General features: G+C 37.1%; 1 protein-coding gene and 2 pseudogenes across 2 annotated transcripts; 2 read left to right on the top strand and 1 right to left on the bottom strand.

Annotated features, from left to right (window-relative positions):
• The first annotated feature begins 68,629 nt into the window (after positions 1–68,629).
• LOC101442398 (WD repeat-containing protein 55 pseudogene) lies at positions 68,630–69,641 on the top strand (annotated as a pseudogene).
• Positions 69,642–97,718: 28,077 nt separating this feature from the next.
• Positions 97,719–283,405, top strand: ROCK1 (Rho associated coiled-coil containing protein kinase 1). 2 transcript variants are annotated; one of them, XM_012521871.4, is made up of 33 exons: positions 97,719–98,842; positions 126,997–127,078; positions 162,227–162,327; positions 162,898–163,035; positions 164,829–165,004; positions 165,855–165,939; positions 167,601–167,745; positions 168,068–168,206; positions 171,139–171,230; positions 187,526–187,685; positions 192,151–192,211; positions 196,074–196,162; positions 199,475–199,523; positions 214,809–214,944; positions 216,438–216,529; positions 217,068–217,314; positions 230,354–230,460; positions 231,722–231,872; positions 240,206–240,366; positions 242,509–242,693; positions 243,653–243,722; positions 244,638–244,732; positions 247,870–248,035; positions 249,121–249,214; positions 249,475–249,563; positions 252,662–252,850; positions 255,122–255,281; positions 266,139–266,209; positions 266,411–266,499; positions 277,402–277,480; positions 277,649–277,910; positions 278,829–279,036; positions 281,864–283,405. In XM_012521871.4, the coding sequence occupies exons 1-33, from the start codon at positions 98,750–98,752 to the stop codon at positions 281,865–281,867; spliced, it is 4,065 nt and encodes a 1,354-aa protein (XP_012377325.2). In that variant the 5' UTR covers positions 97,719–98,749; the 3' UTR covers positions 281,868–283,405. The 2 variants fall into 2 exon arrangements, with proteins under 2 accessions (XP_012377325.2, XP_058133498.1); XM_058277515.2 differs by having other exon boundaries at positions 97,768–98,842; positions 196,077–196,162.
• Positions 267,368–267,921, bottom strand: LOC139436676 (F-box only protein 8 pseudogene; annotated as a pseudogene).
• Positions 283,406–288,358: the final 4,953 nt, after the last annotated feature.

The raw sequence follows: 288,358 nt of genomic DNA, 5'->3' as shown, positions 1-288,358 counted from the left end.
AACTTAACATCTTCAAAGAGATAAGAAAAAAAACAAGGGAAAAAGAGAAGGGGGGGGGGAAGTTCTCTCACAGAGGGAAAAAAAGAGCTATTAGAAATTTTAAAAATGATAGCAAAAATTAATACCCAAAGGGTTGAAAGAAAAAGTTAAGGAAATCTAAAGACAGCAAGTGGGAAAAAAAGTAGAGAGGAATGTTAGAGTTCCAGCTAGATGGTCTAAATTCTAACAATAGATGCCTCAGAAATAGAAAACAAAGAAAATTTATGAATATTCAAAGGAATATTTTAAAAATGTCTCAGAACTGAAGCTCATGACTCTACAGATTAAAAGAGTCCATTTAAAACACAGCACAAGGAAGAAAGTTAAGCCCATGCCAAGGGACATCACGGCATCCCAACAACTGATACCCCTGAACATCTTGGGAGAGTAGTTGGACATTTGGTGGAGAGTTTGGAATTGAATTAGTAAGAAGTACATAGAAAACTAAATAAACAAATTCAAATAGCTAGAAACTCTAGGGTAAACAGTACGGAAAGGGAAAAGTAATCACAGTTTCCTGTGGTTCAGGTGTGAATAGCATTCACATAGTTGTAATAGTATAAACACTATATAATGCTGTAACCAAAAATACAATATAACTATATTGGAAGGATGTTGAGAAGAGTCATTATTTGTGATGAAATTAAGGGAGGGGAAAAAGAGCTAAATTCTCATGTTACAGAGTAGAATGGAATTCAATCACGTTTAAAAATAAAGCAATATAAATATGTTTATTTGGAGACTTGCAAGTAAATTCCAAAATAATGATCTGAAAGGTGAAACTAATTGCCCAGGTTAAGGAAAAATGAGGAGAGAAGGGTGAAAACTATTGTGTTGTGGTTTTTTTATTTTATTTATTTTATTTTTTTTTATTTTTTTTTATTGACTTTGTAATAATATTACATCAAAAATATATATGTGAGGTCCCATTCAACCCCACTCCCCCACCCCCCCCTCTCCCCCCCAAAACACTCGTTCCCATCATCATGACACATCCATTGGATTTGGTAAGTACATCTCTGGGCACCTCTGCACCCCATAGTCAATGGTCCACATCATGGCCCATACTCTCCCCCATTCCATCCAGTGGGCCCTGTGAGGATTTACAATGTCCGGTGATTGCCCCTGAAGCACCATCCAGGGCAGCTCCACGTCCCAAAGACACCTCCACCTCTCATCTCTTCCTGCCTTTCCCCATACCCATCGTCCACCATGTCCACTTTTCTCAATCCAATACCACCTCTTCTATGTGGACATTGGATTGGTTGTGTCCACTGCAGCTCTATGTCAAGAGGAGGCTCAAATTCCACATGGATGCTGGATGCAATCCTCCCACTTTCAGTTGTAATCACTCTAGGCTCCATGGTGTGGTGATTGTCCTTCTTCAACTCCATCTTAGCTGAGTGTGGCAAGTCCAACAAATCAGATTGTAGGTGCTGGAGTCCGCCGAGGCTCAGGACCCGGCCATCACACTGTCAGTCCAGAGATTCAAATCCCCTAAATATACCCTAAATCCCAATGTTAACTGCACCTCCAGCTGTTGTGGTTTTTTTGGTAACACAGTTAATAGAATTATTTGACTCTTTAATTGTATGCAGAATTTTGATACAAATAAAAGCTTAATTAAATTTTTAAAAATCTCTAAGATACGGTAAAGGTGGCATCTCAAATCAAAGGGGAAAAACAGTATATCAAATATGGTGATGGGAGAAATGCTTGGCCATTTGGAAAAAAGAATAAATATTTTTCATAGCTCACATCTTACATCAACACAAGTACCAAAAGGATCAAATATTTAAACCATAAAAGCACTAAGGAGAAATATAGGACATTTAAAAAATAATGTCAGAGTAAAGAATGTCTTTCTAAGACAAAAACTCCATAAAAGAAAAAAAAGCTGGCAAATTAGGCTACATAAAAATAAAAATAATCATAACTGGAAGATATTATAAACAAAGTCAAAAGACTAATTAAAAACTGGAAAATTTTTATATATTTTCTTAATATATAAAGAATTACTAAAATCATAAAAAAATACCAACAACACAATCTAAAATTAGGCAAAAATATGTCCAGAGAGTTCACAGAAAAAGAAATACGAATGGTCTTAGTCATATGAAAAGATGCTCAATCTCACAATAATTTCAGTAAAATTAAAACTACAATGAGTTACAACATTTTACCTATTATATTTGCTAAGATTTAAAAGTGATAACACTTGGTGTTGATTGGAGGAAAATGAAGAAACAGGTATTTTAATCCATTTTGGGTAGGAACATAAATTGGTATCATCTCTAAGGAAGGCAATTTGACCCAATGATTGCACTTTTAGAATTTACCTTACAACTCTATTTACACATGTAAAATGTCATATGGACAAAGTTGTTCATTAAGAGCATTGTTTGAGATTACAGAATGGCAACAATCTGTGATTAATTGGTAAAAGTCCAACAATAGGGACTGGTTTAATAATAGGTAGTGCATCTGTACAATTCAGTATAAAATTCAATAATAATAAAAAATTAGGCTCTTTATGTAATGATAAAACAATTGCCAAGATATGTAGTAAAATGAGAAAAAAAGGCTGCAGAACAGTATATATAGTTGCTATTATTTGTGTAAAAAGAGAAAAATAAAAAAATATATAAACTAAGGCTTGTGTACCATATATATTACTGGAAAGATACCAAGAAACTGATGACAGGAGGCAAGCACCTAAAACCCAGAGGTGGGCAAAGGTAGAGAATCTCATGCTTTGTGGGAAGCTGATCCTGGAATTCCGGCAGGTAGTGTTTTAGTCTATTAGGCTGCCAAAAGCAGATGTGCCTGGATACATGTTTAACAGTCCTCAAAAATTCCACTTAAAGCAAACATTAATTCCTCAAGGAAGGAGTTCCCTAACCTTTCAGGCTAGCCTGACTCAATCTCAACTCCCGTCAGCCGAGATAACATTATTATACAATATAGTATTTTATCACATGGAGTCCTTATTTACCCTCTCGGTTTCCTAAACTTTGCAAACATTTTATTTTATCTTTACATAACATATAATATGTTCTGAGATAAATAGGGGTTTTTTGTTTTTTTTTCCCAATGAAGACTTTAGTGTTTGTATGTACGGGGGGGGGGAATGTATGTTCCTGGAAGGGTGTCATCAATTTAAAAGTCAAGCAATAAATTATCATATTTTCTAGTGAAAACAGCTGTTGATCATAGAGACCTTTGGTATTTATTGTTCCAAGGAGGAACTATCCACCATATGGTGCCTGAGCTAGTGACATCTATTTATATATCCCTGCTAATGTTCTTTGTACACGTGTTAAACAATCAAGTGAAATGCTATTACTATCAAAGATAATCAAATTAGGAGAATTCAGTTTAAACAGGAGTTATAAGAGCTGCTGGAACTGGAAAAAGAATTGCAGCATTCACTTTCATTTTGCGTTCAAACTTGTTTTATCAAATTACTTTTACTACCAATAGGTTGTGCAATCACTAGATGGCGGCGCAGATGCATTATGGTGATTTTTAGACTACAAGTGGAGTCCGAACCAGGAAACTAACTTGAAGACTCCCCATCAGCTTGGCAGAAACATTTTTTAAAAATGTTTTTTATTTATTTTTAAAAGATACTTAGATTACATAAAAGAATATAAGGGATTTCCATATGCCCCACTCCCCATACCTCCCATTTTTCCCACTTTTCCCCACATTAACAACTTCTTTCATTAGTGTAGTATATTCACTGCAATCAATGAACACATTTTGGAGCATTATAGTTTACACTGTAAACTATAGTTTACACTGTAGTTTACACTCCCACTTCATTCTGTAGGTTATGGCAGGATATATAATGGCCTATATCTGTCTTTGCAATGTCATTCAATTCCAAGCCCTGAAAATACCCTCATATTAGTCCCCTTTTTCCCCTCCCTGACTTCAGTATCTCCAGTGGCCACTGTCTCCACATCAATGATATAATTTCTTCCATTGCTAGAATCACAATAAGTCTATAGTAGAATACCGGTAAGTCCACTTAGTCCATTTTTTATTCCCCAATCCTGAGGATTCTGGGATGGTGATGCCTACTCAATCTCTAATTGAGATGGGACTCTTTTGCTTGCAGTTATAGACTCTCTTGGTTCCTTGGTGTGGCGGTTGTCCATCCTTACCTCCTTGTTACTTGTCCTGGATGAGTCCAATGAACTGGACAGTAGGTGTTCCAACCCTGCTGAGGCTCAGGGCCCAGCTGGCACATGGACAGCCCAGGGATTCAAGTCTCTTGGACATACACCTACCAACTCCAGTGCCAACTACAGGTTCAAATAAAAGAGACAGAAGAGGCCTGTGTAAAGAAGTCACATCTGAGTCCAACTGTCATACTGGGGACCACAAACTCTAAAGTAGGGCCCACTGTCAAGGCACCAAACTCTGGAGCTATTTGCCATGACTGTAGGAGCTGGGTGGTTCTGGAGCCCTCAGGAGCTCCACTATTTGGGTAGTATCTACTTTGTCTATGAGATCCTGCTGAGACATGCATAAGTGTTACCTCTCTGATGACCTCCAAACTCACTTTGAAGTCTCTTAGCCAAATAAATTCATTTGTCTTTACCTTTTCCCCCTTTTATTCAAGGTGTTTTTCCATTTGCATCAGCAGCCGGTGATTGGTAGTAATCCCTTTATGCCAGGGAGGCTTATCCCCAGGAGTCATGTCCCATGCTGGGGGAAAAGTAATGAATTTATATGCTGAGTTTGGCTTAGAGAGTGGCCACATTTGAGCAAGATGGAGGCTCTTAGGAGGTAACTCTTAGTCACCCTACAACACTAGGTTAAATTGCAATTTCAAGGGCAAAAGTATCCTAAGCATAGTCGTCAATATTTAGGGCCCATCAATGGACCATCCTTCTTCACTAGTCACTGCCCCTGCACTTGGGGGACTGTGGCTGTTCAATTAGAGAATGTGGCAGAGCTCCCCAGGATGGAAATTCAGTATTTTTTCAGTTATTGTGTGAATCTCAACCCACTGTGGCAATGCCCTATGAATATTTTAACATATTTATATACCTTATATGTTGGCTGAAACTTTTAAGAACTGAAACTCACATCACTTTCATCCACTCCATTTATCAAATATTAATTGCCTTTAAAAAGAATTTTTGATAATGAATCAGTTGAGTTTAAAACAGTACTATCAACATAATATTTAAAGATAATCCAAAGAGACAAGACAAAAGAACAGATTGAAGTACATTCTTCCTGCACAATGAACAATGAAAAAGTGTGAAGTGAAGAAGGTGAAGATTTCAAAATTAAGTGCTGTGATGTTTCACGCACAGATCAAATGATTTGATTTGGTCCCAAATCTGGGAGGTGGTAAGGGGCTAGCAAACGGCTTAATAACAGAGTTCTGAGAGCCATTTCTTGGCATCAGAACCCCAAATAATCCAAGGTCAAAGCTTTTTAACTGGAGGGAACTGATAGGCATCAGAGTCAGGACTAGCGTGGTATAGATGAATTTTGACTGCTGGCTTCCTTATGTGTCTATGTGATTTTATAGCACTTTCACACATATTGCAGAGGAAATTTGGTACTGAGCTCATTGATATTTTATGTATATATTTTTTATTAGAGAAGTTGTGAACTTACAAAACAATCATGCATAATGTGCAGAATTCCCATATAACACCCCTCCACCTAAGTTTTTATTGTGGAACATTTGTTAAAGATTATGAAAGAAAATCATCAGATTTTTCCACTAACTATGATCTGTAGTGTACATTTGGTATATTTTTTCCATATCCCCCCCTATTATTAACACCATGTATTAGTATTGTACATTTGTTATAGTTTATGAGAGAACACTCATATTTGTACTGTTAACCACAGTCCTTCTTCTACCATATGGTTCACTGTATTATACAGTCCTATGCCTTGTACTCTTCATCCAAAGTGTACACCAGTGTCTCTTACTTTCATCACAGAGTTGTGCAGTCATCACCTCAGGAAATTTTTGTTTCTTTTTTAAAAAAAAGATTTATTTTTATTTATTTCTCTCCCCTTCCCTCCTCACCACCCCATTGTCTGCTCTCTGTGTCCATTTGCTGGGTGTTCTTCTGTGTTCGCTTGTGTTATCAGGCAGCACTGGGATTCTACGTCCCTCTTTTTTGTTGTTGCATCATCTTGCTGTGTTAGCTCTCTGTCTGTGGTGCGACTCCTGGGCAGGCTGAGCTTTTTTCACAAGGGGTGGCTCTCCTTGTGGGGTGCACACCTTGCTCGTGGGGCACCCATACGCGGGGGCACCCCTGCATGGCACGGCTCTCCTTGCGCATGGCAGCACTGCACATGGACCAGCTTACCACGTGGGCCAGGAGGCCCTGGGGATGAAACCCTGGACCCTCCATATGGTAGACGGACACTCTATCAGTTGAGCTATGTCCACTTTCCACCTCAGGAAATTTTGAACGTTTTCCTCAGTCCAAAAGAAAAAATCCCATATCTCCATATTATTTCCCCTTAGCATTGACATAGTATCTTCTTTGACATTGAAGCAAGAATATTATAATATTGCCATTAACTATAGTCCAAAATTTAAATTGATTGTAATTTTCCCATGCATCACCATATTCTTACCACCTTGTAATAGAGATGTACATTTGTTCTAGTTCATAAAAGAACATTCTTTTATTTGTACTATTAGCCACAATCTTTATGCACCTCCAGGTTCACTGTTATTCAGTCCCTAGATTATTCTCTACATTTCTTTCAATTGACATTTATGTCCCTAGACTATCCCTTTCAGTCACAATCCCATTCAAAAACCAACTGTGTTAGTTATACTCACTATAATGTGCTACCATCAACTCTATCCACTTCTACACTTTTACAGCCAAGCTAATTAAAAATTCTACAAACATTAAGTATGAGTACCCCTTCACAGCCTTCATCCTATCTCCTAATAACCTACACTTTAGGCTTTAACTATATGTATTTATTCTTTGTATTTACTTCATATTAGTGAGACTTTACAATATTTGTCCTTTTGTGTCTGGCTTATTTCACTCAGCATAATGTTGTCAAATTTCATCCATGTTATCATATGGGTTCCAATTTCATTTATTCTTACAACAGCATAGAATTCCATTGTGTGTATATAGTACATTTTTTTTAATCCATTCATTGGTTGATGGACACTTAGATTGCTTCCATCTTTGGCAATGTGAATAACACCACTATGCACATTGGTGTGCAGAAGTCTGTTCACATAACTGTTCTCAGTTCTCTGGATATATTGCCTAGGAAGGAGAGGGATTGTCAGCTCATAAAGCAGTTCTATATATAGCTTCCCAAGGAACAGCCAAATTTTCTTCCACAGAGGCTGCACCATTCTATATTCCCACCAACAGTGATGGAGTGTTACTATTTCTCCACATCTCCAACACTTGTAGTTCTCTGGGGGGTTTAAAAAATATATTTTTATTAAAGTATATCATTCATACATGAACATACTTAAATAAGTACATCGTAAAAGTTTAAACTTTAAAAATAAATATGCATAACATCATACAGGTATCCCATAAATCACCCCTCCACCAACACCAGCAAGAGCAACATCAGAATATTACCACTAGCTATAGTCCCTATTTTAAATTTGGTGTATTTTCCCTCAATCCACCCTATTTTTTTTTTAAGATTTATTTATTTATCCCTTCCCCCACTTGCAGCTCTTTCCTCTCTTTGCTCTCTTCTCTGTGTCCATTTGCTGCACTTTTTTTTTTTTTTTGTATCTGCTTGTCTCCCTTTGTTGTGTCATCTTGCTGCACCAGCTCTCCGTGGCACTAGGGCCGTCAGTTCTCCGTGGCGCATAGACCAGCTTGCCTTCACAAGGAGGCCCTTGGACACAAACCCAGGGCCTCCCATATGGTAGATGGGAGCCCAGCTGATTGAGCCACAGCTGCTTCCCCATCCTATTTTTAGAAAATATTTTTTTAATTACAGAGGTTGTGAACTTAAACAATCACGCACATGTGTAGAATTCCCATACAACACCCCTTCACCAACATGCCACACAGTGGCGGAATACTTTTACAGATTATGAGATAATATCATCAGATTATTACCCCCTACCATGGTCTAAAGTGTACATTTGGCACACTTTTTTTTTTTTCCATATCTCTTACTATCAACATAGAATATCTTTGGCATTGATGCAAAAATATAGTTTTGCTGTTAACCATACTCCATAGGTCACACTAGCTGTATTTTTCCCATGCTTCTCCACATCCCCACCACCCTGCAATAGTGATGTATATCTGTTCTAGCTCACAGAAGAACACTCTTGCATCTGTATCATCAACCACAATTCTCATCCACCTCTGGGTTCATTGTATTATTCAGTCCCTAGATTATTCTCTAGCTTCTTTCAACTGACATTTACTTCCCCAGACTTCCCTTTTCAGCCACAATCCCTTTTATAAGTCAGCTGCTACTCACTATAATGTGTTACCATCAACTCTATTCATTTCCACACTTTTACAGTCAAGTTAATTAAAACTTCTACATGCATTAAGCATCAGTAGTTCTTTTCAACCCTCCTCCTATCTCCTAGTAACTTATACTCTAGGTTTTAACTCCATGTGTTTGTTCTTTATATTTAGTTCATAATAATGAGACCATGCTGTATTTGTCCTTTTGTGTCTGGCTTACTTCACTTAGTATAATGTCTTCAAGATTCACTCATGTTATAATACATGTCCCAATTTCATTTCTTCTTACTGCAGCATAGTATTTCATCATATGTATATGCCACATTTTGTTTATGCATTCATTGGATTGTGGACACTTGGGTTGTTTCCATCTTTTGGCAATTGTGAGTAATGCCACTATGAACATCATTGTGCAGATGTCAGATGTCTGTTTGTGTCATAGTTTTTAGTTCTTGTGGATATATTCCTAGTAGAGGAATTGCTGGATCATATGGCAATTCTATATTTACTTTCCTGAGGTACTGCCAAACTGTCATCCACAGAGGCTGTACCATTTTACAATCCTACCAGTGGTGAAGGAGTTTTCCTATTTTTCCACATCCTCTCCAGCACTTATTGTTGTCTGTTTCTTTTTTCATAATGGCCATTCTACATAGTATTAGATGATATTGCATTGTTGTTTAGATTTGCATTTCCCTAGTAGCTAGTGATATGGAACATTTTTTCATGTTCTTTTTGGTCATTTGTATTTCTTCTTTGGAGAAATGTCTATTTAAAACATTTGTGGCCCATTTTTTAATTGGTTTGCTTGCTCTTTTATTGTTGAATTATATCATCTCTTTATATAGAATGGAAATCAAACCCTTATTGTGGTTTCCAAATTTTTTTTCCCATTGAGTGAGCTGCCTTTTCACCTACTTGATGAAGTTCTTTGAATTGCAGAAGTGTTAAAGCTTGAGGAGGTCCCATTTATCCATGTTTTCTTTCATTGCTCGTACTTTCAGTGTAAAGCTTAAGAATCTACCACCTACCACCAGGTCTTGAATATTTTTCTCTATATTTTCTTCTAGGAGATTTATGGTTCTTGCTTTTATATTTAGGTCTTTGATCCATTTTGAGTTAATTTTTGTATAAGGTGTGAGATAGGGGTCTTCTTTTTTTCTTTTGGCTATGGATATCTAGTTCTCCCAGCACCATTTGTTGAATAGACTGCTCTGCCCCAGTTGGGTGGGTTTGACAGGTTGTCAAAAATAACTTGGCCATAGATTTGAGGGTAGAATTGACTTCTTAATGATATTTAGTCTTCTAATCCATGAGCATGAAATGTTCTACTGATTATTAAGTCTTTTTAAAATTTATTTTATCAATTCATTATAGTTCTCTGAATACAAGTGCTTTATATCCTTGATTAAGTTTATTCCTAAATATTTGATTCTTTTAGTTGCTATTGTAAATGGAATTTTTTTCCTGACTTCCTCTTCAGATTGCACATTACTAGTGTATAGAAAACCACTGATTTTTGCATATTGATCTTGTATTCTGACACTCTACTGAAATCATTTATTAGCTTTAGCAGATTTGTTGTAGGTTTTTCAGGACTTTCTAGATATAGGATCATATTATCTGTAAATAGTGAGTTTTACTTTTTCCTTTCCAATTTGGATGCCTTTTATTTCCTTTTCTTGCCCGATTGCTTTAACTAGAACTTCAAGCACTATATTAAACAACTTGGTGACAGTATCCCTGATCTCAACAGGAAAGCTTTCAGTCTTTCACCATTGAGTACAATGTTGGCTGTGGGTTTTTCACATATGGCCTTTATCATGTTGAGAAAGTTTCCTTCAATTCCTGTCTTTTGCTGTATTTTTATCAAGAAAGGATGCTGTATTTTGTCAAATGCCTTTTCTGCATCAGTTGACAAGCTCATGTGATCTTTCTTCTTTGATTTATTAATATGGTGCATTATGCTGATTTTCATGTGTAGAACCACCCTTCCATGCCTTGTATAAAACTCACTTGATAATGATGAATAATTCTCTTAATGTTTTGTTGCATTCAATTAGCAAGTATTTTATTGAGGATTTTTGCATCTGTATTCATTAGAGAAATGGGTCTGTAATTTTCTTTTTTTTGTAATATCTTTAGCTGGCTTTGGTATTAGGCTGATACTGGCTTCATAGAATGAGTTTGGTAGTATTCCTTCTTGTTCAATTTTTTTGGAAGAGTTTGAGTAAGATTGGTATTAAATCTTCTTTGAATGCTTGGTAGAACTCACTTGTGAAACCATTTGGTCCTGGGCTTTTCATTTTGGGAGCTATTTGATGACTGTTTCAATATCTTCACTTGTGATTGATTTGTTGAGGTCTTCTATTTCTTCTAGGGTCAGTGTTGGTTGTTTTTTTGTACCTTCCGAGGAATTTTTCCATTTTATCTATGTTGTCTAGTTTTTTGGCATAGAGTTGTTCATAGTATCCTCTTATGACTGCTCTTATTTCTTTGGGGTCAATAGTAATGTTCCATTTTCATTTTTTATTTCATTTATTTGCATCTATTCTCTTTTAGTCTTTGTCATTCTAGCTAAGGGTTTGTCAATTTTGTTAATCTTCTCAAAGAACAAACTTTTGGTTTTGTTCATTCTTTCTATTGTTTTTCTTTGTTCTCAATATTACTTATTTCTGCTCTGATCTCTGTCATTTCATTCCTTCTACTTGCTTTGGGATTAGTTTGCTGTTCTTTTTCTAGTTCCTCCAGCTGTGTAGTTAGGCCATTCATTTTAGCCCTTTCTTCTTAATGTAAGCATTGAGGGATATAAATTTCCCTCTCAGCACTGCCCATGCTGCATCCTGTAGGTTCTGATGTTGTGCACCCATTGTCTTTTGTCTCAAGATATTTAATGATTTCTCTTGAAATTTCTTCTTTGATACACTGATTATTTAAGAGTGTGTTGTTTAATCTCCATATATATATGAATTTTCCATTTTTCTGCCTCTTGTTGATTTCCAACTTTATTCCATTTTGATCAGAGAAAGTGCTTTGTATGATTTCAATATTGTTTAATTTATTGAGATATGCTTTGTGACCCAATATATGGTCTATACTGGAGAAAGATCCATGAGCACTTGAAAAGAATGCATATCCTACTGTTTGGAGGTGCGATGTTCTGTATATGTCAGTTAGGTTTAGTCCATTTATCATATTATTAAACTTCTCTGTTTATTTATTAATCCTCTGCACAGATGTTCTATCCAATGCTAAGAGTAGTGGATTGAAGTCTTCAACTATTATTGTAGAGATGTCTATTTCTCTCTTGAGTTTTGTCAGTGTTTGCCTCATATATCTTGGGGCATACAAATTGTTGATTTTTTTTTCCTGGTGAAATATCCCTTTTATTAATATGTAATGTCCTTCCTTGTCTCTAATAAGAGTTTTTCTTTTAAAGTCTATTTCATCCAATGTAAGTATAGCTACCCCAGCTTTTTTTTTTTTTTGGTTACTGCATGTGTGGAATAACTTTTTCCAATCTTTCACTTTCAATCTATTAGTATCCTTGAATCTAAGATGAGTCTCTTGTAGACAGCATATGATGGTTCATATTTTCTTATCCATTCCACCAGTCTGTGTCTTTTGATTAGGGAGTTTATTCCATTAACGTTCAATGTTATTACTGTAAAGGCAGGTTTTTTGTGTTTTTTTTAGGTACTGGGGATTGAGCCCAGGGCCTTGTATGTGGGAAGTCAGCCCTCAACTACTGAGCCACATCACCTCCCAAGCCAGTTCTTATTTCATCCATTTTGACCTTTTGGCTTTATCAGTTGTTTTATTTTCACCACTCTTTTGACACTTTCAGTTACTGTTATTGATACAATCATCATTTCTAGACTCTCTTCCAAGCCTCTCTCTCCTCTTTTCTTTCAGGCTGTAACACTCCCTTTAGTATTTCCTGCAAAGCCAGTCTTTTTGTTATAAACTCTCTCAGTTTCTGTTTATCAGTGAATATTCTAAACTCACCCTCATTTTTGAAAGATGATCTTGCCAGATAAAAAATTCTTGGCAGGCTGTTTTTCTCTTGCAGTATCTTAAGTATCATACCACTGCCTTCTTGCCTCCATGGTTTCTGGTGAGAAATCAGCACTTAATGTTATTGGGTATCCCTTATATGTTATGTATTGCCTTTCTCTTGCTGCTCTCAGAATTCTCTCTTTGTCTTTGTCCTTTGTCATTTTGATTAGTGTGCATCTCAAAGTTATTCTATTTTGGATTTATTAAAATGGGAGTATGATGTACTTCTACGACATGGATGTCTATGTCCTTCAATAGGGTTGGGAAATTTTCTACCATTATTCAAATATTCCTTCTACCCCTTTTCCTTTCTTTTCTCCTTCTGCGACACCCATGATACATATGTTTGCACATCTTTTGCTGTCATTTAGTTCCCTGAGACCCTGTTCAATTATTTCCATTCTTTACTTCATTTGTTCTTCTGTAGCTATTCTTTTCACTTTTGGAGGCTGTGTCTTCAAGCTCACTGATCCTTTCTTCTCCCTTCTCAAATCTGCTGTTATAGGCCTCCAGTTTTTTAATAATTTTATTTATTGCAACTTTCATTCCCATAAGATCTTCTGTTTTTCTATTTATCATGTTCTTCTTTGTGCTTACCCAATGTCTTTTTTTTTTTTTTTTTTTTAGGTACCAGGGCTGGGGATTGAACCCAGGACCTCATATGTGGGAAGCAGGTACTCAACCACTTGAGCTACATCTGCTCCCCAGTGTCTTTTTTTTTTTTTTAAGATTTATTTTATTTTTATTATTTATTTCTCCCCATCCCCTCATTTTTTGCACTTGCTGAGTCTGTTCATCATCTTTGTTTCTTTAGGAGGCACCAGGATCTGAACCCAGGACCTCCGATGTGGGAGGGAGGTGCCTAATCACTTGAGCCACCTCTGTTCTCTGCTTTGTTGTGTCTTTCATTGTGCTTTCCTTCTTGAGTTTCTTGTTGTGTCAGCTTGCCACACCTGCCCAACACATCAACCAGCTGTCTTGCTTGTCTTCTTTAGGAGGCACCAGGAACCTCTGCTCCTTGCTTTGTTGTGTCTCTCAATATTGTTGTGTCAGCTTGCCATGCCTGGCCTTTGTGCCAGTTTACTGTCTTCTTTAGGAGGGACCAGGAACTGGACCAGTGACCTCCCATGTGGTAGGCAGGAGCTCAATCACTTGAGTCTCATCTGCTTCCCTCCAGTGTCTTCTTGATATCCTTAATCTCTTTAGTCATCTTATTGAATTTATTAAGGAGATTTGTTTGAACATCTATGATTAGTTGTCTCAACTTCTTTATGTCTTCTTCAGGCTTATCTGGTTCCTTTAACTGGGCCATATCTTCCTGTTTCCTGGTACAGATTGTAATTTTTTTGTTGGTGTCTTCACATCTGGCTTACTAGATGATTTATTCTGTGTGCTATTTCTTTGTTTAGTTTAGGGTTTTCTTGTCTTTTCTCTCTTGCTTGTTATGTAGTAGGAACTAAGGATGTGGTTGGTGCTGTAAGTTATGGAGTCTGAAGCTGCCCACATTGCCCCAGGAAATGATGAAGCTTCTCCCACCTTTCTCCTCTGCCAGAGATAGGGAAAGAGCTGCAGCTGTATGTAATAATCCAAGTTATGCAGGACAAGACTGTCTGTAGTTGCCCAGAGAGACTGATGAAGCTTCACACCCCTTCCTCCACTACCTGGGGTGGGAATGGAGCTGCAGTTGTGGGCAGAAATTTATGTCATGTGAGTCCAAATGACCATGGTTGCCCAGGTATACTGAAGTAGCACTACCCCCCCTCCCTGCCAGTGGTGTGGATGGACCCTCTGGAATGCCCAACAATCTTAATTTGTGTGGGCTGAATATGCCTGCATTTGCCCTGAGAGACTGAGGGAGTACACTCCTTTCTGCTCTTTAGGAGATGGGAATGGAACCATTGACACCCAACTGTTTAGTCTTTGTAGGCTGAAAGTACCCGTCATTGTCCAGAGAAATTGAGGAAACACCAGCCCCTTCCTATCCTATTGAGTTTTAGGGGTGGGTCCACAGTCACCCAACAGTTCAGTCCCTTTTTTTTAAAATTTTTTTTTTAAGATTTATTTATTTATTTATTTCTCTCCCCTCCCCCCTCCACTCCCACCCCGGTTGTCTGTTCTCTGTGTCTATTTGCTGTGTCTTGTTTCTTTGTCCACTTCTGTTGTTGTCAGTGGCATGGGAATCTGTGTCTCTTTTTGTTGCTGTCATCTTGTTGTGTCAGCTCTCCGTGTGGGGAGTGCCATTCTTAGTCAGGCTGCACTTTCTTTCATGCTGGCGTCTCTCCTTACGGGGCGCACTCCTTGCGCGTGGGCTCCCCCATGCGGGGGACACCCCTGCATGGCACGGCACTCCCTGCCCGCATCAGTGCTGTGCATGGGCCAGCTCCACACAGGTTAAGGAGGCCCGGGGTTTGAACCGCGGACCTCCCATGTGGTAGACGGATGCCGTAACCACTGGGCCAAGTCCGTTTCCCTGCTCAGTCCCTTTAGACTGAGAGGACCTGGTGTTGCCCAGAAAGGCTGAGGAAACACCAGTTCCCTTCTATTCTATTAGGGTGTGGGGTTGGATCCACAGGTACCCAACAGTTCAACCCCTGTAGGCTGAAAGTACCCACCATTGCCCAGAGAGGCTGTGGGGAAACCAGACCCCTCTTTCCTATTGTGGATGGGGGTGGATCCAGAGGTATACAACAGTCCAGTTCATGTAGGCTGAAAGTGTCTGCTATTGCCTGGAGAGGCTGTGGAGACACAAAACCCCTCCTATCTTACTGGGTGGTAGGGGTGGATCCACAGCATCCAACAGTTCAGTCTGTACAAGCTGAAAATGCCTACTGTTGCCCAGAAAGGCTGTAGAAACACCAGCTCCCTCCTTCCTTTTTGGGGACTGGGGGTGGATCCATAAGTACCCACTAGTCCACGCTGTGTGGGCCAAAAGCACCTGTAGTTACCCAGAGAGGCTGGGAAAACACAATCCCTCTCTTGTCCTTTTGGGTGTGTGGGGGGGTGGAGTCACAGGTGCCCAGTGGTCAGTTTTGTGCAGGCCAAAAGCAACTGCAGTTGCCCTGAGAAGCTGAAGGAATACCAGTCCCCTCCTATCCAATGGGGGGCAGAGGTGGAGATGGACTCAAAGGTGCCCAGCAAGCCAGTTTGTGTGGGCTGAAAACACCTGAAGTTGCCAGGAGAGGCTGAGGAAATGCAGCTCCTCTCCTATTCCTACTGAGGTGTGGGAATGCAGCCCCAGATGTCCTACTATTCAGTCTGTACCAGTTGAAAGCATCTACAGTTGCCTGGAAAGCCTGGTGCAGGTCTCACCAGCCTCCTCACTGCTAGAGGTGGGGCTCGACCCTAGGCTAGGGCTGCAATCCAGTCTTGGTGGAAAGAAGCCAGTCCCTAACTTCACTGATTTTCAGTCAACCCCACTTCCCCTGCCAGGGGCAGAATCAAAATGGTGGCTACCAGCCTCTTTCCAACTTGGACACGTTCAAACACTAATTGATCCTAGGATTAAACTTCAGCCAGCCAAGTCCATCAGTCAGTAGCTGAAGTCAGTGGACAATGGTTTTTCCTCCCCCCCCCCCCCCATTTTTGGGAAATCAAGCTTCTAACTCCAGCCAAGGAATAGCTCTGATGTGACTTGCACTGCTCGAGTAGGATGAGCACTGGCTTCTGTGTCACGGTTTGCAGTTTCCCAGGAAGGTGGTACAGGTCCCTGCAGCTTCCTCTCTGCCAGAGGTGGGGCTGGAGTTTAGACTAGAGCTGCAATCCAATCTGGGTGGGAAGAAGCTGGTCCCTACCAGCACTGTGATTTTCAATTGCCCTGCTTCCCCTGCCAGGGGTGGAGTTAAGATGGCAGCTACCAGCCTCTTTCTGACTTGGACAAGTTCAAACTTTAGGTGTTCTTAGGATTATAGTTTAGCCCACTGAATTTACTAATCAGTAGCTGAAGTCGGTGTCACACTATGTCTTTCTCCCCCGTTTTTGGGAAATGGAGTTTCCAACTCCAGCCATGGAATAGCTCCTTAGGCGGCTTGTGCTGCGGGGCACCACCAGCCTCCATAGAGTGGAGGGCTACACTCACGAATCTTCTCTGCAGATAGGCAGTCTCCTCCTTCCGTACTTTCAAGGATGTTACAGGATGCACTCTTGGTCTCCTGGGGCCTACAAACAGATGCTTTAGATACCTCTGGGTGATTACTAACTACACTGTAGCAGGAGCTGACTCTTGGGGTTCCTTGCTCTGCTGTCATCTTGGCTTCCCCAGTCTCTGTTTTTTTAAAAATAATGGCCATTCCAGGCTCACCCACACACTGCAGAGAGCTGCCGGCCCAGGCACTGAGGAGTGCTGCCCAGCCCGCAAGTGCCACAGAGTGCTGCCCAGCCTGCAAGGGCCGTGGAGAGCTGAGTCAGCAAGGTGACACAACAAAGAGGGAGACAAGCAAAAAATGCAGAAGAGCACACAGCAAACGGACCCAGAGAGCAGACAGCAAGCAAGCCACAAGGGGGAGGAGGGGAAATAAAAATAAATACAGACACAGAAGAATGCACAGTGGATGGACACAGAGAGCAGACAACACATAAAAAGCTGCAAGTGTGGGGGGGATAAAAAAATAATGACCATTCTATGAGTTATGAGATGATATATTTGTAGTTTTGATTTGCATTTCCCAAATAGCTGGTGATATTGAACATTTTTCCATGTGCTTTTTTCCATTTGTAGTCCCTCTTTGGAAAATGTCTATTTAAATCTTTTGACCATTTTTGAATTGGATTGCTTGCCCTTTTATCATTGAGTTCTATGATCTCTTTATATAGCATAGAAATCAAATCCTTATTGGATATGTGGTTTCCAAATATTTTCTCACACTGAGCTAGCTGCATTTCACCTTCTTGACAAAGTACTTTGAAGCAAAAAAGTGGTTTGAGGAGATCCTGTTTATCCATTTTTTCTTTTGCTGCTTGTGCTTTGAGTGTAAGGCTGAAGAAACCACCACCTACCTCCAGCTCTTGAAGATGTTTCCCTACATTTTCTTCTAGGAGTTTTATGGTTCTAGCTTTTTTATTTAGGTCTGATACATTTTGAGTTAATTTTTGTGTAAGGTGTGAGATAGGAGCTCATAGTATCCTTTTACGATCTCTTTTATTTCTGTGGGGTCAGTAGTAATTTCCCCCCTTTCATTTCTGACTTCATATATTTGTATCTTTTTTTTTCTTTTTTGGTCAGCTAAGGATTTGTCAACTTTGTTGATTTTCTCAAAGATCCAACTTTTGGTTTTGTTAATTCTCTCTTTTTTGTTGTTGTTCTCAATTTCATTTATTTCTGCTCTGATCTTTCTTATTTCATTCCTTCTTCTTGCTTTGGGAATAGTTTGTTGTTCTTTCTCTAGTTTCTCTATTTGTGTGGCTAGGTATTGATTTTAGCTCTTCTTTTTTAATGTAAGCATTGAGGGCTATAAATTTCCCTCTCAGCCCTGCCTTGGCTGCCTCCCACATGTTCTGATATGTTGTATTCTCATTTTTATTCATCTCAAGATATTACTGATTTCTCTTGCAATTTTCTCTTTGGCACACTGATTGTTGAAGAGTGTGTTGTTTAATCCATATGTATGTGAATTTTCCCTTTTTCTGCCTGTTATTGATTTCCAGCTTTATTCCATTATGATCAAAGAAAGTACTGTATATAATTTCACTCTTGTTAAATTTATTGGTATCTGTTTTATGACCCAACATATAGTCTACCCTGGAGAAGGATCCATGAGCACTTGAAAAGAATGTATATCCTACTCTTTGGGGATGTGATGTTTTGTATACGTCCATTAGGTTTAGTCCACTTATCATATTATTCAAGCTCTCCCTTTATTTATTGATCCTCTGCCCAGATGTGCTATCCAATACTAGAGTAGTGTATTGAAGTCTTCAACTATTGTTGTAGAGACACCTATTTCTCTCTTCAGTTTTTCCAGTGTTCGCCTCATGTATCTTGGGGCATATACATTGATGATTGTTTTCTTCCTGGTGAATCATCTCTTTTATTAATATGTAATGTCAAGGCGGCGGACTTGGCCCAGTGGTTAGGGCATCTGTCTACCACATGGGAGGTCTGCGATTCAAACCCCGGGCTTCCTTGACCCATGTGGAGTTGGCCCATGTGCAGTGCTGATGCATGCAAGGAGTGCCCTGCCACGCAGGGGTGCCCCCCAAGTAGGGGAGCCCCACATGCAAGGAGTGTGCTCCATAAGGAGAGCCACCCAGAGAGAAAGAAAGTTCAGCCTGCCCAAGAATGGTGCCATACACACGGAGAGCTGACACAACAAGATGACGCAACAAAAAGAAACACAGATTCCCGTGCCGGTGACAACAACAAAAGCGGACAAGGAAAGAAGACACAGCAAATAGGCACAGAGAACAGACAACGGGGGTGGAGGCAGAGGGGAGAGAAATAAATAAATCTTTAAAAAAATATATGTAATGTCCTTCTTGTCTCTAATAACAGCTTTGCTTTTAAAATCTATTTCATCCAATGTAAATATAGCTACTCTAGTTTTTTTTTTTGGTTACTCCATGTATGGAATATCTTTTTCTAGCCTTTCACTTTCAATATATTTGAACCCTTGGTCTAAGGTGAGTCTCTTGTAGACAGCATATAAATGGCTCATATTTTCTTATCCATTCTATCTCAATTCATTAATTTTTAACTATTATCATTTTTCTTTTTCTTGTTTTTAAAGATTTATTTTTATTTATTTCTCCCCCCACCCCTCCCATTCCCCCCATTGTCTGCTCTCTGTGTCCATTCTCTGTGTGTTCTTCTGTGTCTACTTATATTCTCATTGGGTGGCTCTGGGAACCAATCCTGAGGGACTCTGTAGTGGGAGAGAGGTGATTACTCTCTTGTGTGACCTCAGCTCCCTGTTCTGCTATGTCTTCTTTTTTTCTCTCCTCTGTGTCTCTTGTGTCATTTTGCTGCACCAGCTCTCTATGTTGGCTGGCACTCCTGCATGGGGCAGCTTCCCTGTGCTGGGTGGCATTTCTACCCAGGGCAGCACTCCTGCATGGGGAGGCATTCCTGTGTGGCCTGGCACTCTGCATGGGCCATTTTACTACATGGGACAGCTTGCCCTCACCAGAAGGCCTTGGGTATCGAACCCTGGCCCTCCTTCTATGGTAGTCAGGAGTCCAATTGGTTGAGCCACATCTGTTTCCCTCATTTTTCTTTTACACTATCAAAGAGGAAGCATCTGTTTCTTTTGCTTATATATTTGCATCTTGTACACTCCCTTACTGCTCTGTTGTTTCTAGCTTAAATTTCACCTACATCAGTTAGGAATTTTATTTTCTCTAGTAAGAGACTAGGAGTACGGCTACCCCAAAGCTTATGAGAGAAGTGGGTTAGTCTCCTGACATGACTTCTTTCATTCAAACTGCCTTCTTCAAGCACATCAAAAAGGGCAAAATTTTGCTTCTCTAATAGTCAAAAGTATGCTTTTATTCTTTCTGTATATGGAGAGAATAGAATAAAACAGCTTTGCCCTCAAAAGCAGTAGCTTTTAAACCTTTTAGAATCTGATCTTCAACCAGAAATACTTTTACTTTACAACTGTGCCAATCTTTGGCCTGTTTGCTGTCAAATCCATTCCTTGTCTTTGCTCTGCTCTGCCATGTGTCACAGACTCAGTATCTGACTTCTGGTTAGAGTCATCTAATGTGAGACCCTGCCACAATGCTGGAAGGTAGGAGGAATGGAAAAACCAGCATAATTCTCTTCATCTTTGCCTGTGGTACATCTTTGATGGTGGCTGAGTCTCCTCCCTGACTCTAGCTCTAGCCAAAAAGAATCCCATGATTTCAGCATCTGCTGGGTAATACCAACTCTGGGATTCAGCAACCCTGCCACCTCTCTTTGTCCCTCTAGCCTATAGGTATTAGTGGTTTCTGCCATTGCTAATCCCTTATTCGGCTTTTCAGCTTTTTCATCATTTGTGTAACCAATTTCCTGTATTAAATTCCGTCGTCTGTTAAAAATACACTGACATTGGTTTCTGTTTTCCTGATCCATTAATATAGTACATATATACATATTATGAAACTAAAGTGAATGTTTCACTGGTAATATTCTCCTTACTGTGTTCAATGACTCCAATATTTTCCATCCTATTCTTTTTTTTTTTTTGCAAGTCACAACCCACTAAATTGAGTTTACTAATGAGTTATAGCTCATCAGTGGAGATCGAAAAACACTGCTTTAGAGATTAGAATAATATATTTATCTTTTAAGGTACTCTGTGATACAATTTACACACAATAAAATGCACCAATTTTGGGGTGCATATCATAAGAATTTTGACAAATGTATACAGGGTATTTTCATCACCCCAGAAAGTTCCCTCATACCCTTTTGTAGTCAACAGTTCCCTCTGCCCTTAACCCTGAGGAGCCACTGATGTTTTTGTCTTCCAGAGTGTCATATAAACAGAATCATATGGCATATAGCATTCTGAATCTGGTTTCTTTCACTTAGCATAGAGCATTTTAAATTCATCTATATTGTTGCACATGTAAGTAGCTCGTTTCTTTTTATTGCTCTGTGATATTCTATTATTTGGATGTACTATGATTTGTTTATCCATTCACCTGTTGAAAAGCACCTTGGTTGTTTCTAGTTTTTGGTGATTATGAATAAAGCTGCTCTAAAAATATGTAGTCAGATCTGTATGTGGACCAAGTCTTGATTTCTCTTCAGCACAGATGTAGGAATGGGATTAGTTGGTAATAGGTAAGATATATGTTTAACTTTAGAAGAAACCACAGAACTGTTTTCCAAAATGACTGTACATTTTGCTTTCCCACCAGCAATGCATAAGAATTCCAGTGGTTTTGCATCCCTGCTAGCATTTGATACTGTCAGGGTTTTCTATTGTTTTTGTTTGCTTGTTTTTGCCATTCTAACAGATATGTAGCAGTATCTTGTGATTTTAAGTATCTTATGGTTTTAATTGTCATTTCCCTAATGCTTAGTGATATTAAACAACATTTCATGTGCATATTTTCTCTTTCATAAGTCTTCTTTGGTGAAGTATCTTTTTAAATATTTTGCAAATTTTTATTTGGATTGCTTATTTTCTTATTATTGACATATGAGAGTTCTTTATATAGTCTGGAGACCAGGCCTTTATCAAATAAGTGACTTATAAGTATAATATTTCAGTAGGTGCTTGTCTTTTAATTTCCTAACAGTGTCTTTCAAAGGGCAAAATTTTAAAATTTTTATTAAATCCAGTTTACCAATTTTTTTCTTCTATGGTTCATGCTTTTTTAATGTCCTATTGAGCCAGGAGTTTTGAGCGGCAGTAAAACTCAAACAGCACTCAGTGAGGTAGAGGAACAGATTTATTATGGGCAGGCTCAGAGGAGAGTCAATCTCCAAATTCTGAGCCCTGTTTTTCAGTTTTCATAGGTTTATATAGAATTTTATGTGGGACTAGCAGGGTTCTTGCTCATTGACTAATGCATTGCTAGGTGAAATTTTGTAAGCAGGGTTACAGAAGCAGAAGGCAGGTGCAAGGTCGTGCTTTCGCTGGCTGATTTACAGAAGAGGGGGAGAGGAGTGGCTCATTAGATATTTTTCGACAAGGTTATGCTTTTTATTTCTCAACACTATCTAAAAAAATCTTTGCCTACCCCGAAGTCACATGGATTTTCCCCTATGTTTTCTTTTAGAAGTTTCATAGTTTAAAAATTTACATTTAGGTCTATGATCTATTTTATTTTAATTTTTTATATCATGTAAGATATGGATTAAGGTTCATATTTTATGCATTTGAATGGCCATTTTTTCTCACTAAATTTGTTGAAAAGATTATTCTTTTTCTACTGAATCGCCTTTTGCTCCTTTGTCAACAAGGAATTGTTGTCAACAAGGAATTATTTGTGGATCTGTTTCTAGAGTCTCCATTTTTTTCATTTATCTATGTTTATTTTTTTCCATCACTACCACACTATCTTTTTTTTAAAGATTTATTTATTTATTTATCCCCCCCCCCCCAATTGTCTGCTCTCTGTGTCCACTCACTGTGTGTTCTTCTGTGTCCAATTGTCTTCTCTTTAGGCAGCACCTGGAACCAATCCTGGGACCTTCCGGAGTGGGAGAGTGGTGCTCAATCTCTTGCACCACCTCAGTTCCCTGGTCTGCTGCATCTCTTTTTGTCACTCCTCTGTGTCTCTTTTTGTTGCATCATCTTGCTGTGCCTGCTTTCCACTCAGGCCAGCTTGCCACATCAGTCAGCTTGCCTTCACCAGAAGGCCCCATGAATCAAACCCTGAACCTCCCATATGGTAGATGGGAGCCCAATTGATTGAGCCACCCCACACTATCTTGATTACTACAACGTCAGTTTAAGTGTTGAAATCAGGTTGTCTGACTCCTCCCACTTTGTTCTTTTTGTTTATTTAATTTTTTAATTTAATTTTTAATTTTTTTAGGTACTGGGGATTGAACCTGGGACCTCATATTAGGAAGATGGCGCACAACCACTGAGCCACATTGGCTCCCTTAAGTTGGTTTTTCCATTTGTTTGCTTGTTGTTTGTTTTTGTTCTTAAGAGGCACTGGAGCTGAACCTAGGATCTCCCATGTGGGAAGCAGGCACTCAACTGCCTGAGCCATATCCTCTCCCCTCTTTTTATTGTATTTTTTTTTAAAGATTTTTATTTATTTATTTATTTATTTATTTATTTAATTCCCCTCCCCTCCCCCGGTTGTCTGTTCTCTGTGTCTTTTTGCTGCGTCTTGTTTCTTTGTCCGCTTCTGTTGTCGTCAGCGGCACGGGAAGTGTGGGCGGCGCCATTCCTCGGCAGGTTGCTCCTTCCCTCGCGCTGGGCGGCTCTCCTTATGGGTGCACTCCTTGCGCGTGGGGCTCTCCTACGCGGGGAACACCCCTGTGTGGCACGGCACTCCTTGTGCGCATCAGCACTGCGCATGGGCCAGCTCCACACGGGTCAAGGAGGCCTGGGGCTTGAACCGCGGGTCTCCCATGTGGTAGATGGACGCCCTAACCACTGGGCCAAAGTCCGTTTCCCTTTATTGTTTTGATTATTATAAATCATCGTTAAGTTTGGAATCAGCTTTTCAATATTTACCAAAAAATCTGCTAGAATTTTAATTTGGTTTGCAATGAATCTAGATCCATTTGTTAAGAATCGACAGTTTAATAATACTTAGACTTCTAATCCATGAACATGTTAAATCTAAGAGACTTTTTTTTAAAGCCCAAAATGAATATGTTATTTCAGCTGTTTTGAAACCTATTATTCTGAAGCCTTGCAGAACTTTTGTGAAGGTCTTAGATGCTGGGGCCCTGAAAACCTGCCTCCCCTAGGATGGAAGGCAGAGAGGTGGGAGTTCATTAAAAGCTAGTCTCAGGAAGTAGATGTGGCTCAAGCAATTGGGCTCCCATCTACCATATAGGAGGTCCAGAGTTTGATTCCTGGGGACTCCTGGTGAAGGTAAGCTGGCCCACACAGAGAGCTGGCCCACATGGAGTGCTGGCCCATGCAGAGGGCTGACTCATGAGGAAGTTGGCCTGTGCAAAAGGGCTGGCCCACGCAGGAGTGCTGGCCCATGCAGGAGCCCTGGCACACATGGAGTGCTGGCCTATGTGGAGCAACATAGCAAGATGATACAACAAAAAGAGACACAGAGGAGAGGTAGAAAGAGATGCAGCAGACCAGGGAACTGAGGTGGCACAAGAGATTGAGCAACTCTTTCCCACTTCACAGGGTCCCAGGATCAGTTCCCAGTGTTGCCTACAGAGAAGACAAGCAGACACAGAAGAATATAGAGTAAATGGACACAGAAAGCAGACAAAAACAATGGGGGGGGGGGGGGAGGGTAATAAATAAATGAATGCTTTTTTTTTTCCAAAAGGAAATCTCAACAATTTTTATGTACAAAGACAGGAGAGTAATGAGCATGGGCTCTGGAGACTTTCTCTCAGTTTACATTCTGTCTCCATTTCTTATTGCCTCATGATCTTGATCAAATGATTTAACTTTCTTTGAGTTGCAGTGTTCTCATCTGTAAAATGAGAAGAAAAGAATAGTACATATCTCACAGAATTATTGTGGGAATAAAACCAAACAAGATGAAATGTGTAAAAAACTTAGCATGACTTGTCACAGTAAGACTCAATACATATGTCCCATGAAAGCTGGTATGAATTTACCTGTTTGAAGAGTCAGGGAGAGACTTCTGGGAAGATGGCAGCCTAGAGAGACACAGGATTCTCTTCTTCAGAAAAATAGCTAGAGGACAGGTTGAAACAGCCTAGGAAAAGATCTTCTAGGGTTTTAGGACACCAGGCAAAGGCTGAATACTGCCCAGAGGAAAGAGGGACAAAGGAGGGAAATCATGACTACAGAATTGTGAGTTGAAACCAGAGACTGCTGCTGCCAGCACCATCCCCCACAATAGAGACACTTTAGGATCCTTCGGCCTCTTGGTCTGTGACTACAGACAAAGGGGTATCCAAGGGTCAAGGGAAAGGGCAGAGAGAGGTACACAGCCTAAGGCTGACTCAGCTTCTGACCCACAGATTTGGTCATCTCTGTCCCACCAGCCCTTCCAGGCCAGGTGGGACCACACCATGGTTTGCCATGGGAGCCAGCACAGGACTAGATAAATCTGACCCTTGCAATCTCCCTCTCTTCTAGCCACAAATTTGGTCTGCTGTGTCCAAGGAACCCTTCCAGGCTAGGTGGGACTGTGTCATTGTTTGTCTCGGGAGCCAGCAAGGGGCTGAAGATTTATAACTCCCTGAATCTCCTTTGCTCCTAACCAGGACTGATTGTTGAAGACTCAGAGGGGAGTGGAAATATTTCCTAGCTAGGAATAGGGAGAGGGCTGCCAGAGAAGCCTGGAGAACTGTCTCACAGAAAGTTTTAATTACAAGGTTCATAGCCTCCAGACGGGAAGCTCTATCATATTGATCCAGCCAGTGTTGCAAAAAATATACTTTGACTAGGCACTCAACTGAGAGCTGCCAAATAGGGCCTTCAGCTGGTAGACCAAGGGAGTGCATGTGAGAAAATTAAAATAAGTAGGAGAGGCTTTTTCCAGCCTCTATAACCTCCCTTCCCAAGGCCCTAGGAAGCAAGTCTACAACCAATTACTAGGTCCAGTGCCCAGTTTTGAGCAACTAGTAGAGACAATCCTAACAAGGCAGGTCAAGCTAAAAATCAAAGGCCAGTGATAACACACAAAGTCATGCCACTAAATGTCTACAAAGGAGAAAGAAATTGAGCATCTGAGTAAACTACATCTTAATCAGATGTCTAGAAATCAGCAAAAAATTACAAGCCATACTAAGAAAATAGAAGACATGGCCCAAGAAAAGGAAAATATCAAAGCCCCAGAAGGGACACAGGATTGCAGGATTTGAGAGAACTAATCAGTGAGATGTGCATAAATTTCTAAAATCAAATTAATGAGTTGAAAGACAATATGGTTAAAGAGATAAATGAAATCAAGAAAACACTGAGGGAGCACAAAGAGGAATCTGAAATCCTGAACAGAAAAGTAACAGAGCTTATGGGAATGAAAGACAGAATAGGTATGATCAAAAACACAATAGAGGGAAGCAGATTTGCCTCAATGGATAGAGTGTCTGCCTACCACATGGGAGGTCCAAGGTTCAAACCCAGGACCTCCTGACCTGTGTGGTGAGCCAGCCCACATGCAGTGCTAATGCATGCAAGGAGTGCCATGCCACGCAGGGGTATCCTCTGTGTAGGGGATCCCCATGCACAAGGAGTGCACCCCGTAAGGAGAACCGCCCAGTGTGAAAAAAGTGCAGCCCAGGAGTGACACCACACACACAGAGCTGATGCAGCAAGATGATGCAACAAAAAGAGACACAGATTCCTGGTGCTGCTGACAAGAATACAAGAAGAACACACAGTGAATGGACACAAAAAACAGACAACTGGTGGGGAGGGGGGAATGGGAGAGAAATAAATAAAAAATAAATCTTAAAAAAAAACATTAGAGGCATACAACAGCAGACTCGAAATGATAGAAGAAAGACTATGTGATACTGAAGACAGAACAGCTGAAATTGAAGAAAGAAATGAAAAAAAATTGAGCAGGGACTCAGAGAGTTGAATGAAAACACAAAACACAAGTTCCAGAAATAGAAGAAAAGGAAGAGGGGCAGAAAGAATATTTGAGGAAATAACTGAAAATTTACCAACTTTCATGAAAGAAATGAACTTACATGTCCAAAAATCTTAATGTACCCCAAACAGAATAAATCTGAATAGATCTATTCCAAGACACATACTATTCAGAATGTCAAATGTTGACGATTAACAGAAAATTCTCATAGCAGCAAGGGAGCAGCAAACCATCACATACAAGGGATGCCCAGTAAGACTTAACTTGGATTTCTCTTTAGAAACCATGGAGGCAAGAAGATGTGATACAATTAGGATACTGAAAAAGAAAAACTTCCAGCCAAGAATTCTTTATCCAGCAAAATTGTCCTTCAGATATGAAGGTGAATATAAAGTATTCACAAAGAAACAGAAACCACAAGAGTTTGCCAAAAAGAATCCACCTTTGCAGGAAATATTAAATGAAGCCTTAGAAGCTGGGAAGAAAAAGACAGAAGAGAGAGGCCTGGAGGAGAGTATAGCAGGCAAGAATAGCAGAAAGGATAACCAAAAGAGTAAAAGGACAGACAAAAATATGATATGACATATGAAAACCAAAGAATAAAATGACAGAATAGTGCATTTACAATAATGTCATTGAATGTAAATTGATTAAACTCCCCAATCAAAATATATAGGCTGATAGGATGGATTTAAAAACATGAGTCATCCATATGTTGCTTACAAGAGACTCACCTTAGACCCTGGGATACAAACTGGCTAAAAGTGAAAGGGTGGAATAAGATACTCCACATGAATAACAACCAAAAAAGAGCAGGGGTAGCTATACTAATATCGGACAAAACAGATCTTTAATGCAAAAAATGTATAAGAGATACAAAGATCATTGTATATTAATAAAAAGAACAATCTACCAGAAAGTTATAACAGTCATAAATATTTATGCACCTAACCAGGGTGCCCCAAAATAAATGAGACAAATTCTGAGTAAACTGAAGGGAGAAATAGACATCTCAACAATAATGGTTGGAGACTTCAACACCCCACTCACATAATTAGATAGAACTAGACAGAAGATCCGCAAGGAATCAGAGAACTTGAACAATATGATAAATGAATTAGACCTAACAGACATATGCAGAACACTGCATCCAAACTCAGCAGGTTATGCATTCTTCTTAAGTGCTCAGGATGTTTCTTCAGTATAGAGCACATGTTAAGGCCCAATGCAGCTCTCAATATGGCACATGTTAAGGCCCAATGCAGCGCTCAATAAATATAAAAAGATTGAAATTATACAAAACACGTTCTCAGATCATAATGAAATGAAACTGGAAATCAAAAATAGACAGGAAAAAGATAAATTTGCAAAAGTATGTATGGAGGCAGAATAACACATTCCTAAGTAATCAGTGGGTAAAAACAACAACAACAACAAAAAAAAACCCTGCAAGTGAAATCAGTAAATATATTGCGACAAATGGAAACAAGAACTCAATTTATCAAAACTTATGGGATATAGTGAAGGCAGTCTTGAGTGGAAAATTTATTGCCTTAAATGCCTATTTTAAAAAAGAAGAAAGAGTAAAACTCAAAGATTTAACTGAACAACTAGAGAATTTAGAAAAAGAACAGCAAACCAATCCCAAAGCAAGAAAAAGGAAAGAAATAATAATAAAGGTTAGAGCAGAAATAAATGAAATTGGGAACAACAACAACAAAAAATAGAGAAAACCAACAAAACCAAAAGCTGGTTCTTTGAGAAGATCAATAAATTGACAAACCCCTAGCTAGACTATCAAAGAAAAAAGAGAGAGGATGCAAATAAATACAATCAGAAATGAAAGGGAAGAAGTTACAAATGACCCCACAGACATAAAAAGAATCATAAGAGGATATTATGAGAAACTGTATGCCAACAAACTAGACAACGAAGATGAAATAAACAAATTCCTAAAAAGGCACAAACAATCTACCCTGATGTCAAAAGAAATACAAGAACTTAAACCAATCACATTTAAAGAGATTGAATCCATCATCAAAAATCTCCCAGCAAAAAAAAATTCCAGACCAGATGGTTTCACAGGTGAATTCTACAAAGCATTTAGAAAAGAATTAACACCAATCCTATTTAAACTCTTCCAAAAATTGAAGAGGAGGGAAAATTATCCAAAACATTTTATGAAGCCAACATCACCCTAATACCAAAACCAGGTAAAGATACTACAAGAAGAGAAAATTACAGACCAATCCCTCTAATCAACATTGATGGAAAAATTCTCAACAACATACTTGTAAATCAAATCCAACAGCATATCATAAGACTTATACATCACAACAAAGTGGGATTTATCCCTGCTATGCAAGGCTGGGTTCTACATAAAAAATCAATTAACATAAAACACCCATTAACAAAGGGGAAAAACTACATGACAATCTTAATGACACAGAAAAGGCACTCGTTAAAACCCAGCATACTTTTTTTGATAAAAAGCACTTCAAAAGATAGAAATAGAAGGAAAATTCCTCAATATGATAAAAGGCATATATGAAAAACCATAGCCAACATTGTACTCAATGGGGAAATGTTGAAAGCTTTCCCTCTAAGATCAGGAACAATTAAAGGATGTCCACTGTGACTATTGTTATTCAATATTGTACTAGAAGTTCTAGCTAGGGCAGTTAGATAAGGAAAAAAAAAAGACATCCAAATAGGAAAAGAGGAAGTAAAATTCTCACTGTTTGTAGATGACATGATCCTGTATTTAGATAAGCTACTTGAACTAATAAATGAGTTTAGCAAAGTGGCAGGATACAAGATCAACATGCAAAAATCAGTAACATTTTTGTGTGCTAGTAGTGGACAATCTGAGGAGGAAATCAATGAGGAGGAAATCAAGGGGGAAATTCCATTTATGATAGCAACAAAAAGACTCAAATACATAGGAATTAATTTAGCCAAAGAAGTATGACCTATATGCAGAAAACTACAAAACAATGCTAAAAGAAATTTTTAAAGACCTAAACAAATGGAAAGACATTCTGTGTTCATGGATTGGAAGAATAAATGTCATGAAGATGTCAATCTTACCCAAACTGATTTATAGATTCAGTGCAATATCTTTCAAAATCCCAACAGCTTACTTCACAGAAATAGAAAAGGCAATTACCAAATTCATTTGGAAGGCAAAATGCACCCAAATTGCCAAAAGCATTAAAAAAAGAAGAGCAATATAGGAAGAATTTCACTGCATGACTTTGAAACATATTACAAAGCTACAGTGGTCAAAATAGCATGGCACTGGCATAAAGATAGACACATCAATCAGTGCCATAGAATGAAAATCCAGAAATAAACCTTCACCTATACAGTCAACTGGTTTTTGACAAGCCTACCAAGTTAATGTTAAAGGGACAAAACAGTCTCTTCAACAAATGGTGATGGAAGAATTGGATATCTATAACCAAAAGAATGAAAGAGAACCCCTGTCTCACTCCCTATGCAAGAATCAACTCAAAATGGATCAAAGACCTAAGATAAGCAAGGACCATAAAAATACTAGAAGAAGATGCAGGGAAACAACTTCAAGACCTTATAGTAGGTGGTGGTTTCTTGGACCTTATACTCAAAATATGTGCAACAAAAGGAAAAATAGATAAATTGTATCTCCTCAAAATTGAACACTTTTACACCTCATAGGACTTTGTCAAAAGGGTGAAAAGGCAGCCAATTTAATGAGAGAAAATATTTGGAAATCACATATTTGATAAGGGTTTAATATCCAGAATATAAAAAGAGATGTTACAACTCAACAATAAAAAGACAAATGACCCAATTAAAAAATGGATAAAAGACTTGAATAGACATTTGTCCAAAGGAGAAACACAAATGGCAACAAAACTAAACTAAACAGAAAAACATGAGGAAATGCAAATCAAAACCACAATAAGATATCATTTCACACCTAACAAAATGGCCACTATTAAAATGACAGAGAACTACAAGTGTTGGAGAGGATGTGGAGAGAGAGGAACACTTATTCATGGTTGGTGGGAATGCAGAATGGTATAGCCACTGTGGAGCACTGTTTGTCAGTTACTAAAGAAGTTAAATATAGACCTGCCACATGACCCAGGAGAACTGAGATCAGTGACCTGAACAGGTGTCTGCACACCAGTGTTCATAGCTGCATTATTCATGATTGCCAGAAGTTGTAAACAACCCAGGTGTCCATCAACTGATGAATGGGCAAACAAACTTGTGATGTATTCACATGATGCACTATTATGCAGCTGTAAGAAGAAATGCAGTCATAAAGCATATGACAACATGGATGAACCTGGAGGACATTATGTTGACCAAAGGAAACCAGACACAAAAGGACAAATACTGTGTGATTGTGTTACTATTAACCAAATATATTGTGTAGCATATTGTATAATTCAAAAAATTTTTAATTTATCCACAACACTTTATTGAGTAATGGATGTTTTCATTTAACTGTGCTTTCTGTTCAGTTTTTGTTTATATTTTCAATTATTAAATGTACATAATAAACTTTAAAAAAGAGCCAGGGAGAGATGGAGAACTTCTGGGAAGATGGTAGGGAACTCCAGGATTCACTCCTCCTCCAAAATAGCTACTGATGAGGCAGGAACTGTTAGGAACAACTGTTTTGGAGCTCCAAAGGCCAGGGGAGCACTGTAGAGCTTCCAGGGAAGAGTGGGAAAAAGAGGCTGAGAAACTACAGTGAAGAACTCAGTGTGTAGTTCACTCTGTGTGGCTGCCAGTGCACATCCCCCACTCTCAAGGCAGACTGCCTTGGGTCCAGTCCCTGGCTGCCTTCTGTGAACAGAGAGGGATGTGTAAGTCCTCTTTTCCAAGTACAGGGGTGGGGGACAAGGCTGAGCACTGATCACAGCTTGTGATCAGAAAATTTGGATCACTGGGTCCCAGCTCTGAGCTGCTGTTTCAGCCTCCCCTGGACAGGGACAGTGTGGCCATTTTTAAACCCTACCCCCAACAGGGGAGGAGATGGTGGAGGTTTGAAGTCATACCTCCTTAGGGTTGGGGGGAGCAGTTTGATGAAGATCACTATCTGCTGAGCAGGACTGGAAAGTGCAGCTTTGGGAAGTCATCAAAAAAATTTCTGTTATCTTTCCTGATCCTCTATCTACAGCTCTTTGGATCTGGTCCTTGGCCCTGTTTTGGCTGGGAAATTCTGACTTGGGAAAGTCCTCTCCAAGCTGACCCTCTTCCCAGAATTTGCCCTCTAGGCAAAAGCAACTAGAGATCATGAAAGGAATGGAAAAAAAAAATACTAAAAAGGGAAAAAAACCTAACATTCCTGAAGAAGGAAGAAAGGAAAGGAAACATTCAACTGGGAGTGAGACAATTGCATGAATAGAACAATCTTAAAAATTGTACTGCACATCCAAGGCAAGAATAAAATGAAGAGGAGCTGGAAAATATGATCAGGGCCATTCTAAAGGTCTAGAATAAGTTGAACTAAGTGTTAAAGAGGTGCCTTAACACAAAGCCAAAGAACAATAAAACCCTAAGCATAAGAGAGAAACTGACATCAGAGTAAACTTATTAAGATAAGCAGATGCCTAGACATTAGCAAAACATTACAGGAAGGTATGGCTCAGTTAAAGAAACAAATTAAAACTTTGGAGGAGACAGAATTTGAAACAACTAATCAATATATTCAAACAAATTTCCTAAATCAATTCAAGGAAAGGAAGGAAAATTTTGCTAAAGAAATAAAGGATATTATGAAGACACTGGGTGAGTATAAAGGAGAATTTGAAAGTATAAATATTAAAAAAGAAACATAGAAATCATGGCAATGAAAGGCACAATAGAAGAGATTAAAAATACACTAGAGGCATACAACAGCAGATTTCAATAGACAGAAGAAAGAGTCAGCAAACTAGAAGACAAGACAATTCAAATCTGACAACAGAAGAACAGATTGAGAAAAGAATGGAAGAAATTGAGCAGGATCTCTGAGACTTGAATGACATCATGAAGCACACAAACATATGTATCATGGGTGTCCCAGAAGAAGAGAATGTAAAAGAGGCAAAAATATTATCTGAGGAAATAATGGCCCCAAATTTCCCAACTCTTATAAAAGACATAGATATCCATGTCCAAGAAGCAAAACATACTCCAAACAGAATAAATCCAAATATACCTACTCTGAGACACATACGAATCAAAATGTCAAACACCAAAGACAAAGAGAGATTCCTTAAAGGAGCAAGACAAAAGCAATTCATCTAGGGAACCAAAGGAAAACTAAGTGCTGATTACTCAACAGAAACCATGGAGACAAGAAAGCAATGGCATGATATATTTAAGGTACTGAAAGAGAAAAACTGCCAGCCAAGAATTCTTTATCCAGCAAAACTGTCCTTCAAAAATGGGGGAGAGTTTAAAATATTCCCAGAAAAATAGAAACTGAGAGAGTTTGTCAATAAGCAACTTTTCCTACGAGAAATAGTAAAGGGAGATCTGGGAATTCTACAGGCTGAAAGGAAAAGACAGGAGAAGTTTGTAGAATTGAAGATTATCAGCAAGGGTAACTAAAAAGGTAAAAAGAGAAAAAAATAAGATATGACATAGAAAAACCAAAGGATAAATTGAAGTAAATACTGCCTTTACAGTAATAACATTGAATATTAATGGATTAAGCTCCCCAATCAAAATATAAAGATTGGAGAATGAATTAAAAAGTATAGGAGAACCAGCCAAATGGCAGATGAGTAAGGAGCTCCTAGAGTCAACTTCTGCTACAGGGCATTTAGCAAATACCCAGAGCTCTCTGGAGCTAGCTGAAGCACCTGTTTAGGAGCTCCAGGAGGCCAGAAGAGCATGCTGCAATGTCCTGGGGGAGTAGAAGGAGACTTCCCATCTGCAGAGAAGACTCATAAGTAGAGCGCTCCATGCCCGGGAGGCCAATGCCCATCCTCCACTGGAGGCACAAGCCACCTTGGGAGCTGTTCCAAAGCTGGAATTGAAAGCTCCACTTCCCAAAACTGGGGAGGAAGAGACAGTTGGGCACCAATTTCAGCTATGATGAGGAAATTCAGTGTGCTACAGTATGATCCTGAGAACAGCTAAGGTTTGAGACTGTCCAAGTCAGAAAGAGTCCAGGAGCTGCCATCTTCACTCCGCGCCTGGCATGAGGGGAAGTGGGGTGGACTGAAAATCCCAGTGCTGGTGGGGACTGGCTTCTTCCCATCCAGATCATATTGCAGGTCTAGCCTAGGCCCAGTGTCACCTCCAGCAGGGAGGAAGCTGTGGGGACCTGCGCCAGCCTCTGTGGGAAATTACCAGCAAGGAGGCTGGTGATTATCCTTCTCTGGTGGCACGAGCTGCACCAGGAGCTGTTCTGTGATAGGAACTGGAAGCTCCATTTCCCAGAAACAGGGGAGGAGGAGACAGTTGGCTGCCAATTTCAGGTACTGATTGGGAGACTTGGCTGTCTATGAGATAACCCTGGGAACAGCTGGGGTGAGAACCAGCCCAAGTCAGAAAGAGGCCAGTAGCCACCATTCTGACTCCACCCCCAGCCTGAGGGGAAGCTGGGCTGACTGAAACTCTTTGTGTTGGGAGAAACCAGTTTCTTTTGCGCAAATCAGCTTGCAGCCTGCCTAGGCTTCAGACCCACCTCTGGCAGGGAGGAGGCTGAGGAACCCTGCACCAGCCTGTATAGGTAACTGCAGGTAACTTTGGCTGGCATAGACTGAAAATCAGAAGTCTACCAGGGCAACTGCAGTCATCTTGGACCCGCACTGCATAGATTGCTGCCCACACCTGCAGCTCCATCCCTGCCCTAGGTAGGGGAGAAAGGGATGTGACGCTTCATCATTCTCTCTGGGCAACTACAGTCTAGGCCTGCATGTGGATTATTCCACATAGCTGTGACTCTGTCCCTACCCCTGGCAAAGGAGAAAGTTGGGAGAAGGTTCACTGGTCCCTGTTGCAATGAGGGCAGCTTGACCCTCCACAGCTTATAGCACCAACTACAACCTTAGCTCCTACTGCACAACCAGCAAGGGAGAAATGATAAGAAGCCCTAAACTAAAGAGAAAAACTGCACCCAGAAAAAATACTCTAGTAAACCAGACGCAAAGATACCAACCAAAAATTACAATCCACACTAAGAAACAGGAAGCTATGGCCCAGTAAAGGAACAAGATAAGCCTCCAGATGACATAAAGAGTTGAGACAACTAATTATAGATGTTTAAACAAATCTCCTTAATAAATTCAATGAGATGGCTAAAGAGATTAAGGATATTAAGAAAACATTGGATGAGCACAAAGAAGAATTGAAAGCATACATAGAAAAACAGCAGATCTTATGGGAATGAAAGGTGCAATCAATGAAATTTAAAAAATGTTGGAATTATATAACAGCAGATTTGAGGAGGCAGAAGAAAGGATTGGTGAGCTTGAAGAAATGGCCTCTGAAAAAATTGAACAAGGTCTCAGGGAACTAAATGACAGCAAAAGGTTGCAAACATATGTTTCAAGGGTATCCCAGAAGGAGAAGAGAAGGGAAAAGGGTCAGAAGGAATATTTAAAGAAATAATGGTAGAAAATTCCCCAACCCTATTGTAGGACATAGATATCCCTTTCCAAGAAGCACAGCATACTCCCATCTGAAAGAATCCAAATACACCAACTACAAGACACCTACTCATCAGAATGTCAAAGGCCAAAGACAGAAGGAATTCTGAGAGCAGCAAGAGAAAAGCAATGCATAACATATAAGGGCTATCCAATAAGATTAAGCGATTTCTCACCAGAGACTATGGAGGAAAGAAGACAGTAGTCTGATATATTTAAGATACTACAAGAGAAAAACTTCCAGCCAAGAATCTTATATCCAGCAAGTCTGTCTTTCAAAAATGAGGATGAAATTAGAATATTTACAAATAAACAGAAACTGAGAGAATTTCTAAGCAAGAGACCAGAATTTCAGGAAATACTAAGGGGTGTGCTAGAGCCTGAAAAGAAAAGACAAGAGAGAGGGGCCTGGAAGAGAGTCTAGAAATGAAGATTATATCAATAAAAGTAATTAAAAGTGTCAAAAGAGTGGTGAAAATAAAATATGACAGATAAAACTCAAATAGTGAGAAATAAACTTAAACATTGGTGTAAATCACTTGTATTCAGAAAACTGCAACTCAATGTTAAAAGAAAATTTAAAAAGCCCTAAATAACTGGAAGAACATTCCATGCTCATGGATTGGAAGACTAAATATCATCAAGATGTCAATTCTACTCAAATTGATATACAGATTTAATGCAATCCTGATAAAAATTCCACCAGCATTAAAGAAAAAGTTGAAAACACGATAATTAAATTTATTTGGAAGGATAAGGAGTCCTGAATAGCCAGAAACATCATAAAAAGGAAAAGTGAACCCTCATCTCCAGACTTGAAATCAAAATACCTACCTATAGTGGTAAAAACAGCAGGTACTGGCATAAAGACAGACACAAGAGACCAATGGAACCAAATTTATGGTTCAGAAACAGACCCTCAAGGTATGGTCAAGTGAGTTTTGACTAACCTGTCAAACTCACACAGCTTGGGCAGAACAATCCATTCAACAAATGGTGCTGAAAGAATTGGACATCCATAGCTGAAAGAAGGAAAGAGGACCCCTGTCTCACACCTTATCCAAAAATTAAATCAAGATGGATCAAAAAACTAAAAAGCAAGAACCATAAAACTTCTAGAAAAAATTATTGGAAAATATCTTCAAGACCTGGTGGTAGGTGATGGATTCTTAAAGGAGATAAGAGAAGGACTAAGTGGACTACTGACATTTAATGTATGGAGAAGTTTTAATTAGCTTTGCTGTAAAATTGTGGAAATGTATAAAGTGGAAGGTAACACACAGTGGGTAGCAGCTAGTTTATAAATGGGGATGTGACTGAAAATGGTAGTCTAGTTATGTAAATTTCAATTGACAGAATGCTTGAGAATAATAATCTAGGAACTGGATAGCACAGTAAACCAAGAGTTGGGTGAGAATTGTGGTTGATGGTACAGATGCAAGAGTGTCCTTTGTTAGCTCGAACAAATGTATATCACTACTGCAGGGTGTTGGGAATGTGGAGAAGCATGGGAAAAATACAGCTGGAGTGACCTATGGACTGTGGTTAGTAGTAATAATATAATATTCTTGCATCTATGCAAAAGGTGTACTGTGTATATACTGAGGCAGTATGGAAAATGTAAGCCAAATGTACACTATGGACATGGCAATAATCAGATGATATTATTTCATCTGTAGCAAATGACACACCACATTGTGGTGTGTTGATGGAGGGGTGTTGTTTGGAAATTCTGCACATGTGCATGATTGTTTTATAAGTTTACAACTTCTGTTATAAAAAATATATTTAAAAAATAATAATAGGGTGAGTTGGGAGAAAAACACATCAAATGTAAGATAAAAACTATGATTAGTAGCAAGATTTTGACAGTGTTTTTTCATAGTTTGTAACAAATGTCTCATGACAATGCAAGGTGTTGGTGGAGGGTTGATGTATGGGACCCTTGTATGATGTTATGCATGTTTGCTTTATAAGTTCACAACTTTTACTATACACTTAATTGTTTATGTATGTTCATATGTAAATGATATAAAGATAATAATTGGATCGGTTAGGGGAAAAATACTTTGTTTAGTAGTCATATTTTGACAATGCTCTTTAATTATTAGTTAAAAATGTTTTAAAAAATGCAAGTTATTGGTGGTAGGGTGAGATGTTATATATGTTTGTTTGATGTTATATATGCTTGTTTTGTAAGTTCACAACTATTATACATTTGTTTATTTATGTTTATGTATGAGTGATATATTTCAATAAATTTTTTTAAAATGAAAAAAAAAGTATAGGGAGTGAATGTAGCTCAGTGATTGAGCACCTACTTCACATGTACGAGGTCTGGGTTCAATCCTAAAAAAAAAAATCTATATGCTTTCTACAAGAGACTCTCCTTAGACCCAATGACACAAATAGGTTAAAAGTAAAAGGCTAGAAAAAGATATTCCATGTCAACAGTAACCAGAAAAGAGCTGTGATAGCTATACTAATAATGGACAAAATATACTTTAAATGCAAACCTGTTATAAGAGACAAAGAAGAATACTCTATATTAATAAAAGGGGCAAGCCAACAAGAAGAAATAACCATCATAAATATTTATGCACTTAACCATTGTGCCCCAAAATGCAAGAGACAAATACTGGCAAAACTGAAGGAGAGGAGCAGATGTAGCCCAAGTGATTGAGTGCCTGCTTCCCATATACAAGGTCCCAGGTTTGATCCCAGGTACCTCCTAAAAACAAAAACAAAACAAACAAACAAATGGAAAAAAACACAACTGCCATTGGGGAGCAACTGTAGCTCAGTGAATGAGTGCCTGCTTCCCATGTACAAGGTTCTAGTTTGAATCCCTAGTAACTCTTAAAAAAATTAAAAATAAAAATAGAAACTGAAGGAAGATGTAGATGTCTCTACAATAATAGTTGGGAGACTTAAATACACCACTTACATCAATAGTTAAAACATCTAGACAGAAGATCAATAAGGAAACAGAGGACTTGAATAATATGATAAATGAACTGGACTTAACAGACATATACAGGACACTGCACCCTAACACAGCAGGATATACATTCTTCTCAAGTGCTCATGGATCTTTCTCCAGGATAGACCACATGTTGTGTCACAAAACAGGTCTCAATAAATTTTTTTTTAAATTGAAATTATACAAAGCATCTTCTCTGATCATAATGGAATCAAACTGCAAAGCAATAACAAACAGAAAAAGGAAAAATTCACAAATATATGGAGATTAAACAACACACTCTTAAATAATCAGATCAAAGAAGAAATTGTAAGAGAATTAAATAAATATCTTGATATGAATGAAAATGACAACATAACTTATGAAAACTTATGTATGAATTGGATGTGGCTCAAGCAATTGAGTTCCCGCCTACCACATGGGAGGTCCTGGATTCCGTTCCTAGTGCCTCCTGGAGAAGACAAACAAGATGGCCAGCTGGTGTGATGGACAGGCACAGTGAGCTGATACAACAGGATAGCACAACAAGGAGACACGAAAAGGAAAGATAATGAGAGACTCAACAAAAAAGGGAGCTGAGATGGTTCATGCAATTGAGCATCTCTCTCCCAGATGGGAGAACCCAGGTTCAGTTCCAGTGCCTACTACAGAGAAGATGAGCAGACACAGAGAGCACATAGTGAATGGACACAGAGAGCAGGCAGCAAATGCAAAACAACGAGGGTGGGGATAAACAAGTAAAATAAATCTTTTTTAAGAAAAGGATGGCATGCAGCAAAGGTAGTACTGACAGGGAAATTTATAGCCTTAAATGCCTATATTAAAACCAATGACCTAACTGCATACCTGAATGAACTAGAAAAAGAACAGCAAACTAATCCCAAAGCAAGCAGAAGGAAAGAAATAATAAAGATTTGAGCAGAAATAAATGAAAATGAGAATTAAAAAAACAATAGAGAGAATTAACAGAACCAAAAGTTGCTTCTTTGAGAAGATCAATAAATATTACAAACCCTTAGCTAGACTGACAAAGAAAAAGAGAGAGAAGATGCAAACAAATAAAAATCAGAAATGAGGGGGGGACATTACTACTGACTGCACAGGGAAAAAAGGATTATAAGAGGATACTAAAAACAACTGTATGCCAACAAATTATACAACTTAGATGGAATGAACAAATTCCTAGAAACACATCAACAGCCTACACTGACCCTAGGAAAAAAAAAAGACCTTAACATACCAATTCCAAGTAAAGAGATTGAATCAGTCATCAAAAACTTCTCAACAAAAAAATCCCAGGACCAGATGATTTCACAGGTGAATTCTACCAATCATTCAGAAAAGAAGTAACACCAATCTTGCTCAAACTATTCTAAAAAATTGAAGAGGAGTGAACAGTATCTAACTCATTCTATGATGCCAACATCACCCTAATACCAAAGCCCAATAAAGTTACTATAAGAAAATAAAACTATAGATCAATTTTTCTTATGAATATAGATACAAAGATCCTCAACAAAATACTTGCAAATTTAATCCATATTAAAAGAACTATACACCACGATCAAGTGGGTTTTATCCTAGGTATGCAAGGGTGGTTCAACATAAGAAAATCAATTAATGTAATAACCGCATTAACAAATCAAAGGGGAAAAACCACATGATTATCTCAACTGACACAGAAAAGGCATTTGAGGTGGCAGACTTGGCCCAGTCGTTAGGGCGTCCATCTACCATATGGGAGGTACACGGTTCAAACCCCAGGCCTCCTTGACCCACCTACAGCTGGCCCACACACAGTGCTGATGCGCAAAAGGAGTGCCCTGCCACGCAGGGGTGTCCCCCGCATAGGGGAGCCCCATGTGCAAGGAGCGCACCCTGTAAGGAGAGCTGCCCAGCATGAAAGAAAGTGCAGCCTGCCCAGGAATGGCGCCGCACACACGGAGAGCTGACACAAGATGATGTAACAAAACAAAAAGAAACACAGATTCCCATGCTGCTGACAACAACAGAAGTGGACAAAGAAAGAAGACTCAGCAAATAGACACAGAGAATAGACAACTGGGGTGGGAAGAGGGAGAAGGGGAGAGAAATAAATAAATAAATAAATCTTTTTTTAAAAAAGACATTTGACAAAATCCTTTCTTGATAAAAACACTTCAAAAGATAGGAATAGAAGGAAACTCCCTCAATATGATAAAGTGCGTAAGTGAACACCCACAGCTAACATTGTACTCAGTGGTTAAAGTCTGAAAGTTTTCTCTCTAAGATCAGGAACAAAATAAGGATGCCCACCATCACCAGTGTTATTCAACACTGTGCTGGAAGTTCTAGGCTTGGCAATTAGACAAGAAAAAGAAATAAAAGGCATCTAAACAGGAAAAAAAAGGAGTAAAACTTTCACTATTTGCAGATAACATGATCCTTTAGATAGAAAGTCCCAGAAAGTCTCCAATAAAGCTACTAGAGCTAATAAACAAATTCAGCAAAGTAGCAGGATACAAGATCAACATGCAAAAATTGATAGTATTTCTATACACTAGTAATGAACAATCTAAGGAGGAAATTTTAAAAAAACCTCCATTTGCAACAGCAACTAAAAGAATCAAATATATACAAATAAATTGAAATGATGTGAAAGACTTGTACACAGAAAACTATAAAATATTGCTAAAAGAAATCAAAGAAGGCCTAAGGAAGTGGAAGGACATTCCATGTTCATGGACTGGAAGACTAAGTATCATTAAGATGTTATTTCTACCGAAATTGATTTACAGATTCAATTAAGTCCCAGTCAAAATTCCAACAGCCTACTTTGCATAAATGGGAAAGTCAATTATGAAATTTATTTGAAAGGGTAAGGGGCCCTAAATAGCCAAAAAACATCTTGAAAAAGAAGAATGAAGTTGGAGGACTGACTTCCTGATTTTAAAGCATATTACAAACCTACAGTAGTAAAAACAGCATGGTACTGGCATAAAGATAGATATATTGACCAACAGACTCAAATAGAATTCAGAAATAGAACCTTACATCTATGGCCAATTGATATTTGACAAGGTTGCCCAGTCCACTCAATTGGGACAGAATAGTGTCTTCAACAAATGGTGCTGGGAGAACTGGATCTCCATATGTGCGGTCACCCCTCGGGCTGAAGTGTGGTTTGCTGGCCTGGCAGGGGAGCAGCCGCGGCAGGCCAAGCCGCTGCCCCCATAATAGGGTGGCTGGTCGGACTCACCGCCACCCCTGAAGGAAGCTCGGCATGGGCACAGAGTGCCCTCGGGTCTCCCCTTCTCGGCAGCCATGCTTCCGCGGCCGCCCCTCCTCCCAGATGCCTTGTGGGGCGGCACCCTTCTTCTTCTTTCTCCCTGCGCAGGCGCAGGGCGGAAAATTCTAGTCTGCCCTTTTCCCCTCCCCCGACAGCAGCAACAGCCAGGCATGGGCGGAAAAATCCAGTCTGCCCTTTTCCCTCCCCCCCGACAGCAGCAACAGCCAGGCGTGGGCGGAAAACTCAAGTCTGCCCTCCACCCCAGCAACAGCAGCCACCAATCCCTAAACCCTGCCCCTTCCCCCAGCAACAGCGACAGCCAATCCCTAACCACCACCCCTCCCCCGTCCAGCACCTCCCACTGACCTTTCGCCGGCAACCAATCAGAACAGGGCGTGGCTTCGACCAATCAGCCTTCCCCAACCCCTATAAAACTGTTGCCTCTCCCTCAATAAAGTGGACTTGCGTGTTTACCTTGTCTCCATGGTAGTTCTTTTGCCGTGCGCCCTCCAGTCCTGAGAGCCCCCGACAAGGGCCTGGCCTCCCTTGTCCCCAGTTCGTCGCCTGCTTCTCTGGGCGACCCCTTCGTCGCCGGCTTTGCCGGGCGACCCCGTCAGCTGAACCGCGCAACCCCTGTGAGACCGACCCCTCGTCTGCTGCTGGACCGACCCCTCGTCCCAAGTGGGACCGACCCCTCGTCCCAAGCGGGACCGACCCCTCGTCCAGAGCTGGACCGACCCCTCGTCCGCAGCCAGACCCCACCTCTACTGACTGAGCAAGCCGCCGCACATATGCAAAAGAATGAGAAAGGGCCCCTATCTCACATCTTATATAAAAATTAATTCAAGATGGATCGAAGACCTAAATATAAGAACCAGGACCATAAAACTACTAGAAGAAAATATAGGGAAGTGCCTTCAAGATCTTGTGGTAGGCAATGGTTTCTTAGACTTTATACCCAAAGCATAAGCAATGAAAAAAAAAAAAAGATAAATGAGACTTTCTCAAAATCAAAAACTTTTGTGCTTCACAGGACTTTGTCAAGAAAGTGAAAAGGCAGCCTACTCAATGGAAGAAAACATTTGGAAACCAAATATCTGATAAGGGTTTAATATCCAGAATATCTAAAGAAATAATACAACACAACAATAAAAAGAAAAACAAACTAATTTTAAAATGGGCAAAATCATTCTCTTATTTGCCTCATCTTGAGTCTTACCTTCTCTCTCTCTCTTTGGTCTGACAGATGTTGTCACATAATATCATCCACTGTTTTGGTTGGTGCATGACTTAAGCTTCTCCGTTGCTTGTCGGTATGCAGACCTTAGAGATGCCAGATCTTTACTAGAATTATGCATGAATAAGGATGGAGTGATAAAGCAACTTAAAAAAATAAGGAAATGACTGACTTTGAGGATGAGGAGTATGGCTGTATTTGCAGATCAAACATAGGACAGAATATTCAACTTCTTATCGGCAGTATTATTTTTTCAATCTTGTGTCCATTTGCTTACTAGGTTTTAATTTTAGTGGCCATGTATACAGTGAGAGATGGAAAAGACGAGGGGAGAAATTCAGCATTAGGTGCACACTGCTTTCTGAGCGTACTGCTTCCGATCCTTTTAAAAGTGGGTGGGGTGTAAATGATCCATACACTCCCCACTGTGAGCTCACCCTGCGTGGCTCAGCTCCCTCAGGCTGTGGGGACACCCCCTGTGACAGGAGACTTTTCAAGGACATTGGAAGGGGACTTAGGATCACCCTAAAAACTTGTGGTGCTCTTAAGTTCCTAGTTTATACCTACATGGAGCTACTGCCTCCCGCGCAGGGATGGTTGAATAAATATGAATTCATATGAGTTTGAATTTCCAGTGTATGTCTTGAAAAGATCCCAGGCAGCATGAGATAGTGGGGGGAAACCTAGATTAAAAGTCAGAACATTCTGGTACTAGCTCGGACTTTTCCACTTTTATCAATGTGATCTTGAGCGTTTCTGTGCCCTGGTTTTCTCATCTGTAAATGGGTCTTCCTGATCAACTGTCACTTGTGACACTTTCAAAGTTAACATTTTATTACCTTACATAGAAGATGCCTTGTGATTTTTCAAATACGGTCATTCACATTTGAATCATATGAAACCTCTGATATGATGAGCATGGAGATTATTTCTGTGAAAGTATTTGTTATTACTTCTATAATAAAGACTGAACGAGTTTATAAATCACTGTTCCACCCGACCCCTGAAGGTCAATGTTTAATACTCACCAGGCATGCACATTCTAACAGCCTTTGTGTTAGTATATAATGGACCAGTGAATTCTCTTTGCTGCTGGGGATTCAATCATATCCTACAAACAAAGACAGATTGTTTTCAATTAGTGTCTGTTGGGGAAAGATATTCAATTGTTAAATTACTTTAACTATGTGTGATTTTTAATCAACTTGAGCATATTCTTTTACAAGTTTTATTTCTCCATAGAATGAAATAATTTATGAATTAAACTTTTTACTATATATATTTAAATCACATTTGCAGTAAATTCTGCCATAAAAAAACATTTTGGGCTTTCAGAAAGCCTTTAAAATGTCTGTGTCCTGAAAAAGCAAAAAAGTACAATAGCCAAGGCTTAACTGTTTTCTGGATAGTCACATCTGATAAATATGTTAGGGTGCTTGAAAATGATCATGGATGACACCCATCCATTCATTCCATTATAGAATAGAGTATCTATTATCTACTTGGAATTGTGTTATGTGCCCAAGGATTACAAAGATGAATAAGAGTGAGGAGCTCACAATCTCGTATGGAGATAGAGATGGAAACCAATAATTTATAAGACAATACACGGGACACTCAGGGTTGTGGACACCAGCCAGATACTGTACAGAGAATGCAGGTAGTTTTGATAAATCTGAAAGGTAGAAGTGGTTTTAAGTCCAGTGTGCTGAAATGGAAGATTCTGAACCTTGTCAACTTATAGACGAGAAAATTCTTTTGTAGTCACATGCTTTTTACTGCTGATTAAAAAATTAGAATTCTTTAATAAAATTAGAGGCTTTTCCCCCTCATTATGAGTTATCTATAAAAAGTGAAAAAACTGGATTGTTTCTTTAGAGGTTGGTAAGCAATTTTCTACCATGGACGATTGGTACCAGCACCTAAGTTGTATTCCTAAGTCTGATCAGTGACTAGTACTAGCAGTATAATTTCTAAAACCATGTTTAAATACTAGTTTATCAGAAGTAATGAGCTACTTTCATTGTCACAAAGTTCATAGACAAAATCTCTCAATTTAAAATCTTGTGTGGTGAGGACCCCTAATTAGGATGATTCTTCATTTATTTACTTATTTTTTATTCCATCTAAATTGCCTTTTAATCTTCCCTAACATTCCATCTCCTCAGTCCTTTTATAGATTCTATTTATTTATTTCATCTTTACTTTTTTCTCTCCATGCTTGCAAGTTTATTCCTATTACTTTTAAATTGTAAAGGTCCAAACTGAAAAAATTAAAATAGAATCTTTGCAGTTATGAATGTATCACTATATTAAATGATACCTTAATATATTTACTATATACTCTATATATCAAATATTCTGTGAAAACTGTGTCTTCCCTTCTAATACATTCTTGCAGGCTTTGATTTCTAATGCTCGAGCCACATTTCCCCATTGATAACATGGTTCAGATCGTTTTTCTAGTATGTTGATGACGCTGTCGTGTGGAATGGAATCAAAGCTTCGAAGAGCATTTAATTTTATTTTTTGTTTACTTTTTTAGGAGGCACCAGGCATTGAACCCAGGATCTCATACATGGGAAGCAGGCACTCAACCAACTGAGTTGCACCCACTCCCCAAAGAGCATTTTATATTAGTTTGCCTTCCCATATGTGACAAGTTGAGTTTGAGTTACATACCTGACAAAAAAGAGCATGTTCTTAATCCTGTTCCTGTGACTGTGAATCCATTGTAAGTAAGGCCTTTTGAAGATGTTATTTTTAATGAAGGTATGGCCAAGTGAATCGGGATGGGTCTAATCCTATTACTGGAGGCTGTATAAAGAGAAAGCCACAGGGAGGAGCAAGAGCAGGAAGTCAGCAGGAACCCTGAGGAGAAAGGAGAGGACATCTCCATGTGATGGGAAAGTCAAGGAACCCCAAGGATTGATTGCTAGCCAGTCAGTATGCTACTGACCCAGGGGAAAATCAGGAGCCAATGCATCCTGTTGTTAAGTCAACAACCTTGTGTGGTGTTTGTCATAGCAGCTTGATAACTAAGATACCTTGCAAAACCAGAAGGAAACTAAACTGCTTTCATGTGACTTGCATTCAGATGCATTATCACATAACATGCTTTCTTGCCTAAATATGTCCCTCTTTTCCATTTGAACACATCTGAAAACATTATTGGGATAGATAGGAAAGCTTTTAAAATACAAACAAACTTCAAAAATTTTGAGTGCAATAAATTTGGCTTGCAGAATTTTTGTAAGACTTGAAATAAGTTGGCCAGATCTTATTTAGAATGTGTAGCCAAGCATCTTCAAAACTTAACACAAGGGAAGTGGTTGTGGATCAACTGACAGAGCATCCACCTACCATATGGAGGGTCCAGGGTTTGATACCCAGGGCCTCCTGACCGGTGTGGTGAGCTGGCCCACACGTAGTGCTACTGTGCGCAAGGAATGCTGTGCCACGCAGGGATGTCCCCTGTGTTGGAGTGTCCCACGCACAAGGAGTGCATCCCACAAGGAGAGCCACCCCGTGCAAAAAAGCACAGGCTGCCCAGGAGTGGTGCTGCACACACAGAGAGCTGATGCAGCAAGATGACGTAACAAAAAAAGCAACACAGTTTCCTGGTGCTGCGTGACAACAATGCAAGTGCACACAGAAGAACACACAGCGAATGGACACAGAGAAGACAATGGGGGTGGAGGGAAGGAGAGAGAAATAAATAAAAATAAATCTTAAAAATAATTTAACACAAGTGCTTTGCATCTTTGGAGTGATGACCTGAGAAAAGTCAAACAATGCCAAGGAAAATGTCTCATGGTTAAATTTTTAAAATGTCAGAGGAAAGTGGTATAAAATTTTGAAAAACAAGTCATGTGAACATCATAGGTATAATTAATCTCTACCAGGCAAGTATTTTTAAGAGCAGAAGCGACCATTAATGTGCTGGGGAGGAGGTGAAGAAGGAAGAGTGGTATAATGCAAAAGGGCAGGAGGGCTCCACGTCAGAAGACTGGATTATAGACCCGGCTCCATCACTTACTAGCTTATTACCTTAGGCAAATTTCTTCACTCTCTGAGACTTGTTTGAAACACGGGGAATAATATCTGCCTGTTGATGTATGTGAAAGTCCTTTCAGGATTGTAAAGCAAATTCTCCCCCACTCAGATAGATACTATTTTAAAAATAACAGAAATAACAAGTGTTGGTGAGGATAAGAAATTGGAACCCTTGTACATTATTGATGTAAATGTAAAATGGTGCAGCCACTGGGGAAAATATTTTGGTGATTCCTCAAAAAGTTAAACATAGAATTACCTTAAGATCTGGCAGTTCTACTCCTAGAATTGAAAGCAGGTATTTCAACAGATATTTGTATACCAGTGTTCATTGCAGCATTATTTACAACAGCCAAAATGTGGAAAATAACCTGTGTCCATCAATAGATGAAAAGACAATGAAATGTAGTATATCCGCACAATGGACTATTATACAGCCATAAAAAGGGATAAAGTTACATGAAGATACATGCTACAAAGTGGATGGGCCTTGAAAACATTACGCTAAATGAAATAAGGGCGACACAAAAGGACAAGAGTTATATGAAATACTTCTGTGAAATATCTAGAAGAGGCAAATCTACTGAAAGTAGGTTAAAGGTTTCCAGGAGCTGTGGGGAGGGGAAAAATGGGAAGTTATTGCTTAATGGGTACAGAGTTTCTATTTGGAGTAATGTTAAATTTTGGAAATAGTGATGGTTGCAGAACATTGTGAATATAATTAATGCCACTGAATGTACTTTTAAAAGTGTATGAAATGGCAAAAAAAATGTTAAGGATTGTTATTCGTGTAATATTTTGATATTATTAATGAAATATTAATTATATAAAATTAATAATATCATACTTTTATTAATAAAAATGTGAATTACCAAAAGAAGAAGGAGAAGCTGAAAGCCTGGCCAGCTCTGGAGAGGCAGTCCACGCAGATGGAGCTATGGGTGTGGCTTTTCACAGAAAGTGACTTTCACCTTTGGTCACCAAGAGAAATGCTGCTATTTTCAAGAATAACTCCAGGCAAAATTATGAAGGTAGACAGAATTTGTATTTGACATAATGAGACTTCCCTTCCCTAGTTCTTCATTTCCCTCTTTTTCAGTTTTTAATTCCCCTGGCAGTCTCTTCCTTCCTGTTTTCAGGAAAATGTCAGAAATATTCCCAATGCCATGCAAATGACTAATATGTCTTCGAGTGTTCCTTCCCAAAGGTAGTTGCAGGGCTCGAAGCCCAAGGCTAAAGCAATGGTACTCAAATCAAATGTCACAGGGCCTAGGCTAAGCAGGTGATGTAAATGAGTGAAACAGGTGGCATTTAATGAAAGCAGGTGGTGGTGGGGACCAGCACAAACAGGAAATGAGAAAGTTGATTAAATTCTTATAAGTAAAATAGGGAAAATATAATTCAACCTAAACTTTATTAAAACAGGCTATAGTAGTACCAGTTGCCCCATTCTTTCCTCATTTTAATCTGTATCCTGCAAAAAGTGTAACAACCTTACCATGGATTTCCCCTCCTAAAAAATATAAGGGAGAGAGAGACTAGAAACTGAATGAAATGTGGCGAAGGAGTCTGATATCAGACATTTTTATCCTGCTAGAGGATAAGGGGTTGGTAATAAATTTGTACTGAGCCTGAATACCAGAGGTTTGGGAATAAATGCAGAGGGGTTGGGAGTAAGATTCCTGGCAAGTGTGGGATTAATGCATTTGGGTTAATTCTCATAAATTGGTTCTTCCAAATTTCTTTCTTTTATCGGCCTTCCTTTTAATTCTTCTCTCCAGCTTTATTAGGTAACAAACATTCTTAAAATTCTGGGAACTTTTAATAATGTTGGTTTGTTTTTCTTTGGTGGAGGAAAAGAAAAGGGGATGACTGATAGAGGGGTGTATCAGAAGTTGTTCTAAGTTAAAACAAAAGAGGAAAAGGATTGTCAAAGGATTTGTGATTATGATATCAAGGTAGGTAATTGGCATTCTATGTAAAAATTCAGATAGTATTAATACACAGATTTATCTATTTACTACTTTAGGGCAAGATTTGTTTGTTTTTGGTGACAGAACTAATTTCATCTCAGATATATCTATTTACTACCTCAGGACAAGATTTGTTTGTTTTTGGTGACAGAACTAATTCTATCTCAGTTCCAAAGGACTTTTACCCCACAATTATGCCCTATTTTTTGAATTAGTTTATATAGAAAAGTCATATTTTCTTGGTTTTATTTTTTCTCGAGAAGTTTGGTTCAGAGCAATATAATATATGAAATGGTTTTTATGGGTTTCTCTGTTTGTTTTGGCAAGGTATGTCCTTTTGTGGGGTTTCTGGAAAGAATTTTATTTTATTTTTTCTTAACTATGCCATAAATCAGATGTTTAAATAGTTCCCCTTACATTTTTCTCCTTTTAGAGTGAAAATATCCAATGGAAAGGGAGAAGAAGAGTTTGAGTAAAGACAGCAATAAGATTTGATTATCACTATCCTCTCTCCTCCTCTCCCTTTTGGACAATATTCATTAGTTTTGATGCAATAGGAAATACACCTTGGTCCTTGTCTCTTTGCTCAATTTCTCTGCCTCTTCAGACCCTGCTGCCTAATAGCCTCTAACAGGCCTTTTACCCTAGAGCAGTGTAAAAACAATATATTCATGGGCAGTAATAATATGCTTTATTTTTCTAGGATTTGTGATGGTAGAATATGAGAAGCAATAAAGTTGCATTAGCAAGAAAGAGCCAAAGCTAGAAACCCAGAGGATAGCAAGGATACCATGTCATAGAGATTTCAACAGTTACTGAACATTTTTTATGTTAAGCGGATCCAGCTGAACACTGGAGACGTTACAAAGGTGCAAAATAGCAGCCCTTACCTTCGATTCACATAAGTCAAATGGTAGAGACACAGTCACGTACCTAAATCACAGCACAAAATATAGAAGGTATTTGAAGATTACTTCAGTAATATAGGGCCATCCACAGGGTCTTTAGTTCTTTACTTGTTTTTTTTTTTAACAGCTCTTTATATAGATATAATTTATATGCTATGATATATATCCACTGGGCATACACAGCTGAATGATTTTTAGTAAATTATTACAAATATGCACTCATCACCCAATCCAATTTTCATCACTCCGAAAAGTTTCATTGTGCAGAAAATTCCTACTTCTTCCCTCAGCTGCAGGCCACCACCCATCTACTTTGTCAAAACATCCTGGATGTACATCATGTTCACAGCAGCATCATTCACAACAGCCATAAGGTGGAAGTAAGGCAAATGTCCATCAGCAGATGAACGGATAAACAAAATGTGGTGTATACACACCATGGAATACTCATTAGCCATAAAAAGGAATGAAGTTCTGATACATGCTACAACACAGATGAACTCTAAAAATTATGCTAAGGTAAAATAAGCCAGACAGAAAAGTGATTGTGGCTCAACCACTTGGGTGCCTGCCTACCACACGGGAAGTCCCAGGTTCAGGTCCTGGTGGCTCCTAAAAGAAGATGAGCAGATGTTACCTCTACCACAACACAGCTAGACACCACTGTTGCTGCAGTGAACACATGTCACAAGGCAGCAGATGCGGTAGCCCATGGGGAGCAAATGTGGCTCAGTCCATTGGGCGCTCACCTCTCATGTGGGAGGTCCCAGGTTCGGTTCCCAGTGCCTCCCAGAGAAGGTGAATAAACAATCAGCAGATAGATGAAAGAATCATCTGGAGGAAGGGGGGATAAATAAAGAAAAATAAACTAAATAAATTTTTAAAAAGCCAGGCCAAAAAAAGGACAAATATCATATGATCCCACTTAGATGAAATATCTAAGAAAATTCCCAGAGACAGAAAGAAGATTAGAGTTTGCCAGGGGCTGGGGGAAGGGGGAATGGGGAGACCTTGCTTATAGGGTGAGCAGTTTCTGTCTCGGGTGATGAAAAATTTTAGCTGTGGAAGGTGGTGATGGTAGCACAACAGAGTAAAAATACTTAATGCCATGGATTGTATAATTAAAAATAATTACAATGGCAAATTTTATAATATCTGTAACAACAATTTTAAGCAACAACAACAAAACAAGCCTTGAGCCTAAGGCCAATTTGACCTCACCACTGAGACAGTACCCTTTGGAGGACTCTACCCAGTGCTGGTGGGAAAGCGAACTTTTCCCAGCCCTGTTTGGAAAACCCTCTGGGGATTTTTCTTCCTGCTCCTTTCCAGTGCTTCTTTCCTCGTTCTTGGTGGTTTCCTCACACTCAGCCCCAAACTCAAGAGGATCTCTCAGAAATTTGAGAAGCCCTCTCTGTGTGCAACTCTCTTCCCTGCTACTTTCTCATAAATTTTAGTTGCTTTAGCCTCCTTGGACTCCCAGCTCTGTCTCCTCAGTCCAGTGGGACTGCTGGGCTTTGTGCATTGTGGCCTGTGCGTTGGGACAGGACTCATATCATTTTTTCCCTTCTCTCGGGGATCACTGCCCTGTGCTGCCTGTTATCCAATGTCTTAAAACCATTGTCTCATACATTTTTTCCCAGTTTTCTAGTTATTTAAAGTGGGAGGCTGAATCCAGTTTCTGTTATCTCATTATGGCCAGAAGTAGCCAAAAGTAGAAATATTAATTTTGAGAGTATTTTCCTGTCAGCAAGGAGCTGAAATCAATCAAACCCAGGAGAGGAGGGAGAGGCCAGCAGATGCTTCCATGTGCCTTGCCAAGTGACAGAAGAACCGAGGATCACTGGCAACTGGTTTTTGGGAAGAAAGCATTGCCTTCATGATGCATTGATTTGGATATTTTCTCATCCTCAAAACTGTAAGCTAATAAGTTCCCATTGTTCAAGCAGAACCATTTCATGGTATTTTCTTTAAGCAGCCTAGGAAACTAAAACAGGGTGTTTCCTCCCTTTTCTAAACTGCTTTTACATGTGAGGGTCCTAGAATTTGTACTGGGAAAGCAGGAGTCCAGATACCTATAGGCAAGTCTTGCCCCTAATGGAAACAGAGTAAGAAGAGCTAAAAGAATATCCGGAATAAAACATTTGAAAGATGAACAGACTGGACAAAAAGAGAGAAGGCTTTTTGAACTCTATTTTCAGGCACTAAGGAGACCCGCTAGTTTTGTAGCTACTGTGAGTCATTATGTCTTTGAAGTCTATTCTGTTTTATTATATAATCCTGTCAGCTGGGTCAAACTCTTAGTCATGTAATAGATTTCATAATCAATAGTTTTTAATCTTTTAATGCCACATTAGTTAGAATAGTGTCATGTGGTCCTGCTTTCCAAAATGTGGAATTGTGTGTTGTTGAAGTGAATTTTACTTACCTTGGTATTCAAGGTGACTATGTGGGCATGTGTCAAGGAGCAAAGAGTCTAGGCCATAGATGTCTTTCTGTTTACATGTACAAAAGGATAATATAATTTTTCAATATTTTCCAGCTTGTAGTCAGGTTATAAAATACCATATTTATTATGAAAGTTAAGAACAAATAGTTTTACTTTATTTTTTTTAAATTTATTTATTTCTACACCCACCCCACCCCCACCCCCATTGTCTGCTCTGTGTCCATTTGCTGTGTGTTCTTCTGTGTCTGCTTGAATTCTCATTAGGTGGCTCCAGGTCTGAACCTGGGACCTCCCAGAGTAAGAGAGAGGTGCTTATTCTCTTGTGCAATCTCAGCTCCCGGTCTTCTGCATCTCTTATTGTTTCTCCTGTTGTCTCTCTTTGTTGCGTCATCTTGCTCACCAGCTCTCTGCATGGACCAGTACTCTGTGCAGGCCAGCACTCATGTGTGAGCCAGCACTCTCCATGGGCCAGCTCACCATGTAGGCCAGCTTGCCTTCACAAGGAGGCCCTGGACATGGAATCCTCGACCTCCTATAGGGGAGACCAGGGCCCAGTCACTTGAGCCACATCTGCTTCCCAGTTTTACTTTAATATTGTTAAATTTTTGATGCAATCAGCAAAAACCTGATTCTATGTCTTTTAATACATAAATTGCAAGAAAAAAGATAATGGGAATAACTATAGATTAAGAAATGAGGGAACTGGTGCAGCTCAAGTGGTTGCTGGCTGGCATACCACATAAAAGGTCCCGGGTTCAATCCCTGACCCTGGTACCTAAAAGGAAAAAAAAAAGAGAGATTACTCTATACATACACATTGATCACAACATATGGCCTTCATGTGGATCATCATTCAAATAAAGTGTAACATATATGCATAAATTTTGAGGAAACATCAAATAAACCTCTAAGATCTTTTTACGTGCAGAACCAGCGATCCTGTGTTGCAGGAGAGGGATGGTTCTGAGTATGGCTGTGTTACCAAGCACATTGTTCTCTAGCACAGCTCTCACAGACTTATGCTGAGTCTTAGGGTATTGAGGGCACAGTTAAGGAGGGAGTTAAAATTAAGTGAGTTGAGGGGTTAAGAAACCTGGGAATTAATAATTTCATCAATAACAGGAGACTTGCTCTTGGCAGAGGCCTTGGCACCCTTGACCTCAGCTAACTACCTTCAAGTAGATGTTAGCAGCAGGGCACTGGCATAGCTCTGAAAGTGAGGACCTCCTTAAATTTTGTTCCTAAGTGCCTTGCTCACCTAGTCCTGGCCCTGATTAGCAGTTATGGGCAGCAGTAGTGGCAATTTTGGTGACAAGATGCTAGCAGGAGGGAAAAAATGGTGAGTTTCTCAGGAAACCATCACATGTATGCAATCTTTGAAAAACTCATAAAAGACAGTCACCTGAGAGCACCATGTAAGACAAATCTTGGTGCAGCCTCAGAACAACCTATGTTGGTGACTCAAATCCTCTGTGGCACATGGTGGACTATAAATATAGCAATAAATCAGTCAATCATATAAAACCTTTTATTACATACGACGAAGACTGTGTTGTGTGGATATGTGAAACCCCCTTCCACAAACCAAAGTATTTGATGTGTTATATTGCTGCTGGAAAGCTAGACAAGTTGTAGCCAATCCATTATGTTATTTCTCACTGACTGTTTGCCTTATAAAGAAGGAGAACAAGCCCTTTTCTTAAGGAACAGGTTTATATGCTAGTAGTAAGGAAACAGCAAACAGCAGTGGCCTGCTACCCTGGAAACAACTTGTGTCCTAGCAACAGGCAAATTCATTTGCCTGGCTAGCCCTGTGGAGTTCGGTCAACACAGGTAAAGGGCTGATGACAGTGCATGAGTGACAACTTTTTTATTCCAGAGTAAAGCTTGTGCTAAGCCGGAAGTGGGGGAGAAACTGAATCATTCTGCCACAGCAGCTGGTGCTTTGGGAGCTAAAGGGCAGCAATATATGAGTTAAATTTCCTAATACTTATTATTTATCTAGATAGGCTGGAAATAGGTTTCTTTCTGTAATTGTTGGCTCTCCTAAAGGAAGCGTCAAAAATTCAGTGGTTCAAGTTAATGCCATGACCTTTGACTCTACTCCTCCTGCTTTCTTTGGGTTAAGTGCAATATTTTCCAAAAACCTCTAGCTTTAATTTTTTTGTTTGTTTGTTTGGTTTTTTTTTTTTTAGGTAGCAGTCTGGGGATTGATCCAGGACCTCATACATGGGAAGCAGGCGCTCAGCCACTTGAGCTACATCCACTACCCCTCTACCTTTATGTTTTAAGTCACAAAGAATGGGGGAAATAGTGTAGGACATATACTGGTATTGATCTGAAAGGTGTAGCTTCTATTCTTCCACATATTTTAACTGGAATCCCTAAATTTTCTGAGACTTACTGAGATGATGTTTGCTCTGGAAAATGTTAAAAATATTTCATGAGATGCAGAGGAATCTCAAATTATTGGAACCCAGGTTGGAATAGCAATCATTCTCTAATTATGCATAGAGGGAAAATTTTCTGAGGCCAAGGCAGAAACTTGGTAGGATTTGTATCCTTCCCCAACCTCTTTTAAAAAAATCCCTGCCTCTTTCCATGCTTTCCTTTCTCCATGTTTCTACCTTTGTTTTATATGGGCCAAGAATAGTGAATCACTATTGCTTTTGCTACAGTTCTAGAGATGTACAGAAATAGTAGATACCACACTAGCACATGCTGAATGTCAATTCAAGGGTGATAAGTTCAATATTAGATTAGATATGTCTCAGAGAGCTGGATGAAGAGGAAATTTCAGTGTTGCTACTGAGGGTACTATGACTTTTCAATAACTCTTAATAAAATTTCTCCTAAAAGAAATTTATCCTAAAAGAAAATCCATCTTGAAAATAGAAAAATAGAATATATAGTATATTGAGAATATCTCTTCTCCTGCTTTAATGATGGCAAAAAAAAAAAAAAATTTAAATGCTTAAACAAAACTTTTATTCCTTTAGAATGGTTTAATCCTTTTATTAGTTGATCTCCTAATCTAGTAAGTCATATATATACATACACAAAATATTTAAACATTTTTCATAAATAATCAAAAGACCAAAAAAATCATATTAATAATGAATCTCAACTTTTAGTTTCTAAAGGAAATTCAGTCTTTCATTTTGACTTAAAGTGATGACATCATAAAGTTCTAAAAAATCAGTACTTAAAAAACCAACAAGGAGAGTTATGAAACAAATTATAATATTAATTTAAAAGTTCAAATGGATGATTGAAAAATTGTCTTTGGCAACTCAGGAGATAATTGTTCATAACAAAGAGCATGTTGAGTAACTATATTATCATTGCAATAACTAGAGCTTTTAGAATGAAGTCTTACACAGAAGAAATAATTTCCTACCTCCAAAGTTGGTGACCAATCAACCTATTTATTTATTTATTATTATTTTTTAAGATTTATTTTATTTATTTCTCTCCCCTTCCCCCCTGTTGTCTGCTCTTGTGTCCATTCACTGTGAGTTCTTCTGTGTCCGCTTGCATTCTCGGCGGCATCGGGAATCTGTGTTTTTTGTGTGTGTGTGATCTCTCTGTGTGTGCAGCACCACTCCTGGGTAGGCTGCGCTTTTTTCAAGCGGGGCAGCTCTCTTTGCAGGGCACACTCCTAGTGCGTGGGGCTCCCCACCCCTGCATGGCATGGCACTCCTTGCATGCCGCAGCCCTGCACATGGGCCAGCTCACCACACGGGTCAGGAGGCCCTGGGTATCGAACCCTGGACCTCGTATATGGTAGGTGGATGCTCTATCAGTTGAGCCACATCCACTTCCCCAACCAACCAATTTAAAGGTTAAAACTATAAATGACTTGTATTCTAGTTCAGCTGATTATGTGCAGGAAAAGGGAAGCACAAACAGATGGGAGAACTTTTTTTTTTTGGAGTATGACTGACAAGGAAAAGACAAATGATGACAAATGGTGGTATGAAGCAAGTTTCAGCAAAGCATAAGAAGAATCTAGAGAATAATCACAGATAAAGTCACTATATGGCGGGACAGAGAGTCTTGAAGAAGGTAGCAGAGGAAAGGTTTTGTTAAAAGTGAATTTGGAGGTTTATACATGTGTATACTTTTAATAGCTTAACTAAACATCCCCATATATTTTATTTTAAGTAATGTTTTAAAATAAATGTAAACAGCAACCTCAGTAGTTATTTCAACTTCTATTTTAGTAACATGCATAAGCAGATTACAAATCTCCTAGTAATGATGTAGCCACAGTCCTTGGGTGAAAAAAAATTGTTTTCTCCTCAGCAGTTGGTTCTGAAAGACAATGTTTTCTAGAAATGAAATTTAATACCAAAGAGGTATTATTTTGTAGACAAAATGTGTGACTTTTGACGAGAAGTATATTCATGGAAAATGCACTTAATCTTCCAAAGGACAGTTCTATATAAGTTAAACAGAATGTTTAACAAACATTTTGAAGTCCTGTTAAAGATTTCCTAAGAGTTCTCATCTCACTTGCTTCCATTTTACTTCTGCTTCTCTGTGTCATCACTACTGTGCAGGAAGCAATTTTGCAAGCACTTACATGGCTGTGAGCCATGTATGAGTCAATTAGATTGCCTACTTAAAAAATCTCTCTAACAGTTTATAGAACAGACTAACCCTTTCTCTCACACTGCATCAGGCTAGATTCTGCCCTTTTGAGGAAGAATATATTAGACGGAAAAAAAAAAAGGCATCTCAGTGAGATCAGGGCAGAAAGTTAGTCTCAAACTCTTCTCCTCCTACCTCTAAAAATGATATACACGCTCCTCTTCAAATCTATTTGAAAACCACAGGCAATGCTAGATAATGGTAATTCTTTAGTACCAGGATCCAACAGAGTCCCCTGTCCCCATCACTATACCTCCAACCCCTTATTCTACTGGATTTGTTTGTTTTAGATAGGTTCAGCCATGGTGCTTATCAAAATTGCAAAGAACTTCCGATGAGAAAGCCACTTAATATAAATACATGAATCTATAGATAGAAGAAAAGGTCAGTTGATAATGTGAAACATAGTTTGCTCAGTGTCACTCGAGGCCAGGATTTAACTAAGCTAAATATAATGGACAAATACAAAGAGTAACATGGATAATACAAAAACAGGAGGTAGAAGAGAAATATTTTTAATTGCCTTTGGGGGCAGCAGATTTGCCTTCCTTCCTCATTTTCTTCCTTCCGTCTGCCTTCATTCCTATGTGTTGATCAAGCTAAAATTAGCATTAGTTTGCATTCCCTGAGCACAAAGCAGATGTCTAGGCCACCAGTGATGAGAAATGGACTAAAGTGCTGGAAAAAACCCCAATCTGGGAATTGTGCTTCATGTGTTTCCATTATAAGAATTTACTTGACCTGCTTTGATAAGATAATTGGACTCCATTTTACTCTATATGTGTGTTCTGTATTAGGCCTCCAGGACCTGATGTTGGCCATTGGCTATATAGGAGACCTCTTCTTGCTCACCATTATTCCCCAAGAACCTAACAGAAGATGACACAGAGTAGACACTAAATAAATAATGAGGGATAAAAGTGGTTTTGGTTTACTTTTTTCTGAACACTCAAAATGCAAATGAATAAAAAACATTAAAGTAGCCATGCTAAAACTATTTGCCCTTACCCAAATGCTCCATGTTCTCTACACCTCTCTGTATTTCCATCATTGTTTATTCAGTATAGAATTTTTTTAAACTAGGCTTTTACCTACAGGTTCCTATTTAGCCCTCAAATTTCAGATCGAACAATAACACTCCTAAGATGCTTTGGCAGAATCTTCTGGGCAGATTTGGTGATATTTCATCTTAAACACAGCATCTTGTGCATACTGCTCTTTTATGGTATTTTAATTGCTTATTCCTATGGTAGGAATTTCTTAAGTGTAGGGAATCTATCATTTCATTATATCCTAGCAAGGGTCTGATTTATTGACATTTACATTTATATATTCCAACAGGAAATTTGGATACCTAATCAAGTCATTGAGATAAAATCTGATGCATTGATGCAGCTTCTACTAGAAATATTATATAATAAGACCCATGGGAGCACAACTCCAGCTCTCTCTAGCCTTATCTATCTCACCTAAGGGGGAAAGATGCTGAGAAGCACTTATGAATATCACAGCCCAGGAACACAATCTCAGTGGAAGACTGAGACCTGATCATAGAGCTGTGTAACACTTTTCCTCCCCACACAGCTAGCCCCAACATCAACAGGGCTCCTGTATAATAACAAGAGATTACAGCTGAAAGAGCTGCATGACTCAGGCCTTATCTAAGAAGGAGTCTCTAGGGAAATTTAAAGATAACAAGAGAGACAAAAAAAAAAAAAAAAGAACATTAGAGGAGATCTTAGCTTCTGACACCCATAGCTACAGTAAACACTAAACACAGTCTAACCCCTAGCCAGATAAACATAAAACAGCACACTAAAAGTTTATTAATACCTGAGTTCCTTTTACCCAATAAATCATGTCATGCTTTCAGTAAAAAATTACAAGGCGTGCTAAAAGGGAAAAAAAAAAAAAGACAGCCCGAAGAGACTGAACAAATATCAGAACAAGATTCATATATGGCAGAGATATTGGTGTTATCAGACTGGGAATTTAAAATAACTATGATTAATATACTAAAAGAGCTCTAAGGGAAAATTGTGCAATATGCGAGAACAGATGGATAATATAAACAGAGTGATGGAAACATCAAACTGAAGTGCTAGAAATAAAAGAAACTGTAACAGAAATGAAGAATGCCTTTGGTGGGCTCATCAGTAGACTGTACATAGCTAAGGAAAGGATCAGTGAACTTGGAGATATGTAAATAGAAACTTCCAAAACTAAAATGAAAGGTGAAAAAAGAATAAAAAAAAAAAATGGAACAGAATTTCCAAGAACTGTGGGACAATTACAATAGGTGAAACATATTGGGAATACCAGAAGGAGAAGAAATAGAGAAAGAAACAGAAGAAATATTTAAAGTAATAGTGACTGAGAATTTTGAAAAAGTAATGATAGATACCAAACGACAGATCCAGGAAGCCCAGAGCCCACCAAGCAGGGTAAGTATCCAAAATTCTACATGTCACATCTATTCAAACTGCAGAAAATAAAGACAAAGAGAAATCTTGAAAGAAGCCAGAGTGGGTGGTGGGGAAACCTTATCTACAGAGGAACAAGGATAAGAATTATAGTGGATTTTGCTTCAGAAAACATGCAAGCAAGAAGAAAGTGGAATGAGATATTTAAAGTGTTGAAAGAAAAAAAAAAAAACACCAAAAAACACCAAAACCTAGAATCCTGTATCCAGCAAAATTATCCTTCAAAAGTGGAAGGGAATAAGATATTTATCAGAAAAACAAAAATTAAAGAAATCTATCACCAGTACACCTACTTTGCAAGATTTTTTAAAAAGGTCTTCAGAGAGAAGGGAAATTACATGGGTCAGAAACACATCTGAACTTTAAAAGGAAGAATATTAGAGAAGGAATAAGTGAGGGTCTAATAAAACATTTCAGTTTTATTATTCTTAATTGATCTAACAGATAACAGTTTATTCAAAATAATAACAATAATGTATAAATGATTATAACTTATGGATAAGAAACATGAATGCAGCAATGCTATAAGGAATGGGAGGGAAGACTTGGGAATACTCTGTTATAAAGTACATGCAGTACTCATGAAGTGTAGAGTGCTGTTTGAAAGTGAAGTTTTATTAGTTGTAAATGTATAGTACAAACTCTAGGGCAACCCCTAAAAACCTTTTAAAAGAAGCATAATTCATATGTGAAAAAAGAGAGAAAAAAGGAATCTAAAACTAGAGAAGGCAGAAGAAGAGAGGAAGACTAAAGAGTAACAAAGAACAAGTGCATCCAAAGGAAAACAGTTGCAAATATTGTAGATATTAGTCCATGTATATCAATAATCTCTTTAAATGCAAATGGCCTAAATATACCAATTAAAATAGAGACTCACAGAGTGGATAAAAAACAAGACCCAACTATATATAGTCCACAAGAAACCCACTTTAAATATAAAGACACAGATAATTAAAACTAAAGGATGGAGAAAGTTATGCCATGCTAACACTAATCAAAAGAAAGCTGGAGGAGGTTTTTAATGGTGGGTCAATACGAGAAAAGCAATTAAAGTAATAAACCACATTGATAAATTGAAGAAGAAAAATCATATGATCCTCTCTGTGGATGCAGAAAAGGGCTTTGACAAAATACAGCACCCTTTCTTGATAAAAGCACTCCAAAAGATAAGAATAGAAGGAAACTTTCTCAATATGGTAAAGTGCATAGATGAAAAACCCACAGCAAACATTGTACTCAATGGTGAAAGAATGAAAGCTTTCCTGCTGAGATCAGGAACATTATTATTTAATATTGTGCTAGAAGTTCTAGCTAGAACAATTAGGTTAAACAAAGAAATAAAAGGCACTCAAATAGGAAGGAAAGATGTAAAACTCACTATTCATTGATGACATTATCCTATATCTAGAAAATCCTTAAAAATCTACAAAAAAAGCTACTGGAATTAATAGACAAGTTCAGCAAGGTGGCAGGATATAAGATTAATACACAAAAATTTAATAGCATTTCTATACACTACTGATGTGCAATCTGAGGAAGAAATCAGAAAAAAAATTCCATTTTTAATAGCAACTACAACAATAAAATATTTAGGAATACACTTAACCAAAGACATAAAGATCTGTATTCAGAAAACTACAAAACATTGCTAAAAGAAACTGAAGAAGACTCCAATAAATGGAAAGATATTCTGGGTTCATGGACTGGAAGACTTAGTATCGTTAAGATGTCAATTCTAGGGAAACGGACTTTGGCCCAGTGGTTAGGGCGTCCGGCTACCACATGGGAGGCCCGCGGTTCAAGCCCCGGGCCTCCTTGACCTGTGTGGAGCTGGCCCATGCGCAGTGCTGATGCGCGCAAGGAGTGCCCTGCCACGCAGGGGTATCCCCCGCGTAGGGGAGCCCCACGCGCAAGGAGTGCACCCGTAAGGAGAGCCGCCCAGCGCGAAGGAGGGAGCAGCCTGCCGAGGAATGGCGCTGCCCACACTTCCCATGCCGCTGACGACAACAGAAGCGGACAAAGAAACAAGATGCAGCAAAAAGACACAGAAAACAGACAACCAGGAGAGGGGAGGGGAATTAAATAAATAAATAATAAATCTTAAAAAAAAAAAAAAAAAGATGTCAATTCTACCCAAACTGACTTACAGATTCAACACAATCCCTATAAAAAACCCAACAGCCTTTTTTGCAGAAATCGAGACGCCAATAACCAAATTTATTTGGAGGAGTAAGGAGCCCCAAATAGCCAAAAAATGTCTTTAAAAAGAAGAACAAAATTGGAGGACTCTCACTTCCTGACTTTAAAGCATATTACTTAGCTACAGTGGGCAAAACAGCATGACACTGGCAAAAGGAGAGACAGATTGACCAATGGAACCAAATCAAGAACTCAGAGTCTGACCCTTACATCTACAATCAAGTGATTTTTGACAAGGCTGTTAAGCCCACCCAGCTGGCACAGAACAGTCTATTCAAGAATTGGTGCTGGAAGAACTGGATATCCATATCCAAAAGAAAGAAAGAAAACCCCTATTTCATACCTAATACAAAAATTAACTCAAAATGGATCGAGGACCTAAATATAAAAACAACAACTAAAAAACTTCTGGAAGAAAATGTAGGAAAACATCTTCAAGATCTTGTGGTAGGTGGTAGTTTTTCAAACCTTACACCCAAAGCATGAGCAACAAAAGAAAAATAGATAAAATGGGACTTCCTCAGAATTAAACATTTTTGCACCTCAAAGAACTTTGTCAAAAGTCACATATCTGATAAGGGATTAATATCCATGATATAAAAGGAGATCATACAGTTCAAATATAAAAGACAAACTATCCAATTTAAAAATGGGCAAAAGATTGGACAAGACAACAGTCCAAAGAAGAAATACAAATGGCCAAGAAATACATGAAAAAATTTTCAACATCACTAGCGATTAAGAAATACAAATCAAAACTACAAGATATCATTTCACACCTATTAGATTGGCCGCTATTAAAAAGTCAGAAAACAGACAAATGAGTTTATATGGCTATGAGTCTCTAAAAAATAGTCTGGAGATTGTCAGAAGGATTGCCCTTATGCACACCTGAGCAGAGTCTCAGAGACAGATAAAGTAGATACAACCCCAGGTATTGGTTCTTTTGAGGGCTAAAGAGACCCACATGTTTTATGGTCATGGCAGATGGAGTTCACTGCCATGTCAGTTGGCCCTTCTTTGGAGTTGGTGTTTCTGCGTGATGGAGCTGGACTCAGATGTGATCTCTTTTCACAAGCCTTTCCAGTTACTTTACTGGAATTGTAGTTGGTGCTGGGGTTTAAGATATATCTAGGGGATCTGAATCTCTGGACTGACCATATGATAGCCAGGCCCTGAGCCTCAACAGACTTCAGCTCCCACACTCTGGTTTATTGGACTTACCCCACTCAGCTAACATGGAGTTGAAGAATGTCAACCACCACACCATGGAGCCTAGAGTGCCTACAACTGAAAGCAGGAGGATTGCATCCAGCATCCGTGTGGAATCTAAGCCCCCTCTTGACATAGATGTGGAATGGACACAACCAATTCAAGGTCCACAGGAAGGAGGAATACAGTAAGGATTAGAGTGGACTCACTGATATTCTATTCATGAACTATTGTGGTTAGTAATCGAAAAATGTGGCATTGGTGTGGAAAAGTGGCCATGGTGGCTGCTGGGTGTGGGGAATGGGAGGAGGAGATGAGATGTGGAGGCATTTTCGGGACTTGGTGTTGTCCTGGGTAGTGCTGCAGGGACAATTACCAGACATTGTAGATCCTCCCATGGCCCACTGGATGGAACGTGGGAGAGTATGGGCTATGGTGTGGACCATTGACCATGAGGTACAGCGATGCTCAGAGATGTACTCACCAAATGCAATGGATGTGTCATGATGATGGGGGAGAGTGTTGCTGTGGGGGGAGTGGTGGGGTGGGGGCGGTGGGAGTGAATGGGGACCTCATATTTTTTTAATGTAATATTTTTAAAAAATGAATTTTAAAAAGTCAGAAAACTATAAATGTTGGAAAGAATGTGGAGAGATAGAATTTGCTTATTCATTGTTGGTAGGAATATAGAATGGTACAGCCACTGTGGAGGACTTTTTGGCAGTTCCTAGGGAAGTTGAATATAGACTTACCATGGGACCTGACAATGACACTGCTAAGTATATAGCCAGAAGAACTAAGAGCAGTGACAGGAATAGATATCTGCACACCAATGTTCATAGCAGCTTTATTCAAGATAGCCAAAAAGTTGGAAACAACCCAGGTGTCCACCAACTGAAGAATGGATAAACAAATTGTGGAGTATACACATGATGGAATATTACATAGCGTAAGAAGAAATGAAGTCGTGAAGCATATGACAACATGGATGAACGTGGAGGATGTTATGTTAAATGAAGCAAGCCTGACACAAAAGGACAAATACTCTATGGTTGCTCTATTATGAACTAAAAATATTGCATAAATATTCTGTAAATGAATGGTATTAATTCATGGAGTTAATAATTAGAATATAGGTCACTATTGTGACAAGAAAAGGAAAGAAATAAAACTGTCTTAGCTCATAGATGACATGATCGTCTATGGAAAAAATCTCAACAAATCAACAGCAACAAAAATTCCTGGAACTAATAAACAATTACAGCATGGTTGCAGGATACAAGATTAATATGCAAAAGTTAATTGCATTGAAAATATATGTCTACATAAAATCTTGCACATTAATGTTTATAGCTGCTTTATTCATAACTGCCAAAAAAGCTAAGCATCCAAGATGTCGTTTAATAGGTGAATGGATACATGCATATAGTGGAATAGTATTCAGTAATAAAAAGAAATGAGACATCAAGTCACAAAATGACATGGGGGAACCTTAAATTTATATTGCTTAGTGAAAGATGACAGTGTGGAGGGCTACGTAATGTATACTTTCATCCATATGACATTCTGGAAAAGGCAAAACCATAGAATGAAAATATCAGTGTTTGCCAGCGGGAGTGGGAAGGAGACAGGGATGAACAGGTATAGCATATGAGACTTTTAGGGCAGAAAAACTATTCTGTGTGATGCTATAATGGTGGAATCTTTTATCAATAATTGTATTATGCTTTTATCAAAACCCATAGAACTGTAAAACACAAAACATGAACCCTAATATAAACTATGGACTTTAGTCAATGATGTATCAATCTTGGTTCATCAATTATAATAAATGTATCACAGTAATGCAAGATGTTAATAATAGGGAAAACTGTGAGTGGAGGGAGAAGGAATATATGGCAACTCTCTGCTATATGCTAAATTTTCTGTAAAAGTGCTCTAAAAAATTATGTCTTTTAGTAATAATAAAAACATGAGCAGCTACAGACTGGAAGAAAATATTTTCAAACCAAATATCCAACAAAGGACTAGTATCCACAATATGTAAAGAATTCTCAAAATTCAATGGTTAAAAAACTCAAACAATCAATTTATAAAATGGGAAAAACCATCAAGAGACATTTCACCAAAGAGGATATAGAGATGGCAAATAAACACATGAAAAGATGTTCAATGTTTTTAGCCATTAGGCAATGCAAATTAAAACTACCTTGAAATATTATTACACACCTATCAGATCAGCTAAACTAAAAAAATAGTGATAACACCAAATGCTGATAAGGATGTGGAAAAAGTGGATCATTCATACCTAGCTGAGATTGTAAAATGGCACAACCATTCTGCAAAACAGTTTATTAGTCTCTTAAAAAATGAAACATACAACTACTGTGCAACATAGCAATTGCTTCCTGGGCATTTATCCTAGAGATATAAAAACTTACGTTCACTCAAAAATGTATACGCAAATGTTTATAGCAGCTTTACTCATAATAGCCCAAAATGAAAGACTGGCTCAATGTCTTTATCTGTTAAATGATGATAAATCAGAAGGTTGTCATAATTACAGGTACATAGGAAAAGCTTAACAGCTATTGATAAATATAATTCAAAATAATAAATATTCATTAAATATTAATAAATAGTAGGTTTATAAATACACACATCTAACATCTAACTCTGAGGTCTTATTCCATTATATTATGAAATTTCAAATAAATAAGATATCTTAGGGAAATACCTCCAGTTGTCTCTTAACTATGAAAAAACTCAAAAGTTTATGTCTAATTAAAATTTTCATTTTTTCACTTTAGTTAAAAAATCTGGTCATTAGATTTTTTTTTTTTTTTGGTCCTTAGACTTTAATAGTGAGACTATGAATAATGAAGTGAATAATCCATTTACAAAGTTTTATTTATTTAATATTTTTTTATTCTTTGTACATGCCAATTTTAGTCATTAAGAATGTATTTCCCCTCCTTCAATTTCCTGTTTAGTGAAAAATATATAAAACTATTTATTTAGAGTGCAAGCATTTGGGAAACTCAATTAACTGAAAATATTCTACAGTTTATGTTAGCAAAGAAAACTCCGAATAAAAACAAATTCCAACCAGAGAAACTGATTTGAAGTGTGTGTGTGAGACTGTGTGTGTGTATGTGTGTATACTTTCTTTATACTTTTCTTCTAATTTTTCATTGTGTGCTTTCAACACTTTCCTTTCAGCAACCATGTACATTTAGATACTTGATGCTCAAAAAGTAGATGCTGAGGCACACTAAGATCTTTAAATGATACTGAAAAACATTTAAAAAAACATTCAGTTTAATTTGTGCAAAAGATAAATTAGTTAAAAATATAATTTATTGTATTAAGTTTTTTTTGTCAACATCATATACTTTAAAAAACTTATATACCATGTGTGCAGAGATTTTAAACTCTGCTTTACAGAGACTAAAGAGCTGTATTACATAGGGAGGCTATATTCCAATGGGCCTTAACTGAAACAGAAGTTATATTTATATCTTAAACTGTAGTGATGACTGGATATGAATTCTGAGAACTTGAAGGCTGGTATTTAGGAGCAATGGTTTAAAGAAATAGTGGAGGAATGATTTTTTTAGCTTTGCATATTTAGCCTTTAAAAAATAACATTTAGGGAAACAGATGTGGCTCAACCACTTGGGCTCCCATCTACCATACAGGAGGTCCAGGGTTCGATGCCCAGGGCCTCCTGGTGAGGGCAGTCTGGCCCACGCAGCAAGCTGGCTCACACAGAGTGCCGGCCCTCGCTGGAGTGCTGCCCCACGCAGGAGTGCCCCCTGGCGTGGGAGTGCCACCCAGTGTGGGAAAGCCACCCTGAGCAGGAGTGCTGGCCATCACTGAGAACTGGCGCAGCAAGATGATACAACAAGAGACACAGAGGAGAGAAAATAAGAAGACGTAGCAGATTAGGGAGTTGAGCTGGCTCAAAAGAGTAATCGCCTCTCTCCTACTCTGGAAGGTCCCAGGATTTGTTTCCCAGAAATGCCTAATGAGAATACAAGCAGATACAGAAGAACACACAGCAAATGACACAGAGAGCAGACAACAGAGGGAATGGGGTGGGAGGAGAGAGAAAAAATAAAAATAAATTAAAAAAAAAAAGAACGTTTACCGTGTGCATTCATGAGACTATTTTGTATACTTAAAATACCTTTAAATGAACATGGCTTCCATTTTTAAAAATGTTGACGGATTTAATAATTTTGTTGAAAACAGAAAACAGAGGTGTTAATATAAAGAACTTTTTAAATGTGTTGAAATGCCAACTGTTCTCTTCATAAAGCAAATGAGGAATTTGAAAGAAACATAAACTAAATAAAAGCATTGATTTTTCAAATTAAAAACCAAATTATTAAGACGATAAGCTCTATTGGTGAATATAAAAAAGCAATATTAATAATTAATATTTCTTAGAATTTTACAGTTTATTAATTTTTTCTTACCAAATATCTTATTTGTTTCTTACAAGAATTCTTTGGGGCAGGCATCCTATACTTCAAATTCCAGATGAGAAATCTGAAACTCAGAAAGGATAATCCCCACTTTGGTCATTTTAACTTTTCTGCCACGTCTCACCAAAGATAGTTTTTCCTTTGTTTAGCAGTAAGAATTCTGTTCTGGTTTGTAGTGTTGTTTTGAAAAGTCCCATGCCAGGGAAATAACAATCATGAGTAGGTGACTAGGGGATAATATTTCTTCCACCAATTACATAGCAAGTTATGCTGACTTATGCTGCCTTGTTAGGACTAAAAACAACCTAACAAAACTCTCCACTATTCTAAGATCCAGAAATAGATATCAAGCCAATCCTGGCTCCCTCAGGAATTTAGGTTGGCATTTAGGGAGTGGGCGTGCATGTAATCTGGCATTAGGGGTCACTCTGATACTCAGTCCTACTGATGTTTGCTGAGAGAACATTAGTTTTGGGGAAGCAAGGGCAAACAACAAGGGAGAGGTACTAAAATATAAGAAAAAAATACGAGTCCCATATAGGATTTCAAACTTCATTCACTGTTTCAACTAAGCACTATAGAATGCTCTATGACATTTTTCTATTTTGCTAATGTGAGATTGTCGTATGTTGGGAGGGCATGTATTTCCGTCACTAAACAGCTCTCAAATGGTTCTGTAAGCCTAGTAGTTCTGTTTTTAGAAACATGTAAACTCTTGTAGTTATCTGACTAAATTAGATTAAGATATGTGACTAGGAGCTGTGAGATGGAGTACTTCCAGTTCTTGTCTCTGTAGACCTTATATAGAAGGAGATTTGGGGGAAAAAAGTAGTATCATGGATAAAGAAGGAAATTTCTTATTGATAAATAGGTAATTCATTAAAAAGAGCAAGAATCCTAAATCTGTAAGCATCTAGCAACAGGGCTTCAAAATACACGAAGCAAAAACTAATAGAAGGAAAAGAGAGGACCATATTTATACATGGACATGTCAACACTTCTTTCTCAGAAACTGATAGAACCGTTTAATAAGAAATCAGTTAGATATAAGAACATGACACTATCAACCATATTTATATTTATAGACTATTCCAAAGAGAACAGCAGAATACATAATTTTTTCAAATGGACATGAAACGTTTACCATGAGAGACCATAGTCTGGGCTGTTAAAAACATTAAAAAATAAAAAACAAAACAAAAAACAAAAAAGTCCCACTTCCAGCCACTCCCCCACGAGCACTGCTCCTCTAGCTGGGTGGCTGCTCCTGGGTTAGTAGCATGGACCGCACGTGTGTGGAGAGGCCCACAGAAAATGAGGGCGATGGAGGACGTGGATGGAGACGTGTTGTTCTTTTCCTACTCCTGCCAAGAGGGAGAAACTAAGCAACTCTGGTCCTTGGGCCACCACCTCAAGTCTTGCTAGGTTGTGATCTTCTCTGAAGATGGGCAGAAACTTGTCATTGTTTCCAGGGACGAAGTCATCCATGTTCTAGATGTGAAGCAGGAAAGATGCATATCCAAGGCTCATGGTGCCCCCATCAACAGTCTGCTGGTGGTGGATGAGAATGTTCTGGCCACTGGGGATGACAGAGGTGGCATCCGCCTCTGGGACCAGTGGGCCCCTTACTAGATATGTGGCAGCATAAGGAGTTCATCATTGACATGGCTCTGGTCCCAGCCAAGAAGCCACTGCTGATGGGCAGTGGGCATGGCTGCCTTGGTGTCTTCAACATCAAGCGATTCAGGTTTGAGCTGCTGTCAGGGCCTAGTCTAGGAACCTGACCTCTGTCACCCTCATGAAGTAAGTGAAGAAGGTAGCCTGTGGCTCCAGTTAAGGGTCCATCTACCTCTTCAACTGGAATGGCTCTGAGGCCACAAGGGGCTGCTTGTTCCGAGAGCTGAGTCCATTGACTGCATGGTTCCAGTCACAGAGTCTGCTGCGCACTGGCTCCACTGGAGTCATCAGGGCTGTCAACATCCTGCCAACAGAGTGGTAGGTAGTGTGGGCCAGCATGTGGGGGTCCCTGTGGAGGAGATGGCCCTCCCCCAATGTGGCCACTTCCTGGCTAGCCATGGCCATGAACGGCGCCTCCAGTTCTGGGACATGGCCCAGCTATGGGCTGTGGTGGTAGATGATCACCATCAATGCAAGAAAGCAGGAGGATCCCTGCAGGCCTGGAGCAGCAAGGCCTGGAGCACTGATGCTTCTTTGCAGGGTGAGGGAAGAAGGACAGGACACCACGGCTGGGAGGAAAAGGAGAGCAAGGAGGCAGTGACTGAGGAATGAGCTGAGTCTCAGGACAGGTACTCACTCAATGGGCAAGAGATCTGCTTCCTGGGCTGGATTCCCAGAGAAACTATGAATTTGTGTAGCTCAGGAAGATACACAGACAGGATGCAGAGCAGTGGTGTGAGGAAGTGTCCTTGCCCTGCAGTAGTTGCTCACTCTACCAGTGTGAGGAAGACAAGCCCTCCGCTGGGGCAAGACAGCACAGACACACGTGTACACCAACCACAGGGTTAATATAAATACAACCAGCATAGGAAAACTCGAAACTCTACATTAACCACAACCAGAATGCCAAGTGGTGGGGGCAGAGGGCAGAATTTCTGACCCCCTGGCTCAGCCAGTACTCAAATAAAAACCAGCAAAGAAAAAGAAGGCAAAAACCTTAACACATTTGAAGATTAAAAATATACAAAAAATATTATCTGACCAAAACAGATGTAAACAAAGAAAACAATCGAAAGATGTCAGGAATATCTCTAAATGTTTGGGAAATAACACAAACCTAAATAAGACACATGACAAAAAGGAAACTACAAGTTAAATTAGAAAATATTTTGAATTGAGTAAAGTAAAAACACAATGTACCAAAATTTGTGGGATGCAGCAAAGCCAGTAATTCTAGTGATTCTAAAACAGAAATTTATAGAATTGAATGCTTATATTAGAAAAGAACAGAGGTCTAAAAATCAGTCATCTAAAGGTTCAGCTTAAGAATCTAGAAAACAGGAAGCGGATGTGGCTCAAACAGCTGAGCTCCCACCTACCACATGGGAGGTCCCAGGTTTGGTTCCCGGTGCCTCCTAAAGAAAAGACAATGAGCAGACAATGAGCCAAAACAACAAGGAAACAGACGAGGGAGCAATCTCAATGGGGGGGGGGGGGGCGGGGGGGAAGGAAGGGGGGAGAAGAAATGGATAGGTTTCCAGTTGACTGATATGGCAGCATAGATGCTCCTGAGTGACATTCCCCCACAGAATCTTTGAACAACTAGCAAAAACTTCCAGACTACCTTCCTCAAAACTCCAGAAAACAGTTAAAGGGTTGCAGTAAATGGGTGAGTGCCAGATAAGGAAAATGCCAACTTGAGAAACTTGTGGTGCCCTTGCTAGCTTCCCCCAGTTCCCCACCCCCACACACACACCTCTTGGATGCAGTATGGAGCTAGCCTGTGCATCCACCATGGGTCCAAGTCCTGTTTTGGGGGAAGAAGAGTAACCCCTCTGTGCTTACTGGGGTGCTTATAGATTGATGCCAGTGTATCAGTTGGAAGCCTGAAAGACTGAACCAAGAAACTTGTCTCAGGCTCACCATCCCAGAATTTGTCCTGCAGTGGCAGCAGCTTGCAGACAGCTTGCAGACAGCTAATGTAGTGTAAGAAATAATAATTAAGTCAAAGTGCCCTGGGGCAAAGGATTACCTGCATTAAGTAAGACAACAGAATACCCAGGAGTGGAAGTCTGTTTTATAGGAAGAAGAGGGGACGTTCAAATTCCTGTAAAAGGGGAGAATCCATAAGACCACAAACAAGTATAAGCCCAAGACAGGCAGCAGTTTCCATGTGGGCTCAGATAAGACAGAGGACCCTGAACTTCACATTCATTTTGAGGTGATCATCTTGATCAGTAAGAAAATAAAAATAGAAGCAAAAAACCCTTTTAAGATGTTAGCAAATTTAATCCAGCAATATATTTAAAAAATAATGCTTTATGATAAGCTGTGGTTTGTCCAAGGAATAGAATTTTGATTTAATATTCAAATATCAACATTTTTTTCACTGTGTCAACAGAATAGGAGAAAAGAAAAACCATACAATCATCTTAAAAGATGCAGAAAAACACATCCATACTTGAATTTTCAAAAAGCAAAGCAAACCAAGAAGAGAAGGATTTCATTGATAGCCAAAGAAGATACTACCCCAAATATTGGGGCTCCTGAGGGCTTTGGAAACATCCAGACACTATAGTCAGGGCAGGTAGGTCAGGAGTTTTGTGCCTTGCCAGTCGGCCATACTTCGGAATTTATGCTCCCCAGTGTGACAGAGTTGGACTCAGTTGTGGTTTCCCTACACATGGCTCTTCTGTCCTTCTATTTGAACTTTTAATTAATACTAAAGTTGGTAGGTACACATCCAAGACACTTAAATCTTTGGGCTGTCCATGTGTTAGCTGGGCCCTGAATCTCCATGGAGTTGCAACACCTACTCTCTAGTTCATTGGACTCATCCAGGACAACTAACAAGGAGATGATGGATAACCAACATACCAAGTAACTGAGAGTGTTGAAGTTCTCCCTCAACTAAAGGTGAAGTGGGCATCACCATCCCAGAATCCTCAGAACTGGGGAATAAACGATGGACTATAGTAGATTTACTATAATCTATTATAGAATTATTGTGATTCTAGCAATGGAAGAAATATCATTGATGTGGAGGCAGTGGCCACTGGAGATTCTGAGGGTAGAGAGAGGGAAAAATAAATATAATATCAGAGCATTTTTGGGATTTGGGAATCATCCTGAGTAATATTACAAAGGCAGATTCAGGCCATTATATATCTTGCTGTAATCTACAGAATTGAGAGGGAGAGAGTGTACACTACAATATAAACTATAATCCATGCTTAGTGACAATGCTCCAAAATGTGTTTATCAATTGCAATGAATGTGCCACACTAATGAAAGATGTTGCTTGCTAATGTGAGAAAATGTGAGAGGTTGGGGAGCAGGGCATATGGGAATTCCCTATATATTCTCTGTAACATTTATGTAATCTAAGTATCTTTAAAAAAATAAAAAAATGAATAGAAAAAAATAATAAAAGGAAACTTCCTCAATTTAATAGAGGCCACCTATAGTTTACATAATGGTGAAAGACTGAATACTTTACCCTATGATCAGGAACAAGGGAAGGATGCCCAGTCTCATAATTCCTTTTTTTTAAAAAAGATTTATTTTTTATTTATTTCTCTTCCCTTCCCCACCACACAGTTGTCTGCTCTCTGTGTCCATTTGCTGTGTGTTCTTCTGTGACTGCTTCTATTTCTATTTCTTTTTGTTGCGTCAGCTCCCCGTGTGTATGGCACCATTCTTGGGCAGGCTGCACTTTCTTTCACACTGGGCAGCTTTCCTTACAGGGTGCACTCCTTGCGCGTGGGGCTCCCCTACACAGGGGACACCCCTATATGGCACGGCACTCCTTGCACACATCAGCCCTGCACATGGGCCAGCTCCACATGGGTCAAGGAGGCCCGGGGTTTGAACTGTGGACCTCCCATGTGGTAGGCAGGCGCCCTATCCATTGGGCCAAGTCCGCTTCCCTCATAATTTCTATTCAACATTGTACTGAAAGTCTATGTACAATAAGACAAGAAAAATAAATAAAACAGGAATCTGTCTCTATTGGCACACAACATGATTATCCAAATAGGAAATCCCAAAGAATATATAAAATGGATAATGGAATTAACAGATGAGTTTAAGAAATTCAAGATTCAAAATCAATATACAGGGAAGCGGACTACAATTTATGTAAGAAATAAAAGACCTAAATAGAGAGTATATTGTGCTCATGCCTGATATTAAAATAGCCACTCTTTCTTATGACAATTGTTTGCATGGTGTTTTTTCCTAAACTTTTACTTTGAACCCATCTATGTCTTTATATTTAAACTGGGTTTCATGTAGCCAGCATAAAGATGGGCTATTTTGTTTTGTTTTAACGCAATAGGACAACCTCATTTTTAAACTGGTATATTTATACCATTTACATTTGATATAATTATTTAAGTGTTTAGATTTAGGTCTATCATTTAAATTTTTTACTTCTTAAATGGTACAAATGTATGTGTCTGTTCATCTATGTTTTTTTAATTAAAAAAATTTTTTTAAAGTTTTAGGATTGCTTGAAGATTGAGATGGACCAAGGCAGAGCTGAATGCTCTCACAAAAACAACAGAGAAAGAACCAAAAGCTGTCTGAGGAATCTGCTTTGGGGATTAGCAGATTAGGATAGTGCTACGCAACTCCCAGGGAGGTAAGGGGACAGAGAGAGGAAAAAGCCAAAATGACTGACATGAGTTACCAAGCCCCCATGGTGGCCTGGGAGGGCTCTCCTCCCTCACACCCAAGATATTAAACTAGGGTAAAACAATTGACTTCCTGAGAGGGGAGGAGACATCGTCCTCCTTGTCAGCTTTCAAGGAAAAAGGGTAGGAGATGTTGGGGTGCTTTTCTTCAGTGAATTTGGCCAGCAGAGCCCACTTTGAATCTTGGATCTGGAGATTCAACACAGGAACACAGGATTGTGGAAACCGAAATGCCTCTGTGGAAAGGTATGCTGACTAGCACCATCTGCTGCCTGGTCTGGAAATTGCATGGGCAAAAAAATGCGCATGCTCTCTGTATCCAACGCCTGGGAGAAAATTTGTGCCACACTAGTGAGTACTTGACCCAATTTTGAAAACTTAAACTGGGTAATTTTAAAGACTGAGAATAAGTTGAAGCAAATGTCAAAGAAGAACTGTGGGAAAAAAACAACAATGGGCAAGAGAGAGAAATTAGCCATTAGAGTAAATTCACTAACGTATCAGATGCCTAGACATCAGCAAAAAATTACAAGTCATACTAGGAAACAGGAAGAGATGGCCCAGCCAAAAGAACAAACCAAATATCCTGAAAATATAGAGGAATTAAGATGATTAATCAGTGATAATCACACAACACTCCTAAACCACCTCAAAGAATTTAAAGAAAATATGACTTAAGACATAAAGGAGGGAAATGGACTTTGGCCCAGTGGTTAGGGCGTCCGTCTACCATATAGGAGGTCCGCGGTTCAAATCCCGGGCCTCCTTGACCCGTGTGGAGCTGGCCATGCGCAGCGCTGATGCATGCAAGGAGTGCCGTGCCACGCAAGGGTGTCCCCCGTGTGGGGGAGCCCCACGTGCAAGGAGTGCGCCCATGAGGAAAGCCACCCAGCGTGAAAAGAAAGAGCAGCCTGCCCAGGAATGGCGCCGCCCACACTTCCCGTGCCGCTGACGACAACAGAAGCGGACAAAGAAACAAAGACGCAGCAAATAGACACCAAGAACAGACAACCAGGGGAGGGGGGGAAATTAAATAAATAAATAAATCTTTAAAAAAATAAAAAATAAAAAATAAATATTAAAAAAAAAAGACGTAAAGGAAATTAAGAAGACACTGGGAGAACATAAAGAACAATTTGAAAGCCTTCAAAGAAAAGTAACAGACCTTATGGGAATGAAAGACATGATGGATGAGATTAAAAATACATTGGAGACACATAAGAGCAGATATGAATTTCTTGAAGACAAAATTAGTGATTTCAAAGACAGAACATCTGAATTGGAAAAGACAGGAGAACAGAAAGAGAAGAGAATGGAAAAAATGGAACAGTGTCTCAGGGAATTGAATGGCAACATGAAACATACCAACATTCTCATTATTGGTGTCCCAGAAGAAGAAGAGAATGGAAAAGGGTCAGAAAGAATGTTTGAGGAAATAATGACCCAAAACTTCCCAATCCTTATGAAGGACATAAGTATCAATATTCAAAAGGACAATGTATCCCAAACAGAATAAACACGAGTAGACCTACCCTGAGACACCTACTATTCAGAATGACAAATATCAGAGCTAAAGAAAGGATTCTGAAAGCAGCAAGAGAAAAGCAAAGCATCACATACAAGGGATACTTGATAAGATTGAGTCCTGAGCTCTCATCAGAAACCATGGGGGAGAGAAGAAAGTGGAATGATGTATTTAAGGTATTGAAAGAGAAAAACTGCCAGCCAAGAATTCTGTATCTGGCAAAGCTGTCCTTCAAAAATGAGGGTAAGTTCAAAGTCTTAACAGACAGACGGCAACTGATAGACCAGACTTGCAAGAGATACTAAAAGTGTTGCTGTAGCCTGAAAGGAAGAAAAAAAATGGTGAGAGAATGGAGAGAAGAGTTTAGAAATGAAGCTTACTAGGAAGAGTAAACTAAAGGATAAGAAGACAGACAATAGATCGAGATGAGAACAGAGAGCTGAAGGACAAAATGAATGAAGTAAGTATCCTTTACAGTAATAATACTGAATGTTAATGGATTGAACTCCCCAATCAAAAGACATAGACTGATAGAATACAGAAAAAAATATGAGCCATCTATATTGGTCTACAAGAGACCCGCTGCTGTGAGAAACTGGCTTACCGGTTCCTTATTGTAAATGTTACACCTGTTCTCTCGTAGATGTTGCAGTTCTAATAGCAAACAGCTGCTTGGTAGTTTCCAATAAATACGAGGTGGAAACTAGGGTCAAGGCGCTCTCAGTTCCAGAAGCTGTGAGTCCCCTGGTCCCATCTTTAGCTCCTCTTTTGTGTCTCTCTATTCTTTTATTTTGTAAAGTTCTACGTTGCCTTCCCTTCGTGCCAACCTATTGTGAGCTGATTGCAGCAACCCACCATAAGGATACAAGCAGGTTGAAAGTGAAATGTTGGGGAAGCAGATGTGGCTCAAGTGATTGGGCTCCCACCTACCACATGGGAGGTCCATCGTTAAGTTCCCAGTGCCTCCTAAAGAAGACAGTGAGCTGGCATAATGGGCAAGTGCAGCAAGCTGACACATCGAGACACAAGAAGAAGAACATAATGAGAGACAAAAGAAAGCAGGGAGCAGAGGTTCCTGGTGCCTCCTAATGAGGATGAGCAGGACAGCGAGCTGGTGCAATGCGTTAGGCATGGCAAGCTGACTCAACAAGATGGCACAACAAGAGAGAGAAGAGTAAAATCATAATGAGATGGGAAGCAGACTTGGCCCAGTGAATAGGACATCCGTCTACCACATGAGAGGTCCGCGGATCAAACTCCGGGCCTCCTTGACCCATATGGAGCTGGCCCATGTGCAGTGCTGATGCGTGCAAGGAGTGCTGTGCCACGCAGGGGTGTCCCCCGCATAGGGGAGCCCCACACACAAGGAGCATGCCCCGTAAGGAGAGTCGCCCAGCGCGAAAGAAAGTGCAGCCTGCCCAGGAATGGCGCCGCACACACGGAGAGCTGACGCAGCAAGACGATGCAACAACAGAAAAAGAAACACAGATTCCCATGCCGCTAACAACAACAGAAGCGGACAAAAAAAGAAGAACACGCAGCAAATGGACACAGAGAATAGACAACTGGGGCAGTGGAGGGAAGGGGAGAGAAATAAATAAAAATAAATCTTAAAAAAAAAAGTAATGAGAGATGCAATAAAGCAGGGAACACAGGTAACTTAAGTGATTTGGCGCCTCCCTTCCACATCAGAGGTCCCTGGTTCGGTTTCTGGTGCCTCTTGAAGAAACAAAGAAGATGAACAGCCACAGCAAGTAAAAAAATAGTGAGGGAGTGGGGAGAAGTAAATAAATAAAATAAATCTTAAAAAAAGAGTGAAAGGTTGAAAGAGGTTTTCCATGCAATTAGTAAGCAAAAAGGAGCTGCAGTAGACCAGATAAATGTAAAATAACAACATTATGGTATATGAACAATAATTACTCAGTGCAACTGGCAAATTGTCCCTGTGATCAGTATTCTTTAATTTTTTTCGACAAAATAAACACTTGCTTACTAGAGTTGGCAGGTGTACATCCAAGAAACTTAAATCTTTGGGCTGTCCATGTGTCAGGTGGGCCCCGAATCTCAACAGAGTTGCAACACCTACTCTCCTGTTCATTGGTCTTATCCAGAGCAACTAACAAGGAGGTGATGATGGACAACTACCATACCAAGGAACCAAGAGAGTCTACAACTGCAAGCAAGAGAGTCCCATCCATCACCCCTATGGGATCACAGTCCCCTCTGAAGTAGAGGTGGAGTGGACAATACCATCTCAGAATCCTCAGGATTGGGGAATGAACTATGGACTAAAGTAGACTTACAGGTGTTCTACTAGAGAATTATTGTGATTCTAGCCATGGCAGAAATTATATCATTGATGTGGAGTCAGTGGACACTGGAGATTGTGAGGGAAGGGAGAAGGAGAAACATGTTATACAGACACATTTTGGGGACTTGGAAATTGTCCTGAATGACAATGATAGATGCAGGCCAATATATATCCTGCCTTAACCTACAGAATTGGGGGGGAGAGAGTGTAAAGTATAATGTAAACTTTAATCTACACTTAGTGGCAATGCTCCAAAATGTGTACAATAGCAATGAATGTACTTCACTAATGAAGTATGTTATTAATGTGGTAAAAAGTGGGAGGTATAGCGATCAGGCCATATGGGAATCCCCTATATCTTTTTATGTGATATTTGTATAATCTAATTATTTTTAAAAAAAGAGAAAAAAAATAAAGGCAATAGAGCCTGAAAAAAAAAAAGTCAGTTGATTCCCCCTTCCGTACAATGACTAATGAAATAAAAAACAAACAGACAAATGCAAAAAAAATTGTTTAAATTAACACTTGCTTTTAATTAAGGAGGGTTGGAGAAGAGATATTTTTCAGGTGTTTCATTTTTCTTTAACCCTTTCTTATTCATACTCTTTAATTAAAATAATCTATCTGGATAAATAATGATTTGGCATGATTACTGTTGAATAAGATTTTGAGTTTTTCTGCCTTGTAAAATTATGTGTTGACAAATTACCTGCTGTAGTTCATTCCAATAAGATATGAATAATTCCCAAATAGGAATGTTTTTAGAAATAATTGTGGCCTAAATTGAAATTAAATAGCTAGACCAATAATTTATTTCATTCTTAAAGATTATTATGTCCAATTGTTAGCCTGTAATAGAAAAATTAGAATTATGTTATAATTAATATCTGTTATATTTGAATTATTTATTTACATTTAAATATTTGTTGCTGTGTTAAAAAAAGTTTTATTGTGGTAATGCACACATTCCATAAAATTTGCCATTTTAATTATTTTAATTGTTTGATTGGGTGACATTGATTACATTTACAATGTTGTACTACATCAGCTCCAGACACTAAAAGTTTTTCATCACTCAAAACAAATTCTGTACCCATTAAGCAATAACTTTCCCTTACCTCTCTTCCTTGCCCCTAGTAACCTCTAATCTACTTTGTCTCCATGAATCTGACTATTTTAGACATTTCACTTAAGTGGAAGCATACATTATATGCCTTTTGTGAATGTCTTATTTCACTTGGCATAATGTTTTCAAGGCTTATCCATGGTGTAGTATATATCAGAAATTCATTCCTTTTTATGGCTGAATAATATTCCACTGTACCTATACCTATACCACATTTCTTTACCCATTCACCTGTTAAGGGACACTTGGGTTGTTTTCATCTTTTGACTATTATGAATAATGCTGCTATGAACATTGTAGTACAAGTGTTTGTTTGAGTCTCTTTCAGTTCTTTTGGGTATATACCTAGGAATGGAATCACCAGGTTATGTAGAAATCCCATGTTTAACTTTTTGAGGAGCCACCAAACTACTTTCTACAAAGGCTGCGTCATTTTACATTCCTGCCAGTAATGCATGGGAGTCCCAATTTCTCCACATTCTTGCTATTGAGCAAATGTTATCTTCCATTTAAAAAAAAAATAGCCATCCTAGTCAGTGTGAGGTGGTATCTTGTGCTTTTTTTTTGAAATTCCCTAATGACCAATGATGTTGAACATCTTTTCAGATACTTATTAGCCATTTGTATATCTTCTCTGAAGAAATGTCTCATTCAAGTTATTTGCCCATTTTTTAATTGGGTTGCCTTTTTGTAATTGAGTTATAAGTGTCCTTTACGTATTCTGGAAACTAGACCCTTATCAGTTATATGATTTGCAACTATTTCTCCCATTCTTTTCCTTTCTTCACAATGCTCTTTGATGCAAAGAAGTTTTTAATTTTAACGAAGTCCAACTTACCTGTTTCCTTTTTTTGCTCAGGTAGGTCTATCACTTTGATCTATGTTTTCTGTTTGTATTGTCTGCATTTTTGTTTCCTGTACCCCTTTTCCTGTCTTCTTTGGGTTTGTTTGAATTTTAATTCATGTATTGCTTTTAAAAAAACAGTTTTATTCACCCCATACACCCCATTTAATGTGTATAATAAGTGGTTCCCAGTATAATCACAGAGTTGTACATTCATCACCACAATCAATTTTAGAACATTTTCATTACTCCAAAAAGAAAAAACTCCTACCTCAATTGAGATGGTCATGTGTTTTTCCCCCCATATTCTATTAATGTGTTTTATTATGCTAATTTATTTTATTTTGTTGAACCACCCTTGCATACCTGAAATAAATCTTCTTGATTGTGGTATATAATTATTTTAATGTACTGTTGGATTTGGTTTGCTAGGATTGAGAGGATTTTTTTTTTGCATTTCTCTTCATAAGGGTTATTTGTCTGCAATGTTCTTTTCTTATGGTATTTTTATCTGGATTTGGTAATAAGGTGATGCTTGCTTCATAGAATGAATTCTGGAGTATTCCCGCCAATTTTCTGGAAGAGTTTGAGCAGGATTGTCATTTATTCTTCTTGGAATGCTTGTAAAATTCACCAGCAAAGCCATTTCCCTGAGGTTTTGATTACAATTCCATTTCTTTACTAGTTATTGGGTTGCTATACATCTTCTATTTCTTGTCTTTTTTTTTAACAAATCAATTTTATTGATACATATTAGTAAAGCATACGATCCATCCAAAGTGTACAATCAGTGGTATCTGCCATAATTACATAGTTGTGCATTCATCACTTCAATTATTATTTGAGCATTTTCATTACAAACAAAAAATTCATTACTTCTCAATCTCTCTATGCTTCCCCTGCTGTACATACCTTATATTTTTGTCTATTCTTGGACATTCATTTATTCATTTAAAAGCAGTTTTATTGAGATATATTCACATACTATGCAATCTATCCCAAGTGTATAATCAATGGCTTATAGTATAATCACCATGTTGTGCATGCATCATCGCAGAAAATGTCAGAACAATTTCATTACTCCAAAAAGAAAAACCCTACACCCCTTAGCAGTCACCTTTATATTTCCCCATCCCTACATAACCACTAATCTAATTTCACCTTTATAAATTGATTTATATTCACATATTATATAATATACATATATCATATACATTATCATACCTACAAATACACATATATTGTATAATCACATGTTTAAGCATACAATATACAGTTCTTTGTGTCAGGTTTCTTTCACTTAGCATAATTTTTTGTCTGATATTAGCATCTTGTAACATAAAAATACATTTGTTCAGTTTCAAAGAAAAACAGTTTCAAAACCATATTGTCAGTACGTACATACTGTATATATATATTGTATATATAATATTGTATATATATATTACTGATATTCATATTTCACATGAGGTTTTACTATGCTATAAAGTCCCAAGTTACTTTTTTTAGCCTTCCTTTTAGTAATTTACCTGACCTTAGACTTTCCTTTTCAAGCACTGTCGTACCCATGTAATAGCACTGCTAGTTATAAACATTATGTTGTGCTTTCAGCTTTTCTATTTATTTCCAAAGAGTAATACACATTCTTTTTACCAAATCTGCACTAGTTAATCTGTCTTTTTAATAGTGGCCATTCTAATAGGTGTGAAATGATCTTATTGTAGTTTTTTTTTTTTTAGGAGGTATTGGGGATCAAACCCAGGACCTTATATGTGGGAAGCAGGTGCTCAACCACTTGAGCTACATCTACTCCCCTCACTGTTCTTTTAATTTAATTTTTTATTTTTGAGTTTTAAATTTAATTTAATTTTAAATTTTATTCATTTCTCTCCCCTTACTCTTCCCCCCATTGTCTGCTCTCTTGTGTCCAGTCACCGTGTATTCTTCTGTGTCTGCTTGCATTCTCAGCGGCACCGGGAATCTGTGTCTCTTTTTTGTTGTGTCATCTTGCTGTGTCAGCTCTCTGTATGTGCAGAGCCACTCCTGGGCGGGCTGCACTTTTTCCGCTGGGTGGTTCTCCTTGTGGGGTACACTCCTTGTGCATGGGGCTCCCCTATGTGGGGACACCCCTGTGTGGCATGGAACTCCTTGAGCTCCACAGCACTGTACATGGGCCAGCTCACCACATGGATCAGGAGGCCCTGGGTTTGAACCCTGGACCTCCCATATGGAAGGCAGATGCTCTATTAGTTGAGCCACATCTGCTTCCCTGTAGTTTTGATTTGCATTTCCCTCATTACTAATGATGTTGAACTTTTCTTCATGTGGTTTTTCATCATTTGTATTTCTTCTTTGTACAAATGATTTTTCAAGTCTTTTATTCTATTTCTTCCTGAGTCACATAGGTAGTTTCTGTGTTTCTAGAAATCTGTCCATTTCATCTAGGGTTTCTAATTTGTTGGGGTTCTTAGTCTCCTCATATAGTCCTTTTTATTTCTGTGGGTTGGCTAGTAATGCCCCCTTTTCATTTCTGATCTTTGTTATTTGTATGTTCTTTTTTTTTCTTTGTCATTTTTGCTAAAGTTTTGTCAATTTTATTGATCTTTTTGAAGAAAAATCTTTCAGTTTGTTGATTCTTTTTTTTTTTTTTTAATTCTCTATTTCTTTAATGCCCACGCTAAACTTTAGTTCCTTACTTCTGCTTGTTTTGGGTTTAATTTGCTCTTCTTTCTCTAGATTCTCCAGTTTTGAGATTATGGCTCTGATTTTTAATTTTTCTTCTTTTTTTAATGTTAGCATTTAGAGGTGTGAATTTCCCTCTCAGCCCTGACTTTTCTGCATCCCCTAGGTTTTAGTATGTTGTGCTTTTTCATTTGTGTTAAAATATTTCCTAAATTTCCTTTGTGATATTTTCAACCCATTAGTTGTGTAGGAGTGTATTGTTTAAGTTCCACATATTTAAAAAATTTCCAGTTCTCTTTTTCTTATTAATTTCTAGCTTCATTCCATTATGATCAGAGAAGATGCATTGTATGATTTCAATATTTTGATTTATGAAAGCTTGTCTTATGATTAACATATAGTCTATCCTGGATAATTATCCATGTACACTAGAGAAGAATGTGTATTCTGCTGAGTGTGTATTTATGAAGTGTTCTATACATCCTGCTATGTCTAGTTGGTTTATAATATCAATCATTCAAGTCTTCTATTTTGTTATCGCTCTTCTTTCCCATTATTGAAAGTCTCCTACTATTAATGTGGAACCATCAAATTTGCCAATATTTGCTTCATATATTTTGTGTTCTACCATTAGGTGCACATTTATCATTGTTATGTCTTCTTGTTGAATTGACACCCTTATCAGTATATAGTGACCTTTGTTCCTTATAACTATTTTTTACTTAAAGTCTATTTTATCTGATATTAGTATAGCTCCTCCACCTCTCTTTTGGTTACTATTTGTATGGTATATATTTTTCCATCTTTTCACTTTCAACCTACTTGTGTCTTTGAATTTAAGGTAAGCCTGTTGTAAACAGGTCTTTTGATTGGATAGTTTAATCCTTTTATATTTAAAGTGTCTTCTAATAATGAACTATTTTTTTTTACATTTTGCTATTTGGTCTTTATAAGTCTTATACTTTTTTGTCCCTCAATTCTTCTACTAATGCCTACTTTCACATTTATTTGATTTTTTAATAGTGTACCTCCCAAAAAAATAGTGTACCATTGTTAGTCTCTTCTTATTTCTTTCTATATATATATTGTTTAGATATTTTCTTTGTGGTTACCATGGGACTAAAATTAATTATCCTAAATCTATAACATTACCATTTGATATGATACCACATTAACTTCAAGAGCATACACATACACAGTTTTTTACCCTTTTATCACCCCACTTTTTGGTTGTTACAAGTTATATATGTTTGTTGCAACTCTGCTAAGATTCAGGGCTCAACTGGTAAATGAACAGACTCAAGATTTAAGTCTCTGGGACATATATTTAATGGATATAGTAACAATTATAGGTTCAAAGAAAATGAGTAGAAGAATCATGCATAGGTAAATTATAAGAGTCTAACTCTTATATTGGGGAAATGACTATCATATATTCCAATGTAATACTCACTCCTGGAGTACTGATTTCATGGAGTTGTGCACCTTGCCTATAATGTCTGTGTGTCTACAGTCCTCAGGAGCACGCTTGTTTGGGTTTTGTTTATTGTGGCATGAGTGAGATCTACCTGAGATGCCCTCCCAATTTACTTTGAAATACCTTAGCCATAAAAACTCTTTTGTATTTAATATTTCCCCCTTTTGGTCAAGGTTTTTCCCAAATGTATTGTGGGTTGGCTCTTGGTATTAGTCTCTTAGTGCCAGGGAGGTTCATCCTTGGGAGTCTTGTCCCACATTGGTGGAAAGGCAGAGAGTTTATTTGCTGAGTTTGGCTTAGAGAGAGGCCACATTTAAGTAGCAAGGAGGTTGTCAGGAGGTAACTCTTAGGCAATAATTATTCCTAGGCTTAGTTTCAATTTTACATGAATAAGGTTTGTAGGTACAAGCATTAATACTGTAGGCTTAGCATATTGGTCTGTTTTGTTTTTTTTTTATTAGACACTGCCTATAATACTTCAGAGAGTCTTCCCACTCTATCTGAGAATGTAGCAGGACTTTCCAGGATGGGAGTTTAATATTTTTTGATTATTGTGTAGGTCTCCACCTACTGAGAAAACATCCTTTGACAACATGAACACATTTATATTCCACAGAGGCATATCCTAGGTGTACCCCTCTCCACACATCCCCCTACCACCAACACTCAGTACCAGTGACCCTCCCCTGCCATAGATACAGAAAGAATATTCCCACAGTTGTTTTCTTAACTAAGGTACTCATGGGCCTGCTTCTTATCCTGGGCTTTTCCTTGCATGTGGACTTTAGGAATTCCTCAATTTATAAGAATTCAAATGCCCCTTTCACTTCTTAAGAAATAAGACTTCCTTCTCCTGAGTGCTCTATTATATGACCTAAGGCATGAAATTCTTTGCCCCAGCCCACTTTGGCTTAATTGTTTTTTCCCCTGTTTTGGCTATCAGTAGGCTGCCATGCTTATAGGGCAAGTTCTGGGTAGGCAAGCCTGAGACAAGCTTCTTGGTTCCATTTTTCAGACTGCCACCCAATAGATTGGCACTGACATACAGGCACCCTAGTATATGCATAGGGGTCATTCTACTTCCTCAGGAACAGGGCGAGGAACCCACAACAGGGGCACAGGCTCTACACTGTATCAGGCAGGCATGGGGGAGAGTCTAACAAGGTTGCCAGGAGTTTCACCTGCTTTTCAAGATGTATTTATATTTGAGAGTAGGTTTTAAACATCATGGTCCTTGAACTGTAACACTTCCATGTATATTTCCTAAGAATACAGAATTCACTTATGTAGACTGAATTACCATGTTCAAGAAATTCAACATTAGGGAAGCAGATTTGGCCCAACAGATAGGGCATCCGCTTACCACATGGGAGGTCCAAGGTTCATACCCACGGCCTCCTGACCTGTGTGATGAGCTGGCCCACGTGCTGTGCTGATGCGCGCAAGGAGTATTGTGCCACGCAGGGGTGTTCCCCCGCGTAGGGGAGCCCCACGCATAAGGAGTGCACCCCATAAGGAGAGCCGCCCAGCATGAAAAAAGTGCAGCTTGCCCAGGAATGGTGCCGCTCACACGGAGAGCTGATGCAGTAAGATGACGCAACAAAATGAGACACAGATTCCCGGTGCCACTGACAAGAATACAAGCGGACACAGAAGAACACACAGTGAATGGACAACTGGGGGGAGGGAGGGTTGGGAAGGGGAGAGAAATAAAAAATAATAATAATTTTTAAAAAAGAAATTCAACATTCATATAAGTTTTTCATTATCTTTTGTCTTTCAGTTGCTCACTGTCAAAGTAAATCAGCTTTGCTTGATGACCTAAAGTTATCAAACCAAGATGATGCTGACTTGTTTTATCCCTTAGGAGAATATTTACTTTTTATAAGACTTATGAGAATGACAAGTACTTAACACAATTTTTAAAAAGACTTGCATTTAAGGTATCAGGCTAGTGGAGGAAGAGATCTTCCCTGAGTAACTTTTAACACACAGGTTATAATAATTAAGTTAAACAATCTTGGACCCAGACTTTAGGGTTAGGATGGTGGCTGTTGAATAATATAGCATCTAATACTTCTTCTCCAAACTGCCAATTAATTTTTCAGGTAGCAGAACAACACAAATATAAAGGAAAAGATGAAAATGTACAACTCCTGAAATAAAGAATAAAAGTTGAACATAAAAAAGATTCCTGGAAATAATTGTATTTACTAAAACTTCAGTAGTGATGAATTAAGAAGCAGAATTGGTATCTGATACAGTCTTTTGAATGAGGAAAACACAGCTAGAAAATAGGTAGGAGGAATTGTGTGTCTTACTTCTCCTCCATTCCCTTTACTGACTGCCCTTGATTGGGAATACAGAGACTCACTAATGAAAAAGCTCAGCAGCTATGACCTCTACTGTGTGAGAACAGATTTCTGAATGGTCAGTGTGTCCCTTCCTGTCATCAACAGACCTTTTTTAATCAAGTCAGTTTCTACAATTCCTAGTGCATAATAAGCTAGAATAACAAGAATGGAGATATTGAATATGTAATCCTCTCAAAGGTAAAGAATTTTAGGTGAGGCAGAAGAACCCAGAAAGTAGTTCATCTAGAGGAGTGGTATAATTCTTCATATAGTATTCAATGTCATTAAAGAAGGGGATATAGAGTCAAATTCTCTAGGCCAAACATCCTCTTCCTAATAGGGAACCAGGAAGTGATTCTATTTCATTTAAAAGGAAATACACAAAATAAATGCTGGTTAAGCAATAAAAACTGGAAATAGAACCTGTGCATATCAGTACTAGAGAAGGAGATTCCACCAGTGTCTAAGTAGATGGTGAAAAACTAAAGAGCAAAACTCTGTATCTGTTTTCAAACTCTGGACATAGATTTTTTTCCCTACCAATTCAAGGTTTAGAAAATAGGAGAAAAAGGGACTATGGCAAAAAATTCTGCAGTACAAGATGAGGAAAGTAAACTCCTCAGAACTTAAAGAAAAGTCTTCACCTAATACTGATTTACTATAGGAACAGGAAAAAAAAATTAGAAAGATTCTTTCAAAAATCTATAAAAGTCAAAGAAGTCAGTCACAAAATAGTACATAATGTATGATTTCATTTACATGAAGTTCAAAACCAGGAAGAATTAATCTATAATGGTAGAGGTAATATTTATTACTCTTGCTGAGGAATTGATGGGGAGGAGGAATGAGGAATACTTGGGAGTGCTGGAAATATTCTATATCTTGATTTGGGTAGTGGTCACACAGGTGCATATATTAAAAATCCATTGACTTGTACACTTAAGATTTATTTTACTAGACATAAGTTACATCTTTTTAAAAAATCTGTGCCTATGGAGAACAACCTATTAATAAAAGACAGCAGGCTAAAAAGAGATTAAAACAGATTAAAATGAAGAGAAGGCTAATAAGTCTTTTTTATTTTTTAAAGATATATTTTATTTATCCCCCCCTCCCCATTTTTGGTGCTTGCTGTCTGCTCTCTGTGTCCACTTGCTGTCTGCTCTCTGTGTCCACTTGCTGTCTGCTCTCTGTGTCTGCTTATCTTGTCTTTAGGAGGAACTGGGAACCGAGCCTGGGACCTCCCATTTGGGAGGCAGGAGATCAATTGCTTGGGCCACATCTGCTTTCCAAAAGTAAAGTCGTTAAGGAAACCAAAATTTAAAATTCAGTATCTCAGAATTCATTTTGGAGGCAGTATATAGCAGACTTCTTAGTGCCGAAAATCAAATCAGGGCTTCAGGAGACAAACTTGAGAAGTTTTTCCAGAATATAGGAGAAAGGAAATAGAGAGAAGAAAGCCAGAGAATGAGGTCCTACGTATTGATAATAGATGTTCAAAAGGAAATGAAATAAGTGGAGCATAAGTAATAAACTAATATATGAAAACAAAATTTAACTGAGGTGAAAAATGGTCTGTGTCTTAAAGAAAGAATGCTCCCAGAAAAAAATTTCTAAGCGATCCATCCCACGAATTATCCTAGTGAAGTTTTTGGATTTCAAAAATACACAAAGAATCCTACAAAAGGTAAGGAGGAAAATGTTACCAAAAAGTGGCAAAACGCAGGTCAATCTGTGACTTTTCATGAGTAACACCAAGTCTAAAAGAAAGATAATGGAGCAAATCTTATGAATTTCAGGGTAAAAAATTGTGATCCAAAAAAATCTTTATCTAGGTTGTCATTGATAATATGAAGACAACAGACATTCTTAGATATGCAAGATCTCACCTAAGTATCCTTTATTTAAAAATTATTTAATGCTTTACTTAAGACCACTCAAAGTTGAGTCAAAACAAATACTCGAGAAAACAGATTCTCTACAAGGATTGGAAGCAAATATAAAAATTTAAATATATAGAAATAAATCTAAACAGTCAAAATTTAGTGACAAATGAAGGAAATACTGTAAAAGCTGGAGGAAATGATTATACTGTTATTAAAAAGAAGCAGAAGATAAAGTTGGGGACAAGAAAAGTGCTAAGTTTTTCATGCAAATAGAAAGTTTTTAAAAGTTATATATTTATTTTAAAATATATAATCATAGAAATGTGTATTAAAAATTGTTTTATGCTTAGAGGCAACTATCAGTAGACTAAATACCAAGATTTCTTTATCTCCAAATCTAGATCACTGCAGAAGCAAAAGAAAAATAAGCTCAAGTCTATACCAAAATATAAAAAGTAGACAATGGCAAAGTAGAATTAAAAAAAAAAAAAAAAAGGAAACCACAGTAGCTGTGAGGTTTTCTTAAAAACAAAAACAAAAAACAACTATTGGATGAAGCAATCATTCAACAAAGAGAAGAATCAAAATAAGTAACTCAGGAGTTAGAAACATTGAAGTGTTTACAATAGCAAAAGATTGGAACCAACTGTCATGTCCATCAGTAGGGTACAGGTTAAATATATTGTTTTGAATGCATTCAATGAACTACTCTGCAGCTGTTGAAAAGAATGAGACAGGGTGGTGGGGGATATATGGGGACCTCCTATATTTTTTGAGTGTAACATTTTAAAAATAGAGAGAAAAAAGAATGAGACAGTTCCACATTATCTGGTACAGAACAATTTTCAAGACATTGTTAGGATAGAAGGGAAAACATGGTTGAGAAGAGTCTAAATAATAAATATGATTTTATGACTGATCGCAATGTTTCAGTGAATAGAAAGATACTGTCTTAACATGATAAAGAGTATTTATTTAAATCAAAAGTTAACATCATGCCTAAAGAGTGAATTATTTCTGTGGAAAGCAGGCTAAGGAAAAGTATGTTATCTACCTCTATTGACTTCCTAAGACACTGAGACCTGAAAAAGTCCAAATCATCATTACTTAGAAAGATATAATTTTATCAAATCTAAGATTTGCACTTTTTCACATTTTAACATTTCTGTAATTAAGTGATCTCAAAATCAAATGTTTGTCAGTTTGTGTTTGCCTGTTTTGGTGGTGTTTTAAAATTGCTGGTATCTTACACTCAATGTAATATGGTAATTATCAATATATATTTAAGAAATTAAAAATAATTAAGATAATTTTATAGACCCAATAGGAGTTCAGCAAAATGATGAGGGAATGGTGCTAAATATATCATAATCAGGACAGCAACAAAATTTTAGAATACCCAGAAATAAAATTTTAGAATAAACAGAATTGGCCTCAGTGAGAAATATAGTGTGGGCTAGGTAATAAAATTTATAAAACTTTGGGAAGTGAACAAGGCTCAACTGATAGAGTATCTGTTTACCATATGGAGGGTCCAGCGTTCGATCCCCAGGGCCTTCTGACCTGTGTGCTAAGCTGGCCCATGCGCAGTGCTGCCACGTGCAGGGAATGCCATGCCACACAGAGGCGCCCCTGTGTAGGGGTGCACCTTGTGCCAGGTGTGTGCCCTGCAAGGAGAGCTGCCCCTGTGTAAGAAACGCAGCCTGCCCAGGAGTTGCGCCGCACACATGGAGAGCTGACACAGCAAGATGATGCAACAAAAAAGATTCCCAGTATCACCTGATAATGCCAGCAGATGCAGAGGAACACACATCGAATGGACACAGAGAACAGACAATGGGGGGAAGAGGAGAGAAATAAATAAAATAAATCTTTTTTAAAAAATTATAAAACTTTAAGACATATTTTTGGAATTTTTAAAACAAAATGTACCATTTCCTGATTGGGAAGATGAAACACTATAAAGATTTTTGTTTTCAATTAATTTATAAATTTAAAATATTTTCAGACAAAATGGCAATGGAATTGGGGTACTATAGGGAGGTACTTGAAAATTTATTTTAAAGATTTATTTATTCCCCCTAGCCCCATTGATTGTGCTTACTGTCTGCTCTCTGTGTCCATTTCCTGTGTGATATCTGTGTCTGCTCTTTTTCTCTTTAGGAGGCACCAGGAACTGAATCCAGGATCTCCCATGTGGTAGGTGGGAGTTCAATTGCTTGAGTCACATCTGCTTCCCGAAAAATTATTTTAAAAATCATATGTAAGAAAACAGGTTAGGTAAAATTTTCTTTCTAAGAGTAACAAGAGAGGACTGGCTTTTCCTGGCTATCAAAATACACTACATAATTAGAGTTATATTATTATGCTAGTAAAATAAATATAACTTCAATGGAATAGGATAGTTCAGGATTAAATATAATAATGTATAAAACTTAATTATAATAATAATGAAGGCACAATAATCAATAGGGAAAGACAAGCTTACTTATTAATAAATGGCATTACTAGAATTGTTTAGCAATATGAAAATTGCAATTAGATTCTCACCTTATTCAATATATCAGTATACATTTCAGTTTGAACTATAAACAACATTTATAAAACTAAACTATGGTGGGGAGAATCAATGAAAATAGAAGTAAATATATATCAAACTTTTGAAAGGTATAAGGACTTTCTTGGCCCAATGGATAGGGTGTCTGCCTACCACATGGGAGGTCCACAGTTCAAACCCCAGGCCTCCTTGACCTGTGTGGAGCTGGCCCATGTGCAGAGCTGATGCGTGCAAGGAGTGCCCTGCCATGCAGGGGTGTCCCCCGCGTAGGGGTGCCCCACGTACAAGGAGTGCACCCTGAATGGAGAGCCACCCAGCGCGAAAGAAAGTGCATCCTGCCCAAGAATGGTGCTGCACACACAGAGAGCTGACACAACAAGATGACGCAACAAAAAGAAACACAGATTCCTGGTGCCGCTGATAAGGATAGAAGCAGTCACAGAAGAACACACAGCAAATGGACACAGAGAGCAGACAACCTGGGGGGGAGAAAGGGGAGAGAAATAAATTTAAAAAAAAGAAATTCTAGAGAAAAAGTACAGATTGGGCACAATTTAAGAAGTAAACATTTTGGTTATCAAAAATACCGCACAGCACAAAATATTCAAAAATCAAGTATGTATGATGAGAGTTGAATAAGCCAAGCCAATAAAGTACTACTGAGAGTCAAGAAAAAAAAAATACAGGGAAGTGGATGTGGCTCAACTGATAGAGTGTCTGCCTACCATATGGGAGGTTCAGAGTTCAAACTCAGGGCTTCCTGGCCTGTGTGGTGAGCTGGCCCACATGTAGTGCTACCGTGCACAAGGAGTACCGTGCCACACAGGGGTGTCCCCCCACATAGGGGAGGCCCATGCGCAAGGAGTGTTTTCCACATTGAAGTGCAGCCCACACAGGAGTGGCGCCACACACATGGAGAGCACACAGCAAGATGACACAACAAAAAATAGACACAGATTCCTGGTGCGGCCGAGAATGCAAGCGGACACAGAGCCCACAGTGAATGGACACAGAGAGCAGACAATGGGGGCAGGGGTGGTGGGGGGGGAGGGGAGAGAAATAAATAAAATAAATCTTTAAAAAATTACATCCATAACTAAAAAATAAACAAAAAATTGTTATCTTTATGTTTTTAGGCTCATACAAACAGATATGAAAAATTCTAGGACCTAAATGATGAATAGGCACAGAACATAAGCAAATTAATTCATAGAAAAAGAAAAGCAATGAATCAACAGATACATGGAAAAATATTCAAAATCAGAGTAATCAAAGATATACAAATAATACAACAATGAGCTAAGATTAAAATAATGATGAACATGGTGCTAGAGAAAGGATGAAAAAAAAAGACACATTACCATTTTGAAAAACAATTTGGCAAAATACATCAAAAGCATTAAGCTTTGGCCCTGAGAATATTCCTAAGTCAAGTCCAAATAAACAAAAACTTTATGCAAAAGATGTTTTTTGCAGCACTAGTGATAGGATGAACAGAGTAAGGTTAAATAAACTATGGTAAATTTCTGGAATGCACTAATATGCAGGTATTAAAGTTTAGGGGGAAGCAGACTTGGCCCAGTGGTTAGGGCGTTCGTCTACCACATGGGAGGTCCGCGGTTCAAACCCCGGGCCTCTTTGACTGGTGTGGAGCTGGTCCATGAGCAGTGCTGATGCACGCAAGGAGTGCCCTGCCATGCAGGGGTGTCCCCCGCGTAGGGGAGCCCCACGTACAAGGAGTGCACCCTGTAAGAAGAGCCGCCCAGCGCGAAAGAAAGCGCAACCTGCCCAGGAATGGTGCCGCACACACGTAGAGCTGACACAACAAGATGATGCAAAAAAAGAAACACAGATTCCTGGTGCCGCTGATAAGGATAGAAGCGGTCACAGAAGAACACAGCGAATGGACACAGAGAGCAGACAGCCAGAGGGGAGGAAGGGGAGATAAATAAATTAATAAATCTTAAAAAAAATGGTTAGGGTAAAATATACTTATAAGCTTATATAAACTGGAAAAAAAAACAGGATACAAGAAATGTACATATAGCATATAAAGCAAACAAACCTTTGCATAAAAAATGAAAGTTTAAAAAGAAAAGCACCAATTATATAATAGTAATTGTAATTAGGTTTGTGGGAATATGGGTGGTTTTTGTTCTCTGTATTACTTTTCCATACTTTCCAAAATTAAAAAAATAAGATTGCACTATATTTATAATTAAAAGAAAAACATGCTTCTTTTAAAGTCCTTGCCTATACCCTAGGGAATGGATGAAGGAACAATGGTGAGAATACACAAACCAAAAATAAATGTATGAATTCAAATGGCGCAGTATTTACACTATCTGCAAATAAAAATGGGATAAAGTGTATAAAGTATCACGGTAATTAATAAAGAGTATATAGAGTGTTTACAGGCAATATTTTTATATTGATGGGTGGGTATGAGGAATCAGTGTCTCTTTTCCAGTTACAGAGATTTGGGGGAAGATGTTAGATTTCAGAGATACTTGAATAATGGGACAGAGGGGAGGGAAAATGGTAATGTCAGAAATACATTCCAGGTGTTAGGTATGAGACATAAGATTGGAGCTGAGATGAGCAGTAAAAGTTGTGAGAATAAAACAAAGTAGATATTCAGTGAAAAGCCTGCCACTGATTGGGGGGGGGGGGGGGGGAGGCAATATACCAATTTAAAGGGCCCTAAAGAGGAAGATGTAAGAACCTAAAAAGCAGTGAGTCAGAAAGCACACGTAGCCTTGAAACTTGGTGGAGTGGTGCTAGGGAGGAGGGGAAAATTTAGAGAGGTGGATGTTGCAAAAGATGAGAAAGAGTATGAGCTGAGCTATGTGTACCTATCCTTACCTCCCTGATTTGTGCTACCCTCTCCTACTATGGTCACGCCCACCCACCAGGGATTGCACAAGCCTAAGGGCCACTTGCATACTTGGCCTTGTGAATGTGCAACAGTAGGGTCCCCAAAACAGCAAAGAGCAGTGGGAGTAATTGTTTTACAGGAATCTGTTTTCCGTCTGTTTCTTCATTCTGTTCCTAGGGTCAATGCAAGTATTTTTGCACTTGAATGGAATAGCAGCTTCTAAGAAATAAAAAACAGATGTTATAAGAAGGCTTTCCAGGGTGAGTCAGGAGAAACTTTAAGGGCACTCTGTGCTCATGGCTTGCCCTATACTTTTCCTTGCTGCAATCTTGCTAGATGCCCCTCTGCCCAATTCTGCCTAGGCAACATCAAGACTGTAGCAGATCTAAAAATGTCAAAATACATTTACTCCCAAGCCTGAATACCCTGCATCAGGAAAAGAAAAGCTTGGTGGATTTGTAAATGAGTAAAGCTAAAGGAATGTATTCTCCTGATTCAATCCTAAGATCTAGAGAAATATGTACATATAAACTACTTTTGGGTAAATATTAATCATATAAAACTAACATCTTAAAACGGAACCAAACCTAAATTTTCACAATTTTCTGTTTACTAAGGTTGTTCAAAATCAAGTGAAGTTGTTCTACATTTTAAAAAATTTAATGACCTTTTGGAAAGCTATATTAAACATAATAAGTATCATACTTTCTGGGAAATGTTAGCTGAAGTTTCTATAGGAACTTAGCCACATCACATTCTTAACACATTTGTGGTATGCATTTTTGAAATAACATGAAATTTATGACACTGAAATACAATTGATGTGCAACTTATGGTATGTACCTGCATTTTTGTTATGTTTTAGAGACAGAAAAGACATGATTATATGCATTAAATTGAGAAAATAGAAACATATAGGTAAAACTGTGTTTATATGGCAATATAACTTTGTAATTTAATAATTTAAAAAGTCTAGCAGCATTCTTTAGGAAGCTCTTACCTTTTTTTTTCCCCCCAAAGGCTTTGTTGAAGTAAAGACAGTAAACATGAGTCAATTTGTCATACCTTTACAATGCTCCATTGTGGACAGCTTCCTCATACACTGAGTAATATAAAAACCTATAAAGGTGATTCAGCATAGATCTATATACACATTTACTTATAATTTTTTTTCAAAATCTAACAGTGTTGGTTATTTAATAGTTGAGAAACTACTCCAAACGCAATGGCTCAGAACAATCACCATTTCATTATTTGCTTACAATTCTGTTGGGTGGGCTGTGCTTGGAGGGATCATCTTGTTCCTGTTCCATCTGGTATACTTGGGGCATTTCAAAGGGCTGGGGGCTGCTGGGACGGCTTGACTTGTGTCCTAAGTCTGAGGCCTCTATTCTCGAGGTCTGCTGGATTCCTCATTTGTTTTCTCGTGACCTCTTCACATGGTTAGTTAGCTTGTGTTTCCTTACACCATGGTGATCTCAGTTTAGTTGGACTTTCCAGAGCACACAAAGTTAATTGCTAGGCACTCTCAAATGTAGGCCTGATATTGGCACAGTGCCACTTTCACTGCATTCTTTTGGTTAAAGCAGGTCACAAGGCTCCAGCCCAGATCCAATGTGGGAGGGAACTCCACAAGGGTGTGAATACTGGAGACAAGGTTCATTGGGGGCCATCTTTGGAGGCTAGCTATCACGCCAATATTTATGAAAGAAATTCCATAAACATTAAACTGAGTCTATTCCCGACCAACTAATCAAAAGCAAAAGATGCTAAACTTACACTTTCACTATACAGATGTCTACAAACCTTTCTGATTTTTCCATCATTTCTCCCAAATATGCCTCATCCAAATTCTTTTAGCACTGCACCTTCTTCATTAGGCACCAGCATGAGTCACATCTACAGTTCCCAGATGTTTGAATTTCAAAAAGCAGACAAATTAAGACATAAATTACTTATGTACTTGCATAGTGATTTTGGTGGTAGATGACGACTGTGGTTAATAATACAAATATAATAACGTTTTCTATTACAAGGTGTTAAGAATATGGTGGTACGTGGGGAAATAAAACTTATGTAACTTATAGACTATAGTTAACAGTAATATTATAGTACTTTTGTAGCAAAGGCAAAGAAGGTACTATATTAATTTTTAAAAAATGTAGTAAAGAGAATTTCAGACTGAAGGACAGTCTGTTAAATTAGAACTGTTGACTTTATGATAACTTACTTTATGACTTTATTCTTCTCATTTTGCTACAAGTTGTAAAAACTCCACTGAGTACTTCCGCTGGTTGTTAGACCCAGAGTTTGGAAACTTCTAGTTGAGCCAGTGACAATGAATATTGTCAAAGTCCTTTTTACTCTAGACCTCATTAAAATCATAAATTCCATAAATCCCTCTTTAACACGGAATAATTTAAGTATGTAATGTAAATAATACAATTGTGAAATATTTGTTCCTATGTTAGGATTGAATAGAGTTAGCATAGTCAGTAGTTAAGACTAGGGGTTCTGAAGTCAGACTGCTTCTTTACCAATCTGGGTCTGCCACCTTGGTAACTGTGTCATGATTTTCAGCAAGTAACACAGTCTTTTTGAACCTCAGTTTCCCCATATGGTATAACGAGAGCAGAGATCTTTTTAAAGTTTTAATGAGCTACTATGTAAAATGCATGGAGTAGTGCGTAGCACATGCTAAACACTCAGGATGTGTAATTGATCTAATATTCTTATTATATTTATACATAGTATCAGTATTTTGTCATTGGCCTTAGGATCTCAAATATCCATAATGCTTTTGAAGAGGTTAGTCACAATTAGACAAAAGAATTTTAAAGTTGGATGGGAACTTTGATATCATATGATTCCACTCTATTCCATGGTTAAAAAGAAATCATTGATATATAGAGTCCATCTATTTTATGGTAAAAAAGACAATTAGCAGTGTTTTAAAATCATCAGACTAGCCTTGTAAATATATACAAGCCCCCCATATATTTCCAGTAGTTTGTCAGATTGGATATTCATCCCACTTACATATTTACCAGTGCCACTCATTTATTGTCATAACTACTTAACACTTTTTCATATATGTCCACATGAAATCAACATAATGCTCACAGTTCTCAAAGAAACAACAAAATTCTTAAGAATACCTAAAAATGGTAATAAAAGAGGACATTCAAGGTTTAGGAAATTTATTTTCAGGCAATTGCCAGATTTATTTTAAGCACTATGCTTAAAAATAATTCTAATTCACATGACTGACTTAAAATACTGGAGCCAAGAAAAGTCACTGTAAAAACATTTAATGAAATACCTGAATTTCGTTTAGTTTCCTTTGCTATGATTTTTGTGAAGATTTACTTCCTATCTTGGTTTATAGCGTATTTTATATCTAAATAATTCTTAGATACCTAATAAAATGGAAACAGAAATGGACATTTTTCAAACAAGATAACATTTTTGTTACTCCTGATCAGATGCTGCTCAGTGTTCTTTACAGAGAAAAACAATTGGTTCATCTGTAGCATTGTCCAGTGTGAGATAAAACGTCCATGTTTTCTATTTTTAGTCTTATTGGACTTAAGAGCAAAAAATAAAGGTTGATTAAAAATAAATTAGGGTAGATTTACTGCTTAAGCTGCAAAGCACATTATCAGCGGGTTGAGTAACAAGTCTTTCACCCTTACACACACCACAGTCAATGAAGCAACTGAGCTAGGAGGAAATGCCCATTAATTTTATGTTCTACATTAGTCTTGGTAAAATCTAAGTCTCACTGGATGTTTTGAAGTTGATATGGCAGCATTACAATCAAAGTGAGAACTACAGTGGAGCTGTAAACTGAGTGACTGCACTGGTATGAACACTTAAAAATAGCTTTTTTTTTCCTATGAAATTTTTTCTTTTAAAAATTAAATTGAGCTTGATTTCTACCGACTGCATCTTCCGGAGTCAGTATTTTAATGTGCAACTGACACACGCTCAGCTTGGGAGGGCCGTGCACTAAGTTGCTTCGTGATTTCCACACTGCGTTGTTGATGGCTAGTGGAGCTCACCGAGGGCAAATAAATGATGAAGTACTTTTGAGAAACAAACAAAAAAAAAGCATCTTGCCTCAAAAAGAACCTACCTCCATAATTACAGTAACAAAAATAACAAGCGCCCTTTCTTTTTCGTCAGAATTCTCCAGACGGGCTGCAGCCCAGAGGAAAGAGAGCTGGGGTAGCTGCCAGGACAGGGGTGGCGAGAGTTCCGCCTCCGCCCCGACTGCCGCGGCGGCTCCCAAGTCCTGCGCGGTTCCGCGGGTCCAGGGGGACCGAGGGCGGAGCCGAAGCCGCACCCTCTCGGCTCCTCCCCGCTGCCTCCCTCCAGGCCCGCGCGCCCGACCTCGGGCGCCCCGCCTCCCCCGCGCGCCCCGGCACCGCCCAGCGAGGGCGTCGTCGTGTGCGCGCGCGCGCGGGGCGAGGGACTAGTTCCCCTTCCCAACAGCCGCATCGTGCATGCGCAGTCCGCGCCGGCGGTCTCCGTTTGTTTGAACAGGAAGGCGGACATATTAGTCCCTCACGGCCCCCCTCGCCCCACCCCCCCAGGCATTCGCCGCCGCGACTCGCCCTTTCCCCGGCCGGGACCGCAGCCCCTCCCAGAAGCTCCCGCATCAGCAGCCGCCGGGACCCGACTTCGTCTTCCTCAGCGTCTGCTCTCCAGCCTTTCCTCTCTGCTAGATTCCCGTCAGGCACCGACCTCACCCTGTCTGCCCCGCCGGACACCGCGGCAGTATCCCCAGCAGCGACGGGACAAAATGCGAGAGTGAGCTGTCCCGTGGGGACCAGCTGTCGGCCGAGGCGGATCGGGGCGTCGGGCCGGGCCAGGTCGAGCCCGGGATGCGGGACTAGATCGCCTACGGCGCCTCAGAACGGAGCGGGCCCGGCGGTGGCCCAGGCGGCGGCGGCGGCGGCGGCAGCTGGCACAGCTCCTCACCCGCCCTTCGCTTTCCCTTTTCCTCTTCTGCCTCCCCTGCTGCCCAGAGGGAGTCTCCACCCTGCTTCTCTTTCTCTCGCCCCTCCTGGCATCTCGGGACGGGGAACCCTCCATGGCGAAGGCGGCCGGGGCCCGCTAGGCTGAAGCGCTTCGCCGGAGCGACGAGGCTGGTGGCGACGGCGCTGTCGACTGTCGTGAGGGGCTACCGGGTGGGATGCGACTTTGGGCGTCGGAGCGGCTGTGGGTCGCTGTTGCCCCCAGCCCGGGGTCCGGAGAGTGGAGATCCCCTCAGTGAGGGGAAGGAGGGGGAACCGGGCGCACCTGGTGACCCTGAGGTTCCGGCTCCTCCGCCCGGCGGCTGCGAACCCACCGCGGAGGAAGTTGGTTGAAATTGCTTTCCGCTGCTGGTGCTGGGTGCAAGGGTATTGTCGCAGTAGCGCACCATGTCGACTGGGGACAGTTTTGAGACTCGGTTTGAAAAAATCGACAACCTGCTGCGGGATCCCAAATCGGAAGTGAACTCGGATTGTTTGCTGGTGAGTAGCGCCGTTCGGTTCTGCCTGTCGGTGAGTTCTGTGGGTCTTGCCCTGCGCTCGCCTCCTGTCTGGTTATCTGCAGAAGAAAGCTTTAAGGTGTGCACTATCGCCTCGGGGAGAACAGATTTCTGTTAACTGAAGAATTTTAGAGAATCAGTCAAATCTTACGGCGTGGCCCTGTTTGTCATTTGGCTCTGCGCTCACTACTGTCTGAACTTTTAGCTCTGACTCAGTTCATCAGTACACAAAGATACTTATAAACTACTATTGCAGCCATCGTATAAAAAGTTTTCAGGTCAGAGTTATTATTAAGTATGTAAATAGTTTCTGGAATGGCAGTTTTAGTAATATTAATTTTCCTGATCGGTTTGACAGTCTAATGAAAAGATTACTTTCCATTTACAGAGATTCAGCTCCTAAAGAATTAATATTGAACTTATTTTTAAGCCAAAATTTCATAAGTGACTTGACTATGAAGGAACTAACTGTCTGCTGAACTATTAAGTGTACAGACAGGTCAGTTATCACAGTACTAACGTCTTTGATGTTATTGTTGATTATAGTTGTCTTTACCATTGTCACTTTTTAAACATTCTAAAAAAGTTTCTATGCCATGAAAAGCCAAAATCCCATTTAAAAATTCTTTCGGTGGTTGATTGCATATAAAAACATCAGTAAATAATTGGAGTTTTTAAATTTTCTCAATTTTCCCTGATACTAATAATTACAAATTTTGTTTTTGAATTTTCTTCTTATTTTCTTGAACAACCAAAAGTTATATAGTAATTCTATTTTAGCCCGAAACCACATAATCTCTAAAATTTCAGGGAGTATGTCTATGTATAGGATTTTACAACTGTCTTCAGCGAATTAATATTAGAAATAATACATAATATTTGGAATTAAAATTAAGTGAATAATACAAATCAGAGAAAGATACCATTTTAAAACCTGGAAGTTATGCAGGTTGCTTAAAATTAACATGCATTTCAGTTTCACTAAATACCTGTATATACTTTTTTTTAAAATATATATTTTTTATTAGAGTAGTTGTGAGGTTACAAAACAGTCATACATAACGTGTAGAATTCCCATAAAACACCCCTCCACCAACACCTTGCATTGTTGTGGAGCATTAGTTAGGGTTATGAAAGATCGTCAATTACCACTGTGGTCCACAGCTTACATTTGGCATGTTTTTTCCATACACCCTTTATTATTAACACCATATATTAGTATTGTACATTGGTTATAGTTCATGAGAGAACACTCTCATATTTGTACTGTTAACCATGGTCCATCTTCCACCACATGGTTCACTGTGTTACACAGTCCCAGTCCCATTCCTTGTAGAATCTTTACATTTAAATGTGAATGGTTTTACAAGATAGTTTCTCCCCTAAGCTTTCAACATTATTCTCAGCATTCTTAACTATGAAGTAAGAACTTGTAAGGTCTTACCCACATTGTGGATGCTCTTTATGTTGAATAACAGCAAGGAATATTGCTGATTAATACAATTTAAAACATTTTATTGAATGAGAGAAGTGGAAAAAATTAGAGCACATCTTCTAATAGGAATTTCTGTAGTTTTTAAAAAGTGTAATTCTCTTTTTAATTATTTTTTAAAAGGAGGCACTGGGGTTTGAACCTGGGACCTTGTATGAGAAATAGGAGCTCAAACTCTGAACTACTCATACTCCCTCTCCTTTTACTTTTTACGTAATTTCCATATATCTTCGATTTAATTTACTGTTTGATCTTCATGAAGCGGTGTTACAGGGAGAATTTAGTAACTTATTTTTCTTTAGCTGTCGTATAGCCTCTTCCCCTATCTTCATTTGGTAGGAACCTCAGCAAATAGAGATGTGGAGGATGTAAGGAAATTTCTGTCTTTGACTCCTTCCTCAAAAAAACGTATCTATTTAGGAAAACAAGACCAAATCTCACATATCTACACACAAAAAAAATGTCTCACAGATTGAGAAAATATGTGAAGTTTTAAATGATTGGTTTAGATAATAAGTTTTCTTGAAAATTGAAAAGAAGAAATCGCCAAGTTGAGAGAGTTGGAATATGCATGAACATACAGAATGAATAGGACTTAGGTAGAGGATATTGGGAAGGGGGAGAGGACGATAACATGGATACGGGGTAGAGACATGACTGGCCATGACATGTTTAGGGGAACAGAAAGATTACGGTTAGGTTGTGAAAGATTCAATTGCTAGGCTAAAGATTTTAGATTTTCTTCAGTATGTTGTAGCCATGAACGAAGAAGATGAATCTGCTAGTTATGTACTTGGGATGGATTAGTGTGTAAATAGACTGGATATAGAATGATATTGGGGATTTAAAAAAAAAATTATTGTAATAGTCCAGAAATGATAGAAACACAAAATTGGGACATGAAAATTGGGGAGGAAGATTTGATAGATCTTGATTGGCAGGATTGGGAAGGAGAAGGGGAACCAAAGAGAAAGGTACTAGTAGATGATTCTAAAATTTTAAGCCTGGATTGTTGGGAAAATGGTGAAAACAGCAAAGTCAGGATTGGAAGAATATGCCTTGCACTTATATTTGGTTTTAGATTTGTTGTACTTGATGGCATAGTGAGACAGCCATGAAGAAATGACCTGTAGACTACTGGGGATATGAAACTGAATTCATAATTGGAAATTATTTGCATAGAGGTACAAGTTGAAACTGATAGAGGGAGAAATTGTAGAGAGAGAACAGAAGGTAAAAGATGAATGTTGAGCAAAGAAGAGTCAAGGAAGTAGGCAGTCAAGGCCCTTCAGAGTTAGGAGAGCCAGTCTTCGTAGAGCCCAAGACTTTTAAAAGAGCATTTGAAAAGGAAAAAAACAGTCAATAGATTGGTTAACTTTTTCGCTATGTAGTCTTGGTCCTCTTTTCTTTTTAGTTTCACAACTATTTTTTTGACTGCTGTTTCTAATATTGTATTACCATACTAATCTAAACTTGATAAAAATTGAGTTTTTCTTTGAAGATCAGTAGTCCTCTTTCCAGTTTTGTAGTGTCTATCTCTGCATGATATTTTGTGTTTATCATTGAGTATTCCTTTATTTATGTCTGCCATTCAAAATGAATCAGGTAACTTGGCATTTTTCAGTGAGTCTTGTTCTTATTCCCTATCTGGACTATATCTCATATTTTATAGGCACAATGCCACTTTCACTTTGATTGCCTTTCCTTTCTTTATTTTGACCCCTGTTTATGTAATTGATACTTAGTGAGTACTTATATGCCAAATCTACTCTAGATTTTTTTGTAATCTTAAAAAATATATTTATTTTCTACCTCTATAACTAGATCCACTAGAGAAATGAAAGGTCTAAATCTATTGGTTCAGAACACTGTGAGCAAATGTTTGTTTTTTTTTAAACCACCTTACTTGTAAAACAGCTTTTTTGTTGAGATACTAGTAATGAACATTAGTAGTTCTAAAATCAGGTAGCTGGAAGAAACCCTATTAAATGGCTGATAAATGGCTATCCAACTTTTCCTTGAACACCTCTAATTTTTAAAGAACTAAATGAACCCAATTTTCGTATTATAAAAAGTGTTGAAAATATACATGCTAATCAGATATTAAGTTAATATGAAAACCGTTCACTTTTTCCCTAGATCATTCAAATCACTCATCCTCGTTTTTCTGTCAAGTCAGATTCTTTCCAGTATCCTTATGGTTATCTTTCTTACTGTCTACATTATACTTTATAATGAGCTCTTTTCCTTTTCTCAGTTTCCTTACTGTAGAATTAATTTATCTAGAGCTTGTATCTAGAGTTTGTAACATTTTCTCAATAGTTTTGTGTACCTCTGAAAACAGAATAAGGGAGAGTTTGTTTTACTTTTTCCAGAGGAAAAAATGCTTGTGATTCCTCAATTCCTAAATTAAAAATCAGAAAACATTGGAAAGGAAGGGTTAGGGATATAATTATCTTGAAGTTTGTTATGCATTTCATGAAAACACAGCTATCATGCCTGTAGCATATTTAGTACACTGCTTCAAGATGCCAGTTTACAAGAGGATGGCCTTTCCTGTTTTCTTTTAGCTAGTAGAGGTGTAGCAATGAGTGGGTGCAGGGGAGAGAAAGGAATCAATATTAGTTGAACAGTACATACCAGGTTCTAACATTGTGCTGTCCCCTTTATACATATTTGTTGCTACCGTTTCTTATTATTCAGTTTTTCAGAATGTGGAAGGCTTCACGTGTTAATCATTGAGTTACTCTTACTTTAAATTCTGATTTTCCTAGGCTTCCTTAGTCCAGTGGTTTTTTGTTTTGTTTTTTCCTTTTTCCCTTTTTTAAAAAAGATTTATTTATTTATTTATCCCCCCCCACGCCCCAGTTGTCTGCTCTTCTGTGTCCATTCACTGTGTATTCTTCTGTGACCACTTTTATCCTTATCAGCGGCACCGGGAATCTGTGTTTCTTTTTGTTGCGTCATCTTGCTGTGTCAGCTCTCCAATTGTGTTGCGCCATTCTTGGACAGGCTGCACTTTATCTCCCGCTGGGCGGCTCTCCTTACGGCTTGTGCGTGGGGCTCCCCTACGCAGGGGACACCCCTGTGTGGCTCAGCACTCCTTGCGTGCATCAGCACTGTGCATGGGCCAGCTCCACGCCGGTCAAGGAGGCCTGGGGTTTGAACCATGTACTTTCCATGTGGTAGGTGGATTCTCTATACATTGGGCCAAGTCCGCTTCCCCTTTTTGCTTTTTCTTTATTAACTTCTCTTCCTCTCTTTCTTAGTCTTTGTCCTATAGTATCTACCTTTCTCTTCACTCTCTTGGATAATTCATCCATTCTTACATCTTCAACTACTCTCATCTCTATGCCCATGATATTTAAATCTTTAATTTTAGTCTTTTGTCTGATTTCAACTCTTAAATATCTGAATACTTACTGGTTGTCTGTACTTGGATTTCATGTTATCACTCAGAATTCTTCATATTTCATAATAAGCTTTCTCTCATATACTTAACTGTTTTGCCATTACTACTTTGCAACACTACTATCCCTGTCACTCAAATGAAATTTTTGTTGTATACTTTAGAGCATCCTAGGCCACACATGTGCCATATTACTCTTGTATTATTACAAATTTTTGACTGGCATTCCTGATTCTGGATTATTGCTGTATAATCCCCATGCACACCTGCCAGTTAAATTGATCATATAAGGGGTTATGTTACTTTTGGTGGAATGAAAAGATCTGAGGTCATGAAATCTTTGATCATGAAAATTTGCTAGTGTTCACAGTTTGTGAGTAATGGGCATTACCAGTATCTATTCCATATCTGGTTAGTTTGGACCAAACCAGACCGTTTCGGTGTTCATATGTTACAAGAACTTTTTTTAAAAAGCTCATTACTGTCCTGACTCATTCATTCATTCAGCAAATCTTTGTGTAGGGTTCAAACCTAGGTTCTGCCACATACTTACTAAATGATTTTAGGTGGGTTATTTTAACCTCTTAAAGCTTGTTTCATCTTCAGGAAAAGGGGACATAGTATAGTATTAGATTGTTGTAAGAATTAAATTAAATAATATAAGTAAAGCAATTATCACAGGATTTTGTATTTAATAAGAGTTTGATAATTGATAGTAATTATTATTGTCATAGTTATAGTATTCCTGTTGTCTGTTAGTCACTGTGTGTGGGCTGGAAGTTGATATTTATTGCAGAGTAATTTTTTTGGTACCTTAAACCCTGCCCATTAATTCATTAATCCAGTTTTGCTTCATTGATGTTTCTAAACCATGCCTGTTAATTCATAATTCATTTTGCTTTATTGAAGTTTCTAAAGCACCAGAGTCAATTGTAAACAACATATAGATGGGATACAATAGAATAGGAAGAAGAGAGTTTTGGAAATCATTTATTCATTTAGTCTTGATTTATAACATACCTACTTTGTGCCAAGAGTTTTGAATGCTGTGAAAGGCAATTGGGAGCTACTCATAGTTTGTGGAGATCTAGTTATCTTGTTCTCTTTCAGTTATGTATCTTATAGTTTCAGCGTGCAAGGCCCTCTTGCACTAAGCACTCTGTGGGTGTATAGAGAGGAGCCCAGAGTAACAGCTGAGACATGAATTGGACCATTCATCAATCTCGAGTCAGAAATGTTTTTAATCCAGAAGAAGGAACCACATATAAAATTTTATAATGAACAAAGAGTAAATTCTCAGTTTTAGATTAGACTTTGTATAGCTTTACAGTTTAGTTTTATTTCATGATTATAAGTTTTGGTATTGTGTATATATGGTGAAAACTAGAGACTAGCATGTAATATTTGAAAAAAGCCCACATATCAAGAAATAATGCACATGGAATTTGCTCGCTGTATAGTCCAATAGCCCCATAAAAGGTACTTCCATTTAGTTTAAGTCCAGGGCATACCTGATGGATACCACACATATGTATGTACAAGAAGGTGAATAGCTAATACTGTATTTCAGAATGGTTAATATTGATTTGTTTTTGAGTATGTTACCAGCATGCTTCAGTGAAAAAAGTACTGGACTGGAAATTCTGAGCCTTATTTTACCATTAAACTCTGTGCAACCAAGTAAATCTTTTTTCTTATCTAGGCTTCATTTTCCCCATTTGTCTAATGAAGAGTTGGACCAGATAATTGCTAATGTCCTTTGGGTTCTAAAAATTCTCTGAGTCTTTGTTCACTATATTTTCAAGAAAAGGAAGTTTTAAAAAATTGTGTTGTTTTATTATTTGAGAAATAAAATTAATAAGTTAAATGATGTTGAGGTAGAAATAAAAGAATAGGAACCATCTTTAGTCAAGTGCTAGTTTTGGAACTAGTTCCAGTTAGCCTTGGAAGATCACCCTAAATTTTTTATTTTTGGTGCTTACTCTCTTTTGAATTTGTGACTTGTTTTTTCATGACTGTTGGGATTTGTACTTTTCAAATAGAAAAAGTAGATATTAAGTTACTCATTTATATATCCCCTAAAAGGTTCACATGTAGTTTACATTTCTAATATACCTGCCCTCCCTGTTTGCAATTGTGAAATATAGAATACATTTTTATTATAGTTTCTAAACAATTGGTAGAAAGTTAGATGCTCAGATTATATCCAAAGTCTGATTTCTCAAATAGGCGAAAGGTTGTCTTTTACTTGTGTCACATTTTAAAAGGTAGGACAACCTTTTAAAGCCATACTTCCTACACTTACTGACTTTTGGCAAGAACATGACATTTATCTCAGGTCATTTACTGGAACTAATTTTGAAACAGTGAATCACAGTTAACTCCTTTTTTTTCCTTGGCTGTTATGCATTCATTCAACAAATGTTTATTTGGTGTATATTGTTTGCTAGGCTCTCTGATAGGCACTGGGGACACCATGATAAGTAAAAATGAACATGGTGCTCACTTTCATGGAATTTATAGTCTTAGGAAAAGGACTAATTTTGAACACACAGATGTGAAGTAAGGCTTGAAGTCGAGGTAAGTGATATGCTCATGCCTTTCCATGAAGGTTTTGGATATATTTAAAGATTTGTGGTAAAGTAGTCTAAGTGTATAATTTACAGATATGAGTCTGTAGATTGTATCAGACTCACTTGAGGAACTTGTTAAAAATGGAATTTGGATTGATGCCCAGACAAACAAAACAAGAATTTTAGGGATGAGTCCTAGGATTCTGCATGAGAACTAGATTCTAAGACACTCTCAAGTTTGAGAACTCTTGTTATAGTGAAAAGAAAGAACATGGATTTTTTGGGCAACTTTATAATGAAAATTTTCAAATGGACACAGCAGTAAGGAAAATGGTATACTGAATCCTCATTATCCATATTGTGCAGTTTGCAAAATTTTGTCACATTTCCTTCATTAATCATCCTTTTTCTTGTCAAAATTTAAAAGTTCTGGACGTGGTCATTTCACTCTTACACACTTTGATAAACATCTCTAAAAACACAAAAGACATTTTCTTACACAGCTACGGTGGCCATTATCATACATAACAGAATTATAGCACCTTGTTTATATTAATTCCTAGTTTAAATTCACATTTCTCTGATTGTCTAAAATTATCTTTTTTTATACAAATCAATTTTATATATACATATTAATAATGGGTACAATTCATCCAAAGTGTTTTTGGTATAATCACATAGTTGTATATTTATCACTTCAGTCATTATTAGAGCATTTTCATTATTTCAATAATGATAATTAATAAACAAAAACAAGAAAATTCTTTACCTTTCAATCTCTCTATGCTTCCCCTGCTGTGCATAGCTGCTGTTTCTGGCTATTCTTGCATATTTATTTATGTATTTATTAAGCACTTTTATTGAGATACATTCACCCATGTGATCTATCCAAAGTGATCTGTCCAATCAGTGGTTTTTAGTGTAATCACAATGTTGTGCATCCATCACCACAAAGAATTTTAGAACAATTTCATTATTCCAAAAAGAAAAACTCCAGTTTGCACCACCATTAAGATCTGGTCAGACTTAACATTCTTCCAGTATGTGTATGAAGGTTACTCTTCTTCCTCCAGAACTGAGATAAGGGATCTGCTCTGGAAGCATAGACTGGTTCTGAACCAAGCCAGTGAAGGGATGGGGGTGGGCCAATCAAGGTGCCACGAACTCCTACCTCTTATTTTAATTTTAATTTTTAATTTTTTAGGTATCTTTTTTATTTTTTTAAGAGGTACTTAGATTATACAAAATGTTACAGATAAAAAATAAGGAATTCCCATATGCTCCACTCCCCACACCTCCCACTCTTCCTCACATTAACAACCTCTTTCATTAGTGTGGTACATTCAGGGGTGGGGCCCAGGGGAAAAAAAATACAGTGTGGTACATTCATTGCAATTGATGAAAACATTTGGAGCATTGCCTGTAAGCATGGATTATAGTTTACACTCTCTCCCACTAAATTCTGTGGGTTATGGAGGGATAAATAATGGCCTGGACTCCTACCTCTTTTAAATTGCCTTTTTCTTGATTGGGAACTTGCCTTGTTACTGCAATCCTTTAACTGTGTTCTGGAGCTTTGAGAAAGATGTTTCTGCCAGTTCTTGCTGGTTGTTCATAGCTTCTGTGTGGGGGATGGAGCCCTGAAGCTTCTCTGCCATTTTGATTGGAGTGTAGCCTCTTCAAGGTTGCAATAACTAGTAGAATCATCCCTTAAACCTCCCACTCCCCATTCCCCACCCCCACCCCCATCCCCACCCTATGTACTTACTCTGTCACATTGAAGACCATGGGTTTTTTAGTTAAGAATTAATGACTTTGCTATTTATTTGCCTTTATGATATCCAGTTATCACATCTCTCAAATGGGTATGATGATACCTATATTATTCCTTGTACTATCGTGTGGGATTTAATGACGTAAGCAGAATTGCCTTGACAAGTACCTCTCAACCTAGTAGATACTTATTGTTGGTTTCCAAGGATGCAGATATGGTATAGTGAAAAGAAAAACTGAACTGGGCCTCAGAAGCCCCCTTGACTCTTGTCAACTAGTTGTATGACTTTGGACAGATCATATCCAGTCTCTGAACCTTGTTTGTTTTTAGGAATATAATACACATTCATCAATTTAAATCATCTCCAAATTAATTTTTCTTTTCTTCTTTTTTCTTTTTTCTTCTGTCCCCCCATCCCGGCTTGTCTGCTCTCTCTGGCCATTTGCTGTGTGTTCTGTGTCTGTTATATTCTCATTAGGCTGCATCCTGGGAACTTCCGGAGTGGGAAAGAGGTGATCATTCTTTTGCTCCACCTCAGCTCCCCAGTTCATTGTGTCTCATATTGTCTCTTCTCTCTGTCTGCTCTCTGTTGTGTCATCTTGCTGTATCAGCTCTCTGAGTGGGCGACACCACTCCTGGGTGGGTTGCACTCCTTGCATGGGGCCACTCCTTGCGCGGGGTGACACTCCTTGCATGCGGCAGCATTCCACGTGGGCCAGCTCGCCACACGGGCCAGGAGGCCCTGGTTATCAAACCCCAGACCCCCTATGTGGTAGGTGGAAGCTTTATCAGTTAGGCCATATCCACTGCCTAAATTAATTTGTCTTTCATATGAGTTTATTTAACTTCCCAATCTTATTAGCAAATGCGTTTTAGATATATGCCTTCTGTTCTTTCTTTGAGGGCTAGAATTTTACTACTTCGATAACAGGAGAAAATCAAAATGTTCCTCTGATTTTTATCCTCCACCCTAAAGGTGTTTGCTCATCTCATGCTAATTATATTTCCTCTGCTCATTTCTAGTAGGCTCATAGTCATGGATACAAGGTAGCATGATGGTGTGAGGTGGGGTCCACCTTCATTCTTTTGCATATAAATTTATTTTTATTTTTTTATTCTCCTCTCTCTAGTTGTTTGTGCTTGCTGTCTACTCTCTCTGTCTGTTTGTTATGTGCTTTCTGTGTCTGCTCTTTTTTTTTTAGAAGACACTGGAAACTGAATCTGGGACCTCCCATGTGGGAAGGAGGTGCCCAATAACTTGAGCCACCTCTGCTCCTTGCTTATTGGATCTCTCATTGTGTCTCCTTGTTGAGTCAGCTTGCTGTCTTTTTGTCTTCTTTAGGAGGCACTGGACCTCCCATGTGGAAGGCAGGCATCCAACTGCTTAAGCCACGTCTGCTTCCCATTAGGCTATCTTTTCATTTAGTTGTGTTTTACTTGACGAGTCATTTAACTTCTTTGAATCTGAATATATTTAATCTGAAAAATGAGAATCATGATAATGCTTACTCATAGGTTTAATTATGAGGATTAAATTAATTCATTTGAAAGCTCCATAGTTCCATACAAGTGTTAATAGTCACTTCATTCCTTGCTTTTCCTTTGTTGTATAGATTTAATCACTGTTCCATTACAGTTAAAATTACTTCTTGGAAACTTGGGAAGAGAAAGTAGAATGGGATTCTTTATTGGATCCAATCTTTCCTTTCTATTATCGCTGCCCTACCCAAGTCCAAAATTTCAAACCAGTGTTCTTGAATTAGGGGGACAGTCTAACAGTTGCCAATATAATACATACTGTATCTTTCTTTTTCTTAACCTGTTATTCTTAATTCTCACCATTCCCCCAAATAGACTCTGCTCAGAGTGGATTTTCTCACTTTCTTTAGCTTGTCACATGCTCTTTCCCACCTCTTCTCTCAATCCTGGCCCTACCCTCCTCTCCCCTGGAGTTCTCTCCCATGTACTCTTTAGCAGTTTTCTCATCTGTATAGTCCAGTGTAAGCACAACAGTGTTACATTATTTTCCTTTTTGAAACACTACAGTATTTATAATCCACCTCATTTAGTTAAGAACTTGATCATATGCTATTTTGTATGGGTCTGCTTTTTGCATTAGTCAGGTGTCCACCTCTAACTAATCAATCTGGACAAGGAGGTTTGGTTCACAAGAGAACTATGAGAATGGGTAGGCAGTTTCAAGAGAATGAGGGCAGTGGGGCCGGGCAGACAATATCATAGAGAGTCATTCTACTACCACTCCCCTTTCATTTTTTTTTTCCACCTTGGGTAAACCAACTTAAACTCTCCTAAATAGCAGTTTTCCTCCGTGTACAAGATAGACATGATAATAACTTACTTCATAGGATAGCAATGAGAATTAAATGCAATCATCTATAAAGTAGGGTTCGAAACCTCAAACAGTGTAAGCTATTAACACTGTTAAATCTAAATTGTATCTATTCTAGTAGGATAGTGTATTTTAAAACCACAAGTGGTCTGTATAAAGATATAGGTGTCCCCCCACCATATGAATTTTGGGTGAGGGACCAAAAACCCGACACTGATTAATTTTTATAAGACTTTGCACATTATTTAATCTTTACAACAGCTCTGTGGGCTGGGTGAGGCAGATACTGTTTTTCTTACTTTATAAATGAGGAAATTAAACCTTAGAAAAGGTAAATTAATTGCCTAAAGGCATATAGCCAGTGAGTGGCAGATTTTCTTATCCTTAGTCTGGTGCTCTTTCCACTGTACTATAGAATTGTAGATAATATGCCACAAAGAGACATGTGTCCATAGTGATTTGGGGAGTGCTTTTGTACACAGAATGCAATTAATGAAAAATATTTAAATTGAATGAAGAGTATGAGGATTGATAGAGAATGAAGTGGGGAAGGTGTGACATGAAATAGTAGGGAAAAGATCTTAAGTGTTTATTGTCTGGGTTGGAGGGAGGAAGTCCTGCAATATTTTATCTTGTATAAATAATCATATAATCTGTAAATATGGACAGTTTTATTTCTTCTTTTCTGATCTGTATATCTTCGTTTTTTTTTTAAGATTTATTTTATTTATTTATTCCACCCCTCTTATGGCTTGTGCTCACTGTCTGCTCTCTGTGTCCATTTGCTGCACATTCTTCTGTGTCTGCTTGTCTCCTTGTTTTCTCTTTTGGAGGCACTGAGAACCGATCCCAGCACCTTGCAACATGGGAGAGAGGTACTCAGTCACTTGAGTCACCTCAGCTCCTTGGTTTGTTGTGTCTATCGTTGTCTTTTCCTCTGTGTCTTTTTTTGTTATGTCCTCTTGTTGTGTCAGCCTCTGCATATGCCAGCTCTCCATGAGGGCCAGCTCTCCACGCCGGCCAGCTTGCCTTCACCAGGAGACCCCAGAAACCCAACCCGGGACCCCCCCATATGGTAGACGGGAGCCTGATTGCTTGAACCACATTTCCTTCCCTGATCTATATATCTTTTATTTTATTTTCTTGCCTTATTGAGCTAGCTGTAAGTTCCCGTACTTTTTAGCCCTGTTCTTGTTTATTGTTCCACAGGTTCCTGGGTCAGTTTGTTTTTTTTCCCTCTCACTATTTTCTCCCTGTGGTTTAGATTGGGTAATTTCTGTTGTTCTATCTTAATGTTCTTTGATTCTTTCTCTTCTCCATTTTCCTGTTACGCTTATCTAGTATATATATATTTTAATTTTTGGTTACTGTATTTTTCAGTTGTAAACTTTCCATTTGATTTTTCTTTATATCTTCTATTTCTTTGCTGAGCCTTTTTTTCTTGAGAATCACTTTGTTCTCATTTGTTTCATTTCATTTCTACAAGCGTGTTAGTAATTGCTTGCTGAAGCATTTTTTTTAAAACTGAAGACTGCCTTATAATCCTTGCCAAATTATTCCAAAATATATATCATCTTTTAATTGTCTTTTTCTGTTTAAGCTGAGATTTTCCTGAATCTTGGTAGGATGAGTGATTTTTCTATCGAAACTTGGACATTTTGAATATTAGCTTATGTGCTTCTGGATCTTATTTAAATCTTCTGCTTTATCAGGCCTCCCCTGACAGCACTCCTGCCAAGGGATGGGGTGGGGGTGGGGTGCAGGTGCTGTTTATTACTGGCAGGTGGGTAGGAAACCCAGATTGCTGACTCAGCCTCCATTGACACCCAGGGGAATAAGAATGCCTCATTACTCCTGGGGGTGGAATGGGGAATTTCAGGCTCCCCATGAGGCATCTGCTGTCACTGTGGATGATACCTTCTTTATGGCTGAGTGGTGGCAAAAACCTTGACTTTCCACTAGTCCTCCTCAGACACCATTCCAGTGAGGAGGGAAGAGATGCTTTGTTGCCACCAGGTAGACATTGAAGTCCAGGTTCCCCACATAGTCTTCACTGACATTGCAGGGGTAGCCTTGTAACCACTCAATGGTGATGAAATTCCACTCTTTTCTCAACCTTTACTGACAACATTCCAGCGTGGGGGGGGGGGTGGTTGCCTCATACAGACAGGCAAGCGTGAAAGCCTAGGACCCTACTTATTTAGCCTTTGCTCTTGGGGGTAGGACTGGAAATACAGTTATTTCTGTGATATTTGTCCAGTGCCGTGCAGTTATTGTCTAAAAGTTTTTTGTTTTGTTAGGTTGCCTCTTTCCTGGTCCTTTGACTAGAGAGAACAGGAATTTCTTGGTGCTTTTGTCTGCGTTTTTTGGTGTTTTTGGGTTGCTGGCTTTTCTAGCATTGTTTAGGATATATGAGGCAAAAATAAAACCCAGCAAACTTTTGTTACAACAGTCCATTGTGGTAGTTATTGTTATTTTCCTTATTTCACTGATGAGAACATTGAGATGGTGAGGGATTAAATAACTTGCTCAAGGTCATTTGACTATGAAATATCCTATTTTGGAATAGGACTCCATATCCTAGTGTCAGGACACTGTATAGAAGTATACAACAATATTTCTAATTTCTTTTGGTCATTTTTTTGTTTCCTCATTTTCCATTAACCTTCGTACTCACTGTGAACTGTTTCTTGCCCCTATTACTCTGATGAAACATTCTACTTAAAGTTGATACTTTTTTTTTTTTTTATGGATGTTTGAGGGCTTGAACCTAGGACCTCATACATGGGAAGCAGGCACTTAAACTACTGAAATATACTCACTCCCGATACTGACTTTTTAATTACAAATTTATTTGCTTTCTTTTGCTCTCTTATTCTGTTTAACCTTCTCTGTGACATTTTACTGTGCTTTTAAATTCCTTCTAGGGGCTACCTCTCTTGCTCTTCATCAACCATTTTTGCTGGTTCTTATTCTTCTGCTTACCTATAAAATGTTATTGTTTCCCAGGGTACTATTTTTGCACTTTTTCTTTCAGTTGTCCCTCTGATTACTCTCATGGGGGTAATTTCATCTGTTCCCAGGTGCTCTCATGACTCCCAAATCTGTATTACAGGCCCAGTCTCTTTGTTGAATTGAAACTTATATTTTCAATTGCCATCTAGTTATCCATACAAAGATGATGTCCCACAGGGATCTCAAATTTTGTATGTATAAAGCAGCTATGTTCTCCCTCCAAATTTTATTCTTTGTCTTGGTTAATGAAGTTACTATCTACTCACCCCAACTAGAAAATATATATTCACTCTTAGCCCTGTCTGTCCCTCTTTCAGTTATTCAGCAAATCCTATTGCTTCTAATTTTCATTCCTGTTACCCAGTTTAGTTTAGGCCTTTATCATCTTGTGCTTCTGTTACCGCAGTATCCTCCTAATTGTTCCCTTTCCACCTGTCTTCCTGTTCCAATTCATCATCTTTATCATTGCCAGACTTTACTAAAATAAAAACCAGTTATGCCACTTCTCTTCTCACACAAACTTCCTATGGCTTCAAATGGATATCAGAATATAATTGCCGAAATTCTCAACCTGGCCTGTAAAAATGTTAAACCCTTATAACTCATCTTCACAGCTTTGTCTCCTGCCTTTCCTTCTTCCCACCCTTCCATAAACAGAGCATCCTGTTCTCATTCTCTAAGTATTCCTGGCCTTTTCCTCTCTCTAGATTGCCTTGCCCCACCTGTACTGTATTTGTAAATTCCTTTCATGAAGGTTCAGTTCAGATTTCATCTCATCTCTGAAGTCCCAAACAATTAAAAAGCCCTTTTTCTATTTATGTAGAACTCTGCTTATAATACCGAGTATCCTATATTGTTTATTTTTTCCACTAACTAATCTCTGAACTTCCCAGAGACGGGAAGTTTTAAAAATTATTACTATTTTCTGCTTTCCTACAGAGGAGAAGACTTAAAAATGATTAAAACAATCCCCATAATACCACAAATACCAATAATTCCTATAATAGGGAGCACAAAGAAGATCATTATTAACGTGGCCTCAGGGTATTGGGGAAGGTAGCACAAAAGTGACATTTGAGGCAGCCTGAATATAACTGGTGTTCACATTCCAGTTGGAGTAAAGAGGAGGTGCAAAGTCAGTTAGGGTAGGGTGAGCATGACCCATTTAGAAAATGCCTAGTAGTACACTGGTTCAAGCTTACTAATTACATTTGTAAAGAAAATGAGACAGGAAAGGTACAGTTGAAGAGTAATTGTGAAGAGCTATTGTATGTTGTGCTAAACAATTTGGAGCATTATTATTATTTTTTTGCTATAATTGTTCCATGGAACATTCACATATTATGTTACAGTAGCTAAATCGATTTTAGTTATATTTAATATCAGAGGTCATTAAAATTCCCTAAGAAAATTTAGTTTTCATTTTTGTATCAGTGCTTAATTTTTAGAAATTCATTATTTCTTATCTATAGTAAAGGTATTTCTTGAAAAACAATGTTCTACTACACATACCAAAAATATTTTCTTTCAGTGGTATATCTTCTGCCATCAATTTGATAAAGTATTAATGGTCCATCTCTTTTAGAAGTAATTTGGGGGAAGCGGACTTGGCCCAGTGGTTAGGGTATCCATCTACCACATGGGAGGTCTGCTGTTGAAACCCCGGGCTTCCTTGATCCGTGTGGAGCTGGCCCATGTGCAGTGCTGATGCCTGCAAAGAGTGCCGTACCACACAGGGGTGTCCCCCGCATAGGGGAGCCCCTCGCGCAAGGAGTGTGCCCCATAAGGAGAGCCGCCCAGTGGGAAAGAAAGTTCAGCCTTGCCCAGGAATGGTGCCGTACACACAGAGAGCCGACGCAACAAGATGATGCAACAAAAAAGAGACACAGATTCCCGTGCTGCTGACATCAGAAGCGGACAAAGAACGCGCAGCAGATGGACACATACTACAGACAACTGGGGGGGGGGGGAGGAAAAAAAAAAAATTTGGTTTCCGGAAGCCCTGGTTTTGTTGCCATAGTTTTAATGTATTTTTTAAAAAATTTTAATAGTTTCCCTAAATATGTGTATTATGTTTAGAATAGTAACCATTTAGATTTGGAAACTTTACCTGCAGTGAATGTTTCTTATAGTTAGTATACCTTCCTTTTCTAGTGCCATTACATTCTTTTACCTTACAGCAAATGTGTTATAATTAGTGGATTTAGTCCTAAACTGTCTAGTATTTTAGACAGGATTCTTATTTTTATAAGAGCTATCCAGAGAACTTAAGTCTACTTCAATATTCAGTTGAAAAATTTTCCTTTGCTTCTCCTTTTGCTTTAGGTCTGTTTTGAGATAACAAAACTGGGGCTTTCTCCCCCCACCCCCACCCCCCCAATAGTAGTGGTTCTTAGGAAATGTGAACTGTTAATACTTCTGAGATTATTGTAAAATGTTATACTCACATTAATTATACCTGCTTTTGTGTGTGTATGTTCTTAAATTACCTGTCCTATGTGACTAACTTCAAACTATATCACTATAACTAGTCTACTGTCATTGTTCAACTACCAGTAGCAAAGAATTTCATTATTGTAATTTTTTGACATTGATTGCCTTCTCTCTTATATACATTCTGCTCTACAGTTTTAAAATTGATTAAGCCATACGCTGGACATGCCGTCAAAGTAGACTGTAGCTTTGTTCCATGAGCCTAAATCATAGAATTAAATGAAGAGCCATATTTGTATTGGCTGTCATTCCTGGTGAATTATTTTTGCACATGGAGGACTGTTAATTTCCATTAAAGTTTTGAATCCTTTTAAGATCTAGGATATTCTATTAAGATCTAGAATATGGACTTTAGGAAGTCTTAGCCTTAATTATTTTACAAAACTTCAGAGTATTGAATAAAAGTCAGGATTCTTTGTCCCAACTTCTGTTTGGGATGTAAACATTCCTTGCATTTTGAACTTCTCTATTGCCTTAAATCTGAAATCTGTACCCTTTTCTCCACTCCAGTGTCTTGATTTCCCCTAGCCTCATTGCTATGTGCTTGAGATTAACCAAGTATATCTTCTTGCCCATTTTCTTTCTTTAATAAAGGGTATATAGTTTTTGCATATGAATGATAGAGAAAAGCAATAGACCATTCCTATTGCTATAAAATTAACTGTAAGAAAGTATATACGATAGGTCTATCCAAACACTTAGTGACCATATACAATTAGTGTAAGCAATTAAATTTTCTCTAAGTACATGGCAGAATACTATGGTCAAGCAAAACTCAGATGCTCCTATGTAAAAAATACTGTAGATGGGATTCCTGAATTAGGGAAGGGATTAACATCATGATCTAAGATTTATTATTATGATTTTACGACCACATGACTAAAATGTCCATTTTCGCGTTGTTATTTCTGTGAATAGACTAACTTGTAAAGCTTTCAAATGTCAGCTACAGAAATAGAGGGAAGGGGGACTATTATGGGCCAAACACTTCACATACTTCACTTAATTAGTCCTCATAAATCTGTTATGAGTTGTAGGTAGTCATTCTTCCCACTTTATAATAGAGAAATCTGAGGCTAAGATTGTAACTTATCCTTCCAACAATAACATGTAAATATACTGGTTTTCTTTAAAATTAAAATGCTTTTGCTTTATTTTTTCATGGCTAAATTCTTTTGACCCATCTGGAATTGATTATGTTATCACATGACTAAAAAGTAATTGTTTTCCAGAGTACTATCCAGTTATATAAATAACGTTTACCAAATAGTAATGCTTTTTCTCAGCCTCATTTTGTCCCGGGCTTCACTATTGAATGGACATTTCTACCCTTTTAGTGCAACAAATCCTGTAGCTCATGCATTGATTAATGCTATTTTCATTCAGTGGCATTTACTGAGCTCTTACTATGTATACCAGTTAGGATCCTTTTATTCACATGAAACAGAAAATCCAGTGCAAAATGGCTTAAGCCATAAGTCTTATTATCTCAAATAAGAAATCATGGGTAGAGTGGCTCCAGGGTAGGTTCAGTGATTCAACACACATCTTGAGAGACCCATGCTCCTTCCCTCTTTTAGCCCTTTCGTTTGCACTGTGTTTAATTTTGTCCTCTGCCAACATCTCATGATGTTGTTAAGATGACTGCTGTTGTTTGAAGTGTGAAGTACAGATATGACAATTTCTCATGAAAGGATTGACTGTGTCATATGTTTATATCTTTTCAACAGAGAATAATCTTTTCCTAGGAGCCTTTCAGTAGATTTACCCTTATATTTCACTTGTCAAATTATTACCATATACCTATATTTACTAATCACTGGTAAGAGGAATGTGCCCCCATGTTTTGCTTAGATTAGACAAATCGGGACCTACCTTCTGTGCCTGGGAAAGGTCCCAACTTTCTTGGAAGCTCATAGTCTCTTTGAGGAGTGTGTACAGCTTGAACAAAATCAGAATTAAATTAGGAAGGTGGAAGGGGAAAATGTCTGTTAGGTTAGAAAAGCTAACAGTATCAGTCATGCTAAGAGTAAAACAGGCTCAGCTCTAGGGCTTAGTTTACTCAAACAGCTTGAAATCTAGCTGTGAAGACAGAAGTAAAAAATTAGTTTTACTACAGGGGAAAGAGCTATAGTTTAGTATTTTTTTGTTTGTTTGTTTTTGTTTCTTAAGAAGTTGTAGTTTATAGAAAAATTGTGCCTAAAATACAGAGTTCCCATTCACCAACCTGTTATTAACCTGTCGCATTAGTGTGGCATCTTTTTTTTACAATTATTGAAAGAGCCTATTTTTATAATTGTGCTATTAACAACAGTCCATGGTTTAAATTAGGTACACTGATTATGTTTCAGAGTCCTTTTTTAAAAAAATTTATTCTAGTAAATTATGCAACCTAAAATTTCCCCTTTTAACCACATTCAAGTGTATAAATCAGTGCTGTCAATTATGTTCACATTGTTGTGCTACCATCACCATCATCCATTACCAAACTTTTCTCTCACTAAATAAAAATTCTGTACAATTTAAGCATTAACCCTCCATTCCCTACTCGACTCTGGCCCCTGATAATTTGTATTTTAGTTTCTGACTCTATGAATTTGTTTACTATAATTATTTCATATCAGTGAGATCAGACGGTAGTTGTCCTTTTGTGTCTGGCTTATTTTAATCAACATTATTGTCTTCAAGGTTCATTTATGTTTTCACATGTATCAGAGCATCATTCGTTTTTAAAGCTGAATAATATTCCATTGTATGTATATGCATTTTGTTTATCCATTCAGCGGTTGATGGACACTCGAGTTACTTCCATCTTTTATCAATTGTGAATAATACTGCCCTGAACAACAGTGTGAAAATATCTGTTTGAGCCCTGCCATCAGTTTTTTTGATATATACCTAGAAGAGGGATAGCCTGGGTCATTATGGTAATTCTATACCTAACTTTCTGAGAATAGCCAAACTGTCTTCCACAGCGACTGTACCATGTTACATTCCTTCCAACAACATCCTCTCCAATACTTGTAATTTTCTGTTTTTTGTTTTTGAATAGTAGCTATTCTAGTGGGTGTGAGATGTATCTCATTGTGGTTTTGATTTGCATTTCCCTAGTGGCTGGTAATGTTGAACATCTATTCATGTACTTTTTGGCCATTTGTACATCTTTGGAAAGAAATCTATTCAAGTTTTTTGTCCATTTTTAAATTGGGTTGGTCTGTCTGATGTTGGGTTTAGGATTTTGTTAGGTATTCTGGATCTTAAACTATTATTGGATATGTGGTTTCCAAATATTTTCTCTCATTGTGTAGGTTGTCCTTTTATTTTCATGATAAAGTTCTATGCACAAAAGTTTTTAATTTTGATGAAGTCTCATTTATCTTTTTCTTTTATTGCTTGTGCTTTGGGTAATAAGCACTGATTTTTGCATGTTGGTCTTTGTACCCTGCCACTTTTGCTGAATTAATTTATTAGCTCTTGTAGTTTTGTTGTGGTTTTTTCAGTATGTTCCTTATATAGGATTATGTCATCTGCAAATAGGGAAAGTTTATTTCTTCTTTCCAATTTGGATGGCTGTTATGTCTTTTTTCTTTCCTAAATGCTCTGGCTAGAACTTCCAGTACAGTGCTGAATAACAGTGGTGGTCTTGTTCTGATCTTAGAGGGAAAGCCGTCAGTCTTTTGTCATTGAGTATGATGCTAGCAGTGGGTTTTGTTTTTTTTTTAAAGATTTATTTATTTCCCCTACCCTCCTCCACCCCCCACCCCGGTTGTCTGTTCTCTGTTTCCATTTCCTGCGTCGTCTTTGTCCGCTTCTGTGGTCAGCGGCACGGGAATCTGTGTTTCTTTTTGTTGCATCATCTTATTGTGTCAGCTCTCCGTGTGTGCAGCACCATTCTTAGGCAGGGTGAACTTTCTTTTGCGCTGGGCAGCTCTCCTTATGGGGTGCACTCTTTGCACGTGGGGCTCCCCTTCGTGGGAGACACCCCTGCATGGCACGGCACTCCCTGTGTGCATCAGCACTGCGCATGGGCCAGCTTCACACGGATCAAGGAGGCCTGGGGTTTGAACTGTGGACCTCCCATGTGGTAGACAGATGCCCTAACCACTGGGCCAAATCCAATTCCCGGTTTTTGTTTTTGTTTTTTAGATTTTTAAAAAAAATTTATTCATTTCTCTCCCCTTCCCCCAACCCCGGTTGTCTGTTCTCTGTGTCTATTCGCTGCATCTTCTTTGTTGGCTTCTGTTGTCAGCAGCAGGAGAATCTGTGTTTCTTTTTGTTGCGTCATCTTGCTGTGTCAGCTGTCCATGTGGGCGGCATCATTCTTAGGCAGACTGCACTTTTCTTTCGCGCTGGGTGGCTCACCTTATGGGGTGTACTCTTTGTGCATGGGGATCCCCTACGCGGGAGATGCCCCCGCGTGGCAGGGCATTCCTTGCGCGCATCAGCACTGCACATGGGCCAGCTCCGCATGGGTCAGGGTGGTCTGGGGTTTGAACTGCGGACCTCCCATGTGGTAGACGGATGCCCTAACCGCTGGGCCAAGTCCGCCGCCTAGCGGTGGTTTTTTTTATAGATGCCCTTTATCATGTTGAGGAAGTTTCTTTCTATTCCTAGTGTTCTAAGATGGAGTGCTGGATTTTGTCAAATGTCTTTTTGGCACCAGTAGAGAGGATCATATGGTTTTTTTTTCATTCATTCTTTTAATGTGGTATATTATATTAATTGATTTCTTATGTTGAACCATCCTTGCATACCTGGGATAAATCCCACTTGATCATTGTGTTTTCATATTGGATTTGGTTTGCTAGTATTTTATTGAGGATTTTTACATCTATATTCATAAGAGATAATGGCCTGAAATTTTCTTTTCTTTTGGCATCTTTATCTGGCTTTCGTATGAGGGTGATATTGGCCTTGTGGAATGAATTAGGGTGTGTTCCCTTCTCTTCAATTTTTTAGAAGAGTTTGAGCAGAACTGGAGTTAAATCTTTTTGAAATATTTGGTGAAATTGCCCAGTGATGTCAACTGGTATTGGGCTTTTCTTTGTTGGGAGGTTTTAATTATGAATTCCATCTCTTTTCTAGTTATTGGGTTGTTGAGATCTTCTGTTTCTTCTCTTGAGTCATGTAGGGTTTCTATGTTTCTAGAAATATGTCCATTTCATCCTGATTTTCTAATTTGGTATATGTTGTTCATTGTATCATTTTATAGTCCTTTTTATTTTTTTGAGTTTAGTAGTAATTGGGTTCAGTAGTAATGACCTGCTTTTAATTTCTGATTTTCATTATTCGTGTCCTCTCTTTTTTCTTTGTTATTCTATCTAAAGTTTTGTCAATTTTTTTGATCTTTTCAGAAATCAAAAAATCAGTTTGGAAAGCAGATGTGGCTCAACTGATAGAGCGTCTGCCTACCATACAGTAGGTCCAAGGTTCGATACTCAGGGCCTCCTGGCCCATGCATGAGCTCGCCCGTGTGCAGTGCTACCGTGTGCAAGGAGTGCTGTGCTATGCAGGGGTGCCCGTCACGTGGAGGTGCCCCACGTACAAGGAGTACACCCTGCAAGGAGAGCCACCCTGCCAAGGAGTGGTGCTGTACACATGGATAGCTGATGCAGGAAGATGACGCAACAAAAAGAGACACAGATTCCTAGTGCCACCTGATAAGAATGTAAGCGGATGCAGAAGAACACACAGTGAATGGACACAGAGAACAGACAACAAGGGGTGGTGGGAAAGGAGAGAGAAATAAAAATAAATCTTTAAAAAAAAATCAATTTGTTGATTCTTTTTTTTTTAATTCTCTATTTCTTTTATGTCCACTCTAAGCTTTGTTATTTCCTTCCTTCTACTCACTTTGGGTTTAGTTTGCTATTCATTTTCTAGTTCTTACAGTTTTGAGGTTATGTCTCTGCTTTGTGATCTTTTTCTTTTTTCTTTTCAGTTTTTGTGTCTTTTTTAGTGTAAACATTTAAAGGTGTAAATTTCCCTCTCAGCACTGCCTTTGTTACATCCCATAAGTTTTGATTCATTGTGTTTTCATTTTATTCACCTCAAGACATTTCCAATTTTTGTAATTTCTTCTTTGAACCATTGGTTGTTTAAGAGTATATTGTTTAGGGAAGCAGATTTGGCCCAGTGGATAGAGTGTCCGTCTTTCACATGGGAGGTCTGCAGTTCAAACTCCAGGCCTCACTGGCCCATGTGGAGCTGGCCCATGTGTAGTGCTGATGCGTGCAAGCAGTGCCATGCCGGGCAGGGGTGTCCCCCGCGTATGGGGAGCCCCACGTGCAAGGAGTGTGCCCCATAAGGAGAGCTGCCCAGCACGAAAGAAAGTACAGCCTGCCCAGGAATGGTGCCGCCCACATGGAGAGCTGACACAATAAGATGACGCAACAGAAAGAAACACAGATTCCCATGCTGCTGACAACAACAGAAGCGGACAAAAAGAAGAACACGCAGCAAATGGACACAGAGAACAGACAACTGGGGCGGGGAGAGAAAGAAAATAAAATAAAATCTTAAAAAAAAAAGAGTATATTGTTTAATTTCCACATGTTAGGGAATTTTCCATTTCTCCCTCAGTTCTTGAATTCCAGCTTCATTTCATCGTGGTTTGAGAAGATACATTGTATAATTTTCAATATATTTTTTAAAGATTTATTTATTTTTCCCCTCCCACTTCCCCGGCCCCCACCCTGCCGTTTTTGCTGTCTGTGTCCATTCACTGTGTGATCTTCTATATCTATTTCTCTTTCATGTCCTCTCTTCTCATCTTTCTCCTCTAGGATTCAGAGGGATTCATTCGATCCTGGGGAATCTCTGATGTGGAGAGAGGTTCCCTGTCAATTGCGCCACCTCAATTCTTGGTCCTGCTGCACTTCACTTTGACTCATTCCTTCGTCTCTCTCTTGGTGTGTCATCATCTTGCTGTGTGACTCACTTGTGCAGGCACTGGCTTATGGCGCAGGCACTGGCTCACCACGTGGGCACTGACTCACTGCGTGGGTACTGGATTTACGAGACATGTTCAAGTTTGAGAACTTCTCACTGTTGTGAATAATGGTGCTGTGAACACTGATGTACAAGCATCTGTTTAAGTCCTTGTTTTCAATTTTTGTAATTCTTTGGAATTTCTGCATCATATGGTTAATTCCATGTTTAAGTATTCAAGGAACTGCCAAGCACCGTTTTATATCCCATCAGCAATGTTTGAGAGTTCCAATTTCTCTACAGCCTCTCCTATGCTTCTTTTCCTCCCTCCTTCCCTCTCTTTTTCTCTTTCTTTTGCTATTCCTAGTGTGTGTGAAGTGGTATATCATTATGGTTTTGAATTGCATTTCCCTAATGACCAATGATGCTGAGTATCTTTTCATGTGTCCATTAGTTTTTGTACAATACATGTTTTTCTCAAGTCCTAATTTCATTTTTAAGAGTTAACAGGTTTTTGGTGTTTTTTTTTTTTTTTTTTAATGACCATGTTGTATTTACAACTATTAAACTAAGAATTATTGCAGGTGATTCTTGTTATTCATAGATTCAGTATTTGCAAATTCTCTTATTTGGTAGAATTTATTTATAACCTTATAGTCAATACTTATGGTCCCTTTGCAGTCATTTGCAGACGTGTGCAGAGGGGTGAAAAATTTGAATTGCCCAATGTGTATGTTCCCAGTTGAAGGCAAACAATGCAATGCTCTGCCTTCTTGTTTTAGCTCTGATACTTTAAACAAGATCTTGTGGTATATTTAATGTTGCATTTTTGTTAGTGATTTTGATATTTAAAGTGGTTCCTGAGAATAGTACTGAATTGCTCATTTTCCAAATAAATGAAGGCCACGAATTGCCTTATGGAGAAAATTTATGTGTTAGATAAGTTTTTATTCAGGCATGGGTTATAGTGCTGTTGTCCATGAGTTTAGTTAATGAATCCACAATATATAAATAAATAAGCTGTTACTAAATAGAGACATTTAAAATAAGGCTGTATATTGATCAGCTGCTTAAAATGTTGTGACCAGAGACTTGCAAGAACCTAGTCCTGTGTTTTCTGTGGGAGGATTGATTTAGTATTTGCTAATTCAGTGTTAATGGCATCTATATAGAGCATAACAACTGCAAATAACAAGAAGCAACTGTATTTTGATTGTGACACAGCCATTTCTATCTGTGTAGTATTGGGAAAGTCAGTTAACCTTTCTGCATATTATTTGCCTGGGCTATAAAATAAGGTGGTTAAACAAGATAATTTTTGAGGTTCTTTTTTTACCTAATTAGTGACTTTTTTCCCCCAAAACCTTAATTTGGAGTAAGATTAGAGGTAGTTGTTTTTCAGTATTTTTAGCAAATAGAGCATGTGAATAAAATTTAAGATACATTTCTTCTGCTTTTTAATGTTTTTTTTTTTGGTGTGTGTTGTGTGTGTGATATTTGAAAAAATATTAAGGTACTGCAAATTTAGTTGTTTTGAACTTTTAAAACTGAAAAGTATTTTTTGGAAGTAGATAGTTACTCAGAGCTCTAAAAATATGTTATTCTAGATTAGAATAATGTATTGGACTTTTTGTGTTACTCCCAGACAACTTTGAGGTCCCAAAATTCTGTTTAAACTTTTTATTTATACTTTTTTCTAGTACTTGCACTACCCTATTTACAGTCTGTATAATGTTTTGGAATGACACACACTGAAACATAGTGTCTAAGAAAAAATATTATTTCTTGTATAATGTAATACCTTTGCTGTTAAAAATGAAAGTTGTGGTTTTATGTATATTTTATGCTTACTTGTTCAGGTCATTTTCCAAGGCACTGTGGGTGATAAAAAGATGTTAGCTGTAGTTTCTGCCTTAAAGAGCTTAAAATTTAGTAAAGTGTTTTATTTTTTTAAATTTATGTGTAATTCACCTTTTCCTGGAATATAGCAAATTCAGATGTTTATTAGTTTGGGTTTTAAAGGTAGACTAGAACAAGGTCCTGCTGCTCTTCTTGAAAATAAGGTTCTTGTGTGTGAAGTTTCTCCTCTCTTTTCTTTAAAAAATTAAGATATTATATATGCAATAATAAGAATAAGCAGATTCATAGAGTTGGAAACTAGAATATAGGTTACCAGGGTCTAGGGTGATAAGAGGGAAGGGAGAATTAATGTTTAAATTGTGGAGTTTCCATTTGAGATGATGGAAAAGTTGTGGTATTAGTTATTGGTGATGGTAGCACAATATTGTGAATGTTATTAACAGCACTGAATTATATATTTGAATGTGGTTAAAAGGAGAAATTTTAGGATATATATTTTTTCCTAGAATAAATATTAAAGAAAAAACCCCATAGGACTGTACAACACAAACATGTGAGCCCTAATGTAATCTATGAGCTGTATTAATAGTACAGTTACAAAAATGTACTTTCATCATTTGTCACAAATGTACCACACTAATGCAAGGTGTTGGTTATAGGGTGGTATGGGGACAAAAAGGAAAGAATTAACAGAAACATTAAAATGGCTTAGGAGACTCGAGTGCCTGTTTCCCACATAGGAGGTCCTGGGTTTAGTTCCTGGTGCTTCCTAAAACAAAACAATAAACGACAAGCAAACAAATGTGAAAACCAACTCAGGGGAGCCAATGTGACTCAGTGGTTGAGTGCTGACTACTCACATGTGAGGTCCTGGGTTCGTCTATGGCCCTGGTACCTCAAGAAAAAAAAAAAAAAAGGAAAGCCCATGGTTTTTCTTAACTACTGCTTGCCCTAGAAAGTGCTTAAAAGAGACAAAACAAACCCTTATGAAAACCCATTAAGTTTGTATAATTAAAAATGGATATAACTTCCATTTATGATTATCAAGAATTTATTCTATAGTAAACTTTACATTTTAGTAACTTCTATTCAGCTACTACCTTGTAAAATATTTTTAGTGACAAATGTAGGTTGGTTATTTGTTTATTTAAGGAGGAACCGGGAATTGAACTTGGGACCTTGTACATGGGAAGCAGGCTCTCAACCACTGACCTACACTCACTACTCCTAGGTCATTTATTTATTTATTTATTTTCTCTCCCCCTCTTCCCCCATCCCCACCCTGTTGTAATTTGCTGTCTGTGTCCATTCGCTTTGTGATCTTCTATATCTGTTTCTCTTTTTGTCTTCTCTTCTCGTCTTTCTCCTCTAGGATTCAATGGGATTTGATCCTGGGGACCTCTGATATGGAGAGAGATTCCCTGTCAATTGTGCCACCTCAGTTCCTGGTCTCTGCTGCGCTTCCTGACTCTCCCCTTCATCTCTTTTGTTGCGTCAACCTCTTTACTGCGTGACTCATTGTGCGGGCACTTCGTTTGCTGCGTGTTTACTGGCTCTCCATGTGGGCACTCGCTCACCATGCGGGCCTTCACGTGGGCACTCGGCTTGCAACACAGGCACTCGTGTGGGCATTCAGCTCACCTTGTGGGCACTTTGCTTCCTGCATGGGCCCCACATGGCCACTCAGCTCATCATGTAGGCACTTGGTTCACCGTGTGGAGACTTGACTCACCACTTGGGCACTTGGCTTGCCGTGTGGGCACTGGCTTAACACGCAGGCATACTTTCTCTTCTTTTCATCAGGAGACCCCAGGGATTGAACCCAGGATCCTCCCATATGGTAGGCAGAGGCCTTATTACTTGAGCCACATTCGCTTCTCTAGGTCATTTATTTTTGATGAGTGTCTGTGAAACAAAAATAAATGCAGTAGTAAGGGGAAATGAGAAATAAAATTTCATGCCCTTCTGAGGGGAAAAGAGCATGAGTGGAAATAATGTGTAACCAATATGTAATGATTCTGCTGCCTCCCTGCCTGGCAGAGTTAGATGGTGAAAAATCTATATATGAAATAAACATTTGTTCTCTTCTCTCAGATCATTTAGAATGTCAGAGAGTGTTAAATGACTGCAAGATGTATTAGAGAGACAAAATTACGTGCTAAAACTATATGTTTTAATCTTTAAAAAAAAGTACAGTGGCGTGATCCAAAAATCTAACTGTTCGTTTGTTTATTTGTTTAGGATGGATTGGATGCTTTGGTATATGATTTGGATTTCCCTGCCTTAAGAAAAAACAAAAATATTGACAACTTTTTAAGCAGATGTAAGTAATTGTTTTGTGGAAGTTAATGACAGACTGCATAAAACTAAATCTTGACATTTTAATTGCGTCTTTCTTTCTGTCAGCGTTTTGGTTATTTAATCAACAATTCCTATGTAAAATTAGTAAGAACTATGAAAGAGACCTTATAAGTCAATTTGGGTTCCTGTCAGAGTAATCTATAAAATACTTTATGTAGAAGAGGATAGAAATATGAATAGATTATCTGTGAAAAGTCCTCTTACACTTATATTTGAGATTTTGTATTTTCCATGAAAGCTGGTTTATATTTAATTTTTGTAGTTGTTCTTTTATGTAAACGCTTCTTTGGATTTTGATGTTAGATATTTAAAAATTTGATTAAAGAATATATTGAAAATATATATATTGAAATATTTTCAAATTTTTAATTTTAAAGAGTGGATAAGACTCTTTTCCTACCCCATATCTTTATTCCTTTTCCTATCCATACATACTGATATTTTGATTTGGTGCTATTACTATAATCTTCCATATTTGGCTACATACATTTTAATAGAGAAGTTTTATTTTTCTAAATAGTCAAATAATTTTATTTTGTTGTAATTTTATAATTTCCATACTTTGAAACCTTGCCTCAGAATTTTACTTACAAATTTTATATTCTTTAAGTTTTAATCTGTTTTTAAAAAATATTTGTCCAGTATTAGTTTTATTTTAGAATGTGGGGCCAGAATTGGAATTAGGAACAACTTTTAAAGAGTAAAAGTTTTCTTAATTTCTCACATATTACTGAAACAGCAGAAAAATTTTGTTAATATGTCTATTTTCTTACCTCTCTATTTGAAAGAACTAAACAGATAGAGAAACTTAGTCACTTTTCATTTGGTAACAAGCAAAGAGTAAATGCTCTTTGGTACAAAGGTGGGGGTAACTTTGTGAAAGAAGGTAGCAAAAATTGGAACACATGCTTTCTTAATCCATTTTTTCTTTTTGGTATGCCACAATGATGCCATTAAGCATCATTAAGTGCCTTTATATTGCATTTTACAAATAGAAATATCAGTAGCTGTAGTAGAGATATATAAAATGGTATGAAAGTATAAACCTAAATTAAAATGTTTTAATTGATACATCTATGTAGTTTTTAGTTATTAAATTAGAGAAAATTACTGATAATAATGTAACAGAATTTCAGCAAATCAAATCTAGCAATAGGTAAAAAATATGAAGAATTTATACCCGAATTGCAAAGTTACATTGAAAAAACAATTATTGTAATTTACCATATTAACATACTGAAAAATTCATTATTTCATCTTAGTAGATGCAAAAAAATGCAGTTGATAAAATTTTATATCCATTCATGATTAAAACATTTTTCCTCCACTAGAAATAGAAGGAAATTTTCTTAACCCTGATAAAGGGTATCTATAAAAAACCTATAGGTCAGATCATATTTAATTTATAAGACTAAGTGATTTCCCCTAAGATCAGGAAAAGGCAAGGCTGTCTGCACTTTCCACTTTTAGTCAACAATGTTGGATGTTCTAGCCAGTGCAAGTAGGCAAAACAAAGAAAAATAATTCAGATTAGAAAAGAGGAAGTAAAATTGTCTTTATTTATAGACAGCATGCTTATGTTGAAAATCCTCAGAATTCTACCAATAAGACCCACAAGAAATACTCATAAGTTCAACAAGTTTGCAGTTAGATTAATATACAAAAAGCAATTGTAGTTCTCTATATTAGAATTTGTATTTATATAAACAGTTGGAAATTGAAATGATAAAATATAGCACCATTTGTTAAAAAAGCAATTCTCTTATGTTCCTGGATTGGACAATTCAGTATTAAAACATTAGGATTCCCCAAATTGACCTATAGAGTTTATGTAATCTCAATGAGAACCTCAGTGTTTTCTTGTATTCAGCTACATTGACTTCCATTTATTTCCTGAAAAGTACCTTGATCTCTTCTCCACAAGACTCTTTAGATCATCTTAAGATATTGTCTTCCTGTTCCTAGAATTCCTTCCAACCCCACCCAACTTAATGAGTCATCCTTCAAATTTCAAATAAACCTTCTCTTTCCTTTTCTAACGTGTTGGGGTAGGTCACATCACCCTGGTATGTCTTTTATAACATCTTCTGTTTTTTTTAAAAAGCGTTATCAAGGTTTGAACCCAGGACCTCCTTGTACATGGGAAGCAGGTGCTCAACCACTGAGCTACATCCACTCCCCAATGAGAATTTGTTTTTCCGTTTGTTTGTTTGTTTTTAGAAGGTACCTGGGATCAAACCTGGGACTTCATAATGGGAAGCCAGCACTCAATCACTTGAACTGTATCCACTCCTCTGCTTTTTTTAATTAGCACTCACCACAGTTAGGAATTTATATTTATTTGTATGATTAATGATTATTTGATTGATAGCCATTCCTCTTTCCCTCTTATCCCCATCACTAGATTTGAAATGGAATGAGAGAAGGAACATATTAACTACTGGCAGCATATTAACTACTCATTAAATATTTGTTAAGGTATTAAAGGTTGAAAGTTTAGACTTATTAGAGATGATGTAGAAAGGATTCCTTTATTGGTAGAACTTGGTCTTGATCCTTGTTTCTTTTATTTTTTATCACATATTTCAAATGTTCTGAAAATAATGCAACAGATATCTAGTACTTATCATGAAGATTAAACTAATAGTTAATATTTTGCCCTATTTGCTTTTGATCTTTTTTTTTTTTTTAATAAAGACAATATTAGATTACCGTTAAAGCCTTGGCCCTGTCTCTTCTATCTCCTCCCCTCCCCAGAGGTAACTACTACCCTTGATATGTGTGGTCATTGTTTCCCAAAATTTATCAGACTGTAGAGCACAGACTAGTGATGAAAAAAAAAGTAGCCATTCATGTATAGTCATCAAATAAAAAAAGAAACATAAAAACAATAAATAAACCACACACACAAAGAAAGTAACTTCAACCTAAGATGCAGAAAACAGGTTCTTTCAAAAGTTTCTGTTATGTTACATTTATGAAAGTGTTATTTGGAAAGTTATTTTTCGAAGTACTTGTTTTTGGTAATTGATCAGAAAAAGGCAATATTCCTTAAAATGGGATTTAAAATGTTCTCAATTGGTTACATTCTTAAATTCTTACAACAGTGAGGGTTCACGAATTATACACATTTAATTAGAGATAAATACTTACATGTGAAGAGACGGTAATGAAGAAAGTTTGTTCCCTTTTCGCCGTCTTAAAGTGTTAACATGGCATTAATCTGGGATGTTTCAAAGCTTAAAATTTTACTTCTCTTTTCCATAGTTAAAAAATTTGTAAAATCAGGATATCTTCCTATTATTTAAATGATTATGATAGTCAGTTATTAGTATTATCTTAGCTATTTGTTGATTGATGAATAAAATCAATAAACAGTTATCTTTTGTTATTTAAAAAGAGTGATGGAAAAATAAATTATTCTCACTTCAGCCTTTCCTGCTGATATCATCAATGAATTTTGTTGTTCATACAAGGAAGTAAAAATAACTTGGCTATGTTTGCCTTAGGTCCTTGTAGAATTACACAGAAGTTACATATTGCTCAATAGAAAAGGGAAACCTTTTTCCTCATCTTAAATTAAAGTATAATAATAATGGGAACAAAGCATCAAGATTTTTATGACTTATAGAAGAGCTCAATTTTAATGTTTATAGCTAGTTACTCATAACAGTGTTTTCTTATAATATTGAAGATGAATACTGTTTTATTTGGAGTAAAATTAAAGATGGTTTTCATGGGCTTTGAATGGAAAATTAGACGTAGTTAGCAGTCTGTTTTGGGGAATTCTAAGGAGCAAAAATTTTAAAACAAAACAATTTATGCACTTTTATCTACTGTTTACTTCTACATTTATAAAACAGTAAGTATCTTAAGAGGAGAACATAGATTGTATATATCATATATTCTCTTTAGTTACAGTTAAGTTGTAATTAGTGTACAATTCCATTTTCAAATTCCTCAACTGATTTTAAAAAATGTAAAAGCTCTATCATTTTGTAGTGGCATTAAAATCTTTCTTCCCACCAACTAAGTATTAAGATACATATCAGAATCTGCATTAATGTGGGACAATATCAAACCAGAAAACATTGAAATGTATTAGGGTATGTTTGACTTTTTGCTTTAAGTATAAATGGCTTGTATAGTTATTAAGTATAAATGGCTTGCATAGAGTCTGCACTTCAGTGGTGAATATACATCCATTTGGTGTGCTTGGTAGGGTTGTATTCATACTATTTTGAGATTATTTTTCAGTCTGCATACTTGAGTATAAGAAAAATACCACTTTGCTGAAGAATTTAAGACCAGTAGATCATCATAGAGTTTGGAAACATACTTTTTAAAAATATGAACATTCATAGTAAACTTAATAGGGCATTAGGTCATTGGGGAAAGGGTAAATAATTCAATAAATTATACTGAGACAACTGATTATCCACATGAGGAACAATTGAGTATATGAGGAGAAAATGAAATTTGGTCTTTACCTTATAACATATACAAATGTAAAGCCATATAGTACTAGATGAAATTATAGGTGGCTATTTTTATTATCTTCAAGTAGGGAATGCCTTTTTTTTTTTTTTTAAACCAGTTTGCAAGATTGGAAACAGTAAAGGAAAAGACTGACAGGTTTGACCATATCAAAAATTTAATTTTATAACATATATATATATATATATATATGAAAAAGGCAAATATTAAAATTACAGACAAACTGGAAATATTACAACTTATTTAATAGAATTATGTGTCTGATATGAGAAGAGATCCTTCCAGTTAATAAGAAAAACAAAACCAATAAAGAAATAGACAAAGTAGCTGAATATACAGTACACAGAAGAAGAAATACAAATACCAGTAGGCAGTGGACAAAGTAACTGGATACACAGTGTACAGGAGAGGAAATACAAATGATAGTAAGCAGTTTGAAAGTTAAGCAAGTGCATTTGTATTTCAGGAAATATGGGTTATAATAAGGAAAAAATTATTTTTCCCTATCTGATTAGAAAGATAACAAAGAATAATGATATCTAGCATTGATGAATCTTAACTGAAAGTGAAAGTTGGTGCAGTCATTTTGGAAGGCAGTTGAGTAGTATATTTTAAAACTAATAATGTTTATACGCATAGCCTAATACTTTTAATTAAAGAAATGTATCCTACAGAAACAGATATGCAGGTGTTCAGGAATGTTCATTATAACATTGTTGGAGCAAAAAGTTAGAAATAACCCAAATATACATCAATGGGAGAATTAGCTGACCATGGTGTATTCAGTAAATAGCAAATTACAAAATTCCTTTCTATGTCAATAAAAATAGCACATTTTTAGAAAAGTACACATGTTCTAAAGAATGTACAAAATATTTTAAACTCTTTCTGTAATTGTGGACATTTACCACTTTTTCACAATTATAAATAAGACTAATGGATATTCTTGTTCATGTAATTTGGTATACATGCTTATTCTTTATTTCGGGTGAGTTATAGAAATCGCTGAATCAAAGGTTTGTCCATTTTGATGGACTGCTTGCAGTACCAAACTCTCAGAGAGAAAAATACCCATTACTACCTCCAGGGAAGGGGTCTTACTGAATATAGGGTATAAAGAGCATACCAGTGCCTACCACTAGGATCAGCAGTCCTAGAGACTAACCTACTCTGTGGTTTGCAGGTGTCAGGGACACAAGAAAAAGCAGGACTCATGCAGGCACTGGATAGGAAAAAAAACATTTACTCGCATAGGGAAGAGATAAGGCAAGGTCAGCTTCACTAATGGGCATCCGTCCCCCATGGCCAGTGGGTCTCAGTTCTTGGCTGCAGCAGGGGGATAGTCTATGTACATTTTTTGTGTCATAGTGGAAGGACCCTACTCCCTCACTGCCAGGAACAGCTATACCAGTGGAGGGTAAGCTGGGTATCATAAAACTTACAATACTTTACCCAGACTGTCAGTGTGCTACAGGCCACTGTCTGCTAAGGGATGTGTTTTAGCCCAAGGCACTCTGATAATGGACTCAGCCCCCATTTATTATCTGTCCTAGAAGCAAGGCTAACATGTCTAGTCCTGAATACAGGTTTATTTGTGGGTCACAGAAAAGAGGGGCTGGCTGCACTCGCACCATCCCATTTCACAGATAACATACTGCCAAAATGCTTTTCCACAGGTAAAAGTCAATTTTAAAACAGAACCGTAAAATTTAATGTGTTATGCATTATGACCTAGGATGTTGCAAAATCTTGTTTTTAAAGAATTTGGATATATATTAATATTATTACACATAAAATGTTCCTAAATCAGATTGACTTTTTTCCTTTCTTTTTTTTGAGGAACCAGGGTCAGGGATTGAAACCCAGACCTTGTATGTAGGAGGCCAGTGCTCAACCACTGAGCTACACTGGCATCCTCCACTTGATTTTTTGTTTTTGTTTTCAAGATGTCCCAGGGATCGAACCTAGGACCTCGTATGTGGGAAGCAGGCACTCAGCCACTTGAGCTACATCTACTCTCCAAATTGACTTTTAAGACAGATGTTAAATATCTTCCTTATTTAGATAATTAATATTTTTGAAATTTTTTTTATTCTTTAAAGAAGCTTTACATTACATAAATGTTACATAAAAAAATGGGGATTCCTATATGCCCCACCCTCTCCTCCCTAATTAACATCTTTGATTAGTGTGGTACATTTGTTAAAATTGATGAACATATATTGAAGCATTGCTACCAATCATTGTCAATAGTTTACATTATAGTTAACACTTTCAACTGCACATTTTTATAAGTTTTGGCAGAATGTATAATGGCCTGTATCTGTCTTTGCATTGTCATTCAGAACAATTCCAATGTCCCAGAAATGCCCTGGCTACACCTATTCTTCCCTCTCCCTCTCCTCAGAAACTCTGGTGATCACTGCTTTTATATCAATGTTGCAAGTTCTTCCATTGCTAGAAAAATAGGTCTACTTTAGTCCATAGTTGAATTCCCCTTTATGTTTGTTCATTTCTCAATATTGAGGATTTTAGGATGTTGATGCCTACTCTGTCTCTGATTGAGAGGGATCTTAGATCCAATGGGGCAGAAGGATGGAACTGTCTTGCCGGCAGTTGTAGATACTGTTTTTGGGGATGGGTGTTGTCTGTCATCAACATTTTGTTAGTTGTCCTGGGTGAGTCCAATGAACTGGAGAGTAGGTGTTACAACTCTGCTGAGAACACAGCTCAGCTGGCATATGAACAGACCAAAGATTTAAGTCTCTTGTACATATATTTAATGATTTTAATGTTAATTATAGGTTCAAATAAAATGGGCAGAATTGCTGTGTTTAGGGAAATTATAAATGAGTCTAATTCTGTTACATTGGGGAAAATATATTCCAAGGTAAGACCCAGTGACAGGGTGCCTAATTCCTGAGACTGTCTGCCCTGCCTGTAGTATAGATGTCTGTAGAACACACAGGAACATCCCTGCTTGAGGCATTTGTTTACTGTGGCATTCAGTGAGACCCTCTGAGACGTGCATAAGCATGATCTCTGGAATAATCTCCTGACTCAATTTGAAATATCTTAGCTGTAAAAACTCACTTGTATTTGATATTTCCCTTTTTGGGCAGTCTTTTTCCAACTGCGTCACTAGTTGGTGCTTGGTAATAATCCCATGGTGCCAGGGAGGCTCATCTCTGGGAGTCATATCCCACACCAGGGGAAGGTAGTAAGTTTGTATGCTGAGTTTGACTTAGAGAGAGGCTACATTTAAGTAACAAGAAGGATTTCAGGAGATAACTCTTAAACAATATATATAATACTAAGCTAAATTTCAGTTTCGCAAGAACATGGTTCATAAGTACAACCATCAGTGTTAAGGGCCTGGCATATTTGTCTGTCTTCCTTCTCTAGGCACTGCTCATGTACTCCAGGATTCTTACCGTTCTGTTAGAGAATATAGCAGGTCTTCTCAGGATGGGGATTGGATATTCTTTTGGTTATTGTGTAGGTCTCCACCCACTAAGACAATACCCATGACCTCTCTAACATATCATATTCTATAAAGGCATCCCAGGTGCACCTCTCCCCATATATCCCACCATCACTGACCCCCACACCAGTGATCCTCTCCTGCCATAGTTGCAACCCTTCTGCAAGCCAAAACCTCCCCCCCAAAAAAACCAAAAAAATAAAAATAAAAAAAATTAAAAATAATAAAAATTAAATAAAAAATTTTAAAATTAAAAAATTTTTGTCTTTTGTCACCATAAGATACATTATCTTTAATGTACAGTGGTGATTTCTTCTGTATGTTCCCCCAGTGTCTTATTTTTTTTTGCTTTATTTTCAAAGAAGCTTTAGGTTACAGAAAAGTCACATAGAAAATATAGGGGATTCCCCTATATGTCACCCCTTCCCTTCTCATTTTCCCCCCTTGATAATATCTTATATAAGTGTGGTACATTTGTTAAAATTGATGAAAAAATATTGAGGAATTGTTATTAACTGTGGACAGTGGTTTACATTATGATTATATTTTGCACTGTACACTTTTAATTAATTTTAACTAATTTTAAATGATAAAATATACATAAAAGTCATTTTGACCATTTTAAGTGGACAATTCTTTGAAATGAAGTACATTAACAATACTGTGTAACTTTCACCACTATTTTTAGATTATTTTCATCATCCCAAACAAAACACACTCATTTAACAATAACTACCCATTTCTCCCTATCCCCACCCCTGATAGCTACTATTGTACTTTGTCTGTATGAGTTTGCTTGTTCTAATTATTTCTATAGGAGAAATAATACAATATTTGTACTTTTATGTCTTGCTTACCAATCATTACATGATTACTTCAACTTTCATCCATTGTGTAGCATGTACCAGCAGTTCTTTTTATAGCAGAGTATTTCATTGTATTGATAAACCTAATTTTATCTGCTTTTTTTTTGATGGACACTTGGGTTGATTTTACCTTTCCACTATTGTGAATAATGTTGCAATGAACATTGGTGTACAAATATCTGTCTGAGTCCCTGCTGTTGATTATTTTGGGTATATACATCAGAGTAGAATTGCCAGGTCATATGTTAATTCTATGTTTAACTTTCTGAGGAGCTTCCATACTACTTTCCATCATGGCTGCACTATTTTATATATCCACCAACAATGTACAAGGGTTCCTCTTTTCTTCATCCTCGCTAACACTTGTTATTTTCAGTTTAAAATAAAATTAATAGCTATCCTAGCAGGCATGAAGTGGTTTCTTGCTGTAGTTTGAGTTGCATTTCCCTAATGGCTAATGATGTTGAACATCTTTTCATGTTGGCCATTTGTGTATCTTTGGAGACATGTCTATGCAAATCTTTTGCCTACTTTCAATTGGATTGTTTGTCTTTTTATTAAGTTGTAGCAGTTCTTTAATATATTCTGAATATTAAACCCTTATCATACATACAGTTTCCAAATATTTTCTCCCATTTTATAGGTTGCCTTTACTTTCTTAATGATGTCCTTTGCACAAAAGTTTTTAATTTTGGTCAAGTCCAGTTTATTAGTTCTTTCTTTGTTGCTCATACTTTTGGTAGAAAGTCTAAGATCAATTGCCTAATACAAGTTCCTGAAGATATTTCCCTATGTTTTCTTTTAGGAGTTTTGTGATTTGGTCGTTGATCCATTTTGAGTTGAATTTTGTATATTTTGTGAGGTATTCTTTTGCATATGGATATTCCGTTTTCCCAGCACCATTTGTTGAAGAGACTTCTTTCTCCATTGAGAAAACTTGGCACATTTGTCAAAATTCAGTGAGGGAAGCGGCTGTGGCTCAAGGAGTTGGGCACCTGGCTACCACATAGGAAGTTCTGGGTTCATTTCCTGGTGCCTCCTAAAGAAGATGAGCAAGTTAGCACGCTGATGCAGTGTGCTGGTGCAGTGAGTTGACTCAACAAGGAAACACAACAAGCGGGGAGAAGATGCGACTCAAGTGATTAGGTGGCGCCCTCTCACATGGGAGATTCTGGGTTCAGTTACTGGTGCTTCCTTAAAAAAAAAAAAAGAAGATGCGGATACACAGAGAGCACGCAATGAACAGATACAGAAAGCAGACAGCGAACGCCAACAATAAGGGGGGGGATAAATAAATCTTTAAAAATAAATTCAATTGATAGGGGAGCAGATGTGGCTCAAGCATTTGAGTGCCCATCTCCCCCATGGGAGGTCCCAGGTTCAGTTCCTGGTGCCTTCTAAAGAAGACAAACAGACAACCAGCAGACAACAAGTAGAGAAGCAAAAACAATGTGCAGACAACAAGCAAAAACAAATGAGCAGGAAGAGGATGTGGCTCAAGCAGCTGAGTGCCCACCTTCCACATGGGGGAGTCCTAGGTTCAGTTCCCAGTGCTTCCTAAAGAAAAAACAAGCAGACAACAAGCAAAAACAATGAGCAGTGAGCGCAAGCAATGAGCACAAGCAACGTGCAGACTTGTTATAGGTCTGTTGAGATTTTTGTCTTCTAGCATCAGATTAGGTAATTTGTATGTTTTAGGAATTTGTCTCGGTCATCTGCATTTTCTGTTTTGTTGACATATATTTATTCATGGTACCCTCTTAGGCTTCTTTTTATTTTTGAGTGGTGATGTCATCACTTTCAGTCCTCATTTTAGTTATTTATTTAGTATATATTTAGTATAGTGTCTTTTTGTTAGTTGGGCTAAATGTTTATTGGTTTTATTGATCTTTACAAAAACCAGCTTTAAAAAAAATATCTCTTGTTTTTCTGTTTTCTGTTTCATTCAGCTCTGCCGTAATATTTACTATTTTTTTCCTTCTAATAACTTCGGGTTTAGTTTGCTCTTCTTGTTCTAGTTTCCTTTGGTGTAAAGTGACGTTTTTATTTTGCAGTCTTCTTTTTTAACGTAAGCATTTACAGTATAAAGTTCCCTCTGAGTGCTGCTTTCATTGCATCCCATAAGTTTTGGTATGCTGTTTTTTTATTTTCCTTTGTCTCAGGATATTTCCTAATTTCCGTTGTGATTTTTTTTTGATTCACTGGCTGTTAAATAGTATGTTGTTTAATTTCCACGTATTTGTAAGTTTTCCAATTTTCCTTCAGTTGTTAATTTCTAGCTTTATTCCACTTTGGTCCAAGAAGGTAATTTGTATGATTTCAATAGTTTTATATTTATTAAGATTTGATTTGTGACCTAGTATGTGGTTTATACTGGAAAATATGCCGTATGCACTTGAGGAGAATGTGTATTCTGCTGTTACTGGGTGGATTGTTTTATGTATGTCTGTTAAGTCTAATTGGTTGTTTTAAGTCCTCTATTTTCTGATTGATCTTGGTTTAGATATTCTATCAATTACTGAAAGTGGTGGTGGTTTTTTTTTTTTTTTTTGTAAAGATTCGTTTTTTATTTTTTTCTGCCTACCCCCCCTCCCCCCGCCTTGTCTGCTCTCTGTGTCCATTCACTGTGTGCTCTTCTGTGACCGCTTCTATCCTTAATCAGCAGTACTGGAATCTGTGTTTCTTTTTGTTGCGTCATCTTGCTGTGTCAGCTCTCCTTGTGTGCGGCGCCATTCCTGGGCAGGCTGCACTTTCTTTTGCGCTGGGCGACTCTCCTTACGGAGCACACTCCTTGAGCGTGGGGTTCCCCTACACAGGGGACGACACCCCTACTTGGCACCGGCACTCCTTGTGTGCATCAGCACTGCACATGGGCCAGCTCCACATGGGTCAAGGAGGCCTGGGGTTTGAACTGCGGACTTCCCACGTGGTAGGCAGACGCCCTATCCATTGGGCCTTGTCCACTTCCCTGAAAGTGGTGTTTTGATGTCTCCAACTATTATCAGAGCTATCTATTTTTTCCTCCAGTTTTTTCAATTATATTTTGGGCTACTTTTGTAAGGTGCATACTTATATGTTTAAGGTTGTTGTATCTTCTTGCTGGTTTGAACATTTAATGAAAATATAGTACCCCCCCTTTTTTTTTCTCTACCATGCCTCCTCTCTTTTGATTACTGTTTCCATGCAATATCTTTTTCCACCCTTTTACTTTCAAGCTATTGTGTCTTGGTATCTAAAGTGAATCTCTTGTAGACAGCATATAGATAGATCATGCTTTTTCATCCAATCTGCCAGTCTCTGCCTTTTGATAGGAGAGTTTAACCCATTGACTTTTTTTATCCCCCCCTCCCCTCTTGCGGCTTGCTTGCTGTCTGCTCTCTGTGCCCATTCACTGTGTGTTCTTCTGTGTGTCTGTGTTTATTTTATTTATTCCCCCACCCCCGCCCCTTGCGGCTTGCTTATTGTCTGCTCTCTGTGTCTATTCATTGTGCACTTTTCTCTGTTTTTACTTGTCTCCCTTTTTTTGTTGTGTCACCTTGCTGAGTCGGCTCTCCGTAGCATGCAGGCGAGCTTGCCTTCACAAGGAGGCCCCAGGACGTGAACCCAGGGCCTCCCATGTGGTAGATGGGAGCCAACTGATTGAGCCACAGCTGCTTCCCTAACCCACTGACTTTTATGGTATAACCAAGAAGGAAGGATTTATTTCTACCATTTAAGTCTTTGTTTTCTTTATGTTTTGTATGTGTTTTGTTCCTCAGTTACCCCATTACTTCTTTTTTTGTATTTAGTTGCTTTTGTGTAGTGTATCATTTTGATTCCCTTATTTCCTTTTCTCTATTTTTTTTTGATTTCCTTAGTGTGTTTACCTTTGCAATTACAGTTAACTTCCCACTTCCCAAACTATAACAACCTCATTTGACTAGTACCAACCTTGTTTAGTAGTAGTTATATACTCTTTACTCCTATATATTTCTTTCCCTCCCCCTTTATATTTTTATTGTCTCAGATTACATCTTTATACAATACATTCCCATTAATATAGATAAATGCTTTTTTTTTTTTTTTAGGTACCAGGAATTGAACCTAGGACCTCTATATGGGAAGCAGGCACTCAACCACTGAGCTACATCTGCTCCCTAATAAGTTGGTTTTTTCATTTGTTTGTTTTTAGGAGATACTGGGGATTGAACTCAGGATCTTACACTTGGGAAGCAGGGACTCAGCCACTTGAACTACATCCACTCCCTGATAAGTGCTATTTTATACATTTCCCTGTTAAGTTATATAGGGAGGAAAAAGCAATTATAAACCAAAAGTACAGTAGTACAGGATTTATACTTAGCTGTGTAATCACTTTTACCTGTGTTCTTTGTTTCTCTTATGGCTTTGAGTTACTGTCTAGTTTCTTTTTATTTCAGTCTGGAGGATTCACATTATCATTTCTTATAGTACAGTTTTTCTGGTAATGAACTCTTTCAGCTCTTTATTTATACATGTCTTAATTTCTCCATTTTTGAAAGATAATTTTGCTGGATATAGAACTCTTGGTTGACAATTTTTTTTTCCTTTAAGAACTTTAAATATGCCATCCACTGTCTTTTGGTCTCCATAACATCTGATGAGAAATATGCTGTTAATCTTTTTATTTTTAATTTTTTAGTAGAGTTTTTTAAATTTAATTTTTTAAAAGACACTTAGATTACATAAATGTTACATTAAAAATGTAGGGGATTACCATATGCCCCACTTCCTACCCCTCCCACACTTTCCCACATTAACAACATCTTTCATTAGTGTGGCACATTTGTTACAATTGATGAATACATATTGAAGCATTGCCACTAAGTGTGGATTATAGTTTACATTATAGTTTAAACTGTCTCCTACACATTTTTGTAAGTGATGACAAGATATATAATGGTCTGTATACATCATTACAGTGTCATTCAGGACAATTCCCAAATCCCAAAAACGCCCCTGTATTACACCTGTTCCCCTCTTCCTGCCCTCAGAACCTCCAATGGCCACTGCCTCCACATTAATTATATAATTTCTTCCATTGCTAGAAAAACAATAAGTCTGTAGTAGAATACCAGTAAGTCTAATTTAGTCCATTGTTCATTCCCGAATCCTGAGGATTCTGGGACGGTGATGTCCACCCCATCTCTAATTGAGAGGGGGTTGCGATCCACTAGGGCTGATGGATGGGACTCCCTTGCTTGTAATTGTAGACTCCATCAATTCCTTGGTATGGTAGTCATCCATCATTACCTCCATGTTAATTGTCCTGGGTGAGACCAATGAACTGGAGAGTAGGTGTTGCAATTCCATTGAGATTCAAGGCACAGCTGGCACATGGACAGCCCAAAGATTTAAGTCTCTTGGATGTACACCTACCAACTCTAGTACTAATTATAGATTCAAGGAGAACAGAAGACCCATGTGTAGGGAAACGACGACTGAGTCCAACTCTGTCACCATGGGGAGCATAAATTCTAAAATAGGACCCACTGGCAAGGCACCAAATGCCTCTCTACCCTGACTGTAGTGTCTGAATATCTCCAGAGCCCTCAGGAGCCCTTGCTGTTTGGGGTAGTATCTACTTTGGTAGTCAATGAGATCCTGTTGACACATGCATAAGCATGTAACCTCTGGATTGACCTCCCAACTAACTTTGAAGTCTCTTAGCCATGTAAATTCATTAGTCTTTACATTTCCCCCCTTTTGGTTAAGGTCTTTTTCCAGTTGCATTGTTAGTTGGTGCTTGGTAGTAATCCCTTGGTGCCAGGGAGGCTTATCCCTGGGGGTCATGTCCTGTGCTGGGGGGAAGGTAATGAGAGGCCCAGTTGAGTAACAAGGAGGCTCCCAGGAGGCAACTTTTAGGCATCCTATAATACTAGGCTAAGTTTCCATTTCAAGAGTAAAGGCTCATAAGCACAGTCATCAATATCAAGGACCTGTCAATGGACCATCTTCCTTCACTAGTCATTGCCCCTATGCTTGGGGGATTTTTGGTGTTCCATTAGAGAATGTGGCAGAGCTCCCCAGGATGGGAATTTGATATTCCTACGATTATTGTGTGAATCTCCACCCACCATGACAATGCCCCATGAACACTTGAACACATTCCTTATATGTATGCCCAGGTGAGCTTCCTTCCATGCATCCCCCATCCCTGACACCCTGCATCAGTGTTTCTCTCTTTCCACAGTTGTAACCCTTCTGTGATCCAAAACTTCTTCAAAAATAAAACCCATGAAATAGCCAAATACAATTAATAAGAAAGTGAAAAAATGATAGTTTTAAAAATAAAAAATAAAATACAAAAAAATTTTTTTAAAAATTTGGGATAATAGAAACTAATGAAAAAACATTAAAAATTTTTTTTTGACATTCTGCCTTTCGTCATTGTAAGATCTGTTGTCCTATATGTACAGTGACATTTTCTTCCATTTATTCCCCCATTGTCTTTTTTCATTCTGTCTTCAAAGAAGTTTTAGGTTATGGAAAAATCACATACCAAATACAGTGGAGTTCCATATACCCAACATCCTCCCCCCTTTCCCCCTTCCCTTATTAACAGCATATTGTATGTGGATGGTATGTTTGTTACAACTGATGTACAGATATTGAAACACAGCTACCAAGCATGGTCAATGGTTTACATTATGGTTTACATTTTGGACCATACACTTTCATAAATTTTTATTTATTTTTTTAGTTTCTTAAATTTTTTTTATTTTTATTTTTAATTTTTAAAAGATACATAGATCAGACAAAATGCTACATTAAAAAATATAGGGGATTCCCATATGTCCCACTCCTCACATCCTCCACTTTTCCCACATCAACAGCTTCTTTCATTAGTGTTGTACATTCATTGCATTTGATGAACACATTTTGGAGCACTGCTACAGAGCATGGACTGTAGTTCACATTGTAGTTTCCACTCTATTCCAGTTCATTCAGTGGGTTATGGCAGGGTATATAATGTCCTGCATCTGTCCCTGCAATACCATTGAGGTCAACTCCAAGTCCCGAAAATGCCCCCATATTATATCTCTTTTTCTTCCTTCCTTCAGCAACTCCAGATGGCCATAGTCTCCACATCAGTGATATAATTTTTTCCATTGCTAGAGTCACAATAATTATATAGTAGAATACCAGTATGTCCACTCTAGTCCATATTTTATTTCCCAATCCTGCAGACTCTGGGATGGTGATGCCCACTCCACCTCTTAATTGAGAGGGGGCTTTGATCCCACATGGCTGATGGATGGGACTCTGCTGCTTGCAGTTTTGTAGACTCTCTCACTTCCTTGGTGTGGTGGTTGTCCATCCTCAACTTCTTATTAACTGACCTGGGTAAGTCCAATGAACTGGAGAGTAGGTGTTGCAACTCCGCTGTGGCTGAGGGCCAAGCTGGCACATGGACAGCCCAGGGATTCAAGTCTCCTGGGCATACACCAACCCCAGCACCAACCTCAGGTTCAATAAAAGGGATAGAAGAGGGATGTGTAGAGAAGTCACATCTGAGTCCAACTCCATTACAGTCAGGAGCACAAATTCCAAATTGGGCCCATTGTCAAGGCACCAAACTCTGGAGTCATCTGCCATGACCATAGGACCTGGGTGTCTCCATAGCCCTCAGGAGAACCACTACCTGGGGTAGTATCTCCTTTGGCTGACTATGAGATCCTGCTGAGACATGCATAAGTGCAACCCCTCTGATGATCTCCCAACTCATTTCAAAGTCTCTTAGCCATATAAACTCATTTGCTTTTACCATTTCCCCCTTTTATTCAAGGTCTTTTTCCTGTTGCATCGCCAACCGGTGCTTGGTAGTAATCCCTCGGTGCCAGGGAGGCTCATTCCTGGGAGTCATGTCCCATGCTGGGGGAAAGGTAATGCATTTACATGCTGACTTTGGCTTAGAGATTGGCCACATTTGAGCAACATGGAGGCTCTCAGGAGGTAACTCTTAGGCACCTGCAATACTAGGCTAAGTTGTAATTTCAAGCACAAAAGGCTTATAAGAATTGTCATCATTATCAAGGGCCCATCATTGGACCATCCTTCCTCACTGGTCATTGCCCCTGCACTTGGGGGATTGTTGCTCTTCCATTGTGGAACATGGCAGAGTTCCCCAGGATGGGAACCCAACATTCCCTCAGTTGTTGTGTGAATGCATCTCTACCCACTGTGGCAATACCCAATGAACTTCTCAACGTATCTATATACCCTATACGCATGCCCAGATGAACTCCCTCCCATGCATCCCCCATCAATGACGCTCCATACCAGTGCTCCTCCCCTGGCATAGTTGAATCCCTCTGTGATCCAAAACTTCTTAAAAAAGGAGCCTAATATATTGCCAAATTCAATTTATAGGAAAATGCAATAGTAATGATAGTTTTAAACATAAGAAATAAAATCCAAAATAACTTAGAAAAGCTAAAATAAAGTTTAAGAAAATTGGGATATTGAATAATATTATTTAAAAATTTTTTTTTGGCATTTGCCTTTCATCAGTATAATAGGTGGTGTCCTGTATGTACAGTGGCAATTTCTTCCATTTCTTCCTCAGTGTCTTACCTTTTTTTTTCTCATTATGTCTTCAAAGAAGTTTTAGGTCACAGTAAAGTCACATATAGAATATAGGGGACTCCCATATACCCAACATCCTCCTCCTTTCCCCTTTTTCCCTATTAATGATCTTTTTACATGTGACTGTTACATTTGTTACAACTCTTGTACAAATATTGAAACATAGCTACTAACCATGATCAGTAGTTTACATTATGGTTTATGTTTTAGACCATACATTTCTATAAATTTTTGGTGAAATTTAATACATCCTGTATCCATCATTGCACAGTCATCATGCAGAACACTTCCACTGCTCCCTAATTATCCACTCTTCCGTCTATTCTATTCCTCTCTCCCCTTCCCCTCGGGGCCCACAGTATCAACCAAAGCTTCACTAGAAGAACAAGATTCACAGATACTTGCAACAATGCTGAGGGTTTGATACACTAGTCTGTCCTGACCTAGCAAGATCATGTAGAACAAAATGACCCTGTTCCATCTATTCTGTTTCTCCCTTCCTCTCCCTTAGGAACCACAGCAACCACCAGGCTTCACTCCTTGAAAGGACAAGATTCACCATAGTTACTTGCAACAACACTGAGGTCTTGACACACTGGTCTGTCCTCCCCTTTAGACACTGCCCATGCTCGAGAGAGACTCTTACCCCCTGCTATTTGAGAACATAGTGCCTCCCCAGGATAAGAATTCACCACTTTGCCTCTCATGTGGGTCTCCACCCATTGATATAACACACTATGGCAAGGTGAGCACTCAAACACTCCCTAGAAATTTACCTCAGGTGCACCCTGTCCCGAATGCCTCCTGCATCTAGCACCCCAAAGCAGCAACCCTCATTTGCTATATTGCCTACAGAGCATTTCCAACATTGTAGTTTCAGCCATGTACCCACCAATCCGCAGTGTTCTCCTGCTCATTCCCCAACCCTACCCCCAGTTCCATGGACAGTCCAACCCACCCTCCACACCCCTGTTAATCTTATTGTATGGAACAAGTCACTATAATATGTCTTGTTGGAGATCTCTTGGAGTCTATCCTGCTTGAAATTTGTTGTTCTTCCTGGAAGCATATATTCATGTGTTTCATCAGATTTAGGGTGTTTTCAGCCAGCCATTATTTTTTCAACTACTTTTTATGCCCCTTTCTTTCTCGTTCATCTGGGACTCCAAGGCTAATGCATATGTTGGTTTGCTTGATGGTGTCCCACAGATCCTTCAGGCTTTGTTCATTTTTCATTACTTTTTCTTTTTACTTCTCTGGCGTGGTTTCTGGCAAATTCTATTTTTTCCTGTGACTGGGGCCATACTTCCCTGCTTGTGTGTTTTGTGGGTTTTTTGTTGTTGTTGTTGAGAATTGAACATTATGAATATTATCTTGTTATATCTCTGGAGATTTAGTTCTCCCACTCATATGAGTTTGCTAGGTGTCTTGTTTTTCTCACTGTTGTTGAGAGCTGGAGCTCTCAGACTATTACTTTTCTTACTGTTTTTGCTTGCAAATGGGGAATGGAAAGAGAGGAGAAAGAGAAAATGTAGGTACTGCCTTTTAAGACTCCTCTGATGCTTTTGTCAGGAAAGTTGGAACAAAAAAAAAAAAACTTTTTTTTTTTTTTTTTAATACTGAAGCCGGCTAGTAAGATAGGGAATCAATAGATGGATCTGGAATCTGGCAGAGAGTCCACGTGGACATCAATATCCTGAAGATGACTGCTGACCCCCTTCCCCACAAGATTCTGTCATTCAGAACAAGACTTCCTCTGGAAGCCAGGAGAAGCCCCAGATATTCGCCAAGGACTTTAACATTGGGCTCTCACAGGGGATTGATGGGTAGGTAATCAATCAAAACAGCAAACAGCTGGAACTCCTCCCTTGTATTAGCAAAGGGGGGGAATAATTAATGGTTTAAAAAGGAAGCACCAAATTCTCTTCTTCTCTCCTACCTTCACCCTGTCCCAGTGCCTGTCCTGCTGCCAGTCTGTGTGCCTGTTGGTACCCTCTGCGCACTGCTCTTGCTGTTTTTCCCCTGCCATTATGGCCACACAAATAAAACCTGGGCATTCATAATCTGTGAGTTTTGACAAATCCATGGTCTTTTGTACCACCCCAATAACATACAGAACAGTTCTATCACCCACAAAATTTTTGTCTGCCTCATTTGTAGTCAACTGCTCCTTCCACCTGGAAAACACTGATCTGTTTTCTTTTCCTAAAGTTTTGCCTTTTCCAGACTGTCATAAAATGAAATAATACAACATGTAGCTTTTTGTGTCTGTTTTTTTTTCACTTAGTAAAATCCATTTAAGAGTCATCCATGCTGTTGTGTGAATCAATAGCATTTTCCTTTTTTACTGCTTTATAGTATTCTATTGAATGGGTATGTCCCAGTTTGTTGAAGGATATCTTCATTTTTTCAGTTTTCTGGAGATAATGAATAAATTTGCTGTAAACATTTGTGTACAGATGTTTGCATGAACATAAGTTTCCAGTTCACTCAGGTAAATGCTTAGAAATGGGATTGATTACTGGGTTGTTTGCTAAGTATATATTTAACTTTTTAGAAACTGCGTAACTGTCTTCCAAAGTGACTGTACCATTTTGCATTCTTACCATCAATGAATGAGATTGTCTCTTCTAAATACCTATCAGCCTTTGGTATTGTCAGTGTTTTGGATGTTATCCATTCCATTAGGTGTGTAATGAAATCTCATTGTAGTTTTAATATGTGTTTCCCAATGAAAAGTGATGTTGAGCATCTTTTCATATGCTTATATGCCATCTGTTTATCTTCTTTATTCCAGTGTTTATTTTGATTCATTGCCCATTAAAATTTTTTTTCTTTTTGATTATTATTATTTTTTAAAGATTTTTTTATTTATTTTTCTCCCCTTCCTGCCCCCCCCACCCCAGTTGTCTAGTCTCTGTGTCTATTTGCTACGTATTCTTTGTCTGCTTCTGTTGTCAGCGGCACGGGAATCTGTGTCTCTTTTTGTTGCGTCATCTTGTGTCAGCTCTCTGTGCGTGCGGCGCCATTCCTGGGCAGGCTGCACTTTCTTTCGCGCTGGGCGGCTCTCCTTACGGGGCGCACTCCTTGCGAGTGGGGCTTCCCTACGTGGGGGACACCCCTGTGTGGCATGGCACTCCTGTGTGGCACAGCACTCCTTGCGTGCATCAGCATTGCTCATGGGCCAGCTGCAAACGGGTCAAAGAGGCCCGGGGTTTGAACCACGGACCTCCCATGTGGTAGGCGGATGCCCTATCCACTGGGCCAAGTCTGCTTCCCTATTATTATTAAGTTTTAAGAGTTCTTTTGTTTTGGCTACACATCCTTTTTAAAATATGTGATTTTCAAATATTTCTTACCATCTTTCGTTTTTCTTTGCACTGTTTTTCATAGAGCAAAAGTTTTCTTTTTGTAATTTTAAATTTCTTATTTTGAAATACTTTCAAACTTACGAGACAGTTGCAAAAATAATGCAATCCCCATTCAGAGAACTCAACTTCAATAATATACACTAATGAGGTTCATTTACCTCTCCATCCCCACCTTTATATATTTCTTTTAACATATTGCATGTTTATACATTATGAGTCCAAAATCACCAATTTTTCATTATATTTTACTTATTTGCCTGTTGATGTCCTGTAGGAAAAGGTAATATCTTTCCCAGTCTGCAGACTGTCATGTGGGAGTGCTGTCCTTCAGTGCTTATCCATGCAAAGAGTTTAGAGAATAGCTTGAAATAGCAAAAGTGTAGGGGCCTTGCTGATCATTTCTGTGCGTGGATCTAGTGTTGGACATGTACATATGGACCTGGGAATTCCTGTTTGTCTGTTCCCACTAAGAAGCAATTTCTTCATGATCCTAGGCACTGCAGTCCCTTTTCCCAGCAGTTACTTGACTGCTATCCCACAGCATTCTTTAAGAGAGCTTAGTGTGCTGTCTTCTACATGCAGGGCAAGTTCTGGGATGATGAGTCTCAGGTCATCAGTGGTTCAACTGGGCCAGACTTATAAGCTCCCACTGATCTGCTCTGAGAATGCAGGCAGGCTCACTCTTACATGTTATATTGTTCCACAGTTCTCAGCATGTTAATTGAGTCCTTGTTGAGCTTAACAAAAGTGCCATAGAAGATCTGGTGAAGGTGAAGAAGCTGCAAAACTTTTCGGACCTTTGGGCTCACACCATTGATACCTCTGATCCTGCTGATAAATGCCAATTTGGGTTCTGCATGTACATAGAAGTTGCCAGCTTTTCTTGCCGTTCTAGCCATTCCAATTCTCAGTCCTGTATATCTGCCTGTATTCTTTTTGCTAGTGCTTAGCTTTCTCATAGATAAGCTTCGTCCTTGCCTTTCGAAGCGTCTTTTGGGCAAACTTCTTTCTCAAGTGCTTGATCTTCAGTTTGGCAAAATTCCTTCACTTTTTCTTAAGGGTTTCTGGTATAGCAGGAATCTTCTTCTCTTTGACTCCCTCTGTGGTTCTAGCTGGAAAAGAGCCCTAGATTGACTGTAAAAAAAAAAAGTTTTATTGCGATGTTATTCACATACCCAAACACTTAACCTTTTTCAAGTGTACAATTCAATGCCTTTTATTAGTGTGTTCACAGAGTTATGCAACCAATACCACAATCAACTTTAGAATATTTTCATTACCCCTAATAGAAACCCTGTACCTCTAGCTATAATCCCATAATCCCCTCAACCACCAGCTCTTGGCAACCAGTAACAAGATTGACTTTTTTTTCTTTTTTTTGTTTTGTGACTTTTTAAATATATATATATATAATAAACAACCATGCATAATGTGCAGAATTCCCATCCATCACCCCTTCACCAGCACCTTACATTGCTGCATAGTCATCAGACTGTTAACACAAACTGGTCCATAGCTTACATTTGGTATGTATTTTTTTCCATATACCCCTATTTAACAACATGTGTTAGTATTACATTTATTATAAGTTAATGAGAAACACTTTCATGTTTGTTCTCTTAATCAAGGCCATCTTCCACTACATGGTTCACTGTGATATATAGTCCCTGCTGGAGGTGAGACTGGAGCCTAGGCTAGGGCAGCAATTTGACCTAGGTGGAAAGAAGCTGTTCCCTACTGTTACTGTGATTTTCAGTCAGCCAGCTTCCTTTCATGCAGGGGGTGGCATTAAAACGGAGGCTAATGGCCTCTTTTTTATTTGGTCAGGTTCAAATTTTAACTGTTCTTAGGATTGGGCTTCAGCCTGCCGAATTTACTAATCAGTAGTTGAAGTTGCTCTTGCTCCAGTGATTGAATTATTGTACAGTTCAATATATTATTGTATTTACAGAGTTAACTATCACCATAATCACTTTTAGAACATTTTCATCACCTCATAAGTCCCATATACTATGTACTCATTAGTAGTCACTCCCCATGTTTCCCCAAGCCACCCAGCTCTAGGTAACCACTAATCTGCTTTCTGTCTCTATAGATTTGTTTATTCTGGACATTTTATATAAATGGATCATACAATATGGTTTTTTATGACTCAGTTCTTTCACTTACCATATCTTGAGTTTATTTATGCTGTAACATGTATAAGTATTTCATTCTTTGTATTGCCAAGTAATAGTCCATTATATGGATATACCACATTTTGTTTATCCATCCACTATTTGATGAATACTTGGATTGTTTCTGCTTTTTGTCTATTATGAATATTGCTGCTGAACATTTATATACAAGTTTTTACATAGAGATATGTTTTCATTTCTCTTGGGTAGATACCTAGAGGTAGAATTGCTGGTCATATAGTCATATGTTTAACATTTTGAGGAATCAAATACTGATTTTTAAATATATGATTTTATTACTTTGGAGTTAGTATACGTGGATTTTCTGTTGTTCCTGATTATGTGATAGCTGCATATAATTGTCTCCATTTGTAAATGTTATCATTAAATGTTCTTAAGGCTGGGGAAGCAGACTTGTCTCAATGGATAGAGCATCTGCCTACCGCATGGAAAGTCTAGGGTTCAAACCCAGGGCCTCCTGACCCGTGTGGTGAGCTGACCCACGCACAGTGCTCATGCAAGGCAAGGAATGCCGTGCCATGCAGTGGTGTCCTCTGTGTAGGGGAGCCCCACTAGGTGTGGGCTAGGTGTGCGCCCCATAAGGAGAGCCGCCCCTGGCGAAAGAAAGTCCAGCCTGCCCAGGAGTGGTGCCGAACACATGGAGAGCTGAGGCAGCAAGAAGACGCAGCAAAAAGAGACACAGATTCCGAGTGCCGCTGACAAGAATACAAGCAGACACAGAAGAACACACAGCAAGTGGGTACAGAGAGCAGACAACTGGGGTGGGGGGAAGGGGAAAGAAATAAATAAAAATAAATCTTTAAGAAAACAATGCTCTTAAGGCTTCTGTAAGCATCATTGAGCACATACTATGTATGAGTAAAGGGAACATATAATCTAATAGAAAAAGTGGACTTATAAACAATTATAGTCTAGATTGATTAAATTATATAATGGGGATACAGTAGTGTTCCAGCAGAAATGTTTGAGGGGTTCAGTAATGGCTGAGGAGAAGAAACAGCTAGATATTTTTAAAAATTATTATTATTAATTTAATTTTTTTATTTGAGAAATTGTGGGTTTACAGAACAATTATACATACAGTTGATCTTATTTTATAACTGCCTAGTTGAATAAAGTGGTGGAGGAACTCATTTTAGGCTTCTGATCAACATCTGTAAGGGCATGGAGATGTGAAGCAGTATAGCTTATGTGGGCAATTGCGAATAATTGGGCATTGCTAGAGCATTTCTGGGAGATTATTTAGAAATATAAGACTGGAGAATCACACTGTAACAAGATCCTGAAAGTCTTTTTTTTTTGTCATGTTGAGGAATTTGGATTTCCATTTGCCTGCCTATGTTTCTCAAACTGGGTTATTTTATCTGTGTGTGTGTACACTTTCATGGGGCAAAATATGGTACATCCTTTTGGAGCTTGAATTTTATTTGCAAAGTTGCAGATAAAATAATTATTTTGCATTAAAGCATTCAGCTTGTTATGGAATTGAATGTAACATTCTTTTGTGTCTTATATACGATTTCAAATAATTTAGAGCTTGGTAGGAGAGCTTTGATTACTCTGAAAGTATGCAAGGTGTACTGGATTTCTTCAGGCAAAGAGTAATGGTATTTTGGTCAAACAGTGTATTGTGCATTACCTTCATTACTATATTTATTCTGAGATTTTCAAAAACTTTAAAAAATATTTCTGAAATTAGAATGTTTTACAATCTATGGCTGTATATGAACTAATGGAGCATTTTATGATCTAGAGTCTTAGGCGAAATATAACATTTTTCTATTATGAAAGCAATACAGGGTTATTATAGGAAACATACAGAAAAACATAAGAAAAAAAATAATGTGGGGAAACAGATGTGGCTCAAGTGATAGAGCTTCCACCTACCATATGGGAGACCTGGGTTTGATCCCTGTGGTATCCTGGTGAAAAAAAAGAGAAAGCGTGCCTGTGCGACGAGCCAGTGCCCGTGTGAGTGCTCATGTAGTGAGCCAGTGCCCGCATGGTGAGCCAGTGTCTGCACAAGTGAGTCATGCAGCAACATGATGACGCAACAATAGAGAGACAAGGGGGAGAGTCAAGGTGAAGCACAGCAGAAACCAGGAACTGAGGTGGCACAATTGACAGGGAACCTCTCTCCACTCAGGGTCTCCAGGATCAAATCCCGGTGAATCCTAGAAGAGAAAAAATGAGAAGAGAAGACAATACAAACAGCAAAAACAGCAAGGTGGGAGGAGGGGAAGGGGGTAAAAAATAAGTAAATCTTTAAAAAAATAATCTGAAATCTCCCCCCCCACCAACTCAGAGATGACTAGTTTTTCAGTAATTTCCTTCTGTTTTTTTTCTATCCATATGTGTGCATCAGTCTATATTCATTTGTTTTTAAAACCTGAGTTCATCACCAAATGCAAAGAATGTCTCATGATGATGGAGGAGATTGTTGCTATGGGGGGAGGAGTGGGGTGAGGGGGGTGGGAGGGATACGGGGACCTCATATTTTTTTAATGTAATATTAAAAAAGTAAAATATGTAATATTTAAAAAATAAAGACAAAAAAAACCGAGTTCATTTAAAATATGCAGTTTATTTTATTTCTTCAAAGCAACATTATATGCTGAACATTTTCCATTTAATTATTCTTCAACAAAATGATTTTAGTGTTGCCTAATATTCTATTGTATGTGTATGAAATTGTTTAATCTTTCCAGTTTTAAAAAACATAATATGGTATATATCTTTGTCCTTACATTGTATCTAATTTTCCTAGGGTAATTCCTGGGAGTAGAATTTACTGGATATAAGTATGGTTTCTTTTTAAAAGAGTCATGAAAAATCATCCAGTTGTTTTCTAGAAAGTTTGGTTGAAAAGTTGGTAAAGGAAGGAAATTTTACTGAATTTTTGGTAATCCGAAAATGATAAATTTCCAACCTTTTTGAACTACCCTCTTTACTAGTGATTATTCAGAGGCTGATTAGCTAGTTAGCTGTCAAGGTTTGTAGTTCCTATAATGATTCACTTTGCCCATGTCATTCCTTGCTTAGTGTTTTGTATAGTAATATCTCACTTTTCTGAAAAGTAGCTTTCTGCCAACTTGCTTGACATAGTTGACAATCAGAAATTAGTATAAAAGTCTGGATGGTCACACAGTCCTATTTAGAGGTATTAGAATTAAGACCTTATTTTATAAGTGCTTTTTTGCCTGAAACAAATTCTGTGGATTATAAATTTGATATTTGCTAGGGGAAGAAGTAGAATAATATGAGGAAGTTTGGGGTTTTGAGAGTTTTAGATAGGATAGAGTAGGCCTTATTTAAAAAGTGACATTTGAGAAAGGGTAGAAGTAGTTGAGGGAATTAGCCATATCAATATCTGAGGAAAGAAAGGGACAGTCAGAGGAACAGGAAGTGTAAAGGCCCTCAGGGCCCTAAGGGAAGAGTGTGCCTGGGATGTTTGAGGAGCTTCAGGAAAGCCAGTGTGATTGAGAGAATTAAACAAGGGAGAAAAAAGTAGGATGATATTAGAGAGGTAAGGGAATGAAAAATTAGGTCATGTAGAGTCTTGTAGGCCTTTTGTAAGATCTTTGACTTTTCCTTTCAGTGAGATGGCAAGATATTAGAAGGTTTTGAGCCAGAGATGTGACATGATCTGACTTGGGTTTTCAGAAGATCACCTGTGTTGAGAATAAACTGTGGGGAGGCAAGGGTAAGACAGGAACACCATGTAAGGGGCTGTTGCAATAATCTGAGCAAATGATGATGGTGACTTGGTCCATCATATTAGCAGTGAAGAAAGTAAAGAGTTATCAGATTCTGGATATGTTTCAAAGATAGAACTAACATGTTTTCCTGAAGACTGATTGTGGAGTGTAAGAAAAGATGAGTCAGGAATGCCCCCTAGGTTTTTGCCCTGAGTGAAATTGAGCCATCAACTGAAATGTGAGAGTCACAGGTGCAGGTTTTGGGTGAGAGCATCAGTTCAGTTTGGGGCATGTAAAATTGGAGGTCTGTTACACACTGAAGTAAACCTTTTGTATAGGCAATTGAGTGTGTAAGTCTGAAGTTTAAGAGAGAAGTCGGGATTAGCGATAAAAAATTCGGTAGTTCTGGCATGTAGATTTTTAAAAGCCCATCAAAGAAATGAGTATGATAGAGATGAAAAGACTATCAGTGAATGAGCCTTGGGATGCTCCAGTGTTAAAAAATCTGGGAGAAGGGGAAGAACAAGCAAAGGCAAACTGAGAAGTAACCATTCTCGTTGGAAAAAAAGTTCAGTGTTGCTGGAATGATGTGGTGTCCTAGAAGTCCAGTATATCAGGAAAGAGTGATCGGACTGTGTCAAAAGCTGCCGACAAGATGAAGACTGAGGTCCTTGGATTTAGCAACATGGTGGCTATTTGTGATTTTAATAAGATCACTTTTGATAGAGAGGTGAGGGTCAAAGCCCACCTGAAATGGGTTTAAGAGCAAATGGGGGTGAAGAATTAGAAACAGTACAGATAATTTTTGAAGAATTTTGCTGCAGTGGAGAGTAGAAAAATGGGGCAGTAACTGGTGAGAGAAATGGGATTGGAGATTTTTTTTTTTAAGGTGAGAAGGAAAACTGCATGATGGGATCCTGTTAGGGAGGGGGAACCTTAATGATACAGGGGAAAAGGGAGAATTGCTGGAGCAATGTCCTTGAACTAATGAAAAAAGATGGCGTATAGTGTACTGGTGGAGGGACTTACTTATAGGAGTATTCTCCTGTAATGAGAGATGAGAAAACCAAATATATGAGTGCATGGGCTGGTAGTTGAGTATATCTTTATAATTGTCAAACTCTGTGGTGGTTTTTTTCTGATTGTTATTTGTTTTAGTGTAATAGGCAACAAGGTCATTAGCTGCAAATGGGGATTGGTGGGAGAATCTGGGGGGTTTGAGAAAAAGAGAAGAAAATGTACAATATGGTTTCTAGGAAAGTGGGAGAGTGAATACAATAGGGAAATAAATGATTGCCAGGAAATATTAAAGGCCAGTTTGTTGTTTATGAATTTAAAGTGGGACCAGTCAGTATGGTTTGTTTTTTTTTTTTTTTAAGATTTATTTTATTTTATTTTTCTGGTTATTTCATATAAGTTTCATCTTCCCCTTTAAGTCTGGCTTGTTTAACTCAGCATATCTTCAAGGTTCATCTCTACTGTGCATGCTTAATTCCTCTTTTTTGGCTGAATAATATTCCATTATTTAAAGTCCTGTGAATTTCACTTAAGGTGTTTGTGGGTTATTTTCCCCTTATTTCTCCCCCCCCACCCCCACCCCCATTGTCTGCTCTCTGTTTCCATTCACTGTGTGTTCTTCTATGTCTGCAGTATTCTCATTAGGCAGCTCCGTGAACCCATCCTGGGACCTTCCAGAGTGGGAGAGAGGTGATCATTCTCTTGCTCCACCTCAGCTCCCTTGTTCGCTGTGTCTCATATTGTCTCTTCTCTGTGTCTCTTTTTTGTTGTGTCATCTTGCTGCGTCTGCCCTCTGTGTGGGCAGCACCACTACTAGATGGTCTGTATTCCTGTGTGGAGGCTGCACTCTTTGTGTGGATGCCACTCCTTGCACAGGGGACACCCCTGTACAGGGCAACACTCCTTGTGTGTGGCGGCACTCCACATGGGCCAGCTCGCTACACTGGCCAGGATGCCCTGGTTATCGAACCCTGGACCTTCTATATGGTAGGCGGAAGTCTAACTGTTGAGCCATATCCGCTTCCCTATCCATTCATCTTCGATGGGCGCTTGGATTCCTTCCACCCTTTGACTGTTGTGAATAATGCTGCTGTGAATATAGGTGTGTATATATCTGTTCAAGTTCCTGCTTTCAGGTATATACCTAAAAGTGGGATTACTGACTGATAAGATAATTATACATGTACTTAACATTCTGAGGGACTGCCAAACTGTTTTCCAGGTGTCTGTACCATTTTACATTTATACCAACAATGTAGGAGGGTTCCTATTTCCTCATATCTGGGTAACATTTGTTAATTTCACTTTTTCTAATAGCCACCCTAGTAGGCATGAAGTGGTATCTCCTTGTAGTTTTGGTTTACATTTTCCAAATGGCTAATATGTTCAGCATCTTTTCATGTACTTATTGGTCATTTGTGTATCTTTGGAGAAATGGCTACTCAGATCTTTTGCCCATTTTAAATTGGGTTGTTTGTCTTTTTATTGTTATTTGTAGCAGTTCTTTATATATTCTGGATATTAAATCCTTATTATATATATGGTTTACAGATATTTTCTCCCAGAAGTTTGGGTTGTCTTCACTTAAAAAAATAAGTAAACAAGAAATTTATTCTTTCACAGTTCTGGAGGCTAGAAGTTTGAAATCAAGGTGCCGTCAGGGCCATGTTCTCTCCAGTGGCTCCTAGCTTCTGGTGGTGGCCAGCAATTTTTCCCTTGATTTATAGCTGCATCTTTCTAATTTCTGTCTCCATCTTCACATAGCCACCTTCCCTCAGTATGTGATTGAGTCTGTCTGTATCTTCACATGACCTTCTTATAAGGGAGCCATTCATTGGATTTACAGTCTACCCTAATTGAGTATGACCCCATTTTAACGTAACTAATTGTATCTGCAAAGACCCTGTTTCCACATAAGCTCACATTCATAGGTGCTTTAACACCTATGTTAGGACTTTAACATATCTTTTAGGGACACAGTTCAACCTACCACAACCAGTAATCAATCATTATATCATCTATATCATCATAATATATGTAGCTATCTATATCATCATCATATAATTTTTAACCTCTTTCTTACCCATTGAAACATGAACCCATGTTAACTTAGATTGTGATAGTCATTTTGATGACACTTCATGTTTGAGTTACCAGTGATGTCAAGCTTCTTTGTGTACTTCCTATGCTGTCTAATGGAGAAGCAAGATCTCCATTCCAGTACAGATTTCAATGGGATATATTCTCTGAGCTCAAACTATAGTTCTAGCAACATTTTTCAGACCTTTATGCAAATGCAACAGAAGTTTCCATATTTCAAAATCCATTTCTCTATAATGAGATTTTATGTATTTCATCTTTGAAAACGTCTTTTCACACATACCAGTACTGCCAAATGCTGATATCAATCCACATGCATATGATTTATTATTTATTTATTTATTTTTTTAGGAGGTACCAGGGATTGAACCCAGGACCTCATATGTGTGAAGGACGCCCTCAACCACTGAGTTACACCCGGTCTACTGCGTATGATTTTATTTAACTGAGCATATTCATATTTGGAAGGCATTTATAGAATTCTGTTAGATTCTTCTTTTAATATTTTCCATTTACCATATCATTACATTGCAGATTAGTAATTCCAATTGCAGTTTAGGTGAAATCTCCACAATTGCACACAGAGAAATGGCATTAACTATAAACATTTAGAATTCTTTCTGATGTTAGCAAACATTAATGTGTATTTTAATTTGCTAAAAGCTGTTGGGAGCATGTAGCAGTTTGATATGGTTATGAATTCCGAAAGTAGATACTGGATTATGTTTGTAATCTGGTCTGTACCTAGGCATGATTAAGTTATGATTAGGGCTTTGAATGGGCCATGTCATTAGGGTGTTGAGTCCCAACCACTTGGTGGATGGGGACTCACAGAAAAAAGGTATGGCAAAGGACAGAATTGAAGGTTTCTGATGTTGGGAGTTTTGATGTTGAAGTTTGATGCTGAAATCTTAAACTGGAGCCCCAGGAAGTCAGCACACAGAGGAAAGACAAGCCAGACCCAGGAAGAGAGGATTTGAGCCAGGAGAAGAACACAAAGGAATAGAGATGACTTCTTAGACACTGCAGAAACCCCAGGGAGAGAGACAGAGCTGTTCACCTGATAGTCTACAGCTGACCTTGTGGAGAAAACAGAGGAGCTGAGCCCAGAGGAACACAGGAATTTTCCTGAACCCTCACCGATGTCAGCAACCATCTTGCCCCAACGTGTGGAAATAGACTTTGGTGAGGGAAGTAACTTATGCTTTATGACCTGGTAACTGTAAACTCCTATCCCCAATAAATACCCTTTATAAAAGCCAACAGGCTTCTGATATTTTGCATCAGCACCGCTTTGGCTGACTAATACAGAGCAATATACCAGAAATGGGTTGGCTTTTACAATGGGATTTTATTAGATTAAAAGCTATAGTTCTGAGGCCGTAAAAATGTTCAAATCAAGCCTTCATCAGTGCATGCTTTTCTCCCAGAGGATCACTGCTGGTCATCCTGAATTCCTTTCATGTGTCAGGGTACAATTGTGGCATCTGCTAGTCTCATTCTCTGCCTCCTCCTATGAGCCTCTTTGCTTTCAACTTTGGGCTACTTTGTGGTTTTTCACTCTCCCAGGTTTGTCAAACTCTGGAGGGTTCTCTCTGTCTGCAGCTTTTTTCTGTGTCTATACCTTTTTATTCCTCTGTTTATAAAGGATTCCAGTAAGAGGATTAAGACCCATCCTGGGTTATGCCCTACTGAAGTGGATCTAATCAAAAGAAATGTCCCTTAATTGAATCTAATCAAAGTTCCCATCTACAGTGGATTTTCATGCACAGGAATGGATTGGTTTTAAGAACAGGGATTCTGGGATCCAACCAGCTTCAAACTGTCACAATGTAGAAAATCTCCCTGCCACAAAAGAATTCCATTCTTCTCTGTACTAGATCTGTATTTCAAAATTGCACTTAATTATTATTACTTTATTTTAAATTTTACCAGTAAAATTTATTACATAAAGCACTTGCATGATATTCTTGATTTTGCTTTTTTTCAAAAGATTTATTTATTTCTCCCTCCCCACCCCCCATTGTCTGCTCTCTGTGTCCATTCACTGTGTGTTCTTCCGTATGTATTCTCATCAGGCGGCACTGGGGATCTGTGTCTCTTTGTTGCTTCATCTTGCTGCATCATCTCTCCGTATGTGAGGCGCTACTCCTGGGCAGGCAGTGGTTTCACATGGGGCAGCTCTCCTTGCTCAGGGGCTACTCTTTGCACATGGGGCATCCTTATGCGGGGCATCCCTGCATGGGCCAGCACTCCTTACGCACAGCAGCACTGCACATGGTCCATCTTACCACACGGGCCAGGAGGCCCTGAGTATCAAACCCTAGATCTACTATATGGTAGGCGGACGCTCTATCTGTTGAGCCACATCTGCTTCCCTGATTTTGCTTTTTGATCCACAAAGCTTAATATATTTACATTTCTGGGAAAGTGATGGGGCTCAAGTGATAAGGCTTCCACCTACCATATGGGAGGACCCAGGTTCAATCCCTGGGGCCTCCTGGTAAAAAAGAAGAAGAGAAAGTGTGCCTGTGTGGTGAGCCAGTGCCCATGTAGTGAGACAAGTGCTCACACGGGGAGCCAAGTACCCATGTGGATGCCCGTACAGCGAGCTGAGTGCCCATGTGGTGAGCTGAGTGCCCACGTGGTGAACCAAGTGCCTGCGTGGTGAGCCAAGTGCTCACGTGGTGAGCCGAGTACCTGTGTGAGTCAGTTCCTGCGCTGTGAGCCAGTGCCCTCGTTGCGAGCCAAGTGCCCACATAGCAAGCTGAGTACCCATGCAGTGAGCCAGTGCCCATGCAAGTGAGTCATGCAGCAAGATGATGACTCAACAAAAGAGAGACGAAGGGGAGAGTCAAGGTGAAGTGTAGTAGAGACCAGGAGCTGAGGTGGTGCAATTAACAGGGAACTTTCTCAACATACAGAGGTCCCTAGGATCGAATCTCGGTGAATCCTAGGAATGAAAGACGAGAAGAGAAGACAAAAAGAGAAATAGATACAGAAGATCACATAGAGAATGGACACAGACAGCAAAAACATCAGGGCAGGGCCGGGGGAGAGGAAGAAAAATATTTACATTTCTGGTCCTTTTCAGAAAAAATTTCCCAAACCTTGCATTACATTAATAATAAATTGAGGTTATATGTAAATTTTGCTGATGATGGGACTTCAGTTCCAACGAACACAAAAGAAGAATTTCTGGAGTTGTAGAGTATACTTGTTAGGGTAACATTAGTTTCTTTAATAAATATATCCAGTAAAAACAAGGCTAAAGTTTTGATGAACTCAAGCAGATAGGAGCAAGGCTCTGAGTTTTGGGGAAAGGGGAGGAGTATATATCTGTGGCTTCCTCTTGACCACTGATGATAGAAGTGATGAATTTTGGGGAAGTGTGGACTTGGCTCCATTTTCCATTCTTACAACATGTATAATCCCCCTCTTGGCCCCTGGTGATGGATAGTAGAAGGCCTAGGAGAGATGTTGTCTCAGTTCTATTGCATAGGGGCATGGCCTCATTCCAGGTGTCAGGATTTCCCCTTTCCTCTTGTTGATGAAATTAGAGAATTCTGGGGGAAGCTGGGTATTAATAGTCTCCTTCGTTACCTTTCTTGACCCAGTCATGGGAAAGCATGGTCTTATTTTCTTTATGTATCTATCACAATATGGAATTAATTTATTTCCTTGTTTATTATTTCTCTTCTTTCCAGAATATGACCACCTAAGACCAGAAATCCTGTCTGTCCCCAATGTTTAGAACAGTACCTAGCATGTAGTGAGTGCTGAATAAATATTTGTTGATGAACATGTCATCCTTGATTTTTTTTTTAAAGATTTATTTTACTTTATTTATCCCCCCACCCCTACCCGTTCCCTGCGCTTGCTGTCTGCCCTCTGTGTCTATTCGCTGCGCATTCTTCTGTGTCTGCGTGTCTTCTCTCTGGTCTTCTCTTTAGGAGGCACCGGGAATGTATCCTGGGACCTCTGGTGTGGAAGAGAGGCTTGAACAACATCCGCTTCCCTCATCCTTGATTCTTACCCCTTCTTCACTCAACAAGTTTGTCTTTTATTTTCTAAGTTTTTCTTTTCAAATCCATCCCCTCATCTCTGTTTTTTTAGTGCTACTAAGAAACAATCTTGGGGAATGACCATCCTCCTCTTAGGTAGGCTTGGTTAGGTGTCCTCCTCAGAACTCCACGAACTCTGTGCTTTATTCCCTTACTGTATTTTTTTGTATTACTTTTTCACTGTTTGCTTCATTTACTGAAGTATGAATTCCTTGAGTACAGGAACTGTATTTTAAAGCTATCTTCATTTACCTTAGATAATTACTATAGAGTCTAGCATGTTGTAGACACAAATATTTGTGCAGTGAATTAATTGACTAATGTCCGTATCTTTCTGGTGCATCTTGCACTGGATAAGTAACCTAATAGTAAATGTACTTACGTACATGTGGAAATTTGCCCTTTTGCATAAGTTTATTGATCATAAAATGTACTTTAAAAAAGAAAGACAAGAATATTATATACAGCTTTTATTGGGAACTAGAACTTAAGTTTCATAGCTCTTCTGTGTTTTGTACAGAAATACAGTACACATTTTGTACTTTGAAATGTGAAGCTTTTCCATGTAATCTCATGCCAGTGTTGACCCATGTGGATTAAAATAGCCCTATTTTAATCTGTGACCAAATTAGGAATTAGAATATCTATCCAGTGGGAATTTGTAAATTATTGTGTTTGTAGCATGACAGGTTTATATAAATAATTGAAGTGATTCCCACTGCATATTTGAGTTTTAAAATTTAAGTTCAAATGGGTAAATGTAATGATATAAGCTCTAAAGATTGCCAGTTGGAAAATTTATTGTGATTCTTCAGCATTTTATGTTTGCCTCTAATATATTAAATTGTTTATTTTTAAAAGGATCATCAAAACTGACTTTATTCAAAGAAAAATTTATTCCATTAATCTAAAGTGTCTACCCATATTCCTTCAATTCAAATTTGAACTATTTATCCTCAGTGTTTGTTTGTAGTAGTATATTTGTTTTAAGTATACTCTATTAAATCAGGTTTTAATAAAAACTTTTAATAGCTAGAGTGAAGTCATTGTAGAATTTTATTTTAAAAATTTCTTAGCATGTTGTTTATATATCATCTCATTCTTATTTAAATTTTGTTTCTCCTTGTGTTTCTCAAGGACTTGAATGCAAAATAAGCAATGTTTTAATGCTTTAGTGATTTAAAATTATACACTTTTTTCCCATGCAGATAAAGACACAATAAATAAAATTAGAGACCTACGTATGAAAGCTGAAGATTATGAAGTAGTGAAGGTGATTGGTAGAGGTGCATTTGGAGAAGTTCAATTGGTAGGTTGTTTAAATGAGATTAAAAAACATAACATTTTAAAATTTAAAGAATTATTCTTGTATTTAACATATATTATTTGAGAAAGTATTGTTTTAAACATGCCTTAAATAATTGCTTTAAATTGCTCTAGACTTTCTTGTTTGAGAGTGGGAACACCTAGGGTCAAATTTACCAAGCAGTGTGAAGTGTTTTCCCCAAGCACCCATGGGTAGGGAAGAGGTCTCAGAAGTATCAGAAGAGAAATCTTCACTCATAATAATAGACTATCTAAAATGCTGTGGGTAGGTAACTTTAATAAACAGGAAGTAATGTGTATAACAGGGTGAAAGGGGAGTATGCAACAGTATGGGGAATAATGATTTTTTTTCTAACATTTCTTATTTCTAGTAATTAAGGCATTGACATTATATAATTGGGGTAATTCAGGAGAAGAGAGAAAATAAAAGTTGAAACAGTGATGTTAAACTATTTAACAAGCTGTTAAAATCATTTAATCAATTGTTCTCTGAAACACTGAGCTTTAAATGTTAACAAAGATTTTTAATTATTTTCTATTTCCAATTTTAAAGGTAAGACATAAAGCCACCAGGAAGGTATATGCTATGAAATTACTCAGCAAATTTGAAATGATTAAGAGATCTGATTCTGCTTTTTTCTGGGAAGAACGGGACATCATGGCTTTTGCTAACAGCCCCTGGGTTGTTCAGGTATAATTTTGCTACTGTTTAATTTTTGCTCTATTATTTTATAAGTAAACATATCTAAGAAGCTTAATTTGTTTTATAGAAGAGTAATAGAGAGTTTATTGGTAATTACAAAAGTGTTGAATATTTTTTAAATTATAAAATTTAATTTTATTGACATCTCTAGGAGGAAAGTAAGAACAAAGCTAAATAATTATCTATAGAATTAAAAAGAAAATTTAAGTAATCTCCTTTGATTTGGGTAATTCATAAATTGTTATACCTTGACTTTTAATATATACTTTTATGTAATATTGAAATTTAACCTTAAATTTTTCTCAAGCATGAAATCCTCTTATTTTATATATGTAATCTGTGTAATCATCTATTTGTGTCTTATTTTGTGGAGATGAGGGAATGGGGAGTAATTAAGGGAAAGTGAAAGGGACTGAGTTTATAAGCTAGGTTTCCAAATATTATAACATTGACTGTAGATTTTTTAGTGGAATGAAAAATAGACTATAAGTCTGTAGTTTGAGGTTCTGGTGTTGACTACCACAGGCCTATCTCTGTAGCAGTGGCCAAGTTATTTAACATCTCTGGGCCTCAGTTTCCTCGATTTTAAATGTGAAAGTTGGTTTAGATGGGTTATTTTCAACTGTGTTGTTATCTTAGGTAAACTCATGAAGGCAGGCTTTCTAACTCTGCTTCAACTAGGGCAACTCTATGTTAAATCTTATGCAAGATTTCATATGGGGGAAGTAGTTTTTTGTGGCTTAAAATACACACACACACTGGGCTAGACCATTTCTGAGTTTCCAACATGTATTTTCTGTTTTACCTATTTATAGTATATAATGAAGACAACTCTAAATAGGCATGCTTGTAATAGGATTCCTAGGATACAGGGGTAGAAAGGAGGATATGGAAAATGGTTTTTTTTCTTTTAAAGTACAATATCATTGTAACTTTTAGGGGTAAATTTACAACTAAATTTATTTAAATTTAATTATTTAAGTAAATCTGTAACAAAAATCTTGAACACTACTAAAAAAAATGAAGCATAAAGAAGATTTTAAGATATAAATACCTAGGTAAATTAGTTCTTTTCTGTAGTGGTTATTTTTGTTCACTTCTAATCTAATCATATTTACTTAAAATGTTCTTTTGGAAATTTGCTCTTCTTTGAACTTCAACCCTGATTACATAATACTATTTTGGCCTGATATTTTTGCCAATTTCATATTAAGGGATTTTAATCTTCCTTCTTCACTCTAGCTGCTGCTCCTCCTCTTCCTGATCTGCTGTCATTTATAGCATCTTTTACACTGTTTTCTATTTTGTTAATCCTTTTAATAACCCTGAAATCTAGTTAATGCCTATTAAATACATACACAGTTTATAGATTGATCTATGCTTTTATTCATTTAATATTTATTAAGTACTTCCTAACAACCAGGCATCCAGACAGTGACAGAACAGCAGGTACAAAAGTCAAAATAGAGAATAGTCCTTTTTGCTCTTCTAGAGGGAATTATAATAATAGGAAGTCAGGAAGGTTAAGTAACTTGCCCATAATCACACAACTAATAAAGGACAGCTGAGACTGTAACCCAATTTATCAAAGAATTCTTAAGAAGTATGTTGTTGAAAGAAATTTAATAGTTACTTCTTTTTTTAAAAATAGGACTTGTAACTATTCTTCTGCAGCTTGATTATTTCATTTAAATCTTACATTAATGTTTTTAATTTAGAATAAAACAGTTTTGCTTACTCCTAATAAATTTGTTTTATCTGCTTTTTTTTTGCTTCTGTAGCTTTTTTATGCATTCCAAGATGATCGTTATCTCTACATGGTGATGGAATATATGCCTGGTGGAGATCTTGTAAACTTAATGAGCAACTATGATGTGCCTGAAAAATGGGCACGATTCTATACTGCAGAAGTAGTTCTTGCATTGGATGCAATCCATTCCATGGGTTTTATTCATAGGTAAAGATAAAAATGCTTTAATTTACTCATTTATTAAAGGGAGATGCTGAAAAGTATGTAAAAGTTTTCTGATTATCATGTTTTACTCTTAAGTCCACTCATCCTCCTCCCATATGCTGTAAACTATCTATCCTGTATGTTTCAATTACCTTTTTTTTTTTAAGATTTATTATTATTTATTTATTTCTCTCCCCTTCCCCACCCCAGTTGTCTGCTCTCTCTGTCCATTCGCTGTGTGTTCTTCTCTGACAGCTCCCATCCTTATCAGCGGCACTGGGAATCTCTGTTTCTTTTTGTTGTGTCATCTTGTTGTGTCAGCTCTGTGTGTGTGCGGTGCCATTCTTGGGCAGGCTGCACTTTCTTTCATGCTGGGCAGCTCTCCTTACGGGGCGCACTCCTTGCGCGTGGGGCTCCCCTACACAGGGCACTCCTTGGTGCGCATCAGCACTGCGCATGAGCCAGCTCCACACCGGTTAATCAAGGAGACCTGGGGTTTGAACCACGGACCTCCCATGTGGTAGGCAGATGCCCTATCCATCGTTTCAATTACTTTTTATGTCCAAGTGGTATTTTTTAATGGTTAATCTCTCACAAATGATTTAATTTCCTTCCTGGCAGAATCAAACTCTGTTTGAAAGAAATGAGATTGTATGTTTTCTTCTGAGGTATTAACATACAAAGGAATTTCCTTGATATTCACTTTATAGATATGGATAGAGAACAAATATAGAGCAAATGCGGCCATATCTAGGTTGAGGATGCTTGACCTAAAATAACGGCTTCATATAATTTTTAAGTGTCTGATCTGTTTCAGAAATACTCTACTGTTGTTGTTTTTTTTCCCCCTCAGAGATGTGAAGCCTGATAACATGTTGCTGGATAAATCTGGACATTTGAAGTTAGCAGATTTTGGTACTTGTATGAAGATGAATAAGGTTAATTAATTAAATGTTATTTGGGGTTTTGCTAATTCAAGATACATGCTTCCTTAGAAAGTGCTATAAGAATTTACTAACTATATTGGGACTTGTACAGAATTGGTGTGAGCTGTCTTAATTGTTAACTGGATACCATGGTTACGATGTTGTATTAGTAACTTGTTAGTGATTTAGTTTTTCTTCTCTAATTAGGGTAAATGTGCAATGCTAGATTTACTAATTCCTTCATTACAACTAGAAATGGAATTAACTAAATGTCACTAAATACTTGTGTGTCAGTGTTAAAATTACACTATCATAAAATCTGGTTTTCAGTAATGTGTATTTCTAGTGTTTTACATAGCGTTCTGTTAACATATAAAGGATATTACTGCTTGTTTTAGGAGTTTATCTTAAAAGATACCCATTCTCAGTTATTTTAAATATCCTATATACATATCTGAAAAAATAGGTATGCTGCTTTATTTTCAGTAGACACTTTTTTTTTTCTGAGATACAGTGGGGCCATTGAACCTGGGGCCTCGTATGTGGGAAGCCAGTGCTCAACCACTAAGCCACATCGGCTCCCGAGTTATTTGTTTTTCATTTGTTTTGCTTATTTTTTTTGTGGGAAGCACCTGAAACCAAACATGGGACCTCCCAAATAGTAAGCCCCAAATAGTAAGCAGGTGCTCAACTGCTTGAGCCATATCCCCTCCCTCAGTTGACACTTCTTATATTCTTTTTTTTTTTTTTGAGGTGCCAGGGCTGGGGACTGAACCCAGGGCCTTGTATGTGGGAAGCTGACACTCAACCACTGAAGCACATCAGTCCTCTGAGTTGGTTTTTTTGTTTGTTTTCTTGTTGTTGTTTTATTTTTAGGAGGCACTGGGAACTGAACCTGGAACCTCCCACGTGGGAGGTGGGCACTTAACCACTCGAACCACATCTGTTCCTATATATTCTTTTGAAACTTACAAGGGAACAATAGCTAAAAAGCTGTATTTATTATTTTTAAAAGCAATTTATTGATTAAAAGAAAACATGGAAACTTTCGTGAATATTTTATTATAATATTGCATTATTGCTGGGTAAAATATATATCAGGTATATACTTTTTATTTGTGGAGGGAGAGATTAAAATGCATATCAGATAAACATTCAGTGTGTACAACACAGCTATGTCCTTTTCCCATATACATGCATTACTCTTTTATATTCGTACAGTCAGCTCACATATATTTTCTTTGCAGTTTCATAGTTAAATCAAGAAGCTATTTTAGTAAAAAATATAAGTAAAAAATTGCCTCATCCTATCAGCCTCACAATCAATTTGCATTCATTTATATACTTGTTCTCTGCAATTAAGTTGAGATTATTATATTGATGTATCTGGGGAGATAATAATGGAGGCAGTGTATCTTTCTGTGGGTATTATTACAAATTCCATATATATTTATACCTATTTATATAGTATATATGTATACATTATGAATCTATTGTATATATAATATGTATATATGATTAAACTGTTAGTTTTTATCAAGTTTGCATTAGGTTTTGATATACTTTATACCCAGAGATTAAAATTCTACAGGCTAGATTAAGAAGAAAGTCATTTTAAATGATTGAGACTTTATATTCATATCTAATCCAAAATTTGACCTGCCACTCTTTAGGAAGGTATGGTACGATGTGATACAGCAGTTGGAACACCTGACTATATTTCCCCTGAAGTATTAAAATCCCAAGGTGGTGATGGTTATTATGGACGAGAATGTGACTGGTGGTCAGTTGGTGTATTTTTATATGAAATGCTTGTAGGTGAGTAAAGGAGAATTTTACGTACTTCTAATATAGTTGCTCATTCACCACTTGGCTTTTTCTAATATTGCAATGTTGATTACATTAAGCAATGTTGATTTTATTTGTAGGAAAGAAACATGATTCATCATCTTTTTGTGTGCTTTAAAAAAGTATTTAGATGCCTAGAATAATTTTGTCATGTATTATTTCTTTTTATATATTAAGTGTATGTTTTTAGCTAAACACATGGTAACTTTCACTTTTCTCCTTTGAAACACTTTTTTCTTTCAAATGTAGAAAATTATTTTATTTGCTTTTGTTTTCCCTGCCAATTTTTCAGGTGATACACCTTTTTATGCAGATTCTCTGGTTGGGACTTACAGTAAGATTATGAACCATAAAAATTCACTTACCTTCCCTGATGATAATGATATATCAAAAGAAGCAAAAAATCTTATTTGTGCCTTCCTTACCGACAGGTAAATGATCTAAAAATTAAATTTATTTCCATTATCTTAAGGAAATTTTCATATTTTTAAACTATTAAAATAAAATCACTACCATCCCCATAATCATTCATGATGACTGTGAAGCCTAATGTAATTTTTTTTTTTTAAGATTTATTTTATTTATTTAGACCCCCCCACCTTGCCGCTTGCTTGCTGTCTGCTCTTGGCGTCCATTTGCTGTGTGTTCTTCTGTGTCTGCTTCTCTCCCTTTGTTTCATCATCTTGCTGTGCCAGCTCTGCATGGGTGTGGGCTGTCAGCTCTCAGTGGGCGCGAGCCAGCTTGCCTTCACAAGGAGGCCCTGGGAAGCGAACCCAGGGCCTCCCATATGGTAGATGGGAACCCAATCGATTGAGCCACATCCTCTTCCCCCCTAATGTAATTTTATAGTTTTCTGGGTGACTTTTCTGGATCTCAACTCACTTGCCTTCACTGAGAAATTAGGATAATAATATATCCTTGGCATATGGCTGGATCAGATGATTTTTTTCTTTTGTTATTAAATTTTTAACTTGGTTAATTATGAAAAGGATAGTATGTTTTATCAAGTTTAGGACTCAAAAAAGTATATTAACACCTCAGAAATCAGCATCCATGGCATGTATTAGTTTAACTGGGTATATGTTTTTCTTTCTGAGTGTATAAAAAGAATGATGTACCTGCCAACTGATGCCATTTTAGATTTGATTATATATGGTATATGCTTGTTGAAATAAAGGAAATAATACAGAGCTATAAAATAGTATATATTTCCTACCTACTTCCCTACTAGAGACAGGCATTGGTATGACGTCTACCAGTTTCAACAAGCACTTTTATAAATGTGTTCTCATGTTTGTAAAACAAAAATGTCATAATATTATGAATAATCTTGTGGTTTACTTTTCTGATTTAAAAGTGAACCTGATGACTTAGGAAGAGTGTGTTTAATGTTTATAATTGTATAGTATTAATTTAAATAGTAGTGAGGCTTTGTACTTTTAAAATACACTCTAAATGGAGATTCACTTTAATTAAGATAATTTCTATTTCTTCGGTGTGTTCTGTAGAACCTGAAAAGTACAGTTTTTCAGTTTTTTGTATTTTCATGTAAAGAACTATTCTAGGCTAATTAATGGGTGCTAGGGATATAGAAGTGAGCAAGATCCGAAGTCACTGTTTTTGAATACCACATAGTCCTTTGGGGAAAATAGACAGGCAAATCAGATGTTTATATTACAGAGATGAGTATTATGTGATAAGTACTGGATGCAAGATGATCTTGAAGAGGTTACCTAATCTGGCTAGGGAGAGCCAGGGAAGGCTTTTCAGAGGAAGTATCACCTTAAGTTTATTTAAAAAATTTTTTTTAAGAATTTATTGATTTATTTATCCCCCCTCATCCTTGTTGTTTTGCCCCCACTGTCTGCTTTCTGTGTCCATTTACTGTGTATTCTTCTGTGTCTGCCTGTCTTCTCTTTAGGCAGCACTGGGAATCGATCCTGGGACCTTCTGGAGTGGGAGAGAGACGCTTAATCTCTTGTGCTACTGCAGCTCCCTTGTCTGCTGCATCTCTTATTGTCTCTCTTCTGTGTCTTTTTTTCTTCTGTTGTTGTATCATCTTGCTGCACCAGCTCTCCATGTTGGCCAGTACTCCATGCAGGCTAGCACTCCTGCATGGGCCAGCATGCCACATGGGTCAGCACTCTGCACAGGCTAGCTTGCCTTCACCAGGAGGCCCAGGAATCAAACTGTGGACCTCCTATATGGTAGACAGGAGTCCAGTCGCTTGAGCCACATCACTTCCCCATATTAAGTTTAAATCAATTGATCTTTTAACTTATGAAAAAATTTGGAATATAGGGTATTCCCATTGTTTATAAGAATTCCACTAGAGAACAAAAGGTGCCAAGGGAAGCAGATGTGGCTCAAGCAGATGGACACCCGCCTAACACATGGGAGGTCCTGGGTTTGGTTCCCAGTGCCATCTAAAGAAGGTGAGCAAGACAGCCATTGTGGTGAGCTAACACAAGATGATGAAACAATATGTCTCAATGAGGAGACACAATGAGAGACTCAACCAGCAGGGAGCAGATATGGCTTAGGCAATTGAGTGCCTCCCTCCCACATGGGAGTTTCTGAGTTCATTTCCTGGTGCCTCCTAAAAAGAAGATGAGCAGAAGCAGAGAGCACACAGCAAAGAGACACAGAGAGCAGACAGCAAGTGCAAATGAGGGGTGGGGAATAAATAAATAAATAACCTTTAAAATTTTTATGTTAAAAAAAAAAAAAGGTGCTGAGTTCCTCTTTCCAATTCAGCTAAAGACATATTATTTAGAATTTTATCTCTGTGTTCACCAAGAAGAGGTTATGAATCAGAAACTTGTCTAGTAAACTTCGGATCTTTTAGCAGTGTCAAGAATTCGTTGTCATTGGTTTTTAATTCATCAGAAATATTTAGAAGATTATAAAATGGAATTTTAAATTTAAAATGTGTTCCTGAAGTTTTTGGTAACTTCTTGTGTAAAGCAAAGTGGTTGGTTGTAAGACAAACCAAGAAAGAATAGTAGCCTTCCCACTATTAAAAAAAAAAAAACTATTAAGAAACTCCATTTTATTTTATTCTTTATGCTAATGAAGTGAGTGATTCATCCGGATTTTGTCAAAGAAGTGTCACAGAGTATCAATAAATTTATGTTTTTAAAATTTTTCCTGTAGTATTTTTTTTAATGTTTAATGTTCTCATTCCTTCAGCTTGTTTTATACTTAAGTTGAAAATTATGCTGACAAACAATATAATTTCAAGGTGACATAGAAATTTTTTTTATCATCCTGCAGTTTTAGCGTTCTCCCGTAAATACACCTGGACAAATTATAATTAGATCTTAACTGATTAATTCCTTTTCTCCTTCCCTCTCTACTCAGAGAAGTGAGATTAGGGCGAAATGGTGTAGAAGAAATCAAACGACATCTTTTCTTCAAAAATGATCAATGGGCTTGGGAAACACTCCGCGACAGTAAGTTGTTTTTTCTTGAATTTCAGTGAATTTGAAAGTAGGAATGGTGAATAGTCAGTTAAAACTGCTTTTCTAAACATATGTGTGTATCTGATGAAAATCAGTAGTACACAAAGCTATGCAGACATTGTCTTAACCTAAAGAGAGAATAGTTGATAATATTGGGGAATAGAACTATTAGACTTCCATGTCACGCCCAAAATACCAAGGTGAAATATTATGTAAGTACTGAATATGAGTCCAGCATTAATAATTTGATATTTGATCTTTGTAAAAGTGCTCTTTGTTTTAGGCTTTAATATGTCATTATGGAGGAAGTCAGTAGATAAGTGTTAATGACATTAAAATATGTTTTCTTATGAAAAGAAAAATTACTCATTGCTTTTTAAATTTTATCTTATTTTTTTGTTTTACTCATTGCTTTTTTATTTAAACCTAAAATAAAAGGACGTTCTATTATAACTAAATCTCAAATGTCAGTTTAATGTTGTATTTAGGAATATAAAGGAAATTAGGTATATTTGATTCTATTTGCCTTTTTCAGCTTGCAATTCAGGAATAAAAATATGTAGTGTTCAAGAAATTAATTTTTTGTGAGGCATTTCCCTATTTTGAAAAATTACAATTATAAGATGATTCACAGAAAACGTTGTGCAACATAGCTGAATCAATCTTAACAATGACACCAAAGATTCCTATCATGTTTGTGGATTTGAGAGCCCAATAATTTATCTTTTCTCTTTTGACTTATCAGAAAAAGGATAGTGCATACTAGTCCCTCACTTTCTGCTGTGACCAGTAATAGTGGAATGGAAGTTAGCTACGTACTTTTTAAGAACATTTATAAACTAGATATTTGTCTTAGGGACTGCCTATCTAGTTGATACAATGAGGAATAGTTCTTTCGGAGAGAAAAATTTTGTCAATTTTAATGAAATTTATCTGTAGGTTTGCCTATATTTGTGAAGTATCCTAGTTATCAGATTCTTTGAAAGAAGCAGTTGATTGCCTTCAAGTATAGTGCATACATTGTATTAAGCTATAAAATTGAGGAGGGAGGGGGAAATGGACTTGGCCCAGTGGTTAGGCCGTCCGTCTACCACATGGGAGGTCCGTGGTTCAAACCACAGGCCTCCTTGACCCATGTGGAGCTGACCCATGTGCAGTGCTGATGCGCGCAAGGAGTGCCCTGCCACGCAGGGGTGTCCCCCGCATAGGGGGGCCCCACGCGCAAGGAGTGCGCCCCGTAAGGAGAGCCGCCCAGCGCGAAAGAAAGTGCAGCCTGCCCAGGAATGGCGCCGCCCACACTTCCTGTGCCGCTGATGACAACAGAAGCGGACAAAGAAACAAGACGCAGCAAATAGACACAGAGAACAGACAACCGGGGGAGGGGGTGGAATTAAATAAATAAATAAATCTTAAAAAAAAAAATTGAGGAGGGAAAGGGTAAATAAGAAATTCTTCTGGAAATTAAGACATTTTACCCCTGCAAAGAACATTATAGAATGACCTGCTCTCTGGAGTAGCTACAATAGCAACTTGACCTTGAGAGAGTTATTACTAATAGAGTAACCACACAATCTCTCTAAAAAGTAGGGAGAATATATATTTCCCTTTATGTACTGAAAGACTGATATTATAAGAAGAGGAATTAGCTTACTTAACACATTTATTGAGCACCTGTTAGGTGCAAACTCTGTTCTGTTCCAGGTACTGGGAAAACAGTAGTGATCAAATCGTCAGAAATTCTTCCCCTTGTAGAGCTCATAATCTACTGGAATTGGGGGGTCCTAACTATTTATTATATTGCTGTACCTCCTTGTTTTTGCAGCTTATAGTTATAAAAAAAATAAAGTGAATTTCTTCATTGATTTAACTCAAATGAACTTTATTTAAAGAATTTCTATGATTATCATATATAATTATTTTTAGTATTATTTTCATTTCTATAATTTTCTGTATCTGCATTGCCTTCCATGATTTTATTACAGTATAGTTGGATTTAGCATGCATATAAACATTTGGATAACTTTCCCAAATCTTATTAACTCCTATTTTGTGGTTATTGAACGATAAATTCAAGTCTGTAGAACTTACTATTCTCTTCTTCCATTTCCCCCTTCCTACCCCTTCTTCCTTTCCTACCCCTAAAATGCCAAGAATACTTTTATTCTGAAGTGACCTCTCTGACCTGCTAAATTTTTAAAAATTTTATGATACTTAAAAATTTTTTTCAGTCTCTAGTTTTCCTTGACAAAATTACATCCTTTTTACAAATAATAAATGTCTCCAAATTACAATGACAAATTAATCTTCAAAATCTTTTCCTTGGTGGTGTGGGAGTAGGTTACAAAATACTTTGATTTTTGGCAGAATTTTCATGAGTTTCCTGATTTTGTTCACACATAATTTAGAAGCTCAAAGTATTAAGATTGTATAGTTACTTTTCTTCCTCATTTGAGAAAAAATTTAAGAAATCACAGGAATGAGATTAAAGGTAGAAAGTGGAAAAAATTAAGAGAGCCCAAATAACTTGTAACAGATCACATTATTGGCAAATGACAGTATCAAGATTCAGATTTGTCTGATTCCAAAGCCTTTGATCTTTCACAATATTTTGTACCATTTAAAGATTTCCACCAGTTCAGTGTTTATATACATTAGAGAATTGACACTTGTTGGCAGTTAAAAATTTAAGGGAAAAGAAAATGTTAATGTATTATATATAATAGCACATTATAATTATAATACTAAGTTAAATACAGTATGTGGTAACTTTCAAATTACTTTGGCTTTCAGCATCATTTGAGATAAGATAGAGCCATTATTCTATAACTGGTGGTAAATGATGTCAGATGCTAATAGTGATAAACACTTCTGTCAGCTCAGGAGATTTACCATTTAGTTAAAATCAAAACTCATTGTCTGTGTATGTGTATATACTAGTCTAGTCTAGATTCTGTATATTAAGACTAGTGTCTTTCCATTTAGAAATTTATATTCTCATGGAAGAGGTTATCAGTGTGGATTTTATAGGTAAAGTATTTAGGGCCTGGCAAATTGCATGATTCTTTTAAGTTACGAATTTAGATTTTAAGAGCATGAAAATGGACTTTTAAAAAAAACACCTTTTTAAAAATTGCAATAAAATTCACATAATGTGAAATTTGCCTTTATTACCCCTATCTAGTTCCAAACATACTTATCATTTCCCTTTATGTACTCCTCTCTGACCCTGGCAACTACTAATATTTGACGCATCTAGATGGAGTTGCCTATTCTGGATATTTCTTATAAAGATAGTCATACAATATGTATGTGCCTTTTGTTTTTGACTTATTTCATTTAGCATGATGTTTTCAAGTCTTATCCATGCTGTAGTATGTATCAGTACTTCATTCCTTTTAGTGACTGAATAATATTCCATTGTATGGATATACCACATTTTGTTTATTCATTAATCTGCTGATGGACAAGTTGCTTACATCTTTTAGCTTTTGTAAATAATGCTGCTATGAAAATTGATGTGCAAATATCTGTTCGTGTTTCTGCTTTCACTTCTTTTGAGTATATACCAAGAAGTGGAATTGCCAGGTCATATGGTAATTTTATGTTCAACTTCCTGAGGAAACTCTGCCCATTTTTTAAAACAGCCTTATTGAGATGTAATTCACATAACATACAATTCACCCAGTTAAAGTGACTGCCCATTTTTAAATGGGGTTGTCTTTTTGTTGAGTTGTAATAGTTCTATATATATTCTGGATACTAAACTCTGTAAGACATGATTTGGAAATATTTTTTCCTGCTTGTTGGGTGGTCTTTTCACTTTATTAATAGTGTCCTTTGCACAAAAGTTTTCTTTCTTTTGTTGCATATGCCTTTTTTTTTTTTTTTGGTATCATATATAAAAATTCATTGCCAAAACCACGGTCAAGAATATGTATCCCTAAGTTTTCTCCTCAGATTTTATGGCTTACTTCTTGTATTTATGTCTTTACTCCACTTTTATTTTATTTTTGTATATCGTGTGAGGTAAGATCCAGCTTCATGCTGTTGCATTAAAATATCCAGGTGTTCCAGCACCTTTTGTTGAAGAGACATTTCTTTTATCTTTGAATGGTTTTGTCATCCTTGTAAAAAAATCAGTTGACTACAGATGTACGAGTTTATTTCTAAATTCCTGGTTCTATTCCATTGATCTCTATATTCTTATGCCTTATGTTTTGATTACTGTAGATCTGTAAGTTTTTAAAAAATAATTGTACTGACATATATTTCACAAACCTTATAATTTGTACATTTTAAAGTGCACAATTCAATGTTTTTTAGTTTTTATGGGGTTTTTTTGCTTGTTTCTCTGCTCTTTTTTTTTTTTTTCCTTTCGGAGGCACCGGGAACCAAACCTGGGACCTCCCAGCAACAGCTTGAGCCACATCTATTTCCCTTCTGTAGTAAGTTTTATAATCAGGAAGTATGAGTTCTCCAACTTTGCCCCTTTTCAATATTGTTTTAGCTATTCAAAGCCCCTTGAAATTATATGAATTTGAGAATCAGTTTTTCCATTTCTGCACAAAAGGGTCTTGGGATTTTGATAGATTACATTGGATGTGTAGGTTGCTTTGGATAATATTAACCTTTTGAAAATGTTAAGTTTCTCAATCAATGAACAAAGAATGTCTTTCATTTATTTCGATCTTCTTTAATTTATATCAATATGATATATTACACTGATTTTCCTATGTTGAATTACTCCTGAATTCTTGTGATAAATCCTACTTGGTCAGGGTATATAATCATTTTAATATTTTGCTGGATTTGGTTTGTTAGTATTTTGTTGATAATTTTTGCCTCTATATTTATAAGGGATATTGTCTGTAATTTTCTTGTCTTGTGGTGTCTTTATCTGTGATTGGTTTCAGGTTAATACTGGTCTCGTAGAATGAGTTAGGAAATGTTTTCTCCTCTTCTATTTTGGAAGAGGTTGACAAAGATTAGTGTTAATTCTGCTTTCAGTATTTGGTACACCTCATCACTGAAGCCATCTGTCTGGTCCTGGACTTTCTTTTTGAGAGGTTTGTTTTTTATTTTTTGGGTTTTTTAAAAATAAATTTTTATTGCAGAAGTTGTGAGCTTACCAGACAATCATACACTTGTAGAATTCCCATACACACCCCTTAACCAACATGTTGTGAAACATATGTTACAGATTATGAGATACTATCATCAGACTATTACCACTATAACTATGGTCCATAGAGTACATTTGGCATATTTTTACCATAACCCCTATTCTTAACACAGTACATCTTAGGCATTGATGTAAAAATATAACAGTATTGCTGTTAACTATAGTCCTTTGGTTATATTAATTTTATTTTCTCCATGCTTCTCCACATTCCCACCACTTGCTATAGTGACATACATCCATTCTAATTCACAGAAGGACAGTGTTGCATTTGTACTGTTAAACACAATTCTCTTCCACCCCTGGGTTTGCTGTGTTATTCAGCCCCTAAATTATTCTCTAAGCTTTCTTTTAGTTGATATTTACATCCCTAGATTTTCAGCCACAATCCCATTTATAAACAAACTTCTACTCGGTATAATGTGTTACCATCAACTCTATCTATTTCCATACTTTTATAGTCAAGTTAATTAAAACTTCTACATACATCAAGCATCAGTACTCCTTCACGGCCTTTTTTTAGGAGGTTTTTGATTACCGATTCATTCTCTTTACTTCTTACAGATCTATTCGTATTTCTATTTCTTTTTGAATCAGTTTTGGTAGTTTGTGTGTTTCTAGGAAGTTGTCCATTTCAATATTTAGGTTATCTAATTTGTTGGTGTACAAATATTCATAGTATTCTCTTATAATCCTTTTATTTCTGTAAGGTCAGTAATCTCATTTTCATTTCCGATTTTAATTATTTGTGTCTTTTTTTTCTTGTTTAGTTAGAAGTTTGTCAATTTTGCTGATCTGAATGAATTTTTTATTTTATTGGTTTTCACCCTTGGTTTTCTGTTCTCTATTTTGTTGATATCTGCTCTTATTTCTGTTTTTGCTTTCCTTTTGATACCTCTGTGTTTAATTTGCTTTCTGTTTCTAGTTCCTTAAGGTGTACCAAGTTAGGTTACTGATTTGAGATCTTGTTGTTTTAATGTAGGCATTTACTGTTATAAATTTCCTCTGAGCTTTCCTGCATCCCATTAGTTTTGGAATGTTATATTTTTAAATTTAATTCATCTTTAAATATTTTCTAATCTCCTTTGTGATTTTTTTTTAATCCATTGTTGTCTTAGTTTGCCCAGCTGCTATGGCAAATATCACACATTGGGTTGGCTTAAACAATGGGAATTTATTGGCTCACAGTTTTGTGACAACAGGAAGTCCAAAATCAAGATAGTGGTGAGACTTGCTTTCCTGTCACATGGTGATGTCCTCTACCTCTGTTCTTTTTTTTTTTTTTAAAGATTTATTTATTTAATTCCCCCCCCCCTCCCCCGGTTGTCTCTTCTCTGTCTGTTTGCTGCGTCTGTTTCTTTGTCTGCTTCTGTTGTCGTCAGCAGCATGGGAAGTGTGGGCGGCGCCATTCCTGGGCAGGCTGCACTTTCTTTCACGCTGGGTGGCTCTCCTTACGGGTGCACTCCTTGCACAGGGGGCTCCCCTATGCGGGGGACACCCCTGCGTGGCAGGGCACTCCTTGCGCGCATCAGCACTGCACATGGGCCAGCTCCACACGGGTCAAGGAGGCCCGGGGTTTGAACCGCAGACCTCCCATGTGGTCGACGGATGCCCTAACCACTGGGCCAAGTCCGTTTCCCCTACCTCTGTTCTGACTTCCCTTTGACTTTCTGCTTATGCTTATGGCCTTCTCTGGCCCTGGCTTCTAGTTTCTCCTCATTTTAAGACCTCTAGTAATTGGGATTAACGTCCCTCTTGCTTCATTTGGCCACAACTTAACTAAAAATAAGCTCTTTCAAAGGTCCTATTTACAGTGGTTTCATGCCACAGGAATATGAATGTCCAATTGTAGTACATAATTCAATCTACCACAGTTCTTTAATTTCCATGTATTTGTGAATTTTCTAGTTTTCCTTCTCTTATTTATAGTTTCATTCCATTGTGATTGGAGAAGGCATTTTATATCATCTATCATGGAGAATTCTCCATATGTATTTGCAGAATGTATATACTGCTGTTGATGGATGGACTGTTCTCTACATGTCTAGTCTATATATAGTGTTGTTCAGGTCCTCTATATCCTTATTGGTATTCTGTGTAAATGTTCTATCCATTATTAAAAGTGGTATATTAAAGTTTCCAAATATTATTGTATAACTATTTCTCCCTTAGATTCTGTCAATTTTCATATACTTTGAATTTCTTTTTGGATGTGTTTATGTTTATAATTTTTATATCTTTTTGATGTATTAACCCTTTTACCAATATGTAATGCCCTACTTTGTCTCTTATAACAGTTTTTGACTATTTAGTTTGATATTAGGATAGCCACCCAGCTCTCTTTTTCATGGATTATCTTTCTGCATCCTTTTGGTTTCAACCTATTCATTTATTTATATCTAAAGTGAAGGAATATCTATCTAAGGAAAGATATTTACATTTTGCTCTTTGTTTTCTGTATGTCTTATATCTTTTCTGTCCCTCAATTCTTACATTATTGCCTTCCTTTGTGTATTATTTTTTTCTAGTACTGTTTTCATTCCTTCCTGGTCCTTTCTAAATATTTTTGTTATTTTCTTGGTGATGACCCAGGGGATTACAATTAACATCCTAAATTTGTAACAATCTAGGTTGAACTGATACCAGTTTAAGCTTCAATAGCATAAAAAAATTCTGCTTCTCTACAGCTCTGTCCCTCTCTTTATGTTGTCACAAATCACATCTTTATAAGTTATGTGCTCAATAATTAACATAGGTATATAATTATTGTTTAATCATTTGTCTTTTAAATCATAAGGGAAAAAAGAGAAGTTATAAGCCAAAAATACAGCAATTGGCTTTTATATTTATCTGTATAGTTAACTTTACACAGTTCTGTGTTTCTTCATATGATTGAGCTATTGTTTGGTGTCTTTCATTTCAACCTGAAGGACTCCCTTTAATCACTTTTTATAGGGCAAGAGCAACGAGCTCCTTCAGATTTTGTTTATCTGGGAGTCACTTAATTTCTCCTTTTCTGAAGCATAGTTTTATCACATACAGAATTCTTGGTTGACAGTTTTTTTTCTTTCAGAATTTTAAATATGTCATCCTACTACCTTCTGGCCTCTATGAATTCTGATGATAAATCAGCTGTTAATATTATTGATCTTTTGTCTATGGAAGAGATGCTTCAAAATCTTGCTGCTGTCAAGATTTTCTCTTTGTCTTTCAAAAGTTTGATTTGTGTCTTTTATCTTATCTTGTAGTTTCTTTAGCTTCTTGAATATGCACATTATGTCTTTTTTTTAAAAAAAGATTTATTTATTTATTTAATTTCTCCCCCCTCCCCCGGTTGTCTGTTCTCTGTGTCTATTTGTTGCATCTTGTTTCTTTGTCCGCTTCTGTTGTCTGTTTCTTTGTCCGCTTCTGTTGTCTCAGCGGCGTGGGAAGTGTGGGCGGCGCCATTCCTGGGTAGGCTGCACTTTTTCTTTCGCGCTGGGCGGCTCTCCTTATGGGTGCACTCCTTGTGCGTGGGGCTCCCCTACGCGGGGGACACTCCTGCATGGCGTGGCACTCTTTGCGCGCATCAGCGCTGCACGTGGGCCAGCTCCACACAGGTCAAGGAGGCCTGGGGTTTGAACCACGGACCTCCCATGTGGTAGACGGACACCCTAACCACTGGGCCAAGTCTGTTTCCCTGTACATTATGTCTTTTCATCAAATTTGGGATTTTTTTTTTTAAGATTTATGTATTTATTGTCCCCCTTCCTCTTCCTCCTGCCCTGCTTTCACCAGGACGTCCCAGGGATTGAACCTGGGTGATCCCATATAGTAGGCAGAAGCCCTTTCACTTGAGCCACATCCGCTTTCCAAATTTGGGAGTTTTTAAATTATTATTTCTTTAAATATTATTTCTGTCCCGTTTCTCTCTCCTGTCCTTATGGGACTCCGTAATGTGTAAATTGGTACACTTGAGGTGGCCCACAAATCCCCTGAGCTTTGTTAATTTTTCTTCATTCTTTTTTGTTTTTGCTCTTTAGAATGGATTATTTCTGTTGATTTATCTTTAAGTTGTCTGATTCTTTTTCTGTCCATAAATCTGTTGAACCCCTCTAATGATTTTTTCAGTTATTTTATATTTCAGCCTCAATTTTTATTTGGTTGCCATTTATAATTTGTCTCTTTATTGATATTTTCTATTTTTTGAGGCATTGTCCTCCTGTTTGTGTGTGTGTGTATGTTTTAAGTTCTCTGTCTATGATTTCCTTTTGTTCCAGTTGATATAAAGACTTTGTCTAGTAAGTCTACTCAATGTGTGGGCTTCCTCAGGGATTGCTTCTGTCCATTTCCTTTTTTCCTTTGAATTAATCATAATTTCCTCTTTTTTTGCTCTTATAATTTCTTTTCCTTCATAATTTTTATTGGAAATTGGTTATTTTTATTAGTATAATCTTGTAACTCTGGATAAAACTTCCACTCTTTCCAGAGTTTGTTTTTTGTTGCCTGTTGTGGACCATAGCCATATGTCTTTTTAGAGACATTTTCAAACAACTTTGTAAAGACTATTCCTTGTCATATGTGATCACTGAAGTCTCTATTCCATTATCTCAGCAATCAGCCAGTGACAGAAATTTCCTTAACACCAAAATTTTGCATTTGCTTTGTTCATTAAATATTCCCCTTGTTGTTGTAAAATTTAAAAAATTAGATTCCAGAGTCTTGAAAAAGTTGCTTGTGACAGTTTTTGCCAGCTTAATGGTTGTTTAAGACAAGGGACTGGTCCTTGAGCTCCCTACTCAGTTATTTTCAGTGGCATTACCTGGAATTTTTTTTTCTTTTTAATAGTACACAATCTCTAGATGGCCAGTTATTTGATACAAGCTAAATTTTTATAAATAAAATACCCTGAATATTTGATGGTAGTTCAGTAAAGCTATTCTTATTCTTATATTATTAAGATTCTTATTTATTAGTACTTAAATGACTATACAGTGTTATGTTATATTTAAACATCTTAATTTAGAATCAGAAATACTTATTTTTATAACTCTCCCAAGGATTTTCTCCTACTCATACCTCAGAATTTAGCAAGTAAAATTAATTTCAGTTGAACTACTCAGAAATAGTATGTAATCTATAAAGAGACTAATTTCATCTCAAACAGCAAGTGAAAATGCAGCATACTTGCTGTACTTTTTTTTCCTATTTTAAAAAAGTTATTGAAGTATATTACTTATACGTAAACCTACATAAACAATAAGTATATAGTAATAGTTGTGAATTTACAAAACAAACATACATAGCATCATACAGGACTCTCATAACTCACCCTACCACCAATACCTTGTACTATTGTTAAGCATTTTAAACTAATAATTAAAGAGCATTGTCAAAATATTACTACTAACCAGAGTATTTTCCCCCAATCCACCATATTATTATTATTATCTTTATATCATTTATATATGGAAATATATAAACAATAAGTGTACAGTAAAAATTGTGGACTTACAAAGCAAACATGCATAACATTATACAGGGATCCCATCCATCAACCCTCCACCAACACCTTGCATTGTCATGAGACATTTATTACAGATTATGAAAGAATATTGTCAAAATCTTACTGATTACAGTTCTTATCTTACATTTGGTGTATTTTTTCCCCAACCCACCCTATTATTATTTTTTAAACATTTTTTTATGACAAAAGTTGTAAACTTATAAAACAATCATGCACATATGCAGAATTCCCAAACAACATCCATCTATCAACACACCACACTGTGGTTGAACATTTGTTACAGATAAAATAATAGTATACGAATGTTACCACGTCCATAGTGTACATTTGGCACACATTCTCCATACTGTCCCATTATCAACACAGTATATCTTTCACATAGAAGCAAGCATATTATAGTATTACTGCTAACCACAGTCCATAGGTCGCTCCAGTTGTATTTTTCCAGTGCTTTTCCACATTCCCACCACCCTGCAGTAGTGATGTACATTTGCTCTAGCTCACAAAGGATACTTTTGTATCTGTACCATCAACCACAATTCTCATCCACCTCTTGGTTTACTGTGCTCTTCAGTTCCTAGATTATTCTCTCGCATCCTGTCAATTGGCATTAACTCCCCTAGACTACCATGTTCACCCACATCCCCATATATAAACTAGCTGTTACTCACTATTTGTTATCATCCACTCTATATAATTTCCACACCTTAACATTAAAGCTAATTAAAACTTCCACATACATTAAACATCAGTAGTCCATCTCAGTCCTCCTTTTATTTCCTTTAAGAATCCACCATGTGCCACCAGGGCTTGAAGATATTTTCCTACAATTTCTTCTAGAAACTTTATGGTTCTTGCTTTTATATTTAGATTTTTTATCCATTTTGGGTTAATTTTTGGATAAGATGTGAGATAGGGGTCCTCTTTCCTTCTTTTGGCTATGGATATCCACCTCTTTCAGCACCATTGGTTGAATGGACTGTTCTGCCCAAGCTGTGTGGGTTTGACAGGCTAGTCAAAAATCCCTTGCCCATACACGTGAGGATCTGTTTCCGAACCATAAATTTGGTTCCATTGATCTATATATCTGTCTTTATGCCAGTACTGTGCTGTTTTTACCACTATAGCTGGGTAATATAATTTAAAATCTGGAGATGATAGTTTACTTCTTTAAGATGTTTCTGGCTATTCAGGACCCCTTACCCTGTCAAATAAATTTGATAATCATGTCTTCAAAAAATTTTTTTAAATGCTGTTGAAATTTTTATTGGGATTGCATTGAATCTGTACATCAGTTTGAGTAGAATTGGCATCTTTATGGTATTTAGTCTTCTAATCCATGAACATGGAATGTTCTTCCAATTATTAAGGCCTTTTTTTATTTCTTTTAATATTGAGTTGCAATTTTCTGTATACAAGTGCTTTAATTCGTTGATTAAGTTTATTCCTATTTGAGTTTTATCTGTCTTATTTTATTTTTCCCACTCCTGACACTTTTCGATTACTTTTATTGTTATAATCTTCATTTCTAGACTGTCTTCCAGACCTTTCTCTCCTGTCTTTTCTTTTCAGGCTCTAGTACACCCTTTCACATTCCCTGAAAATCTGATCTCTTGGTTAGAAATTCTCTCAGTTTCTGTTTATCTGTGAATATTCTAATCTCACCTCATTTTTGAAAGACCTTCTTGCCAAATATGAGATTCTTGGCTAGATGTTTTTCTCTTGTAGTATCTTAAATGTATCATACCACTGTCATCTTACTCCATGGTTTCTGGTGAGAAATCAGCACTTAATCTTATTGGGTATCCCTTATATGTTATGCATTACTTTTCTCTTGCTGTTCTCAGAATTCTCTGTCTTTGGCAATTGACATTCTGATGAGTATGTGTCATAGAGTTGGTCAATTTGGATTTTTTTGGATGGAGTACGTTGTGCTTCTTGGACATGGATATCTATGTCCTTCATTAGAGTTGGGAAATTTTCTACCATTATCTCTTCAAATATTCCTTCTGCCCCATTTCCCTTCTCTTCTCCTTCTGGAACACCCACAACACATATGTTTGCACGTCTCTTGCTGTCTTTAAGTTCCCTAAGACCTTGTTCAATTTTTTCCATTCTTCATCCATTTTTTTGTATGTTCCCTTTCAGAGGCTATTTCTTCAAGCTCACCAATCCTGTGTTCTGCCTCCTCAAATCTGTTATTTTATGTTTCCAATGTTTTTAAAATTTCATTTATTGTACTTTTCATTCCCACAAGATCCACTGTTTTTCTGTGTATGTTTTCAAATTCTTTTTTGTGTTCATCCAATGTATTCTTAATATCTTTAGCCATCTCATTGAATTTATTAAGGACATTTGTTTCAACATCTATTATTAGTTGTCTCAACTCCTTTATGTTATCTGGTGGCTTATCTTGTTCCTTTAACTGGACCATATCTTCCTGTTTCTTGGTGTGGATTTTAATTTTTGGTTGGTGTCTTGGCATCTGGCTTCCTAGAGTATTTATTCTGGGTGCAGTTTTTCTCTTTAGTTTAGCGCTTCTTACCCTTTCTCCCTTGCTGGTTGTATAATAGGAGCCAAGGATGTAGTTGGTACTATAAGCTGTGGAGACTCAGGCAGCTTTCTTTGCCCCAGGGTCTGATGAACCTTTTCCCAACTTTCTCCTTTGTCAGGGGTAGGACAAAGTCACAGTTGTGTGGAATAATCCAAGTCTTGCAGGCCTAGACTGTAGTTGCCCAGAGAGACTGATGAGGCTTCACACCCCTCTCTCCCCTGATGGGATGGGGATGGAACTGCAGTGTGGGCAGTAGTCTATGCAGTGTGGGTCCAATATGATCACAGTTGCCCCAGGAGACACTTTTGATTATTCAGACTGTGCCAGCCAAAGGTACCTGTAGTTACCCGAATAGGCTGGGGCAGGGCCCAGCAGCCTCCTCCTTGCCAGAGGTGGGGCTGAAACATAGGCTAGGGCTGCAGGCCAATCTGGGTGAAAGAAACTGGTTCCTATTGTCATTGTGATTTTTGGTCCTGACTGCCCCTAAGGCTGGGGGCCAAGTCAAAATGGCAACTACTGACCTCTTTCCAACTTGGACAGATTCACACCCCAGCTGTTCCTAGCCAGCTGAGTCTCCTAATCAGTAGCCAAAATCAGTGGCCACCTGTCTCCTCCTCACCTGTTTTAGGGAAATGGAGCTTCCAATTCCAGCCACAGAATAGCTCCTGGGGCAGCTTGTGCTACCAAAGTGGGACAATCACCAACCTCTGCTGCTTGGCCAGTAATTTCCCAGAGAGGCTGGCTCAGGTCTCCCAGCTTCCTGCCTCCCAGAGGTGGGACTCCCAGAGGCTAGACCTGCAGCCTGATCCGGATGGAAAGAAGTTACTGCCCACCAGCACTGTGATTTTCAGTCCTCCCCATTTCCTCTTGTGCCAGACGTTGAGTTAAGATGGCAGTTAATGGCCTCTTTCTGACTTGAACAGGCTCAAACTTTAGCTGTTCTTAGGATTGTACTTTAGCCCTCTGAATTTACTCGAGCATATGAAGTTGGTGCCCAACTGTCTCTTTCTCCCCTGTTTTTGGGAAGTGGAGCTTTCAATTCCAGCTGCGGAATAGCTCCTAATGTGCCTTGTGGGACCAGTGGAGGATGGGCACTGGCCTCGTGGCATGGAGCACTCTACTTATGAATCTTCTCTGCAGATGGGCAGTCTCTTCCTTCCATTCCTTCAATGATGTGGCAGGATGCCCTTCTGGTGTCCTGAAGCCCCCAAACAGGTGCTTCAGCTAGCTCTAGATAGCTCTTGGTATTTACTAACTGCCCTGTAGCAGGAGGTGATTCTAGGAGCTCTTTACTCTGCCACCATCTTGCTCGTTGTCCCTCTGCTGGACTTTTTAATCTCATTCTAATGTGATAATTTTAAAGTAGGGTTTCTCAATCAAAGCACTTGACATTTTAGTCCAGACGATTCTTTGTTGTGGGGGTGTTCCCAAGCATTGTAGGATGTTTGACAGCATCCCAGGCCTCTCTCACTAGATGCCAGTAAAATACCTTTCCCTATTTGTGACAACAAAAAATGTACCCAGTTATTGCTGAGTATCTCTGGTTTGGGGATTGTGGTGGTGCTGTAAAATTGCCCTCAGTAAGAATTACTTTTTTAAAGTAAAATTTATGCTAAGACCGTGATTGGCTTATGTACTTCACAAGGGGGGATAAACTCCCCTTCCCCTTTCTTTTTCCTTTCCCTCCCCTTTCCCATTATTGTTATGAAGCCAGAATTGCATCATCAGGCAATTTTCTTAACTCTTAAGGAAAGTGAATGGGAAAAAACCTCTCTCCTCACTCTTGCCACTGTTAGTCAGTACTCCTGCCTCAGTGAACTCCATATGTCGTCTTGGTTCCAGATTCATCAAATAGTGCAGTGTACATGAATTTGCACAACACTAGTTGTTTCTTGCCTGGAATACTAAGATGATTCAAAAGAAAAATGATTCCTCTATGTTGTGTTGGTAAGGAGTATTATGTGGGATTCTACCCATGTTCACAATCTGCAATAAAAATATATTTTAAAAAATGAGTCCTTTAGATAAAGGTTAAGAACATGAAACCAAGATAGTTGTTTTTTTCTTGTTTGTTCATTTTCATCTTTTCTCCAAAGGAATATGAGATGATTGTATTTAAAATAATAGTTCAGTATTTTGATGTAATAATTCAGTGATGTTTTATTATACTGCTTTATCTTAAGCTAAAAAAAAATTGTCCTAAAATTTAATTTTACACTTACCCTTTCTAGCATATTCAAGCTCCAAAAAATGATGTTAATAGTATTGTTTCATTTGGTATTTTCTCCTATGTTATGAATATTAAACATTTTCATATATTGTTTTTTATTATTCAATATATGTAAGTCTTGCACCCCGTGTTGTTAGGTCCATGTTTTATATCCTTGCCCTCTTTTCCTACAGCCATTCCATAAATACTTTGTTGAATTGTTCCTTAATCATTTGATTCAAGAGGTAGCTATTCTGAAAATATAATTCACAATCTTTTCTTCATGTGACTTGATCTTATGAAGATACTGTGTGTGGTGGGGATACTGATCACCTAGATTCTAGATGAGTAGAAATGTTTCAGTACCAAATTATTAATTATATCCAACTCTACTGAGAAGTAACCTTGATTTCTGGTTTGCTATAGAGTAAGTTAGCAAGAAAATACTGTCTTTGAAACTAATCAACTATTTGAGTAAAATTTGTTAAGTGATAGTTTCTGAAGTCATTTTTGTAATTCTAAATGTTTTTGAGTATTTTATACTATGGTGTATTCTAGATCAAACCTTAATATAATACATTGGCTTGTTATATTGACATTAAACTTGATATATAGATTATAATTATAGCTGACTTTGATGACTACTTGTTTCATAGAATTAAATAATGAGTAATATTAGTAAAGTTGCTAGTATAGCTTAGTATAATAGGATTTGACCCATTGGAATTTGTGGGTCGCAAATTATTGTGAGAGAAAAACCGTTAGTAGTTGTATGGATTCTTTATTTTATTTCTAGTTAAATTTTAAATGAGCAATTCGTTTTTTCCCCTATTTTTAGCTGTAGCACCAGTAGTACCTGATTTGAGTAGTGACATTGATACAAGTAACTTTGATGACTTGGAAGAAGACAAGGGAGATGAAGAAACATTTCCAATTCCTAAAGCTTTTGTTGGCAATCAACTACCTTTTGTAGGATTTACATATTATAGCAATCGTAGGTAAGTATTCTAAACAGTAATTGTAAGTATAGGTATTGGTTTTTTTGTATTCGTATTATTTTCTTAGGGATATTTAAGTAACAAACTGAAGGCTCTTGTCATTTTAGTTAAAACTCTGTTATAAGAGCTGATTCAGGTCCCATTTAGAAAATAGGAAGTGATTTTGTCCTGCTTTGTGAAATTTCTCTGATTATCCACCTAAAACAATACTGAATACTTTCTGTTGCATCACTAAACAAGTAGGTAGCACTCAAATTTTGACCATTAGAAAGAACTAATATTTTAGCCCCCCTTTTTTTCCCCCTAATCTTCATGAGTATAATATCATAACTATTTCATATGAAAATACACCTAGACACATGCAGAAGCTTTAGGATATTTTCTACTGAAGCTTCCTTTCATTTTTATATTTTTATCAATTACTCTTCGTTTTGGTTTCTGATGCACTCAAGATGTGCACTGAAGATGCACTCAAGATGTGACAGATTGTTGCCCTCAACAACTCCCAGTGTTCTGGGTTTTCTGTAGTAGTATCCAGCAACTGCTTTATTTAGCTGTATCTATACAAAGAAAAAATCTTGAATTAAATAAATGTATATATATATATTATTTGTACTGCATTGCCATGCATTTGGTTATGTTTTATAGTTGTTCCTTGTATTCATATGTTGCTTGTCCCAAACGAGTTTCTAAATTCCTAGGAATTATATCACCACCTTATATTGAGTAATATACTGCTATTCAGAAACTACTTGCTGAGTGAATGTGTGAAAGTTTGGTTGCTCTTAATAAAGAATCAGCAAATCTGTTCATGATATTGGTACTCAAGTCATTTTTTAAGCAGTTTTATTGAGATATATTCACATACCATACAGTCCATCTGAGGTATATAATCAGTGACTTTTAGTCTAATCACAGAGTTGTGCATTCATCACAACACTCAATTTTAGAACATTTTCATTACTCCAAAAAGAAAAACCCCATTCCCCTTAGCAGTCACCTCTCAATTCCTTTATCCTTCCCTAGCCCTGAATAAACACTAAATCCGATTCTCTCTCTTTAGATTTGTTTATATATACATTTTTATACAAATGGAATCATACCGTAAGTAGTACTATGTGTCTGGTTTCTTTCACATTAGATAGTTATAGGTTTACACAAAAGTCATGCGAAAAATATAACATTCCCACACACACTCCTTGTGGACACTTTGCATTGGTGTGGTACTTTTATTTCAGTTGATGAAAGAATATTAAAATATTACTGTTAACTATAGTCTGTATTTTGCATTATGTGTGTTTTGCCCATATACCACCCTGTTATTAACACCTTGTAATAGTGATGTACTTTTGTTATAGTTCATGAAAGAGCATTCTTATATTTGCACTATTCACCACAGTCATAGAAAAGCTAAGTAAAAATTGGCATATTGGGAAACGGACTTGGCCCAGTGGTTAGGGCGTCCGTCTACCACATGGGAGGTCCACAGTTCAAACCCCGGGCCTCCCTAACCCGTGTGGAGCTGGCCCATGCGCAGTGCTGATGTGCACAAGGAGTGCCCTGCCACGCAGGGGTGTCCCCCGCGTAGGGGAGCCCCACGCGCAAGGATTGTGCCCCGTAAGGAGAGCCGCCCAGCGCGAAAGAAAGTGCAGCCTCTCCAGGAACGGCGCTGCCTACACTTCCCGTGCCGCTGGCGACAACAGAAGCGGACAAAGAAACAAGACGCAGCAAATAGACACAAAAAACAGACAACCGGGGGAAGGGGGGGGAATTAAATAAATAAATAAATAAATCTTAAAAAAAAAAAATTGGCATATTGATCAGCCTTATTATGTAAGTATAATTTGGTATAAACTTGTATGAAATAGAAAACTTCTAAAATTCTTATTTCTGAAATCCAAATATACTTTCATAAATGAAAGAGACAGATTTTTATTGCTAAAGTATAGACAAACATTTTTAAAAATATTTATTTTTATTACAGAAGTTTTGAACTTACAAAACAATCATGTACATTATGAGATAATATCATCAGATTGTTTCCACTAACTATAGTCCTTAGCTTACATTTGGCATGTTTTTTCCACACTCCTCTGTTATTAACACAGTACATCTTTGGCATTGCTGCAAGAATGTTACAGTATTGCTATTAACTATTGTCCATTGGTTACATTAATTGTATTTTTCCCATGCTTCTCCACATTCCCATCACCCTACAATAGTGACGAACATCCATTCTTATATGGATGGACATTTTGATTTATAGTATTAACCACAGAAGGACGTTTTGCATTTGTACTATTAACTGCAATTCTCATCCACCTCTGAGTTCATTGTGTTTTGCATTTGTACTATTAACATTTTGCATTTGTACTATTAACCAGAAGGACATTTTGCATTTGTATATTAACCACAATTCTCCTCCACCTGAGTTCAATGTGTTATTCAGTCCCTAGATTATTCTCTGGCTTTCTTTAAATTGACATTTACATCCCTAGACAACATGAGTTTTTTAATAGCCATATATGTTTACCTAATATATAACTTCCCTGTTGTAAAGAGTGATTGCTTTATAGCAGAAATAATATAATATGCAAAAGGATCTTGAAAGGAAAAGAAAAGAGACAAAAAGAGAAGGAATTTAATGTATGTGTGCAGGTGCCATCCTTACTGCATTCAGAGGATGTTTTATTATTTTATAGAAGGTTGAGCATCAACTCTAGTTACATAGCATATTAAACTTGGAAGGTATCGTAGAGATGAAATAGTCTGATCTGCTATCTAACTTAGATTCTACTGACATTGCTATATGCTTTTTTTTTTTTATGTAATGCAGAATCTCTCATGCTGAATTTCTGGGACACTTAATAGTCAGTGGAATTCAATTACACAACATCTTGAATTTGTCATTTGTTACTTGGGACCTTTCCTCTACACATCTGCTACATAGATCATGTTAATGTCTCCTAATTATTTAAATTTCCAGTTGATCTGAATAAATTTTCAAGGAAAACATAAGTCACATATGTCAAACTACTTTGGGTAGTGCACCATTAAATGTGTTTAACTGTATTTAAAGGACTCTTGATTATTGTGTTACTTAAGTTCTCTATAGAAACAGAATTAACAGGAGATAGATATGTCCCTATGTATGCAAATATTATGAGATTTATTATAGAAATTGGCTCATGTGACAGTGGGAATTGGCAAGTCCAGATTCTGGAGGGCAGGCTGACGTCCCCAGGTAAAAGCTGGCTGGCTGAAGAAGATAGAAATTCTCTCTTCTGAGTGCTGAAGTCATTAGTTCTCCTTTTAAGGCCTTTAGCTAATTGGATGAGATTTCTATTATTGTTGAAGGCAGTCTTCTTTGTTGATGGTAGATGTAATTAGCCATAGTTGCAGTGAACTGAATAATTATTTTAAATCCATGAAATACTCTCATGGTAACAGGCAGGTGCTTGCTTGATCAAACAACTGAACACCATAACCTAGCCAAATTGATATATGAACTTAACCATCACAATTATCTTCTATTATTTACTGTTAATTAAGATCAACATCTGTCCCATAACAGCTGTGAAGTATACTATACTAGTACCTTTTTGAAAGAGCTCTACTGGTTAACCAAGGTGGTGTGGCAGTAAAGGTGGTAATGGTAGAAGTAATGATAGTGATAGTTGTAGCAGTGGTGGTAGTAGAAGCAGCAGTAGTAGTATCCTACCTTTGCATAATTTTTTGATAGCCTAAAGAGTTCTTTTATATACTTGACCCATTTAGATCTGTTTGATAATCTCATAAAGCATCTGAAGACCTCTAAAGCTCCATAATTCTTTGAATATATACATAATTGTAACTTTGTACTGAATTTAAAGGTCTCTGCAAGGTTTGTAGTCCCGAAAGATTAATAGGACATTACCAGAACTTAGGTTCTGTTATTTCACTTAGGCAAAAACTCTTAACTTTTTCACCCTGAAAGTCAATATGCTTTACTGAAGGGCAGTTCTGAGGGGCTGGAGAGGTTGGGAACATTTCTGTAGAGATAAAATAATTCCATATCCCCAATTTTTAAACCCAAAAAGTTCTAAAACCTGAGAACATTTTAGTGATTTGTTTAGTGGAAAAATCTTCCATATCCTGCTTTCATGGCCAGAAACCTGACCTGAACAAAACCTGAGGCTATTCATAGTTTTTATTTATCCTGGTTGTTGTAAACCTTCATGTTTTGTGGAATAGTATTAATATGTGTGATTAAAGGGTACTGCTTTAGAATCAACTAGGGGTTTTATTTAATACCCGATATATGTATCATTTCTGTGTTATATTTTAAAGAATTATGGACCTGTACTTGATGTTTGAAAACAGTGCCAAAACAATACTGAATATAAAATAAACAGGTTGTATTTGTTATTGTTTATCATTGGATATTAAAGGTTTTTTGTTTCCTTTTAAAACTTTTTTCCCCCAGATACCTATCTTCAGCAAATCCTAATGATAACAGAACTAGTGCCAATGTGGATAAAAGCTTGGTAGGTATTTTTCTTATTGTTAGTTTTTTAAAAATTCTTCTATGAGTAATGTATTTGTTCCCGTAATATGGAATAAAATATATGTTGCTTGTGAATATATAGTTAATGAACTGAAATATTTATGGCACATTTAACCTACTATCTCTTATCTAATTTCTTACCTGAGTATCAAATAGTATAATACATGTGGGCACAGTAATCTTCATATACACAAATTGGCAGTAATGGTCAACCACTGAGCCACATTGTCTCTCCTGAGTTGGTTTTTTCATTTGCTTGTTGTTGTTGTTGTTGTTGTTGTTTTTAAGGAGGCACTGGAATTGAATCCCAGACCTCCCATGTAGGAAGCAGGTGCTCAAGCACTTGAGCCACATCTGCTCCCCTATCCATTAGTGAAAGTGGTGTATTGGAGTCACATCTTGTTGAATTAACCACTTTTGCAGTATGTAGTGACCTTTTTTGTCCCTTGTAACAGTTTTTGACTTAAAATTTATTTTATTTGATATTTGTATAGCTACCTAGCTCTCTTTTGGATACTATTTACATTCTATATGTTTTTCCCATATTTTCACTTTCATCATGATTGTGTTCTTGATTGTAAGGTGAGTCTCTTGTAAACAGCATATAGTTGAGCTATTTTTTTTTTCTCCATTCTGTCAAATCTGCCTTTTGATTGGAGTACTTACGACATTTACATTTAAGTACTGATGATGCAGTACTTTGTTCTACCATTGTGCTGTTTGATTTTTGTAAGTTTTACACCTTTTTGTTCCTCAATTCTTTTGTCAATATCTACTTTTATATTTATTTTATTTTTTTGTAGTGTGCCATTTTGAGTCCCTTCTCATTTCTTTAACAAATGTTTTTGGCAGGGCTTACCATGGGGCTTAAATTTAACATCCTAAATCTAAAACAGTCATGTTTGATTTCATAGAAGGTTAAATTCAGTAGCACACACAAACACTATTTATACTCCTCCATCACCCCACCTTTTTATTGTTCTTATTAAACAGAACTTTGGGTTGACAGTTGGTTTTTTTTTCAGCATTTTCTTTCATTTCATGCTATTGCTATCTTGCCTTCATGGTTTCTGAAGACAAATCAGCACTTAATCTTCTTGGGGCTCTTTTATATATAACACCTTGCTTTCCCCTTGTGGCTTTCAAAACTTTCTCTTTGTTCTTGGAGTTTGACAGTTTGACTAATGTGTGTGGGGGCATAGTTCTCCTAGAGTGTATCCTGTTTAGAGTTTGTTGGGCTTCTTGAATGTACATATTCATGTCTTTCATTAAATTTGAGACATTTTTTGAATCTTTGAAAATTATATATTTCAAATTGCATATTTGAATAGGCCCCTTTCCCTCTGTCTTCTCCTTCAGGGATTCCCATAATTCATATATTGGTACAGATGGTGCTCCACAGTTCTCTTAGGCTCTGTTCACTTTTTTTTATTCCTTTTTCTTTTTGCTCTTCAGGAAAATTTCAGTTGTGACTAATATTTTTTTCTTATGTCAGCTCCAATCTGCTGTTGAAACCCTGTAGGGAGTTTTTCATTTCAGCCATTTTGGTCTTTAACTCCAGTATTTGTTTGGTTTCATTTTAAAATTTCTGTCTCTTTATTAAGATTCTAATATTGTGCATTCATTGCTTTTCTGATATCCTTTAGTTCTTTTACCATGTTTTCCTTTATCTCTTTGAGCATATTGAAGATTAGTGTTTTAAAGTCTTTTGTTTAGTATGTCTAAAGTCTAGTCTTTTTTTGTTGATTGTTTTTGAATTTTTATCTTTTTTTCCTCCTAACCACTATACAACATTGGGTGTGGATTATCTTTTTCCTTGTGGGCCACATATCCTTTTTCTTTGTTTGTCTTGTGTACTTATTGTGCAGTGTGCATTTTAATATTTTAACATGTTGACTGTGGGATTTAGTCCCTGAGCTGTCTGTTCCTTAAGTTTATATCCAACTAAAGAAATGGCAGATGTTTCCTTTAGTGCCAGGAGCTAAAAAAAAACAATGCAAAAAACACACTTCACAGAGTTTGAAAATTGACTGTGTTGGCTGGTGCTCTCCTCCAGAGTTTAGCCCTCCCATCAAGAAGATCAGCAGGGGAAGCAGATGTGGCTCAACTAATAGAGTGTCTGCCTACTATATGGGAGGTCCAGGGTTCAAACCCAGGGCCTCTCGGCCTGTATGGTGAGCTGGCCCACGTGCAGCACTGCCATGTGCAAGGAGTGCCGTGCCATGCAGGGGTGTCCCCCGTGTAGGAGTAACCCCACATGCAATGAATGTGCCCTGCAAGGAGAGCCACCCCACGCGAAAAAGCACAGCCCACCCAGGAGTGGCACCACACACACGGAGAGCTGATGCAGCAAGATGACACAACAAAAAGGGACACAGATTCCTGGTGCCACCGAGAATGCAAGCAGACACAGAAGAATACACAGCAAATGTACGCAGAGAGCAGACAGTGGCACAGGGGGGATGGGGATAAATAAATAAAATAAATCTTTAAAAAAAAAAAAAAAGATCAGCAGGAGGTGAAAGTGATAGTACAGGACCCTCTCTATCACATCTTTCCTGAGCCTGTATCTTGTCCTGGTTTGGGGCTCCCTTATGACCTTAGGAATTCTTCCTCCATTTTCAGGATCCAAATGTCCCCTCTACTCCCTATGAAATAGACTTTCCCTCCTATTTGTGTCTTTTTTTGTATGTTTTCATGCTGTAATGTTTGCCTTAAATCATTTTGACTTAATTAATCCTTACACTGCTTTAGCTGTCTGCAAGCTGCTTCTGCCTGCAAGACAAATCCTGGGAGAATAAGCCAGAGAAGAGTATTCTGGTTCAGTCTTTTGGGCTCCCATTGATGGATTGAAACTGAGCATACAGGCACCATGTTTTGGATGTAGAGTCTACTCTGCCCTCTCCAGAACAGGGCCAGGAACCCACAATGGGAGCATAGGCCAGCTGCACACCATACGGGAGAATGGTTAAGATAGGGGTCAGCAAGGATCCCACAAGCTTCTAAGGTTTTTAAAACTCCATTTTCTTAATTTGGTACTTGCCTAGTTATTGCAGCCCTTTAGCTGTTTTCCGAAGTTTTGAAGAAGATGACTGCCAGTTTTTGCTAGTTGTTCAAAGATTCTGTTGGCTCTCAACTCCCTGGAATACCTTCTGCCACTATCTTTGTTGACCATAGCCAAATATTTTTTTTTTTATTTTATAATGTTTTTGATTAAAGAGATTGTAGGTTTACAGAGATATCATGTAAAACATACAGTATTCCCACATACCCCAACCCCCATTATTAACATTTTACATTAATATGATACCTTTGTTAAAATTGATAAAAGAATAGGGAGCTGATATGGCTCAGTGGTTGAGTGCCAGCATCCTACATATGAGGTCCCATGTTCAATCTCTGGCCCCTGTTCCTAAGAAAAAAAGAAAGAATATTATAATTGTACTATTAACTATAGTTCGTAGTTTACATTAAGGTGTGTTTTTTCCCCCAATATACCACTCTATTATTAACATCTTGTTTTAGTGTGGTACATTTGTTATGATTCATGAAAGAACATTTTTATATAATTGTACTATTAACTATTGTCAACAATAGCGTTCACTGTAGAGTTCCAGTCTTTTTAATTTATGTATTACTAATGCCTAGCACAGGGTCTGAGATATAGTAGATGTTAAAAAATGGTTTTCAAATTAAAGCAAAGTTTTACAGATAGACAAAAAAGGATTAGGATTAAGCCAATAATTCTGCCCAAGCAAGTTTCAAAATGGTAACATAAACTTGCTCTTTTAAAATTGTCTATGAATATTTTTAGTAGAATTGGTTTTTATTTTTATTTAAAGCAGGAAAGTTTGCAAAAAACCATCTACAAGCTGGAAGAACAACTACATAATGAAATGCAATTAAAAGATGAAATGGAGCAGAAATGCAGGTGAGACTTAATGTGTATTTTTTAGTTTAATAGTTGTCTAGCAAATGCTTGTTTTAAAGCTTGTCCTCTGTAATCATTCAAAAGTAGACTGTTGTAAGAAAGTGATACGGAGGTTGCTAGTGATAGACATTCATGAAAAGTGTCTTGACCAGAATTGAAAAGTAGTATTTATGTTGACATTAGTTATAGACATATTTTTTTCATAATATTTAAAGTACATTTGCTTCCAAAAATGTTTACTCTTAAAGGAATTAAATTTCTGAATTATGTTTTGCTGATTCACTGCTTTTCTCTCCCATTTTTACAAGCTTACTAACAGGACAATTTACATCAAATAAGAAGCTTTCCAAAGTGTAAATTGTTGAAGATTCACTAAAATTTTTTGCAGCCATTCTTATTTCCACTGTGCTTTTCTAGAACAGTAACTCACAATTTTTCCCTTTTGTTGCAATTCTAATAAAAGTATATATATTTGTTTAAAATATAGAATGATTAAGATTATTTTAAATAACCTAGCATAAGGCTGAGTTTACTTAACAATTACAAATAAGAACTTGTAATATTTTATGATTTTAGTGGATATCATTGAATAAATGAAATACAAAGGTAACATTGCGATTAAGTAGTCAAAAATGGAATTGGAAAAAGTGGCAAATCTGTGACCGGGTAGGTGAGGGGAGAAGGGAGATTCTCACTTCTTGTTAGATTAAAGAATTAAGAGTATTATGCTAACTTAAAAAAAAAACAACTACAAAGCATTTGAAAAAAATAAAGACAAATAATTAAATGACCCCAGATTCTTAAAGGAAATTCTAAATTAAAATGTAGAAATTAGAGGAGAAAATGGATTGATGTTACTGTATGTTGAGAAATTTCTACATCTAAAAAATATAAACAAAATTAAAAGGACATGACATACTGGTAGTAGTGGTTGTTGATAGTCATTTTGAAGAAGAAAAACAATGACCAGAGTGGCAGGTAATATATGAAAATGTGTACTTCAAGGAAATGGGATTAAAATGAGATGAGACTTCTTAAAATTGCATATTCAATTTGTGAGTAGTTTTTAAAATAAAAACATAGTGTTGGGGATTGTAGACTGATATTTGCATTTATTTTCTTTTTGCGCGAGAGTTCACCCGTTTAATACACGTCTCATGTAACTACTAGAGCTTTGTTTGTACCCTTTATCTCACTGAAAATTTAGCTCTGTTTTAAAAATATTGATATACCTTTTCCTACATCTAGCCTCTTCCCCAAACAAGGCTTGGAAGAAATTGGTTGGAATAAGGGGCAGACCATAGACAACCTCTGTCTAGAAGTACTCCCCATCCCCACCACCACCACCATTTCTATCAGTAGATTGTGTTAGAACTGCTTCTACACAAATTCTCAACCTTCACTTCATTTTAGTTACTTTGATTTATTCAACAATAATTTGTTTGTACATCAGATTATGTGCTTGCCAGGCAGTATTGCAATATTGTAATGGATATAAAAAGGCATAGCCCATGTCCACATGCAGCTTGTAATCTATCAGCGAAGAAAATTAAGTAATTATAAATAACTGTGATGTTAAGGTGAAGAGAGAATAAGACAATAGAGGATTTTATCAAGTCATGCCCATACTATTGTCAGAAGTCAGAAAAAGCTAAATTCTGAAGGGTCACTTGTCATTTGGAAATACTAAGATTAGGAGGAAGTATTAGGGTCCATGGAATGGGTATTGGTTCATAAGGTGAAAGAATTTGTTTGGTCAGTAGGGTGTAAGATGCCTGAAATGAGGCTGGGAAGGAAGTCAGTCTAGATCTTGCAAGACTTTGTTTTTTTGTTGTTGTTGTTGTTGTTTTTTATATGTATTTATTTTTAATATTTTTATTGAACTCTATCATTCATACATAAACATGCATAAACAATAAAACAATAAGAAAGATTGTGAAATTACAAAATAAACATACATAACACCATACGGGGTCTCATATATCACCCCTCCATCAACACTTTACGTTGTTGCAAAACTTTTGAAGACTTTGTTTTTGACAATCCAAGAAATTTGAACTTTATCTTAAGGATGATGGAAAACATTGAAAGTTATTAAATCAAGAATTAATATTTTTTTTTAAATCAAATTTACTTTTCAAAAAGAACTCTGATAAATTGAAAGCACTTTGCTGTCATTTACTTTGAGACATTAGAGAAAATGCAGATTTATATTTTGGGGTGGACTTGGAGCGGAGGGAATAAAATTAGTTTTAGAAATGCTAAATTGAGGTATTTGATGAGATATCCATGTGAAAATGTTGTATATACAGGTAAAGCTCCAAATTAGGTTTTGATCCAAAGATGATAAATTATGATGGAGATAATACATTTTCATTCTACCTCGCATTTTTATCCAAGTTGCCAAATGGTGCATAAACTGATTTGATCTAACTTTTAACTGATAATAGCTTTTCCTTAAATTATGAACGTAGACAACAGTCCACCACTTTTAGCAGTACATATGTTGTTGTTGTTTTTTAAGGACTGAGAGCCAGGTATTGAACCCCCGGAACTGTGTATGTAGGAAGCCGGCACTCAATCACTGAGCCACATTGGCTCCCCAGAATTGGTTTTTTCATTTGCTTTGCATGCTGTTTGTTTTTTTGTTTGCTTTTTTGTTTTTAGGAGGCACCAGGGACCAAATCTGAGACGTCCCATGTGGGAAACAGGCGCTCAACTGCTTAAGCCACATCTGCTCCCAGATGTTTTTTTTAGTTACCAAGAAAAATCATAGATATTTTCTTGTATTTGCCATTGTTACATTTATCTCCAGATATCACTTAAGCTCATCACTACTTCAAATTACTGCCACTGGATCTTGTGACTTAATGTGTTAATTAAAAAATATATATATTATTGAGTCATGCATTTTTAAAAGTTTGTGACCGTATTTCAATATAATTTTCTTCTTTTAATCCTCTGTGTTTTGTTCTATGTTTTAAAATATTATTCTGATTTTGGAGCAATGAGAATGTTCTCAAACTGTGGTGATGAATATACAACTCTGTATTTATACCAAGACCTATTGATCGTACATTTTTAATGGATTGGGTGGTGTGTGAATAAACTGTTTAAAACATATGTGTGTGTGTGTATATATATATATATATTAGTCTAAAAAAAGGTCATAGGCTTCACCAGATTTCCAGAGGGATTAATTGCACAAAAACGGTTTTTTCCTGGTTAAATGGAAAAGTGAGTAGGTGTGAGGATTACCCGAGTAATAAGAAATAAACATATTCCTAATTTTTATTGCTTTTGTTTTTACAGAACTTCCAATATAAAGCTAGACAAGATAATGAAAGAATTGGATGAAGAGGTACTTTTTCATTTCTAATCAGAAGTTTTCTTTTTGAGATTTCCCACTCTGCCTTTGAATTTGTTTTCCTTCTCTGAGAAAATTGCTTTTGAACTCTATAGGTTGAAATGCAAAACAAACCGGAGTAAATTTTTATCAAAGCCTTACTTTAAGCTGCAGGTTCAAGTGAGGCAGTTTTCATTATATTTTAGTTTCCGGTGTATAGTTTTATTCTAGAACCATGTTGAAATTTTGGTACATGAATTTTTATTTAGTGGTTCTTAATAGTTGAAAAGTAAGCAAGGACCAAGAGAATCATGAGATCAGAAATGGAATCTGTAACTGTAGTAGGAAGAGACAAATAGGAAAGAGCAAAGAGTATGATTTGTAATATTTTAAAAAGTACTGATGTTGACATAATTTCATATGACCAAAGAGAAATTATACTGATTTTTAATTATTCATGTTTGCCATGGTCTGGCAAGAAGTTTTTATTATCAGGAAAAAACAGCATAAACATTTCATGATTCACATGTTTATTTGCAAATATGTAATACATTTTCATTCATTTTAGTTCAATTTGCAAATATCTTTCTACTGTGTGTATGAAGAGTCCTCTGAAAAGAAATACCTTCATTATGGTCTTCTTCTCATTTAGTACTTCCTTTACCTTTTTTAGATTCTATCTCTTAGATAGTTTTCATGCTGGCTTAATTTTTGTCTCTTAAGGAATATATCTGCCAATGGTATGTTTTCTTTTAGTGGTAGTTTGATTATACATATAGTCATATGGGAATATTTATATAATATTTTACCAACTTTAATTGGTTAGTATTTACCTAGCTTTAGCACTATACATTTATTTATTTTTACTGTGTTTAAGAAACCATTTTGCATATTCTCTACTTTTATTTCATTTCTATAACACAGGTAAAATTCAACTGTGCTAGACTTAAGTTACACATCTTTCCAAATTTTAGTTAGAGGGAGAGATCTTAATTATAAAATTAGAATAGTCTTGCTTCTAGAAAGATGGAGTACAAGTACTTTTCCTTATTCCTTCCACTAAGATTACCTACAATCCCTGGGCATTAAATATAAACAAACATGAAAAGATTCTGAAAGGTGGAGAGTGCTAGGTAGAGCAGGTAGAATAATTGGGTTCCAAGAAACAACACAGGAAAGAGTTCTCTGGGTTTTCTTTTCGTTGCGTATATCCAAACTGGATACTGGAGAAACCTGAGAGTGCCAACAAATAAGACCAAAAAAAGCCCCCAAGAAAAGCCTGCTCACCCTAGCCAAAGGACCAGGAAAGTGGCAAGCTAGCAAGTCAGAAAATTTTTGTAAATCACTGCTCTACCCTAGCCAAACACCACAGAAAAATTGCAGCTTTCTTTCTTTCTTTTTAAAGATTTATTTATTGATTGATTTCTCTCCCCTTCCCCCCTCCCCCCCCCCACCCCGGTTGTCTGTTTTCTATGTCTATTTGCTGCGTCGTCGTCTTTGTCTGGTTCTGTTGTTGTCAGCGGCACGGGTATCTGTGTTTCTTTTTTGTTGTTGTTGTTGCGTCATCTTGTTGTGTCAGCTCTCCTTATGGGCAGCGCCATTCTGAGGCAGGCTGCACTTTTCTTTTGCGCTGGGCGGCTCCCCTTATAAGGTGCACTCCTTGCACATGGGGTTCCCCTATGCTGGGGACACCCCTGCGTGGCAGGGCACTCCTTGCGCGCATCAGCACTGCACGTGAGCCAGCTCCACACGGGTCAAGGAGGCCCGGGGGTTGAACCGCAGACCTCCCATGTGGTAGATGGACTCCCTAAGCACTGGGCCAAGTCTGCTTCCCTGCAGCTCTTTCTTACCACCATCACCACCAAAGGCTTAGTAGGAAGCTTAGATTACCACCTCTGTCAGGCTGTAACACATACCAACTATCTTAACTTTCCCATCCCCCTGCCAGAGAAGGCCCAGTGGAAGAACTTCTGTTCCCTTTGGATGGTAACAGGCCTTCTTCCTCTTCTTTGACGTGTCTATAGAGATGGCATGAGGAGTCTAGACTTCCATTTCCATGTGGTGGTAATTAGGCATCCCTTCCACTTCCCTATTGGAGTGTTGTCAATAGAGGCCTAGTAGAGAGTCACAATTTTTACCATAGTAATCAGTTGTTTGTGAAAACCATATAGGGAGCAATAGTGAGGCACACTTCCCCCAACTATGGTGTTATCAGTAGAGGCCTTGCAAGTTCCCAGAACTCCACTCATGCCAGCAGTAAAGAGGAGCTACTTCCACCTAGCAGAAATGAGGCAGAACTCCTTTTTTCCACCAGGGCAGTATCAGAGGAAGCCTGCTGAAACAGAAGATTTAAATAAGATCAAAAGGATCAAAATACTGCAAATGTCTAGGTTTCAATACAAAATCATTCATCGTACCAAGAACTAGGAAACTCTCAGCTGGAATGATAAAGGACAGTCAACATAATACTGAGATGGCACAGATGTTAGAATTATCTGACAAGGGTTTTTAAGTAAATATGCTTCAAATGAGCAATTACAAACATACTTTAAACAAATGAAAAAATAGAAAGTCTCAGTAAAGAAATATTAGCTACAAAGTAGAACAAACTAAAAACGCAATGGGGAGCAGAGTAGCTCAGTGGTTGAATGCCTTCCTCCCATGTATAAGGTCCCAGTTCAATCTCCAATACCTCTTTTAAAACAAACAAATGAACAAAAACTCAATGGATGTGCTCAGTGACAGAGTGGAGGATATAGAGGAAAGAATCAGAAACCTAAAGATAGAACAATAGAAATTACTCAGTCTGAACAACAGAAAGAAAATAGAGTGGGGGAAAAAAAAGTCTAGAGAAAAAAAAGAGTTCAGGGACCTGTTGGATAATAACAAAACATTTGTGTCTTCAGAATCATTGAAGGAGAAAAGAGGGTGGGAAGAAGTAATGGCTGAAAATTCCCGTGATTGACAAGATATAAACCTATAAACAAAAGACTTGAACCTACAAGAAGCTGAATGAACCACAAAAGGGATAAACCAAAAGATAACCACACCATGACACATAATAATCAGACTTCTGAAAACTAACAACAAATTAAAAATCGTAAAAGCAGCAAGAGAGAAATAACACTTTACCAAGAGGGGAAAACAGTGCAAATGATAACAGATTTCTTATTCTGAAACCATGGAAGCCAGAAGGAAGTATACAGAAGTTTCAAGTATTGAAAACAGCAACAACTTTCAACTCAGAATCCTATATCCAATGAAAACATTCTTCCACATGATGTGAAAATCATGACAATCTAAAATGAAGGAAAACTGAAGAAAATTTATTGTCAGCAGACTGTCCCTAAAATAATGGCTAGAGAAAATTCTCTAAATAGGAAATAATAAAAAGAAAGAATCTGTAAACATCAGGAAAGAAGAAATAACCATAGGGAGTGACACTATGGGTAGATAGAAGAAATACAATAGATTTTCCTTCTCCTCCTGAGTTTTTCATTTTTTATTTCACTAGTGAAGCAGAAATTATAACACTGCCTGATTTGGTTCTCTAAGTATATAGAGGAAATATTTAATACAGTCATAAATGCAAAGAGGTAATGTTTTTACATTTACTATCAGAATTCACCCAATATGAAATAAATAATTTGAAATAACCCTGTGTAACAATTACAGAAATTATATTCGTCATTTAAAACCCACCGAAAAAGAAATCTCTCGGACCACATGGTTTCATTAGAGAATTCTCTGAAATGTTTTAATAACTATAACACCAATTCTACACTTTTTCTTCCAGAAAATAAGAGGGCAGAACACTCCTCAAATCATATTATGAAGTCGTATTGATTGGATACCAAAACCAAACAAAAACATGCAGTGTTCACAGATTGAAGACTCAGCATTGAAAAGATATGTTATTCCAAAATTGACATACAGGGAAACGGACTTGGCCCAGTGGATAGGGCATCTGTCTACCACATGGGAGGTCCGCGGTTCAAACCCAGGGCCTCCTTGACCCGTGTGGAGCTGGCCCATGCGCAGTGCTAATGCACGCAAGGAGTGCCGGTCCACGCAGGGGTGTCCCCCATGTAAGGGAGCCCCAGGTGCAAGGAGTGCACCTGTAAGGAGAGCCACCCAGAGCGAAAGAAAGTGCAACCTGCCCAAGAATGGTGCTGCACACACGGAGAGCTGGTGCAGCAAGATGACACAACCAAAAGAAACACAGATTCCCGTGCCGCTGACAACAACAAAAGCAGACAAAAACAACACGCAGCAAATGGACACAGAGAATAGACAACTGGGGTGGGGGAGGAGGGGCAGGGTAGAGAAATTTAAAAAAAAAATTGACATACGAAGTTAAAAGTTCTTCTCAATATCCCAGCAAGATTTTTTGTAAATATAGACAAGATTATTCTAAAATATACATGAAAAAGCAAAGAAACTAGAAAGTTAAAATTTTTTGTGAAAAGAATGAAGTGAAAGAAATCACTATCCAATTTCAAGATTTATTATAAAACCACAGTAATCAAGACTACATGATATTGCTTGAGAGCAGACATGGGCCAATGGCACAGAATAGAGACCTCAAATAGCCCTATACAATTAAAGCCAACTAACTTGACAAAGGTGCAAAAGGAATGCAGTGGGAGAAGGATAGTATTTTCAACAAATGATGTTTGAGCAATTAGATATCTATAGGCCAAAAAATGAGCCTCAACCTAAGACTCACACCTTATACAGAAATTAACTCAAAATGGGACAAATAAGCACATTAGACTGAAATAAGATTATGGGGATGGGGGTGGTGGTGAAAGCTTAGGAATGAAGATGAAGATGAAGATAAACTAGAGAGGATCCAAACAATGGTAGTAGAATATAAACTGAGCAGTATGATTAACCTGACTCTTTATATCTAAATTGAAAAAAAGGTCCCACATTTTGGGCACTCATACTCCCATTTAAAATCCTTCAAAGGTTTCCTGTTATTTAGAAGATAAAGTCCAAAGTTCTTTGAGTCTGAACTTCATGTCTAGCAATACTGAGCTACTTGTAAACATCCCACACCCCCATCCCATCCAGACACACTTACTAGTCCTGTGCTTTCTCATTTCTCTGTCACTTCTCTATGCCTGGTCTGTTCTTATAGCTCAGTGGTTTTCAATGCTGGCTGCATATTGGAATCACTTTATGTACTTTAAAAATATATAGATACCTGAGCCTTAACCCCAGAGGTACTGATTTAATTGGACTAGAGTGAGACCCATGGATGGATTTTTTTTTTTAAGATCCTTAGGTGGGTTAAGAATCGTGACCTATTCACTTCAGGTGTTTCTGGGCTGGACTAGGGTCCCCTTGTGTGTTTATGCTTATCACTGTGCATTATCTACTATCAAATTATCTAAGTAGCTCACCTCACTCTAGTGGGATTGATTGAGCCTTTTGTATACCAGTATTCTGCTTAAAATTTTTCAATAGGGAGCATTGGTAGCTCAGTGGTTGAGTGCTTGCCTCCCATATACGAGGTCCCGGGTTCAATCCCCAGTACATCCTAAAAAAAAAAATTCTTTCATTGGCTCTCCATATCCCTAAGGGAAGGCCCAAATTTTTTAATGAGGCTATAATTCCTTCTGGTCCTGGACTATCTTTAATTCTTTCATCCACTCAACTGTTATCAAATATCTGTTATGAACCAGGAACTATACTAGACATTGAGAATAAAGAGACCAGTAAGAGCAACATAGTCTCTGCCTTGTGGAGCTTACAATTTTTTTTGGAGGACAAAAGCTGAACAAGTAATTGCACAGTTATTGAACTCCTGGAATCTTAGGCTGTTCCAGGAGTTGAGGAAGGCTTTGATGTGTGGATGATGTTTAATCTGAGTCCAGAAAAGTAACTGGGATTTAACTGGGGTGGAGGGAAAGAGAATAGCATTCCAGGCAGAAGGAGCAGCCTGTGCAAAGACCCTGACATGAGGAATAACATGACAAACTGGAGTAACTGAACAGATGTGTGTGGCCAGGAGAAGACAGTGACCAAACTTGATGGAGACCAGATAACCCAAATCCTTTAAGGCCAAGTTAAGGTTGAAGGACTTTATCCCAAGGAAGGCTGGAAAACCTTGAAAATATCTAAGTAGGGGAGTGTAATACAACCAGATTAGTATTTTTCAAGGACCTCTGTCAGTGTATTATAAAACATAGGTTGGATTTGGATGTTCCCAAATCTCATTAGCTTCTCCTCTACAGATAATCTCTTACATTTCTTTTACAAATGGTTAAATTCATCTCCTCTGACTTGTTTCTATTAACTAAATTATCAGTTAGCTCTATTTATAAACTCTGGTGATGGCAGTGGAGTTCCTCACTGTTGTTGGGTAATTTAGTAAGCAATTATTGGGGGGCTATTTTGTGTCTGACAAAGGTCTAAGCCCAGGTGCTAGGGATATGAAAATAAATAAGACACTATTCCAGGTATAAAAGGAAATGAAGGACAAATTTAACCTGTAAAAAAAATAAATTTTATTGACAAGACAGTAAAAAGCAAGTTAAAAGCAACTGACAAAGGAAAAATATTTCCAGTGTTTTTAAAAAAGGGTTAGTAACCAGTATGTAAAAAGTATATTTAAAAATGTAAAATGCTCAAAGATGGATAGATAGATAAATGAATAGACACAATGATTCAGAAAATGTGCAAAAGGTTAAAAGTTGTTGGATCTTGGTCGGGAACATGTTGGATTCTCTATGTGGGTGTTGTGTTATGTTTGCAAATATCCCGTAAGTTTGATATTATTTTAAACAAAAAGTAATGAACTACTGATACATACAGTAAATTGCATGGGTCTCAAGGGCATTATGGCAATGTGAAAAGATCGCATGTTATGATTCCGTTTATATAACATTCTCAAAATGACACAATTAAGAGGCTTCCAGGATGATGGCATCAGAGTTGGACAGAAGGGCTCAGCTCTCTTATGAAAACAATGGAGGAAGGGCAAAAACTGACTGAGGGAGCTGTTTTGGGTGTCTGTCAACCAGGATAGTGCTATACATCCTCCAGGAGGGAGAGGAACAGAGAAATGAAGACTGAAGTGAAAACCATGAGTTACTATCCCCTGTGGCCAGGAAAGGCACCCATTCCCCATGCTCAAAGTGAACATCCTGGGTAAAACCTGTGACTCACTGCAGCCAACTGAGAAGGCTGATGCTGTGGAGGACAGAAAGTGGTTTCTTTTTGCTGAGTTTGGCCAGCACAGCCTGTATTGAACCTCTCTTTGGCTAGACCAGAATCACCAGTGAGAGGAGGTTGAAAAAGACACCTCTGTGGAAAGGTTCGCTGAAGATGATCATCTGCTGGCAGGCTGGGAAACTACAATATGTAAAAAAGGTTTTGAGAGTCTTCCATGTCCAGGCACTCATGAATCTGGTCTCTTCTGCATTGGTAAGTCCTTGGCCCTGTTTTGTTAACTTAAGCTTAAAAACTTAGAAGAAGGGAAGCAGATTTGGCTCCATGGATAGAGCATCCGCCTAACACATGGGAGGTCCAAGGTTCAAACCCCGGGCCTCCTGACCCATGTGTTGAGCTGGCCCACATGCAGTGCTGATGCATGCAAGGAGTACTGTGCCTCTCAGGGGTGACTCCCATGTCGGGGAGCCCCACATACAAGGAGTGTGCCCCATAAGGAGAGCTGCACCGCGCAATAAAAGCGTAGCCTGCCCAGGAGTGGCGCTGCACACACAGAGAGCTGATGCAGCAAGATGATGCAACAAAAAGAGACACAGATTCCCAGTGCTGCTGACAAGAATGCAAGCAGACACAGAAGAACACATAGCGAATGGACATAGAGAGCAGGCAATGGGGACCAGGGGAAGGGGAGAGAAATAAATAATAAATAAATAAATAAATCTTTAAAAAATCAGATAAGAGCTGTGAAAAAAAATTACTGAAAAGAGAGAGAAATTGATTGTCAGAGTAACTTCACCAATATAATCAAATACTTAGATATTAGCAAAATATTACAGGACACACTAAGAAACAGGAAGATAATTCCCAGCCAAGGGATCAAATAAAAAATCCTGATCAGAAATAGGATTTAAGACAACTAATCAGTGATGTTCACTCAGATCTCCTAAATCAATTCAAGGAGTTGAAGTAAAATATTGCTGAAGAGATAAAGGATATTAAGAAGACACTGGGTGAGCATGAAGAACAATTTGAAAGCCTGCAAAGAAAATTAACAGAGCTCTTTGGAAAGAAAGATGCAATGGATGAGATTACAAATACGTTAGAGGCATGTAACAGATGATTTGAATTAGTGGAAGACAGAATTAGTGAATTGGAGGATTATTACACCCCAAAACAGCAGGGTATACGTTCTTTTCAAGTGCTTATGGATATTTCTCCAGGAGAACCCGTATGTTGGGTCACAAGACAGGTCTCAATAAATTTAAAAAAATGTAAACTTATAAAAAGCACTTCCTCTGATCATAATGTAATGAAGCTGGAAATCAATAACAGATGGGAAAAGGGAAAATTCACAAATACATGGAGATTAAACAATGCTCTTAAGTATCAGTGGATCAAAGAAGAAGTAGTGAGAGAAATCACTATCATGAGACAAATGAAAATGAGAGCACAACATATCAAAACCTGTGAAATATAGCAAAGGAAGTGCTGAAAGGGAAATTTATAGCCCTCAATGCTTACATTAAGAAAGAAGAGCTAAAATCAAAGACCTAACTGCATACCTGGAGGAACTAGAAAAAGAAGAGTAACCTAATCCAAAAGGAACTAGAAGGAAAGGAATAACAAATATTAGAGCAGTAGTAAATGAAATTGAGAATGAGAGAGAGAATCAACAACGCCAGAAATTGGTTCTTTGAGAAGATATACAAAATCAACAAACCCTTAGCTAGACTGACAAAGAATAAAAGACAGAAGATGCAAATAAATAGAAAAAAAAAATGAGAGGGGGACATTACCACTGACCCTGCAGAAATAAAAGAGATCATAAGAGGGTACTAGGAACACTGTAGGCCAACAAACTAGACAATGTAAATAAAATGGACAAACTCCTAGAAACACAGAAACAACTTACACTGACCCTAGAAGAAATAGAAGATCTCAACAAACCAATCACAAGTAATGAGGTTGAAACAGTCAAAAATCTCCCAAGAATGAAAAGCCTAGGACCAGATGGCTTCACAGGTGAATTCTACCTTCAAAGAAAATCTAATATCAAACTTGCTCAAACTCTTCCGAAAAATTGAACAGGAAGGGACAGTTCCAAACTCATTCTATGAAGCCAGCATTACCCTAATGCTAAGGCCAAAGATACCACCAAAAAAAATTACAGACCAATTTCTCTGATGAATATAGATGCAAAAATCTTTTTTAAAAAAATTACTTTTTAGCTAAATCCAAAAGCACATTTAAGAAATTATATACCACAATCAAGTGGGTTTTTATCCCAGGTATACAAGTGTGGTTCAATACAATAAATCATTTAGTGTAATATACTACCTTAATAAATTGAAAAAGAAAAAATCACATGATCATCTTGATTGTAACAGAAAAAGCATTTGACAAAATACAGCATCCTTCATAAAAACATTCTGAAAGATAGGAATAGAAGGAAACTTTCTCAATGTGATAAAGGACATATATGAAAAACTCATAGTTAACATTGTACTGTTAGATGTAAAGCTTTCCTGCTGAGATCAGAAACAAGACAAGGATGCCCACTGTCACCACTGTTATTCAATATTGTGATAGAAGTTCTAGCTAGAGCAGTCAGGCAAGCAAAAGAAATAAAAGGCATTCGAATCCGAAAGGAAAAAGTAAAACTTTCATTATTCACAGCTGAGATGATCCTATACCTAGAAAATACTGAAAAATCCACAAGAAAGTAACTAGAACTCATTAGCAAGTCCAGCAAAGTGGTGGGCTACAAGATTAATATGCAAAAATCAGTAGCATTTCTATACACTAGTAAAGCAGTCTGAGGAGGAAATCAAGGGGGAAAAGTCCATTTACAATTGCAGCTAAAAGCATCAAATATTTAGGAATAAACTTAAGGATATAAAGGATCTGTATTTAGAAAACTATAAAACATTTGCTAAGAGAAACCAAAGAAGACCTAAATAAACGGAAGGACATTCTGCATTCATAGATTGGAAGACTAATTATTGTTAAGATGTCAGCTATACCTAAAATGATTTACAGATTCAACATAATCCCAATAAAAATTCTAACAGAAATGGAAAATGACAGAAATGGAAAAGCCAATTATTAAATTTATTTGGAAGGTTAAGGGGCCCCTAGCCAAAAATGTTTTTAAAAAGAAGAAACTTGGAGGAATCTCACTTCCTGACTTTAAAGCATATTACTTATCAACAGTGGTAAAAACAGCATATTATTGGCATAAAGATAGACATATTGACCAAATCAAGAATTCAGAAATAGAGAAGCGGATGTGGCTTAAGTGATAAGGCCTCCACCTACCATATGGAAGGACCTGGGTTTGATCCCTTGGCCTCCTGGTGAAAAAGAACAAGAGAAAGCTTACCTACCTGGTGAGCCAGTTCCTGTGTGGCAAGCCGAGTGCCCATGTAAATGCCCATGTGAGTGCCTGTGTGGTGAGCCAGTGCCCATGCAGTGAGCCAAATGCCCACATGGTGAACCAGTGCCTGCTCAAGTGAGTCATGCAGCAAGAAGATGACACAACAGAAGAGAGAGGAAGGGGAGAGTCAAAGTGAAGCGCAGCAGAGACCAGAAACTGAGGTGGTGCAATTGACAGGGAACCTCTCTCTACATCAGAGGTCCCCCAGGTTTGAATCCCGGTGAGTCCTAGAGGAGAAAGACAAGAAGAGAAGACAAAAAGAGAGAAATTGATACAAAAGATCACACAGTGAATGGACACAGGAAAAACAGCAGGGCAGGGGGAGGGGGAGAAGGAGGAAAAAAAAGAATTCAGAAATAGACCCTCACATCTATAGTCAAGTTATTTTTGACGAGGCTATCAAACTCACCCAGCTGCGCCAGAACAATCTATTCAACAAATGATGCTGGGAGAATTTGACATCCATAGCTAAAAGAAAGAAGGACAACCCCTAAGACCCCTATCTCATACCTTATATAAAAAATTAACTCAAAATGGATCAAGGAGCTAAATATAAAAGCTAAAACCATGAAACTTCTAGGACAAAATGTAGGAAAACATCTTGAAGCTCTTATGGTAGATGGTGGTTTCTTAAATCTTATACCCAAAGCATGGATGGCAAAAGAAAATAAATAATAAATGGAACCTCCTCAGAATTAAACACTTTTGCACTTCAAATGACTTTGTTAAGGTGAAATGCAGCCTACTCAACAGGAGAAAATTTTCAGAAAACCACATATCCGATAAAGGTTTGAGCTCCATATTATACAAAGAGATCATACAATTCAATTATAAAGAGATAAGTAATCCAATTAAAATATGGGTAAAAGAAGAAATACAAATGGCCAAAAAGCGCATGTAAAGTTGCTCAGCATCACTAGGTATTTGAGAAATGAGATAAAAACTACAATGAGATATCATTTCACATATTACAGAATGGATAAGGTGAAAAACTACCAGTGCTGGAGAAGATGAGGAGTAATGGGAGCACTCCTTCACTATTGGTAGGAATGTAATATGGTACAGTTTCTGTGGAGGACAGTTTTGCAGTTCCTCAGGAAGCCAAATATAGAACTGCCATATGATCTGGCAATCCCACTCCTAGAAATATATTCAGAAGATCTGAAAGCAAGGACATGAATAGATATTTGCATATTGATGTTCATAGTGGCTTTATTCACAATTGCTAAAAGATGGAAACAACCCGTGTCCATCAACCAATCAATAAATAAACAAAATGTTGTGTATATATGCAATAGAATACTGTTCAGCTGTAAGAAATGAATTTGTGATGCATATGACAACATGGATAAACCTGGAGGACATTATATTGAGTGAAATAAACCAGACACAAACGGACAAATATTGTATGGTCTCACTAATATGAACTAAATACAATTAGTAAATTCATGGAGTTAGTCTATATAATATGGATTACAGGAGATAGAATGTGGGTTGAGAAGGGGAGCTGATGCTGAATGTATGTAAAATGTTTAATAGGGAAATTGTAAATGTGAGGAAATTGTTAGAGTTGATGGTAGCACAGTATAGTGAGTACAATCAACATGGCTGTTTTATAAATATGTTTTTGGCTAAATGGGATAGTCTAGAGAGATTAATGTCAGTTGAAAGAAAGCTAGAGGATAATCTAGGTACTCTAATATTGTGATTTCTATGGTGGTGATGATTGCGGTTGATAGTACAAATACAAGAATATTCTATTACAAGATATGAAGATACATGGGAAAAGTAGAAATAATGTAACATAGACTATAGTTAACAGTAATATTGTAATACTTTTACAGCAGTGGCAACGAAGGCACTGTATCAATTTTATGGATCCATGGTGGAAGGGTATAAGGGGTTATGGAATTTTTCCTTTGAGTGTAATGAAAAGGTTCTGAAATGAACTGAGCTGATGACAGCACAACTCTGTGATGAAACTGAGAGCCACTGAGTGTACATTTGGATGGATTAGACAAAGCAACCTCTTGTGAATGTGTAATTTTTTCAAAATACCAGTTTTAAAATTTAAATAAAAATTAGAATAAAAAAAAGAATTGGAAAGACTTTGGATGATCAATCTTATGTGAAATTTTATTATATCTCTCTGACACAATTCTTAATTGATGGTTTTTGCTTAAAAATGGGAAAGCCCAGAAAACATGCATACTAAATTGTAGGTTTTCCTGGTGTGGTATCTTAAAAATAAAAATGATCAAAAGCAGGATATGCTGTTAGGGGTAGTTCAGAAACAAGAACATTTTCTAGCTGTGAAAGTTTAATTTTATTTATTTAGCCCTTCCTCCCCAGTAGTTTCATTTTTAAATTACAGGTCTCCTTTATGACTTTTTAAGGTATATTAACAGGTAGATTCATAGACTTTTAGAAGGAAGTTGTTAAAATAGGGAGATGATTAAGGGAGACACAGAGAGACTGGTATAATCACTGTTCATTATGTATCATTGGGTACCATTTGAGTTTTGCATCACTTAATTATCAAATATTATTTTCTGACCCCTTCACTATTTTATGTTTTGTTTAGAATTGTAAATCAACTAAAATGTACATAATATTGTGCAAAGTCAAAGTTTTACATTAATACAGTGGCTTTTCATCTGCAAAGGTCCACTTTAATGAGTAAGAATCATAGGATTTTTTTTTTAAGATTTATTTATTTCTCTCCTCACACCCCCCTGTTGTGTTCTTCTGTGTCTGCTTGTTTTCTCATTAGGCAGCTATGGGAGAGAGGCAATCATTCTCTTGCACCACCTCAGCTCTCTTTTCTACTACATCTCTTATTGTCTCTCTTCTGTGTCCCTTGTGTCATCTTGCTGTACCAGCTGTCTGCATCAGCCTGCACTCCTGCGCAGGGCGGCACTCCTGTGTGAGGGTTATTCCCACACGGGGGTCACTCCCACAGAAGGCGGCATTTCTGCATGGGCTGGCACTCTGCGTGGGCCAGCTCATCATGTGGGCCAGCTTGCCTTTACCAGGAGACTGTGGGCATCAACCCTGGACCTCCTATGTAGTAAATGGGAGCCCAACTGCTTGAGCCACATCCGTTTCCCAGAACCATAGGATTTTAAAAAAATATATATGGATTCGGAAATCTCTGAACATTTTATATACCTAGTTCAAATAAGGGGTTTCTCATTGCTAATTTCTGTTAAAAGGTTGTCATTGTTGGGAGCTACTATTATTGGTTTTTAATTTTTTAAATTAAAGAAGCTGTAGGTTTATAGAGAAATCAAGCATAAAATACAGATGCCATATACCGCCATATTATTAATACCTTCCATGAATTTGTTACAATTCGTGAAAGAACATTTTAATAATTGTATTATTAGCTGTAATCCATTGTTTACAATAGTTATTTAAAAATTTTGTTATTGTAATTGCATATATACAGTCTAAAATTGCCCCATTTAACCATATTTACATATATAATTCCATGTTATTAATTATGTACCCAATGTTGTACTACCATCACCACCATTCATTACAATAACTTTACAGTCAACCCAAATAGAAACTCTATACAATTTACGCATTAACTTCTCATTCCCTTACCCCACCTCATCCCCTGGTGACCTGCATTCTATAGTCTGACTCTATGAATTTGCTTATTTTAATTATTGATCAGTGAGGTCATAAAATATTGTCCATTTGTGTCTGGCTTATTTCCCTCAACATGATTATCTTCAGGGTTCATTCATGTTGTCGTTTTTCCTTTTTATGGCTGAATAATATTCCATTGTATTTATATGCCACATTTTAAAAACAATTTCTTTTCTTAAACATGACTTTTTTTTTTTAGCTTTTTTAATTTATTTTTTCTTCCCCTCCCCCACCCTGCTGTTTTTGCTGCCTGTGTCCCTTTGCTGTGTGATCGTCTGTACCTATTTGTTTTTTTGTCTTCTCGTCTTTTTCCTCTGTGATTCACTGGGATTCGATCCTGGGGGACCTCTGATGTGGAGAGAAGTTCCCCATCAATTGTGCCACCTCAGTTCCTGTTCCCTGCTGCACTTCACCTTGACTCTCCCCTTCCTCTCTCTCCTCTTGCATCATCTTCTTGCTATGTAACTCGAGCAGGCACTGGTTCACCGTGCAGGCACTTGGCTTGCTGTGTGGGTACTTGACTCACTACGCGGGTACTGACTCACCACGTGGGCACTGGCTTACGACATGGGCATTCAAATGGGCAGTCAGCTTGCCACATGGGCACTCATGCAGGCGCTTAGCTCACCATGCAGGTACTTGGCTCATTGATCAGTAGGTAGATACTTGGGTTGCTTCCATCCTTTGGCAATTGTGAATAATGTTGCTGTGAACATTAGTGTGCAAATTGTTTGAGCCAGTGCTTTCAATTCTTTTTGGTATATACCTATAAGTGGGATTGCTGTGTCATATGGTAATACTATATTTAATTTTCTGAGGAAGATCAAACTGTCTTCCACAGCAGCTCCACCATTTTATATTTCCCTAAGTATGAGTGTTCTTATTTACTATCTAATTTTGGGGGGAAAGTCCATCTTAAATCCTTGTCTTTTCTTTTACTCCCCCTTTAGGAGAAAGTATTCTCTCAAATAAATGAAAAGGAGTATTAATTGCAGTGTTAACTATTGTCATCATAATTTCAGGGAAATCAAAGAAGAAGTCTGGAATCTACCGTGTCTCAAATTGAGAAGGAGAAAATGTTGCTACAGCACAGAATAAATGAGTACCAAAGAAAAGCGGAACAGGAAAATGAGAAGAGGAGGAATGTAGAAAATGAAAGTAAATTGTTATTCTGTTCATAAACGATGGAATTTCAAATACTGTCCTTGATTCTTTGTCATGAGATTGTCTTAAATTCAGTACTTGTCATATATTTATGAGACCTCAATCTTAATACATCTCATCAGCTAAATATATAGAACCTAGATAAATTTATAATATATTAAAGTCAGTAGCTAGTACCGTTTCAGTAGCTAGAGTGTTGAGTCTCGGTTTTGTTGTATCTTGAAATCTTTTGGGAAGCTTTCAAGAATATTGATGCCGAAATCCCAGAGATTCTAATTTAATTGGTTTAGACATGTGACCTGGGCATCATTTTTTCAGACTTTCTAGGGTATTCTAACAAGCAGCCACATTTGAGAACCACTAAGCTAGAATTTCATGTATTTTAATGCCATTTTTAATGAGGTACTGGGGATTGAATCCAGGACCTTGTACATGGGAAGCAGGTACTCAATCACTAAGCTGCGTCTGCTCCCCTATGAAAATTGGGTTTTTTTCATTTGTTTGTTTGCTTGTTTTTTAGGAGGTACCAGGGATCGAACCTGGGACCTCATACATAGGAAGCAGGTGCTAGACTACTTGAGCTACCTCTGCTCCCTGCATTGTTACAAATACTTTAAAAATAGCTTTGTATACCTTTTTATCCAGTGATTTCCTTCTAGAAATTTATTTTATATATATACTTGTATATGTGTAAAATGATGTATATATACAAGGCTATTCATTGTAGCATTGTTTAAATGGCAAAATTGATAAACAACCAAATGTAATAAATGATATAAATTTTGGTACATCTATATGGTAGAATACTCTGCAGCTTATAATATAAAATATTTTACATACTCTTGGAAAAGAATCTCAGATATATTTTTAAGTGACAAAAACAAAGTACAGATCATTTGTGTTTAAAACAAATATATATATATGCTTAAATATATATGTGTATGTATACACACACTTGTATGTATATGAATACATATACATACACACATACATAATATGTGTTTTTTTACATTAGGATGTAGGTACATAAACTATCTTATAAGAAGCATACATAAGAAATTAGTAATAGTTCTTGCTGCAAAGGAGAGCCAGTTCAAGGAGAGCCAGTTCAGGGAGACTCAGAGGGACTGGAAGATGGATGGGAGATAGATGCATTCTGCCCTCTATACCATTTGGTGACCTTTGAATTTTGTACCATTTTTAAAATACTGAACTATTAAAAGAATTGTACTATTCAAAAATGAGTATTAAAACTAGTTCTATAACATTTTACTGATAGAGTGACCTTATTAGGAGAGTAAAGGAATGTGGAATATTGTAACAGTAGAAATGGATTTATTTTTTACTTTTTGATGAATTTTACTTCCACGATAAGGTTTGGAAGTGAACATAATGTAGTAGACTAAGAACCTATCATTTTTTAAAGAACTTATGTTTCCCTTATGAAAACTTTGTAATTTCTACATCTTTTGCTTTTTATTTTCTAGTTTCTACATTAAAGGATCAGTTGGAAGACTTAAAGAAAGTAAGTCAGAATTCACAGCTTGCTAATGAGAAGCTGGCACAATTACAAAAGCAGGTAAATTTTTAAAATGAGGATTCTTTAGTGTTTTTGTTGTTGTTGTTTTTAAGATTTATTTTTTATTTATTTCTCTCCTCCCCCCCCCAAGTTGTCTGTTCTCTGTGTCCATTCGCTTTGTGTTCTTCTGTGTCTGCTTTCATTCTTGGCAGCAGCACCAGGAACCTGTGTCTCTTTGTTGCATCATCTTGCTGCCTAAGCTCTTCGTGTGTGCAGCGCCACTCCTGGGCAGACAGCGCTTTTTTCATGCCGGGCGGCTCTCCTTGTGGGGCGCACTCCTTGCACGTGGGGCTACCCTACACGGGGGATACCCCTACATGGCATGGCACTCATTGTACGCATCAGCACTGTACATGGGCCAGCTCACCACATGGGTTAGGAGGCCCTGGGTTTGAACCCTGGACCTCCCATGTGGTGGGTGGATGCTCTATCAGTTGAGCCAAATCTGCTTCCCTCTTTAGTTTTTATTATAATTAAGTAAATAAATTTGATCGCATTTTGAGTCAAAACCTATTTTCTCACTCTCTTATCTCAATAGCTGGAAGAAGCCAACGACTTACTTAGGACAGAATCAGACACAGCTGTAAGATTAAGGAAGAGTCACACAGAGATGAGCAAGTCAGTTAATCAGCTGGAGTCTCTGAACAGAGAATTGCAGGAGAGAAATAGAATTTTAGAGAATTCCAAGTCACAAACAGACAAGGATTATTACCAACTGCAAGCTGTATTAGAAGCTGAACGAAGAGATAGAGGTCATGATTCTGAGATGATTGGAGACCTTCAAGGTAATATAATTTTGATCATATTGTTCTTGTGCAAGAAAATGATCAGAAGTGATTGGCATTCTGTCAGGATGTTTATATTTGTATTACACTGTAATTTCTTCATTCTCACTTGTATCCTTTTGTGATAGATAATGTGGATATTTTCCTACTTTACAGCCAAATTAATTGAAAATATAATATTAAAACTTGCCTAATTCATGAAAGTCTTCTCAGAGTGGGACAAATACAGTCATGGAGGCTTATCAGTATTAAATCTTGGAAATTCTTCATGCAGTGTTGGTAGAAACTCAATTGTTGAAGTAGATACTTGGGAAGGTTAGGGCTGAATATGTCAGCAGTCTTTATAAATCTATAAGGTGGAAGATTGAGTATAACTGAAACAGTGAATAAAGGAACCATTTCAAAATGGTGAGAAAATCCTATTTATTTTCAAAAGATGCCTGGCTCTTCCCACTTTGCTTCACCTATTTTTCTATCCTTTTCTATTCCTATTAACAGTAACATCCATGCTACCTATCTCCATGCTTTCATGCAGATAGGCATAGAAGCTGCCAGATCTCAGGAAAAAATGGAGGGGGAGCATTTTAACCTTAGTCACAGAATGGGAACATAGTTTGGGGTCTCATGGGACTTGATAATTAGCTATAATTACATGGAAAGAGGTTAAGGTCAAGTTCTGTGACTATGGAAACAGAAATTAGGCTTCCCCATTGGTTCTTAACTGTGTATTGTGCAATCCTATTTCTCAGGGACTGAGCTTAAAATAGACCCTAATATAACCAGTAAAGTAGCCTTGTTATATGTATTAGGAAAGTCTCATACTTGACTTCCTTAGTTTACCATTTTTTTTAAAGACTTAAAATACACAGAATCCAAGATTACTTTTCCTATGACAAGAAAAAGACCAAACAAATGATTTATCATACAGACTGTACAGAAAAATGCTACAGGGGCAGAAATAAAAATCTGAATCACAATATAGGAAAAAACACTATTAGGATCTGTAGAAAATATTTAGGAATATTGCCAATGTCATCTTGCTTTTTAAAAAATCTGTTTTGCATATAAGGAAATGACTTGGGATGTTATATGCTGCAAGAACTTTTTAAGATACCTATATATATAAGTGAAAATATATATATATTTTTTGCTGCATATATATATTCTGCTTTTTCCAATCACAGTGTAGAAAACTCAATAGCATGATTTTCCAGAGCCCTTGTCACTTAATGTATTAATGTAATCCTTAATGTAAATATTGGGTCTTTTAATGTGTTTTTTTGTTTGTTTGTTTTAAGGAGGTACAGGGGTTGAACCGAGGACCTCATGTATGGGAAGCATGTACTCAACCACTAAGCTACATCTGCTCCCCCAGGATTGGGTTTTTTTGACATTTCTTTTTTGTGGTATTTTGTACTATCTGAGCTACAGACAGCCTTTTTCAAATAAGTGCCCCCTTAATGTCATATGGCTTTGAGTCTGGGTTTAAAAGAGTCACCCTGAAGCTTTGAGGGTCCAAATACCTTCTAGTCCTCTTTAACACGTATCTTCATGACATTGTAGTGTTAAGTTGTACTCTCAGTAGGGGGTGAGGGTAGGGGTAGGAATGTAGTGATGATCAGAAGTGCCTAATATTAAAAAACAATGAGTTTTACATATGCATTCATTTTTACATCGCCCTTGAGAGGTAAATGAATGGTGCTGGTGTCCCTCTGATACAGGTGCTACTTTCCAACCTCACCTTGGACTTACTGACAGACATTTCCAATATCTCTTAGTTTAGGATACTAAACCTAAATTTATAGTCTTCTCAATATAATTTATTATTTTGATTACATTGTAATGGAAGCAAGTTAGAGTACCACGATAAGCATTTCAGTAAGTTCTACATCATTGGCTTATAGTCTTAAGGACTTTCTATAGCCCCTTATTTTCTTGCTCTTCCCACTTCTTATTTTGTTTCTGTTCAGCTAAGAAGCTCATAATTACTTCATCTCCTTTCTGTATCATTAAAAATTTTTAAGTGGAGGATTAGAATAGAAAAGGTTACCCCTATAAATCCTCCTAATTCTGTCTCTAAGACTGTGTGCATGAACTTTGAAGTACTGGCTTCAAAGGAAGGTCCACCATCCATATGTTCACCTAAATAGTGGTTTTTAACTGGAAGCTACTTTTTAGATATTGATGAAAAAATAGAAAATTCATAACATGATTTATTGTTGATTTTATCTTTTTTCAGTGCTTCCTTTAAAGTTTAATTTTGAACTTAGAAATGCAAAGCAAATCTCACATGCATTACAAAGTGCACAAAAAAAGTATGTGAGCCTCAGCATACATATAAAGGGTGCATTTTGTTGTTAAAAAACTCAAAATTTTTACAGTAATCTTTTTTGGCCCTTTGAATGTAAATTTCTTATCGTTTGGGATGCTGGGCTTCTGGCAGAGTCAAGATTGTTTTCCCCTAGTTAATCTCTAATTTAATTTACTCCATGTTTACTAATGAGCATAAGCTTCTTAGTATGTATGGGAAATGACTTCACAAATGTAATTGAATAGTAAATATTCTAAGATTTGTGGAGCACATACAATCTGTATTACATAATCTTTTCTGTTATTTTTTTACAACCCTTTAAAAATATGAAAAACAATCTAGCTTCCAGGGTGTTTCAGCCTGGATTATTTTATGATTAAGGACTCCATTTCAGAGAAAGCTACCAAAAGTTCAGGCCAAAGAGGCTTAACCAAAATGAATAAGCAAAGATCAAATTGTCATGGAGGAATGAAATTTTTAACTGAAATGGTAAGCTCTTTATCTAGTAAATTTATCTATGATTTATCAGATTAAAATGCAAAAAAAAATTTTAATTTTAAAAACAGTCCTCATTTTTTTAAACTATTATTTGGTTAGTTTCTTCTTTCTTTAACTTTTTATTTGGAAAATTTCAAGCATATACCAAAATAGAATAGTAGAGTGACCCCCTGTGTACCCATAATCCAGTTAGAATAATCTTCATCTCATTGTCAGTTTTGTTTCACTTCTCCTCCCTAATCCACTGACACTGAACTGTTTTGTAGCAAGTCTCAGATATCCCATCATTTAATTTGTAAATATTTCAGTATTTCTTAAAAGAATCTTTTTTAAAAAACCCACAATATCATTAAATACCCACAATATCACACTTGAAAAAAATTATTTAATATTGTAAAATATCTCAAATTTCTCCAATTGTCCCAGAAGGTTTTTTTTTTTAAAGATTTATTTATTTATTTATTTCTCTCCCCTTTCCCCTTCCCACCCCAGTTGTCTGTTCTCTGTGCCTATTTACTGCGTCGTCTTCTTTGTCCGCTTCTGTTGTTGTCAGCGGCACAGGAATCTGTGTTTCTTTTTGTTGCGTCATCTTGTGTCAGCTCTCCGTGTGTGTGGCACCATTCCTGGGCAGGCTGTATTTTCTTTCGCGCTAGACGGCTCTCCTTACAGGGAGCACTCCTTGTGCGTGGGACTCCCTACGCGGGGACACCCCTGCATGGCTCGGCACTCCTTGCATGCATCAGCACTGTGCGTGGGCCAGCTCCACACGGGTCAAGGAGGCCCGGGGTTTGAACCGCGGACCCCTCTTGTGGTAGACGGTCGCCCTAACCACTGGGCTAAGTCTGTCGCCAGAAGGTTTTGTTTTTTTTTTTTAAAGATTTATTTATTTATTTAATTCCCCCCCCTCCCCTGGTTGTCTGTTCTTGGTGTCTATTTGCTGCGTCTTGTTGCTTTGTCCGCTTCTGTTGCCGTCAGCGGCACGGGAAGTGTGGGCGGCGCCATTCCTTGGCAGGCTGCTCTTTCTTTTCACGCTGGGTGGCTTTCCTCACGGGCGCACTCCTTGCGCGTGGGGCTCCCCCACGCGGGGGACACCCTTGCGTGGCACGGCACTCCTTGCGCGCATCAGCACTACGCATGGCCAGCTCCACACGGGTCAAGGAGGCCTGGGGTTTGAACCGCGGACCTCCCATATGGTAGACGGACGCCCTAACCCACTGGACCAAAGTCCGTTTTCCCAGAAGGTTTTTTTAATTGCATTTGTTTTATTTGATTTAGGGCCCAGAGTCCATGCCTTGCATTTCATTAACACATCACTTAAGTTTCTTTTCATATATAGGTTCCTCCTCCCTTTTTTTTTGTTCTTGTTGTTAATTGCAGTTTGTTTTTGTTTGTGGGTGACAAAACTAGATTTTTTTGTCCTATTGAGTATCTTTCATTCTGAATTTTGCTTTTTCCATTTCTTTAATGGATCGTTTAATATGTTGCTCAGTCCCCTAGAGTATTATTATTATTCTTTTTTTTTTAAGGGGGTACCAGGGATTGAACCCAGGATCTCATTCATGGGAAGCAGGTGCTCAACCACTGAGCTACATCTGCTCCCCAGTGAGAGTTGATCTTTTTCATTTGTTTGTTTTTAGGAGGTGCCAGGGATTGAACCCAGGACCTCATACATGGGAACTAGGCACTCAACCACTTGAGCTACATCCGCTCCCCCTAGAGTACTTTAAACAGGTAGTTAGGTCTAGAGGCTTGATCCATTTCAGGTAGGATTTTTGGCAAGAATACTTCATCAGTAGCATTGTATAGGCATCTGTAGGCACATGAAATCTAGCTATCTCTTTTTGTGATATTAGCAGCCATTGATGATTATTATCTAGGTCAATTATTTAAGGATTGACAATGGTTACAGTCTTTTTTTTATCATTCCTTCACTTATTAGCTAGAATAATTCTGTAGAGAATCAACTAATTAGAGATCAACTAATTAGCTATATAAACTTCAGAGCAATGAGTCATCACCCCAGTATTCTCCAAAAGTGAACAGTAAAGTTTTTTTGTTGTATTTATGAAAGGTGAATTTTAATATATTAAATATTTGTAGCCTGTTACAGTCCTCTTATTGCTGTGCATAGGAGGCCAATGGTAATCTCTTCAAGTTTTGAGACTATCCTAGTAGGCTTAGATACCTTCCTTGCTTTTGGGTATGTATAGATTTACATGATGATTTTTCTGTCCCAGACCTAGAATCACCCATTTTTTTCAAGGACTCCTAGTTCTTTTTTGTGGCTGTAGTAGTCAGGGACCATACATAATCTGCGTCATGTGGGACTTTGCTACTGAGTTAGTAAACTTTTGTAGCACTTTTTTTTTTTAACTATTTTATTGGTACATATTAATAAAGCATACAGTTCATCCAAAGTGTACAATCATTGGTACTTGGTATAATTACATAGTTGTGCATTCATCACTTCAGTCGTTATTAGAGCATTTTCATTATTTCAGTAATATAATAACAAACAAAACCAGACAAACAAGTAAGCAAGAAAAGTCATCTCCCGATCTCTTTCTGTTTCCCCTATTGTACATAGCTGCTATTTCTGGCTATTCTTACATAGTTATTTATTTTTTTATTCAGCAGTTTTATTGAGATACATTCACAAACGATATGATCTATCCGAAGTGTGTAATCACTGGCTTTTAATATAATCACAATATGTGATCATCAATATGAATCAATATGAATCACAACATTCATCACCACAAAAATTTTTAGAACTATTTCATTACTCCAAAAAGAAAAATTCCACAGCATTTAGCATGCCTTCTCCAGCCCTCTTCTAGCACTTTAAATTGACAGAAGTAAGAAATATTTTCATTGTTGTTTTCCTTGAGAGAAAAATAAATAATTCCTATTCTTTCCTTTTTTCCACAAGTTATTAGTAATGTTTAATTTCCTGATTAATTTTACATTATTGGTGTTTTTCATTTTTGTTTTCTAATTTATTGTACTGTGATTTTTAAAAGTTACATGATTTCTACTCTTTGAATGTTTTTTTATCTCCCTGTGGTTTTGATTTGCATTTCACTAATGGCTAATTGCCTTGAACATGTTTTCATGTGCTTTTTGGCCATTTGTATATCTTCTTTTGAGAGATGTCTATTCAAGTCTTTTGCCCATTTTTAAATTGGGTTAAGTTGAAGGATTTCTTTATATAATATATTCTGGTTATTAAATCATTATTGGATATATGGTTTCCAAATACTTTCTTCCATTGTCTAGGTTGTCTTTTTACTTTTACGGTAAAATCTTTTGAGGTTCAAATATTTTTTTTTATTTTGATGAGGTCCCATTCATCTTTTTTTCTTTTATTGTTTTTACTTTGGTATAAAGTGTATGAAACTATTGCCTAACACAAAGATGCTTCACTTTGTTTTCTTCTAGAAGTTTAATGGACTTGGCTCTTATATTTAGGCCTTTGATCCTTTTTGGGTTGATCTTTATGTAGGGAGTGAGGTTTGGATCATCCTTCTTTCTTTTGCAAATGGAGATCCAGTTTTCCCAGCACCGTTTGTTGAAGAGACTCTTTTTTCCCAATTGAGTGATCTTTGCCACCTTGTCAAAATTCAGTTGGCCATAAATGTGAGGGTTGAATTCTGAGCCCCCAATTCTATTCCATTGGTCTATATGTCTGTCGTATGCCAGTGCCATGCAATTCTTATTACTGTAGCTTTGCAAAAAGATTTAAGATATGGAAGTGTGAGTCCTCCAACTTCATTCTTCTTTTTCAAGATGGCTTTGGTCATTTGGGTTCCCTTTCCCTTCCATATAAATTTAAGGATTGCCTTCTCCATTTCTGCAAAGGTGTTTGGAATTTTGATTGCATTGCATTGAATCTGTAAATTGCTTTGAGTAGGATTGACATACTAACAATATTAGTCTTCCAATCCATGAACACAGAATGTCCTTCCATTTACTTCGGGTTTTGTTTTTGTTTTTGTTTTTTTTCTTTTAGCAGTGTTTTGTAGATACCTTTGGTTAGATTTGTTCCTAGATACTTGATTCTTTTACTTGCAATTGTAAATGGAATTTTTTTCTTGGTTTCTTCTTTTGATTGTTCATTGCTTATAGAAAGAAGCACTATTGATTTTTGAGCATTGATCCTGTACCCTGCCACTTTGTTGAATTCATTTATTAGTAGTAGGTAATTCATTTATTGTGAATTTTTCAGGATTTTCTTATATAGGATCATGTCATCTGCAATGCAAATAGGGAAAGTTTTACTTCTTCCTTTCCAATTTGTATGCCTTTTATTTCTTTTTCTTCCTTAATTACTATGGCATTTAGTACATGCTCAGTGTGGTGCAACCAAATCCTCTCCCTAGTTCCAAAATATTTTCATCATCCAAAATAAAATCCAGTACCCATTAAGCAGTTAATCCCTAGCCCCCTCTCCCCTGACCCTGGGAACCATCAGTCTCCTTTCTGTCTCTACAGATTTTCTTAGTCTGGATATTTCATATAAATAGAATCATGACCTTTTTGTATTTGGTGTCTTCACGTAGTATAATGTTCTCAAGGTTCATCAACATTGTAACATAGATCCATGCTTAATTTCTTTTTATGGCTAATATTCCATTGCACATATATACCACATTTTGTTTATCCATTCATTTGTTTTTGGACATTTGTGTAGTGTTTACCTTTTGGCTTTGTGAATAATGCTATTATTTTTGTAAGGCTTTTTTTTTTTAACAAATCAGTTTTATTGATACATATTAGTAAAGCATATAATCCATTCAAAGTGTACAATCAGTGGTATTTGGCATAATCACATAATTGTGTCTTGATCACTTCAGTCATTATTAGAGCATTTTCATTATTTCAATAATAATGAACAAAAAACAGACAAAAAATTAATCTCCTCTAAATCTCTCTATGCTTCCCCTGCTATACATAACTGCTATTTCTGCCTTTTCTTGTTTATATATTTATTTTAAAGTAGTTTTATTGAGTTATATTCACATACCATACCATCTTTCCAAAGTGTATAATCAGTGGCTTTTAGTATAATCACAGTGTGGTACATCCAGCACCAAAAAAATTTTAGAACAGTTTCATTACTGCAAAAATAAATGCTGCTATTAACGTGTGCATAACATTTGAGTACCTGTTTTCGTATATTTGGAGTATATACCTAGGAGTGAAATTGCTGGGCATATGGTAATTCTATTGTTAACTAATTGAGGAGCAGCCCAATAGCTCTGCACAAGGACTGCACCATTTTACATTCCCACTAGCAATATATGAGCATTCCAGTTTCTACAGATTCTTGCCAACACTTGATATCCCTTCCCCCTCCCCTTTTTTTTTAAACTGTAGCTGTACTAGTAGGTGTGAAGTGGAATCTCATTGTGGCTTTGATTTGCATTTCCCTAATAAGTTATGATGTTCATCCCAAAATCCTCAAGGTTTTGGAATGAACAAACATAAAGGGGTTATACAACCATGGACAAAGTAAATTTCTTATTATTATAGTAACAGAAGAACATGTAACATTGATATAAAGATGGTGGTTATCAGAGGTTCTGAGGGGAGGAGGGAATAATAGGTGGAACATGGGGCATTTTTAGGGCACTGGAATTGTTCTGCATAATATACCACAATGTAAACTATAGACCTTAGTTAGTAGCAATGCTCCAATATTTATTCTTCAGTTGTAACAAGTGTACCACACTATTATAAGATGTTATTGATAGGAGAAGATGTGGGAGGGGAAAGCAGTGGGGTACATGGGAATCTCTTATACTTTTGATGTAACTTTTCTGTAATCTACAACTTCTTTAAAAATAAAGTTTATTATATAAAAAGTAATGGTGTTGAGCATCTTTTTATGTGCTTGCTGTCCATTTGTATATCTTCTTTGGAGAAATGTCTATTCAAGTCATCTGCCCATTTTAATAAATGGGTTGTTTCTTGGTGAATTCTAAGAGTTCTTTATATATTCTGAATACTAGATCCTAATCAAATAAATGATTTGCAACTATTTTCTCCTGTTGTAGAGGTTGTTTTCACTTTCTTGGTACTATCCCATTAATGCATAAAAATTTAATTTTGATGAAGTCCAATTTAGCTATTTTTTCTTTTGTTGCCTACGTTTTTGGTGTTATATCAAAGAATCTATTGCCAAATCTCCAAGGTCATGAAAATTTCTCTATGTTTTCTTTTAATGTTATAGTGTTTTAGCTCTTATTTTTAGGTCATTAGTCCATTTTGAGTTAATTTTGCATATGTTAGACATGAGTATTAAGTTCAGATTCATGGGGTCCAACTTAATCCTTTTGCATGTGGATATCCAGTTTTCCCAGCACCGTTTGTTGACGACACTATTCTTTCCCCATTGCACAGTCTTGGCACCCTTGTCAAAAATCAATTGGCCATAAAATGTATGGGTTCATTTCTGGGCTCTTAATTCTATTCCATTGGTTTGTATGCTGTCTTAATACTTGTACTACATTGTTTTGATCACAGTAGCTTTGTAGTAGGTTTTGAAATCTGGAAGGTGAGTTTTCTGACATTTTCTTTTCAATGTTGCTTTGGCTATTCATGGCCCCTTGCAATTCCTTATGAATTTGAGGATTGACTCTTCCATTTCTGCAAAACAGACTACTGGAATTTCAGTAAGGATTGTCTTGAATCTGTAGATCAGTTGGGTAGTTGGGTTTTTTTTGTTTTTTTTTTTAAGGTTTTATTTCTTTTTTTTCTTTATTTTTAAAGAAGTTTTAGATTACATAAATTTTACATCAGAAATATAGGGGATTCCCATTTACCCCTCCTCCTCCCCCTCCCCCTCTCACACTTTCCTCCATAGCAATATCTTTCATTAGTGTGGTACATTTGTTAGAATTGATGAACACCATTGAAGCATTGGTACTAGCAAAGGTCAGTAGTTTACATTATGGTTTACACTTTGCACTGCACAATTTCATACGTTTTGACAAAATGTGTAATGGTTTGTATCCGTTATTGCAATATCATGCAGAAAAATTCCGATGTCCATTTTGCCCCATGTTACGCCTATTCTTCCTTCCCTCCCCTCAGAACCTCTCGTGATCACTGTCTTTATATCAGTGTTACAAATTATTCTATTACTGGAATAATAATAAGTTGGTAGTGTTTTATAGTTTTCATTGTACAGGAATTTCATATCCTTAGTTAAATTTATTCCTAGAAATTTTGTTTTTTTAGATGCTATTGTAAATGGAGTTATTTTGTTTCCTCTTTGGATTGTTCGTTGCTTGTGTATAGAAACAATTAATTTTTGGTGTTGATATGGTATACCCTGCCACTTTTCTGTGTATTTGCATATCATCTACAAATAATAATTATACTTCTTCCTTTTCAATTTGAATGCTTTTAATTTCTTTTTCTTAATAATTGCTCTGGCTATAACTTCCAGTAGAATGTTGGATAGCAGTGGGTAAAACCAGGTATTCTTGCCTTGTTCCTGATCTTAGGGGAAAGCTTTCTGTCTTTTACCATTGAGTATGATATTAGCAGTGGGCTTTTCATAAATGCCCTGCTTTGTATGTTTTTAATATAATGGTGTTTGGTATATAAAGATTTATGACTTCTGTATCTTCTTGGTAGATTAGAATTTGTATTATTTTACATTATATTTAATGTATCTGATTTTGAGGTATTTTTCTTAATTTGCATTTTCCTCTTAAACTTTGCCCATTCATTTATTTTTAATTTTTATATATTTTTGCTAGACCTCAAATTATTCATTCTGAGAACTTTCCTCTTTTATTTCGGGATTTTAACATATTTAGGTATTTGAAAATTAGATTTTTTTTTCTTTGAAATTTAGCACTTATACAAATATTGAAATAAAAAAATGTACACCTGGGAGAATTTTCACAACATGAACACACCCATGTAGCAAAAATCTAGATCATGAAATTGAACATTATTAGCAATCCAGAAGTATCCCTGTGCTTCCTCTCATTCATTAACCTGTCTCTTTCCAAGTACTCATTGTTTTGACTGATAACACCATAAAACAGGTTTGCTTGTTTTTGAGCTTTTTGCAAATGGAATCATGCAGTGAATAGTACTTTGTGTCTGTCTTATTTCACTTAACATTATGTTTGTGAGTTTCATCCATGTTGTTTTATATGCCAGTAGTTTGTTCTTTCATCTTACTGTCTAGTATTCCATTATATGACCATTACAATTTATTTTCCAGTACTTCTATAGTGAATATATATTTTGGTTATTTCCAATTTGGGTCTATTATAAATTATAGTGATATGAACTTCCTTATACAGAGTTTTTGGTAATCATACATATGCTTCCTAGTGGGTATTCACCTACAAGTGGCAGGGTCATAGATTCTAGGTATATTATTGGGTAGTCTGCCTTTTTTCCTGATTGGTTCTTTATACTAATCTGAAATATAAGACCTTTTTAAAAATATCTCTATTAAAATTGTCTTCTTGAACTTTGTGGCTTGCTTTTTTACTCTTTAATGGTATCTTTTAAAAAGTGTAATTTCTTTTTTTTTTTTTTTTTTTTAATTTTAATGTAGCCCAGTTAACTTTTCTTTTGCAGTTAGTGCTTTGTTTAGTGTGGATTGTTGAGGATTTATTTGATTAGATCATAAAGATATTATACCTTGTTTTTTTTTCTAGAAACTTTAGTGTTTGATTCACTTAGGTTATGATACCTGATATTTTGATTCCTTTCCTTCTACTATATATATTTTCCACTATATTTTCATATCTTTTGTATTTGAAGCTTCTTTGTTTTCGTGTATTGCCCAGACAAGTTGTAGTTTCTTCCTAGCATGCTTTTTAAGATAGAATAAATGAAGAAAGTAAAGCGTTCCTAACTTAACATGTTGTTCATAGGACTATTAGGAATATGTAATGGATCCAATATATGTATCTTTATTGCCTTATCTTCTTAGGAATTGGTTTATAATAACCTTCTTCTAGATTAAAATTTCAGAGTTTAATCTGAATTTACTGTCTTTCTGCAGGTTTTTAAAAAAATCTATTATGTATTATAAATACTGTAAGAAACATTTTTAATGTAGCACTTTAAAACATTTAAACATCTTACAACTTTTGGCTTATCTCTCTCCATATAAATACATACACACACTCGGTATTTATGTTAAACAATTGAAAGAAACTGTCTGATATGGCATAACACATTCTCCTACATGAACATAATATCATTATCACATGTATGTATATATAGATAAAATTACTATTTCATTGCTCTGTGGATTCTAGACCTCGTATAGTAGACAAGCACTATCAGGTGCCAAAGGTTTAATATTCATTTGTTCATTAAATAACTACTTCAGAAACATTAAAATATGGGGGGGGGGGGGGGACTTGGAGGGGTCATTGAAACTTGGGCAAGTACAGTAAGTTAAACTGTACTTTGTGTCGTACAAATTTTTTCCTGGTCCTTCAGGGTGGTCTATCCATTTGCTTGTCAAATTCAAATCCATTTTGCATCATAAAATATGAAAATAGATTCTTACTTTAGAACTAGACAGTATAATTATATTCATTTAAGTTAGAGTCTATCTGTGTTAAATGTGTTCATTAAATGCTTATGCCTTAAGATCCTATGACTCAAAAAAAGAAAAAATTCTCTGACCTAAGTAGCTAAAATATGTCTTAATGAGGAGATAGTTGCTAAATATTTGAGTTGCTATTATTGCATGGCATGAGTTTCAAGTTGGTTAAAACTAAGCTTTGTTAGAGTACTCAAATTCCTTAAAACTTAGTTTTCCATAAAAACTTAGTTTGACTCCATTTAAGTTTATGAATAATTTTATTTGGCACTTTGCTGAGTGTCTGGCACACACAAGACACTTAATAAATACTTTTCTTAATTAACCAAAACGGCCTTGACCCTAAATATGGTAGAAAAGAGCCATCTGTAAGGACTCAGGCCTGAATTCTAGCCCAAGGCCAGGCTCAGTCTCCTTGACCATTTGTAAAATAGGGAATCTTGACTGGATGATCTCTAATTAGCATTAACAATTTTATTACTGTATATTGTGTTTATTTTGTATATCACCAAGAAAACATATAATAAATTCTGATCAGGAAATTTAGTGCAATTATTTTTTTAAAACCTAATGGTCACATTGAACAAAAAGTCTTTCAATTAATATATGACTTTAACTTTTTTCTCGCTTGATAGCTCGAATTACGTCTTTACAAGAGGAGGTGAAGCATCTCAAACATAATCTTGAAAAAGTAGAAGAAGAAAGAAAAGAGGCTCAAGACATGCTTAATCATTCAGAAAAGGTAAATATTTTAACATGTACCGATTAAGGAGGTAGTAGCTACTAGTTGTCAAGAACTTTAAGTTGGTTTTATAAAATAACATTCATTCCTAATATACGTATTTACATTTCTAAAAGTATTTATGTTTGATTGATTGACTGGTGTGTGTGGGTGTATATGTGTCTTATTTCAAGTCTTGTTTGTTTATTTGTTTTGATTCTTGAAAGTATGAGATATTTGATGTCAGTTGATCATCAGTAAGTTGCTTTGGTTTGGAAAAAACTTCTCATACAGTATTCTTTTTCCCATTTCCTTTGTATATGTTTAAGATGAAGAAGCTGAACTTTAGCCTTATAAAGAAGGAGAACAAAGAATCAGTACCATGTTATGTTTGTTTCATTGTGTTCCATTGATAAGACTTAGCAAGATAGACAAAGGCATATAGTGATTGGTCTTTGCGTTTAGGATTTCCTTAACTGTAAAAAATCTCATTGGTTATTCTCTGTTCCCTGCCTTGCTAAGAAAAAGACTAAATAGAAAAATATGCAGGTCTAGCTTTATTGCTTCATTGCTTCCCTGACATGTTGGAGGTTCAGTAGAACCTTAGGTAAATTACCAGAAAAGCCACCACTTAGCTTGTCATTTGGACATGTTTTGTGACAATCAGAATAGTTTTTGATGGCTGAGTTTGGTATAAAAGTGGAGATAGGATAAAAGAAAGAGTAGACAAACCCTAACTGAAATGGAATTCATTTTGCCTTGTTCTCTCTTCCCACCTCAGTATTTGGTGACTTGCCATGGGGTGCTTCTTGTTCTTTTGTCAAAGGAAGGTAAATGTAAGCATAGACAGAAATATAGATAGAGCTAATTTATGTTTTTTAAGTGATATCAAATAACAAAAGCCCAAAGTATTGCCCTATTCATTTCTGTTCCTAGTGGGGAACCTTCCTGAGCACAATCACCACCCCAACTTACACAGCCATCAACCATGGTTAATGACTCAAATGGTAATGGTAGGAGGGTAAAGAAAAGGTTGTAATTTGCTTTTAATTATATGTGTTTATTCTGCTTTTAAAAGTAAGACGTTATGATTAAGGCAAAATCTACAGGAAAGTATGACAAGTACAAAATCATATCCTGAATAAAAACATTTAAGTGTAGTATCACATTTAAGACCAGTGTAATTCAGGTCATATATTGTCTCTTCTGAGCTATTAAAAAATGTAAAATTTAATATTGTGCCTTTTGTACTGTAGTACATGCTCTCATTTCCACTTTACAGGAAAAGAATAATTTGGAGATAGATTTAAATTACAAGCTTAAATCATTACAACAACGATTAGAACAAGAGGTAAATGAACATAAAATAACCAAAGCCCATTTAACTGATAAACATCAATCTATTGAAGAAGCAAAGTCTGTTGCAATGTGTGGTAAGTGGCAGTTTTAATATTTTCTACATGATTAATCTTAAATAATGCCTACAAATTTTCTGTCAAACTTCACTTTATAGTAATATAATGCTTAGAAATGATAAATTATAATATAGGAAAAGGATAGTCTACTTTTTTAATTTTTTTAAATATTTATTTACATATTTATTTCTCTCCCCTTCCCCCCTCCCACCCCCCGCCCCAGTTGTCTGTTCTCTGTGTCCATTTGCTGCGTGTTCTTCTTTTTGTCTGCTTCTGTTGTCAGCAGCACGGGAATCCATGTTTCTTTTTGTTGCGTCATCATGCTGCATCAGCTCTCCGTGTGTGCTGCGCCATTCTTGGGCAGGCTGCGCTTTCTTTAGCGCTGGGCGGCTCTTCTTATGGGGCGCACTCCTTGCACGTGGGGCTCCCCTGCACAGGGACACCCCTGTGTGGCATGGCACTCCCTGTGCGCATCAACACTGCTCATGGGCCAACTCCACACGGGTCAAGGACCTCCCATGTGGTAGACAGACGCCCTATCCACTGGGCCAAGTCTGCTTCCCTCTACTTTTTTTTTTTAATCACAATTTCACATTCTAGTTCCCTCACTCCTTTACCTCTCTATCAAAGTCAATGTGACCTCTTCTTTTCTTCCAGTTTCCAGCCCTTTTGTTTTCTAACTCATCTGTTCTGGACTTAATTGTCTGTTAATTCATCTGCTTTTTGTTTTATACCCTCATTTATCTCATTACTTGTATTTCTACTGTATTATGACTCCAAATACAACCCTAGATCAACGTAACCAGCTGTTTTCTTCACTTCGAATAGTATTTGAGTACTCCAATAAATTGAGCTAATTTCTTATCACTCCACTTTTAGGTGAACTTTCCTATTTCACAAAGAAGAAAATCATGAAAGCAGAGGCATTATCTTCTCAAAATCTAGCTTTCCTACTTATGAATCTATCCTACTTCTTTTCCCATCTTGTGTTCCTGTCACTTTAGAAAAGGGTGATCTTCCTGTTCTAGCTAATATGTTCCAGCTGTATTCTAGATACAGTCTCCCCTTATCTCATCCTGACTAGTTATCTCTTTTTCTCTTCTTCATCCTCAATCTTTCCTCCTCTACTGGTCCTTTCCTTGTTTAAACATGCACATATCTTTCCCATCTTAAAAACAGATAAACATTTGCCTGTGATCCTCACTAATTACCACTGCTCGATTCCATCCCTTTATAGCCAAACTTCTAAAAAGAAGAGTCTTTTTTTCACCTTCTATTCACTTCTAACCTACTGTTACCTGACACCTTAAGTTAGGTTTGTTCAAAAGGAAATTATTATTATCCATCAAATCTATCCTCGCTAATGGCCATGTAGCTTTGTGAGCCCAGTCTTTGGAACCAGAGAGTTCTATTTTGCCTCTTAATCTCTCATAAAAAATTAAGTAAATAAATAAATGAGAACATATTGGTAAGGTGCCCATAGAGAGATCTTTCAATAAATGGTAAATATTATTAGGCATATGATGGTGGTATTATTCAGTACCCAGGAGCCCAAGTTAGAAATTTGGGAATCATATCGGTGCTCTTAATTATGTTCACAATATTGTGCTACCATCGCCGCCATCTATAACCAAAACATTCCTATCATTACTTTGCTTAGAGCTGTTCTATTCATCAATCTATCCTTCCAACTTAGGTCAGAATGACCTTTTTAGATTTGAATCTAATAGTGCGAGTTCTTAAAATCCTTTAGGGGCTTTTTATTGTTTACAAAGTACATTTGAAACTCTTTATGATGTACAGATTCTTTGAGTTGTCATTTAGATATCTTTCCAGTCATACTGCTCTGCACTTTCTTATGTGTACCCTGTACTTCAGCTATATTGAACTACCTTTACTGCTTCCATGTATGTTTATTATTGACTGTCTACTACAGCTCAGGCACAACTGAGAATATAATAGAGAATAAGACTAAGAAGCACGTTTCCTCTTAGAGATTACATTTTAGTGGTAGAGATAGACAAAAACAAATACAGGGAAGTGGATGTTGCTCAAGCAGTTGGGTGTCCACTTGCCTACCACATGGGAGCTTCCAGGTTCGGTTCCTGGTGCCTCCTAAGGAAAATGAGCTAAGGCAACAGGCTGGCTGGCAAGCTGAAGTAATGAATTGACACAAGAAAACACAACAAGAGACTCAGCAAAGAGGGAGCGGATGTGACTCAAGCTATTGGGCACCTCCCACCCACCTGGGAGGTCCCAGTGCCTCCTCGAAAAGAGGACAAGCAGACATAGAGAGCACACAACAAACAGTAATAGAGAGCAGACAGTGAACACAAACAACCAGGGAAAGGGGGATAAATAAATAAAATAAATCTTAAAAAAAAAACAAAAACAGATACATAAAGAAAATAGTTACAGCTTGTAATCATTAATGTGAAGGAAAGATACACCAGTGTGATAGAGTCTGGTGGTAGTACCTTGGATAGATTTCTGAGGGAAGTCCTCTCTGAGCTAGTAATATTTGCAGTAAGAACTGAAAGTCAAGATGAAACAGCCATTTAAAAAGCTGGAGGAAGAAGTACATTCCAGATAGAAGAGATGGGCAGTTCAACACCCTTATTCTAAGAATAGTTGGAAGCAATTGGACCATTCTAACTGAGCTGGGCTGTATAAGTTATGTTTTTAAAAGACAAGACTAGTTTGGCTGCTGGGTGAAGAATGCTTTGGAGAGATAACAGTGAAAATAGGGCATTCATTTTAAAAGCTATGTAAGCATCTAGGCAAGAGATGAGTGATGGTAGGGGAGCTAGGAAGAAGTAGCAATATAGATGATTTGAGTTAATAATGAATTGGAAAGATGACAAAGAAGGAATCAAATATTTAGGGGATTTGAATCTCTGGACTGACAATGTGATAGCCAGATCCTGAGCCTCAACAGACTCCAGCACCTACAATCTGATTTATTGGACTTACCACACTCAGCTAAGATGGAGTTGAAGAAGGACAACCACCACACCATGGAGCCTAGAGTGATTACAACTGAAAATGGGAGGATTGCATCCAGCATCCAGGTGGAATCTGACCCTCCTCTTGACATAGAGGTGCAATGGACACAACCAATCCAATGTCCACATAGAAGAGGTGGCATTGGAATGGGAAAAGTGGACATAGTGGACGAAGGGTATGGGGAAAGGCAGGAAGAGATGAGAGGTGGAGGCGTCTTTGGGACATGGAGCTGCCCTGGATGGTACTTCAGAGGGAATCACCGGACATTGTAAATCCTCACAGGGCCCACTGGATGGAATGGAGGAGAGTATGGGCTATGATGTGAACCAATGTATATGAGGTGCAGAGGTGCCCAAAGATGTACTTACCAAATCCAATGGATGTGTCATGATGATGGGAACGAGTGTTGTTGGGGGGGGGGGGAGAGGGGGGGTGGGGGGATGGGGTTGAATGGGACCTCACATATATATTTTTAATGTAATATTAGTACAAAGTCAATAAAAAATAAAAAAATTAAAAAAAAAAAAAAGAAGGAATCAAGAACTATTCGAGCTTTTTGTTTGAACAGCTAGATAGATAGTGATGACTGAGTTAGGAGTGGTTTTGGGGTGAGAATGTAGTAAAGGCTTCTATTTTAGATATGTTAATCTTGAGAAGCTTATTTTATATCCAGGTGGAGATGTCAGCTGGTCAGCTGGTACATAAGTCTGGACCTCAGAGGAGAGATAACAATTTAGAATCAAACACCAAGCAAGATGCAGAACCTGATGAGGTTAGCTAAAGGAAGGATAAAGGCGGAAGAGAAGGAGACTGAGAACAGAGCCCTGGGCAGTTTAACATTCAGAGGTCAAGTAGAAAAGGAGAAGCCAACAAAGGAAACCAAGAGAGAGCAATCACAAAGATAGGAGAAAAACAAAAGAATGTTGGTATTAGAAACTTCTGGAGTAAGATATTGAAAAAACAGGTATCTTCTGCTTAGGTCAAGGAAGATGAGAGGACGTGGAAGTGTGTCTCCAATTTTGCTGTATTGGTTGTCATATAAAGACTGGTTTCAGTGGAGTAAGAGAAACAGAAGCCAGATTAGAAAGAGATAAAGAATGTAGAATAGGTAAGATACTGGAAACAGTAATATAGACAATTCTTTCAGAAGTTTGTGTGTGAGCAGAGATTGGTTGGTAGCTGAAAAGGGATGTGAGATTAACGGAGGGTATTTTAAGAGGAGAGATAATAGATTAGATTATTATATTGATTGGAAATGATTCAGTAGGAGGGAAAATGGTTGAGGCAGAACATGAATAGAGGAATTTGTGTTTGAGAAGAGAAAAGGGAACTAGGAAGTGACAATTAAATTACTGCAGCTAAGTTTATAGGTTTAGGGGAAAGATGAGGAGGTTCCATTCTAGTGGCTTCTATCTTGTCACCTAGAGTGCAGTCTCTGAGAGTGGGAAAACAAACTTGTTTTAAAGAAATAGGGTAGGATAGACTAGCACTAGACTTGTAATATGCATTACAAGTTTATATTAGTGGAATCAGTTCAGCAGGGTTTAGCAGCTTGCATTCAGTTAAATGGATTTAACCAGAGTTGAGGTTTTTACCTTGCAGGTTCAGTAGAAGAAGAACAGGGCAAGGAAGTTTGGTTTTTAAAAACAAATGGTTAATAGTGGCATTTATAATCAAAGCTGGGGGGGTGATTGACAGTGGAAAAATGATGAGACATGGATTAGAGGTTTTGAGGTCAAAGAATTGCTGCAATGAGAGTTCTTAAGTGACTTGGCTGTAAAGATAAAGGTGATAGTTTGTGAGTCAGAGACTTAAAAGCATATTTGTTTGATGAGTAAATTCATGGAGTTAACTATAGAGCATAGATTACTAGGAGATTGTGTGTTGAGAAGGGGGAACTGATGTTGAATGTATGTAAAATGATTAATAAGGGGGATTGTAAATGTAGGGAAATGGATAGAGGTGATGACAACACATTATAGTAAGTATAACTAACACTGCCAATTTATAAATGTGAATATGGCTGAAAGGTATAGTCTAAGGAGGTTAATGTCAATTGAAAGAAAGCAAGAGGATAATCTAAGGACTCTATGACATAGTGATTTCGGTTGTAGATGATGAATGTGGTTAATAATACAAACACAAGAATGTTCCTCTATTACAAAGTGTTAAGAATACGGAGAGGGGACTGGATGTAGCTCAAGCAATTGAGCACCCACCTCCCACATGGTAGGTCCTGGGTTCTGTTCCAGTGCCTCCTGACAAAACAAAAAACATATGCTAAACAAACTATCAAAAACCAACTCAGAGAAGTCAGTGTGGCTCAGTGGTTGAGTGCCAATTTCCCTCATAGGAGGTCTGGGGTTCAATTCCTGGCCCTGGTACCTCAAAGAAAGAAAGAAAAAAAGAAAATGGGGATATATGAGAAAAGAAAACTAATGTAACATATAGACTATAGTTAACTGTAATATGTTAATAGTTTCACAGCAATGGAGAAGTGTCAATAATGGGAGGGTATAAGGGGTTACGGGATTTTTCCTTTGGGAGTAATGAAAACATTCTGAAATGGATTGAGGTGATGACAGCACAACTATGTGATGAAACTGAGAGCCAGTGAGTGTACACTTTAGATGGATTGTGCAAAGCAGGGAACCATATAACATAGTGAAACCCCATGGAAGTGATGAACTGTGGCTAACAGTACAAATATGAGAACATTCTCTCATGAACTATAATATACACAATACTAATACGTGGTATTTTTTTTTAAAGCAAATTTTATCATAACTGTATTTTGAGATTATATCATACATAGATGTAATATGTAAGACAAAATTTTAAAATATGGCAGAAGAAAATCAAACTATATTGTTACAATCTTCCCATATATTTTTTTAAAGATGTATTTTATTTATCCTCCCCCCAGTGCCTGTGCTCACTGTCTGCTCTCTGTGTCCATTCGCTGTGTGTTCTTCTGTGTCTGCTGCCTGTCTTCTCTTCTCGTCTTCTTTAGGAGACACAGGGAACCAATCCTAGGACTTCTGAGGTGGGAGAGAGGAACTCAATTGCTTGAGCCACCTCAGCTCCCTGGTTTGTTGTGTGTCTCATTATCTTTCCTCTGTGTCTCTTTTTTGTTGTGTCATCTTGTTGTATCAGCTCTCCATGGCGTGGGCCAGCTTTCCGTGGCTCAGGCCAGCTCTCTGAGGTGCAGACCAACTCACCTTCACCAGGAGGTCATGGGAACCGAACCTGGGACTTCCCATATGGTAGACAGGAGCCCAACCACTTGAGCCACATCTGCTTCCCCCTTCCTTTCAAAATGTTGTTTCATTTGCTTACACGCATAGTAGTTTCCATCTTTCAGGTTCTGCATCTTCATCACTTCAGAAAACGTCCCCTCTCCTATTTTGCCAATGGCTTTATAGTCTCTCTTACAAATACAGCAGAGGAAGGGCAGAAGCTGTACCAAGCATCTGCTTTGGGGATCTGCAGGCCAGGGGAGTGCATGGGCATCGTCCAGAAGGTAATGGGTCAGAGAGACAAAGAGGTCTTCATCCTGGCTGCCCTGGCCAACAATGGAAGGAAGGAGCAGAGAGCGTGGCCTCCTGCCTTCTACTCGCTAGAGGCGGGGTCCCCCACTAGGACCTCTGCGGTGGTGGCCAGACCGAGAGCATTAGACTCTGGCCGCCATGTTGTGTTACTGTCACCCTAGCAACCCAATACATGGTATTAATAAAAGGAAAGTTTGTGGCGAAAATACGCCAAATATAAGCTATGGACTATAGTTAGCAATAATATTGTGACAATGTTCTTTCATCATTTGTAACAAATGTAAGGTGGTGGTGGTGGGGTGATGTGTGGAAATCCTGTATGGTATGTGTGATTGTGCTTTAAAACTTGGAAAAATTTTTTTAAAAGTGTGTTTGTTCCTTCCTGCAGTTTGCCATGCTCTGTCACTTTCCTTTATGTTATTTCCTGCGCCCAGGATATCTTTTTTCCACGTGTCCATGACCTCAGCTTAAGCATTCGCTTCCTCCATAAATCATTCCACTAGATATTCCAAGGAGAAAATCATTTGTACTCCCAATTGCACCTTGTATCATATACATCTGATATTATATTTATCATATTGTGTCTTTAACACAACTTCTTGCGCTCAGAGGTTGTGCCTAGCTTCTTTGCATTCCCAGGAATTGGTACAGACCCTGATATATAATAGGTGCTCCTCCTGAACAATTATGTATTATAAACTAATTACTTAGGTATGTTAGCCATCATGCCAAGAACATGAGCTCTTCTAAGTCTTTTTCAGTCTTTTAGATCTGACTTGGAATCTCAGCTCTATCACTTACTAGTTATGTGGCCTAAGGCAATCGTTTAACCTTTCTGAGCCTCAGATTCTTCATCTATAAAATAGGGACTGAAGATAACATAAAATAATTTGTTTATCGTAATGTGTAATGTATGTCCCTATGATTCCTTGTCCTGAGAACAGTACATGGCACATAATAAGCACTCAGTATATATATCATTAAATGGGTAATTTTTACCATAATGGGTGAAAATAATGAGCATCAAGTAAATAATAATTATTCTGCTTTTGTTCCGTGGACGACAGGGCATGCATTTCTATTCTTTTATCCTTGTCCTTGTTGTTTCCTCTATCTCATTTTTTTTTAATTTTACATTTATGAGAAAGTATTTTTAATGGAAAAAGCACACATTTAGAGTCATAAACTTCTCTTTGAATCCTTAAGGTGCAATTTACTAGTTGCAAGACCATGGAAAAATTACCTCTTGGACTTTAGTTACCGTATTTCAAAAATAGAGCCCCACTGTAGGTTAATATCTTCTGGTAATGTATCTGTGGAATCTTGTTTATCTGAGTTGCATAAATTATGGTTCCCATCACAGCCCAAAACTTCTTGAAACTTTTTTTTTAAACAAAACAAGTTACAGAGTAATAACCATACCTTTATTTTTCTGCTATTACCTATTCTAGCTCCATTTTTCTCCTTAGTTACTCCATTTTCTTTCCATCTATACTCTTCATCTTCTGGCCTGAGAATGGTACTAAACAATCTCTCATATCATTGAGTAAAGTCTCAATTTATAAGGTTTTATTTTATGATTTCACATATTTTCACATATTTTATAATTCCTTTCAGATGTCCGACTATACAAATAATTCAAATAACATTAAATCTTACATAATGAATAGTGCTGTTAGAATCCCAGGATAAAAACCATAGGGATACTTGGCACTTATTTGTTTTATGCAGCCCTTGTGAAGTGAAGAGTATTAGTCTTTCTCTTTAAATGTATGCTTGTACCTTGTTTTACAGAGATGAAAAAAAAGCTGAAGGAAGAGAGAGAAGCTCGAGAGAAGGCTGAAAATAGGATTGTTCAGACTGAGAAACAATGTTCCATGCTAGATGTTGATCTGAAACAGTCTCAGCAGAAGATAGAGCATTTGACTGAAAATAAAGAAAGGATGGAGGATGAAGTAAGAAAAATACATAGTACTGATTTTGTTCATCTTATAAAAAGAAACAGTCATAAGTAATGAGTGAACAGACAGGCTCTGTAAATTAAACAAGTCTCAGATGGATGAGATTTGAATGAAAACACTTATAAATATCTATGTTTACTGCTCTATTATCACCACTATATCTCTAGCTCCTGGAATTTTCTTCTTCAGATAGTTACAGAACATTCACTCTGTAGGGTCTGTATCATTTTGCTCCTCCTATGAAGAAACTGACATCTGCTTTAAAAAACAAAATCCTCTTTATTATAAGGAATCTCATACCCCCAAAAAGTATGCTCATAGGTTTTAAAATAAGTTTTAAAATGCATGGTCACAATCAGCTTAGATTGAGTGATTGAAAGCATAGAGTGTACATTGAGAGAGAAGCTAATAAAAAGACAAAATGACATTATATACTGATGCCTACTATATGTTTTATAGAAATTAATCATAAGATTAAAAGTATGTAATACATATAAATGAATTAAGGAGGAGAGAAAGGGGAGACCAGAATAACCAGGAAAACCTTCACAAAGGAGGTGTGAGATGTTTCCCAGAGATTGAGAAAGACTTAAAAGTTGATAATTTTAGAGTTAGAAGCTTGACTTGGTAGAGGGAATAATATTAGCTAAGATACGGAAAAAAGAATGAGGACTAAGTGGGTAATTGAGGGAGAATAAGGGATGTGGTCTCATCAGAGTTGAAGAGACATGTTGAGTAGACATGGAAGAAACATGGGGGCCAAAGTATTAATGGTCTTTAAAACTTCCATGGGACCTATACTTGAAAATACTGTTTTAGGAAAGTTAATCTGGCAATTGTGTATAGAATGGACTAAAAGGAAGAGAGATTAGAGATACCAGTTAGAGCCAGCATGCAGGAAGAAGGTATGTTCACAATTTTAAAGATAATTTTCAGTCATTTAAAAAATATTTTTAAACACTTATATATACCTGACTCTATGCTAGGATTTGGGGTTGCTAAGGTGAATTTATATAGGTATGGTCTTGACTTGTGGAACTTGGAGGGAAAGACAGACATTGAACTAATAATTATAAGCATGACAAGAATTAAAAAGGGAAATACCTAATGCTAGAGAATGGTATAACTAATCGTACTTGGGAACTAAGGAAGGCCTCACTAAGGAAATGACATTTAAGCGAGAACTATGGAATGAATAAATGAAGAAGAGAAGACACAGGGAAGGACATGTACTAGAACTGAGGTGAAGAAGAGCTTGTCTCATTTGAAGATCTAAAGAATATGATGGGATTGTAGAGTGTGACCAGTAATGGACTAGAGAAGTAGACAAGGAGCAGATCTTGAAGGGTATTGTAGGTCACTGTGAATTTTGAGTTTTAGTCCTAACAGCAAACAAGTACTCAATAAATATTTGTTGCATTGAATTCAACATACATTCAATTTGTTTTCTAAACTTTGGAGGGTCATGGAATAGAGCACATAAATATTTATGAATGAGCAGGTAACTTTAAATACTTCTTTGCAATGTCCCCAAAATTGGCTTTTATACTTACCTGACACTCTAGAATTTCCATGCTGGTTGGGGTAGAAAGATAACAGATTTTATTTCCAAGATCTCATCTTTGAAATTTGGAAATTAATTTGACTTAATAGTGAATTTTGCAATAATAAACACGTAGAACAGTGGAGACATTTTAGAATGTCAATATTCTCTATTAGTATAGAAATTATAATGTACTTGATTTTATTCTCATCAGGCAGCACTGGGGATCTGTGTCTCTTTTTATTGCGTCATCTTGCTGCATCCACTCCGTGTGTGTGGCACCACTCCTGGGTGAGCTACGGTTTTGCACTGGGTGGCTCTCCTTGCACAGATGTCACTCCTTGTGCGGGGGGCACCCTTATGCGGGGCATTCCTGCGTGGGCTGGCACTCCTTGTGTGCAGCAGCACTGCGTGTAGGTCACAAGAGCCAGGAGGCCCGGGGTATCAAACCCTTGAAACTCCTTTATGGTAGGCAGATGCTCTATCTGTTGAGCCACATCCGCTTCCCTATACTTGATTTTATTAGTATTCTTTCAACTAATGTCTAATAAATTATTAGAGGTTTAAGAGCCCAATTTTTTTTTCATTCATAGGTTAAGAATCTCACACTGCAACTGGAACAGGAATCAAATAAGCGACTCTTGTTACAAAATGAATTGAAGACTCAAGCGTTTGAGGCAGACAATTTAAAGGGTTTAGAAAAGCAGATGAAACAGGAAATAAATACTTTATTGGAAGCAAAGAGATTATTAGAATTTGAGTTGGCTCAGCTTACAAAGTAAGTTGTAAAAATAACATTCTTGATTATTTTCTTCTTTATGCTCAGCAGTTGCTTATGTGTTTGATATTTTATGTATAATTTATGGATTTAGAGTTTGTAAAAGAAACACTTAGAGAAAAGCATTTAGAAAAGCATTTAAAAATAATTTACTTGCAAAGAAGGTTTGCAAATTTGTTTTGGAAGGATAGGCTCACCATATAAAAATACAGGTATTTTTTAAAGAGAGGGAAAAAACATTATGAAGAGTTGTAAGTAAGTCGGTTTATGATGGAAAAGCAACGTTTTTTTCATATCAGTTTTAAATCTGCTGAAGGCGTCATGTTTCTTCACACATTAGCATTGGAAAAATTAGGGGAAAACTTCTTTCTATTAGGAATTCTGTAACTTAAAGGAAAGATTCGTGGTGTTTCATTATTTTAAGAATTAGAATTAAAAATCGTGGTCCTATTTTTTGTTTGTTTGTTTTGTTGTGTTTCTTTGGATTCATTTCCACCCTTTGTATGCTTAACTAGCCACAATATATAGCACTGAATATTTCTTATTACTCATTAAACATTTTAGTTCTCTGTTTTTAATTGGGTACATACTACCTAAAACATTTAAAATGTATCTCTAAGGCTTCTTTCCCTTACAAAAATGTACACAAAAAACATATCAATTTCATTTTTGCAGTTGGGATTGATCCACAATTAATTTTCTCCTAGAAGGTGACCATCAGTAGAAAAGGGTTCCCTCTACTTTGCATAGCATCGTTTTTTAAGAAACAAAGTGAAACCAAATATCTTGTCCTAACCAAATAACAAGTAAAGTAATGCTATGTAATGAAGTATGAAGTATGCTATTTTTTAAAAGATGATTTTAGTAAATGTTTTTATTTTAGCAGCTTTAACAAACAAAGAATAATATAAAGCCTAGTATAAATAGGTACTTCTGTTTACTATCTTTTTTATTTGAAGACAATATAGAGGAAATGAAGGACAGATGCGGGAACTACAAGATCAGCTTGAGGCTGAGCAATATTTCTCAGTAAGTAAGAATTGTTTTTAACATACAGACTCTTTCAAAACTTAACTTAAAAATGTTATTTCTATTTTTTATGAGGACTTTTGACTAAAAAGGTTTTCTTCCTTTATATCTTCATTTCTTCTTTTTTTCTGTAGAGTATCTAGTTTCCAGGTAAACTACCATATACTCATTTTATCTCATTCTTTCTGATGTTTTTAAAAAATTTTTTATAGAAAAACCTTCTTCTTAACCCCTGCCCCCATCCTATATCTTCATTTCTGTATTTTATTTCTGAATCTGAGTTGATGGTCTTAAAAAGTTGTGAAGAAATGAACATTTTTGTGTAGACATTTCTAGAATTTCCACCAAACTAGGGCTATAATACTTTGTTTTAAGGTTTCTATTTGCCCAGTAGCAAGTCCTGGGGTTAGAGTACCAATATTATCATTATGGCTTAGGTATACACGTTTCATATTACACTGGCCTTTGAGTTGTAGATATAACTAATATTTACTTTCTGTCACTACTGATTATTTTTTCCTATTTTAGAATTTCATATACATGGACTCGTGGTGTGTACTCTTTTGTGCCTAGCTTCTTTTACTCAGCAAAATATTTTTAGATTTATCACATTGAATTTATGAATAATTCATTCCTTTTTATTACTAAGTACTATGTATATACTACAATTATTAAATTCATGCATCTGTTAATGGATATGTGGGTTGTTTCCAGTTTTAAGCTACTATGAATAAAGCTGCAATGAAAATTCATGTAAAAGACTTTTTGTGGATATACATTTGCATTTTTCATGTGTATATACTTTGGAGTAGAATTATTGGATCATCTGTTAGTCATTTAACTTTATAAAAAAACTTCCAGAATTGTTTTTAAATCACCATAAACACTTATTTCTTCTTGGCACTTATTTTGCAGACCCTTTATAAAACCCAGGTAAAGGAACTTAAAGAAGAAGTTGAAGAAAAAAACAGAGAAAATTTAAAGAAAATACAGGAACTACAAAATGAAAAGTATGTCCATTTTACTTTAGAGCAAGAATTGGTACTACAACAAAGTATTCTTAACTTAAATTTAAGTTTAAAGATAGTAGATTTGCCATTATTCTGATGGTAATGTAAGTTATGGTTTTTACTTTCAAGTACTTCAGAAACAAGTCAGGAGACATAGTTAAGGTTTGAGGGTTATTAAAAGTTGCTATTTTAACATATTTAAGAGGCATACCTTATCTTACCGTATGAAATTAAGAGAACATTCCCAAAAGAAGTGACAACTAAGTTGATAATTAAAGGAAAAGTGGAATTAGCCAGAGAATGGCATGTGAGGATGGGGCACAGTATGGACAAAGGCTAGTCTGTGATTTAGGGAACTGCAGATGGTTTAATTTGTAGGCAGGGAGGCAGTTGGTTACAGGTAAGGCTAGATAGATAAACCTGAATCATATTACAAAGGGCCTTATATGTCATACTGGTGAATTTGGTGTTACAAACATTGATAACTGGGAACAAATGAGGAGTTGGGCAAAACTGGGTGGTTACAGCAAATCCAATTATACAGCCATTGAAATAATAAAGATATAAAATTACAGTGTAAGTTGGCAGTAGAAAGAAGAGAAGTACACAGAAAAAGATAAGAAAGTCAAAGCAGTAGGACCTGTAGATTTGGAAGCCTTGGGCTAAAGTTTAGGGAAAATTTTAGGTCGGCTCTCAACTTTCTGACCAAGACAATTCAATTGATGGTGGTGGTATTCCCTGAGTTAAGGAACAACAAGTTTGTGAAATAAGGAGAGAGGAGGAGACTTTCCATTTTATACCTGTTAAATTTTAGGTGCCTGTGGGATTTCTAAATAGAAATGACTTCCAGGTAGTTGGGCTTATCACTTCAGAATTCAGAAGAAAGTTAGGACTTGAGACCATTTTGACAATCATTATATACAGAAACCCACTAAGATGAGATTTGCTAAGGCTATTGTATATATCAGTCCATAAACTCAGCAGTCTATGAAGCCATACATATAACCAGGTTGAACTTAGTTGGGTCTAAGTACATTACATTTATTGTGTGAGTTTTGGGGGATTGTAACAATCTGAAGAATTCACTTCTCTAATTCCAGCCACTTGCTGCCACATGAAAATATTGACCCAGTGTTTCAAGATCTTCTGATTTTTTAAGAGAAGCCAGTTTTATGTAAAATATTGCCAAGCTCTATTTTAATAGTGTTTGTGTGTGTCAGGAGAGGGGTAGGGAATCATCTGTGGGCTCATTTGGCCTTCTCAGACAAAACATTGTGGCCTCTAATGTACAATGAAAAGACACAAGGACTGATGACAGAATACTAGCTTATATGGTTTTAAATAATGGGCAAAAGAAGGAAAAGTAAGACGTCATCAATAGAGCAAGAAGAAATCAGAGTGGAATGTCACACAAGCTAGGCAAATAGAATATGTCAAGAAAGAAAAAGTGATTGAAAGTGCCAAATAATGCAGAAAAGCCAAGTAAAAAAAATCCATTATATTTAAACATAGAGAGATTGAAGTTATCTTGGGGAGGACAGTTCCTAAATGGTGATGAATGAATATACTAGATTAAAATGAATAGGATGAGTAGAAATAGAACATAGTATAGACAACCAGCCACATTGGCCTCCTCCTTACTGTCTGACTCATCCCTAGTCAGATTTTTGCAGTCATCACTCTACCAGAACAACACTTCTCAAAATCACTTGTGACTCCCAAATAGTTAAAGACAATAATCAGTTTTCAGTCCTCATCTTGTGTAATATAACAGAAGCATTTGACATAATTAGTCTCTCTTTCTTGAAAAAATCTCTTCACTTGGCTTCTATGAAACTTTGTCCTATTTTCCTCTTATTCACCTGGCTACTCTCAGCCTCCTTTGCTCCTTTGTCCATTCTCATCTTTATGACCTATGTAAGTTTAGAGGGCCCAAGGGATCACTCACTACTTGTCATCCTCCAGTCTCATGGCTTTTAAATAGCAGCTATGTAAAAGAAGATTCTCCCTCAAATTCCAGAGTTGTTATATCCAACTGCCTAAGAAGCATCTCATATTTAACAAGTCCAGAAAAAATTCCTGATTCCCTCACCTTACTAGCCTGCTCCTCCCTGTCTTCCCATTGCAGTAATTAGCAATTCTAGACTGGTTGTTCCAGTCAAAAACTTGGAGTCATCGCTGTTTGACCTTTCCTCTCTTATTGTTCTCCATGCCATACTGTATTTTACTCTTTTAAATTATCTGTCTCACTAATGTCCTGAAAGCACTCACTGAAAGCAGGGACTTTGTTACCAATGTATGCTACTTCCTAGAACAGTGCTTGGGACATAGTAAACATTCAAATATTTGTTGAGTGAATATTTCTTTTTTATAGTTACTATGTGTCTCTTCCCAATTTGTATTACTCTCTTACTTGAAAATAGGAGGTAGAATTCATTCATTCATTCATTCAGTAAATGTACCTTGAGATTCTCTTACACTGGGGATACAGTGGTGACCATGACAGGCTCTTTGGTAAGTGCAGGTGAACTAGAGTGATTTCATCCTGGTCTGAATTTCACTTCTGAAAAGGTTTAGAGTATAATTTCCGGGGCGCATTCTTAGAATAATTTATAGTGGTTTGCAAATGTAAGTCTCCATAATCTTACTGAATTTCAGAGCTATAAGGGACCTCACAAATAATTTAGTTTAGCCCTCATTCTGTAGATTTGAGTAAAGCAAGCTCCAGAGTATAAGAAAATTGTGCAGTTTCCTTACCTGTTAGGTAGTGATAGAATAAGGGTCCAAGTCTGCCTTCCTGATTTGTAAGCCAATGACTTTTCCACTATGCCATGCGCCTTTCCTTTCAAATCCACAAGAAGTTCCTATTCAGAAGTAGACTACTGGCCATTGTTGCAATTTCTTAGTTAAGCACAATAGCAGTTAGAAGATTAAAGCACTTAGACTTTTGTAGTTTGACAACGTGTAAAAGGTTAAATTCATTGCTTTTATGGAAAGTTTATAATGGATTTTAAGTTTAAGCAATAAAATAGCCATTCTTTTTATCATTTAAAGATTATCATGTTTTAAGTATGTGATTAAATTGGAAGAATGAGCTGTATTTGTTTATACCCATATCTCTTGAAAATCTGTTGCAGAGAAACTCTTGCTACTCAGCTGGACCTTGCAGAAACGAAAGCTGAATCTGAGCAGTTGGCTCGAGGGCTTTTGGAAGAACAGTATTTTGAATTGACCCAAGAAAGCAAGAAAGCTGCTTCAAGAAATAGACAGGAGATTACAGATAAAGATCATACTGTTAGTCGGGTAAGTGTGTTAGTCAGTTGTATGAGTAAAATTGATTTAAGTGTAAACGTAAGTGTGTATGTATGCATATTTACTTATACAGCACACGGATGTCATTCTATATTTGTATATAAAATATAATCCAAAACAACTCTTAATGATTGAAACTCTTATTCAGTGTATTGTATTTTTTTCCTTTCTGGATGTAGATCTTATTAGTTATATTTCACATGAAGGAATGCTTAGCTTACATTAATTGAATGTATTTTCTTTTTATATTGTAACTGATCATTAGACTGTATGGGCCAGAATTCTGTGAAATTACACAGAAACGATTTTAAGGTGAAAAATTTGTGGCTGATTTACAAATGCCTTCTAGGAAAACAAAATCATGGCCACAAATACTTACCTATTTCTAAGATTTATATAATAGTCTATTTAGAATCACGAGGCTAAAAAAGGGAATAAAAATTTTTTTGAAACCACCATCAGATGCATTGATTTCAATGGGCTTTGGTTCAAAACCTCGTTTTTCCCTTTGAAAGTTATGTGATCTTAGCAGGTTGCTTTAACTTCTCTAAGACTAATTTCTCATCTATAAAACAAATAATAATGCATACTCATACGTTTGTTATAAAGATTAAATAGTTGTTAAAAAGATTAATGTAGAATGGTCAACAAATTCATTAATAAAAATAATCAGTCAGTAAATGCTTTTATTGTTTTTATCATCATTATTCATGAAGAAACAAGGCCTAGAAAAATACTGATTTGCCCAGGACCACATAGTAGGTTAACAGCAGAGCTAAAACTAAGTACAAATTTCTGAGCTCCCAGTCTAGTTATCTTCCCATTACATTATTCTTTCTTTCATTCATGTATATTTTGGAATAATTATTGGAAACTAGCAATTGTTTTAAAATGTTCTGAATTTAATTATATCCACATATTTTAAATGAGAAACCCAGCATTTTCTGTAGTTAAGCAGTATATGAGTTGTCCTCAACTATGGAAAATATGAAGTATTATTACCTTCAAGTTTATTTCTTTAAATATGAGCTATGGCAAAAAAAGGTGTAACTTAAATCTTTGTGTGCTCTGTTTAGCTAGAAGAAACAAACAGCATGCTAACCAAAGATAATGAATTACTAAGGAAAGAAAATGAAGAGCTAACTGAAAACATGAAAAAAGCAGAGGAAGGTATGTAGGTTTTTTTAAAAAAATCATAATGCTAAATCAAGTTCAGAGATAAATATTTAGCTATTTATGTTTTATGTTAGGTTTTTGAAATATTTGTTTTTATATATTAAATAATTTGTGTAGCCTTAAGAATTATCTTTTGTTACTGAAAGTTACTGTGTAGTGTATACTAATTTGATTAAGGGCATTGTTAATTTGGAATGCAGAAAATTAAATTATTTAATGACATACAGTAAAATTTTGTGTAATTTCTTGAACAGAATATAAATCGAAGAAGGAAGAAGAGATCAGTAATCTTAAAGCTGCCTTTGAAAAGAATATCAATACAGAACGAACCCTTAAAACACAGGTATACTTGTTCTTAGCCTTTTCTGTGTGTTCATATTTGAGAATCATATATTCACAAAATTAATGTTTGTTCTTTATGTACTTTCTCTTAAAACTAAGGTTATAAGGTTTATACTTTCCATTGGAGTAAATTATGTACAATTTATATACCTTCTCATATTCTGTATTTAATGAGAATATAAAATAGAAGGCTTATTCATAAAATGGGATTTACACCAATTTAAGAAAACTAGCTCATCTAGTAATTTGAGTAGTAACTTGTTTTAGATTGTTTTAGATTGTGTAGAAGAGGAGCTGTAATTGACAGTGGGAAAACATATTGAAAAGAAGACAGACTTGTTTGAAACCAAGAGAAGATTTGGGAATAAGTATGACATTATAGGAGTGGATATAGGACTTTGCTTTGTATTTAAGGATATATCTAGATCAGATTTTTTTCCCCTAAAACTGGATTTCTTACCATTTTTATGAAGTTATTCAGTAGTTTAAATTTTTCATAAGTCTCCATGTTTCAAGGTTGATTTTACAGTAAGATAAATATTTTCCACTTTTTATTAAAAGATTTTAATAGACTCTTTATCATTAGTCTACTGCCGCTCTAATCAGTCCTTCATATTCTACTAATCTTTCCGTGAAAGATTGAATTTTCAGTTGAAAATCCTTCAGTGAAGGTTTTATTTACCTTTATACTAAGACAGAGACCGTGAAGAAAAAGATTAGCATTTATTAGATAAAAGGCCAAGTATCTTTGGAGCCAAAAATAACGCAAAGTTAAAGGAAAAACGGGAAAATATTTATAGCACATATGAATAGATATAAATATAAAAAACACCTGAAATTAAGAAAAGGATCTTTCAACAGAAAGGAAGGGTAGCAATTCAGAGAAAAAGAAATGGGATAGCAAATTAAAAAAAAATGGTCAACCCAATAAAACCAAGAAGTAAAGAGTAAAACAAAAATGAGGTATCTTTTTGACAGTGAGACTGGCAGATATTTAAATGAGATGTAATACCTAGATTTGGTAAGAAAAGGGAAGAAATAAATTTTTTCACTATATGAGGGAGTAAACTTTAAGAACAGTTTAACAGACTAAAACATTTTAGTGTGCGTGTTCTTTAACCAGTAACTGCACACTAAGGAATTTATCCTATATAAATGCTCAAAAAATATATATACAAACATACTTACGGTTTTGTTTTTTGTTTTGTTTTGTCTTTTCTTTAGGAGGTACTGGGAATTGAACTCAGGACCTCATATATAGGAAACAGGTGATCAGCCACTGAGCTACATCTGCTCCCCTGCAGCATTGGTTTATTGTTTTTTGGTTGTTTTTTTAAAGATTTTTTTCTTATCCCCCCCACTTGCCACTTGCTTACTGTCTGCTCTCTGTGGCCATTCACTGCGTGTTCTTCTGTGTCTGTTTGTCTCCCTTTGTTGCGTCATCTTGCTGCACCAGCTCTCTGCAGGCATGGGCCATCAGATCTCCATGGGCATGGGCCAGCTTATCTTTACAAGGAGGCCCTGGGAAGCAAACCCAGGACCACCCATATGGTAGACGGGAGCCCAATCGAGAGCCACTTCTGCTTCCCTGCAGCATTAGTTTTAATAGTGAAAAAATAAAAATAATCCACTGTCCATCAATGTAGCATTAATAAATAATGATACATCCATACAGTGGAATGCAGAGGAGCCACTGGAAATAAATGAGGTGGATTTATATGTAGTTACATGGGAACATAGTATTTACCATGATACATGATATAGTTTTTTTTTTTTTAATGTGAAAGTAATTTAGATTTATTAAATGGTTTGGCTTTACTTTGGAGAACCCAAGTTATTTCTTTTTTTTTTTTTTCCCCAAATTCTACTCAATTTATTCATTTTTTTAAAAGATATTACATTAAAAAAAATGAGGTCCCCATTCGCCCCCACCGCCCCACCGTCCCCACCCCAACCACTCCCCCCCAATAACACTCTCCCCCATCATCATGTCACATCCATTGCATCTGGTGAGTACATCTCTGGGCATCGCTGCACCCCGTGTTCCACACCATAGCCCACACATGATATAGCATTAAATGAAAAAAAAAAAAGTTGCAGCAAAGAATGTGCAACATGATTCCAATTTTTAATTTAAATATATATGTAATCTGTTCATGACTGGGGAAAGTCTAAAAGATATACACCCAGTTATATATATATTTATATATTCAGGGTCTTCATATCCTAGATGGGACCTAATCAACATGGAAATGGTAATGGCTAAGTTTGAGGGTTTTTTTTCTGTCTTAATTGAAAAAATCTACTCTCTCTCTCTCTCTCTCTCTCTCTATATATATATATATATATATATAACATTATTGCTGAAGAAGTGTACATGACTTATGTTTTGCTATTTAAGTAGCTAATTTCACATGCTTTTAACAGTTCTTTCTCATTTGGGGCTTTTTTTTTTCTTCTAGCAAAAGGGGTTAGCCATAAAAATATTTAAATTTCCTTTTACTTTCAAGAGGGCCTCAGTATGGCCTCATCAAGCATCCCGCGCCCTGCTTTCTTCCTCTGCTACCATCTCTGACTCCTCTCCCTCATACAATTTCCTCTTTACTTATCCAACTCCTATCTTTTTTTTAAGAAACATGGACAGCTGTGCAGGTAATCCAGAAAGCCTTCACTAGCCACTTCAAATCTCTGTTAGGTACTGCTTCCATAGCCTCTTTCTTCTTACTTCTCTGTACTGTAATATTTATTTGATCCCTTCATCAGATGAGGATGCCTTTGGGGCATTACTTTATTTTCTGTCTCTTTATCTATTGCCTGTCAGAGTACCTACAACATAATACATACCTGGATTGTTGCAGAATGATGAATGGATGTTTGAAAGCCTATCTGACACCTACATTTGAACAGTGAAATAAGTCAGTAATAGTTAACTTGTGCTAACAGTTCTAATATTCCAGCCTTAATTAGGTTCTCCTAATTTCCACACGCAAAAGTTCTGCTTCCTGATTTTGAAGGGAAAAAAATACATTTTTAGAGAAAATTTAAGTTGGATGACTACCATATATATCCTTATTAATAATCTTTTAATTTACTAAATAGGCTGTTAATAAGCTGGCAGAAATAATGAATCGAAAAGACTTTAAAATTGATAGAAAGAAAGCTAATACACAAGATTTGAGAAAGAAGGAAAAGGAAAATCGAAAACTACAGCTGGAACTCAACCAGGAAAGAGAGAAATTCAACCAGATGGTAGTGAAACATCAGAAGGAACTGAATGACATGCAGGCGGTAAGGTTTGTGTGTGTGTGTAGAATTATGTTCTTAAATTGTTATTGCTCTATATATCTCTTATCTATTGATTTTGTTTAGACTGGAATTTTTTGTATAAAATACATATTTTGGTTTATACTCTCCACAATCTGAACATTATTACTTTGCAGGACAATTCCCATATCCCTAAAGTACCCCATGTTTTTTTTTTTTTTTTTTTTTGATTGATTGATTTATTTATTTAAATTCCCCCTCTCCCCTGGTTGTCTGTTCTTGGTGTCTATTTGCTGCATCTTGTTTCTTTGTCCGCTTCTGTTGTGCTTCTGTTGTCATCAGCGGCACGGGAAGTGTGGGCGGCGCCATTCCTGGGCAGGCTGCACTTTCTTTTCACGCTGGGCGGCTTTCCTCACGGGCGCACTCCTTGCGCGTGGGGCTCCCCCACGCGGGGGACACCCTTGGGTGGCACGGCACTCCTTGCGCGCATCAGCACTGCGCATGGCCAGCTCCACACGGGTCAAGGAGGCCCGGGGTTTGAACCGCGGACCTCCCATATGGTAGACGGACGCCCTAACCACTGGGCCAAAGTCCGTTTCCCTGAACATTATTACTTTGATAGCTGTCTGGATCTTGATGAACTAGAGAGATGCTCTGCTGACTATTAGCCATTGCAGCTGGAGTAATTTTTATCCATTAGCAACTGCTTGATTAGTGGCCCTACTTTTAGAGAGACAACCAAGAGTTTTTCTTCTTTGGTTTTAGACTGAAGTTAGGTTATGGCCGCTATCATAAGTTGGCTATAGATGGAGTAGAGGTTATGAAGTATTGTAGCTTATTTGTTTTCCCAGTCAGGACTCACTTTTCTGAAATCAAAATATCAAGCTTGGGAAACGGACTTTGGCCCAGTGGTTAGGGCGTCCGTCTACCATATGGGAGGTCCGCGGTTCAAGCCCCGGGCCTCCTTGACCCGTGTGGAGCTGGCTATGCGCAGCGCTGATGCGCACAAGGAGTGCCGTGCCACGCAAGGGTGTCCCCTGCGTGGGGGAGCCCCACGCGCAAGGAGTGCGCCCGTGAGGAAAGCCGCCCAGCGTGAAAAGAAAGAGCAGCCTGCCCAGGAATGGCGCCGCCCACACTTCCCGTGCCGCTGACGACAACAGAAGCGGACAAAGAAACAAGACGCAGCAAAATAGACACCAAGAACAGACAACCAGGGGAGGGGGGGAAATTAAATAAATAAATAAATCTTTAAAAAATATATATATATATATCAAGCTTAATTTTTTAATACTTCCAAGGTTGTTGATCAAATAAAATGGACAACATGGTCTCTGGAATTAGACAGATTTAGACCCAAGCATTGACACCATCATTTATGTTTTAATGCCTTGTATTTTTTTAGAAAGTTGTATAAAGCAAGGAGGAAAGGAACTTATTCAGTGATCACTTGTTATTTGAAGCAATGTGTTACTGAAGAAGAGAACATGCATTTGTATTTTTACAGTGCATGGTAGTAAATATTCATGGTGTTTACTAAAATTTTTTTTATTCTTTTTATTAGAGAAGTTGTGTGTTTACAGAACAATCATACATAAAACACAGGATTCCTATACTCTATCCCATCACCAACATCTTATACTAGCGTAGAACATTTGTTATAATTGATGATAATACTATTTAATAATTGTACTTTTTTTTTTAACAGTAGTAACCAGAATTTATTGAAAGAGTCTATGTTCTAGGTTCTATATGAAGCAATTTCATGGATTACCTCATTTAAAACACCCAATACACATGCCTATGAAATATGTCCTTTTTTTTTCTCTCCCCTTCCCCCCATGTCCTTTTTTAATTGCATTTCTTTTTTAAATTAGAAGTTGTTAAAAAAAAAAGAAGTTGTAGATCTACAGAAAAATCATGTAAAAAATACAGCATTCCCATATACCTCTCCTATTACTGGTACTTTGCGTTAGTGTGGTACTTTTGTTATAATTGATGGAAGTTTTAAACAGTACTATCGTCTCATAGTTTATATTAGGTGTGTTTTTCCCTATATACCTCCCTATTATTACTACCTTGTATTAGTGTCATACATTTGTTAAAATTCATAAAAACATTCTTATAATTATATTATTAACTATAGTGCATCATCTACAGTAGGGTTCACAGTGTTACACAGTTCTGTGTTTACTGTAAATTTTTATATTAACAATTTAGGTTACTTGTTATTTATATTTTATTTTATTCTTAATATTGGAAATTTTTATTCTTTTTATTGATATTTTTCAAAAATAGCAATTGGTAGAAGAATGTACACATAGAAATGAGCTTCAAATGCAGTTGGCTAGCAAAGAGAGTGATATTGAGCAATTGCGTGCTAAACTTTTGGACCTTTCGGATTCTACAAGTGTTGCTAGTTTTCCTAGTGCTGATGAAACGGATGGAAACCTTCCAGGTAAGAAAATTTCTATTACTTTTTTCAAGTTTCCTTAAATGTCATGGAAATAAACATATGTTTCATTTGATTTTCTACCTTTTTTTCATTTTGTCCATGGATCCTTAAGGAATTTTTGTTTCTGATAGCCACAGCCTGATGATAATATATACTTAATGTATTTTATAGAAAAAAATCAGTCCTACGCAAGCTGAGACTATTAAAATAGACCCGAGAAGCTCTACTTGAATAGAAACATGAGAAGGTTTATGAATCTATATCAAGCAGCCTAACTCCGTGGTTAAAGCCCAAAGCTGTTTAAGGAAGATTACATGTCTTTTCATAAGTAGGAGCACTTTAATAAGTTTTAAGTATTCTTGTGCTAAAACCAAGAATTGTACTTCATAATTAGAACAACAGCAGTTATATATAGAAGCCCACCTAATACTAGCAATAAACTTTAATCAGACTTTTAATGTTAAGTTTCAAGTTTGGAGATATAAATAAAAGGAGTTGAGAGATACAGTAAGGGAGCAAGAAGTCAAATAAAGGCAGAAGTGAGTGGCTAGGATTTCAAACTCTCTTTTTATGTCTTTTTTCCAGTGGAGAAGCATTCATTTTATAGTTAATTGTTGTGTAAGCTATAGTATATTTTGTCTTTTAGCAGAGTTGACCAGTACACATTTATCACAGGTTCAATTTAGAAATGAAGTCAATAGGTCATAAAAACTGAAACATGTGTTACAAATTTTAAGTGCACATATTTACTTATATTAGATATATTACACATTCTTAGTTAATTGTTTTGGAAGCTTATTATTATGGTAGTAACTTGAAAACAGAGTTTAATTGGCAGTCTTTCCTAAATAACATGTGAGTAGAAAGATATTTATGATATGGCATGTTTGATACTATAGGGATTCTGTTTTAACAAATATTACTTTTTTTGAGAATGAGATATGAGAAACTTGAAAGACTATTTAGAAAATTATACACTATATATCTTGGTCAAGAAAGTGGAACTCAATGTGGGATCGAATTCAGCTCTTAATTGTATACCATGATCCCTGCCCTCGTTCTTTTGTGGCTAAACTAGCCCAAGATGAGGTATCTGGGAAGAGTACAAAGGAGAAATATTTCTTACTCCAATGGTCAAAGGATTCCTTCTGTTTTACTCTTTTTGGCTATCTTAAACCTCTTGAGGAGCTTGTAAATATACATTCTTATCAGAGGATCACTTTGGATTTAACAAGAACCTCTAGCTCCAGTCTAACTCCAGCTGTTGTCGGAACATCTTTCTAAAGTTAGATTTAATCACCAGTAAGAGTATGAGTTCAAGGGATGTTTGGTTACATTCTTTCAGTTGTTGAACTGAAATTGTAGTTTTGATTCCCTCTTCATTAACCCCTAGATATTTCTAGAGTTATTTCATGGAGAGATTCTTACTCTATTTAGTGTTGGTTAAATACCGAAGCCAGGTTCTTTGTCTTTATGATACCCACTTCCCTTTAACTTTGTTTATAAGTGTACTGAGGAAGTCACAGATACACGCTTAGCTGCCATCTCCCAGATTTCACCTACCCTCCTTCCCCTGCTACTATTTTGCCGTGATATTTTAGTCTTTTTCCATTCCACATCCCTTGGGATATTTTAGGTCTAATAACCAGTCATTAAACTCAGAACCAGTAACAAGCAGCCCCAGATGCTTATCAGAGTAGGAAATTTTCAGTTGCCCCCCGCCCCACCACCACCTCCGGGATAAATAAATATACATCTCAGGCAACACAGACTTGTCCTTCTCTATTGTGAAGTGAGGCGAAAGGAGCTGCTGCCCAAGCAGTTTGGCCTTCTGAGAGACCAGCCATTATGGGACCTCTTCCTCTGCTCTTTGGGACCCTTTGTGCTGTGTCATTTGTACAAGTTTCTATTGTGCCTGAGCCTATGTTCCCACAACATACCATGTAGCAACTCACTCCATAACTATTTCATAGTCTTTGGTGATACTTTTTAGAAGATATGAATTGAAAGGTGGGGTTGGTGGGACCTCTAGAGTAGAGGAAGCCGATGAGGTTTTTTCCACCACCCTGGCATATTCAGGATGGCTAAAGTCAAAGGATTATCAAATGGTTTTATTGGCAGACCTTCAGATCCACTCAGATTTTTAAACTCTGACCTAAATGTCTCTTTAGCATTCAGTTAGGAAATATTTCTACTGGCTCAATTCTGAGTATATTACTTAGAATAGCTACGTATTTGAGGGTTTATTTGTTTGTTTGTTTAAGGTTTTCAAAGTCCAAACCACCTGAGAGAAAATTTTAAAAGATGGCTATTCTCTAATGAGAACAGTTAAGTATTTCCTTCCCTGTTGCTGTGTTCTTAAGCTTGAATTTTTACAAAGATTTCTGTGATGCTTTTGGCATTCATATTAGAAATAAAAATTAATAATCTTTATCAAAAATGTTATTTTACCCCTGTGTGTGACCTATTTTGCTAATAAGCTGAAAATCTATATTACAATCTATTTATTACATGCTTGAAAATGGCTCCCTGGTGAAAATTAAGGTTTTGCAGTCATATCTAGTAGAAATTGTTCTAAAAATTGGATATTTATTATTTCCCCCCATATAATAAACTTTATTTATAGAGAAGTATTAGATTGCATAAAAGATACATTAAAAGTATAGAGGATTCATATACCACACTCCCTTCCCCCTCCCACATTTTCCCCTATTAACATCTTACATTATTGTGGTACATTTGCTAAAATTGATAAGGAAATATTAAAGCATCGCTACTAACCAAGGTCTATAGTTTACATCATGTTTTACATTTTGCACTGTACAGTTTTATAGGATTTGACAAAATATATAATGGCCTGTTGCCATTATTGCAATATCAGGCAGAACAATTCTCATATCCTAAAAATGCCCTATGTTCCACCTATTCTTCCCTCCCCCTCACCTCAGAACTTCTGGTAACCACTATTTTTATATCAGTGTTACAAGTTCTCCTGTTACTACAATAATAAGTCTGCTTTGATCTGTGGTTGCATTCCCCCCTTATGTTTGTTCCTTCCTAAATCTTGAGCACCTGGAGATGGTAATGCCCAGTTTGAGTGAAGGGGCTTCATTAGTCAGCCAAAGGGGTGCTGATGCAAAATACCAGAAATTGGTTGGTTTTTATAAAGGGTATTTATTTGGGGTAGGAGCTTACAGATACTAGGCCATAAAGCATAAGTTACTTTCCTTACCAAAGTCTATTTTCACATGTTGAAATAAGATAGCTACCAATGTCCATAAGGACTCAGGCTTCCTGGGTTCGCCTTTCCAGGGTCTTGCTTCTCTCTGGGTTCAGGATTCCTCTCTTCCTAGGGCTTGCTTCTTCCTGGGCTCAGGGTTCCTCTTTTCCTGGGGTTTGCTTCTCTTTCCTCTGTGAGTGTACTTCCTGGGGCTCCAGCTTAAGGCTTCAACATCAGACTTCAACATCAAAACCCCAACATCAAAAACCCCAACTTTAAAAACCCTCAACTCTGTCCTTTGCCATACCTCTTATCTGAGACTCCCCACCCACCAAGGGGTGGGGACTCAACGCCCTAATGATGTGTCCCAATCAAAGCCCTAATCAGAACTTTATCATGCCCAAGTACAGACCAGATTACAAACATAATCCAATATCTATTTTTCGAATTCGTAACCATGTCAAACTGCTACAGGGGCTTAGATCTTATGGGGCACATGGAAGGAACTGTTTTGCTTGCAGTTGTAGATACTCCTTGTTTTGGGGGATAAGGATTGTCCATTGTCCATTATCATCATTTTGTTATTTGTCCTGGGTAAGTCCAATGAACTGGAGGGTAGGCGTTGGCCACAACTCTGCTAAGATTCAGGGCTTGACTGGCATATGAACAGACTGAAGATTTAAGTCCCTGGGACATATATTTAATGAATATAGTGCTAATGGTATAGCTTCAAATAAAAGTAGTAGAAGAATCATGTGCGGGGAAATTATAAATGAGTCTAACTCTATTACATGGGGGAAATAGATTATCATCTATTCCAAGGTAAGGACCACTGATAGGGTGCTTATTTCTTGAGGTTATGTACCTTACCTATAGTGTCTGGATGTCTCTAGGGCCCTGAGGAGCACCCCCATTTGGGTTTTGTTGACTGTGGCAGTTAGTGCAATCTGCCTGAGACATGCATAAGTGTAATCTCTGACATGCCCTCCCAACTCACTTCAAAATCTCTTAGCCAAAAAACTCTTTTGAATTGAATGTTTCCTCCTTTTGGTCAAGGTATTTTTCTAAATGCATCATTGGTTGGCAGTGATCCCTTTTTGCCAGGGAGGTTCATTCCTAGGAGTCATGTCCCATCCTGGTAGGGAAGGTAGTGAGTTTATTTTCTGAGTTTGGCTTAGAGAGAGGCCACATTTGAGTAACAAGGTAGTTTTCAGGAGATAACTGTTAGGCAATAGTTATTATCAGGCTAAGTTTTGATTTTACAAGAGTAAGATTCATACGTACAAGCATTAATATCATAGGCTTGGCATATTGGTCTGTTTTCCTTCTATTAGGCACTGCCTATGTGAGATTCTTGCCACTCTATTTGAGAATTTAGCAGGACTTTCCAGGATGAGATTTTAATATTTTGTTGGTTATTGTGTGGGTCTCCACCTACTGAGATACCCTATGACAACATGAACACACTCATATTCCATAGAGGCATGTCATAAGTATATTCTTCCCCACACATTCCTCCCCATCACTGACAACTTAACACCAGTGACCCTCCTCTGCCATCGGTACAGAAAGAACACTCCCACAGTTGTATTCTTAACCACCATTCTTGGTCTTCCCAGAGTTCACCAAGCTGCACATTCACCTGTTCCATCCTTCAGCCCTCCACTCAGCATCATGGATGGCCCAGATCCCCTCCACCACCACCCCTGCAACCCTTTCACACTCACACCAGCACCATTCACTCCACTCACATCACTGCACCTCCATCACCCCCATCACCCCCATCCACTACCAAACTGCTAACATCTATCTTATCATAGATTCTGCTCAGATTGAGCATCAGCTCATCGCTTTCTACTCCCTTTCTATACCTTGGTAACCTATCTTCTAGATGCTACCCATGAGTCTGCTCAATAACCTTAGTTCCTATCAGTGAGATCATGCGATATTTGTCCTTTAGTGACTGGCTTATTACTTCACTCAACATAAGGTCTTTGAGGTTCATCCATGTTGTCACATGTGTCAAAACTTCATTCCTTCTTATAGCTGAGTAATACTCCTATTATATGTATCTACCACATTTTGTTTATCCATTCATCTGTTGATAGACACTTGGGTTGTTCCAAATTTTGGCAATTGTAAGGAATGCCGCCATGAGCATTGGTGTGCGTATATCTGTTCACAACCCTGCTTTCAGTTCTTCTGGGTATATTCCTAGTACTAAAATTGCTGGATTATATGGAAATTCTAACTTAGCTTCCTGAGGAACTGTCAAACTGTCCTCCACAGTGGCTGTACCATTCTACATCCCCACCAGCAGTGGATGAGTACTCATGTTCCTCCACATCATCTCCAACACTTGTAGCTTTGTTTTTTTAATAGCAGCCAATCTAGTAGATATAAGATGGTATCTCATAGTAGTTTTGATTTGCATTTCCCTATTAGCTAGTGATGTGGAACATTTTTTCATTGCTTTTTAGAAGCCTTTTGTATTTCCTCTTTGGAAAAATGTCTATTCAAATCTCTTGCCCATTTTTTAAATGAGTTGTTTGTCTTTTTATTATTGAGATGTGAGATTTCTTTATATATGCTGGATATTAGACCCTTATAAGATAAGTGGTTCCCAAATGTCTGCTCCCATTGAGTAAGCTGCCTTTTCATTTTCTTGACAAACTTCTTTGAAGCTCAAAAGTTCTTAATTTTGAAGAGGCCCATTTATCTGTTTTGTTTTGTTTTTCATTGCTCATGCTTTGGGTATAAAGTGTGTGAAACCATTTCCTACCATAAAAGCTCATAGATTCTTCCCAACATTATTTTCTAAGATCTTTATGGTCTTGGCTCTTATATTTAGGTCTTTGATCCATCTTGAGTTAATTTTTATGTAGGGCATGAGATGGTGATCCTTTTTCATTCTTTTGGATACAGATATCCAGTTCTCCCATCACCATTTGTTGAAGAGACTATTCTGTCCCAGTGGAGTGCGTTTGGTAGCCTTGTTGAGTATCCATTGACTGTATATGCACACATCTATATCTGAACTCTCGATTTGGTTTCATTGATCAGTATGTCTATCCTTCTGCCAGTACCATGCAGTTTTTACCCCGATAGCTTTGTATTGTGCTTTAAAGTCAGACAGCATAATTCCTCCAATTTTGTTTTCCTTTTTTCAAGATGTTTTTTGCTATTTGTGGACCTTTTGGATGTTCATTCTTTTTTTCTCTCTCTCTCTCCCCTTCCCCGTGCGCCCCCCCCCCCAGTTGTCTGCCCTCTGTGTGCATTCGCTGTGTGTTCTTTTGTGTCCGCTTGTGTCAGCGGCACCCAGAATCTGTGCCTCATTTTTGTTGCATCATCTTGCTGCGTCAGCTCTCTGTGTGTGCGGCACCATTCTTGGGCAGGCAGGCTGCACTTTTCTTTCACGCTGGGCGGTTCTCCTTACGGGGCGCACTCCTTGAGCATGGAGCTCCCCTACGCAAGAGATACCCCTGCGTGGCACGGCACTACTTGCATGCATTAGCACTGTGCATGGGCCAGCTCCACATGGGACAAGGAGGCCCGGGGTTTGAACCGTGGACCTCCCATTTGGTAGATGGATACCCTAACCACTGGGCCAAGTCCACTTCCCTGAAGTTCTTGAAATCATTTTTTTTTAAGATTTATTTATTTATTTCTCTCTCCTTTTCCCCCCGCCCCAGTTATCTGTTCTCTGTGTCTATTTGCTGTGTGTTCTTTGTCTGTTTCTGTTGTTGTCAGCAGCACAGGAATCTGTGTTTCTTTTTGTTGCATCATCTTGCTGTGTCAGCTTTCCGTGTGTGCGGCGCCATTCCTGGGCAGGCTGCACTTTCTTTCACGCTGGGTGGCTCTTCTTATGGGGCGCACTCCTTGCACATGGGGCTCCCCTACTCGGGGGACACCCCTGCGTGGCAGGGCATTCCTTGCATGCATCAGCACTGCTCATGGGCCAGCTCTACACGGGTCAAGGAGGCCCGAGGTTTGAACCGTGAACTTCTCATGTAGTAAATGGATGCCCTAACCACTGGGCCAAGTCCACTTCCCTAATTTTTTTTTTTTTAAGATTTATTTATGTGTCTCCCCTTCTCCCCCACACCCAGCCATTGTCTGCTTTCTGTGTCCATTCACTGTGTATTGTTCTGCGTCCGCTTGCATTATCCTGTGGCACTGGGAAACTGCGTCTCCTTTTCATTGCGTCATCTTGCTGCATCAGCTCTCCATGTGTGCGGTGCCACTCCTGGGCAGGCTGCACTTTTTTTTTTCCCATGCAGGATGGCTCTCCTTGTGGGGTGCGCTACTTGCGCATGGGGGACCCCTCTGTGAGGACGCCCCTGCATGGCACGGCAGTGCTTGCGCGTGGCAGCAGCACTGCGCATGGGCCAGCTTACCGCATGGGTCAGGAGGCCCTGGGGATCAAACCCTAGACCCTCCATATGGTAGGCGGATAATCTATCAGTTGAGCCATGTCTGCTTCCCTTGAAATCACTTCATTCTCTTAATTCTTCTATGTCTCCATCCTCCCTTTGGTTCTGTGACAGGTTGTGACCTAGCACACTATAAATATAGGCATTACCCTTAGGCTTGCTTGTTCCCTAGATGTGAAAAGAGACACTCATTAATGTGATAACTGTTCTCCCTTTCCTCATTCTCTCTCTTTCATCCTTTTGGAACTGTCGACCTAAAAATCTGAAAAGAATGTAAAGTAGATGAAGCACTAGGAGAAACACTAGATGTCAGCGTTCTATTAATATTCATTATCGCTTATGGATTATCTGTATCATTCTCTTTTTCCGTCCTACTTGATCTCAGGCTATGTAAATTACAGCTGAAAGTTATGGATTTCTTGGTGTGTTTCCAAGTATTTGAGTATTTCTAGCCTTGCTCAAATCAAATCAGTGATTTGGAAGCAGTCAACTGCATCTGAATTCTTGTACATTTGTTTTATTTTTTTTTGGTACCATTTGATTATAATTAAAATATTTTGGTACAATTCTCTAGCTCTGTTTCTTAAGCAATTATGTGGTATATCCAAGTAAAGTTTTTAAGGGGTTAGCTTTGAAGTTTAAATTGGCTATAATGGATATTAATGTATATACAATTAGCCCCTCTATCTGTGTGAACTGGGTAAAGGAATCATTTGACGATATCCAGTAATACATATACAATTTTTTGTAAGTTGAAGTTGCTTTACAAATATATAAAATCTGGAGGCAAGTTGTTTTTATATTTCTTAGCATGTTATTGATAGTAATAAAGGCTTGGAAGACTTCTCTGAAGAAGCTGATTTTTATGTTTGTGATGTGAAAGATGGAATTTAGAGAACTGTATCTTTACATTGTCACTTAGGTCACTAGTGATCATGGTTTTAAAGGAGATCTTTTTATAAAAAGAACTGATGATGATATTAACTTGCCTTCAAGATAGGAATAGGGAAAAGAAATAGGGGAGAAACATATTTTTTTATCTGTCATCACTGAGCTTACTTCAGCTGCTTCTGTGAGGGAGTTCATTAGGAGGAAAAAGTAATTAAAATTTTGTCCCATAATGTTATTGATTTAAATTGGAAAAACCTTCACATATCTTCAGCACCTTTATTTGAGTTCTAGATTCCTTAATTTAATTTAAATTTGAGCAGATAAAAAAGTTGGGCTTATTTGGTTCATAAAATGTCTTTTTTATATAAAATGTCCGTAGGAACACTGAAATGACCTAAATTTTAACTTCACATTGACATAAAGTCATGAATACAATAACTCACTGAAAATTTATTAAAGAAAACACTGACAATTTTCAGAAAGCATAAATATTTTTGGCATTTATTCTCTTAGAAAAATAACTGAGAGGGGGTTGTTTTGGTATATACAATTTTACGTATATGTCAAGATTTTAATGGCTTTCACATGTTTTGATTTTCAGTGAGTAATTGCTGATATTAAATAGACATAGGAATATCATCAGATATTAAGATTACTTTTCATTCTAACTATTGTCCAAGAACCTAGTCTGGAAGATGCCATTAGGTATACAAAATGAGTCCCCTCTCTCACAGAACTTACCAATGAACTACATAAGGAAACAAAATAATTATTAATGAACTAAATAGTAACTAAGAAAACAAAAGTTGAGAGAAGGGGGGATCATTTTGAACTTGAGATATGTCATTGCTTCCACACAAGCAAAGGTGTGGAGGCCTTAAGTACATGGCAGAAGTTAGAATAGAAGGGACATTTCAGGGACAACCTGCAAAGGTTGTTTGGGGCTGTAATACTGTTATACTTAGAAATTAGAATGAGTAGGTTTGAATCCTAGAGTTTCCACAGTTACTAATAAAGTATCCTTGGACAAGTCAGTACACCTTGGCAAGCCTTATTCTCTTCATTTGTAAATGGAGGGTGAAGTAAAACCTATGTTGTAGGATTATACATAGGGTTATGTATGAGATACTGTTTGTAAAGCACTTGATAAATAACAGTCAGTAAATGTTTTCTTATGTAATTATTGTAAGACCGAGCTTTATAGCTTTTAAGTTATGTAGACAGGGGCAATATATTTATTCATGCTAGGGTCATGATTTGAGCCATTGTGTAATCTGTCACATTGTAGCATTTTCTTTAAAATTGACTTCTTTTCTATTCTTTGTGTTATAAGATAGATTTGGAAAATGCTTATTTTGAGTAGATATTCTTATTGCCAACCTGATATAAAATAGTCATTTCTAATGGAATCATCTCCCCCCACATATTTTTATAATAAACATTAATGGTATATAAATAGTAGTAATAGTAATTATGAAATACCTTAGTCAAATTACTCAAGGAACTTCTGGTATATACAAACTAGTTGAAGTATTAGCAGCTGACAAGCTGAATCTATGTGCTTTCTCTGTTTATTAAATTCTGGTACCACAAAGCCAAAGTAAAAGGCTTTACACCTCTAGTTTGAGAGGAATTGTAATTGGACTTACTACTAGAATTAAGTATCCTCCTCAAACCAAATTTGGACATCTTTGTTGCTAATGTTATGACTGTTTTACCAAAAAGTTTTATCAGAATATTATCCTGAGAAAACAAATAAAATAAATGCTTGTCTCTTATTCTTTATATCTAGTTGATTCTGCCTGCATTCCTTATTTATTTATCTTCTATTCTTGTCTTCTGTGAGTAATAGGACACTTCTGTACTTTTGCTTGCTCTTTCTTGTGTAAACCATGGCTCTGATTTGTTCTACTTGCTGCATAATTTTTTTATACCCTTTTCCTTTTTTATTTTTTTATTTTTGCTAAGTGTTTTTATATATGAATGTTAAATAGTATTTAAAGTCATCTATGTCATATCCCATTTAAGCTGCAATCCATTCCAGTCTTGCCTGGCTCTTAAGGGTATTGTTACTTCATACTTTTATAATTGAGTACTAAATGTTAATTTTATGGGAAAAGTGGCTTGAATTTTTTTTCTGCAGTATTTGTATGGCCATTAAAGTTAATTTGTGATTGAAGCATGAAAGAGCAAATTATAGCACTTATTCATTTAGCTGTGTTCAAATGCCTGTTGCTGCATGCTGTCAGAAACTTATGATATTTTCCCCTTTTGTTACCATTTAAGATTGAATAGTATATATTCTTATTATTGTAGAGTCAAGAATTGAAGGTTGGCTTTCAATACCAAATAGAGGAAATATCAAAAGATATGGCTGGAAGAAACAGGTATCATATGCCTTTCCTAATTGGTATCTTGTACATTTTGTTTTAAAGCATAGAACTTATATTGATTAATTGCTGTATTATTAGCACAGAGTTTAGATTAATGACAATATAATCTAGACATAAATGACAAATAACGTGTTTATCACTTTGAACCAAGTTAGTATTGCTCTTATAACTCCTCTCCCTTTTTTCTCATTTCAGTATGTTGTGGTAAGCAGCAAAAAAATTTTATTTTATAATGATGAACAAGATAAAGAGCAATCCAGTCCATCTATGGTATTGGACATAGAGTAAGTTGCCTTTGATTGAATTTTAAGTCTATTGAGGTTAATTAATGATAATTATTTTTAGACTTTTAATTAAAAGAGGCAGCCATTTACAATTTAGTGTATGTTTCATGTGATTTAAACAGTTACCTACTTTAATTTTTCTTAATCAATTAACTTTATATTAAATCTTTAGTAAAATGTGAGAGGTAAAAAAATTTTTACTTATATATTTGGTTCATGTATTCCACAGATAATTTATTTTTTTAAGATAAAAGGAAAAATTTTAGTTGAAATTTTTACAATAAAATAATTATAAATCTCTTTATAGTTAAATATGTACACATTACTTGGTATTGTATAAAAGAATGGAACTGGGTAAAGTTTTTCAGGCAAATCTAATACACAAATACACCATCTTTTAGAGCATCATGCCAGCTAAACATTCTTAAATTGCTATATCAGACAATGGCTCTGCTTTGCATAAAACACGGTAAGTAAAATTAAGAATAATTCTGCAAAATTCTTCAGTTCCCCAAGGAAATTACTAAAAGAGAAAACAGTAAAAGAAATAAAGGTCGTATGCTCAAGTTTGATTGTGTGTAGAGGCTAGAATGGCTAGCGCTAATGTAATCTTCATATCTACTAGAAACAAGTCCTTGGGTAATTTTAGTTTGAATAAAGTTGAAGTCCTAGTACTTGTGCTTTTATGCAGCCACATGGCCAGTAAGGTAGATGTTGTCATAAAGGTACCCTACAAAATCTTCACTAATGTTTTGAGCAGCATGACAGGTATTTTGAATATATTTTTTAATATATTCTGAATATATTCTCTTAACATTTTAGTCTTCACATGAGGGCTATTGAGATCAGTGAAAAGTAGAATCAAAAATTAGTCCAATTTCTTCCATTTTAGTGTTCTTGAACAGAAGATAAACATTGCCATTTCCTTTGGTAAATCATCTCGTATACCCTTGGATATAAAGTATCTCACTCCCTCATCTGGGTTGGCATTGAAGGTGAAACTGCCTTCATCCAGCTGTATATACAATTTGCTAAAAGAAAATCCTAGAAGTGGGTTCTTATTGTATACGGAACAGTGACCCTAGGTGGATTTGCACAGCCCTTGCCAGAGAAGTTCATTATTAGCAAGATCTAAACACATGAAGCCACGCAGAGGTCAATTGCATTCAGATAGCACAAGATGATAAAGCTCAGACCAGGAGGCAACTTTTCCAAGTGAATAAATCTTCCATTCTTTAGGTGTCCTTGACTTCAAAAGATGATCTATAATCCATGCCTTCTTGGCCTTGTTTACAAGGATAGGTGGTAGATATGTTGCTTGCAGACATTCTCCTGCTGTGCTTTGGTGAGGTGGCCTGGCTCACTACAGCTTTTCTTTTATAGCTGCTCGTTTCTGGCCACTCTTCACAGCCCCTGACCCATCCGCAAGCTTGATAAGAAGCTAGCCAAGCAAGTCCAAAAGCCATAGGTCAGGATGTCAGATGGCAGGCCGGAACTCTCTAGCATGGGCTGAAACTGTCCACAGGCGCAGTTTCTTTAAAGACAACTTTTTTATTTCAGCTGTTTAGTGGTTTTGATTTCAGAGAGCATCTCAAAAAGTATAGGATATTTTGGCCATTGTTAAGGAATTAGAAGTGCTTCTGTTCTTCCCTCCTCCCCCTCATGGTTCCCGCATCTGTTTGCTTGTTGTTTGCACTCATTGTTTCTGCTTATTGTCTGCTTGTTGCCTGCTTTTTGTTTGTTTGGGTTGTGTGTGTGTGTGTGTGTGTGTATATGTTTCCTTTTCTTTGGGAGGAACTGGAAACTGAACCTAGGACCTCCCGTGTGGGAGGCAGGTACCCAACTGCTTGAGCCACATCTGTTCCCTGTTCGTTTGTTTTTGCATGTTGTCTGCTCATTGTATGTTTGTCTTCTTTAGGGAGCATGGGGATCCAAGCCCGGGACCTCCCATGTGGAAGTGGGTGCTTGTCTGCTTGAGGCACATCCACTCCCCTCTGTTCTTGTAATCGGTAAAGGAGGTCTATAATAAACATAGATTTTGTTTCCTTGTATTTACTCTAAAAACATTTATTAATCACTGCTGCCTACATTATCTTAAGTACTGTAGAATGTATAAAGATGAATAAGGGGAAGCGGACATGGCTCAACTGATAGAATGTCTTTCTATCATATGGAGGGCCCAGGGTTTGATCCCCAGGGCCTCCTGACCTGTGTGGTAAGCTGGACTACATGCAGTGCTGCTGTGCTCAAGGAGTGCTGTGCCATGCAGGGTCGCCCCGCGTTGGGATGCCCCACGTGCAAGGTAAATATGCCCCACAAGGAGAGCCGCCCCATGTGAAAAAAAGCACAGCCCAGCCAGGAGTGGCACCACACACACAGAGAGCTGATACAGCAAGATGATGCAACAAAAAAGAGATGCAGTTTCCCGGTGCCACCTGACAATGCAAGCTGACACAGAACACACAGAAAACAGACAATGGGGGGGGAATAAATAAAAAATAAATCTATTAAATAAATAAAGATGAGTAAGATGGTTCCATATTTAAGGAGATTATGATCATAATCTGGTAATAAGTTTAGTAAATGCTATTCAAGAGAAATACATACTTAAAATGAAGTATTTCCATTCTTTTGGAATTCAACATTGTGAGCCTCAGTTATAGTAGTAAAAAGAATGTAAAAAGGGGAAGCGGCTGTGGCTCAAACAATTGAGCTCCAGCCTACTACATGGTTCGATTTCTGATGCCTCCTAAAAAAGACAGCACGCTGGCACAGTGGGCATGCGTGATGGACAGGGGCAACAAGCTGACACAATAAGATAATGTAGCAAGAGACAGAAAAAGAAAAAACATGTTGAGAGACACAACAAAAGCAGGAAGCAGAGGTTCCCAGTGCCTCCTAAAGAAGACAAGGAAGATAGTAAGCTGTTAGAACAGGCAGGAATGGCAAGCTGATGCAACATGATGATGCAACAAGAGGTACAAGGTGAAAAACATAATGAGAGACCCAACAAAGCAGGGAACAGAGGTGGCTTAAGCAATTAGATACGTCCCTCCTTTATCGGACATCCTGGGTTTGGTTCCTAGTGCCTCCTAAAGAAACAAGACGAACAGACATAGCAAGTACAAACAATGAGGGGGTGGGAAGAGAAATAAATCTTTTTTTTTTTTTAATGTAAAAAGAATAGCACAAATAGTAGAGAGCACTGGTATTTTATTTACCAGTTTTTGGGGAAAAAGTAGTTGAAATTTAAATGAGCAACTTAAATGCAATAATACATAAACACTATTATGAAAGATACCATCTCGCAACTGTTTAGTTAGAAAACGTTTGCTTTCTATTTGAGGTCTTAAAGACTGCTAGATTGTGTTTTAACTAAGTTAAATACTTTTAGATTGATGAGGGTTTTGTTTTGTTTTGTTTTTTTACCTTTTTATTGAGGTGCAATCTTCATACAGTAATATGCAGAGGTCTTAAGTGTTTAGTTCATTGACTTTTTTTTAACCTGACTCATAAATATGTTTTTCCTTTATTAGAGAAACTGTAGGTTTACAAAACAATCATGTATAAAGTACAGAATGTCCATAAACCGCCCTATTGTTAACAACTACCGTTGATGTGGAACAATTGTTAAAATTGATGTTAACACGTTTTTATAATTCTAATATTAGCAATAGTTCATGTTTTAACTTAGGGTTCGCTGAATAGTGTAGTTCCATAGATTTTTTTTTTTAAATTTTTATTCTATTACTGTATGTACAATTTAACTTCCCCCCTTTTAATTACATTCCCATATAAAGTTCAGGGCTGTTGATTACATGCTATTATCACCTTGTGCTACCATCACCACTATCCATTACCAAATCATTTCATCATTCCAAATAGGAATGCTGTACATTTTAAGCCTTAACTTCCCACCCCATTCCCTGGTAACTTGTATTCTAAAGTCTGACTCTATGAGTTTGCTTATTTTAATTATTTCAAATCAATGAGATCATACAATATCTGTACTTTTATGTCTGGCTTATGTCACCTAATATGATGTCTTCAGGGTTCATCCATATTGTCGCATGTATCAGAACTTCGTTCCTCTAAATGGCTGAATAATATTCCATTGTTTGTATATACACATTTTGTTTAGTCCATTTGCTGGTTGATGGATACTTGACTTGCTTCCAGATTTTGGCGATTGTAAATAATGCTACTAGGAACATCAATGTGTAAATATCTGTTCAAGTCCCTGCTTTCAGTTCTTTGGGGTATGTACCTAGTAGTGGGATTGATGGGTCATATGGTAATAATAAACCTAGCTTTCTGAGGAACCTCCAAACTGTCTTCTACAGCAGCTGTACCATTTTGCATTGCCACCAGCAATGAAAGACTGTTCCTATTTCTCTACATCCTTTCCAACACTTGTTATTTTCAATATTTTTAAGACAGATTTTTTTATTATCTTTTTTCTTAAAGATATATAGATCACACAAAATGTTACATTTAAAAACATAAGAGATTCCCATATACCCCCACTCCCCACCCTTCCTACTCCTCCCACATTAACCACCTCTTTCATCAGTGTGGCGCATTCATGACATTTCATAAATACAGTTTGGAACACTGCTACACAGTATGGATTATAGTTTACACTCTCTCCCAGTCCATTCAGTGGGTTATGGCAGGATATATAATATCCTGCATCTATCCCTGCAGTATCATTCAGGACAACTCCAAGTCCCGAAAATGGCCCCGTATCACACCTGTTCTTCCCTCTCAGTGCCCTCAGCAACTCCCACGGTCACTGTCTCCACATCAGTGATACAGTTTCTTTCATTGCTTGAGTCACAATAATCAATTTTTTTAATAGTCGCCATTTTATTGGGTAGAAATAGTATCTCATTGTGTTTTTTTTAAAACAATTGATTTTATTGATATATGTTAATAAAACATATAATCCACCCAAAGTATGCAACCAACAGTATTTGGTCTAATTACATAGTTGTGCATTCATCAATTATTAGAGCATTTTCATTATTTCAATAAATAATAATAAAAAACAGACAAACATTTCCCTGATGGCTAATGATGTTGAGCATCTTTTCATGTGCTTTCTGGTCATTTGTATATCTTCTTTGGAGATATGTCTATTCAAGTCTTTTACCTATTCTTTAATTGGGCAGTTGGATTTTTTTGTTAAGTTTAAGGATTTCTTTCTATATTTTGGATATTAAACCTTTATTGGATATGTGATTTCCAAATATTTTCTCCCATTGTGTAAGTTTTTGTTTTACTGTCATGATAAAGTCCTGTGGGACACAAAAACAAAAATTTTTTATGAGGTCCTATTTATCTATTTTTCCTTTTGTTTCTTGTGCTTTGGGTGTAAAGTCTGAAAACCATTTCCTAACACAAGGTCCTAAAAATCCTTCCCTACATTGTGTTCTAGGTTTTTGATTACCGTTCCAGTCTCTTTACTAATATTGGTTTGTTGTGATCTTCTTTTTCTTCTTGAATCAAAGTAATAGTTTTGTGTTCCTAAGAATTTGTCCATTTCGTCTAGGTTTTCTAATTTATTGGCATACACTTGTTCATAGTATCCTTTTTTTTTTTGAGAGCAAAGTTTTTTACAAGTAGGCTTATTATTCTATTATACACTTCTTGTTATTCTAGCAATGAAAGAACTTGTATCATAAAGTCAGTGACCAACAGAGGTTCTGAGGGGAGGGAGAGGGAAGAATAGGTGTAACATGAGGGCATTTTTCAGACATTAGAATTGTCCCACATGACTTTGCAGTGGCTGATACAAGCCATTATACATTTTGTCATAACCTATAAAATCATGCGGGGCAGAGTATAAACTATAATGTAAACTATATTCCATGGTTAGTAGCAGTGCTTCGATATGGGTTCATCAATTTGTAACAAATGTATCACACTAATGAAAGTTGTTAATGTGGGAAGGTGTGTGTGTGGGGGGTGTGGCATATAGGAATCCCCTATTTTTTTATATAACATTTATGTAATGTAAAGCTTCATTCACAATTTTTGAAATTTTAAATTTTAAAAATAAGAAAGGAAATATTCTTCGATGACATCCTTGGCCTGAGATTCTTTGCTATAGTCCTTAACAACCACACAACTGCAACCAACCACTTTATGGGATTTCCCCTCTATGTCAGTTTTACAGAGGCCTACCCAGTCCCCTAGTTTCTTGTTAACCTGATTTGATTTGGTGCTCAGCACAAAGGGCCTACATCAATTTGACGTAGTTAGGTTCATCATAGTTGGATGCAAGCACACAAAAATGGGCTTGGCACTTAGTCTAAGGCTTTGTCACCCTCATGGATTCCACGTTCCAGCCATTGTGGACGAGGGCGGTCTTCAAGCAGTGTTAATGTCCATTATACCTCTGCAACAATGCCTTTCTCGGCCATGGTGGTGGTTTACAGGTGGAGTCAAATCTTGAAAGCACCCGAGCCTCCATTTCCACACAAGTGCATGGTGGCAGGGAAAGAGCTTATAGTCCTTTTTATTTCAGTGGGGTTCGTACTAATAGTAATGTCCCCTTTATCATTTCTGATTTTCATTATTTGTGTCCTCTCTCTTTTTTTCTTCGTCTAGCTAAAGGTTTGACAGTTTTATTGTTCTTTTCAAAGATCCAACTTTTGGTTTTGTGGATTCTCTTTTTGTTTTGTTTTGTTTTCTATTTCATTTATCTCCACTCTAATCTTTGTTATTTCCGTCCTTCTGCTCACTTTGGGTTTGGTTTGAACTTTCTTTTTCTAGTTCTTCTAGTTTTGAAGTAAGGTCTCTAGCTCCATGATATGAAATATTTCTTTTTAATGTAAGCATGTAGATATATAAATTTTCTTCTCACCACTACCTTAGCTGCATCCCATAAGTTTTAGAATGTTGTGTTTTCATTTTCATTTGCCTCAAGATATTAACTAATTTTTCTTGTGATTTTCTCTTTACCCCATTGGTTGTTTAAGAATATGTTGTTTAATTTCCACATTATTGTGAATTTTCCATTTCACCATCTGTTTTTCATGTCTAGCTTCATTCTCTTGTAGTTGAAGAATATACGTTATATGATTTCAGATTTTTTAAATTTATTGAGACTTGTTTTGTGACCTAACACACAAAACAAACCTAACCTGGAAATGATAAACATGCACTTGAGAAGAATGTGTATTCAGGTTTTATTTGGGGAGGGGGAGGGGGGAAGATGAAGTGTTCTGTATATGTCTCTTAGCTCTGGTTGATTTAGAGTATTGTTCAAGTCTTGTATTTCCTTATTGATCCACTGACTAGATGTCTTATACATTATTGAAAGTGGTATATTAAAGTCTCCCACTGTTAATGTAGAACTGTCTTGTTTCTCCCTTCAAATCTGTCAGTTATTTGCTTCATAATATTTGGGTCTCTGTCTTTAGGTGTATATATATTTATAATTGTTACATCGTTTTTGCTCAATTGTCCTCTTTATCAGTTTTTGTCTTTTATCACTGTTTTTTACTTAAAGTCTATTTTCTCTCATATTAGTATAGCTACCCCTCTCTCTTTTGGTTACTACTTGCATCGTATATTTTTTTTCATTCTTTCATTTTCAGTATACTTATATCTTTAACTTTAAGGTGAGTCTCTTGCAGACAGCATATAGTTGGATCATGCTTTTTCATCCATTCTGTTAATCTCTGCCTTTTACTGGAGAGTTTAATCCATTTACATTTAAAGTCACTCCTGATAATGCAGGACCTTCTTCTGCTATTTTGCTATTTAGCCTTTGAAGTCTATTTTAGTTTGCCAAAAAGCTGCTGATACAAAGAAATGGGTTGGCTTTTTTTTTTTTAAGTGGACTCCCCTGAGTTGGCTCCCTTGTCTTTTTGCTCATTTGTTTTTGCTCGTTGTCTCCTGGTTTTGTTTTTGGATAATTGCTTGTTTTTGCTCATTGTTTGTTTTCTTTAGGAGGCACTGGAATGGGGATCTCCTATGTGGGAGGTAGGGCGCAACTGCTTGAACCACATCTGCTCCCAGGGTTGCCTTTTATAAAGGGGATTTATTTGGGGTAAAAGTTTACAGTTCCAAGTCCAAATTAAGGCACCGTAAGAGGTACTTTCTCAACAAAGTCATCTACTGTTAATCATGTCCAGGCACGTAACAAAGCAACATGACCGCCAATATCTGCCAAGGTCTCAGCTTTCCTCTCTGGGCTCACTGTTTCCCCTTGAGTTGCTCCATGGGCCCAGACTCTTGAGGCTTGGTGCTTAAGCAGTCCTCTGTCCCCTCTTTTACATGGCAAGATCAAGTATGGTGACCTCCTTTTCCTGTGTCTGTGTATCTATTTATATCAGACATAGCAAGAGGGCAGAGACTCAACCTGAGTCATACCTCACTGAAGTAGTCCAGTCAAAAGTCCTAAAGCTGTCTTATCAAGTAATTTAATCAAATTTAGTGCAGTCAAATGGTATCACACCCACAGGAACAGATTAGTTCAAAACCATAATCTTTCTCTTTGGGGGATTAATAAAATAATCTTAAACTGCCACAGAGTCTTATACTTTTTTGTCCCTCAGTTCTTCCATTAATGCCTGCTTTTATATTTATTTGATTTTTGTTTGTACCTTATTGAGTGCCTTGTCTTTTTCTATCTTAATATATTTTTCCTCTATTTTCCTTGTGGTTACTATGGGATTAAAATTTAACATCCTAAATATGTAACAATTATATTTGATTTGATACCAGCTTAACTTCAATAGCATTAACATACACTTTTCCTATACCCCTCTATTCTCCCACCTTTTTTTCTATTTGCTGCCATTTATATCTTTGTCCGTCGTATGTCTGAATCATAAATTTTTCATTACTTTTTATACATTTGCATTAGAAAGTAAGAAGTGGGGTTACATACCAAAAGATACACTATAATGATACTGGCATTTATAATGACCCAAATGGTTACCTTTATTACGGGTCTTCATATCATTATGCCACTTTTTGAGCTACTGTCCTTGTCCTATCCTTTCAGGCTAAAGAACTCCCTTTAGCCTTGTTGTAGAGCAGGTCTACTGGTGATGAACTCCCTCAGCTTTTGTTTATTTGAAAATGTCTTAATCTCTTCCTCATTTTTGAAAGAAAGTCTTGCCAGGTGTAAAATTCTTGGTTAGCAGTTGTCTTCTTTCAGCATTTTAGTTTTTCAATCCACTAGCTTCTCTTGCCTCCATGGTTTCTGATAAGAAATAGGCACTCAGTCTAACTGGGGCTCCCTTGTACATTATACTTTGTTTTTCTCTTGCAGCTTTCAGACTTCTCTCCTTGTCCTTTGCATTCAATAGTGTGATCAGTCTATGATGGGGTGTCTTTTCTTCATGTTTATCCTCTTTGGTCTTCTCTTGGCTTCTTGCACATTGTACATTGATGTCTTTTGCTAAGTTTGGGAAGTTCTTTGTCATCATTTCGTTTACTGTTTCTTCTGCCCCTTTCTGTCTTCCTTCTTCTTCTGGGACTCACATAATGCAGATATTGCTATGATTAATGGTGTCCCAGAGGTGTCTTAGTCTATTTTTGCTTTTTATAATTCTTTGTTCTTTCTGTTCCTCAGCCTGATGCATTTCAAATGATTGTTCTGACAGCTCCAATCTGCTGTTGAAACCCTCCTAGGAATTTTTCATTTCAGTTAATATGGTCTTTTCTAATTTTTCTTGTAATTTTTTTTTTTTACCTATACGTTATTTAGTCATGTTATTTAAATTCCAATTATTTGGGGCTTTCCTAAATGTGTTCTTGTTATCAACTTCTAAACTTTATTCATTGTGGTCAGAAAATATAATCTGTACAATCACAGTCTTTTTAAATCTATAAGGACTCTTTTTTTTTTATGGCCCAGCATATAGTCTGTCTCAGTGAATGGTCCTTTTACACTTGAAACGTATGTGTGTTCTGCAATTTTTGTGTGTAATAATTAATAAATGACAAGTTGGTTGATTTTTTGGATAAATGAGTTTAACTTTCTCCTTTGAAATAAAAGTGTATTCATGTGCAATTGAAAGAAATGATACAGAGAGATCTCTATGTACCCTTCACCCAGTTTTCCCCATAGGTTGCATCTTACATAACTAGAGTACAATGTCACAACCAGGAATTTGTCATTGATACTATCATCCAACCTTATTTAGATTTTATCAGTTTTACCTGTACTTCTTTGAGTGTTGGATGTGTGTGTGTGTTTAGTTCTGTGCAATTTTATCACATGTATGAATTCATAAGATCACTGCAGTCAAGACAAGAACAGTCCATCACAAGGTATCCCTCAATGCTACCCTTTTATAGCTACAGGCAGTTCCCTTCCTTTACCCCTCTCTAATCCCTCTCAACCACTAATCTGTCCTCCATATCTATACTTTTGTCATTTCAAGGCTGATATATAAATGGAGTTATATAGTGTGAAACTTTTTGAGATTTGCCTTTTTCACTCAGCGTGATTCCCTTGACATCCATCCAAGTTGTAGTTTGTTCCTTTGTATCACTAAGTAGTAGTCTATGGTCTGGATATATCAGTTTCTTTACTCATTTGGGTTGTTTACAGTTTTCAGACATTATGAATAAAACTGGCTGTTAACATTCCCGTACAGACGTTTTTGTAAATATAAGTTTTCATTTCTCTGGAATAAATGCCCAAGACTCCATTTGCTGGGTATGATAAGTGTATGTCTAGTTTTGCCAAAAAAAAAAAAACAACTTCCATACTCTGGAATTTTCCAGAATGGCCATACAATTTCACATTCCCACTAGCCAGTATATGAGTGATCCATTTTCTCTGCATCTCATTGGATGCTATCACTACTTTTTATTTTAGACATTCTAATAGGTGTATAGTGATTTTAATTTGCATATTTCTTTTCATTTTAGTAAATTATTTCATGTTCGACCTGTAACCCAAGGTGATGTCTATAGAGCTGAAACTGAAGAAATTCCTAAAATATTCCAGGTAAAAAAATCTGAAATGATAATTTTAAAAGATATTTGACCTAGGTGCACGCTAAGTATATTTTGTTAAGTAAATGTAAAATATACCAGTGCTTTTGTGCATTGGAAACTTATGTGGACAGATTAAGATCTTTTTTTATCTTTTTCCTTTTACCACTACTGAATATAGATACTATATGCAAATGAAGGTGAATGTAGAAAAGATGTGGAGATGGAGCCGGTACAACAAGCTGAAAAAACTAATTTTCAAAATCACAAAGGCCATGAGTTCATTCCTACACTATACCACTTTCCAGCCAACTGTGAGGCCTGTGCCAAACCACTCTGGCATGTTTTTAAACCACCTCCTGCCTTGGAATGTCGAAGATGCCATGTTAAGTGCCACAGAGATCACTTAGATAAGAAAGAGGACTTAATTTCTCCATGTAAAGGTAAGGCTTGATAAAGAATTATTTTCATAATTTAAATTTAGTTTTAAGTCTCACTGACATAACTTCTTCGTGTGTAGCATTCTCTACACCAAGTTGAAAAGCTATAAATGAGTAATATTTTGGCAGTAGTGGAGCAAAAAGCAGCTGTTATTACTCAGCTACAGATACAAATTTGAACATGTTTTTAAAGAGAATCACCCCCTTGTAAAAAGAAGATGCCACTAAGAAATTAGTATAAATTGGAGACCAGCCTAGGCTGGATGCTGTGTCATAGACAAATTGTCTTTTAGTTTAGCAAGATACATTGAGGAAAAGAATATTGCTTATAGCTTTTTTAAGATTAAAAAAAAAAAGTTCTGTAAATGCATTCATTTGTTTAATGTCTACATGTCCTTTTATTTCTGATTTTATTTTTCTTTTTAGTTTATGTTTTTTTTTTCCATTGGTAAAATGGGGATCTGATCATTTTTTTTTGTCTTTATTTTTTTAATGTTACATTAAAAAAATATGAGGTCCCCATATACCCCTCCCCCCTCACCGCACTCCTCCCCCCATAACAACAAAACCTCCATCATCATGAGACATTCATTGCATTTGGTGAATACATCTCCAAGCACCACTGCACCTCATGGTCAGTGGTCCACATCATAGCCCACACTCTCCCACAGTCCATCCAGTGAGCCATGGGAGGACATACAATGTCCGGTAACGGTCCCTGCAGCACCACCCAGGACAACTCCAAGTCCCGAAAATGCCCCCACATCTCATCTCTCCTCCCACTCACTACTTAAATTAAGACAAAAGGGATATTGTTCAATTTATGCTTAATTTAAGCATAGTAAAACTTATAAGAACTTGAAAAATTATGCGTTTTTTCATATTTTATGACTTTAACTGTGCTTTTTTATCTTAATATAGTAAGTTACGATGTGACATCAGCAAGAGATATGCTGCTATTAGCATGTTCTCAGGATGAACAAAAAAAATGGGTAACTCATTTAGTAAAGAAGATCCCCAAGAACCCACCATCTAGTTTTGTTCGTGCATCCCCTCGCACACTTTCTACAAGATCAACTGCAAATCAGTCTTTCCGGAAAGTGGTCAAAAATGCATCTGGAAAGACTAGGTAAAGATTGAAATGTTCATCTTTTTAACAATGTGAAATGAATTGTATGACATCAATTAAAATTAGAAATTTAATTGTACTTTTCACCAAAGAGTGCATAAGTTGTAGTTAGGTCAATGTGTGACTTCATAAATTAGTTAACTGATACCTTTTTAATATTAATAATATTTATGAATGTGGTACTTATTTAGTTCTATGGTAAATTTTATTGTCATTGATTGGTATACATGGCACATATTTGGTCCTTAAGGTTTTAATCAGCTTCTGGTTTTCATCTTTTTAAATGTAAATAGATTCATATAAAATTTTGCTCAACTAAAGTTTTCACTAGGTTGGCATAATTTTTAATAATCAAAATTATTTGGTATTATCAGTAATTATGATGTTACAAAATAGACTAACTTCCTAGTTAAGTACGAATTTTTTGAAAATTTAACTTCCTCTTGGAATTTTTTTCTAAAATGTCTTATGCTATGATAAACAGTTAAGGACATAATTAAACCCTTTCTTAAGGAGAGAGTTTACTAGTTCTTATTTAAATTGTCATTTACACATGAATAAATGAGGCTCAGAGAAGTTAAGTAGCTTTTACAAGGTCACATAGCCAGTTCATGGTATTGTCAAGATTGAAACCCATTTTTGTCCAATTTTAAAACCTATGTATTTTCCTCTTATTCCAAATACCAACTTTCCCCTGAATGTAATCCCTAGATAAAAAGGGTCCTTTGTATCTAGAAGCCGAGACTTAACACTGATTGGTCTCTGCAAATTTGGCATTAACCCATGTCTTCCAAGCAGCCTAAAAACTATCTTAACTCATCCCTTTTCTTCACTACCTGTTGCCAGTAACCAAGATAAATTCTTTAAAATTACTTATCCATTCCTTCTTTTGTATTCCCCAGCCATCATACTTCACCAGTTTATTATTGCCTCATCCCTGACTTATTTCTATTGAATGGTAGACATTTCTTCCTTAAGCACTAATTTCATGGCACTATTTTATTTTTTTTAATAAAATATTCAATATATGCTGATTTCCTATCACATCCAGACCATAACATTTGTTCTGGATGGTCTTTATTTCTGCTCCATAACTTTGCTTCCTTTACAACCTGATTTGTATTTTTCCTCCAAAATTGACTAATGCTCCTGATCTCTATAGAGTATACTAAAGCTGAACAATTTTTTAACCAGAGGACACATCACATTCATAACTTCTCTTAGCCATCCATTCTGAATACGTGTTACCACCAAATAGTTTCACAAAAGAATTCTAATTTACAGGTTTTTTTTTAAGATGTTAAACATTTTTCTCCTAAATGTGAGATATATTTATTAGTGCTATTTATACATATATCACTAGATGACATTTTTTCTTGCCAGTCTTTGGAATGAATTAAGACTCTCCATAAAATAGCCTATGTAGCATCTATCTTTTTCCTTATTTATAGTTCTTTCCTACCTCTCATTTATCAACTTCCTGAAACTTCAACACCATGCTCAGTTTTTTATATTTTATCCATGCCTATTCTCTCTTTTCATCCCTTTATCTACTTACAACCTTAAATCAAGTGATTTTGACCTTATTTGTGTTGCTAAAGAGTTTAATCTTTTCCCTTTTGTCTCCTTTTCCAAATTCCAAAGGCAAGATATTTTCCTTCTAAATTGTTTAAGACTTTATGGTTAATTATCAACAATAAAAATTGCTGTAAACTGGAGAAAGGAAGAGGCAGATTCCCACTCCATGTTAGTGTATATATGGTTAAAATATCAACAAAACTAGTTGACCATTAGTAAACTAGAATGGCATTTGTAGATACTGCTAACTTTTTAGTTGCTAGATTTGATCCTATAGATTTTCTCACTAACTTCTTTTTATGATTGTTTTCTGAGCATTTCATTTATATTCATTTTTAAATGAATTTTCAGATAGTGAAGAGATTAAAATCAAGCTTATCTAAAGTAAAGTACCAGTATTATTTTTACCCTAATGTTAGGTATAATAGCAAAAACATTACAAGCACTCCTAATATCCAGTAACAGAGAAGTTAAGTAAATTATGGTGTTTTCATTTTACTGAATATTAAGCAGACATTTTAAATTATGTTTATGAAGTCCTATGTTCCAACTTGAAAAATGTTCAGATGTGTAGGAAAAAGCTGGATCTAAAATTACTTAAAATAGGATTATTGGTATTTTAAAAATGCATTCAAAAGAGTAACAGGGCGGTGGACTTGGCCCAGTGGTTAGGGCGTCCGTCTACCACATGGGAGGTCCGTGGTTCAAACCCCGGGCCTCCTTGACCCGTGTGGAGCTGGCCCATGCGCAGTGCTGATGTGCGCAAGGAGTGCCATGTCACACAGGGGTGTCCCCCGTGAAGGGGAGCCCCACGCGCAAGGAGTGTGCCCCATAAGGAGAGCTGCCCAGCACGAAAGAAAGTGCAGCCTGCCCAGGAGTGGCGCCGCACACACGGAGAGCTGACACAACAAGATGACACAACAAAAAGAAACACAGATTCCCGTGCCGCTGACAACAGAAGCGGACAAAGAAGATGCAGCAAATAGACACAGAGAACAGACAACCAGGAGAGTGGGGGGGGAGGGGAGATAAATAAATAAATCTTTTTTTTTTTGAAAAAGAGTAACAGCAAAAAGGCAATAGTATTGATTGTGTTTGTGTATTTTCCTTTTCCCTATTTTCCAAGTCCTGGGTAATCAATCATCATATATAATGATAATGTTTTAAACTTTCCCTCCATTTTTTCCTTGTATTTTTAAACTGTACACATTTCTTAATCTATGTATTTTTTTCTTTTTTTTCCCAACAGTTAACCATGTGTCCTAGTGCCTTGTGAATCCTTGTGGGATGCTACCTGATGAACCAGGCTTCTTTAACCATGCAGAGCAGACAGGCTATTCCCTTGACACAAATATCAGAGGCTTCAGGGTTAAGATTGCTGTTATTCTGTCCTTGCTTTGGCACAAAAGCACACTGAGGGGTTTTGTGTTCGTTTTTGTTTTTGTTTTTTATTGCGGGTTTGCCTACAGGTAGATTAGATTAATTATTACTATGTAATGCAAGTACAATTGGGGGAAAGCTTAGCTAGATATATTTTTTTAAAAAGGTGCTGCCTTTTTGAACTTCTAAGAAAATGCCTGTCAATCATGATGGAACACAGTTTTCCTCATCTAAGTGAGAGGAAAGGACTTTCACTTTCAAGTGGAATGACCATCACTATCAAGGTCAGCTCATGGAAGGAGTAAAGAAAATATCTCAAAATGAGACAAACTGAAGTGTTTTTTGTTTTGTTTTATTTTTTAAATGACTTACGTTTTTGTGCTCTTGCAAGACTATACAAAACTATTTTTAAAAAGCAGTGACATCACTTGAACTTCAGTGCTCTCACTGTAGAATTTAAAAGCCTTACTGTTGATTGCCCATGGTGGACTTGATGAGAAATTAAATATCTTACATTATGCTTTACAAAATACTGTATGTGTTTCACAAGTTTGTAGACCGGGGAATGGGAGAAGGCAAAAAATTTACATTTAATCTATGCATTTTTGCCAAGCCATATTGAGTTATTTTACTACTAGAAAATTAGGAACTAACTGTACAAAAGAACCAAGTTTAAAAGCATTTTGTGGGGTACATCATTTCTGTAATTATATAATGTATTTCTTTGTGGTTTTAAGTGATACAGACATTAAGTTAACAAACATATAAGAAATGTATGCACTGTTTGAAATGTAAATTATTCTTAGAACTCTCAGTGGGAGTTGCATTGCCCTTTTAGTGCCTTAATTTGAGAGAATTATTCTACTGCCATGACTAAGTATAGAAATTTCAAAAATTATGTGTCAGTGGGTTTTTCATTGGTAATTGGTTTAATTTGAAATATTTAGAAGTTTGTTGGACTTGCGTAAATTGAGTACAATCTTTGCATCAAATTACTGGCTGCAATAATGAATGACTATATAAAACTATCTGAAAAAAAAAGTTTGCACCAATATAAAAGAAAATTATGGCAGTATATCTGAGATGTTTTCCATTTACCATAGGAATTACCAGATAAATACTGTTAAGCTCTTGTCCAGTAACAAGAGTTGATTCATATGGGCAGTATGATTTATTGTTTATTTTTTTAACCAAATACCTCCTCAGTAATTTATAATGGCTTTGCAGTAATGTGTATCAAATAAGAAGCACTGGAAAACCAATTCGTCTCTAGGACGATATGCATGTTTCAAGTGGTATTGAAAGCCGCACTGATGGATATGTAATAATAAACATATCTGTTATTAATATGCTAATGACTCTGTGCTCATTTAATGAGAAATAAAAGTAATTTATGGATGGATACCTTCAATATGACTGCTATGGTGTTTTCTCATGGGTGAAATGAATAGAAAACATGCTGCAAATTACTCCCTCTGTGAACTTTTAAAATGAAAGCCTCGATTGGGTTCTAAGGCAAGAGTTCAAGTGAAAAGATGTTTTGTTGGGGATCTTTCTCCATAGATCTCTTATCTTTTTGCATATCTTGTGAGCAGCAGGCTCTGACAGCCTTTGTGCCAGACTATCTTTTTAAAGTATTTGCATAGTAAAAAGCCTTGGAAGATATAGTGTATTGGTATAATCCTGTAATTGTGCATTCATCACTTCAGTCATTATTAGACCATTTTCATTATTATTTCAATAATAATAAAAAGCAGAGAAGTAAACAAAATCCTTCACCTCTCAATCTCTCTGTTTACCATGCTGTACATAGCTGCAATTTCTGGCTATTCTTGCTCAATTTTTTTTTTTTTAAGATTTATTTATTTCATGTGCTCTTCCCCCACCCCCCGTGTTCTGCTGTCTGTGTCCATTCCCTATGTGTTCTTCTGTGTGTTTGTATTCTCATTAGACAGCTCTGGGAAATGATCCTGGGACCTTCTGGAGTAGGAGAGAGGACCTCTTTCTCTTGCACTACCTCAGCTTCCTGGTCTGCTGGGTCTCTTATTGTCTCTCCTCTGTCTTTTTTTGTTGTGTCATCTTGCTGCACCAGCTCTCCACAAGGGCCAACTCTCTGCGTGGGCCAGCACTCCTGCATGGGGCAGCACTCCACACAGGCAAGCACTCTGCTCTGGCCAGCTTGCTGCTTGGGCCAGCTTGCCTCCACCAGGAAGCCCCAGGTGTCAAACACTAGACCTCCTATATGGTAGATGGGAGCCCAATCATTTGAGACATATCCACTTCCCACAATTATTTATTTATTCAGGAGTTTTATTGAGTTATATTCACATACTATACAATTCATCCAAAATGTATAATCATTGGCTTTTAGAACACTCACAATAGTGTGCATTCATCACCACAAAAAAAGTAAACCATTTCATTACTCCACATTACACCACAAAAAAATAAACCATTTCATTACTCCAAAAAGAAAAACCACACCTCTTAGCATGCCTTCCCCAGTCCTACAAAACCACTAATCAATTTCATATTTATAAATTGATTCATATTTATGTTTTTTATAAATGGAATCATACTATAACTTACACATAATATATTTAGTTCATAGTAGTGCAGTCATACAATATTCTTTTGTGTCTGGCTTCGTGCAGTATAATGTCCTCCAGGTTCATCCATGTTGCCATATGCTTTACGACTTCATTTCTTCTTACAGCTGCATAATATTCCATCATGTGAGTACACCACAGTTTGTTTATCCATTTGTCAACTGATGGACATCTGAGTTGTTTCCAACTTTCGGCAATCATGAATAATGCCGCTATGAACAATGATGTGCAAATATCTGTTCCTGTCACTGCTCTCAGGTCATCTGGGTGTATATCCAGTTGTGCTTTTGCAGGGTTATTTGACAAATCTATATTCAACTTCTTCCTTATGAACTGCCAAACAGTCCTCCACAGTGGTTGTACCATTCTATGTTCCCACCAACAGTGAATAAGTGTTCCTATCTATCCACATCCTCTCCAACACTTGTAAAATTTTAAGTGGCCATTCTGATAGATGTGAGATATCTTATTACAGTTTTCATTTGCATTTTCCTAATCATTAGTGATGTTGAACACTTTTCCATGTGTTATTTTGCTATCTGTATTTTTTTTTTTTTTTGGACAAATGTCTATTCAAGTCTTTTGCCCATTTTTTCATCAGGTCATTTGTCTTTTTATTGTTGATTTGTAACATCTCTATATATCATAGATATTAAACCCTTATTTCACAGGTGATTTCCAAATATTTTCTCCCATTGAGTCGGCGGTCTTTTCACCCTTTTGGAAAAGTTTTGTTTAATTTTGAGGAGGTCCCATTTATCTATTTTGTCTTTTGTTGCGCATGCTTTGGGTGTAAGGTCCGAGAAACCACCACCTACCACAAGGTCTTTAGGATGTTTCCCTCCATTTTCTTCTAGTAGTTTTATGGTACTGGCTTTTATAATTAGGTCTTTGATGCATTTTGAGTTGATTCATTTATAGGGAATGAGATAGGGGTCCTCTTTCTTTTGGTTTTCCTATGTCATATATTTTTGTCTGTCTTTTTACTCTTCTCATTATCCTTTCTGTTCTTCTTCTATACTCTCCTCCAAGCCTCTCTTTCCTATCCTTTTTTTTTTAAGATTTATTTTTATTGATTTCTCAACCCTCCCGCCCCCCCCCCCCAGCTGTCCGCCCTCTGCGTCCATCCAACATGCATTCCTCTGTGATCTCTTCCATCCCCATCAGCGGCACCAGGAATCTGCGTTTCTTTATGTTGCATCATCTTGCTGTGTCAGCTCTCCGCGTGTGCAGCGCCATTCCTGGGCCAGCTCCACATGGGTCAAGGAGGCCTGGGGCTTGAACCGCAGACCTCCCATGTGGTAGGCGGATGCCCCATCCATTGGGCCAAGTCCATCTCCCTCCTATCCTTTTCTTTAAGGCCCTAAGGCCTCCTTTAATATTTCCTCCAGTAGTGGTTTCTTTTTCACAAACTTCCTTATTTTCTGTTTGTGAATATTTATACTCACTGTATTACCCAAAGGATGCTGAGGCAAGTACCAGACATCTGTTGGCATTTATGAAGGGTATTTATTTGGGGTAGAAGCCTACAATCACAAAGCCCTAAAGAGTCCATCTCAAGATACCATAGGAGGTACTTTTTCATCCAAAGTCATTGGCCACATGTTGGAGCAAGATGGTAGGTGATGTCTGTGAGTGTTCAACCTTTCTTCCTCCTCTTAAGACTCCATGATCCCAGCTTCTTCCAATATCTGCTGTAGGCTGAATAAATCTCATCTCTCTCCCGGGGCTTGTTTCTCTCCAGGCTCAACTGCGCTCTTCTCTCCACAATGTCAGCTATAGACTCTAAGGCTCTCTCTCTTCCCAGGGCTTCTGCCATGTCTGTGGAGCCATCTCAATTCCTCACTGTTCTTCTCCTGCATGTTTATTTCCCAGGGGTCCAGCTTAAAAACTCCCACTGTCTCCTCTACCATGTCATTTTTTCTGTGAGTCCCCACCCCCTTGGTCTAACTGACATGACCCAATCAAAGCCTTAATCATAATTTTATCAAGCAAAAGTGAAACCTCTGAATCCAGTACAGTCTAATATGCCCAGAGGACTAGACCAGTTTACAAACATAATCCAATATCTATTTTTGGAATTCATAAAAAATATCAAATTTCTAAACTCATTTTCATATTTGAATACAATTTTGCTGGATAAAGAATTTCCAGGTGCTAATGATTAGGGAAATGCAAATCAAAGCTACAATGAGATATCCTTTCACACCTATCAGAATGGCCACTATTAAAAAGACGGAACTACAAGTGTTGGAGAGGAAGTGGAGAGATAGGAACACTTACTGTTGGTGGGAATGTAGAATGGTACAACCACTGTGGAGGCCTGTTCGGCAGTCCCTAAAGAAGTCGAATATAGATTTGCCACATGACCCTGCAATACCACTCCTGGGTATATACCCAGAAGAACTGAGATCAGTGACATGAACAGACATCTGCACACTGGTGTTCAGAGCTACATTATTCTTGATTGCCAAAAGTTGGGAAAACCCAGGTGTCCATCAACAGATGAAAGGATAAAAAATCATGATCTAGTCACACATTGGAATATTATTGAGCTGTAAGAAAAAATGAAGTCATAAAGCATATGACAACATGGATGAACCTGGAGGACATTATGTTGAGTGAAAAAAAAAAATGTTGAGTGAAGCACGCCAGACACAAAAGGACAAATACTGTATGATTGCATTACTATGAACCAAATATATTGTGTAACATTGTATGGTTCAAAAAAATTTTATAGGTATACAGTACATTTAATAGAGAAATGGATGTTTTTATTCAACTGAGTTTTCATTTTAGTTCTTAATTGTTCATATTTTCAATTATTAAATGTACAAAATAAAGTTAAAAAAAAATTCTTGGCTGGCAGTTTTTCTCTTTCAGTATCTTAATTGTATCATACCACTTTCTTCTCACCTCCATAGGCTCTGATGAGAAATCCACCCTAAGTCTTTCTGGGCCTCCCTTATATGTGATGATTCTCTTCTCCCTTGCTGCTCTCAGAATTTCCCCTTTATCTTTGATGTTTGACATTCTGAGTAGTATGTGTCTGGAGTAGGTTTATTTGGATTTATTCTGATTAGGGTACAGTGCTCTTCTTTGGCCTATAAGTTCATTTCTTTCATGAGAGTTGGGAAATTTTCAGCTATTATTTCCTCAAATACTCTTTCTGCCCCCTTTTCCTTCTCCTTCTGGGACTCACATGATACATATGTTGCTGCCTTTTGTCTTGTCATTCAACTCTCTGAGCCCCTGCTCAGTTTTTTCATTCTTCTCTCTCTTCAATTTTGCTGTTCTGTCTTTGATATCACTTATTCTTTCTTGTATCATTTCAAGTCTGCTGTTGTAAGCCTCTTACGTGTTTTTTTTTAATTGACTTTGTAATAATATTACATTAAAAATATATATGTGAGGTCCCATTCAACCCCACCCCCCCACCCCCCTCTCCCCCCCCCCAACAACATTCGTTCCCATCATCATGACACATCCATTGGATTTGGTAAGTACATCTTTGGGCACCTCTGCACCTCATAGACAATGGTCCACATCATGGCCCATACTCTCCTCCATTCCAACCAGTGGGCCCTGTGAGGATTTACAATGTCCGGTGATTACCTCTGAAGCACCATCCAGGGCAGCTCCATTCTTACGTGTTTTTTATCTCACCTATTGTGTGTATTATTCCCATGAGCTCTATTACGTTTCTCTTTAGTATTTCAAAATCTCTTTTGGCTTGCTCAATGTCTTCTTTTTTT

This window comes from Dasypus novemcinctus, chromosome 16 (assembly GCF_030445035.2).
Source record: "Dasypus novemcinctus isolate mDasNov1 chromosome 16, mDasNov1.1.hap2, whole genome shotgun sequence".
Lineage (NCBI taxonomy): Eukaryota > Metazoa > Chordata > Mammalia > Cingulata > Dasypodidae > Dasypus > Dasypus novemcinctus.
The sequence above is the reverse complement of the archived record's forward strand: the minus strand, read 5'-3'. Positions and strand labels throughout refer to the sequence as shown.

Coding starts and splice junctions, on each gene's coding strand:
- ROCK1 (XM_012521871.4), top strand. CDS start 98,750: ATGTCGACTGGGGACAGTTTTGAGACTCGGTTTGAAAAAATCGACAAC. Junction 165,940..167,600: donor CTTGTATGAAGATGAATAAG/GTTAATTAATTA, acceptor GCCACTCTTTAG/GAAGGTATGGTACGATGTGA. Junction 249,215..249,474: donor CATGAAAAAAGCAGAGGAAG/GTATGTAGGTTT, acceptor TTTCTTGAACAG/AATATAAATCGAAGAAGGAA.